This window comes from Pongo abelii, chromosome 9 (assembly GCF_028885655.2).
Source record: "Pongo abelii isolate AG06213 chromosome 9, NHGRI_mPonAbe1-v2.0_pri, whole genome shotgun sequence".
Lineage (NCBI taxonomy): Eukaryota > Metazoa > Chordata > Mammalia > Primates > Hominidae > Pongo > Pongo abelii.
The window spans coordinates 6,299,278-6,587,635 of NC_071994.2; the positions used below are offsets into that span (position 1 = coordinate 6,299,278).

The 288,358-nt window shown below is 47.7% G+C and overlaps 2 protein-coding genes across 53 annotated transcripts in view; both read right to left on the bottom strand.

Annotated features, from left to right (window-relative positions):
* Nucleotides 1–1,863: 1,863 nt before the first annotated feature.
* Nucleotides 1,864–155,323, bottom strand: PPP6R3 (protein phosphatase 6 regulatory subunit 3). 50 transcript variants are annotated; one of them, XM_054523871.1, is made up of 29 exons: nt 155,213–155,306; nt 154,324–154,397; nt 111,979–112,105; nt 103,200–103,298; nt 102,241–102,379; nt 97,752–97,902; nt 79,463–79,695; nt 72,253–72,439; nt 69,054–69,191; nt 66,080–66,145; nt 63,013–63,125; nt 58,638–58,751; nt 53,103–53,232; nt 50,405–50,557; nt 47,684–47,833; nt 46,483–46,547; nt 43,364–43,479; nt 41,536–41,621; nt 34,777–34,863; nt 29,890–29,987; nt 27,247–27,301; nt 26,257–26,387; nt 20,897–21,018; nt 16,617–16,770; nt 15,142–15,248; nt 13,619–13,769; nt 7,498–7,515; nt 7,103–7,222; nt 1,864–4,130 (listed from the first exon to the last, which is right to left on the bottom strand). In XM_054523871.1, the coding sequence occupies exons 7-29, from the start codon at nt 79,687–79,689 to the stop codon at nt 4,049–4,051; spliced, it is 2,670 nt and encodes an 889-aa protein (XP_054379846.1). In that variant the 5' UTR covers nt 79,690–79,695; nt 97,752–97,902; nt 102,241–102,379; nt 103,200–103,298; nt 111,979–112,105; nt 154,324–154,397; nt 155,213–155,306; the 3' UTR covers nt 1,864–4,048.
* A 13,627-nt stretch (nt 155,324–168,950) lies between these two features.
* The window catches only part of LRP5 (LDL receptor related protein 5), a 142,954-nt gene continuing 23,546 nt past the window's right edge, over nt 168,951–288,358 (bottom strand). Inside the window, exons 2-23 of one of the 3 annotated variants that reach the window (XM_024255552.3) lie at nt 276,318–276,714; nt 267,038–267,235; nt 260,486–260,682; nt 258,807–258,938; nt 234,127–234,523; nt 230,975–231,146; nt 216,340–216,556; nt 213,410–213,699; nt 210,219–210,445; nt 208,742–208,926; nt 206,308–206,631; nt 203,704–203,903; nt 195,421–195,629; nt 193,818–194,008; nt 192,920–193,129; nt 188,969–189,094; nt 184,848–185,084; nt 181,705–181,815; nt 180,023–180,259; nt 178,791–178,930; nt 171,685–171,782; nt 168,951–169,417 (exon numbers count right to left, since the gene is read on the bottom strand). In XM_024255552.3, coding sequence (XP_024111320.1) covers nt 169,156–169,417; nt 171,685–171,782; nt 178,791–178,930; nt 180,023–180,259; nt 181,705–181,815; nt 184,848–185,084; nt 188,969–189,094; nt 192,920–193,129; nt 193,818–194,008; nt 195,421–195,629; nt 203,704–203,903; nt 206,308–206,631; nt 208,742–208,926; nt 210,219–210,445; nt 213,410–213,699; nt 216,340–216,556; nt 230,975–231,146; nt 234,127–234,523; nt 258,807–258,938; nt 260,486–260,682; nt 267,038–267,235; nt 276,318–276,714 — 4,757 coding nt within the window. In that variant the 3' untranslated portion in view covers nt 168,951–169,155. Of the gene's footprint in view, nt 169,418–171,684; nt 171,783–178,790; nt 178,931–180,022; nt 180,260–181,704; nt 181,816–184,847; nt 185,085–188,968; nt 189,095–192,919; nt 193,130–193,817; nt 194,009–195,420; nt 195,630–203,703; nt 204,102–206,307; nt 206,632–208,741; nt 208,927–210,218; nt 210,446–213,409; nt 213,700–216,339; nt 216,557–230,974; nt 231,147–234,126; nt 234,524–258,806; nt 258,939–260,485; nt 260,683–267,037; nt 267,236–276,317; nt 276,715–288,358 lie in introns of all 3 variants that reach the window. The other 2 variants (XM_063728052.1, XM_063728053.1) reach the window with 2 other exon arrangements.

A 288,358-nucleotide genomic window follows, 5' to 3' on the forward strand; every position in this document is an offset into this window, starting at 1 on the left:
GTATCTAGGAGAGTCTGCAGGAGTATGTTTAATTTTTTAAAACCTCCAAACCAAAAAATGAATTTGCCCACTAGTTTCCTAAACTGGAAGTATTATTTTAGACAGTAATAGGTGAGTTCTAGCAGCTTCACATTCTCATTACTATTTGGTGATGTCTTTTTCATTTGAACACTAATAGATGGAAAATGGGACCTTTTTGTGACTCTAACTTGCCCTCCTTAGGGAGTAATGATGTTGAACAACTTTTCATGTTCTTATTGGCCACTCATGTATACACAGGTCCCTGACTTAAGACGGTTTGATTTCAGGTTTTTGGACTTTACGATGGTGTGGAAGCATTAAGCTCTCAGCAGAAGCCACACTCTGAATTCCGATCTTTCCCTGGGCTGGTGGTGGATGCGCAGCACAGTGCCCTCCTGCAGTACTGAGCGGCGGCAGGGAGCAGCAGTCCCAGCCAGCTGTGCCATCGCGAGGGGAGGCGGCCGGCATGGATCGTAAGTCAGGGAACATCTGTCCCTTCTTCGTGAATATCTGTGTTCAAGTCTCTTGCTCATTTGTTAAATTGGGCTTTTCATCTTAATTTTCATTTGCAGTTTTCTCCCCTATATCTGAGGTCTGAGTCCTTTGTGAGAACACACAGTGTGGTTTCTTGCCTGGCATCCCATTCCTTGCTTGTCCATTTTCAAGAGCAGAACATTTTCACTTTGATGGAAGCCCAATGTTTCTTCTATGGTATGTGCTCTGCATCCAAAGCAGCCTTCGCCCATCCCACATTTTAGATAATTTTTTCTTCTAAAAACTTCATTGTTTAAGCGCTCATGTTTGGATCTGCAATCTATTTTGGATGAATTCTTGTGTATAACGTGCAGTAGGAATAAAGGCTCATGTCTTTCCATACGGATAGCAGTTTTATTCACAGACACAGGTGGTGGCCAGACCTGGCACACGGATGCAGCTGACCCTGGAAGCTGAAGGACAATGAAACCCATCTGATTAAGATGCTCAACTTTTCTGAAGGTAAAGGTTTTAAATAATAGGTGGGATTGAAGTGGAAATTTAGAAAGGCTAGCAGGAGACATTATGGGGTTAAGTGAGTAAAAGTTAGCTAATGTTTATTAAACATTTACCGTAAGTAAAAAGCTATTCAAGTCTTTGAACTTGTTCCTATTGTTTCCCCACCTGACAGAAAAAGCTGACACCAAGACCTGCCTAAGGTCACACCATCATGAGTGGCTGAGTTGGGCTGTGATGAGCCACCTGGCTGGAGAGCTCGTGCCCTGGTTACACGACTGCCAGTGAGATGCCTATGGACTCATGCATGTAGAGGTGTGTACCCAGACAGCTCAGAGTGAGATGCCTGCAGGCCCAGCATGCAGAGGTGTGTACTCAGTGCTGTGTGAGATGCCTGTGGGCCCAGGCACGGAGGGGTGCATGCATGCCTAGAAAGCAAAAGGCTGTGCAGAGGACCTGCTAGGAGGTAATGACTAGAGAACATGTTTTTAAGCAAACAGGTGAAGGGAAAATGCAAAATAAGGAGCTACATAAGCATCACATCTTAAGAATCATTATGGAGCACCTTGTTGGGCTGGGAGCCAAACAACATAGGTGGGGCACGCTGCACATGAAAGTGACAAGCTGGAGGTCCAGAGGAACCCTTGGAGCCGTCCCAAGACTGAGCGCCGGTGTCAGGCACCGCCTCTTCTGGGCACCTGGGCTATGGCAGTGGGGAGGACGAGCCCCTGATCCCAGAGGCCACTCTCTCACACAGTGCAGTGCAGTCTTTCTCACACAGGACCTAGTGTAACACGGGACCTAATGGCAGGACACATCAACCCATTAAAAGCCCAAGCAAGGTACAAGAGATTTCTAGAAACAAAGAATCAGGCTTTATTTTTGTTATTTTGAATACAGGTATTGTATTGTAGACATCTGTTAGTCTCATAATTCAGTATGGCCGACACACAGAAATTAAAAGTAGAAACAAAATGAGGGCACACTTGCTCCTGTCCTTGGCTTGGCCCCTCCAACCTCCAAAAGAACTGTCCTCCCCATTGTCATATCCTTTCCCTGCTACAAAAGACAAAACAAAATGCTGCCCCAAAGAAAAGTCCCAGAGGCTCTCTCCCTAGCAGTCAGTGGGATGAAGCAAGACACTGGTACCTTGGGTGGGATGGAGAAGCCACCGGGTCCATACCATGGAGGCCACGTGTGCCGCCAGTGGAGCCAAACCCTGGCCATGGCTGGCAAAACTGGCCACCAGGCGAGACCAGAGCATATTATCTACCAGTAATCCCCGAGGTCCAACGCCATTCAAGTCAGGCAGCCCTGAGGCAAGCAGGAGGAGCCCTGTCCTCTGGGGGTGCTGCTTCCAGAGGAAGTCCAAGGACAGTCTCTTCAGAGAGGAGCTCACCCAGGAAAGAGGGTTCCTGAGGAGGCGTGCAAAGGTCAAGGGAGCCACCCTTGCCACCTGTCCCAGGGCTTACTGCTGACTCCACTGTCCTGGGAGTGCTGGAGTCTCTACACCACTTAAAATGAAAAGGAAATCAGAAATAAGGCATTAGACGTTTGATTCTTTTATTTCCATATGCAATGTAATGTTTAGGCACGCTGCTTGGGATGCTATTTCTAAAAAAATTGTTGGCCATTTTTCAGAATATCCTTTTGGTTTTAAATACTGGTCAGGAAAAACAAATGATGTAAAAATACGTGAATAATTTTCTATTACAGAAATGAAAAACTGATTTGCATCTAAAAGTGCAAGAGGTGAAGTAATTTAACCCTTTCACCAGACAATATGGCAATATACAATATATTGCTTCAGCTGTTTGAGAAGGCTGTGATGTATTTTTGTATTGACATAGAAAATTATAAATTACATTGAATTAGTATCCATAATCACTATATATATACACAAACCAGTTCTAAAAAAAATACACTGGTTTAAATTTATGAGTGAAAACCTCACAAGGTACAGTAAACAATTAGCATGCTTCGGTGCCAGATTTTGATTTCTACTTTTAAAATACTAGCCTGTAAAATGAACGCACTCTAATTCCATTAGCAGCACGAGCATTTTCAACTGACTTGCCTAATAGGATTTAGGTCTGTTAAATATGCAGATTGCTCTGAAATGTTCATTGGTGATGCTTGTTAACAAGGTAAATTTTGGTGAATGGGTTAAAAGGCAGATGAACTACCAAACGAAACAAAAAACAAAAACAAAAGCCAAAAAAAAAAAAAAAAACAAACAAAACAAAACAAAACAAAAAAACCCAAAACACAAGCCATATACACTCCAAATAGTCTAGTGTTTCACTTGTAGGAATAATCATTTCAAGCAAACAAGACTTGAACAGAACATATGGCTTTACAATAACATCAATTTATCAACTATGATGTAGCAATAAATACTTAATCTCTACCAATAGACTTACATTTTTGATCCGTTTTAAACAATACAGAAAACGATTACCAATCAAAAACTGGTTATAAAAAGAACACCAAATATTTCTTATTCAAAATCACTTTTGTAAGTTAGAACAACCAAAATAACACTTAGAGGGCATTTTCATTCTACAACTCCTTGTCAGCCTGGAAGAAAAATGAATTCGTAATTTTGTACAAGGTGAAAAATGTATGAAAACTGCCTAATACTTTGGTCACACTAATAATTGTCAAATAGTTATGTTTCAAATACAATAGATCTGTGTATTCACTTTTATAAAACTATTCTTACAGCCATTTTAACTATAGTATTACTACTATTATTACATGGGTGGCAAGATCTTATTTCACAGGCTACCCATTATTTAGAACAATACAATATAAACATACGCAAAAATTCTTGGTATTTGTCAATGTGCAATATTTTTACACTTCTGAATTTCTCTGTACAATGTCTTAGAATCTAGAATATAAAGGTTGCTGGTCCTGATCCCTTGCAGAGTGAGTGCAGCAGTGACAGCTTGGTGGGCTCCAGCTGACCCCTCCAGAGCCCCTGAGTGGTGGCGGTCTGCAGTCCTCAGTCAGCAGCAGCAGACGTCACCCGTCATACAGGGCCATTCACTGAAGTGTCACCTGGTGTGCTTGGCTGGCCAGTCCTAAGGAGCAACAGACAGGCATCGGAGGCACTTGCAGCAGAAATATGAAAAACAAAACCTACTTAGCTGAGCTCCCCAAGGGCAGGGACCACTTATTTTAACATTGTTTTGAACTTAGTAAGTTTTTAATAAAATGATATGTAAATGAATGGAGCAAAAGCTCTAGAAAAATCTGAGTGGCATCTAAGCTTCATCACCGGGTGAGCAGGCATTCAGCAAGGGCAGCAGCAGAGCAAATGCTCTGGGAGAACCGCCCCACCACGGCCTCCAAGAAGCACAGGGAGCGACTAGGTCAGTGGGGTATAAACTGTGGCTTCCAGAGCCTTCAGGAGCTATGTGTTCACTGCTCCTTCAAGAAAGCTTTTATGTGACCCACAGATTGGAACCCACATACTATTTCACTTGGAAACAGGATTCTGCTACTAGGAAAGGGGGGAAAAAAGGAAATGAAAGAAAAGGTTTGCAAATAAACTACTGGGAAAAAAAAAAAAAAGGTGTCCACTGGAAGAACATGTTCCCACAAAGCAAATGTTAGGCTCAAAACTGGGAGGGAATAACAGGCGGGACAGTATATAACAAAGTTCCAGGTTTTGCCTTCCTACCAAAATTACAACCTGAATATATAACCTATTCTGGAAGGCTTGACCAAAATTGTATCAAGCAGACTTGGGAAAGGGTGCTTAGGGCCGTAACTAGGATGCCCACAAGCACTTTTCCACTAGCATTCACAATTTACAGCTAGAATGCTATCCATGCCTTATACCTGCTGGTTATACAGTGAGCCAATAAGTCAGCTCTGCACACACAATCCACTCTGCTCACTTACATCTGATGGCGGCTCCACGTATGAGAGACATAGGAACCGAGACTTCCGGAACTAGACATAACTGGTATATAACTTGCCTTCACTTAACAAGCCGAGTGATCTTATAAGTACATTTCTTAGCCCCTCTCAGTTGTTTTCTCCTCTGTAAAATGGGAAAATAACCCTCCCCGCACCCCACAGGGCTTCACTAGTATACATATGAAATAAGTACATAATGTGTGCAACATGCTCAGCACACCAGAAGCACAAAGGACATGCTTGATAAAACAGCTGTGAAAAGTGAGAAAGTGTGACAGGAAACAGCGTGCCTGCCAATCCAAGGAACTGTGGTATCTGGCTGGGATGGGAACCACACAGGGAAGACGGGTGAGCTTCAATATCCCATGCTGTCATATGTCGCTTTAGAACACGTGCAATCTAGGATGCACTCTAGGTCTGCCCTAATGCCCACTCCAACGTCACCTCAGAGATCCTTGCCCCCGCACCCCAGCTCACATGGACCCCTGTCCCTTCTTCGTGGCTTCTTGATGAATGTGCCTCTAGTATGCCGCGAGATCACTGGGTGTCCGTGTGCTGCAGCTTTATGACCCGGCCTAGACCAGTGGCCACCACACACAAATGTGTGTCAGAGGGAAGAAGGACAGATGGACAAAGACATGGACCCAAGTGATGCCCTCTTCTTCCACTGGCTCACCCCATCTTCTCCTCCGCCCCTTGGCCCGGCAGGTTAGGGCAGGGCTCTTCAGAGCAGGCACTCCCAGCCACAGAGGAGAGCAAGTGGCTTCCCCTTATGCAAACAATTCTTCTGTGCTCAGAAAGCCAAGGAAATGACTCCAGAGCCTTGTGCATCCTTATGACAGAGAAACCAAGAATATTGCCCTGAAGCAACTGCCCCAAACTGGGATGGACCTGGATGATCCTGCCTAGGCAGCCCTCAATATAAAGGAAATGTATAGGTAGAAATCAGAGAGCTGAAATACTTGATTGGGAATCAGACCTATAAAGGACCATTAAAAAATACATTGAAACCCCCAAGAAAGAGAGTGACTTGCCCAATCCGTAGAAGCAGAGTTGAGGCAGCTTCCCAGTGCCAGAGGGCCACCCTGCCTCTTCCCCGAAAAGCCTTCACTAGAGCCAACATGCTCAAATAGTTCTTAATTTGTTTTATATGCAAAAAAATATTTTTAATCACAAAAACAAAGGCTTTATTTTGGCTACGACTTCCACATGAGGAACACAAACAGCTTGCTACACTGTGAATACAGGATTTTGGACCAACAAAGAGTGCTCCCTGCTGGTTCCCACTGGTTATGCTCTCACACAATGCTGGCAAGATTTGGGGGAGGATGGGGTGGGGGTGGGGGGTTAAAACTTCTCTGAAATAGCTTTAAAGGTCATTTTATTCCTTATGGAAGGAATATACAATCTTAGCTACATTTGCTCACAGAAGTTAATTGTGGGAAGTGCTGAACAAAGCTTCCTGTGGCCCAGGGGTGCAGCCTCATCTTTGCGCCATGCTCAGTCTTGCTAAGGGCCTGGCATGGGCTCCGGGTGGCTGAGGCTTAGACTGGCCCATCCCTTCAGACCACTGGCTCAGGCTAAGCAAAAAGTGACTAGAAACAAAACATCACATTCTAAGTCACACAGCTCTGGGAGTGGGCATTTCATACTTAAGATTACAGGGAGTCACCTAAGCACTAAGAATTATTTAGCTACATGTATGAAAGGGCTCCAGTAAGTTCTCCTTGTGTCACACAGGCAGGACTGTGGGCAAATAGGCACCACGATCTGCTCGTGCCTGGCAGCTGGATGACTTTAGTGGGGCCAATGAGAACTCAAGTCCTTGAGGGGGCTCAATGTCACCCTCAGCTCAGTACCTCAACAACAAGGGTAAGGAGACCCCTCTGTTCAGAGCCACTTCTAAAAGAGTGAGTGATGTTAAGTCTCTAAAAACTGGTTTTCGGCTTCTGCGCTAAGGAGAGGAACTGCTGTTTCTAAGTTCTCAGCTCAGTCGGACTCAGCTCATTAAGGACTGAGAAAACCCTGTCCTGCCAGGTCAGTGGCCAAAGACTTGAGCACAGCTGTAAACGATCCCTCTAGTCCCCGCCCAACTCCCAGGAAGCAACAGGCAAGGTCAGGGCAGGGCCAGGGTGGGTTTGAGGAGGCGGGTGGTTACCTCTGCTCGGGACTGCTGCTGGGAGGCCGGGGCGCGGCGCACTTCGCCTCTGCAGTCTCGGGACTCTCCTCCGCGTCTTTACAAGCAGCATCTTGAGAGGTAGACAGTTTCCCTTCCTCACTGCAGTAAAGAGGATGACAGGCACATCAAACACCCTAGGGACCAGCACCTAGGCACCAGAGGATGAGGTCACATGCAGATGGCTCTGGAGTCATGACTGCCGCGGAGGCAAAGCGTCCTGGGACTGAGCATGCGCAGGGTGCACAATCACACGACCACAGACAGTGACTGGGGAATCACAAAAGGAAAGGGTCGCGCACAGGTGGGAACCAAAACAGGGACAATGTAATGTGGCTGGCGTCTGATAAAGAACGGTCCCATAACACTGTACATACCGATAGGATTTCAACACTCTGAAGCCCAGTGTGCAAAACAGAAAAAGAAATGTACAAGAGTTTCAGAATACTCCTAGAAATGAGGAATTTGGGGGAATAATATGTCCACGACTGCACGTAAGCAAAACTGCAGACTCGGTGAAGGTGTCAAAGAACCTGTTTGAAGGAATGAGTCTTTAGTTAAAGCACTTTGCTTTTGGGGCCAAGCCCACCATTAAAGCAGCAAGACAGACCCCATCAGCTTGCTGGCTGGAAGCCTCAGTCACATGAGGTCACCGTGTTGACTGCCTCGGATTTCACGGCTCCTCGAGTTGCCCTCGAACGATGCGTAAGAAGCACAAACGCCAGAGGGAGAAGAGGGGGCCAAGAGCTGATCGTAAGGGCACAGAGGATTTAGGGAAAATGAGACCCAGAAGGATTGTTTTTCCCCCTTAGATGGTTCTTGGTGGAGAAAGACACAAGAGACACTCTCCTCAGCTCTGTGGGCTAGAAATTTAGACTCTGCCTATTCAGTCTGGGATTCCCCTTTTTACATAATCACAATGGCACTAATAAGAGTGAAAGGTCCATCACTCAGAGCTGATTCTGTCCTGGATTTTGCTTATGAAAAACCTCGTGTTAGGATGCATTCTTGGGTCGTTTCCAGATAGTTCCAAGCAATTTATAAGTAGGAAAATGAGTTAAAATCCTATGATTTAGTGATCATCTGAGTTAAGTTACTCTTCTTCATCCCCATTCCCCACTCCTTTCCCTTCAAAGCAACTAATGTGTTTCTAATTCTAATTCTTTAAAAAATAGTCATAACATAATGTGTATTCTGAGTCGCTAACTGGGATGCATTCAACTCTACATCTCATTGTATTTACCTCTTAACTCAGCAAGTCGGGGAGACCCACTGTCCCCACTGACTGTGGCACAGCACCCGTGGCGTGCACCTACCACTCTACGTGGCTTCTCCCAACCAAAGCTGCCCTCCACCTCACACTTCCATGCAGGGTGCTGTGACGACCATCACTGTCCACGGCCCCTGGCAGACCTGTCTGGGCATTTCTCAGTACTTGACACCCAGGAGTGAAGAGTTGTAGGCCATTTTTCTACCTACAAAGAACCCCACACTACCCAGAATGACTGCCCTGGTCTGTATTCCTCACCAGCAGGCCACCAGGGCCCCGCAGGCTACAGCCAACTGCCACTCAACATCATCCACCTTTAACTGCTGCTCGTGTAAGAAGAGTATCAAGTCCTATATTGTTATCATTTATAATTCTCTGAGCAGTTTTGAGCTTTTTTTTTTTTTTTTTTTTTTTTTTTAGCTTTTAAGGCTTGCCTATAAACTTATCTTTTGCCAATTTTCTGATTTGGATTTTCTTCTTCTTACTAGTTTATAGGAAGTCCTTGAATATATAATGTCAGTCTCTTGTTGATTTAGCTACTACAGATGTTTTTTTCAGTTTGCCATCAGCCTCTTAATTTTGTCTGCAGCATTTTATCAACCAGAAATTCTTAACTTTAATATAATCTAACTCAACTCTTTGCATTATAGTTTCTGTTTTTGAAGGCTTTTTTTTTTAAAGAAGTCCTGCCGACGAAGGAGGCTCACTTGAAGCCAGGAGTTTGAGACCAGCCTGGGCCACAAAAATAAAACAGTAAACAAACAAAAAATTAAGCCAGGAGTGGTGGCACACAACTGTAGTTCCAGCTACTTGGGATACTGAGGTGGGAGGACTGCTGGAGCTCAGGAGTTGGAAGTTACAGTGAGCTATGATTGCGTCACTGCATTCCAGCCTGGGCAACAGAGCGAGACCTCGTGTTTTAAAAAAAAAAAAAATCTAGATTAGATATAGACTGACAGATGATAGATTAGATAGGCAGACAGACAGACAGATAGATAGATGACAGACAGATGAGATAGATACAGAAGTCCCTTTCTGCCCACATGTTAAAAAGACATTCTCTATTTCTTTTATTAACCATCATGAGACTCTGGCCTCCGGCCTCATCACTTAACTCTAGTGCCTCAGTTTCCTCACCTGAAAAGCAGGGCTAATAATCCCAGTACCTATCTTATAGGGTTCCTAAGAATAATCCATGAGTTACCACACATGGAGAGTGTAGAGAGCAGGGCCTGGTACACAGAAAGCACTGTATATGTTTTTCTTATTGTCTTTTAATCCAGCTGGAGTTGTTTTAGGATGTAGATTAGGGAGGATCTCGCCTGACTTTTCCTTTTGGTGAACCAGCCCTTCCTCTCCCCTCCCCATTAATCCCTCTATTTCATCACACTGACACCTGTACCTATTTGGACACTAATATCAAAACTGTTCCAATCACTGTGACTTTGCAGCGTGACTATCTGGCAGGGCAAGTCTCTTTTTCAATCTTCCCTTTTGGTTACCTCTAAGCAATTTGGGAACCTTCATTTTTCCATATAAATTTTAGAGTATTAAGTTCCTTCTAAAAATCCAACTGAAATTTGGATTGAGACTGCGTTGAACACTAACTTCAGGATGGCAGATGTCTTTGCAGCACTAAGCTATGCCATGGTCTCCACTTGTCCAAATTTCTTCAAGTTTTCTCTATAGAGACTTGGGTTAAGATCATTCCTGAATAATTTATATTTTGATGTATTTTGGAATAATACCTTGCTTTTTATTTTATGTTCTGGTTGCTTACTACTGATGAAGAAAAAGACTACTGATTTTTTAAACTGATTTCTTACTCAATAGCTTTACTGAATTCTTATTAGTTACAAGTTTGCTACTGACTTGGTTGTAGGTAATCATTACCACCTGCAAAGAACAACAGTTTTATCACTTCCTCCTCATCTTTACCTATAACTCTATTTCCTTTCCCTTCCAGGACTGCCTAACACTGGCAATGAAATGGACATCCTTTAAGGCTTCGTCTTAAAGTGAATGCATCTAAACTTTCCTCATTAGGTATAAGTTTTGCTGTAGCATTTTGGTATTGGTATTTAACTTATACCAAGTTAATGAAATTCATGGCCGGGCGCGGTGGCTCACATCTGTAATCCCAGCACTTTGGGAGGTGGAGGCAGGTGGATTGCTTGAGCTCAGGAGTTTGAGACCAGCCTGGGCAACATGGTGAAACCCCATCACTACAAAAAAAAAAAAAAAAACTACAAAAATTTGCTGAGCATGGTGGCGTGTGCCTGTAGTCCTAGTCCCAGCTACTTGGGAGGTTGAGGTGGGAGGACGGCTTGAGCCCAGGAGACAGAGAGTGCAGTGAGCAGAGATCACATCACTGCACTCATCTTGAAGAAGAAAGAAGAAAGAAGGAGGGAGGAGGAGGAGGAGGAAAGAAGAAAAATAAATTCACTTCTGTTACTGGTTTTCTCAGAGTTTTAATCATATATAGCTATGGAACCTTATCAAAAAAAAAATCAAATGACTGACTTTCTGTCTAACACCATATATGGAGATTAAACTGACAGATTTCTCTGACTTTGAGCCATCCCTGCCTTCCAGGATAAACCCTAACTAATCATTATAAATTATTTTTAATACACTGTTGGATCCAGTCAGCAAATACCTTACACAGGATTTTTGCATTCAGTAGCCTGTAAGTGGCATGAACTGATCATTTTCTGTAATTATCTTTATCTGGTTTTGAAATTCAAATTTCACTGCCCTCATAAAATGAGCCGGGCAGGTTTTGTACTTTTTCTATTCTCTCTAACAACTTAAGATAGGAATTAGTAGACTGGTGAGCATGAAATAGCATTTACTTACTACTGTAACTGACAGGTCCCATTTACTCTGGATTTGGTTTGCTCCTTGTTTTCCTTCACAGACAGTTGCTTGTTTGCATTCTTTGTCCATTTAAAAAAATGAGACTATCTCTTATCGATACAAGGTTCTTTCTAATATCCTGGCTACTGGTTCTTTACTGGTTGTGGCTTGTCTTTTCATTTTATGTCTTCTGGGATATTAGAAATTAAAGTCAAACTTACCAATATTTTCCTTTATGGTTTGGCTTTTTATGGTTAAAAAATGCCTTACACCCAAACTGTGAAGATATTCTCTTTTGCTGTCTTCTAAAAGCTGTACAGTTCATGCTTTTCATATTTATGTTGAGACAAAATATCTAATTTTATTTTTCTACTATGTGGATAATCACTATTTACTAGTCCACTCTTTCCTCACTGAATTATAATGGCATTCTAACACGTAACAAGTTCATATAGTGGAGGGGGTCTCTTTGTATAATTCTTTGCCAAAGCCACACCATCTCAGTAGCTTTACTAAGTTTTGTTTTCGTTTTTGTTTGAGACAGGGTCTCATTTTGTCCCCCAGGCTGGAGTGCAGCGGGGGACACAGCTCACTGCAGCCTCGACTTCAGCACTCCCAAGTAGCTGGGACCACAGGCACACGCCACCACACTCAGCTAATTTTTGTATTTTTTGTAGAGACAGGATTTTGCCACGTTGCCTAGGCTGGTCTCGAACTCCTGGGCTCAAGCAATCCGCCTGCCTAATCCTCCCAAAGTGCTGGGATTACAGGTGCAAGCCACCACACTCGGCCAGCTTTACTAAGTCTTGATATCTAATATGGTGAAGCTCCTCACTTTTTTCTTTAAAATGTTTTTGGCTATTCCTGGCTCTCTTTGGTCTTATGACTATTACAATCAGTTTCTCAATTTCCATGAAAATCTCTATTGGGATTTTGATGGAAATTTCATTAATTTCATAGACTAACTTGTTCAGAAATGCTAAAAATACCTTCACATTGATAAATATGGCAAATCTTGGTATTTATATTCAGGTCTTCAATATATTCAATGAGATTTTAAACTGTTTTCCCATAAAGGTCATATTCCTAGTTATAGATAAAGTTTTACATTTTTATTAAAAACAGGCACATATGGAATATCTTATATTGATTTATAAGATGCAAGTGATTTTTGTATGTCTCCAGTAAACCTGCTAAACTTTTCTATTAATCCTTATCTACAGATTCAATTGGAATTTTTATGTATAAATCATAGTCTATAAACAGCGACTATTTATTTATTTGGTATGCTGCACTTGCTAAGGCCACCAGCACAGTGCTGAAGACAAATAGCAACTGTAGGTCCCACTTTCTGGTTCTTGTCTTTAAAGGGAATACTTCTAATGCCTCACTGTGAAGAATCAAGTCTACTCTAGATTTTCTAGAGATACTTACCAGTTTCACCTATTTACTTTCTATTCCTAGGCTGCAAAGAAAATCATGAACAGCTTTAATTTGTAATCAAATGCTTTTCTCCTTTTGTCTGTGAATTACTCTGAATAATTTTTACCATGTACACATTGGTGTTTACATTGTGTCACTGGAGTACATATCCTTGGTCATGACTTTAAAATACATTGCTACATTTGGTTTGCTAGCTTTTAACTTAAGTTTTGAGAATAAATGCTCATGTATGAAATCAGTCTACAGTCAGTTTTCTTCTTTCACTCCTTGTTTTGTAGTGACCTCGCAATAAGCCGGGAGGCATTCCTTCTTGTAATGGCTGGAACGGTCTCTAAGACTAAAGCTCTAAGCACAGGCTTAGCTGCAGTCCTTAAGTTTTGACAGACATTTTTCCCATTATTCTCTCAGTTTTAGGTTTTTAATATCCATTACAATTCCTTTTTTGAGTTTAGAAGTGAGGTTAATTTCTAAGGGTCACGTTCTTTTAAAGTTATCATTTTGCTACTGAATTTTCATGACTGCATTATGTCCAGAGATAATCACCTGTATGTTACTGAAAATAACTAAAGGTTTTTGTAAAACCAGTCAACCTGAAACCGGTTTTCATGGGCCATGCTCTGTATGTAGCCTGCTACACAAGCCAATTTTTATTGTGATTAAAGATTTATCAATTCTCATAGTTCTATCAAACTGCTAGATGTAAAATACAGTCTTCTGAACACATTTATGGGGGAAAAGGCACTTAGGAGCCTAAACTCTCCATCTCTTCATTAAGATTTATTGTGTTTAATGGAGACAATAGAAAGACATCAAGCTAGTATCTGAACATTCATTTGAATCAAATTAAAAATTTTAATGTTTGAGGTTTCTGCCCCACCATCCTCCCAATAACCTGAAGCTGCCAGCAGGATCTCACCCCTGGTTACCTTTTGAAGACCGCAGTCTCTGTCTTGGCATCTACAGTGAGGCTGAGCGTTTCCTTCATGCCGCCATTCATCACTGTCTCAGTTACCTTGTCTGTACTTTCTGCATCCTCCTCTCCGTCAGAGCTGGCTTCCATGGCCACACTGCCTGGCGCTGAAAAGAACACAGCTGACGGTCACACACAGCAAGCCCGAAAAGGAACTGGCACCCCACCACTGTACAAACCCATCTACCCAATGTGACATCTACTGCTTGAAGAAAAAAAGACTGAGATGGCTTCTGCCTGCTGTTGCCTGGGCCACATTCTTGATGGACAGAGACTTCTTAAAGATGCCCACTAAAGAGGGGTTTCATGGGTTTTCTTTACCAGAGATTAGCAAGTCCCCTACATCCCTCCCAGCTCAGCGTCCACCTCCATACCCGGCTTCTCCCAGCAGACACTTGTGCTCCTAACTGTTCCAGTGTGGGGCAGAGCAGGCAGTTACACATTCCACCCTCTACTCACTTGTTTTCCTCAGTTGGGCTCTATTTGCTTTTCTTTGTTTTAAAAATTACTTTCTTGTGATGTTGCTGGTGGATCATTTCTTTGTTCTCTAATAGGAAGCCACATAAGTATGAGCCTGGCTGAGGTGAGGCTTCCTGGATTCAAACACTGACATCACCACTTCCTAGCTGTAGACTACTTGGACAAGGAACCTCATCTGTAACCTGCGTTTCCTTATCCAGAAAAGGGGATCAGTGCACCCACTTACAGAACCACTGAGGAGTCAAATGCGGGAATCTGTATCAAATGTTCAGGAGGATGATGAAACCGGCATTAGTTATTGGTTTTATTCCTTTCCCTTGCCCCTGGGAAGGAGGGTTCTCACACCCTCTACCTGCACCTCATTTCATTTTCTAAGAACTCACTCCTTAAGTCCACCTCATGATTCGTGCCCTCCACATCCTTTCGGTTCCCATCACACTCCCTTTGCTAGCATCCCCCTCCTCCCAAAGCCCTGTCCATCAAGGTGAAAACAGTTCAGGGCCAGTGCAAGGAACACATGTGACTGGGTAGAGTAATAGGAAAACCCACTGGAACTTTAGAGATTCCCAGGACTATTCAATCTGCTTACAATGGTGAAGTGAAAATAACCAGCCCCATAGCTCTAAACAAACCCAGACACACCCACATGCTTGAGCAAAGCAAACTCCAAGGGACAACTACACACAGGCTTGGCTGCATACGTCTAATTCCAGTTTTATTCACCCTGGGTACTCTGGGCTCAGGCCTTCTTCCCTCTAGACCTCACAGTTTCCTAATCTGCACACTGCATGCCTGGTAACTTAGAGCCCTTACTCTTTCCAGAGTCAGCATGCTGTAGTTCTAGAAGGACAGGCACAATTTCTTTCATCAGCTGCCCTGTGGACATCAGACCCACCATCTCACTCCCCGGCTCCACTAGCCCCTGAGCCTGAGAGTCAGGTCTGGTTTGACAAAGCAGCCACGTGACCCTGGTGTGTACCCAGGCCTCTCTGCACGCACCTTCTGGCTGCACTGCCAGGGCAGCCGCACTGGGAGTCAGAGGGTCCATGGGTTCGGTGCTGGTTTCCATTTCCACTGGAGAATTACTCCTTAAAGAATCTTTTGTGCTTTCAAAAAAGAGAAAATTCAGATATTAGCAGCAGGGAATGGTCCTCAGTTACCCCATGATTCACAATAAGCCTTTACAAGTAAGCTTTTGTTAGGAGACATTAGCATCTGTGTAAGAGTCACTGGGTTACAAACTCCAATGACACACGGATCTAAGTGCCAGTAGCTGTTTGAAGAAGCAGATGAGTGCGGGCAGGCAAATGTTCTGTTAAGCCAGCAAGGCAGTAAGACAGCGACTGTAAAGCATTCTAGACAGGCTCATCATGTCCCAACTTCTCATCCCACCATAGTCACTAGAAGGCTCCCAGAGCTTGAACAGCAAAGACATACATTGTACAATGGCAACGGTATTTATCAGGTTGACTGGTTTTACAAAAACCCTTACTTATTTTCAGCCACGCTGCCTGGGAGAGACTGGCCCTCTTAATGATATTTGTTGCTGGAATTGTGGCAACATAGTAAAAAACACCAAATGCCTGAGCAGTAAGGGGTGGGGGCGAGGGAGATCGTTACACTTCCTCTTTTATCCCTCACTCCCACACACTCAGAGATGTGCACACAGAGGGTAAAGAGAAGCAAGCTGCTTCAATCACACCCTCAAGTAACCAAAGGCTCTTATCCTCGGGTTATAAACAGACCAAAAAAGGAGTAGGTGGAAATGTATGTCCTGTACTGAAAAGCGGGGTAGATGAAATAACTCATTATTTTGGAGACATTTTTCACAAATCTCACTTGTACCTCTGAGTAGTAACTTAATGCTATTACTATGGTTACTACAAAGCAACATGGGTTTCAGCCTATTCTTTGGTTTGTCTAAGACACTAACTGTCAGCCCTAAACAGTTTGTCTTCCTATATCTTCTGAGTTACCAATGATTGGGAACCCTTAATTGACAGCACTGGACTAGCTGCAAGTGAACTATAAGTTCATATTATCTACTGAATTCAAGATCCATTTTGTTTGCCTGCCACCCCCCACACAGAGGTGCGCTGTGCCTGTCAGGATTTCTTGGCTTCACCTCATTCCTATTCTCCTCAATTCTGTCCTGACAGCTCTGTGAAGCCAGAAAAGCCCATGGAGATGCATCTTCTGCTGCATCCTGCTAACTCCCTGGGACCGCATCCTCACAAGCTACTTTGTTCAAGAACTACTCCCATTTCCAATTAATCCAGGAGGAAAGGAAAGGAAGATGGTGATTGTTTTTCTTACAACACAGAGCTGTGTCAGTATGCTGATGTTTAATCTTTTTCAGGGCAGTATATTCAACTTGGAAGTCAGTCAAGGTGAAGAACACACGTTAACAGCAAACACCTGACCATTCCCAGGTCCCCCGTGGAAGGGTGTAGAGACAGCACATGTTCACTCACCTCAGGGAAGACGTGAACTCCGAAAAAGAAGCCCAGCCCGTCTCTTTAGTTGGCATCGGCTCCTCTGTGCTCCAGACGTCAGATCCCACAGAGTCCAAAGGAGCACCATGGGTTGTTTCCATTGGGACATCAAAGTTAGCTGACCAGTTGGGTGCTAAAAAGAGGGGAGAAATTCTATTTGGAAAACACTTCAGTCATTTCATGTACCACAAGGTATTTATCAAAAACACATTAGCAAAAGAGACTGGAGCTGTGGGAGAAAGACACTCTCACCAATGAGGGCAGGAGCGGGCAGGGCACAGCCACCTGGAGGGCACTCTAACAATGCCCCCACATTCTCCAACCTCCCATTTCTTTTTATTATTATTATTTTTTTTTGAGATGGAGTCTCGCTCTGTCGCCCAGGCTGGAGTGCAGTGGCGCAATCTCCGCTCACTGCAAGCTCCGCCTCCCGGGTTCACGCCATTCTCCTGCCTCAGCCTCCTGAGCAGCTGGGATTACTGGCACCCGCCACCATGCCTGGCTAATTTTTTGTATTTTTAGTACAGACGAATTTCACTGTGTTAGCCAGGATGGTCTCAATATCCTGACCTCGTGAACCGCCCACCTAGGCCTCCCAAAGTGCTGGGATTACAGGCGTGAGCCACCGTGCCCAGGCCTCAAACCTCCCATTTCTAACAACTGTTCCAAAAGAAATACTACACAGAGATTCAAAGCTACATGCACAAAGAGGGATTAATGTTAATTTCTTAGTTTTGACAAATGTACCACGGCTATATTCATACTCGGGGAAGCTAAGTGAAGGATATATGGGGACTTACTATCTTGGCAATGTTTCTATAAATCTAAATTATTCAAAAGTAAAAAGGTTATTTTTCTAAAAAAAGAACATGTTGGTTATTCAACTCCAATAAACTAGAAATAACCTTAATGCTTCCCAGTCCAGGTCTGGCTGCACTTTGCCCATTCTGCGGGCTCCCTGCAGTGCACTGCAGTTAGGCTTCCAAGTCCTGCAGAAGCAGGTCTGGCCTCAGAGGCTAAAGCAGCAGGACTCGCTTGGGCACACTTACGGTCTGTGGGGCTCTTCTTACTATGCTGCCTGCTGGCCAAGTTTGGGTCTAATCTGCAGGTCTCTCTTTAAATGTCACCTCCTCAGACATGTGTCCCTTCTGATGAAGTCAGGTCGCTGTGGATCTGCTCTAACTGCACACCATGCTTTTCCTTCACAGAGTGCTGAATCCTCAATCCTTTGCTGGGGACAAGCCGGATGTGGGAACCACTGCATTCCATCAGGGATATTATCGTAATTAGGAATCTCTAGGTTGCAAGAAGGAATGCTAGGGAACCTGGTATAAGTTATTTAAGGGCTTATCCCAGACACAAGTGACTAAGAAGTACCTGTGTAGAATAGAAATGTTCTGATTTTAAAGACAGACTTGACTGTGACTTTGAGCAAGGTATCTGACTTCATCTGTTTGATTTCATAATGACTATTCACTTAGCAAAGATCAAAGGAGAGCCTGCATAGAGCAGGTATCCAATTAGGGTGCGCTCCATGCTTCTTGCCTACCTACCTGTGTGAGTGTCACAGGGCTCCACTGACACCAAGAAGGAATAAATGCTTGAATGTTTGAAAATCTCACCTGAAACCTCCAAAAAGTCAACTTGACAGTTATGTTTGCCTGCTCACTCTATGCAAAGCTCTGGAATCATTCCATCTGAGTTCTACTGTACAACTAAATTATATTACACACAAATGACTTTTCTGTTGTTATCTCTTTGAGATAGTCTTTCCCAGATGAGCTCCTCAGAGTCCGTGTAACATTTTAAATGATTCTGAATGTCCACAGAACCTCCAAAAGAAGCCACAGAGACTGGTGGAATGGCAGAGGCTCTCTGGGGCAGCCCTGTAGCCCTGAGACCCTGAGAGAGAATCTTCCCAACCCTACCCACTTGTGCCTCCAGAGATCTGAAGATGCAAAAGCAGTCTTTCCCAAGGAACAGAGAAGCAGGAGGCCTGGTTCCCTGCCACACTTAACCCCGGGAGGTAGGTAAATGCACACCTCATCCAGGGTGCTCTCCTCCTCGCTTCTTATCCCTACACCCAGGCCCACAGTCACAGCAGCAGCGGCACACAGTCCAGCCAAGTGTTTGTTTCCCTCCCTGTCACTTAACCATACCCAGCCTGCTAAAAGAACCAAAGATTCCAGAATGTCATTCAGCCTTCGAACAGAAGGAAATCCTGTATACACCACAGCAGGGATGAACTCTGAAGACACTATGCTAAGGGAAACAAGCCAGTCACAAAGACAAATACTGTATGATTCCATTTATATGAGATCCCTAGACTAGTCAACCCCAGAGAAACAGAGAGTAGAATGGAGGCTGCTAGGGACTGGGGAAGTGGAAATGAGGAATTGTTTAATGGGTACAGAGTTTTAGTTTAGGACGAAAAAGTTTTAAAGATCTGTTACACAACAGTGTGAATATACTACTGAACTGTACTTTTTTTTTCCCCCAGACGGAGTCTCACTCTATCGCCCAGGCTGGAGTGCACAGCATGATCTTGGCTCACTGCAAGCTCCATCTCCCAGGTTCAAGCAATTCTCCTGCTTCAGCCTCCCGAGTAGCTGGGACTATGGGTGTATGCCACCATGCCCAGCTTTTTTTTTTTTTTTTTTCAGTAGAGACAGGGTTTCACCCTGTTGGCCAGGGTGGTCTCGAACTCCTGGCCTCAAGTGATCCGCCTGACTCGGCCTCCAGAAAGTGCTGGGATTACAGGCCTGAGCCACTGCACCCAACCTTGAACTGTACATTAAAAAAACCAACAACAACAACAAACCCTACAGATTCCAGAGCCAACAGATCAGGGCATCTGCCCTGTCTCCTCCTCACACCTCCCTGCTGCCTGGAGCCCACCTTGCAGTTCTCGTTATCTCTTATGTGTAACAGTTCAGTGTCTTCATGTTTCTCCTGCCTCTACCATGCGTTTTCTCATCCATTTTTCACTGTTGCTATGAATGTCTTGAAACAGAACCAATAATGATCTTCTTAGTCAAATCCTCAAGGGCTCCCTACAACCTTCAGAATACAACTCTTGATCTGGCCTCTGGCCTTAGCTCCCGCCACCTCATCCCCGAGCCATGCAAAACAGCACGTTCTGGGCATTTGGATTAGCTGTTTTCTCTCTCACACGGGCAAATCCCTACAGGTCCTTCAGCCTCACACCCACCTGCCTCTACGAAGAGGCCTAGTGGAAGGCTCCCCTCTTCTAGCACCCTGTCCCCATTTCCCTGCACTGCCCATCTGCTTCACCAGCCGACCCCAAGCCCCTGGAGGCAGAGTCTGTGGCCCGTTCACAGTTACAGGCCTAACACCTGGCATACAGTAGGAACTTGACAAAGGCATGTTGATTGAAACTGAATTATGGAGAGAAAAGTCCACTTCCTCCTCCTGAGGGTGGGCTGGAAAAGGGGCAGCAGAAAGAAGATCTCTCTTCTTCTTCCATCTCCCGTTTCCTTATCTGCAACATGTGGCCGTTTGCTAGATGACTGATCTGGTCCCATTTAGCTCTGAAGTCACCACAAGGTCCACACTAGCTGGGCTTCAGCCTCTGGGACTGAACACAAAAAAGGCCTTGCAGGGCAATCAGAGACTGGCCAGGTTTGGGGCAAGCCTCGCTATCAGCCCATACGGCTCCCTCACATGAACGTTTGTTTCCCAAACCTTTAGAAGTTTTTAAAGTATTTTTAAAAGGCCAGCTAACTCAAGTCTTCCTAGCAAAGAGCAGGGCACAAGCATGCACTCAGCTGGACAAGTTTCAAGGCTGTGAGCTTCTGAAATCAACTACGAAGAACGTACTGAAATGCTTGTTAAGCTAAGGCTGCGTCCCCTGGCTGATTCCACTCACAAAGCCACACAACACAACCATGTCCTCCTCTTCCCACCAACACAGGGCCTTTTCCTTCTGCAAGAGCACACAGGGTACACAGCCAGAAGACTGACCTAGCAGCGGGCTCTGTCCTCCAGCCAGACCCACACAGCTGATGTTCATTTCCTACCAGGAAGAGGAGGTACCTTATCCACAAATGCATTCTGTGCTCCTTTCCTGAAGCTGTCTCTGAAACTTAAACCTCCAAGAGGAATTCACTTGACAACACGCTTCAACCCAACCTTTCCTTCAGAAATCATCTCAGACGCTGTGAACTGCTCCTTTGCCAATTGTTCACAATACCTAATTCCAACACAGGGCAGCTGATCTGAAGAATGAATCCACTTACGTTCACTCAGGTCCACCTCCATTTTATCCTCCGTGTTGGTACTGCTGGGTTCAAACAAGTCTTGCTTTGCTCCATCTTCTTCTTCAGAGTCTGTACTTTCCTCACTGTCTGTACTCCCCGAGCTAAGGAAAAACAAGACCCAAGTATTTAACGCTGCTTATCAGCCACCAGCTAAATCCAGAAAATTCTAACAGTCATCCAGCAACAAAAGATCCTGTGGTGCTTCAGCAGGATCACATCTGTCTGAGCACCACGTGGTCAGGATGCCCGGGAAGATTCAGCTTTGCGTGCGTGCTGCCCAACCTCACACTAAGCCTCCATCACAGGAGCACATGGGCTCTGCTTAAAGTGGAGGCCACAATCTAAGAACCACCTTCTCGAAGCGGTGGAGGTGTTCATTTCACTGTGGTGTTCATTTGTACTTTCCTAATGACCAAGGAGGTTGAGCATCTTTTTAAATGCTTATTTGCCATCCTGTATCTTCTTAACTGTCTTTTCACACTTTTGTGCTTTTTAAAAACTGAATTGTCTTTTTCTTGAGTAAAGAGATTTCTTAACTCTATACACAAGTCTTTTATCTAATGTGTCATTTGCAAATGTTTTCTCCCAGTGCATGGTTTGTCGTTTCATTCTATTAAAAGTGTCATTTGAAGAGTGAAAATTTTAAATTTTGATGACGTTCGGCTTACTAAAATCATTCTTTTATGGATGGGCGTGGTGGCTCACGCCTGTAATCCCAGCACTTTGGGAGGCTGAGGCGGGCAGACCACCTGAGGTCAGGAGTTTGAGACCAGCCTGGCCAACGTGGCAAAACCCCATCTCTACTAAAAATACAAAAATTAGCTGGGTGTGGTGGCGGGCACCAGCTACTCCAGAGGCTGAGGCAGTAATTCCAGCTACTCCAGAGGCTGAGGCAGGAGAATCACCTGAACCTGGGAGGCAGAGGCTGCAGTGAGCTGAGATCACACCACTGCACTCCAGCCTAGACAAGAAGAGCAAAACTCCATCTCCAAAAAAATATATATATTTTTTTAAGTATTGTGTTTTTGGTGATACATCTAAGAAATCTTTGTCTAACTCAAGGTCACAATGGTTTTCTTGTAGAAGTTTTATAGTTTAATGTTTCACATTTGGGTCTAAGATCCATTTTGAGTTAATAGTAAGAGGTATGGATCAGTTCACTTTTTTGAATATGGATGCCTGACTGTTTCAGCACCATTTGTTGAAAAGACTATCCTTTCTCCACTGAATTGCCTTTCGCCTCTATCAAAAGTCAGTTGTCCATACATGCGTAGGCCTGTATTTATGGGCTCTCTATTCTGTTCCACTGATCTGTGCCCTACCTTCTTGCCCATACCATACTGTTTTAACTATTAATTTTAAAATAAGGTAGTGTTTGTCCTCCAACTTTGTTGTTCTCTATAAGAGTTGTTTTGGCTATTCTAGATCCTTTTCATTTCCATATGAATTTAAGAAGCAGCTTGTTAATAGCTACAAAAAAGGCTGGAAGGATTGTTTGTGTTGAATCTATAGATTCAACCTGGGGAGGAGAGCTGGCAGCTTAGTATTATAATATTGAGTCTTCCTACTTATAAACATTTACCAAGTTGTCTTTATCTCAGCTATGCTTTAGGCTTTTCAGCATACAGGTCTTGGACATGTTTTGTGAGATTTGTCCCTACATATTTAAATTTTTTCTCTTTTTAAAAAAATAGAGATGGGGTCTCCCTATGTTCCTCGAGCTGGTCTCGAACTCCTGGGCTCAAGAGATCCTCCTGCCTTAGCCTCCCAAAGTGCTGGGATTGTAGGCATGAGCCACCATGCCCAGTCATATTTAATACAGTCAATAGTGTTGGTGCTACTATGAATAGTATTATTTAGTACTTTCTGTCTCTCTCTCCCTTTTTTAAGAGATGGGGGTCTATATTGCTTAGGCTAGAATGCAGTGACTATTTACAGGTGCAATCACAGCGTGCTGCAGCCTCAAACTCCTGGGTTCAAGGGCTCCTCCTGCCTCAGCCTCCCGAGCAGCTGGGACTACTGGCATGCACCACTATGCTCGGCTTGTTTAGCAATTTCAACCATTTGTTGCAGTATAAAGAGGTACAGTTATATTGATCTTGTATCATGCAGCTTTGCTAAAGTCATTTTAATTGTTCTAGTAGTTTTTTTTGTAGATTCCAGCAAATTTTATTTTTTTTTTTTTGAGACAAAAGAGTCTCGCTCTGTCGCTCAGGCGAATCACCTGAGGTCAGGAGTTTGAGACCAGTCTGGCCAACATGGTAAAACCCTGTCTCTACTAAAAATACAAAAATTAGCCAGGTCTGGTGGCAGGCGCCTGTAATCCCAGCTACTTGGGAGGCTGAGGCAGGAGAATCACTTGAACCCGGGAGGTGGAGGTTGCAGCATGCCAAGAACGCACCACTGCACTCCAGCCTAGGTGACAGAGCGAGACCCCGTCTCAAAAAAAAAAAAACAAACAAACAAAAGCTGGGGGATTTACCAAAAGTCTTTATGTTACTGATTACTAATTTCATTCCATTTTGGTCAGAAAATGACTTGAACCCTTTGAAATCTGAGACTTGCTTTATGGTCTATCTTGGTAAGTATTTCACACACTGGAATGTACACTCTGTGGTAGTTGGGTAGGATTCTTTATAAACGTGCAAGGAGGGCAAGTTAGTTGATGGTGTTGTTCAAGTGCTCCACAGCCTTCCTGATTTGTACCTCCCATTTCATCAGTTCTGAGAGAGGGGTGTTAAAATACCTGGCTATCATTGGGGACTGCTCTACTTCTCTCTACAGCTCTACCAGTTTTTCCTCTGTGTATCCTGAAGCTCTGCTATTAGGTTGTGTAAACATTTAAAGTTGCTATGTCCTCTTAATGAATTGACCCCTTTATCATTATATCACTTTCTTTATCCCTTTCCTTTGAAATCTACTTTGAGATTAATACAGACCTTCTGGCTTTTCTTTTTCTTAGGTTGACATATCTTGTTCTTTTTTGTGTTTTTATATATACTTGTTTCTTTGTATTTAAATCATTTCCCATAGGCAGCATTAATTAGGCCTCATTTTTTATCTAATCTGACCATCTTCGCTTTTTGTTTTTTTATCTTGGCTCTCTGTAGCCTCGACTTCCCAGCAATCCTCCTGCTTCGCCTCACAGCAGGCACACGCCACCATGCCCAGCTAATTTTTGTATTTTTTGTAGAGACAGGGTTTTGCCATGTTGCCTAGTCTGGTCTCAAACTCCTGGGCTCAAGCAACCCATCTGCCTTGGCCACCCAAAGTACTGGGATTCTAGGTGTGAACCACTGTGCCCAGCCAATCTCTGTCTTTTAAATGAGGGTGTCTGCATCGTTTGTTTCACATGGTTATTTAGGACTAACTCTATCATTCTGCTGCTCAGTAGTTTTGTTTGTCCAGGCTGCCCTTTGTTCTTTTTCTGCTTTCTTTTGTATTTTATGATTTGATTTTATTTCCTTTGATGGCTTATTAACAATAACTCTTCGTTTTGTTATTTTAGTGACTATTTTAGGGTTTACAGTAATGCACCTTTAACATCACAATCTATCTTCAAGTGACATTATAGGCCTCAAACCAGAAACAACCAAAACATCCATGAACAGGAAAATGAATAAACACATTGTAGTGTATCCTCTTAATGGAATACTACCCAGCCCCCGCCCCCCCAAAAAATAGAAATGGACTACTAATACATTAGACAACATGGACAGCTCTCACATTAATTATGCTGAGTGAAAGAAGCTAGACAAAAAAAGTATAATGTATTGATTTCATTTATCTAAAACTCTAGAAAACGCAAACTAATAGAACAAAAAACAGATGGTTGTGGGGGACGGGACAGGAAAGAGGAAGGTATTACGAAAGACCATGAGAAGACTCTTTAGGGTGATGGCTAAGTTCATGATGCTGATTGGGAGGATGGTCTCGTGGATGTATGTACATGTTGAAATTTCCACACTGTACAACTGAAATAAATGCAGTTTACGTCAAGTATGCCTCAATAGAGTTGTTAAATAATAAAAGCTGCCTTCTGTCATCAGTGTTCCCTCTGGGTATCAGGTGCCATTTCCCCCAGGACAGAGTCTTCCCTGACACACTAAACTCTCTGTGGCTTCCACACATGGTGCTCTGTGAGGATATACTGTATTACTGTCCTCACACATATTAGTCATGCTGTGGGCAAGGATCATTTAGTGAATCCATTCAACCTAAGAACCAAAATCTCAGTAAATGATGGCAAACAAGTCTGAGTGGGACTTTATCCAAACAAACAAACAAACAAAAATGCCACGAAGGTATTTTTCTTTTGCTGTCTGGCTCTGGAGCTATAGCAGCTATCTTGTGATCATAGGAGATAATCAACACGCAGAAGACGAGAGCAGGAATAAATAAAAAATGCCTGGTCTAACAGCCTTATTCAACTCCCTTATCAACTCTGGACCGTAGAGACAAACACAGCTTTATTTGCTCAAGCCACCGCTGAGTCTGCTATAACCTGTGGCAACAAGCATTCCTACAAGAGGCAGCATAACTGGCAGTGAGAGGTGACGCTGAGGGACTCCCCGGCAAGAGGACTGGATGGCTGGGAGAAGGGATGAGACAGTTTTACTTTTCATTGCATACTCTTTGATTCCCTTTGAATTCTAGGCCATGTGACAACATTACTTATTATAAGTAAATGAATAAAATGAGTAACAATAAATGAAATAAAAATGAAAGTTCAGCTGCTGTTCAAATATTCCTCTCTTAAGCTGCTGATCAAATATTCCTCTCTCTTAAATATGAAGATTCTGATAATGAATGCTCATATAAACAAGATCTGTCTGTGTACAGAAGCATCATTTATTTAGGTTCCTGTGATAAGGATGATTAAAAAAAAAAAAAAGGACTAGACTGACCCAGATATATCAATTGACATGGCCCTATCTTCCCCAAATAGATTAACTTTTAAAAACAACTTCCCCTTCCTTTGGGAAGTTTTCCATCTTTTAGAAGAAACAACACATAACTGCTGTTGTAATTACTGGTGAGGGAACATTTATTCAGTAAAAGGCACTATGTGACTATGCTCGTCTGCAACATTTCCCCTTTGGAAGATGCTGGGTCACAGCATTTCATGCACTGTGTCTAAACACCTGAAGCATTTTCAAGCAGATCACTGTCACACTGGAAGCACCAACTCCCGCCAACAAGGGCATTTCCGGCCATGACAAAAAAACACTGGTTTCTGGGTTAACATGTATGTTTGGTGATGACACAATGTGTGTCTCATGGTAATCATTTTCTCTACAGGTTGGCTATAATTACAACTATAACCAACTATCTCTCACCTGGACCGTCTTTGGGACTCTGGTGTGAACGCGGCGTGCTTTTCCTCCCATATGTCCTCCTCATCAGAGCCACCATCATCAAACTGTTGTATTCTTTCCTTACAACATGCTTCGAACAAGGCGATATTTCCCTAAATAAAAATGACAGGAAAAACACAACAAAATAAATTTAAAGTCAACTTATCTTCTCTTAAGCATTACCAATGTAAATTGCATTTTTTTCACTGCTTTACAATATGGTGCCTATCACATACACCAAAGTAAAATATAAACACCTAACATTAGTTTCTGTGTCCATAACAAGAATTCCCCTAAAAAAGACTGGGTTTCCCTAAAAAGACTAGCAAAAAGAAACATAGACCATATCCTCTTTCATCTCATCAAAGCATCATTGTAATCCCAGGAGCCTCCCCTGTCCTGCAGATGCGGTCCCAGGTCTGTCCTAGCAAGGAAAAGCAACCGTACTTATTTGCTTTTACTAGTCCAGCTGAGCAGTGATAACCTTCAATGGCTCAAATCAGCAGTTCCTACCTTACTCCATCAGCAAATAAGCCAGTGGTCTCTCATGCTAGTCAACATAAAATCAACAAACTGTCTCCATTCAGGTGACATGACTGTCTCCATGTTTCCGCAGAAATGCCTAGTAATGAGGGGCTTGCCCTGACCCAGTCCACATTTCTCTCCTGGCAATACAAAGGAGTCAAAGGCAGTGGGCTGGTGTCAAACTGCAGCCTTCTCTTTGAAGTCAAGTGTCTACGCTGCAATCACAAGTGACCCTGGTCTTATTAGCTCCACCAAGTCATAAACCAGGGCTGCAAAAATCACACGCCCACGGGTGCCAGGCAGGTCGTGGGACAGAGTGAAGTATGCAACACCAATTTAGGATTAGGGCTCTAGAGCACAGGGGTCCCAGCATGTGGCATCCACACATGGACTCACCCAATTTTTAACCTCTCATGTGCCACATCGCTCACAACAGTTTATACTTACACTTTCATTTGTATTGAGAGTAAAGTTGATGTCTGATACTCGATCAAAAGAAACACTGTAAAAAAAAAAAAATAGAAGTGTAGGAAGCATTAATTACTATCGGCTCACAGAAACTATTTATGAAAGTTTCCAAATTTAAGATATTTACACTATCATCAAAATCTCTATAAATAAAAAACAAACAGAAACAACCTTCTTATATTAAATGATGCCAGCTCCCTTGGTATTAATGAATTTATGTAGGATAGGAGGGCTGCAATAGAAGCCTTCTGAGACATAAAGCCTTTGGGACACCCTTGAATCCTTCCTATAAAAGATTTTTAACATCTATGGTAACAACCATGGTTCTGTGGGCCATACTAATATAACCAAGAAAAAGGTTATTTGCAAAGAATCAAGTCAAAACATGAAGTATACAAAGGCTGTCAGACACTGAGTTTTCTCCAGGGATAGTCAAACTCATACACGAAATACATAGACACCCATGAAATCTTATGCTGTAACAAGATATCATCTAGAAAAGCAAGCAGGGAGTAAAAGAATTCATTGCTTACTAAACATAAGTTTGAGGAGGAGGGGCTATCTTATGATTCTTAAAAGATTTGTTCTACTCAATCACTAGTCCAAGCATGCAATACAGACTGTAAAGAGATTACAGATCCCAACTAGGAAGATGAAGCAAGAGTCCAGGCACTTGAATGTCGAGACACCAAACAGGGACCTGCAGGGTCTGGTGTGAGGTGGTGGATCCTAGCCTGAGTAGAATGCTCCTGGGGTATGGACAGAATATCTTGTGTTCTTGCTCTTTTTTGGGTTAAAATGAGCCAATTCTCAAGGCAGGTAACAGCCTTCAACTCCTGCTGTTTACAGGGGCACCTCCATTCCACTGTGCCCATACGGCATGTTTATAGCACAATTAAGAGAGTGCTGTAAAAATATTTTAGCTTCTCACATACTGCAAACTGCAATTTGCGACAAACAACAGGCTCCACTGGCTGTGGTTCAACAAATTATTGAGGATTTACTGCTTCCAAAGACCACAGCAGATACTGGGTGTCTATGGCATAATCGCGTCTCCTGTGAGAGTCATCATCCAATATTCAAATACCAGCTGCCTTCATTTTTTTTCTTAAACTCTGTGTCAATAAGCTATAATATCTATCTCAAAATATTTTGTTTATAAATCTCTTCTATCCCAATGTCAGATGCTAGACCACCTGTTTTCATTTCTGTTAACTACCTACACATTTTCTACTTGTTAATTCTGTACAGTATCAATAATTCTCATTTCTCTGTTTCTTACCCTGACTGCAAAATGAGTGGTTAGTGTGTCTGGCTCTTGCAAAAAACCCAAATCTACCTTCTGATGAGTTGCCTAGAGATGAGAATACATGTAGGGCAGAGCTTTTCCTGCCAACCTGGTCATCTGCTGGAACGTGATGCCCCAGTCAACAACACAGGGATTAATAATTTTATTATAATTATTGTTATTATTGAGACAGGGTCTCCTTGTGTTGCCCAGAGTGGAGTGCAGTGGTGCGATCCTGGCTCACTGCAATCTCTGCCTCCCAAGTTCAAGTGATTCTCCCACCTCAGCCTCCTCAGAAGCTCGGACTACAGGCACACACCACCCAGCCTGGCTATTGTTTTTGTATTTTTAGTAGAGACGGGGTTTTGGTACGTTGGCCGGGCTGGTCTCGAACTCCTAACCTCAAGTGATCTGCCCGCCTCGGCCTCCCAAAGTGCTGGGATTACAGGTGTGAGCCACTGCGCCAGGCCAGGATTAAGGACTTTACATAATACTATTTAACGTTAAGAGCTAGAATTAAGAACGGTGACTTGAATTCCTAAAAGCGTAATCTAATAAAAATAGGCTTCTGTGAAAGAGGTCAAACCCTATAGGTGAATGCTTCTTTCCTTGCAGTGATTTTTTTTTTTTTTTTTTTTTTTAAAAGACTGCGTCTTGGCCAGGCGCAGTGGCTCACGCCTGTAATCCCAGTACTATGGGAAGTCGAGGCGGGCGGATCACGAGGTCAGGAGATCGAGACCATGGTGAAATCCTGTCTCTACTAAAAATACAACAAATTAGCCAGGTGCGGTGGTGGGTACCTGTAGTCCCAGCTACTCAGGAGGCTGAGGCAGGAGAATGGCATGAACCCAGGAGGTGGAGCTTGCAGTGAGCCGAGATCGCGCCACTGCACTCCAGCTGGGCATGCTCTGTCACCCAGGCAGGAGTGCAATGGCATATCTCAGCTCACTACAACCTCCACCTCCCGAGTAGCTGGGATTACAGTTGCCCGCCACCACAACTGGCTAATTTTTTATATTTTTGGTAGAGACGGGGTTTCACCATGTTGGCCAGGCTGGTCTCGAACTCCTGACCTCAAGTGATCCGCCTGCCTCAGCCCCCCAAAGTGCTGGGATTACAGGCATAAGCCACCGCACCCGGCCACTGCAGTGTTATTTTAAGTCCTAATTATCCAGTCCCAGGGCCAATCTGCTGGAACTAGAGGAACACCATGGAAAGAGCAGGTTCCTCCCACTCACGAATGCTCAAGACTAAGAATCCCGCAGAATCACACATACATCTACCAAGAGCAAGGGTGTGCAAGAGCAAGAGCAGAAACAGAAAAATATACTCACTTGCCAATGTCATCTTGATCTGCAAACTTCTCATCGTTGAAGCCGAACTGGTCAATAAAATTGGACGTCATTTGTTGCATCTGATAATCAGAAAAGGCCTGGCAACCCCAGGACCAGTGACAGTGATATAATGATTCTAATGATATTCTACATACTATTTGCCCATTTGTGTTCCAGAAATCATCTTATTTACACAGCCATAGGGCTATAAAAGTTGGTGTGTTTTTCTAAAAGAAAAATCAAATAATTTCAGACACAATTTGCCAAAAAAGGAAACGTTTGAAATTTGGTCTACAAATCATTCTAATGCACATGTCACTGTAAGAAACATTATGTGACCACTCTGTCCTCTATTGTGAATTATCTTTAGAGAGAGGTTTGGATTAAGCCTAGTTGGAAGTGATCACATGACATGGAACAGTCTGAAATTATAAGGTGTATCAGTCACCTCTGGACACAACCAACTTTATCCTAAGATCCAACGAGTGGTGACCACCCCCTCCCTCCTTGCCACCTCCTCCACCCCCAATCTACTACAGCAAAATCACACCAGAGGAAAACCGACTGATGAACACAAGCATAATCCTAGAAACAAAATGTTCAGGGACATTTCATTTCTTTTTTAAAAAAATTTAAGTCTTAGAGGCTGGGAAGAATATAAAATGAAAATAATTTCTACCCTACCTACCTTGCGAAGAGGGTAAACGTTTGACTATTTATCCAAAATCACTCTGAAAAGTCTCTAACACTAGAAGACCCACAGAGGAGCCAGTTCTGTTTCCTTAACACCAAATCTAGAGAGTACCAGACTTGTTCGGGTTTTTAGTTGAAAATGGGAGGGCGGGGGGGGCTGTGTTATAATGGACCCCAGGAAAATGTTGATATTCTAATTTAAAACAAGCAGGCCCAAAGAAGCAAGTGAAATCAGCAAGTATGTTCTTATGTATTAATCAGGAGTAAAGAACATATGAAGACAAACTAGTGCCACCTCCTCACTCTAACCCAAACGATAAATACAGTGACCAGAGCTGCATACAGATGAGACTGCCGTTTTCTGTGGGTGAGCCCATGAGGGGCAGGGAGGCGGCTGTTGGCTCAACTGAAGGCATCACTCCCACTGGCACTTGCTGGGAAGGAGGCAGCTATAACTGTATTAAACCACGTTCTCCTTGGTTCCACCTATGGGCAGAGCCTACAGATTCCACCTTGCAGATGTACACTGCAGAAATGCCTCTACCATTAATTCCTGATTACTCATTCTGGTGGCAGGGAGTTATGGCATGGATAATTATTGCAGATAATTTAAAAATAAATCTTATATTAGGCTTTGGAAGGTATCTATACTGCTTAGGTCTGAAAAAAAGCTCTATAAGTCTAGTTTGACTAGACAGAGAGAACCCAAAAACCTCCCTTGTCGCTCATGCAAGACAACAGCACACCCAGTGCCCCTCTGCTCACTCCCACTTTTGTGCTGCCCCCTTTCTTGCCCCCAGAGGTGATATTAGATGAGCACATGGGGGCAGGGAGCAGGGGGCAGCAAGCAACTGGCTGTGGAATGGCCACTTGGTAAGGCATGGAGTGCAAACCAAGGCTGAGCATGGGGGTCTGGCTGAAAGCAGAAGGGTAGGGACAAGTCCTGTGTTGCTGGGCTGAGTTCTGGACCTATGAATGGACAATATGACAGCCAGCATTAATATTAATTACATCAAAAAGAAATCAGTTCCTCTGAATTGCAGCTTTATCTTTTATGAGGCAAAACAGATTCTCAGTACCTCAAAGATCTGGTAAAGAACCATGAAGTGATTCTGTTGAGTAAGCAGCATGAACCACGCTCTGAGTTTATCTACAGATCAGAAATTTAGTCACGTGAGGGAAAAGTTCCCTCCCAATTGTTTTATTTTTCCCCTTGGAAAAAAAAAAAATTTTTAAGAGACAGGGTCTTGCTATGTTGCCCAGGCTGGACTCAAACTCCTAGACTCCTACCTCCTAGCAATCCTCCTACCTCAGCCTCCAGAGCAGCCAGACTACAGGTGCATGCCATCGCAGCCAGCTCTCTCAAAATTGTTATACCTCTAGTGATCCTAATGTGATTCTCCTGGGTGTAAAGGGGAAGCAATATTCCCCAAAATGTTGTTATATTTTAAAGGCTTCAGAAATAGAATGCAAATACTAAATACGAATGTATACATACATACATGTACATACAGAATACATATACAGATATATATTTATCTGTTCATCCATCTGGAGAGATACATAGCAACTGACACAGACACTAGTAACTTCCATGCAATAATACACAGAAAAAAGAAAAATGATCAAATATAATCCTCATTAGTTCTAAGTCAATTACAGCTTCTAGCAAAGAACTTCACATTTCAAATCTCATTTTTACTAATAAAGCTACCAAAACTTACAAATATATGTAAGTGAAGACTGTTATTGTATTCTATTTAAAGGTATATAAAAAGTGCTTTGAACTCTGAGAAACCTATATCTGGAAAGCACAATATAGCTGTATAATTATTTTTAAAAAGCACACTTTCCTAGTACTGTCATCCTGGCCAAAGTCAGAAACTGTTCAAGTCACTGAGAAGTGAGCCAACCACTTTAAGCAAATCTCTTAACAGTAATGCCACCCAGGCAACAGAAACTACTAGTCAACTAAATGTGGCCTGATTGCCTACGAGCAGGCCCGTATGTGATGGGAGGTAGTGGGAAATGATGAGTCAGTGTTTCAGAGCCCATATGCGGCAGTCAGTCTGAATTCCCCAGACCTCCATGGGGGCCTCACCCTCCAAACTCTACAAGGCAGAATCAGGGAGGTGGAGAGCCAAACACCAGACTTTAGGAGACCAGACAAGGCTAAAGGGAGAAGCAAATGGGCAGGGCGCAAACACCTGGAGGCACTCCCCACTGGTGATGTGGCTGGGTTACCTAGTTAAATTATCTGCCCTGAGCTCTCTACATTCGGGGACTTTATCAACATGATGCCCAACCTCAAACGTGAATGAGAACTTGAAGTTCAAGTCTACAAACTAATATTCTGATCTTAATGGAGACTATGATGAAACTCTAATAAATTAACCAAGATTTTTTGTATTCTCAAAATTTTAAGAAGTGCTTTGGAGCGTATTTATTTTCAAAATGATCCATGATTGGTTTAAACATGCAAAGAAAAATGTACTGGAAGCTTGTCAATCAGAAAAGAGTAATTATTCTTCCACTTTGAAAGGTTCATATGAAGTGGGTAAATTTCGCAAGCTAAGGGCTTGGCAGGGGCTATTGTAAGTTAGTTTTGTGAATGAAATAGCTTCATACGCACGTGAGCTGTCGGTCAAACAAACAAAATAATGTAAGAAAACTCTCCCCAGAACAGGTATGACCCTGGAACCAGATATCGTGAGAAATAAAGGAATCCACTTTCCAAATGCCTAAATTTAACCAAATCTAGACTAAATCGACAGCCGAAGTTCCCAGTTTATTATTATTACTAGTAAGCTGTTCTTTTTCTTAAAGCTGTATTTCAACAGGTACAAAATTACCTTGATAATTTACGTTTGATATCATCAAGCTTCATTCTAGCGGTGGACCAATGTACAGCACTCAGGTTCATGGCCAACTGGGTGGACTATTTTAGTACTCTACAGGTGCCTCAGTGGAGGGAGAGCCCATGTCAAGGTGCCTCCTGGGACAATACCAGAGCGCTCTGGGAAAAGGGCTGCTGGCAGGCACCAGGGCTCACAATGAGCCATGGTGGGCCACTGCCATGGCCCGTGCAGCCTAATAGCAAGCCAAGGCAGGAAGCTGTGAGAGCTGCTCAACAGTGCCCCCTATGGACTGGCTACTTCCTGACCCTAACCTCCGGAAATTTCCGGAAGTGTCAAGAATCAACAGAGAAGCCAGCCAAATGCTGAAATGCTACTTCAGACCTATTTGGGAAAGGTAAACGCTAAACTGTCTGAGTATTAAAATCAAACAATTGCTTAGCTCAACCAATACTGGAATATGACAGGTGTAAGACTTAGAAGCCAAAAGACAGGGCCAGCGTAAGCATGTGAAGCTTCATCTAAGACGAAGCTTAGAGATTAAAAAAAAGAAGCCAAGCAACAACATTCCATGCTGGGTGGCAGGGTGTCCCCGTTAATTCTATTGCTGTAGCAAAGCAACATGTAAGCCAAGGCATTCTGGTCCTGGCTAAGGACAACTTCTCCATATGAAAAGCTGATAGCCTGCAAAAGGGCTTCTGTTTTTCACTCCCATACCTAGTAGAGAAGTGAAATCATTTGTCACTTCTCCAAGAACAATGGATGATAAATCAGTACATTTATTATTCATATCGAGGCTTTCCCCCACAAAGATTATAAGTAGGTGGTAAAGGGAGATGATAAATTCAGGGGCAGGCAGAGAGGGGTTGCAATGAATTACTTCAACTAAAACTTTACTTTAGATGTAACTATAATAGAACTTACATCAGAGGTATTCATGAGAGTTTACTTTTACTTACATTTTAAACGTCTTATTTCTATTATTTTTACCAGCAGATCTCTACTACACAAATCTTTAAGCAACAACTCAACTATTATAAAGGTCTGTGTAATAAGCATGTGTGAGATGCCTTCTTAACTATTCAGTTCATTCAAATCTTCTGAAAATGTACTTGACTCATCACTGTTATCAGGTATGGAACAATCCCTTGAAACATAATCAATACATATCTATCTTTCATTTACCCTGCACTTCCTATTTTAAATGCTTTGGTCTAACTAATAAGTAACCCCAAATCACATTCTAATACATAATCTGACTCTGAAGCTGATTCATAAAAGGCAACTAAACTAAGCATTTAAAATAAAAACAAAAAGCAAAGCTTTAGGCGTGACTCACTTGCTGCAAAGAAGAATCCTGTGAGAAACCCGTTTCTTTAAAGTCAATTTCATCATCACTGGATGAATGAATATGGCAGGTTGTAACCTATATGCATAAAAATGTAAAAGACTATTTAACATAGAAAAGTTTTGGACATTTGTATCAGCATTTTTATGGAAAAATCACATTTAGTTTTTTTCTCAACGTGTAACAGAAAAAAACGAAAGTCAGTCACAGTTAAGCTGCCAAACCCGCCCAATGTGTCAAGGGCACCCTTCCTTCCCTCGGGCCAGGCTGCTGCCCTGCCACTCCCTTCTAGTTATTCCACTCCTCACTACTGACATCGCCAGAAAACAGACAAGAAGAAAGGTGAGTTACTACATTTAAGTGATTTTGATAATCATCTCCAATTAAATGTTTACAAAAGGAAAGACAGAAGTAATGGCACAGATAAAACATAGAAACCCTTTCTATGTACAGGGCCTGCAGGGCCCAACTGCAATCCCCAGGGATTACCAGTGTGCCACTCAAAAGGTCAGGTTTAAATATAACCATTTCAAATTCTTGGACTTCCTGCCCACACTAAGAAAACCACTGTCCCATAGTACTAAATGTGACGAGTCGATAGCTTCCCACTCACAAAAGACCCCAAATCATCTACCCCTGAAAATGTGCACCCTGCCCCCAGAACTTACAACCAACTTTCAGTAATTAAGCAAAAACACAAACATGAACTGCTCATCAATTCATCGTTAAGTGATTTTTATTAATTACAAATGTCACACAATACTGGGGGGAAGCATTAACAATTGGAAATCAGATAAACAAATAATTAAGTACAGCACTAATAATAGTGATTGCTATATGGCAAGGGATAAACATGGACAGTTTGTAAACTTCTAGAAAGTAGTACTATATTTCTGCGGGTAACTTACACTGTATTCTCTGAGTTGGTTTTTCTGTACCTTTCACAGAAGTGTTCTGGGCAGGGAATGTCATCTTAGGGAAGACACGGGCTGCTGCTATCTGCCAACTCATGAAGCTGTACCTAACTGGCCTGGTCTGTTTTGCGAAGTTGTTCCAACATTGGTTCAATAAACCCACAGTAGAATTCAAATAGGTCTGTATAGGGTATGTCTTGTAAAATTCTGAGCAAATCACTGCCTGAATAAGATGAATCTCCCTTCCTTTCCCCAACCATCTTTGGTAAAGACACCAAGCCTGGATGAAATTAAGCTGTGATAACCCAGTGTTTCCAGTTATTTCACTATCCATCCTCTCAAAGGTATAGATAAAGCACTCCCATTCTGTTTGTGAATCTGGCCTGATGAAATCAAAGGTAGATTCTGTGATCAAGGAACGGTACCTGCTTGAGTCAAGAGTGGCTTTAGTGAGTTACTGGGTAAAGATGTGGGCATGGAGACGTTCCAGGAAAGCCTTGCCACAGTGTAGAGGAGGAGTGGGAATACTGCTTGGTCATGGCAGCTGGCACCTCACAGGACTATGTTAAAGAGCAGGTCAAGTGGTTGTACTGCAGTGCACTCAAGAGGAGCTTTGGGCCACTTGGCTGGCAAGCCAGCACACACATCATGCTGGGCCAGTCTGTTTTAGGGGTGTAACCCCATGGTGGGGCACAGAAATAGAAGGCCATGCAAAGAACTGAACAAAATAGGACAAAACAGAGTTGGCGACTCTTAGCCAAGTCTTGCTGTCTAAGTTAAAATAGGATTCAATGTATCCTCATTCACACTTTCACTTTTTCCTACAAAATAAGATTTTAACACTTTAATTAAAGATGAGAAAGAAACTAACTTTTATTGAACTACTATGTGCCAGACATTGTGACCCCCCCTTCGCATGTTCTACTTAAACTGGATCCTCAAAGCAATACTAGAAGATATTTAAAAATGCTTTTTCTCCAAAATGAAACTAGTTTTAGCAACTTATTAATCACACAATGCACACACATCTTCACAGCTACATTAATGGAAGATGTGAGTCTGATTCTACCTACACCATCTGAATCTGAAATCATTAACAAAACGAGCTAAAAAGATTATTTACCCATGGGGGAAACCTGCTAATCAGAATCCCATCGGTTCATTACTCTGATGTGTACAAAACTGGATTCCTGATCTACGCTTCCAAACACGCTCCTCTGAGGCATCTCCAGCTCAGTAACTGCCACCTTCACTCTTCTTCAACTAGAAACCTTGGTCATCTTGTTTCCTCCAGCCCACCCACCATGTCCACTCTACCTTCAAAATGGAGCCAAAATCCCTCTCCAGAACCATCGCCCTTCACCAAGTCTGTTATCAGCTCTCCAGTGCAAGCCAGCACTCCCCTCGCCTGGACTAATGTCTCGGCTGGCAGTTCCCCAGTCTCCCTCCTCCTAGCTCTTGCCCCACTGAGCAGTCTGTTCTCAACCCAATAGCCATAGCCATCTTTTAAAAATATACATCAAGGTATGGGACTTTTTAGTTCAAAACCTAACAAATTCTCATTAGATCAAAAAACAAGCTGCTTACCACAGACTAAAAAGCTGTAGAAAATCTGGCCGTTTGGCACCTCTCTGGCCTCAAGTCTTTCTGTTCTCTCCTTTGCTTACTGTTACATCCACACAGGACAACATGCAAGTCCCTGCACACGCTAGGAACAACCCAAATTCGAGTCCTCTGCATTTCGCCCTTCCCTCTCCACTCCACAAATGCACCTTCCCAGTGAGATTTTCCTTGACACCAGATTTTAAATTGTACACCTGCCCCAAAGACTCCCTAACTCCCTCCCATGCGTTGGCTCCTTAGCACTTATCATCTGAAACATGCACAGTCATGCATTGTTTCACGACAAGGATACACTGTGACAAAGACAATTCTGTCATCATGCGAACATCATAGAGTTCACATGGTAAAGCCTACTGCAGACCTGGGCTATCTGCTACAACCAATTGCTCCTAGGCTACACACCTGCACAGCACAGTACTGCACTGAATACTGAGGCAACTGGAGCATGGTGATAAGTATTTGTGTATCTACAAATAAAAAACGTGCAGTAAAATCGAGTATTCTAATCTTATGGGACTACTGTCATATATGCAGTCTATTGCTGACCAAAACATTATGCAGTGCATGACTGTACATTACACATATTGTGTGTCCACACATGTCTCTCACTCATTTGTTTATCCATCTGCACTGAAGCAGAAATTTTTGCCTATCTTGTCTAGTACTATATCTTCAGTGTCTGGCACATTGTAGGCACTCAAATATTGACTGAACTAATGAATACTAATCATCACTGAATATGAACAAATACAGCAAAAAGCAACAAGTATATAACACTCTTGCCAAGCTAGATATACTGTAAGTAAAGCGCACTCTTGTTGTAGTGCACACAGTTTCGGAGATATTATCTTCTTTCATAATAAAATTTTCGTTTTGTTAACTGTTGTTACAGGAAAAAGCAAATTGGTGTTTTCTTTACTTTGGCTGATTAGGTTCCCAAGGGAAATCAGAAGTGTGAAATGACTGTTAAACTCTGAGGCCCATATTAGTGACAAGTGAAAGCTAGAAACTTATTCCTTGATCCTCAAAGTATGGTCCCACTGAGGACCCCCAGCATCAACATAACCTAGGGTTAGTTAGAAACATCCACTCTCAGGTTTCACCCTGACCTGGGGAAACTCCTGGTGATTAATACAGGCACACATTCAGATCATTCTGCATCTCTTCTTCTATACACTGTCTTGTCAATGATGGAAAAGAAGCATCAACACTTTTAAATACATTTTCCCCCTTGGAGAAGAGGGCAAAAAATGAAACAAACTCAAATTTTTCAAAGTCAGTACAAAAACATGTCCTATGTTCTCTAAATTCACTCTACCTAAATCCTTGCCAATTTTTAGTTTGGGGACTTGGTCAAAACACAGAGGTCTTTGGATATAATTAAAACACCAACTTTTGTTCATCATAAACTCCACACATAAAAACATAGGGAGTATATGAATCTGCTGTGCACATATTTGGGTATGATGGAGCCAAAAGATTAAAGCACTTTGAGTATCTCAGAGAGAATTTAACTAAAATGTTACAGAAGTGATAGGAGCCTGGGGCTGGGCACAGCTTATCCAAAAGAAGTGAGCAAGTCCTCAGGTACACAGCCAACAGGACAGGAAAGTGTTCAGTGTATAAATGAATGTATCCTTGCTGTAAACAGAAAAATAACAACATGTCAGGTTAACAATGTGCTAACTTAAGCATGTGGTGCTGAAGTGGGCTGACTCCACTTCTATGAATATACCTGAAATGACTTCCAGAGAGGTAGCCAAGCTATTCTAAAATCAAGGAAGTCAAAGCAGTGTATCTAATCTTATCTATTTGGGAAAGGGAACAAGGCATAAGAAAGCTATTACTTAACTACCAATTGCAGTGACGAGCATGTTAAGAAGGCAAGTGTAACTACCACATTTCAAACATGGGCACTCTTTTTCTATGTCACTTTTGCAAGGGTAAGGCCCACTGCATTTACCAAGTTGTGTTTATAATAATATTTACAATTGCATATTTTTCCTAAAACATGGTACCCAACCCCACTGAGATACAGCTTGAACACATTCTGGACAGGAAAATGAATGGCCTGGAGGATACGATTAAAATCTCCTTGGTGCCTAGACCTACTATATAGGCATATTAAACACTTGGAATAGCTGTAGCCCTCACAATACTACAAAGCAAAACTCCCTATCAGAAGGACTTAAGACTAAACGGAAGTGGTATTTAAGAAAGGGCTTGGGAACAAAGAATTGAAGAAGTCTTTAGATCCACCTGAAAGTCTCAACAGACAGCAAAATTCTGGAGTGGGGCTAACTCAACAGGGGATATAGGTAATGTTAAAGGGCCCTATCAATCTAACCACTTTTGCTATATAAGCCAATTTATCATTTTGTTTGACTTTAGATTATGTAGTCCAAGTATGATGGCAGAAAAGCAGAGCAAGCGAAGAAGAACCAAGACGCAATCTGAGTGACAGATGGAGCCCAAAATAATTTTTTCTAACACAGTCTACCAGGGGCTAAACGTTTTATTTTTTGCTGGATGACCACACCCTTCTATGGGGATATATGTAATAACATTTACACACAATCCCAGAGCAGATCTGCTGACAGCATACTATATGGTAAGTGAGCATTATCTGAATTGTAATGAAGTCCTTCTTTATTACAGAACTGCTCACAAAAGAAATATGCTTGAGTTACCTAAGATAAAAACAATTGTTTAAAAGTCTGGTAACAAGCTTAATTGGACATTTTTGACTTCTAACTTTTAAGCCAATCAAAGGATAATTTTAAAAGAAGTTTCCTAAACAAAATCAGATTACTAAATATTCCTTTATAAGTAAGAAACAAGACAATAGTTCCCTTAAAAGAGACTATATTGCCTGCAAAGGAATCAACATGGGAACCTCTAAAATTAAGCGGTATGATTTAACAGTATGGGAGAGGACAATTTCATTCTACAAAAAAACCCTGATTATCCAGAACACTCAAGTTAAACGATATTCCGAGTATCTATCGACAATGGGTAAAATATTCATTAAAAATGACTTAACCGTTCCTTGATGACCCAGGGCTGTCGATACTAATGTCATTTTCTCTGCTGGGCTGTACTGCACAGAGACACTCGGGCTATTAGGCCTTAGGTCTATTTTAATTAAATGGCCCCACATAGCTTCCTTTTAATAGTTATCTCAACTTCATAATTCTTCCAACTCTTAATACTTCCTAATTCTATCATTATTCCCAGCTTAAAAAGTGTGACTCTGTCAGGAGTCTGGAAAAAGATGACCATATTTTTAGGCAATCTACAAAGTAGGAGGCACAGCCCTCCAGGGAGTGACACAGGAGGACCAAGTGGCTGCTCTCTGGCTTTCAGAGCCCGCTTCCCTGTTGTTTCAGGCTGCCAGATCATTGAATTCCTAACAGTCAAGGTGTTACTGCATATTAGAAATTCAAGACGGCCACTGCTAAATTTGAAATATAGAATTAAACGCCAAACATAAACACTTCAATGTCAAGACATGTGCTGCTTCTAAGCGAAGGCCACCCCTCGACTATCAGCTGGCATGTACTTGTAAAAGGAAATGCTTTCCCCATCTTTAAAAGCAGAAACAAAGTAATACTTACCTTAAAACTTAATGCGTTTAAAAACCAAAAAATACATTCCAAAGTCCAATATAATTTTTTAAAAAATTATCAATGCCATTATTCCCTGGCTCAAAGTCCCAATTCTGGTAAAAAAAAATGTTAAAGCTGGGGTTTCAAAGTCATCCACAAAATACTCCCCCATTGAGAACGATGTAAAATGAGGGTATACTCAACTCAATAATATCAGAAAAATATCTAACTGAATCTTTCGCTTTCCTAAGCACTCAGGGTTATCAGCGGCATGTGGCCACAAACTCAGCAGAATGAAAGGAAGGCAAGAGGCTGTTGAGGTGCTTGGCAGCAGGGCATGGAGGAAATGGACACTAAGTAGGATGTGGAACAGAAATCAGTGGCTTCTCAATATCCTTCTGTCATCCCAGGCAGGTAATTAGGAGTGGACTAGACAAATGGGCAAGAATATTGTGAATACTGACCTCTCTTCCTGGTAAAGAGATAAGAACTTATCTTCGGCTCACAGTTACTGAGGTAAATGGAAGATCTTTTACATCTTTCTGAATAAATGGGCAAAGGCTAAGAGCACTGAAAGAATAAAAATGTAACCTTGTAAAACCTACTAGATCTACCGTGTTCCTCTTGTTAGTTTCTCCTAAGGAGCTTGTGCAGAACGTCTCCCATCGTTCCCTGACTTCGTCGGGAAGATCTTCAGAGTGAGAAAAGCAAAAAAGCATTATCACCACAATGACCTCCACATAGACAAATAAAGTAAACAGGTAATATAAAAGTGGGCCTACTCACCTGGTTCATCAATGGTGAGCAGGCCCTATCAGCTGAGAAACTGGGTGACAGCCAGCCCAGTGCTCTTAGAGAAATGGAATTATTAAACCTTCCATAGGCCCAAATCCCATGGACTTTCAGGAACCAGAATCCCCCTACCCAATGGTATAGGCTTGATTAGGCCAAAAGCCCTAAGGTAGCTTGTGAACTTAACAAGTTTCTGAAAATGCTCTGGTAGAAGCTTAACCTGGAAAGTGTGTTTCCAACAAGCTTTTCTGAGAAAGGTGGTAGGTGTTTAACGTGTCGGGGGCAGGGGGGATCTTTTTCCATGGTCCAGTTAAGTCTAGAAAATGCTGCAAATGACAGCTCCTGCACACTTTCTTGAAATGCTCTCATTGGCACCTGGCCAATGAATGTTCCACAGAACCTAGTATGGCTTCTCAAATTGCTCTAAGATCATGTTTCCTAAATATTTGTGTCATGGGCCAACATGGATACACAGGTAACAGTGAAATTTTACCTTCTAGAGAAATGTTAAAGAAAAGGATAAACAACTGCTTTTCTGAGAAAATCAAACCATGATGTAATTTTAGAGGCCTAACTAAAGTAGTCATCTGATAATTCTGGTTTAAAACAGCCATGCATGTGTGCACACTCACACAAGTGTACACATGTACCACCTGGCAAGCAGCTTCCATAAAGGAAAGTCTGATCTAAAAACTCAGTCATATCACATGGCCATTTCTTCTTAGTTAGGACATAAAGATAAACTGTGTGGTGAAATGGCCCAAGGAAGAGGCTTATACCTCTTATACCTCTCTCAAGAAGCAAAATTACAAGTGGGCACACACCACTTTTTCCATCCCTGGTGACAACTGTGCTTTTAGTGCACATTCAACAGGGAATAGCCTCTTGAACAAACAAACATTCTTAAGAAAAAATGGAAGATCCACTGGGAAATGATTTTAACTGAACAAATTCTGTACCATGGATGTTAAAGACTGTTCACATTCAGAATAGGTCTCAGGATTAGATATCCTGTTGGTACAAAAATCCAGGGTACACAGAGCTCCTCATGCTCTCATTTTAGAAGAAGGCTCATGGCTTGGGGCCAGTGTAAAAAAGCATCCATATAGTTTCTTCCAAATAAGCTTGGGCTGATTAAACTGAAATGCTATACAGAAAGAGTCCTTTAGAAGCCAATACCCCTCATTTTAGTGATAGCGACATCAAAGAAATGCTGATAAATGCCCTAATATTCCAGTTAAAGAAACTTAATTCAGAGGCTACATAGAGGCCTTCAGAAAATAAAAGGCAAAATTATAGCTGAAGTGGCTCAACTGCTAGCATATGAGTACTTCACACTCACAATACTCAAAAGCATGATTCACCAAGCAATGCTCTTTAAGAATGACAATAGGTGACTCTTATATGCTGAATCCAGCCAAGCCTGCCAATGCTTATGGAATGGTCTGCATGAACATCAATACAGCCAAAAAACAACACTGTTCAAACACATTCTCAAAAACTTCATTCAAATACATAATTTGCCAAATATAAAGAAGTCCCACAAATCACTATTAAAAATGCTACATGCATTTCTACTTGACCCTTAAATCCTTTCTGCAACCCAACAAAAATGTAATTCAAATTTCACAAATAACTTACCTTTGATAAGCTGCTGCACTAATGCACTGTTGGGGCCCTTGTCAGTGCTGTGCACGATACAGTTAGCTATCCTCGTTAGGTGTCCCATGTAACCATGCCGTCTTCCTCCCTCAGCCCTGACAAGAGGTAAAGGACAAATACTCAGATTCCTGATAGGATGAAGCGATGAAACACTCGGTAAGTACTGCGAACTTTTAAACAATCATTTTCAACACTGAGGGCACTGAAGAAAATGACAATGGACAGAAAAGAAAAGAAAAACAAAGGAATGGAAGGTGCCAGAATATGACCATGCAGCATGGTTGGGGAGGGGTGTGAAATTGTAAAAGATTATATGGCAGCCTCAGTCAACAGGCCACAGTTTATTCAAATCTCAAAAATCATCATTCACTGTCAATAACACATTACTTTTTAAAAGATCAAATAAACCTTCTCTGATGCCTAATGTTACTGTGATTTTATTTTACATCTTTTTAATGAAACTTTTTCAAACCTTAATCAGGTTATAAGGAACTGAGGTGAGAATTCTGCTGGTTCATTTTCTTAAAAGATAGCAAATTTTTATTATATCAATGAATAGAAATAATTATCTACCAATGACATGTCTCAAGTTAAGATATTAGCTGATTTGAGACTTGGCCAAGATAGGAGACAGTCAACTAGTACTTGACCATACACCATATTTTGAACACATGCAAACGAACTTAGTCTTTGTCCTTTTCCCATTTAGGGTCTCATCTTCCCAACCATGATCAATCTTTACACTTAAATAAATTCGTATCAGGCCAGGCACAGTGGCTCACGCCTGTAATCCTAACACTTTGGCCAAGAGGCCAAGGCAGGTGGATCACTTGAGATCAGGAGTTCGAGACCATCCTGGGCAACATGGCGAAACCCCATCTCTACTAAAAATACAAAAATTAGCCAGGCATGGTGGTGCACACCTGAAATCCTAGCTACTCAGGAGGCTGAGGCAGGAGAATTTCTTGAACCCAGTAGGCAGAGACTGCAGTGAGCCAGGATTGTGCTACTGCACTCCAACCTGGGTGACAAAGCAAGACTCCGTCTCAAAAAAAAAAAAAAAATATATATATATATATATATATAAAATAAGAAAATTCATATCAATCTGATTTCTCTACCTATTTACAAAGTGCCAAGACTTTAAACTCTAACAAACAAACAAACGAAAGATTTTTGACTGCAGATAGCAGGGAACAAACACTGCAGAGATTTTTGCTTAGAGAGAGAAAAGCCTTTCAGGAGCAAGAAGAAAAAAAAAACATCCTATGCTTGAAGGCTTGCTTGGAAAACAAAGTATCTGCTAGAGAATCTTAGAGGGCTTGGGGGTGCCTAAGGGTAAGAAAGTACAGGGTTGATTATTTATGTAGAGAAAAGGTCTTGCTTGTCATCCAGGCTGGAGTGCAGTGGTGCGATCACAGCTCATTGCAGCTTCAAACTCCTGGGCTCAAGCAATTCTCTCACTTCAGCCTCTTGAGTAGCTGGGACTATAGGCAAGCACCACCGGCTAACTTTTTGTAGAGCCAGGATCTCCCTATGTTGTCCAGACTGGTCTCGAACTCCTGGCCTCAACCAGTCCTCCCATCTCAGCCTCACAAAGCAGTGAGATTACAGGCATCTAATCTACCACCGTGCCTGGCCAGGGTCAATCTTCACTGAGTTGCTCAGAGTCTCTTTTAGTTCTTCAGTAAGATTCAGAGAGCCAGGTGTTACCTACAGGCAACTGAGTCACTCTCCTGCACTCCCTCAAGTATACAAGTGAAAGAAAACAAAGGCCCATCTCTAAGGTGGCCCACAGCTTCAAATTGCTTCAGGCTGTTGTGCAAGGAAACAAGGAAAGTTCTTTCGGGATCCCTCTAGAGGGAATGGTATTCACCAGGCCTCCAGAAAACGAGACTCACCAGGAGAGCAGGGCACAAAGGATATCTGAGCCCTGGCCAGATGAGGAGGCAGCAAGAAGACTGGAGGTTGGGAAGGGCACAGAGAAGCCAAGACGGAGTCAGACATATAACCAGAGATGTCAACTGGGCCACAAACAGCACCTCCAAAGAGCTCTATTTGGAAGAATGTATCTGAGATCTACCAATACTAGCCCCTTGCCACAAACAAAATGCCAATTTCCCACATGAAGCCAAATCAAAACCCCAGCAGTGCTTATTAAACGATTAAAAAAAAAATCAAGCCTCACAAAGTAAGGCTGACTCCTAAGAGTCATCTAGCTTTCCTGGAGACACAGAGACACATAACAAGAATGCTGGGAAATGATCAACTACAAAGGACCATGAGAGAAATTTTGGGGGTGACAGAAATGTCTTGATTGTGGTGGTGGTGGTGGTGACTTCAGGCATCAGTCAGAATTCCTAGGAATGTACACCTAAAATGAGCTTTACCATATGAGAATTATATCTCAATAAACCTGTCTTAAAAACAAACACAGAAGCATGCCTTGAGAGTGTTTCCCAAACACGCCCTTATGCCGCCATGCTTCAGAATCTACGGGGTGACATAAAGGCTCCCAGAGCACTAGAGAGGAATGCTGTTACAGACAACACCTATAAGAAAAAGTTTTGTGTAACAAAGCTACTTACATGTATCAACTAATACTTCACATAACCTTGCGAATCAGCTAACAAACATTTTCTAAAAAGAAAACACTGAGCAATTTTTTTCCTCTAGGTCCCTGTACAAAGCAACTCTTCTCTACAATGAAAATATGTACATGATACCTTCTGTTCTGAGCATAAGGTGACCAGGACAAATACACTAAGTTAAATCATCAAGGACTTAACTTTAACTTTAACCTTATAACTCTTAGAACAGTAGCCATTCAAAAAGGACCAGGAAGTTTCAAAGGCAGCACAGAGGTGGGGAACACTCCGAACTCACTGGTTTTGCCCCAAAAACAAGAGGACCTAACAAGAAATTATTAATATTATAAAAACAACTGTTACAATGAAATAATCTGGGGAAAAGTTTAAATTGTAAAATGGCCAGTATCATGTAATTATTTCCATTTTTTTCTGACTAGGGCAAGGAGGTATTATTTTCCTCATATTACCAACCAAACTGAATTCCTTTCAAAAAAACAATTTACTTACTGTTTCTTCTCATTCATTTCCCAGGCTTCAAGTATTCGTTCTATTAATTGACATTTTTGGAAAAGCTGAAAAAAAAAAGAATATTCCAGTTACTTCAAAGCATCAAAACTTTAAAGTGAAACAGAACTCTAGGTTAAAGAGAACAGTAGTATGCATAATCTAGCAAGCTAAATGTTACTAAGCCAAATGCAATGTGATAATCAATCTACTGCAGACACCCAGAACACTACAGAGATTCAAATCAGGATCCACACCCTTCACAGAGGGTTTCTCTACAGGAAACTCAGTATTATAGGTAGTGCAGTTAACTACCTATAGTTAACTATAAAGCAAAGCCAGGTTTTATTAGCTGTGAAAATTCAGACCAGAAATATAAAACCTGAGCTAAATTAAAATGGAATAAAGAAAACTATGCCTTGGCAAAAATTTAACTTAGAATCCAAAGTAATGCTTGTACTTTTAAAATGTGAGCAAGTCTTACTTCCAGATGAACTAACATTACTGCATTAATATTAAAAACAGGTGGGTTTTGCCCAAAGTCTGCAAGTCAGTGACAACTGCTGCAGGCTGCAATACTGGAATGTGCAGGGCTAGTTCTTCTCAGGTGTCGTCTGTCTTTCCCATCAACTTGGCTGTTCCAAGCTAGCCTTTTCTACATTTTAGGTTTGCGAGTAAACCAAGTGTGGGCTAGAAATTTTAAAAGTACCATAGAACTACCAAGCAAGAAAAAATCTGAAGACTGACTTAGTAAAATTATCTCATAGTTGACAGAAGAGAAAAAGAGACCCCAGGAAGAGACTCTCAACATCACAAAGAACTCAATTCTCCTGACTTTCAGTCACGTATTCAGCAAAGAAACTACACTCTGGTCTGCCAAATAATAGCGCAAATGTTTTCCATAGTATTTAAATTTCTATGATTCTGCAAATCATCAAAGTATTTATACATCTTCAAACCTATTAATTTTACCAAATAAGAGGGCCACTTGGCTTTTTTCTTACAAGACAGTTCATTTAATAGTTATTTGTCCAGTACTTGATTTATATAACGATTGGTTAAAAGTGAAACGAACATGATAGTCAAATATTTAGACTCTGAAATCTAACCTCAAGCCCTTTAAACCTCAATTCATATTACAGTCAAGTGGAAAACTGCTATAATCAGGAGAGAGTGGGAGAAAAACGAGATCAAATAAGCTTACATGTTTTAATAACAAATTATCACCAGTGGAGTCTTGATCAGTAATTGTGGCATTTTCTGTGTTTTCAAAAGGACTTGCAAGAATCAGTGCAATACAGATTTCCACTTGTGTATGCAAAAAGTTATTCCATGTATACTTGAAGAACATGTTCTACAAAAAAGAAAAACCATGTTTTATTCAGTTACCTCAATGTTTAAGCCAATACTTAAATACATTAACAGTGATTTAATAAAGTAAAAATGACGTGCTCTCAGTCCAAAAGGACCAATTAAAAGGAACCTGAGTTCACATTAGTATTTGCATAACCACAGTTTCATTTTCTGTGGTTTCAGTTACCCACAGTCAACCATGATCTGAAAATAAGTGAGTATAATACAGTAAGACATGCTAATGCAAGAGATGACATTCACATAACATTCATTACAGTATAGATTTATAATTGTTCTACTTTATTATTAGTTATTATTAATCTCTTCCTGTGCTTAATTTATAAATTAAACTTTGTCACAGGTATGTATAGGAAAAACACATAGTATATACAGGGTTCGATAGCTGTGGTTTCAGGCATCCAAAGGAGTCTTGGAAGGTATCCCTCATAAATAACGGGGACTAAATGTGGATGTGAAGTATTGCTTTAGAGCCTAAATGGCATGCCATCTGCTTATCTGACATGCCAGAACTGGTATGGAATCCAGTAAAAAACCAACAACAAACATACAAAGACAAGAGTACACTTCTCCAAGAGAAAGGGAGTATCTTTTTTCTTTTCAAAGCAACTAACACAAATAGTTAGTGTGGTAAATTTTCTATAATTTTCAAAAAAATTTATAAGAGGCCAGGCACGGTGGCTCATGCCTGTAATCTCTGCACTCTGGGAGGCCAAGGCGGGTGGATCACGAGGTCAGGAGATCAAGACCATCCTAACACGGTGAAACCCCGTCTCTACTAAAAATATAAAAAAATCGCTGGGTGTGGTGGTGGGCGCCTGTGGCCCCAGCTACTTGGGAGGCTGAGGCAGGAGAATGGTGTGAACCCAGGAGGCAGAGCCTGCAGTGAGCTGAGATGGCGCCACTGCACTCCAGCCTGGGCGACAGAGCCAGACTCCATCTCAAAAAAAAAAAATATAAGAATTTCATTTTGATACAACAAATATTTACTGATGGCTTTTGTGCAGGGTATTGTATTAGATGCAACATGGCAGACAGAGATACACAAAAATACGGTCCACAGTCTTGAGGTGCTCATGACTCAACTCCAGCATACAAAAACTAGAACTATCAGCAAAAACAAATGGTACAAGAGGCAGTAACGTGAATCTTCTGGAAGTACAAGGGTTTTCAAATTACTTGAAAAGGTAATAGCATTACAAAAAGGAAAGAATTTCTAAAAGTACAAAATGCCATATTTTGGAAGTCAATTTAGTATGTCATATTTAGGAAATGGTTGGGTCTGGTTATCTAATCTCAAAATGAAGAAATAATGAGTAACTCCTCCAGTAGTCTCATCAAATTTAGTCTCATCAAAAGTAGTCCTAAAAATTAAAAGAATAAATTAACAATAACTGTATATTTTTATTAGTAAAATTAAAGACCAGTGATCAATGACTTAGGAAAGTTATATTCCCGGAGTTTTATACAGTAGAAGGTAGGACAAAAACTACGTCCCAGGAGACAATGACCATGCTAGCTATCAAAGAAACTAATTCTTTAAATCTTCATCTCTTTTTCCAAATTGCTCCTGTTTTCCATGCTCTATACTGATTTAACCCAAAGCTGAAACCCAACAAAAATATCTCGGTGACGCTAGGAAGCACAATGACGTGGTTGATAAAGCACGTATAGGTTTGAAATTGGGTGAATTCAAATCTTGGCTTCACCACTCACTAGCCATGGAATGTATCCTCTCTCTGGGCATGATCTGAAAAACACATCCTCTCTCTCACTGTAATGTTCACCTGGGTGTCCTGGAGATCACCCAGGATCACATGAATAGTGTACGTAAGATGAACATTACAATGCCTGTCATACAGTGAACAAACACCTCCTTTGAAACACCCCCAGATTTCCCCCAAATATATGATGTGACCAGATGTCTTGTGAAACCTGCTGAAGTGTTAACCCTCGCGCTTTCTGTGCTGTGGGTGGCAGCACAGAGAGAAGAAGCATGGGCTCCAGAGCTAGGCCTGTGGATTCTAAGCACAAACTCTGAAACTGGGGAATTCAGGGGTCAGGGAGACCTAAATCATCCCTGGGCTTTTCCTTCTCCTTCCATCAATAAGCAGGCTAATAACTGTGTCTCAAGGAAGGGTCAATCCAGACTCAAATCAATTAAGACCATATGGCATCAGGTATGTTACACAGATACCTCCCAGTGGCAAGAAGATAAAGGTTTGTCCCCTGGCTAAATATGAACAGAAAACAATGCTGCACCCAGCAGTCATTGTCCATGAGACGGAGCACGAGGGAAAAGCCGATGTCTTTTAATCATCTTCAAAATCCTATGTTACAATTCTTTATATAAAGCAACAGTAGATGCCTGGTGAACAATTATAAGCATTCAAAATTTATGATAAACTCAAGGCAAAAACTACATAAAACACCATTTATGCTCAGACCAAGAAAAGTCACTGACATAATGTAAATTTGTAAGGTTGTAACTTGGTTAAATATCCATGAAATATCAATGGCAAATTAAAATGTCTGTGAGCAGGGAAAATCTCACCAATATGACTCCAATGCTATTCAGCTCCATAAGGTCCCCATTTATACTGCTGGTATTGGTTTGAAGCAGGCTGGATATCAACCTAATGACATTCAACCGGGTATTCCCCACAGGAGGATCCAGCACACCCCATGTGGTCTTCATCACACTTTTCTGAAGAAGAAAAAGCTTTCCAATTAAATTCAGTTAAATGAACAAAGCAAATGGTGTATTTGCTAAGACATGACACTAGTTTAAACCCTGCAAACAACATGGCCTGAATTTTACACCTGAAATAACATCTAAAGCTGCTCTTGATATCTTTAAGATACAATGAAATAACCAAGCAGAAAAAAGGAAAAAAAAGCAAGGAATTTCCCTGGACCATAAATTTTATAAGAAATCAAGTGCCTACCTGCCTCAACATTCCAAGCTGTCATGAGAAGAAAGCAGAAGCCTACAGAATACCCTAGGAAAAAGTACAATATTTCAAAATCTCACCAGAAATCTAAACTAAAAGAAGTTATGGCTGGGCACAGTAGCTTATGCCTATAATCCCAGCATTTTGGGAGGCCGAGGCGGGTGGATCACTTGAACCCAGGAGTTTGAGACCAGCCTGGGCAACATGGTGAGACCCTGTCTGTACAAAAAATACAAAAATTAGCCAGGCATGGTGATGCACACCTGTAGTACCAGTTACTCAGGAAGATGAGGTGGGAGAATCACCTGGGCCTGCGGAAGTTGAGGCTGCAGTGAGCTGTGATTGTGCCATTGCACTCCAGCCTGAGCAAGAGTGAGACACCGTCTCAAAAAAACAAAAAAAGGAAGAAGGAAGAAAAAGGAGGAGGAAGAGGAGGAAGGAGAGAGGAGGAGGAAGGAGGAGGAGGAAGAAAGAGGAAGAAGAAGCAGCAGCAGCAGCCATGGTGGTGGTGGCGGTAGTGGCTACAAGTGGTTTTGGAATACAATCCTCAGTCTGAGCCAAATCTGTGATAAAAATGCAAATTCAGATGTTGCCTCTGGATCACAAACCTGACATGTGATCAATCTAAACCTGTTCTTGTCCATCAACAGGAGTTTCTAGAGTCTGAAATCACAAAAGATAGAAGCAGAACATTTCCTAACTTTAGAAGTCTGAGAGGCAAGGGTAGCACATAACAGCCTAGGTCAGGCTGCTCTTTCTGCCCCTCCCCATCCACATCAGCAGCCTCATTCCCTCTGGCTCCTATCCTCCCGAGGACTGACAGAGCTGTAAGCCCCACAGTTCTGCTCTCCATGGAAAACTGCTCTAATTGGCAGGCTTTGTAAAAAACTTCATGGATCTACTTACAGACACATCATACAGTAAAACCAGGTGCAAATGGCACTCCGAGACAGACATATCATACAGTAAAACCAGGTGCAAACGGAACTCACTCAGTTCTCGGAGTAACAGAGAAGTCCAAACAAGACAGTGCCTTACTTTTGAATTGGGGCCCAGAACCAGATGCCACCTGTTTGTCCACCCAGAAAGAAGATGGGTGGGCCACCTAAAACACAGGTCGGGCCCTTCCTCACACACCTTCTTCCCTGTCAGATCCTTCTCCCACCTCCGTCTTCCACTTGTGATGTTCTCTCCTCTTCTAAATCTTTTCTTTTTCTTTCCTTACTCTGTTTTTCTTCCCAGGACTGGTATGAAGGATGCCACTGACCATCACTGTCAAACACCAACAGAGGCACTTTCCCTAAGGGCAAGCACCAACACTATGGTCCACATCCAACACAGGCTGAATGCAGATAAGATGTGGCTGGAATGGAACCAGCAGAATAACACAAACTGTGAGCACAGTGATGGAACCATGACCTGCTCACCAATGGCGTCAGGTATCTGAAAAGATGATCTGGAGCTGAACTAGACTCCCTTGGTTATATAAGTTATCCTGTGCTCCCCCAACTCCAAATAGTTAAATAAACAGAAAACATCTAATTTACAAGTGAGAAACTAGTATTCTAAATTCCCAATAACTCACACAGTAGATAACCACAGAGATACACCAGATTCAACGATATAGGGCAGAAAAAAAAACGAAACTTAAGAACTGTTGCTGGGAACAGAACTCGCACGGAACTGAATCTTCCACCCTAGACTCCAAAAGCAAGTGATTCTTACCCTAATCTAAATCTGTACCAATCCAAGGGGCGAAAGAACACCATTTATAGACTGCTGACAAAACTCTTGTGGGTCTTCACTGAGGAAACAGTCATTTAAAATTAGCACATGGGAGGCTCTGTACTGAAAAACCCCCAAATCATATTCTCTCAAAATTGTATACTAACTTCAACCTACTCTTTCTTAAATAAGGTCGACTATACATCAGACATACACTGCTCCAACTCTGAGTAAGAAAACACAATTTCAAAGATCCGTTTCTGAAAGATTAGCTTTTCCTGAAACATTCAAAAATAATATGCTACAAGAAAATTCTTTTTTCTTTATTGGCATGTAAGTACCCAAGAATTTACAGAAGAATGAAAAGGTAAACTTCCTAAACAGATGAATATTTTGTTTAATTCTCCATTCTCCACTCAAAAGCAGTAAAAATCACTGGCAGTGTTATCTTTTCACTCATTTTCTACATGCGGACCACAGCCAGTTCTGCCACTCCTAAGGCCCGTAAACATTCAAATGACTGTTTCAACCAAATTACTGGCTGGGCAGCCATGCTTAACATAGCTCCCCTACCTTGGGTGGCTCCAGCAGGAGTTCATGAAAAGATCCAAGTCTTCCTCTGATGGCTTCTAGAACACTCTTGTTTACTGAACAAGCTGAATGGCTCATGCCTGGTGGGCAGATCTCTATATGGCCTTCAAATCTTGAAACAAAGCAAGGTAATTTTAGTTATTATAATTTCAGAACAAATCATTCAAGGTTATCAACCATGTATGTCTTTACTTAATGATTATATAATAATGATTATATCAACATTTCTGGCTGCGGGAAAAAAGGCTAGGAAGAAAGCATAATGAGGCAGAAGAGGGTTAATAAACCTCCATGAGGCTCAGCCTCTATAACCTGCAACCCAAACAGCTACGGTATCAGGTAAGAAATTACATGTGATTTCTTCCCATTCTAAACCTTCTAAGTCTTCATAACTATTATACAATAACAAGTCTCTAAGTGACCAGGAAATTTGGAAAACGAAAGGGATCCAACCTCTGGATTATAAGGCACCCCAAATTGCCTGCCAGTTTGGGGTGTTATGAGTGAACAGGCCTATACTTGTTCCACACAATTTTTCTTAGATAATCAACATTTATTTAAAAGACTTAAAATTATTCTACATAAAGCTGAATCTATACTCATTATAACCTACTTCTTACAGGAAAACAATTACAGGTAGAATGAGAATTGGGTAAATACTCAAGGATAAGAATGCTGGGTGACATTATAAATGTTTAACTTTCTAAGAACTGACAAACTTTTCTATGAAGTGGCTGTATCACTTTCCATTCCCAACAGTAATGTGTGCGACTTCCAGTTGCCCTGCATACTGCACTGAGTACTGTCTATTCTGTTTGTCTGGTTTAGCTAAGTAGTGGGCTAAATGATGCTCTCCTACCCAAAACATACATCCACATCCTAATACGTAGGGCCTGCAAATGTCACCTTGTTTGGAAAAAAGATCTTTGAAGATGAAATTAATTAAAGATCTTGAGATGAAAGATTATCCTAGATTATCCAGGTGGGCCTTAAATGCCATCATAACTATGCTTGGAAGAGAGAAGAGGCAAGACAGACACACAGAGGAGAAGGCAATGTAAAGAGGATGCAGAGGGGTCACAAGCCAAGGAAGGCCAAGAACTACTAGAAGCTGGAAGAGGAATGCCTTACTACCTCTGAAAGGAATCCAGCACCACCAACACCTTGATCTTAGACTTCTAGGACTCAGAACTGTGAGAGGATAAATTACTGTTTTGTTGTTGTTTCCTGGGCTCAAGTGATCCTCCTTCCTCAGCCTCCTGCATAGCTGGAACTACAGGCACATGTCACCATGCCTGGCTTTTTTTTTTTTTTTGGTAGAGATGGGGCCTTCTCAAGTGATTCTCCCGCCTCAGTCTCCCAAAGTGCTAGGCATGAGCCACCACATCCAGCCTAGATATTCTTCATATACCTGGATGTAAGTCTTTTCTCACACGTTATCAGTATTTTCTGGCAGTCTGTGGCCTATCTTTTAATTTTCTTAACAGAGTCTCAGAGCAGAATTTTAAAATTTTAGTGTAGTCTGAGTTATCTTCTGTTTTATGAATTGGGTTTTGGCAATGTATCTAAACAATCTGTACATGACTCTGAGACAAAGATTTTCTCCTGTTTGCTTCTAGAACTACTAGTTTTATGTCTAGTTCTATCATCCATTTTGAGTTAATTTTTGCATAATCTGCAAAATATATATCAAAGTCCAACTTTTTGCATAGAATACCTAACCATTCAGGACGATTTATTGAAAACGCTGTCCTTTCTCCGCTGAACTGCCCTCATGCCTCTGTCAAAAACCGCCTGATCATGGGGATGGGTCTACTTCTGGACTCTGCTCTGTCCCAGTGATCTGTATGTCTATTCTTTCACCACACTGTCCTGATTGCTGTCGCTTTGTATTAAGTCTCAAAATCAGAGTGTGGTCCTTTTCTCTTGCAAAATTGTTTTGGCTACTGTACTTTGATTCTCGTGCAAGTTTTAGAATTCACTTGTTGACTTCTAAAAAATCCTGCTTAGATTTTGTTTGGAATTGCATTGAATCTGCAGGTCCATTTGGGGAGAAGTGGCATCTTAACAATACTGAGTCTTCTAATCTATGAACAGAGTATTTCTCTCCATTTATGTAGGTCATCTTTGATTTCATCAATATTCTATAGTTTTGGGGCATTAAACCTTGCACACATTTTGTTAGGTTTGTATCTTAGTACTTCCTTTTCTCTATGCTATAAACAATAATACTTTGAAAAAATTTCAAATTCCAATTGCTCATTCCTAGTACATAGAAATGCAATTAATTGTTGAGTGCTGACTTCGTACTTGCAATCTTGCTAAATGTATTTGTTAGTTCTAGGAGTATGGGGTGTTTTTTTTTTTCTTTAATGTTCTTTAGGATATTCTACAAAGACGATCCTGACATCTGTGAACAGATGCAGTCTCACATCGCCCCTTCCCCTCTGAATGTCTTTTCTTTCTTTCCTGCCTTACTATCTGCCTGGACCTCCAGCACGGCTTGAATAGGAGTGGTGATGGTGAATACGCTTGTTATGTTCCCCAGTTTTAAAGAAAATCACTTCAGTCTTTAACTATTAATAACTATGTTAGTTATGGGATTTTTAAAAGAGGGCTTGGCCAGGCACTGTGACTCAAGCCTGTAATTCTAACACTTTAGGAGGCCAAGATGGTAGAATCACCTAGGGCCAGGAGAGTTCAAGACTAGCCTGGGCAACCCACACTCCATCGCTACAAAACATAAAAAAATTTGGCTGGACATGACGGCTTGTGCCTGTAGTCCTAGCTACTTCAGGAGGCTAAAGTGGGAGGATCACTTGGGCCCAGGAGATCAAGTCAACAGTAAGCTATGATTGTGCCACTGCACTCCAGTCTGAATGGCAGACCTTATCTCAAAAAAAATAAATAAAATGAAAGAGGGCTTTATCAGTTTTCATCCAAGTTCTCTTCTATTACTAATCTGCTGAGATGTTTTATCATAAAGGAATTTAACAAAATGATGATATGGTTTTTCTTCATTGATCTGATGTGATCAGATCTGCTGTCTGTTGATGCGAAGATTTTGAAGGATGAATGAGCCTTGCATTCCCAAGACAAACCATACTTTGTTATGATATATATTATCCTTACAATATACTGTTAGACTTGATTCACTCATATTTTCTTGAGGAATTTTACATTTCAGCTCTTGTGGCATTTTGTTACTTGCAGTCGGCCCTCTGTATCCACAGGTTCTATGTCCACTGACTCAATTAACTGGAAATCAAAAATATTCAGAGAAAGCTGAGCGAAGTGGTTCACCTAGTCCCAATGACTTAAGAGGCTGAGGCGGACAGATCATTAGAGCCCAGGTGTTCAAGGCCAGCCTGGGCAACATAGTGAGACTGCATCTCTAAAGAAAGGTGGAAAAAAATGCCAAACAAAAAATAATACTATTTAAAATAATGAAACAGCTTAACATATATCATTTACATTGTATTAGGTATAAGTAATCCAGAGATGATTGAAAGTACACGGGAGGATATGTGTAGGTTACATGCAAGTACTATGCCATTTATATGAGACTTGAGCAACCGCAGATTTTGGTATGCATGGGAGTCCTAGAGCCAATCCTCAGCAGATACAGAGGAACAAATATAGTTTTTGTTCCCATGATTTTGTGTAGTTCAGTCTAGTTTCAAAGTGATGCTGGCTACATAAAATGAGTTGGAAAGAGTTCCTTCTTCTGTATTCTGACAGAGTTCTTCCATCTTTGGTAGACTTCACCAATGGAGCCTATCTAGGCCAGTTGTTTTCTTTGTTGAAGGTTTTCAATATAAGTTCAATTTCTTCAACTGATATGGGGCTGCTCATGCTACCTATTTCTTCTTGAGTGATCTTTGGCAATTATTTCCTCTAAGGAAGTTGTTCATCACATATAAACTGCTGAATCTGTTTAATGCATTGTTTGCAGTATTCTCTTATTATTCATCTGAAGTCCACAGGAAACAGTGTTAAAGTCCATAGGACACAGTCATTCCTATTATTTGTAATTTGTCTCTTTTCTACTTTTTTCCTAATTGGGATGGAAGTTTATCAATTTTATTGATTTTTTCAAAGAACAAGCTTTCGGTTTCACTGATTTTCTGTATTATTTTTCTCATCTCAAGTCCACTGACTTCTGCTCTGAATTTTATTATTTCTTTCCTTCTGTTTGCCTTGGGTTTAATTTGTCCTGTCTTTACCTTTAATTTGTAAGGTAGGAGCTTAGATCATTGACACACATTCTTTCTTCTTTTCTAATATAACCACTTAATGTTATAAATTTCCTTCTACTGCTTTAACTGCATTCCACAATGCAATGATGTGATGGCCTTGTAGCATGAGTAGCGAGAGAGTACTATACCTCTGGAGTAAGAAGAGGGCACCGTACCGCTGGGGTGGGAAGAGGGCACTGTACCCCTGGGGTAGGAAGATGGTACTGATTTTCCTAGAAGACACAGGTAGGCAAACAACCCCCAAACTGCAACATACTTGAAGCAGTACCATCACACTGCCCTTCCATTAGTATTGACCAAAGATTAGGCAAAGCAGCAACAGAGATCAGGAACTGGGGAAGCAGGGGTTGCTTGGTAAGCTTATCTTCACTATTTTGCTAGAAACCAAAATTACACCGCTAAAAGTAAATACAGAAACCCTGAATGGCTAAAGTTTCATATGCTAAGGATGGATTCTGTCCCTTGCTTAATGAAAGAATTTTGGGGTAAAAAATACAAAATTCCAACCTCTACATCACACAATCCCAGAAAACTTATACATACCTCTTCAGATTCTCATGCTCTAAGAGCAGTTAGAAAACTCTGATGATGAGTAAATCTGCACTGGACATAAATTATAAAGAATAACATGACACACATGAAATGGCTGGTCCAGGGGCGAAGGCCACACATGGGAAAAGCAAGACTTTATTTCTGATTATAAAACATGCAGAAGAAATTTGTCCTTAAGGCTCAAGCCACCTGCCCATGCATTTTAAGACAGCCTCAGCTGAAGTGCCCTCAAATGCGAAATCCAGGAAAACATCACCTGAAGGCCTAAGTATCTGCAGAAAGGAATGAAAGGATCACAAGACAGACATTCTGAATGGCCAGGACAGCTACCCGCTGACCAGGAACACGTATTTTCAATTATCATGAGCAAGAAATAAGCTTCTCTGTTTTTCAGCCATTATACATGTTTTTGATTATAGCATTTATTATAGTAGCATTTTCCTAACTACCACTACAAAAAAAAAAAAAAATATGACTAGAGTCTAAATACTGCCAATAAATAGTGTCACCAAAACATAATTTTCAACTGCATCCCTGTATGTGGTATTCATATAAAACTAGGCTATGGTTTATACAGTAGAAGAAGAATCAGCAACTGCAATTCAAAGGTACGCTATTACAGCTTATCCACCAAGAATTTAACTCTTAACTTAAATCTGAAAGCAAAATAACATGGTTCATTTTGTAAGATATAAGAAAAGCTTACGTTGGTCGTCGTGTCTCAAGTAAAGTCAGCAATATCTGGATTGCACTGACTATGGCTGATTCATTTTTCTCCTTGTGGAAAATATTTGATAGAAGCTGCTCTATAATTTCTTGCCTAGGGAAACAAATCAATAATCACTAACTGCAGTATCACTTATCACCAACAACTTCAGAAAAAAAGATGACGGTACAAGACAAGCGTCACTGAAGAGTTCAATCATACTTGGGCATATTTGTTTTACTATTTTATTTCTATATACTTATTAAAGTAGGCAATTGATCCTATTTATAAATTACACACATGCACGCACACACAAACACACTCACTCACCCTTCTATCTCTTTCCCTCAGCAAAATAACCTGGGCCATGCTTGTCTTTGCCAATTTTGTTGAGAGCCAACAGAATCTCAAGACAAAGTCACCTCCTACTCAAACCAAGACTCTGATGGTGATGATGACTGGGGCTGGGGGTGGCAAGAAGACATAGAACCTTTCACCCTCACTAAAGAAGGGAAAACGTTCAGAAAGGCTAATTAGAACCCATGAATGTTTTCCCACAAAAGCATAAATGTGTAATTAGCAAAGATCTAAAACAGAAAAAAGAAAACATCAGTTGTTGCATTTTACTCTACAAATAAAATTTGAAAAAGCAAAATAAAATGGCAGCAACGAAATAAATGTGACTAAATTAAATGTCCAAAAAGCATTATCTGCAGGCTCTTTCCATTACACTTCTCTCATATACACAGTAAGATAACAATTAACATAAACCAGTTCGTTGAATTTATATGAACATTCTCAAGGAAAACTTTAGTTTCTTAGCCTCTCAGTAATTTTCGAAATCCATGTGAATTAAGAAATGGAGGCCAGGTGCAGTGGCTCACGCCTGTAATCCCAGCACTTTGGGAGGCCGAGGTGGGCAGATCACAAGGTCAGGAGTTCGAGACCAGCCTGACCAACATGGTGAAACCCCATTTCTACTAAAAAACACAAAAATTAGCCGGGCCTGGTGGTGCGCGCCTGTCATCCCAGCTACTCAGAAGGCTGAGGCAGGAGAATCGCTTGAACCCAGCAGGCAGAGGTTGCGGTAAGCTGAGATTGTGCCACTGCACTCCAGCCTGGGTGACAGAATGAGACTCCACCTCAAAAAAAAAGAAAAAAAAAGAAAAAGAAATGGAATCTCCCTTACAGTGTGACATGCAGCTGGGTTGTCCTTGGTTGCTCACCTGACACCTCATCCCAAGGTATAGCTGTGTTCAGTGTACTGTACACCAGTTCCTCGATCACCTCTTGCCAACATAGGGCAGCAAATAGGAGAGAATCTCTATTTTGGGGAAACAAAACTAGTTTCTAACCTAACTTGAGAGGGTCCCCTTGCAAGAAAAGGTTTTTCAAGTACTCTCAGACCAGCAATAATTGCTTGTGAGATCTCTCACCAAAAGAGTACTATAAAAGTCACTTAACACACAGCAGTCTATACACTAACTATTAGGTCTGGAACCAAGCTCTGGAAAACAAACTATCTTTTACAATAAATATGTTTTTCTTTCAACAGCAGCCTCACCCCAGGTGGAGGGGTACTGACAGCATGTGACTGTGGAGGTCCACACTCTCTTCATTGAATCATAGCGCTCTTACTCATCAGAGGGCACTGTCACTTTCGTCAATACAGATGCCTGAAGATGGCTAACAGAGGCCCTAGCCATTTCACCGCTGCATCAAATTGGAAGTCTACTGTATCCATGAAAGAATTCTACTAATGGACAAGAAAAACATAATAACCAGCGAAAACTTGACAGTCAAAATACAATACCACAATAGCTACACCATCTTCTGAGTTTTACCTAAACACGCAAATATCACCAAACCCAGAAGAAATAATAAACCAAAGGACTGAAGCTTATCAAACAAAATAAAAGGAATGCCTTCACATTCTTTCAATAAAAAGATATTTAATTACATGCAAGAAAGTATATTCACTTTCACATTTTAAAAAATAGCAGTTTCTGGATAGACATCACTAAAACTCATGATATGAGCTGTTTCCTGCATGAAGCCTTCCAGGTTCTTTATCCCTGCCTTTGGGACAATGGCTCACTTTTTTTTTTTTTTTTAAATGAGAAATTCACTTACAAAAAACCAACTGGCTCAAGTGAATGGGATCAAACCCAACTTGTTATAAGGTCATTAGTATCAAGAATTCAGATACAGAGTCTATTCTAACATAACTGTTTTTAAAAAATTTTTGAACTTCAAAAATTTCCAGAGTCACTAAACAAAATGCATTCATTTTAAGGCCCTGATTGCTTCCCAAGCCAAACATTCTTTATTTAACACTTCAGTCCGCTTTCTGAGATTTCTTGGTACCACTACTGCTCTTTAGCATCTTCTTTAACCTTAGCTCATTTCAAATTTTTCCATATGTGCTATCTGTGCTTAACATTTACGCATGTGATGCTCATATATACAGTGGAGTCCACACTGTGGGTTACCTGGCATCATAATATAGAGCTCGGCAAGCTATGTGTACATTATGTATTGCCAGTACAGTGATTTAATAATGTAATATCATCATTATTAAATAACTATGATTTATCAAATAGATATTACATATTATCACATAATATATCAAATATACACAGATGCTATTATGATTAATAAGTTTACTAAAATAGAAATCTTTTCTCACTGTGTATTGTCTGAATCAACAGACACTAAAAGATGTGCAGTGTGTTAAATATTAGAAGCGGTTGGTTCTTATTCTCAAACAGACTTTCCACTGTTAAATGCAATGGAGGTTTTACTTGGCAACAGGGCCACTGATTCATCAGGTCCATGTATTTGAACACATTTACTCCAACTAATTTAATGATGTAAATTCTAGGCATTTACCTATCTTCATCCAGAAATTAGCTACCTGATCTAGGACTAAAACACAGCTTGAAATATAAAAGCTAGTGCACACATGGGCTCTGGTGGCTAGGTTACACATTGGGTCCAAATAAAACTGTGTGGACGGAGGGCTTGGAGTGGCACTGAAGAACTCAGCAATCACTACTAAGCAGTCTGATATTCAGGCAGAACCCGCACTGTCTACTATGGGAGCCATTCACTACATGTGGCTATCAAGCACCCAAAATTTAACTCATCTGACCGGCATGTTCTAAGTGTAAAATACACACTGGATTTCCAAGACTTTGGGCAAAAACATTTTAAATTACATGTGGCTTTGATTCTATTTCTACTGGGCAGCACTGTAGTAAGCCATATGAAACTGCCGATATTCAACATTTCTAACCTACTGAAATGGCAATTTTACAAGGTTCAACCTAATTAATATCACAATTAGTATTTGAATGTGGGGTGTCTTATATGTTTTAAAGGACTATATATGCCATAGTGCAAGAATTACTAAAATGGGACAGGTAAGATGCCATTTTACTCGGAAGACGGCAATCTTTTGTAGTTTTGCTACTTCAGAGAACTCAACCCCTTCGTATCCTACATGCTAGGAAAACACAACTCCACTTCGCAAAGACAGGGTTGAAGACACATTAACTTGTCTGTAATGTATTCCCTGCCTGTCTTACATATGTCCAGGAAATAATACATTTTATTTTAATAAAACGGCATTATAGGTAGTTAAGCCAAAGATGCAAAAGAGCCTCAATATATAGCAGGAATAAAAAGGACTGACAAAAGCATTAAAAACAACAATAGAAGTAAACCGAAGCAAGATTGCCATTAGTACTTAACAATGCTAGCTGTATGCATACTTCCCAATTATTCTTCCATAGTGAGGAGTGGCCTGATTATTCTCTATTAAAATAACATTCAGCTGTTTGAATGCAGGTCAAATATACATGCTCATGTTGACAGTAAACATGCTTTCTGAAAACATGTGAATCTAGAAAAACAGCACCCCATCCCCAAGCTGTCTTCTACCTAAACATGAGATAACTGTCCCTAATCGGCTGCAAAGATACAATAAATCCTTAAACATCATCTGATCAAAGCTGCTGAATAAAATGCACAACATTCGTACTTGCACAAGACTATTCTTCATCAAAAGACCCTTGGAAGCTGTGACTACAGTTATTTCTAAATGACTACCACATCTTAGGATGGCTCTACAGAATTCCATTTTACAAATAATTGGAAAACTCGAAGTCTAGATATAAATGTCATTTATCTTCTTACCCTGCCAAACTTCTACTGAGATAAAAGAAGCAGGTTTCCCTACCTTCTCACCCACCCAAGGTTATTTTCAAGGGACATGATTCCCACATAAGGAACACTTACCAATCACTCACAATGGTAACACATGGAACAGCATCAATATGAAAGAAGAACAAGAACAGAGTTTTACACATACTTTTCTAGAGTGGCAAGCAGGGGGTCGGGCTCTGTACTGTTCTGAATTTGTAACATCTGGTCTCTGCTCAGGCGAACAATTTCACAAAGTGATTGTGATGCATTTGAATGTCGCTAAAGGAAAAAAGTACAATTTTAACCATAAAACATGTTAGAAGTTAAATTTATAATTTAAAAATGAAAGGGAAAGTTATTTAATAACACAAATTAACACTGGCCATAAGCTTCAGTGAGCAAAAGGTCAAGGCCAAGAGAGATCACATCACGAGCATTGTATTTTGTCAGGCGAATGAGCTTTATAACAGTGCACAGTACCTTACTACTATGTGCAGGGAGATGTCGTCAAGGTTCTGATGAGGAAAAATTTCTAAAATAGTTGGGAAAAAATACAGATTGAGCATCCCAAATCCAAAATGCTCCAAAATTTAAAACATGACACTCAAAGGAAATACTCATTGGAACATTTCAGATTTCTAGGTCCAGGATGCCCAACCAGTATAATGCAAATACAGGTATTCCAAAATCTGAAAAAAACTGAAATCCAAAATACCTCTGATTCCAAGCATTTCAGATAAGGGATACTCAACGTGTATCACCAAAATACACTCTTATCAGCATAGAAGGATGCACATACTTTTTTTGGATTAAAAAAAAGTAAAAGTACAGCTGGGTGCAGTGGCTCACACCTGTAATCCCAGCACTTTGGGAAACTGAGACAGGCAGATCACCTGAGGTCAGGAGTTCCAGACCAGTGTGACCAACATGGAGAAACCTCACCTCTACTAAAAATACAAAATTAGTCAGGCGTGGTGGCGCATGCCTGTAATCCCAGCTACTCGGGAGGCTGAGGCAGGAGAATCGCTTGAACCTGGGAGGCAGAGGTGGCGGTGAGCCGAGACGGCGCCATTGCACTCCAGCCTGGGCAACAAAAGCGAAACTCTGTCTCAAAAAAAAAAAGTAAAAGCAAATACAGTTTTCTGGAAAATGCCAATGGATAAGAAATATTAAGCCTTCTCTCAGTGTATTGACCTTACAGAAAAGCTCTAAAATCTCAGGAAAGCTCTAAAATCTGGAATAAGAAACTGAGCATAACTCAAAGACTGAGCAATGTGCTCCCAATACAGGCAGAACATTCGTATTCTAGAAGAGAGGAGAGCACAGATTAGGATATCCAAACCCACTGACTGGAATCAGGAGCCTAGCATTTCCTTGGTAACTATCAACTGGCCAGTATAATTTTAACATGGAATTCATCACTTAATACAAAACAGAAGTATCGACAGGACTGTCCAAAAACCAAAATTAACTTTCTTGTAAGTCATGCAGAGAAGGTACTGATGTCCACAATGCGGTGTCCTTCTCAAAAAACTTGTTGCAGAATTGGACTTCTCCATTATCAATTTCTCCTGGGCCCTTCAGACAGTCCCTACTGAGCAATCCTCTTCCTAGCCCATTGAGCATCAAGTTCCTCTGCTCAAGAACATGAACCTAGTAAGGAGTAAGCCTCATTCATGGAAACTCCTCCCTGTCAACGGGGCAGGCCACACTCCTGTCATGGCTCTCCACGGCCTGCACAGGCCACACTGTCATCACAGGGAAACCTGCTCCTAGAACCACACTCCCCTGCCCACAGGAGGAGGGCTTATCACCCCAGCTAGGTTGAGAGCACCTTCTAAGCAGGGGCTCCCACATTCCCAATCCATGCCTGCACTGGATGTGTCCACAATGTCAACTCTGCTAACAGTAACAACTACTGCAAAGGAGCATACCTTGCATTCTCCTAAAGAGGGATAATGGGGAAGTGACAGTCCCTTTAATAAAGTCGAGGGATGAAAAGTTTCTGAATGGATCAGAGTGAAAGGGTTTCTATCTACTATCACAGAAAATGTGTCTCTGTGAGAGAGAGGAGCCTCCACTGCATGCCTCTTCCTGCACAGCTCCTCTGAGGTGCTCGCTCTCCCATCTAACCTGCAACCTAGAGGCACACAAGGAGATTCTCCCAGCTTCAGGACAAACCTTGAATTGCCCTTAAACCAACTCCTTTGTAGATATTAGGTTGAACCATAGAGAACTGTCATGTCTGTAGGTAAAAATGGATAACTACTGCCAATTTTATACGGCTTGGCCGAGATACTTAAGGTGGTAACCTTATAGATCTCTTCTAGAGACACACGCACCCACTGGTCCCAACAGGCATTCCCTAACAGGCATTCCCTCAGCACAGAGTTCAATCTGCAAACTCCAAATCTAGCTTCAATCCTACAGCCAAGTCAACCTTTAGCACCTAGGACTAAGGCCAAACCAGAGCTTAACAGCCAGGGCCAGGAAGTATAACAACAAAGTTACTGTAGGGGCTCAATGGTGACCAACATCCCACTTCACTGCCTGCAAAGCTGTAACCAGACTGGATAAAACAAATGCAAATGTGGCCACGTCGGCTGCTACAGATGGGTATAAAAATAAAAAGGAGGCCGGGCACAGTGGCTCACGGCTGTAATCCCAGCACTTTGGGAGGCCGAGGCTGGCAGATCACAAGGTCAGGAGTTCAAGACCAGCCTGGCCAAGATGGTGAAACCCCAGTCTCTACTAAAAATACAAAAATTAGCCAGGCATGGTGGCAGGCACCTGTAATCCCAGCTACTCGGGAAGCTGAGGCAGAGAACTGCTTGAAACTGGGAGGTGGAGGTTGCAGTGAGCTAAGATCGCGCCACTGCATTCCAGCCTAGGCGACAGAGTGAGACTCTGTCTCAAAGGGGAAAAAAAAAGTAAAAAGGAGCATGAACAAAAGAGGTTTGTACAAAAACCAGCTGGTTCAGCATGAAATACTGGCTCTAGAAAGGAGATGGTGCTATAACAAGGGCCTGCTGTTGTACGTTTCTGGAAATTTTCTGAGTATTGGCAAAATGTAATATTGTTTAGAAAAGTATCAACTTTAAGAACACTAGATTGCTGCTATTCTCCCTGTATGCTCTGATCATGTTCACATTTAATATAAGTATGCTCTGTGCCCAATAAACAGTTTGTTTTTTTTTTTCTAATCACGTTTACAGTCACACAAGTGAACTTACATCTTCTTCTTGCGATGGATGAACTATTTCCACAAGCCTCTGGATAATTTTCTCCTCATTTAACCACTGTAAAACACATTGTAGAAGTAATCATAGCAATGAGTGGCTCTTGTTCAAGCCCCAATGTAGATTAACATACTTGGAAATATCCATCACATTTTAAGTAGAATGTTACAGGTTTCTCTGGACTTTGAACACTACAGAAAATTAAAAGTCCCCCAAGGAAAATGCCAGTGAATACATTGTTTTAACAATGGCCAACAGTACCAACAACTCCCCAAATTACAATACCCACACACTAAAATTCTATATATCAGCTTCTTAGCCATGAGGTCGCCCCCAGACATTTAGGACTAAAAGGGTTTGTAGGTTAGTTCTTAAGAAGAGAGGGCGGGGAGATTAAGAAGGATGGAATTTATACATTTTCTATAAGAGCACGTTCATTCCAAGCTTCAGAAAGACTGAGAAGAGCAATATTTAGCACCAAGTCTCTAGGTTAAGAAAAACATAGGATGAACAAACGGGACTTGTAGATTACAAAACCAAACCCACTGCAGGAAACGTGGGGGCTGGAGGAAGCACAGAGGCAGAGTTTATCCGCCCTGTCATGTGCTGGCAAAGAGCTATGGCCATCTCCTTTTAATCCATGTATGAAATGCTACAGTGAATGAAAACATAAAAGGAATCCAAATTCAGAAAAAATAAATGAAAAATCATCTGGCTTAACATTAATGCCATAAGAAGCCAAAACACCATCATCAACAAGGCAGCTCACTACCTAGAAAGGACACCACCCCTCCTCTGCTCATAAAAAGCCCGAAAAGCTAAAGGAGACCAGGGCAGGCAGCGGGGGCAGAAATCAAACACAATTTGCTTAAGGAACAGACAAGAAACCCTGACACTCTCTGGCTGCTCAACGAAAACAGCAATTAAAGGAAAATGTGAAGCTATTAGGTAGGCACCACAGAAGTAGAGGCCCAACTTCATATTTTAAGATCTGTTTTAAAATGTGCACACAAATTCTCTGAGAATCTTGTTCAAATGTATATTCTGATTCAGTAGGCCAAGGAAGAGACCTGAGATTACAGATCTCTAACAAGCTCACAAGTGATGTCTAGGACCACTCCTTGAGTAATAATGTCCTGAAAGAGAGGAGAGTAAACATCTGTATGAGGGGCGGGGCATTCCTGACCACTACAGGAGAAACCAGGAAACTTTCCAGGCGGCGAACTAATCAATCCCAGACCCCTACTGTCTCCACAGCTATTCACAGGCACCTACATTCCAAGCCCACTTCTGTAGTCATCCCCGACTGTGGATCCACAAAATCAAAATAAGACATTTAGGGGTTTCTAACTAACCTTTCCCCAACCTACACCTTTATCAACCTCCTATCGCTCTCTCTCTCCAGAAACACACTGATTCCTTTGGAAACCAGACAGGTCCTAAACTTGAACCCAGAAGCAACCAAAGGAATAAACTGGCTCCAGCAAACCATCCTGAATAAATCTCTCCCTATGATAATTCCAATATAAAGGTGATAACCCCCTCCCTGTCCTCAGTCTTCCCCAGAATCCTCAACCTCTTTTGAGAAAAGATACATCTACAAAGACACACCCAAAAGCAAAACAGGCGTCCCAATTTAAGGTCCCTGCCAACAGACAAGTCCCAGGACACCCACTAGATACACCCAGCTGTTTACTCACAGTGATCACAGTGCCTGGGTCACCAACAAATCCAGCCCTGACACCATCACATAAATGCACACCTGGCACACCTCCCTACCTCACTGGAACATGCCCTGCCCTGGGCACCACCTGAAAGACCTTCCTCCTCATAGGCCCTCCTAGTCCTTGAGGTCTTAAATAATAATTAGCATTCTCAACAAAACTCATTTCCAAAGAAGTAAGTTCTAAGGTGGCAGGTTAGTATTAAGACGGATAGACTGAAGCATGGTTCTGCAAAGCTTAGAAAGGGAAGAAAGGGAGGGGGACCAGGAGTGGTGGGTCACGCCTGTAATCCCAGCACTTTGGGAAGCCGAGGCGGGTGGATCACCTGAGGTTAGGAGTTCGAGACCAGCCTGACCAACATGATGAAACCCTGTCTCTACTAAGAATACAAAAATTAGCCAGGTGTGGTGGTGGACACCTGTAATCCCAGCTACTCAGGAGACTGAGACAAGAAAGTTGCTTGAACCTGGGAGGCAGAGGTTGCAGTGAGCCGAGATCACACCACTGCACTCCAGCCTGGGCGACAGAGTGAGACTCCCAACTCAAAAAAGAAAGGAAGAGGGAAAGATACAAAAGACAAGAAGAGAAGGCAGAGATGGGAGCCTGGGAGAAACCTTATTTTCAAGTTACTCACACCCTCCCCTCTTCCCACCCAAATTCTACCTGAGACATCTATTCAAGAGGCACACATCCTAAACATCACCATCTATCTACATTTTAAAATATGTCCTTCTCAAAGTAAACTCTGTTCTCCTTATCCTTTGCTCCTCTGTACCCATGAGAAGAGAATTACTTCTGAAGCCTGAATCCCTGGATACATCAACTCCTCTCCGTTTTGACCTTCAGAGGTGGCCCTGAAGAGTGTGGCCTCATAACATACTCAAATGGGACTTAGAGCTCCCAACCCTCTCATTTCTGCTTTTACCATCAGAACCAGCTTTAAGACAAATGCTCAACCCATAAAGTCTGCCACCCCCATAAAAAGCAAACCAGCAAAAAGGAAAAAACACTCACAACAAAACATCCTACATACCTAGGGATGTGCCCATCTGAAATTCTAGTTCTGCAAAATCTGGATCTCTTCCTATCTTGGAACCTTTCTTCCCCACCCTGTTACCTGCTCCCCAGACAACCCTCTGCTACCAACCCTAATCCCATGCATTTCTTCCCAGCACACAGTAGCCTGGTGGACTCACATGCCAGCACCCTAACCCCAGTCAACAGCAGGTCAGAATTCTACTCACATTCAGCACATCTTGCCTGGGCTGTGGAGGTTCAATACACGTCAGGAGCCTGAGCAACAAATCCATGATAGCAGAAGTTCCTATGTGCTTTATAATAAGGTCTACAAAATCATGCTTCTTCTTTAAGAAATCCACAATCTAGAGAAGAATAGATCAGAAACTGAAAGACATGTAACTTGGAAACTATAAAGTTTACCTTTTAAGTCCCAACCCCGACTCCTCCAAGTTCTACCACTACTTCAGGTTGAGAAATGGCAAATGCTGAATTAGCAACAAGGTATCAAATTGGAAAGCCTGGCTGATAGTTACAATACTCAAAAACCCCTTGGAAAAAAACCCCTAAATTAGCACATGTCCATTAATACAAATACAACTTAACAGAATCTTTTATTTCTATTCACTTTCATTATTCATTCTCAAAGAATGGGGATCAAAAATTTAATATGCCTATAAAGAGCAAGAGAACATAGCATTTTACAGTTTATGAACATAAAGCATGTCTATTAGATTTTGCGCTAAAATAAGTAATATTCAAAATCCTAATTGGACTCTAACAAGTATGAGAAAAAAATTTCAAAACAAAGATTTCTACTCCAGTCAAAGTAACTAACTCACCTGGCTACACAAACATCGCCTTTGATTTTGACTTCACCAATTCACTCCAATAGCTTAGCACAAGAAGGGCAGCTGGTGGAGAGGCAGAGAGCTAGCTACCCTGAAGGAAACGTGAGAATGGCCACGGAAATCAGGCCCCTGTTGCTGGTCTCTTCTGCTCTGGGAGACCAGGGAGATGACTCTGTCCCATGCATCCCCGTGTCCCATGCAGCCTTGTTGCCTCTGCCTCTGTCCATGTGCACGTGTCATCTATTCCCAAACCCCCTGCGAGTCCCAGGGGGAGTGTCGCAGCTGCTATATAACAGGATCTCACTGAAATTTCTCAAAAGCCCTGGGGCGTGGGGGGTTGGATAACTCAACCCCACCCCCACACCCCATTAGAGATGAGGAAACCAAGGCTCAGAAAGTATCTTCCAGAGCTAAAAGGTGGCTGCCTGGGATTTAAAATTGGATTTGGATGCCACAAAAGCCACAATCTTTCCATTATGCCACATGAAGTCTAATAGCCAGAGATGACAACTAAAACTGCTTCATACAATTAGGTATAAATACAGGATTAACCAATACACATTGCTTCTCTAGACAATGAGGTCAAGCATTATGATATAAAACTTCAAGAAATGACATGACACATAAATAATTCACTCACAATTGGGTCCCACAAGTTTTTAAAAGGACAGTAGAGGAGAAAGGATGAAAAAAGTTACATGTGACCAAAGTATTCCATAATTCAGTGCCAGAAACACCAAACCTGGAGCCCAAAGGAATAAATCCCAGCTAGTGCAGTGGACAGTACAGCACTGTCAATAGGGACCTGTGGCACAGATGATGCCGCTGGGGTGCTAACTCATGCAGCACTGAAGATGCCCCACCACCTGACTTCCTGTTCCATGAGCTAACAAATGCCTTTATTGGTTAAGCCAGTTGAGTCTAAATTTTTGTCCTTACTTACAGTTGCATACATCCCTACTAATACTATCACATAACAGAAAACCTTTATTTACACTCCTAATTTGCAAAGGATAAAGAAATGCCAGGTTTGATCTTAACTCACAGCCACTGAATCCTCTTGCTATCATTAATACAGTCCTGACAGGGAAGTGTAACAAGCAAAAGGCCGAGGGGCTCTTGTCTCAGAACATAACTGGCAAGGTTTTAAGTGTATTCTCTCTCTTTATGTGTATACTGAAAATTGGGGCTCGCAAACTTGGATTCCAACAGCACAGAAGTGAGGAGAAAAAGCACAGTCAAGCATAATGTCTGGATAATGGCTACAACAACCATCCCTGAGAACTGCCTGGTAATATCAGGGTGATAGGATGGCTTCCACTCTCCTAAAACAGCCAGCAGTTCTTGTATTTCTAACTAGAAGGCAGAAAAAAAGAGATAATCTACATTAGAGTAATCATGATTTGGGGATTATTACCAAAGTGAAAAGAATCTCATTTCCAATCAACTTAGAAAGCTTATCCTACTCCATTAAGTGAAAGAAAGAATGATATCACTTTCTAAAATAAAGCCATGTATCCACTTTGCCTTGGCACAGGACAGGACACACTGGGCCCAAAATAGCTCCAGTCCTTCCACAAGTGCTGATAGCAACAATGGGTCACCCAGAGCCATTTTCTATCATGAAGGATGGCAGGACCAACTGGTTTGACCACTTTTACCCCATATCATCACACCCATACTTGCAATTCTGGCAAATCTGCTATAGTTTATACTTGAATATCTGAGGCTCTAGTTGTTCCCTGGGTGCCTATTTCCATAAAATGACTAAAATCTCCAGATAAGCAGATCCTTTTTCACAACAATATCCACTAAAGCGGTGGTTCTCAAATGTTAGCATGCATCAGAGTTAGCTGGAAGGCACATTGCTAAAACCCAGACTGCTGGGCCCACCCCTCAGAGTTTCTGATTCAGCAGGTCTGGAATAGGACTCAAGAACTTACATTTCTAACAAATTCTCAGGTGATACTGAGGGGCTGCTGGTTCAGGGACCACACTTAGAGAACCAAGTGAAGTTTCTGTCAAACCACACTGGATAGGAACAGCACAGCTACAAATGTACACAGCAGTCTATACACTCAGATGTCTCAAGCCTGACACTGGAGAAGTTTTGAGTAGAATCAAAACAGAATCACCATTAGTACAAACCAATCACCAATTACATTTGTGGCAAAGGTTTTTGGTTTAAGCTTCATCTGTGATCATCAATGGGGGAAAAACAAAACAAAGCAATTGTTTGGTGACATATTCAACTGCTTAGTTATTATACTTGCCATCTTAGTTAAGTCCTGTCTTCACAAATCGGTACCCAATATTCTCATCTTCTACCCACTTCTCAAAAGAGGAAACCAAAGTATGCTAACAAATTAAGTGAAATTTGAGATTATGCCATATTAGAAATATTCATTAACATACAAATAGTATGTGAGTGCTTAGAATGTTTAAGGTTTAAAACACATTCTCTTATAGAACCTGAACTTAAGGCAAAGTTAGAACTCTAAAGCAACAAGTACTGGGGGATCACCTCAAGGGGATGATCAGCCCTAATACTTACCTTTTGGAAAATCATATTTACCTGTTCTGGTTTTCTGCTGATAAGAATACTTAGCACCTTGCTGAAGAAACTGGCAAGTAGTGGATTCAAAGGGGAATCGTTTAGGAGGAAGCTATATAATTTCATTAGCAAGGATTCATCTTCTCCCAGTCTATCATTCATCTGGGAGACATCGGAAGTGAGCAACTCACAAGATATATTTGGATACCTAGAAGAATAGGATATTTACATCATCATCTTTATTAACAGTTCAATTACATAAAGATAAACACAAATCAGAAAGCCTTCCCAAGATTTTGTGAAAAAAATAAAATCATTTACTGGAAATCAGGAAATCATTTCAATCCATTCTGTTCAACCAACCTCCAGACTAAAATAAATTTTCTACTATCTAAAAAATTGTTTTTAAACCAAGCTTTAATAAGAATACATTTTCCCTGAAGAAACTAGAGCGCACCTAGTACTCAGGAGCCCAGGGAGGTCATGCTGCAGGACCCGGGCCTTCTCCACGATCAGCGAGGAAAGCGGCTGGACGTACGAGCCGTCAGGCTACAGCCTCCTCTGGCATGGGAAGCAGCACAGCTTGCGGACAACTGTGGAGGACACTGGTTTCCAGGAAACTGCACTGCACACAGCACCTTGTAATGACTTAAGGCACTCTGTAGGGACCTGGACCAGCCTTTATCCTTAGATGGGTTGCAAATGGTACTAAGTCTATATTACATCTTAAGAGAGTAAGCATCCTACTATAATGAAGGGGGGAACAGGACATCAGCCTGGGCTACCAAGGCAGGAAGCAGTATACAAAACAAATGTTGTCCTAGCTGTTTAGGAGGCTGAGATTAGAGGACCACTTGAGCCCACAAGTTTGAGGCTACAAAGAGCTATGACTGTTGCACTCCAGCCTGGGCAAGAGTGAGACCTTGTGTCAAAACCAAAACAAAACAAAACAAAACTAGTGCTCTCCACATCAGCCTTCCAGTATCTGGATATCAGCACAGACACAAAGTCAGCCCACCATGAGTCTTCACCATGCTGTCTCTCCTGTAGGAGGCCCACAGCTAAGAACATGACACTTGCTCTAGATGGACCCACACAGGCTCTTCTACAGACCCCACAGCTTTAGAAATGCCTGCACCCCCTAAAGCATGCTTGCCTCTGACAACCAGACCACTGACCCTCTGCAAACAGGCAGCAGGTCCATTTTCTCCACTTACTCCTTCTACGACAATCTCGTGTCTGTTTTCACTAGTAACAACAGAGACATTGAGCCTATCTAGAAGATACTCTAACTGACCCAGGATTACTCTGCTCTTACACTCCTCCCTGCTGGACAGCCAGGACTCAGCGCCCCAACCGGTCATCAGGAGTGGCAAGCTCAAAGGCTGAGCAAGACAGGGAGATGGCAAAATGGCAAAATAGCCAAACGTGGCTGCTTGACAAAAGAAACCAGGGAAGACTGGGGCGGGAGGGACACATATACGACACACCTGGGGCATCCAAGGCAAGCCAAGTGCTGCCTGCAGCAAGACCCTGGCACAAAAAGACCACTGGTGACAAACCAGAAAGCCGCGGCACTTGACAGGCTCTGGTGTGAGGCCTAAAGACAGAAGAGTATGAGAAGGTCCCAAAATGAGCCTTTGTATAAAGAACACAGAAAAGGAAAAAAAACAGACCTGGCAGATGTATGGGTCTTTGGGAAGCAAAGTCTCCTCCCTCAATTTACGTAGCATGGGCTTCAAGATGCCAGAATATAAACCCCTGTAAAGTACCCATTATCCCAGAAGTGGGCTGATGCAGCGGTTACAGGTGCAGCTACTAGAGTCACACTAGCTAAGTTCAAAACCGGCCTCTACCACTTACATGCTGTATAACCTTGGGCAAGTTACTTAACCTCTCTGGGACTCAGTTTCCAAGTTAGTAAGATTAAGACAATAGTCCTTATCTTATGGAGGAGGGAAGTAAAAAAGGCTGGGAAGAGGGCCTGGCATAAAGTAAATAAGCATTTAATAAATGACAGCTGTTTTCATTCCTCTTTATTTTCACTATAAAATGGCAGAATGCTGCTAGGGTGGGTTGGGGAGATGCACTCACTCAACTGTCTTAATGTGGAAACTGCTGACAAACAGAGGATCAGTAAAATGCAGAGGACTCCTGGCTGTCAATCAAATGCAAGAGTGTTTTCTCCAAACTCTGACAGAGAAAGTCCAGATGAGCAACTTTAAAATTTGTTCACTTCTTCTAGGTGACTGGGTGGTTATGACCTAACTCAAGAAGCATGCATAATGTTAGCCATTACACAAAAAGCTCAGAGTTCTGGTTCCAGACAGGCTGGGGCTACTCTCCTTCCCTCCCTCCTTAATATTCAAGAAGCTTCTCAAGGCCAAGCGTGGTGGCTCACACCAACAGTCCCAGCACTTTGGGAGGCCAAGATGAATGGATCACCTGAGGTCAGGAGTTCATGACCAGCCTGGCCAGCGTGGCAAAACCCCATCTCTACTAAAAACACACAAATTAGCCAGGTGTGGTGGCATACGCCTGTAGTCTCAGCTATTCAGGAGGCTGAGGTACAGGAATCACTTGAACCTGGGAGGCGGAGGTTGCAGCCAGCTGTGACTGCACCACTGCACTCCAGCCTGGACGACAGAGCAAGACTCTGTCTTAAAAAAACAAAAACAAAAACAAAAAAAACACAGCAGCTTCTCAAGCACCCAAAGATGCCTCCACTCCACCCTCGGCAAGACCCCTCTTCCTCCATAGGCTCTGACCTCGCTTCCTTTGCCTGAGAACACAGAGGAGGCAATCAGAAGGGAACCCAGCCCTACCACATCCCGACCTACAGCTGGGCACTTCCTCCTCGCTCCAGGGGAGTGGCCCTTGCTCCTGAGGTCATCTCCTGCATGTGCGCTCTGGACCACAGGCCCCACCCCCGCCCACTCCAGCACAACGCATCACTCGGCGGTCTGCTCCCTCACACTGGCTGTGTTTCCTCTGTGCTGCAACATTCTCACAGGTCATCACTTCCATTTAGGAAAAAACAAAACCCCACACCGCCCCTGATTCCAAATCTGCCTCGACCTACCACTTCCTCGCTGCTCCTGTTACAGGAAATCACTTGAAAGAGTTGTCTCTGCTTGCCTCCAGGCTTTCACCTGGGCCCCTCCAAAGAACCTGTACTGATGGGGCCCATCATCTCCATGTTACAAACCGAGTGGTTTCTTATGAGCAGTACCGCTAACCCACTGTCCCCCCTCCTTCCTGAAGCGAGACTTCCCTTGGTTTCCAGGGTAGCAGCCCCCAGGTTCTCCTCTTGAATCCAGTCACTCCTCCATCCCTCAGTGGAACCCAGGCCAGCCCACACTACCCATCTCCAGTTTCAGAAGCTTTCTTCCAGCTCCATCAGCTCTGCGGGCGATCTCATTCAGCCTTGTAGCTTTACATGTCCTCCGTCCACCTGCCACTAGGCCTCATCTCCACCTCATGTCTAACAGGCATTTCAAATGTGACAGGGCCAGACCCAAACTCCTGCCCTTTCCCTCTGCAATCTTTCTTCACTGCCATAAAGCCACTCCATCCTATCAACTGCCCAGGCCAAAATCCTCATAGTCACTCTTGACACTTTATCTCCCATTCCATACCTAGAGGAAACCCCTTAAGTTCTAACTTCATCTAGTGCCTCTGGAAATCTGACCACTTCTCACCAATCAGGTCCACTAAGATCTTGTTTTTCTCTGCTGATCACTGCAGCCAACTGTACTTCCACTTCTGTCCTCCTACAGTCCCTAACCACAGAGCAGGCAGAGCACTCCTAAGGAACAAAGTCAGACTATGGCACAGGTTGCAGGAAGTCAGGGACCCCAAACAGAGGGACCAGCTGAAGCCATGGCAGAAGAACGTAGATTGTGAAGATTTCATGGACATTTATTAGTTCCCCAAATTAATACTTTTGTGATTTTTTAGGCCTGTCTTTACTGCAATCTCTAAACATAAATTGTAAAGATTTCATGGACACTTATCACTTCCCCAATCAATACCCTTGTGCTTTCCTATGCCTGTCTTTACTTTAATCTCTTAATCCTGTCAGTTGAGGAGGATGTATGTCGCTTCAGGACCATGTGATAATTGGGTTAACTGCACAAATTGTACAGCATGTGTGTTTAAGCAATATGAAATCTGAGCATCTTAAAAAAAGAACAGGGTAACAGCAATTGTTCAGGGAATAAGAGAGATAACCTTAAACTCTGACCACCGGTGAGCCGGGTGGAACAGAGCCATATTTCTCTTCTTTCACAAGCAAATGGGAGAAATATCGCTGAATTCTTTTTCTCAGCATGGAACGTCCCTGAGAAAGAGAATGCGCACCTGCGGGTAGGTCTCTAAACTGGCCCCCCTGGGTGTGGTCGTCTCTTATGGTCGAGACTGCAGAGGTGAGATAGACTCCAGTCTCCCATAGCGCTCCCAGGCTTATTAGGAAGAGGAAATTCCCACCTAATAAATTTTGGTCAGACTGGTTGATCTCAAAACCCTGTCTCCTGATAAGATGTTATCAATGACAGTGGTGCCCAAAACTTCATTAGCAATTTTAATTTCGCCTCCGTCCTGTGGTCCTGCGTTCTCGCCCTGCCTCCACTTGCCTTGTGATATTCTATTACCCTGTTAAGTACTTCATGTCTGTCACCCACACCTATTCGCACACTCCCTCCCCTTTTGAAAACTTCTAATAAAAACTTGCTGGGTTTTGTGGCTTGTGGGGCATCACGGAACCTACTGACATGTGATGTCTCCCCCGGACGCTCAGCTTTAAAATTTCTCTCTTTTGAATTCTGTCCCTTTATTTCTCAAGCCGGTCGACGCTTAGGGAAAATAGAAAAGAACCTACGTGAATATCAGGGCAGGTTCCCCGACAGGCACATACTTGCTCAAAACCCTCTGGTGGCTTCCCATCTCGTCCCAAGTATAGCAAGCATCCTGGCTGAGCCTACCAGGCCCTGCATGGCCTGTCTCCAGAGGTGCTCCACCTTCACCCCAATCCTCCCTCCTTCCATTTTCCCTCATTCACAATGCTGCCCCTTCTCTGGCTGCCCAGATGTTCTTGGGGTACACCAAGCACACGAGCACATTAGGGCTTCCACACTTGCTGCTCCCCCTGCCTGGATGTTCCTGGTTGTAAGTGCCCACTTGGCAACCCCCTTAATTCCTGCATGGCTCTGACCAGATGGCACCATCTTAATTGGGCCTTCCCTGAGCTCCTCTGCCCACCCCACCACCTTCAGCAGTCCCTGTCTCGTCATGCTTCATTTTTCTCCAGAGGTCTTATCTGAAAAACTACTGGGGGACTTTTTAGTCTGGTTTACCCCAATACAGCAATTACTCCATCATCCCAAAACTACACAATCCCAGTCTAAACTTTCTTAAATGACTGTAGTCAACCATAACCCTAAAACACTTTCAGATCCCAGCTGAAAAACCCCTCTATGCTAATCTAGCTGTGGCATCATCCAAGATATGTTACACACAGGTGGTGACTCTGCTCAGGTCAGAAGCATGGCAGAGTACTGCCCTATCCAACTCAAGTGGAGCTCCTTCAAAACGGTACGGTGCAGAAGGCTGTGTCCAGGGGAGGTGCATTTGCTCTTGCAACCTCAAAGGCAAAAACACTGACAAAGCAATATAATACAAGTGCCACACTGTTATAATGGCGGGGGGGCGCACACTACTTCTTTTGTTGAAAGTAATCCCTTCATAGAAGGCATGCCTACTCTTCAATGATTAAAACATTACTAGCCTCACTCAGCATATGGGGAAACAGACCCAAGAAGGGTAAGCTCCCTGCCCAAGCTCTCAGAGATTGCAAGAGAAGAGGGTCATACTCTTCTGAGGAGGCTGATCCAAAACCTGTGCTCTCTGATGCATACACCACACTCCTCCAACAGGGATAAGCCCCAATTCAAGTAGCACCACCCACATGCTAGTTCACTGTGAAGGGAATTCCAAGTAGCAAAGTGTCTATCATTTGGGGGATGACAGGACACTAGTAGTTCTGCCACAGCCTCCCGGGCTCAAGTGATTCTCCTGCCTCAGCCTCCCGTGTAGCTGGGATTACAGGCGCCTGCCACCAGGCCCAGCTAATTTTTGTATTTTTAGTAGACTCGGGGTTTTACCATGTTGGCCAGGTTGGTCTCGAACTACTAACCTCAGGTGATCCACCCACCTCAGCTTCCCACAGTGCTGGGATTACAGGCATGAGCTACCGCGCCCAGCCTTTCCTCCTCTTTTATTAAGACACTAATCTCTGAGTGAAGGCTTTCACTAAATGCAAGGTGTCAATGTTAATGGTTGGCAGAGAACATGACATCTTTGAAGACCTAAGCCACTAGCAACTTGAAAGCATTAACAAGTATTATTTCCCTAACAGCACATTTCTCCCCAAGAAGAAAGGAAAAGATGTCTGAAAAGAAAGGTAAACTGAGGGACAAATGGCAAGAGAGACACTACTAAAAGCCTAATTCTTCCTGTTCCATTAAGTTTATGTAATGCATCAATTTTTGTTTCTGAAGTTGCTCTATTTTCTGGGGGGAAAAGAGCCAAATATTTCAATAGAGTTGGATATGGAGAAATAATTAACTGAAACCCCAATACTTTACATACCTATGGAGAGTTTCCAGGGGTTTGCAGAAAAAGTGTTATAGTGATGGTAATGAAGGATTCTTACTGTACTGTCGTTCTCTTTGTAAGCAGATTAAACTAGCAGACAAAATCCACTGTAGTTACCCATGGTGTGACCAGCTACGCTGATGTTCACTAATACCCATTCCTTTCAGCTAATAAAAGGTCAGAATTTATTGTATAAGCAATGCTCTTCATAACCCCAAGCTCTGACTTAGATCTGCTGTGCGATTTTGCATAGTCACATAATGTCCATCTTCCTATTTGTAAAGTAAATATTTTAATCATCTTACTATTTTGAGAAATTTGTCACCATTGTTTACAAAGCACGCTGCCTTTCCAGAAAACCTTTGAATGAAATTCAGAACGCTCATTTTTAAACTCTTGTGATTCCCTGGACTTACTGCCAGAATAGATTTTGCGCTCCACCGAGCCTGTCATTCTTGACTATCTTACCCTTCTGTAAATGGCAACAGTCACACTGGAGAATCCTTGAACAAGAGCTGTATATTCTACCCCCAGTTCACTTTAGTCCCACTCTAGAGAGAAGATTGAATTGTCTTACTTGTATCTGATCTTTTCATCCATGTCTTGAGGTGGTTCTTCTATAATGAATGAGACTAAATCTTCGAGACATTCTGCTTTTAACAGAAACTCTATAAGTTTGCGGTTCTGAGCTTTACATTCCTGTAAAACATCTTCCTCATCCATTAACTCCTTCAGTGTTACATCTTCTCTTTCTAGAAGTGTGTCTATGTGGGATGATGAGTGAAGATCAAATTTCCAAAACATGCTGGTCTAAACAAAATGCAGAAAGTATTTCATAAAATTTCAACTTTACAAATTAATTTTCCATAATTCATATTTCAGTTCAGTTTTACAATCTAAAATGCCAACTTGGCTCACATAAGTTAAATAAGCTTCACACTGAACCTATAAAATACTTTTTAATGCGTTACTGGCAGGATTTTTTCCTTCTCAGAAAAGAAAATATTTTAATAGATAAAAAATTTTGACTTGAAAATGCTCAAAGCTAAAACTTGGGATGATTTTAACCTGCAAAAGTAATTCATCCATACTTTGTTAAGAAGTGATGCTGGGAAAGGAGAAAAGTCACCCTTTTCTTAAGGGTAAAGAACAGAGTATCTTCAGCAACAAGTGATAAGCAGTGAGGCCTAAATATCTAGAAGGCTTCAGAAGACTAAAGAACTAAATGATCACTGCAAACCGGTACTTTCATAGTCAAAAGCCTGAAGCAATAAACTGGTAAAATCTGTGCCATTCTTAATATACTACTAAAAACTGAAAACTAATTCTTGAGGAGTTAGAGAAACTGACTCTCCTCTGTTCACTAGGAAAACATGACAATGAAACCTAATCACTACGCCACATACATATTCATTCCTCAGCTTCACGCCCATCCTTCCTCAACAGGAAGAGTTTGTTACTTCAAATTATACAGCTAAAAAAAGTACTTATTTGTTACAAATGGAAACATAAAACAGAGGGCTCACGACATCATCTAAAGGCTGCCATTCATGATGGGATGATCTCAAATGCCACTTCTGAGATACATGACAGGATGATAGCATCACAGGAAAAGACCTCAGCAGAGACCATTCAAAGACCTTTCCTATCTGTCTATATGCTCACTGCAGAATTCCTAAACCAGAGTTTGTTAATACATACTGACTCTCTGCAACCCCCAAACGAAAACCTACGTATAAGTTGGAGCTTCACTACCCACTTAGTCAGGTGTCCCATTATCATTATCTCCAAAAAAGCATGAATATCCACATGCTATTTAAAAGAGCCTAGGTAAAAGGAAGGAGGCTGCAAAGGATGGTAATCCATGTATAGCACACATTTTTAGAAGTATGCATTTGGGCCAGGCACACAGTGGCTCACACCTGTAATCCCGGCACTTTGGCAGGCACAAGGCGGGAGGATCACTTGAGGTCAGGAGTTCAAGAACGGCCTACCCAACATAGTGAGACCTCATCTTTACAAGAAAAAAAAAAAATTTCAAAAAATTAGCCAGGCATTGTGGCACACTCCTGTAGTACCAGCTACTCAGGAGGCTGAGGCTGTTGTAAGCCATGATTGTGCTACTATACTCCAGCAGGGCAAGAGGGTGAGGACCCTGTTTCCACAAAAAAACAAAAAACAAAGAAAAAAACAAAACAAAAAAAACCCACCCACTTTAGGAGATCAGACAGGAATATATCCTGATTTTATGCTTTTATGAACATCTGCCTCAAAAAAAATTTTTTTTAAATAGAGATCATAGAGGGCAAAATCATTTACACTGCTAGTATAAACACTGATCAATCCCGGAATAAAAGAAGGAAAACAAGCTCTGTACCATGGTTACTCAAGGCTCTGTAAAAAGTAGATCCACTTCACAGGATAGGCAGTGAGATCACTCAACATTTACTCTTTAGTATATGAGCATATAATTTAAAATATAGGCAGAGTTTTTTGTTTGTTTTTTGCGAGACAGAGTCTTGCTCTGTCACTCAGGCTGGAGTGCAGTGGCATGATCTCAGCTCACTGCAACCTCTGCCTCCCAGGTTCAAGTAATCCCTACCTCAGCCTCCCAAGAAGCTAGGATTACAGCATGCCATCACACCCGGCTGAATTTTTTTTTTGTATTTTTAGTAGAGACGGGGTTTCACAATGTTGGCCAAGCTGGTCTAAACTCCTAACCTCAAGTGATCCACCTGCCTCAGCCTCCCCAAATGCTGGGATTACAGGCATGAGTTACCGTGCCCGGCCAAGCAGAGTTTTAAAGAAGCTTCCAAAAGCTCCTTAAGGAACAAGTTTTAAATAGGAATATTATAAAATGTGAAGGGTGTTATAAAAGTCTTCCTTGTTTCTAAAAAAAACTTTAAATGCTTTAAAGGACACATGGCGACAAGCTCACATCAATTAGCAGCAACAGGACCAAGACATATTTAAGGATGGCAGCCACTGTGATGATCCACCTGGACACAACATCTTACAGGAGGAGTTGATGTGGAGGACTGATGTTCAGCACAAAGCTCTGTGGGACGACACAAAGCGGTGGCCCACAGTCGGAGGCAGAGCTGTCTTGTTCCTCTATTGGATTAGTCTAATAATTATGTCCAGATGACATCACAGACCATGCTAGAGAAGCACAACTCCTCGCACTGACAGCAGCCACTATGCTCCTAGGCTAACAGGACTTCTCTGCTCCAGACGAGGGGTGGGTAGGGGCATCCGCAGAAGCCACCCAGTGGGCAATGTAACACATTTGCCAGTGAAGGAAACAAGAGCAAGCTACTTCTAATACAAATATTAAAGAAATAAGGGCAAAGATGACATACAAGTAACAGGAAAATAACTTTGGGGAAAAGGTCAGTGGAAATAAACCTTAGAAATAAATGCTTTTTGTGATTTTCAGATGAGTGGGAAATGGTAAACAGAGTAACTTTATTATGCCATTTGATACTAATACAACTAACAAGTAGGAAAAAAGACAAAAGTATACCAAAAGATAACTTCAATGGAAGAGGGAAAAAGTTGGGTTTCCATTCATTCCCACAAAGGAAGAGAAGTGGGTCGCTGTCTGAGGGCACGGAATAACAACGCCAGTGCCACCCACCATGCTTCCGGTGAAGTAATACAGCTCATGCACCTCTATGTTCTTAAAAATCATAAAACCTTTTTTTAAAAATATATTTTTACTACTCTTCCCCACACTTAGTATTAAAGGCAAAGTATGAAAAATACTAAGAAATAAATCAGAAAAAAAGTGAATCTGGCATCAAGCACTTATTTTTAGCTAATAATAAACAGGGTATACATTCACCAATCAGGGGAGAAGCTATGCCTAAAACCTAGATAAAATGACACTTCTGAATTATGAATCAAGATACAACTTTTTTGCCTCAAGTAAAAACTGACTTCCCAAATCTCAACCTTATTATAAAGGAAACTCATTAAACACTGGATTTCTAAAGAAGAGTGGTAATTAGTTGTGATGAAATAAGAAGGTGTTGGCAAACCAAATCCAGCTCACAGCCTGCCAGCTATGAATGATTTTGACATTTTTTAAGGGTTGTTTTAAGAAAAAAAAGGAATATATGACAGAGGCCATCTGCGGCCCACAAAGCCTAAAATATCTACTACCTGGTCTTTTGCAGAAAAGTGTAGTGTCCTTTGTTCCACAGGAAATAAAAGTCCCATTAACACCCACTTTGCTTTCTGCAGTCTCCTGAATCCACCCAACGTCTACCCCACAGCCCTTGCGCCCTGCCCAGTGAGGTGCTGACAGTCACCTGTCTCTATTCTCCCCTTCCTGGGGCACTCACCGTGTAGGTGTGGCCACATGACAGAGTTTCCTCCATTGTGCCAGGAACCATCAAACCTCCCATGGTCCTTCACCTGTATCTGGCTGAATGCTGAAGACCAAAAGAACCTGAGGGATGGTAGAACCAAAACATGGAACGTGCCTTGGTCCCCAAATCACTACATGGAAGAAAGCCACCTACTGCTGTAAGTTCCTGCCCACGCTGTTCCAGTGAGCCAGAAGCAACCTTCCTGTAGCAGAGCCCGTGTGCTCCAGCAGCGTGGCCTAACTGATGAATCAGGTCCTCCAATTCCCCAGCCATGACTTTGTGGATTTACTACACTGATTTTAAACTTGATATTTAAACACAAGAAAAGGAGTTCTTTAGCAATTATCTGTTGTAAAGTGATTAATTCCTCTTTTTTTTTTTTGAGACAAGGTCTTGCTCTGTCACCCAGGCTGGAGTGCAGTGGCATGATCCTGGCTCACTACAACCTCTGCCTCCCGGACTCAGGTGATCCTCTCACCTCAGCCTCCAGAGTAGCTGAGACTACAGACCCGTGCCACCACACCTGGCTAATTTTTTTGTACTTCTGTAGAGACAGGTTCTCACTATGTTGCTCAGGATGGTTTCAAACTCAAGCAATCGACCACCTCCGCCTCTCAAAGTGCTGGGATTACAGGTTTGAGCCACAACACTCAGCCAGCTAATTCCTTCTGCTCCCCACTATTTGGAGTTAGAATAGCATTTTTCAAATAAGAACACCTTGAAATACATTTTAATGGTGAATTTTCTTTGTATTGGACATACTACAAACTCAAAACCAAAATACATCCACAGCTAATTCCTTATGCAAAAATTATGTATTTTACCTTTTAGCCAAACAGCAAGCTGACTGGAAACAAATGGCACTGGTAAATTAGTCACCCCTGCTAGGCCTTCGCTTCTATGTGTACTCTTTCAAATAGAAAGAAGCCAGGTATGAAATAACAGTTACAAAGTTCAACTGGCCAGAGCCCTGAGGTAAAATGGAGTCCTTTTAAAAATATAACTACTCTAAACTACACAGAAAAACCAAAAAGTCAGAACTTCAACAACTTGTTTTTAGTAAACATAAATATCCTTTAAAATTCACAACCTAGACTACACAGTCACACAACGAATAACGACAGGGATACAGACTGAGAAATCCTTCGTCAGGTGACTTCGTCGTTGTGCAAACATCATAGAGTGACTTACACAAACCTATACAGTCTAGCCTACTACACACCTGGGCTATCTGGTATAGCCTATTGCTGCTAGGCTATAAACCTGCACAGCATGTTACTGTGTACTGAAATACAGAGGCAGTTGTCACAATGCTAAGTATTTGTGTATCTGAACAGACACTACCATGTTAAGATGTTGTTTAGCTGAAGTAGCAAAATCACCTTAAAGAATCCCCCCAAACTAATCATTCGTATCAGTCATTAGGTAACAGGAATTTTCATTCATATCAGTCATTCGTATCAGTCATTAGGTGACAGGAATTTTCATTCATATCAGTCATTCGTATCAGTCATTAGGTGACAGGAATTTTTCAGCCCCATTATAACCTTATGGGAGCACTGTCATATACGCAGTATATGACTGTGCTTAAAATTAGGGATAATTTCTTTCAACAAACCAGTCAGTGGGGCAAAGAGTTTAGTAAAGCCAAACTACCCTCTAATCTTTCTTCAAAATCCTAGAGTTTTTTGTACGTTGGATTAAGTAGTTTAAAAATGGAGTTTTCTCCAAAAGGGCTAAGATTAAGAAAGCAGGTCACTGGGGAGTCATTTGTTACTTGATGCCACAGAGGACAATGTCTGCTATTCCCCACCTTCCTGTAACGTAAGACAAGTGAAAACTGCCATCTTATATACACAAAATAGGATCAAAGGATCCATTTGTTGAGTAAATCTATTCATCGAAGATCAACTGCTTTACTTAATGACCCTCTAAAATTATTTAAAAACCTTCATGATATCAAAGCCTTTCAAAATCTGAGGCCAAGTACCTTGAATTCAAGGCATTCAAGCAGTGACACTCTCTGAAAAAGGTGCCACCCTGTCTCTGACACAGGAACTAGGAACTGGTAAAGTGGCTAAATTATTTATAAGAGGCAGAACAAGAACATCAGTCTATCTGTAAAATTTGCCAAAGCACTGCTAGTAGAATGCTAGTATATTCATTAGGGGTCCAATTATAATTTATGTGAACCACCTACAACCCTTTGTTTTCATCAAATATACAAATCCTCTCAACCTCTTCTAGGACTACTAAGAATCTTAACAGATCTGGATTCTAACACCAGCTCCACTATTGGCTAGACCTGAGGCCTCAGGAAAGCTACTTCATCTCTAAGCCTCAGGATCCTTAGCAAAACAGGTTGTAGAGAATCAATAAGAAAGACCCACAATAGCAGCTAGAACATACAGGCACCAACATATGCACACTCAGGCAAATAGAAGCTACTAGGGCAATGAATATATCCAACAATGAAATCAGTGAGCTTTAAAGCTTTCCAAACTTTCATAGGCACAGGAATGAATAGCCTAGGGCCTTGTCAAAATGCAGTCTTGGCTGGGCATGGTGGCTCACGTCTGTAATCCCAGCATTTTGGAAGGCCAAAACGGGCAGATCGCTTGAGCCCAGGAGTTTGAGACCAGCCTGGGCAACAGGTGGCACACACCTGTAGTCCCAGCTACTCGGGAGACTGAGGTGGGAGAATCACCTGAGCCTGGGAGGTTGAGGCTATGATCATACCACTATGATCATACCACTGCAAACCGGCCTGAACAAGAGTGAGACCCTGTCCTAAAATTTAAATAAATAAATAAATAAATAAATAAATAAATAAAACACAGTCTCAGATTCTGACTCAATAAAACAGGGCTCAGGCCTGAGATTCTGCATCTCTAGTTCCCAGATGCTGCTGATGCCCGATTTTAAACCACTGCTGACAGCTTGTTATTCATAAATGGAGGATTGTTTTAATCTACATCTTCACAAATTTAAATACATATATTCAAAATAACTATACAGCCATGAAAAACACAGGAAAAGCATACTAGTGCAAACGGTACTGTGTTATTTCAGAAACTACCTCTGAAAAAGTTGGTATCAATGGGTTTTCATTCAACAAGACAGAGGCAGAACATAACATACCATAAATATGACAAAAGATAAACTATTAGAACCCTGAAGAGAGAAACTACTGGTGATCCTACCCACAAATGAGCAGTCAACTGTGGCGATGACAAGATCGTCAATGAATTTCGAATTCAAAATCTCCTATTCATATGAACTCACTCTGCTTAAATTTGGCAACTTTGTAGCTAAGTACAATCAACTGTACACCATCAACTGTGAAATAACTGTACCCAGGACTAGCTGGGCCCAGAACAAAATGTTCAGAGATTCCAAAAAAGATTCAAAGATTATGATGCCTTTCAAGACAGAACCCAAACAGGAGAGCATTAATCCAAGTGTTTCTGAGCACTGTGAGACTGCACAGGTCACACACCCATGAAACCAGCTCTGTCTATACCTTTTAATAACTGGACCCATTGGAATCCTCAAGATAGCAACACCGAAGTGAATATCTGATATCATATGCCAGACTGGCAATAAACACACATAAGATATTTCTAGTAGAAGCTGCCGCTACCTAAACATATGGAGCACAAACAGAACAAAAATAGGAGAAGCAGCTGCTTCCGCCCAAGAAAACACACAAGAAAGACTTAAGACAACAAAATGTGTTATTGACTTTTAATACTATATATTTAACACAACACTACGAAGAAAATATTTGACACATGAATTTCACACAATCTTATACAAAGACATGCAAGCACACACTGCCCAAGTTCTAATTCCTATACACCCCAAGTCTCCCTTCAGCACTCCCTTCTCTCACCACTATTAAAACTACTAGAACTACACAAGCTCTATCTGTCATCCAAGTCAGACTCGTCTAACAGAAATAAGAAATAAACTTATGAGCCACACATTAAATGTTCTAGTAGCCACATCAAAAAAGTAAAAAACAACTAATTACATTAAATTTAAAAGTATCTTTAACAGAATATATCCAACAGGGCTATATTATTTCTTTTGGTACTAAGTCTTCCAAATCTGATGTTTATTTTATGCTCACAGTACCTCTCAATTTCAACCAGTCACATTTCAGATGCTCAAGAGTCACACATGGCCAGTGGCTGCTGTACTAGACAGCCCCACTCTAATGACATTATGATTCAGTCTCTCTCAGCACTGAAATGGCCCCCATCTCCTTCCACAGCTACAATCACTAACGATGTTTTCCACACAAGGGCCAATGTGGGGTAGGTAAGAAGAGGTTATAGGCCATGTTTTTCCTCTCTTTTGAAATAGAAATACACAGGAGAAATCATGTATATTCTTGAAATGTAACAACTTGGGCAGATATTCTTCAACTCAAAAAAGTAGATGACAAGAAAACGAGAACTGTTTTGTAGCCTCTAATACCTAGAAACATTTATACCAATAACAAGAAAGTTTTCAAATCCTTCATCTTGAAATAATGCAAAGAGCTAGATCTTGCATAGAGAGGCACAGGTGGGTCATCACTGGTTTAGACTTAAGGAGCCAAATTTAAAAACAGATGCATGCTGGCTGGGCACGGTGGCTCACGCCCCAGCACTTTGGGCAGCTGAGGTGGGTGGATCATGAGGTCAGGAGTTCAAGACCAGTCTGGCCAAGATGGTGAAACTCCGTCTCTACAAAAATACAAAAATTAGCCGGGCACAGTGGCAGGCGCCTGTATCCCAGCTACTCGGGAGGCTGAGGCAGGAGAATCGCTTGAACCCGGTCGGCAGAGGTTGCAGTGAGCCGAGATCGTGCCACTGCACTCCAGCCTGGGCGACAGAGTGAGACTCCATCTGGAAACACACACACACACACACACACACACACAAACAGGTACGTATCTCTGAGAACTGATTTCATTTTATAAGCTAATTCAAAATATATTTTCAGAAGAAGGAACAATGCCTAGGCCACTCGAAAATGTTGGGAAACAAAGATACTTGATTAGTGTGGACAAAAGACTAGAATTCTCACTCAACCTCAAGAAAACAGACCTCACAGCGTCCCTTGATTATTGCATAAGCAGCAGACGCGTTTACACCGAACCTCTGGCCGAGTTTATAAGCGGGCTGGGGAACAGGATGTACTGAACAACCAAGCTGAGGCAAGGCTGTTCATACTGGTTCATCTACTGATGCAGTGTCCAGACACCTGGAGGCTGAGGACTTCCTTCTAGGCTTGGATTCACGCACGCAGGAAGCTTAGTTGAACAGTGCCTGACAAGATCCAAATGTGAAACTGTGGGCTCCAGGAGGGTTTGGTGACTGCTTCCAGGCATGCTGAAAGCTGCATGCCACTAAGGGGCCAGGGAGGAAAGTGTCTATTAACAGGAAAAAGCAGAGTCACTCCCACAGAAGTTATCTCTTAGTGTTGTAAGTTAATGAGAAACTCTTCCCCCTGACAGCAAAGCTCAATGCCCAGGGAAATTTTCACAAGAAGGGGCAGAAACATGGAACACAAAGGAGTAAAAGCAGCTGGTCTTTGAAAGCAGCTCTCACTAACTTCTAAGGAAAAAGACCACAAAACACAGAAAGTTCACGCAGTAGCTGTTTCTCCATTCTTAGTAAAGGTGTCAATTTCATAAAGGTGCAGCCCCCTCAACACACACAAATTAAATCAAATATCAGGTGCCTACTAGAGTCAATATATTTCTTTAGAGAAGAGGGCAATACAAACTCAAACCCAGTTTTATTGTATCTCCGCAACTGCTTCTTCCAAAGAAGGTGTCAAAAGCAATCAGCTTTCTACCACCCAGGTATTCCAGAATCTTTTCCAGTTTCAACTTGAAACTGCTTTGATATTTCAAGCATTTCTTTGAGAATAAAGGAATCAAATCCATTTAATATGCTATATTAATCAACAGGTATTAAAGTATTAATATGAATTATGCTAAGGAATACAGGAGTAATATGACAGATGGTCCCTAAAGCCTTGAAAAATACAATAAAATTGAGAACAGAGAAAACAGAGAAAGGCAGGCATACATTTCAACCCTGTTCCACAGAAAGGTAGCTCAAGGGAGGACAACCTGGCCAAAAATGCCTCATTATATGTCAAGCCTAAGTTGAGCCTCAAAATACAGGGAGCATTTAGGAGGTGATGAATGGAGCTGCATAACATATTCCAGGCCAGGCGACGCCTCCCTGAAAGCAGTGGACAGGAAGACGCAGTAGCTTCAGGAGTCACGGCAGGGAGAAGGCCCTGAGGACAACAGGAAGGAGCCTTTGGGTAGGTGGTAGATCAGGTTGGCAACACAAGGCCAGATCACAAAGGGCTGTGTGTGAATGCACGGCACTGTACAGGCTTGCTGCAGAAGCAGACAGATCCAGTGAGTTTTAACTGAGGGAAGTATGCATTAAAATATCTACAGCAGAAATTAAACAAAGTATTTAATAACATACAGAAACAATTCTGAACAGAAGCAGACATTGGAAGTGACATGGAGATGACACTGATGCTGTGGTTAGTACACTCTCAACAGAGTTCGTATTTCCTACAAAGGTGAAGACAGAGGGAAGAGGACAAACCTCTTTTGGGTCTGGCCAAGTGTGAATATGACTTAAATATGGGACAGGAAAGAAGGGGATGAAGGTAAGACGCCTGAGGTGCGGCACTGTAGAGACTGCCCACCGTGCTAAGACAGACACTGGAGTCTGCAAGAGCAGATCTAGAGTGTGAATGCGTTCACTGTAAACAATGTGAAAGACAGATTGGAGAGGGGTGAGCCTAATGAAGAGGGGCCCACCAGAGCAGAAGATGATGCCTTGCAATGGCCTCTACGTTCAAAGCCAAGGTATCCGCTACAAGATTTCACACCAAATGACCATTACTTCTCCAATGTCACCAGCATTCTGCCTCCTCCAAGTCTAATTTCCACTTTTTCTTCATTCTGGAGCTGTACTTTGGTATCAAATGATACAAATTTATACTTGCCTTTAGAATTCTAAGCTGTCTGGGAAATACACAACCCTCAGAAGGCAAATGTCTATATATACACCCCATACTAACTCCAAATACACTGCTAAGATGCTAACAGAAAGACAAGATGTACAACCTTATCATTCACTTCACTTTTTTATTTAAAAAGTCAACCACCAACCAAAAAATCCAGCCTTACTTTTCTCAACTAGTTCAAATTAAAGCAACGACAGTAACGTGTTCCTCTACAAATTCTCATTATGAAACTTTGAAAGTACAGGAATTTCTGTGCCTATTTTCCACAATTTCAAAAACTTCAGTCCAAGTATATGCAAAGCATGGGTTATTTCTACTAAGAACAAGTTTCGTTGAAGTGAGACTGAGGGGTTGTGTGGGGAAAGGCAAGTAATGAGGATGGCACAATGGTAGTCGAGTTTTTGCCATCTTCTTCTTAAGAGACGAAGGAAACTGAGGAGAGGCAAGGAACACCCAGCTGGTTCTAGATGCACGTGTGCATGCTGGAGGTGAGGGTGTGTGAATACAGGTAAGATGGTATGATAAAAGTCAACGTTAGCCAGGCCCAGTGGCTCACATCTGTAATCTCAGCACTTTGGAGGGGACAGTGGTAGGTGGATCCCTTTAGTCCAGGAGTTCAAGACCAGCCTAGGCAACAAAGGGAGATCTTGTCTCCACCACAAAAGTACAAAAAATCAGTCGGGCATGGTGGTACACACCTGTAGTCCTAGCTACTCAGGAGGCTGAGGTGGGAGGATCACGAGCCTGGGAAGCAGAGATCACGCCACTGCACTCCAGCCTGGTTGACAGAGTAAGACCCTGTCTCAAAATTAAAAAAAAAAAATTTAAGTCAAAGTAAAATCAGTAAATTCTCATGGGCCCTAGAAAGGTTTCCCATCTGAAGCATCCAAGATTCTTGGAATCTCTGAAACTGGGCAGGATTCCAAGAGCGAACAAATGAGTCAAACATCAGAAAGGAAGCAACAGGTAACTGGAGGAGAGTAGGAAACATGGTTATGATCGGCATGGCTATTTGCAACAACACAAAAAGTTTCTAAGTCTCCAAAACTGAAGAGATACAAGGTGGTCCTCAGCAAATGAAAAATGGTGAAACTGCTTGGCTAGAAAGGGAATTCTATACTAACATGTGGTGAAGGCAAAGCTTGGAAAATCCAAGTCAGTGAGGTTTGTATTAAGTGAAATCCAGTTATGTGCCATTTATAACCACCCAACTTGAGGTAAGTGACAATGGTCATTTATTATTCAAATATCTTACAGACAAGGTACCCAAAGAAAATGGCCTTTCCTAATCAAGTAGAAATTCAGGAGCACACTGAGATGCTTTTGGCAAATGGTCAAAAAGAAGCATTCTTCAGATTAAGAGCTATCAAATTCTATAATGAAAGACAGAATTGGCAACTTGGTCACAAAAAAATCTTTCAAAAGCCCGTTTGTTTAAAAGTTTTAGCTATTATCGTCAATCTTCCTTCCCTAGCAAACTTTGATCAGACTGTATATAACCCTTAAGTATTCAGGGCTATCTCAACAGCTTCAGGCTAGCAGCAATAAACTGATAACCTTCAGGAAGTTCTTTCTTTTGTAAATGTTTTACAGTATGCAACCTACTGTGCAAGAAAAGTTAAAATAGATTCATAGACTACTGAGACTGCTCAGGAATAAAAGCTCAATAGAGAATGGTCTTTATAGCTCCTTATGAAAAACGATCTTCAATCTCTCCTAGCTATTCCACAATCACATTAACTATCTGGACACTGCAACTTTATATAAAGGTGGAAACATAATTATTAACAGCAGCTACCAATTATTAGGTGCCTACCATACTGCCAGACTCTGGGCTTCATGCTTTTAGATACAAGATACTGCATACCTTCAAGGTTTTGTTCTCATTTTGCAGATGGAAAAAACTAAAATTCTGAGAGGTCAAATGACTTACTACTGAAGACCAGAGCTAGTAAACATGCTAGCAGAAATGGGACACAAACCCAGGTCTGACTAGCTCCAAAGTGTGCACTTTTCCTAGTCAAAGAAGCAGTCATCAAGAGCATGACCCCAGCCCAGCCAGCTGTGTGTGGCCTCAGCTTGCAGAAGGCAGCAACGGCAGGTCAGCCTTGCAATCCAATGGCTCTCAGGACAAGTTCACGAAGAGGAACCATGTGTCTCTGTGCACAGGGTAGAGAATCACTTCCCAGACATGACAACTGGGCATTCAGCCTGAAGAGCTCTGGACGAGCTCAGCTCTTGTGGCCAGGGGCTCTGATGGCATGGATTCACAGGATGCCACAGGCTTGTCAAAATGCACAGAAAACACAAAGCTAAGAGGAAGAGCTAATACTGGGTAAGTCAGCAGTCACACTGTTTGACACAACGAATCAAGAAAAATTTATTTAACATGAATGAATATAAAGTCCTTTTCAGACAAAAACTGAAAAACAAGTTAGGAAGAAGGCCAGGGAGAAGAAAACTGCCGAAGTGAAGAAAAGAAACAAAAAAGTCCAAAGATTTCAGTTGATTATAAGTCCAACAGAAAGTTCTAATATTATGATGTAACTAATAAGCAAAGAAATCTCAGAATATAGTAACAGATAAATAATGTCTAGGACCAGAGGAGAAACTAATCCCACTGTGGCCTGCCCTGAGCACATCACATCACACCAGGAAATAGCATATCCTGTTCTGAAGGAAAACAAAGAGTCTGGCAACCACATGGCATCCAAAGAGATGGCCAGGGCAGCAGAAAGGCTCACTACCTGGAGGGATAAAGTAACTACCTTTGAATATATTTAAAAGCTTAGAAGAGAAGACCTGTCTTGTACTGTACCCAAGGATGAAATAAGAACCAGTAAGTAAAAAGTGCAAATTATCTACAAGCAGTAGACGCAAAACTTGCTAAAGATGAGGGCTGTGGCTGCATGCGAGGCCCCTCAATTGGAGGTGCCCTGGCAAAGCCTGAATGATTTTCTATAAGAACAGAAGGAGTTCCTGTTCTGGACAGAAAGGTTGTACTAAATGATTATTAACATGCTGTTTTATAAATCTCAAAATCCATTGGACATAAAACGTACAATACATGGCTACATTTGGGCTGACATGGAGCTCCAGTAAGAAAATAGAAAAGATTATGTAACCTTCCAGATGCTTAGTGGGTTGAACCCCACGCATTCTCCACTGCTTTGGAAACTCTAGTAACACAACAAAATAAAGGACAAAGGAGAAAAAAAGGAAACTACAGCCAAGAACGCCAACAAATTCATGAAAAGACAAAAAACTTAAACAATTTAGGAAGTCCAATATTCAAATAAAAGAAGTTTTAGAATAACATATTATAATGTATCACCCACCTCTTGGCCAAGGAAAAAAAAAAAGTCGGGGGAGGGGGGCAGGGGTGCATGGGTAGGAAATAGAAGAAAGCAATTTTCCCAGAGCTTAACAAATGTGGCTCTCCTCAGGGCCTGCACAGGCCATCACAATGAGTGGTGCAACAGATCCTCCCCAAGGTACTGAGTGTAGCTCCATGGTAGCAGAGATGAAGTATCTAAACCTTCTAGTGGTGGGTGGGGAGGAGGGGGACTCACAAAAACAACACAAAAAAAGGACCATAACTTAGGATCAATTCTTGAAACCAACATTTTCAGACATGGAAGGTCTGACGGATCTATTCACACTTTCTCAGGTAGCTACTGCAGAATGTTCTTCACCAAAACACGACAATACATAAAACCAGAAATACGAGACATCAAGAGATAGACGACTCCCAGAAGAAAGGTGAGGAGAAACACCAGCAGTTACGGGAAGGTCAAGCGCAACCAGTACAGAGGAAGGCATGAGGCAAAGGGTTTGGAAAAAGTGAGTCCAAGAAAGAGACACAGCTGACTGCCGGATGTATCTGACCACACTGAAGCGAATTTTGCAAATTTTGTTAGGGATTCCGGGAATAATTAACCAAAATACACATACCTTTAATACTGACTTTATCCAAAAGGTGAAGGAGGGAAGGAGCTATCCATGTAAGAACTAAAACCTCCTCTTCATAATTAGAAGTCAAGTAGATTAGAAACAGCTACATATAGGCAAATTATTTAGAAATGTGGAAATAAGGGAAAACAGCTAAGTGATGAAGGTAGCAGTCCCAAGTGAGTAATTCAGAGATGAAAAAGATGGAACAATTGTTATTTTTTGCTATAAACCTTGTGATACACCTCTGACTTTTTAGCCTCCATGAACAGTCTTCATGAAAGAACTACAGGCAGAATATTTTCAAAGAAGTTGAGAAAAGACAACCTACAGTACAATCTGATAAGACATGCTACAACTGATTCTGGTTGCGTATAGAACAGAAAAGGGCTTAGTTCAACAAACTTAGAAAACCTGTAAAAATGTAAGGTGTTTAAAGCTTACAGTTATTCTTCGATTATTCGCCAGCAGGCATCTGGAGACTTTTGAAATCCATCACCTGTTACTGAACCAGTAGCACCAACAGTAAACTTCATTCACTCATGGACTTAATCATCCTGGCTTGCCCTATCACACAGCAGCTTGATGTGGTGAAGTTTTATTGTGATTTTTTTGAGCACAGGGCAAAGACTGAAATTTTTCTGAACAAGAAGAACAGTTGTGAACGACAATTACTGAACACTGGATAGCTGTAGAAATCTACCTTTGCTGAAGTCTCAATGGCTGACATGTGAATCATCTACTACATTAACGTCATTTAAACAACTTTCTCTGGTTGATAAGGAAGGTCAAGCTGCTTCTTCATACACTTCCTGTAGGAGATGAGCTCTCCATTCTCATACAGATTGGCAGTGGACATGTTTTCTGAGCTGAAACTACAGTTACATAGCATTTTGCAGACCTTGACGCAAAGGCAAAGGACATCTCTATATTTCAAAATCCATTCAGTTGTGCAAGTAAGGAGCTATCGCCTAAACTATAATTAGAAATGATTAATTTACTATGTAATGACATGCTAAAAAGTAAGTATCAAGAGAAGAATCCAAGAGAATTCTACATATGCCTTCCAAATAATGAATATACTAACTGAAGTAATATGCTTGGGGACTGACAGAGAATGTGGGAGTACCTACCTGTGTAAAAAGACATTTCCAAAGATGAAAAATGTAAAACCTTGCTGCAGATCAATATTAATAGATTAGATGTACCTTTGCAATAGATTTTGATGAGAGCAACTCTGACTTTAAAGACCAATTAGGTGAAATATTATCCCCCTAGAATAAAGAATTCCAGTCTTCTCACTAGTAAGAGAGAGCTGTATTACAGAAAATTGAACTAAATTATTACATTATGAATCTCATCAATAACAAAGCCTGTAAAAATTTGTTGTGTCTCTTGGTATATAAATACCTTCATAAAATCCTCTTTTTTGCCTCTTGGCCCATAAAACCTAAAATATTTATTAACTGGACTTTGCAATAAATGTTTTGTTTGCCAGCCCCTGGTCTAAAGTGCCCTATACCTACAGTGCTGTTCCTCTCCAGGAACCCTCATAACCACCTGGCATTGATTCTAGGACTCCTGGAGACTTTGAAGGGTTCACTCTAGTGTGGGACAGCATGCTGACGAGCAGAGATGTGTAAAAGGAGGAGGAGGAGGAATAACTAAAGGTAAGAAATTGTTCCACGAGCTGCCAAAGCTAAGAATCTCTATCAGCAAAGAAAAAATAAACAAGGAGAGGGAAAGTCTCAAAAATATTATCCTGAGAAATGCCTCTGACATTTTAGCTCCTACCACCAAACAATTAATGATACCTATATTTTGTGAAAAGTACTAAAGATACAAAGAAGTTACAGCTGTTTGCTCACAAAATACTTAAAATGTAGTTAAAGAGAAAAAAATAATTCTAAAATAACTTAATGAGATGCTCTGAGAGTTCACAAAGGAGTGATCACAAGGGAACTAGAACAATCCAAGGTGGTTTGACAAAAAAGGCAGGAAGAAAGCTGAGCCCCAGAAGACGTGAATTCAAATACAAAGAACAATAATAAAACTCTATGAGGCCGGGCACGGTGGCTCACGCCTGTAATACCAGCACTTTGGGAGGCCTAGGCAGGTGGATCACTTGAGGCCAGAAGTTCAAGACCAGCCTGCCCGACATAGTGAGACACCATCTCTACTAAAAATACAAAAATTAGCCAGGCGTGGTGGTGCACGCCTGTAATCCCAGCTAGTCAGGAGGCCAAGACAGGAGAATCGCTTGAACCCGGGAGGTGGAGGTTGCAGTGAGCCGAGATCGCACCACTGCACTCTGGCCTGGGCAACAGAGCGAGACCCTATCTCAGAAAACAAACAAACAAACAAAAAAACTATGAGACAAGGGGCCACAAGGGGAATGAATACTTGCAGAGAATTCTCCACATGGGATTCATCCGGAAGAACATTGAGGTAAAGCTGAGGAAATCCTAAGTCGTGTACGAGAATCTGAGTATCGGGGGCAAGAATTGGATGTCACTGTTTAAGTGTAAGGGGAACCTGCAAGGGTTGAGTAGGACTGTTCTTCAGGGGCTGGGGCTGAGGAAACATCATATGCAAACTAGTATTTCAGATGCCTAGGAAACATCCACCTGACAGTTAGAAGCAGAAACCCCTCACAGCAACACCACCATAGTATCTCTCCAGGCAACAAAGTCTGACCTAGCTTTGCAGCCATGGAAACAAAAAGAAAAAGACAGTTGCAAGAGTCAACAGTAGAACCAATAGGCCCTGGTAAATCACTGCTCATCAGGATAAAAAGAAAGCGAAGTAAAAAGTGACTAAAATTTCAAGTCTTAGAGCTAGCACCAGTTCAGGAAGGTAGATGATTAAATGATTTTTGTCTACCTTCTAGAGATACAATGGGGACAAGTGAAATTTGATTAACTATGTTTGCATGTCCCCCAAAAGGAGCTACTGCACCACTTCTGCCACTTCCTAGTAAATGCCAACTGAGCCAAAAGTCCAATATGCAAATTCAATCTCTAATCTTCAATAAAAAGTTCTAAAGTGATGGAGATTAGGACTCAGAAAGACAAAAGTGGCTGACCAGAAGTCAAACGTCCTTTCGCTGGTATAAAACAAAAAGAAACACACAGAGAGAGCCCTGGTGCCCTGGAAGCAGTGGCCTGGGCGGCGAGTCTTCCTCTGCCTGCTACTACCTTCAGCTTACCAGGCCTGGCTGGTCTTTGGCGCCCCTCTCAATAACCCCCTATAAACTTAAAATCCCTTGAGTTCTGTAGATTTAAGATATACCAAAGCAGACTGAAGAGGCTGTCATTTAACTTCCTAAAAATACCACAGTACCACAGAACCATATTGTACCTAGCTCTGAGAGACTGGTCTCCACCTGGTTTGCTAAGACTCCAGGGTCTCACAATAGAACCATAGCTTTCCTTGATGTCATTAATGGAAGGAAACTCCTGCTAATCGTTATGGTCTTACCTTTCAAACCAAGTTTAAAAATTAAAAGAAATGTTTTCTTCTTTGTGGCTCCTTGCCCATCACAGGTTATCCTGGTAACAGTTTTCCTCCAATTTACTGCATTGGCAGATTAGCAGGAATAAAGTGGGATATGGATATGAAACAAGCTCTCCTGTAAAAGAAAAAAAAAAAGCAGATAATCACATATGTTCTCTTTTGGTGTGATGATAGCTGCCATTAAAGCATACTGGGTCAGGGTCTTGGGCCACACAGAACTATACCACAGGGAATTAAAAAGTTCTAGTTAATCATTAAAATTTTTCTATATGAACATAAGAAAAAAAGCACTGTCATCTCTCTACCTTAGCTTTTATCCTACCCTAAACAGTAGCTCAGAAGTAAATACAGATGTCATAATAGCACTATCAATGAGTGAAGAAGAAAAATACATATTCTTACCTTTGTCTTCTGAAAACATCAATTCTATTCTTATCCAACATAGGGTCCACTATAAAGGCACCACACTTTCAAATACTAAAATTTTACAATTTCCTTCCTTTAAATGCCCCCTGGCAGTCCACTTAATACGTTTTATCAGGAGGCGTGAGTAGAACATTAAGATCACTGAAGTTCTAGCTATACTCAAATTCAGTCTCTAATGTCAATTAACCAAACACTGCACAAGAAAAGAACAGAAATTATCTTCCAAGGTATGCACTTCATATATAGCTAAATACTGTGGAAAAAGACTTAAACTGTGGACATTGAACTAATTAGAATTCCTCTAAGTAGTGAAGCCTGACAGGGCCAAAAAAAAAAAAAAGAAACCCTCTAAGAATGCAATCTACAAGGCATCTCCAAACAATGCTGTTCATCTAATGCCTTTCCCCCATAAAACTCATACTACATTGTGATAGCAACATTTTCCCTCAAATAAGATAATAAATAATGTTAAACATTTGTTAAAATCAATCAACAAAAATAACAGTAACAAGCCTAGGTGCAAATTAAAACGAGTATATTTCATTTTAAAAATAAAATATTTTACCAGTTAGGTGGTTTTTGACTATACACCGCAAAAAGTATAATCATCCAAATTTTTGCTTAAAATGAGAACAGACCATGTGGCTGTGCTGCTGGAGTCCTTAGACAAAACAGAAAGGTCCTGTATGGCAAATCCCTCTTCCCTCCAATTTAGGATCATGTATCACATCTAAAGTCCTATTTCCTTAATTTCCTCTCATCTGAAACAGTTCAACATTTTTTTCCATTCATTTCACTGACATCTTTGAAGAATATGGGTTATGTGTTTCTGGCAGTAGTACTACATAAATGAAGCTTTGTTTCTCCTGGAGCATCACAGAAAGAGACAAGATGATGTCAATTTGCCCCATTATTGGTGATAATTTCAACCACTTGGTTAAAATTATATTTGCCAGATTTCTTCACTGTAAACTGAGGATTTTCCTTTGTAATTAATTCATAATCTGTAGAACAATACTTAGAGACTATGTTCTTACAACGTTCATCCAGTAGTTTTAGTGCCAACTGGCAATTCTTGTCTGAATCAATTGATACTCAGTTATGAAAATGATGAGGTTTTTGAGGCTCTACTGTTCCTCCCGGCATTCAAACTTCAATGAGGGATGCTCCCTTCTCCCCACTTATTCTTTCTTTATGTCATCAGTATGGACTCACAGATTCGTATTTTATTAACTTTTTTTTTTTTTTTGGAAGACAGGGTCTTGCTCTCTCGCCCAGGCTGGAGTGCAGTGGTGCAATCTCAGCTCACTGCAACCTCCACCTCCTGGGCTCAAGTGATCCTCCTGCCTCAGCCTCCTGAGTAGCTGGGATTAGAAGCCACCACCAACATGCCTGCTTAATTTTTATATTTTTTGTAGAGACGGGATTTCACCATGTTGGCCAGGCTGGTCTCAAACTCCTGACCTCAAGTGATCCGTCCGCCTTGGCCTCCCAAAGTTCTGGGATTACAGGTGTGAGCCACTGTGCCTGGCCAATTAACCTCATTATTCATTCTGATGTTCAAATTGTCCCACATCTGGCCAGTGGGAGCCCCTTCGTGCATGCTCTTGTGTGCTTTTCATAGTTCTCAAGCACTTCCTTATTTCCTCATGTAACACATTCTGGATTTGTCTTATGCATTCTCTATTCGGCTTTGAAATCTGCCATTTCTCCAAGGAGTCTTGGTTCCTTTTAGTGGGGGATGTAATTTAGAAATGAAGGTCTGAGAGCAAAGTACGTTCATAGATACTGAGGCTGTCACTTCCTCTGTCCTTTTATAGCGAACAAAGCTAAGAAGGAATGTCAATTTCATATGCTCCAACTCTGTTGTGTATCCCTGACTTTTAAATATGAATGAAAACCAAGGATTACCAGACACCTCCAGAAAGACTCTACCATAAAAAGTAGCAAAACAAACAGAAAAATGCAAGTTGGAGGAAAAGACAATCAGAAAACAGGAAAGAAAATTGAAAGCCTAAAATGGAACATTTTAGCAACATTTTCCAACATCCAACCAACAGGGGTTCTAAAAAAAAAAAAAAAGAAAGAAAAAAACAGAAGGGAGGAAATCAGATAAATAATTCCCAAAAACGTTCCTGAAAACAGACCCACACCAAGAAACATCACTGTTAAACAGCATGACCCTGGCACAAAGAAGAGCCTAGGTCTTCCACGACCAAAAATCTGAATAGTTTCAGATTTCTCAAGAACAGAAAACAAAAAAGTGAAGTAACACATCACATCCATTAGGATGGCTACTATAGGAAAAGAAGAAAAAAAAAAAAAAAACAGGAAATAAGTGTCAATAAGGATGTGGAGAAACTGGAACTCTTGCGCACTATTGGTGGGAATGCAAAATGGTACAGCAGCTGTGGAAAAATCATATGTTCATTCCTCAAAAAATTAAAAATAGAATTACTATATGACCCAGCAAGTCCACTTCTGGTTCTACACTCAAAAGAACTGAAGGCAGGGTCTTGAAAAGATATTTGTGTACCCGTGTTCATGGCAGCATTACTCACAACAGCTAAAACATGGAAGCAACCCAAGTGTCCATCAACAGATGAATGGACAAGTGAAGTATGGTAGAGACGGAGTATCCCCTGTCCAAAATGCTTGAGACCAGAAGTATTTCAGATTTCAAATCTTTTGCATTTTTAAATATTTGCATATACATAATGAGATATCTTGGGATAGGGCCCAAATCTAAACATATAATTCAGTTGTGTTTAAAGCATACTTTATATATATCCTAAAGGTAATTTTACACAATATTTTAAATTAACTGTGTATTGTGTGTCTATATTTTGACTGCAACTAGTCACATGAGGTTACATGTGTTATATGAGGTCAGGTGTGGAATCTTCCACTTGTGGCATCGTGTCAGCACTCAAAAAGTTTCAGATTTTGAAGTATTTCGAATTTTCCAATTAGGGATGCTTAACCTGTGTATACATACGATGGAATATTATTCAGTCTTGAACAGGAAATTTTGATATACGTTACGATGTGGATGAACCATAAAGACGTGCCAAGTGAAATAAGCCAGTCATAAAAATGACAAAAATGTATTTTGAATAAAGGCAGAAGACTACGTAATTCCAACTTATTAGAGGTACTCAGAATAGTCAAAATCAGAGCCAGAAAGCAGAACAGGAGATGGAGGATGGTGCTGATTGCACAGTGTTATGAAGGTATACTATTAAACTGTACACTTAAAATGGCTAAAATGGTAAATTTTTTATATGTATTTTATTACAATAAAAAAATGATAATGAGGCAATGTCTAAAGAATTCTGAAGAGATGCGTTCTGGCTGAATGTCTGTCCCTCCTCTCTCCCATTCACATGTTGAAGTCCTAACTCCCAGCATGGTTATATTTGGAGAAAGGAAGTAATTACAGTTAAATGGAGTCATTAGGATGGGGCCCTGATTTGACAGGATTAGTGTTCTTACGAGACACCACGTGCACATGAACCCAAGGAAAGGCCATGTTGAGAAAGTCTGGGTCATAATCTCGAAAGACACAATCTTGAATGCCACAATCCCAAATGATGAATGCTCATCTGCAGTGGATTCTAATTATTGACTGGATAACTTTGTGAACATTAGAATTCTGGGCGTGTTTTGGAACATCGGTTTGCAAGCTCTTCCGAGCTGGTATGACTTTTCTTTCTCTTCTCTACGTTCTCATTGTTTCAGGATTGCTGCCCCCGCCCCACCGCCTCACCCCTCCAGCTCCTGGTTCTTTGTCCCAGCCATCTCCTGTGGTACTGTGCTGTGTCTGCCTTGTGGAGACCCTGAGGATGTTCTGGATGGAGTTACCAAGCCCCCGACAGGCTGGTCCAGTTCCTGGCCTCCATAAAGTATGTGTCCTTTTGCCTCAGGAGACCAGCTGCTCCGTAAAAGCTGCAGCCCCCCGCAGAGTTTGGCCTGTTTTTCTGCCTGTTTCACAAGAGAGTGAGCCCCCCTGGCTCCAGCTGCCCACCTGCACGAAGCTCTGTTAATGGCTGGGACCCCAGTAGCACCTGGGCCCCCAGCCTGGTGCTGGGCCTGGGCTTCAGCTTCTCTCCAACTCCCATCTACTCCACATCTGGTCCTGGGAGATGTTTTCTTTCCTTTTGAGCCTGAAAGATCAAAAGCCCTAAAGTCTAAAATCCTGAAAATTACAATCCCAAAAGATCAAAATCCCAAAAATATAATTCTGGAAAAAAATAATTTAAAAAAACTTTTGGAAGACATGTATTTATATTTTTAAAGGGGGATTTCAGGCCAGGCATGGTGGCTCGCGCCTGTAATACCAGCACTTTGGGAGGCCAAGGCAAGTGGATCGCCTGAGGTCAGGAGTTCAAGACCAGCCTGGCCAACATGGCGAAACCCTGTCTCTACTAAAAATGCAAAAATTAGCCGGGCGTGGTGGTGCACACCTGTAATCCCAGCTACTTGGGAGCCTGAGGCAGGAGAATCACTTGAACCTGGGAGACAGAAGTTGCAGTGAGCCGAGATCACACCACTGTACTCCAGCCTGGGCGACGGAGCAAGACTCCGTCTCAAAAAATAAAAAATAAAGGGGGATTTGAGAAACATAAAAAAAGTGAGAGAATACGTCATAGGTCACTTTACACAATAAAACAGGCAATAATCACATGCATATTTTTGCAAGGATACAAGGTATAATTCAAGTCTAATAATGACAGTCACATGGGTAGACTAACAGTCATGAGCAGACAAACTACATTCATAAAGAAATAGGTTTAAAAAAAAGCAAAATGCATAAATGCATATAACAGCCAGCATGGTGGCTCAGGCTTGAGATCCCAGAGCTTTGGGAGGCTCTGAAGGGTGGAATGCTTAAGGCCAGTTCAAGACCAGCCTGGGCAACACAGTGAGATCCCATCCCTACAAAAAAAAAGTTTTTTTTAATTAGCTGGACTTTGGAGTACGCACCTGCAGTCCTAGCTACTCAGGAGGCTAAGGCAGGAGGGTCGCTTAAGGCCCAGGAGTTTGAGGTTACAGAGAGCTATGATCACGCCACTGCACTCCAGCCTGGGTGACAAAGCAAGACCTTGTTTCACTCATTCATTCGTACATACATTAAAATGCATATAACTATGGGTGGTAATTGTATGCACTCAGCTTTACAACTGCAGTCATCTACAACCTATGTCTTTTGATAAGATCTACCAAAAACCACGATGGATCAACATCACATATGCAGTTGCTCAGAGAGCTGAGATCTTTAATTTTATCTTTCACAAATGCAGATATAGAAAAAGGACATCTCTTCATTTACTGAGGAAGTTTCAACTGTTTCACACATATGTACAATGCTTACACACAAAGTCAACACTGTAAAAATGTACTTTTGTGGAGTCAAATATGCAAAAAACGCATAAAACAAAAAGAATATATACAACTTACACCCCCAGTATTGAATATGATGTGAAGACTAAATACATAGCATAGCAAACTGGCGCTATGTGTGAATGGGCAGAAGTCTTATAGGACTGAATAATTTGGCAGAAGAGATTTCTTGTAGTTTTTGTCTATCTTCACTACATCTATGATCTTCGAAACACTTGTTGCACTTGTATTTGAAGAGTGGTTGTGGTCTTCAAACTCTGTAAGTACGTGCTGTCTGTTTCAAAGTCTGTTATGTCCAGCTATTGCTGGACACTTATCACAGCCTTTTTGCAAGGGAACAATTTCAAAGATCTGTTCCATTGTGTTTTAAGAAACACAGTAAGAAGGAATATTTGACTTCCCCAATACCAGATTTGTATTAAGCTTCTCCAGCAAGACAGAACCGGTAAGATACATATACAGACACATGAGAGGGGATTTATGCGGGAAATGAGCTCACGCGATTATGGTGCCGGGAAGTCCCATGACAGGCAAGCTGAAGACCCCCGGGATGCCGGTGACAAGGTTCAATCCAAGTCCAAAGGGCCTGAGAACCAGGGATGCCAGTGGTCTCTAACTCAGTCCACAAAAGCCTCAGGACCCAAGGGGGCTGCTGGTGTACATCCTGGAGTCCAAAGGCTGGCAACCCTGGATTTCTCACATCCAAGGCAGCAGAAGAGTCTGGGCCCTGGTTGATTGGATGGTACCTGCCAACACTGAGGGCAGATCCTCCCCGCAGCCCACTCAGACTCACACATTAGTGAGTGAGGTATTATCAATTATAACATAGGGATAATAACTAATAACAGGAATGGAAAAGCACTTGTACAATGCCAGCACAAAAGGTTTGTAAGGGCAGACATTCATACCTGACGTTTTGTGATTAAGCAAGTGCATTTAGATGCTGTTTGAGAATTTTTCCATCTCCTCTGAAAACACTCTCACAGACACACCCAAAACCTAATGTTTCACCAGGTTTCTAGGTATTCCTTAGTTAAGGTGTCATCTAAAACTGAGTCCACAAGTCCACCTATTGTCAACCTGGCACCCACACGCATCTCCTTAAACCATACTTAATTTACGAATAAAGACAATAACAAGGTAATAGTTCCGTCTCACGTGATGCAACTATCCTACGCACAACCAAAAACATACTATCCCTTCCCCAGTAATTGGCTTTCAGGGCTTCAACACTCAGGATTTTAATCTTTTGTGATTTTCAGGATTTTAGAGATTATGATCTTTAAGGATTTTGATCTACAGGGATTCTGATCTTTAGGTATTCCAACATTTGGGATTATGGTGCTCCAGATTGTGTCATCTGGTATGATGATTGGCACCACATGTGAGAAGAGATGGTGTCTATAAACGAGAAAGAGGCCACTCTCTAGAAACCAAATTGTCAAGAAGCTTGATCTTGAACTTCTAGCTTACAGAATGTGAAAAAATAAATTTCTGTTGTTTAAGCCACCCAGCCTATGATATTTTGTTATGGCAACCCTGAGCAGACTAATATAGAAGGAAAACTATTTCCAATCCAAAAGCATATACCCAGTCAAACTATATCAATCACGAGTACACAGAAAGACACACAGTCTCAAAAGATCTAGCTCCTATACACCTTTCTCACTGAAAACTACTGGCAACTATGCTCCACTAAAACTAAGGAGAGCAACAAGGTAACACAGAACACAGGAATAGGAGATCCAATGGGGAGAAAGAGGTAAAAAGAACCCCCAAGGTCGCAGAATGGGAGAGCCAGCAGTCCAAACTAGAAAGATGCCTTCAAAAGGATAAAGATGAGGGAAGATCTGAATATGTCACTGGCTAAAAGTCTGAGGCTAAATTAGTGATAAGTACATTTAAAACACACACACACACACACATGGCTGGGCGCAGTGGCTCATGCCTGTAATCCCAGCACTTTGGGAGGCCGAGGCGGGCGGGATTACCTCAAGTCAGGAGTTTAAGACCAGCCAGGCAAACATGGCGAAACCCCGTCTCTGCTAAAAATACAAAAATTAGCCAGGTGTGGTGGCACACGCCTGTAATCCCAGCTACTCAGGAAGCTGAGGCAGGGGAATCGCTTGAACCCAGGAGGCAGAGGCTGCCATGAGCTGAGATCGCGACACTGCACCCCAGCCTGGGCAACAGGGTGAGACTCCAACTCAAAACACATACACACACACACACACACACACACACACACAGTAACACAGTAACACATTTCCAGAGGAAACCAAAAGTTGTTTAGGGAAGGAAAGTATTTGTAATTTATACCACTTAACAGCTATAAATAGTATACATGGGCCGGGCGTGGTGGCTCATGCCTGTAATCTCAGCACTTTGGGAGGCCAAGGCGGGCGGATCACAAGGTCAGGAGTTTGAGACCAGCCTTACCAACATGGTGAAACCCCGTCTCTACTAAAAATACAAAAATTAGCCGGACGTGGTGGCGCGTGCCTTAATCCCAGCTACTCAGGAGGCTGAGGCAGGAGATTCGCTTGAACCCAGGAGGCAGAGGTTGCAGTGAGCTGAGATCGCACCACTGCACTCCAGCCTGGGCGACAGAGCGAGACTCTGCCTCAAAAAAAAAAAAAAAAAAAAGTATGCATGGTCGTAATGTAGTATACATGGTTGGAATGAAAAAACTAAATAGTGATTTAACCAAAATGTTAACAAACCTCTATTGGGTGAATAGGGAAGACAGAAAACAGGGATGAAGGTTTAGTAAAGGAGAGAAGAGAGAGCCAATCCTTATCTTCCATGTCAGAAAATCAATAGATACTGGTTAGAACTAAAAAAATCAGAAAGTATACACACAAGTATGAACTCTTCAAATACAATCTTCAGACATATGGAAGTAAATATGTATTTTTAACTGGTTAAAACAGTCCAAAGTATTACACTATCTTCAGGAAAGGGAAAAAAAGAGAGTGGGATACTTAAGGACTCCTGTTTGTCTTACCCAATCTAGAATAGTTGACTCCAAAATATGGACATACAAAACTTTAGCTTAAAGAAAAACTTAGAAGTTTTTAAGAAAAAAATGCTGGGGCTCATGCCTATAATCACAGCACTTTGAGAGACCAAGGCGGGAGGATCACCTCAGCCCAGGAGCTCGAGACCAGCCTGGGTAACATGGCAAGATCCCAGTCTCTACAAAAATTTTAAAAATCAGCCAACCATGGTAGTGCACACCTGTGGTCCCAACTACTCGAGACGCTGAGACAGGAAGATCACTTGAGTCCAGGAGGTTGAGGCTATGGTAAACTGTGTCGCACCACAGCACTCCAGCCTGGGCTACCTAACAAAACCCTGTTTCAAAAAAAAACAAAGAAGAATGTTGGACTGGGAAGAGGTATTAAATGTTGAGAGACCAGAGAGCTGTAATATCAGGTCACACAGGTAATGAGAAGCTAAGACAAATCACTTAACCTGAGTATCCATTTCTTCATCTATAAAATAAAATAGGCCAGGTGTAGTAGGGGGTCATGCCTATAATCCCAGCACTTTGGGAGGCCAAGGTGGGCCAATCACTTGAGCTCAGGAGTTAAAGGACACCCTGAGCAACATGGTAAGACCCCCACCTCTACAAAACTTACCAAAAAAAAAAAAAAAAGGCCAAGCACAGTAGCTCACACCTATAATCCCAGCACTTTGGGAGGTGCCAAGTCAGGCTGATCACCTCAGGTCAATAGTTTGAGACCAGCCTGGCCAAGAAGGTGAAACCCTGTCTCTACTAAAAAAAAAAAAAAAAAAAAAAAAAAAAAAAAAATTCGCCAAGTGTGGTGGCAGGCACCTGTAATCCCAGCTACTCGGGAGGCAGAGGCAGGAGAATCACTTGAACCCAGGTGGCAGGGGTTGCAGTGGGCTGAGATTGTGCCATTGCACTCCAAATTGGGCAACGAGAGCGAAGCTCCGTCTCAAAAAAAAAAAAAAAAAAAAAAAGATTAGCCAGATGCAGTGGCTTATGTCTAGTCCCAGCTACTCAAGGGGCAGAGGTTTTCAATGAGCCAAGATTGTGCCATAGCACTCCAACCTGGGTGACAGGAGTGACACCCTGTCTCAAAAATAAAAATAAGAGAGGTGGGGTAAATTAACTCTAAATTTTCTTGTTGCTTCAACAATTTATGAATCTAATATAAAAATAATCAAAGCTTTAAACATGGTACCAATGGCTACAGAAAAAATTAAGCAGGACTTGGTAAAAAAAAAAGAAGTAAAATAAAAAAATAAAATCTGCTTTAAGCCCAGAGGGACTGAGAATGTACTGATGGTGAAGGAGAAGTTAGACAAGCACGGTTGAAGAAATCAAGATCCAAGGTTTCCTATCCTCACAGGGAAAGAATTTAACTGACAGTATCCAGACATACTACGACACACCACCACTAAAAAAAGCTAAGCCACAAAGAGATACTTTGAAAGTTAAACACAAACAGATGAGGGTGGAATCCATAAGGATGATGAAAGGTTCTCCCTAAAGAACACTAAAGCTGAAAACGGGGGAATTCTCCAAGTATTTAATTTCTATTTACATCATAATCAAAGGACAGTGTGAGAAAGGGACATGGTTAGAGTAAGACTATTCTGAAACACTGGGAGCTGCTGCACAGCATCATGGAAGCTAACGAGGAAGACTATGGCTTTAATCATCAATAATATCAGATGTGGTTCAGTAGTTGATAGCATTAGACTATTCTCTTAGAGGAAATGAATCCAAAGCCTCCTCTCCAAAAAAGAAATCAAGACAGGAAAAGAAAATAGTATACTTTTATTTTCAGCCAATCATTCCTTCAACAGACTGCATTTTTCTCAACAGTCATACAACCTAACCCTGTCACACAACCTAACCCTGTCACAAGATTTCTCTTCTTTTCAGTACTGCTGACTCTGATAACACCAATAAAGAGAATGCAAGTGCAACATAATGATAAAAATAACATTGAAGAATGAGGACTGCTTTGGACTAAAACACCAAAACCACAAATTCTCAACTAAACATCATCTAAGTGAACTTGCTTAATCACAAAATTTGGGAGCAGCAGGAATGAAAACTATCCTTACAAACCTTTTGTGTTGGGACTGTGCAAGTGCTTTTCCATCCTATTATTATCATCCCTGTTTCATAGTCTAGGAAAATAAAGAATTTACCCCAAATCACTCTTATATGGACACTGAATTTATTTAAAAACAAAAAGCCGGCCACGCATGGTGGCTCACACCTGTAATCCCAGCACTGTGAGAGGCCGAGGTGGGCAGATCACGAGGTCAGGAGTTCCAGATCAGCCTGGCCAACGTGGTGAAACCCCATCTCTACTAAAAATATAAAAAAAAATAAGCCGGGTTTGGTGGCTGGTGCCTGTAATCCCAGCTTCTCAGGAGGCTGAGGCAGGAGAATTGCTTGAACACAGGAGGCAGAGGCTGCAGTGAGCCAAGACTGCACCACTGCACTCCAGCCTGGGTGATGGATCAAGACTCCATCTCAAAAAAAAAAAAAAAAAAAAAAAAAAAAAAAAAGCCAAAAAACTCACTTTAGGCCAGGGAAAAAAGCAGTAGTAATCTGCTCCCTATCCTCTCATATAAATATTTTTTTACACACGAGGTCTTGCTATGTTGCCCAGGCTGGTCTCAAACACTTAAGCTCAAGCGATCCTCCCACCTCAGCCTCCCAAAGTGCTAGGATTACAGGTGTTAGCCACCTCACCCAGCCTCATATAAATTTCTAATATAAATACCATGATATTCTAATGTAAACTCATAAGAGGAAATCATAGCTATTGCATAACATGCAAGAAAGCATTTTCTCCTGAGAGCACGTATCATACACAACTAAAGATGCACTCTCCATTAGACAGACAGGTGGTATCGCAAAGCTTGGACACACAAAAGCAAGAAACACTAGTTTTTAACTGGCATCAGGAAGTTCCAGGACAGGCCACCTCAGAATGCCCTCCTAATGCAAATCTCAAAAATCCCATTGCTGCAAGTACCCTCACACGTTTTCTAAAACACCCAAGTTTGAAGAGATGAAGGTAATGAGATGGGAAGATAATTCATCTCTATGAGGACTTGTTCACCATTTTTACCTTCAATGCCTAGTAAATTTAAAAATCATCCACAAAATTTTGAATACAAAAATCATCAAAAATAACTGCACAAATGCCCATAATCAGGCAACAACCAACTTCCATGACTGTTGATAAATAACCTAATTCCCATGTCTTCAGAGGCATCTTCCAACAAAAATAATTATAGACAGGCAACTCGATCAGCCAATTTCAGAAACACCAACCATTTTAGTACAGGCCGAGGTAGGAACACCAAGACTTCTAAGCCATTAATCAATAATCACCATACCAAAAAAAAAAAAAAAATGCAAAAAGACTACTGTGTAAAGTACAAAACACCCAAGGTAAATCCATACTATCACCTCCTAAAAGCAAAATCATGTATGTAAAGTACTTGAAGTAAAGACTTTGGCACCTAATTGGACTACATCATTGTCTGGCTATGCACCCTAATGGACACTCAAATCACTGCAGGCATACATGAAGCCAACACAATCTAAGTTGCTATTAAAATAGAGCCAAGTCATAAATTAGTACATCAACATCTAAAGTAAGGCCCAAAGAACTACCTCTGCCTGTTGTAACAACAGTGGGAAGGGACGCACAGTAAAGGTACAAATGACTACATGATCCCAATCACCAAGCTACATTTAGTGGGCTCAGCCAAGGTACACAATCAAGCTTAATTTGATGTAAAAGCTGAAACTTCCATAATCCATAGTACAAAGGTAAAAAAGACCAAAACTTCTTACATGGAATCTTGGCAATCAAATGGTTATTATCTGAGATAAGTGTATAAAGATTGCTGAAAGGTGAGAGGAATGGGGAAGATGATGGTCAGGGGAGACAAAGCCTTAAGAGGAAAAAGGGGTTTTTTCTTTGAGATATAGTGCATAGTATGGTGACTGTAGTAAATACTCATCCCACTGTGCATTTCAAAATCACAAAGAGAATTTCCAATTTTCTCCCCACAAAAAAGCATTTGTGGTGATGAATGTTAATTAACTTGATTTAATTATCCTACATTGTATACATGAATCATAACATCACTTTGTACCCTATAAATAACAGCCATAATTTATCAATTTACAGTTAGGATTTTTTTTTTTTTTTTTTCAAGTATAAAGGGCTGGGTGCAGTGGTTCATGCCCATAATCCCAACACCTTGGAGACTGAAGCAGGAAGATCACTTGAGGCCAAGACTTAGAGATCAGCCTGTGCAAAATAGCAAGACCCCATCTCTACTAAAAATATAAAAATTAGCCAGGCGTGGTGGTGCATGCCTATAGTCCCAGCTATTCAGGAAGCCGAGGTAAGAAAATTGCTTGAGCACTCAAGCTTAAGGGTGGGATTTTTATTAGGTTGGTGCAAAAGTAATTGTGGTTTTTGCAATTAAAAGTAATGGCAAAAACCAAAATTACTTTTGCACCAACCTAATAAACTGGCAAAACAAGATACCTACAAAGCGGGGGAAAAAAGGAAACAATCTCATACAGGTTCTTATCAGTGTCCAAAAATAAAGAAAAAAAGGATAAAACATGAATGAAGAAAAGGCTCAGGCCAGGACTATTTGCAGCACTATCCCAAGCTCCCAGAGTTAAGTCTTTACTCCCAGTTTTGAACCTAAACCTTCTAATGTGTAGCTGGCAATTCTAGTCATACTCGTATGCCTTAGTCTCCACCATTAGCATTTCTAAAAAAAGATTAACAAGAAAGGGAAACACTCTACGGCTGAGCTGCCCAGTCCCACAGCCACACACAGTTACTGAGCACCTGAAACGTGGCTAGGAAGGCAAAGGAGCTGGTTTTTTGTTGTTGTTCCATCCCACTCCCCCGGGAGCTGAATTTTAAATTAATTTTAACTACTTATTTTAGGTTGGTGAAAAGTAATCATGGTTTTTGCCATTACTTTTTATTGCAAAAACTGGAATTACTTTTGTACCAACCTAATACAAAGTTCTACTAGACAGCACTGCTCTGACTCACGTTAAAACTAAGCACACTCATACCAAGACCCTATCTCTCTAAATAAATAAATAAAAATAATTCAATTTTTAAAAATCTAAGCACAGAATAAATGTTTATGGCCTGTAATCTTGGATGAATAAATTCTCATCTTCTAGGTCTTAACTTTCTCAACCAAAAAATGTAAGAGTTCAACTCGACTGTGTCCACGATTCTAAATGAACTAGTGCAGCATATAAATTAATATTCTTCATTCAAACAGTAGTAATGTAATTAAAGCCACATACCCCTTAAAATTATGGGAGGTACCTCAAACTGATGACACAAGGGTATTATATGACCCCTCCATATGGCCGAGGAAGTTCTGTCACTATTTGAGCAAGTCACCACATCTCTCTGAGCTTGTTTTCTTATCTGTAAATGAGAGGTTTAGACTAAATAATTACTTAAGACACTTCAAATCCTAAAATTCTTCATTCCTTTAGATCTAAGAAGACATAGAAAAGAACAAATAAAATAAGTGAAACCAAGATACTCAAAGAAATAAAGAAAAATAAATTATAAATACCAGTTTAAACTCTTAAGAAATGAAGTAAATTGAAACCAGACCCCAATGACAGAGGCTGTAAAGTTGTACAATGTCAATGTGCTCTGCTAGGAGGTTGATTTGGTCTACTGGCATGTGCCTAGTTTTTCATTTTTGCTTTAGTCCACACGTAAAAACACACTGCTATCTCCAAAGAAGGCCAAACTGCAAAAAGTTCTATACAGCCAGGTGCGTGTAGCTGGGATGAGAACACACAGCTCACAAAGGTTTGGACTGTTCTTTCCCCCAACAAAAACTTGACCAAGAAAATCTTCCTACACTAGACAGCTACAGTAGAATCCCCACCGCTGCTTTCAGGGCTCTCAAATTGCACCAGGAGCTTGCTTACTTTGTCAATGAGCCAAACCAAGTAAAACGGGATGCTCTCTTGACAGGGGGTACACTTACTTTCAGCTGCAATAAGGTAAACTGAAGTGTGCATTCATCCATAAAGATATTGTAAGATATCCTTTCCTATGGTGTATAACCCAGTACATAGATGAAATAGGAAAGAATCCACTCAAAAGAATCCTAACAGGTATCTGGAGAAGGGAATATAGCCTACTGACTTAAGTGAAACGTGAAGAAGTAGAGGGTCAGGGCAGAAGGACAAGCTCTACACAGCTCTTTTCAAAGGCACCTTTCTATATATATTGTGTGGCCTATACCAGACCCACCTGTATATTTCTCAATCTTGAAAAATTTTAATGAAAAAAAAAAAGTAACTCTCAACCTGACTTACAGCATAGTAAGAAAAAAAACAAACAACTTCTACTTTCTTCAAGAATATAATGCTTTACCTGGTATAGACATTCCTTTGTTTTACTGCTGATTTAAACCAGGCCACCACTGATGACCATTTAGTTTTCACTTTTTGCTATTACAAAATATGCCAGTATTTCCAGAAGTGGATCTGCTGGATCAAAGAATATGTGCTTCTAATTAGGCACATGGCCAAGTGGCTCTCCAATGAGGTACATGGCCAAGTGGCTCTCCACGCAGGTCAGCCCTACCCATATTCCCCAAGTGATGTGTGAAAGCCTGTTTCCACACACCTGGTCAACAATGCATTTGCTTTTCTCTTCAGTGAGGTTAGGCACTGTTCATATATTGAAGAACCATTTATACTTCACTTTTCTGCCAACTGTCTGTTTATATCCTTTGTCTACTTTTCTACTGGGTTGGTCTTCTCAATGATTTGTAGGGGTTATTTAAAAAAAAGAAGAAGAGTTCTTTGTCTGATAGCATTCCCTCTTCACCTCATTCCAATCTGCAATCTCTCTACCACTCAGCTCAAACTGCTCTTTCAGGTCACTGACAACCTCCAGATGGGGCTAAATCCAAATGAAACTCTTCTGTCCTCACGTACACCTCACTTTCAGCAGCATGCAAGGCAGTCCCCCAGAAGACCCTCCTCACTAGAAGATTCTCCTCTCCTGGTTTCTGTGATGTCACACACTCGTTGTTCTCTCACTGGCCATTTCTCAGTCTCCCTAGTTGGAGGGCTGCTCCTCTCCTTCCTTCCTTCCTTCTTCTGTCCCACTGATAACACAGAGGCTCCCACAGAGGTCAGGCTGTGGACCTAGCACACTTCCCTGAGTGCACCACATTTGCTCGAAATAAATTCACATTTGTTTTATTTGTGCTGTTTCCCCAGCAACTAAAACAAAGCGCTGGGAGATTCAAGACAAGTTCTGTTGAATAAACGAAGCCATTTCCGTGGGTTTTTAAAATATTCCTCTCCAGGGAAGGGCGTAGTGGCTCACGCCTGTAATCCCAGCACTTTGGGAGGCTGAGGCAGGCGGATCACGAGGTCAGGAGATTGAGACCAGCCTGTACAATATGGTGAAACCTGTCTCTACTAAAAAATACAAAAATTAGCCAGGCGTGGTGGTGTGCGCCTGTAGTCCCAGGTACTCGGGAGGCTGAGGCAGGAGAATCGCTTCAACCTGGGAGGCGGAGGTTGTAGTGAGCCAATATCACATCACTGCACTCCAGCCTGGGCAACAGAGTAAGGCTCCGTCTCAAAAACAAAAACAAACAAACAAAAATTCCTCTCCATAAACACAACTAAGGTCCAAATTTATAAAACCAAAACAACCATCATGGCATTTCAAACACAGGTAACCCAATGACTAGCAGACATTTCCCTTTGGATATCTCACAAGCACATTATCGGTATTTAATCTCCAAAATGGAGCTTTTGCTCTCCATTACACGCTGCCCATCCAACCAAACCTCCTCCTTCACCATGCCCTCCACAGCTCAGTAAAAGGCATACCCTAATTGTGAAAGGCAGCCTGGAAAACAGCCCTGGCTCCTCTTTTCCCTTCCAATCCAATTCAACAAAACATTGTCAGTTCCGCCTTACACTTTCCCTTCTCTGCATCTTTTGCCACAACCTGGAATAAGGTAAACTGGAGTATGCATTCATCCATAAATATCTTTTAAGATACCCTTTGGACACAGCTTCCTAATTCATCTCCCAGTCTCCTCTGGCCCCTCCAACCCACTGTTTACTTGGGTTCTTGGTCAGCGCCCCCTGCAACTCCCATGTGAGCATGAACAATAATGATAATAATTCTGATATATGCTCTGTACTATGGTGGCCACATATGGCTTTTGAGCACTTGAAATATGACTAGTTTCATCTGAGAGTTACTAAGAGTATAAAATATGCAATGGATTTCAAAGATTTAGTACAAAAAATATGAAAACATCTCGATTTTCCTACTGATTATATGTTGAAATAATATTTTGGACATAATGGGTTGTATAAAACATATTAAAATTAATTTTATGCGTTTTTTACTTTCTTCATGTGGCTACTAGAAAATTTAAGATTACATACATAGCCTGCATTGTCTTTCGTAGAAACACTGTCCTGAGCATTTCACGAGGGTACCAGCACCATGTCCATCATCTTTAACCATGTACACAGTTAAGTCCTCACTTAATAGTGTCAACATGTTTTTTCAAACTGCGACTTTAAGCAAAACAACATACAGCAGGTTCTTGAATAACGCCATTCCATTATAACACTGATGAGGCAGACAAAACTGGTTCAGTTCTATGTCATTTTGCTTAAGTTTGCAGTTTCCAAGAACCTGTTAATGGTGTTAAGTGAGGACTTACTGTATGACCAAAGCACAGGAAGCACTAGGACTGGCACAGGGTAGGCACCCAAGGTATCTGCTGAATGAATTAGTGGCCAAAAATTGGTATCATTTACATACATTCACTTATAAACAAAACATGAAAAATTTAATTATTACTTGAAGTTGAATGATACTTTAAAAATACAGTTGGAATTAAGAAAACAACTCTTTCAGTTTAAACTCTGGATACACACGCATTTTAAGAAATAATTTGAAGGCTGGGCACAGTGGCTCACACCTGTAATCCCAGCACTTTGGGAGGCCAAGGCAGGCAGATCACTTGAGGCCAGGAGTTCGAGACCAGCCTGGCCAACATGGTGAAACCCCATCTCTACTAAAACTACAAAAATCAGCCAGGTGTGGTGGTGCACACTTGTAATCCCAGCTACTCAGGGGGCTGAGGCACGAGAATCGTTTGAACCTGGGAAGCAGAGGTTGCACTGGCCGAGATCACGCCACTGCACTCCAGCTTACATGACAGAGTGAGACCCTGTCTCAAAATAATAATAATAATTTGTCTACTTCTTCAACGTGCAAGGTTAATCACATTGTAATTTATTCTTCTAATTTTTCATCATGAAAGTTTCTGTTGGAAAAGAAAGAGACTGGAGAACACTACAAATTCAATGTTAACCCACAAAGAACTTAAGAATTTTGAGTTATCAACCCTTAACATATTGTTCATCACAACTCCAAAACTGGCAACAAGAGAAGGAAAGCCAGCCGACAAGCACAAGGAGAAAACAAGTAGACAATAAACATGAAAAAACTAACAACAGCGAAATCCATGCTGACAATGCCCTGCAACATTGTGAACTGCCAGTGAGGGCGTGATGCACTCAAGATTACCAGACTGCCACTGGCCTCCCATACACACAGAAAAGGAAGGCGGTGGAAGTACCTTCCAAAATGAACACCCTTACCCTTTAAGTATTGAACAGCTCTAGTCTAAATGAATTTCAATGTGATTTAGGTTAGAAGCCCTTAAAAATTTCAATTTAGCTCCACATTCAACCTCCAGAGACAGATCACAACCAAAGAAGCAGCACCATTTTCAGATAAAAGTTTTAGGCTGAGCACAGTGGCTCACGCCTGTAATCCCAGCACTTTGGGTGGCCAAGGCAGGCAGATCACGAGGTCAGGAGTTCAAGACCAGCCTGGCCAACATGGTAAAACCCCGTGTCTACTAAAAATATAAAAATTAGCCAGGCATGGTGGCACGTACCTGTATGTAGGGTGAGGTAGGAGAATCGCTTGAACCCAGGTGGTGGAGGTTGCAGTGAGCTGAGATCACACCACTGCACTCTGGCTTGGGCAACAGAGTGAGATTTCGTCTCAAAAAAAAAAAAAAAAAAAAAAAAGTTTTAAAGTGAGAGTCCAACAAAGTTTATTCTCCAAGAGAAACTTCCTCAAGATCCAACTACCAGTGCACATAAAACGGAGGCTACACAACACTGTGGGGAATACCACAAAACAAAGAGCCCAGTCCTCCCATAAATGGACGGCATGGTGGGAGAAGAGCAAAAAACGAGGAACCCATAGACAAAAAAAAAAAAGGTAGCTCTTATCTGGATCCTGATTTGCCACTGCCAAAATTAGAAAATCACACAAAAAAGTTATCACATGAAACAACCAGAACTTTCAAGTCTAAGTATTGAATAATATCAAGCAAATGTGTGTTCATCTTATTTTTAAGATGTGAGGCTTTGTGGTTGTTATGGTTAAGAGTCCTTATTCTCTGAGAACATATACCAACATATTTATAGAAGAAGCAATAATTATTTGAATATCTTCAAAATATAATGGACAAAACTAACAATAAAGGAAAAAAAATTTAATAGAACTCCTTCACCTCAAAAGACACAACGAGGACCCACAGAATAGGTAAAGATATTCACGATATATACATCTGACAAGAGATGCCTGTCCAAAATTAAAAAAAAATCCTACTGTTGTTTTAAAATACATCTCAGCTGGGCACAGTGCTCTTGCCTATAATCCCAAGGTGGGAGGACTGCTCAAACCCAGGAGTTTGAGACCAGCCTGGGAAACATGGCAAAACTCCAACTACAAAAAATACAAAACTGAGCCAGGTGTGGTGGTGCACGCAACTGTGGGCCCAGCTACTCAGGAGGCTGAAGTGGGGGGATCCCTTGAGCCGGGAAGGTCAAGGCTGCAGTGAGCTGTGATGGCGCCACTGCACTCCAGCCTGGGTGACGGAATAAGACCCTGTCACTTTTTTAAAAGTCCACAATGTGCCTCTCTTCTAACAAACAGAACATGGCAAAGCTAGATGCTACGTGACTTCCAAGACTAGGTCACAAAAATGATAGCTTCCACTGAGGGCTCTTTCTCTTGAATCACTCTCTCAGTGGGAAGTTATCACCATGTCCTGAGAACAGGAAACTCAGACATCCCTGGCAAAAGCTGATGTGAAAACGACCTGAGGTCTCCCACCAACAGCCAGAACCAGAACCTACTTGCCAGGCATGTAAATGAGCCACCTTAGAACAGATCCTCCGGCGGATCTATGAAGGCTTCAGAGGACTAATCACACCCAAGCCAGAAGCAGACAACCATGCCACTCCCAAGTTTCTGACTCCCAGAAACTGCAAGATAATGTTTATTGCTGTTTTAATCCACTACGTTTGGGGATAATTTATTATGCAGCAAAAAATACAAAGGTAATACAAACAGAAAAAAGATAATAGAAAAAAATAAAAGGCTTAAATATACGTTTCATAAAAAAGGATATCCAAATGACCAATAAACGTATGACCTCACTACTGTAAATTAAAATTGCCCTAAGACATCTCTACACAGCTACCAGCATGGCTAAAATGAAAAGGATGAAATACTGGAGAGGATCCAGAGTGAGTGGAACTTTCACACACTGCTGATGGAAGGCTAATTTGGTACAATAGCTTTAGTAGATGCCACCACTATACATATACCTCTATGCCCTAGCAATTTCACCCTTAGGTATACTGAACAACAGAAATGCATACATATATTGTTGACCAAAAGACACAAACTGAATGTTCAGAGCAGCAATATCTGTAACAGCCCAAAACTACCATCTATCCAATGTCCATCAACAATAGAACAATTTCATATGACAAAATTTTGTGAAGCAACAGTAACAAATAATCAACCGTATGCAATGACTTCAGTAATTTTACAAACAACGGCAAGAGAAAGACACAAGAGTACCTACTGTAAGACTCTATTTAATAGAAACAAAACTGGGCAAAACTAATCAGTGCTGTTAGCTGTTAGAATACCGGCTGCCCCTAGAGAGGGTGTGACTGGAAGTGGACACAAGGAGACATGTGATGGCTGCTTGCCCACGTGGATTTCAGGTTATGAAAATCTGCTTATTAGATGTACTTTTCCATATTTCTATTGTGATTCAATAGAGTTTTTAAATAGTAATAATATAGAAGAGAAGTGGGAAATGGGGAAGTTAAGTGGGACAAGACTGGCCTTGAGTGTATGGTTGTTGGAGCTGGGTAACTGATAGTTTCATTATACTGTTCAATTTCTGCATGTCCAAATTTACCCCTAATAAAACAAGTTTTAAAATGTATTAACATAGAACTGACTGGAACTGCTGGTAAAATAGCAACTGGGGTAATTTTTCTGGCCACTGATAACAAAAAGGTGTTAAAATCTATATACCCCTTGGTCCAATTATTCTTTTATTCTAAGGTGTTTATACTGAGCACAAAGTCACATATAATAATGTCCAAAGAGCTTATAATAGAAAAAGAAATGTCTAAATATAGAGGAAGATGACACTGTGGGGAAAACCACAGAACAAACAATCCAAGTCATCCACAAATACATGGTTCCTAAATATCCAACAATAAACAACAATGATCTCATCTGAACCAAGGTTCTTTTATCTAACCAATGAAATATAGTCGTTAAAAATGAGGCAATCAAAACTCAGAAAAAAACACAGGAGTTAATCTTTGTGGCCACGGATTAGGCAAAACTTTCTTAGATATGACACCAAAAACACGAGATAAAACAAAAATAAGATAAATTGCACTGCAAATTAAAAGTTTGCATCCTTCAGTAATAACACCATCAAGAAGTGAAAAGAAAACCCAAAGAATGGAATACTGACAAATCATATATCTGATAAAAGATTTATATACAAGGTTGGGTGCAGTGGCTCATGCCTGTAGTCCCAGCATTTTGGGAGGCCGAGGCAGGTGGACCATTTGAGCCCAGGAGTTTGAGACCAGCATGGGCAACGTGGTAAAACCCCGTTTCTACAAAAAATACAAAAAAATCAGTCAGGCGTGGTAGCATACGCCTGTAGTCCCAGCAGCTCAGGAGGCTGAGGTGGGAAGATCACCTGAGCCCAGGAAGTCGAGGCTGCAATGAGCAGTGATCGCAGCACTGCACTCCAGCCAGGTGACAGAGTGAAACCCTGTCTCAAAAGACAGGAATACAGAGGCCGGGCGCGGTGGCTCACGCCTGTAATCCCAGCACTTTGGGAGGCCAAGGCAGGTGGATCACGAGGCCAGGAGATTGAGACCATCCTGGCTAACACGGTGAAACCCTGTCTCCACTAAAAATACAAAAAAAAAAAAAATTAGCCGGGAGCGGTGGTGGGCGCTTGTAGTCCCAGCTACTCGGGGGACTGAGGCAGGAGAATGGCGTGAACCCGGGAGACGGAGCTTGCAGTGAGCCGAGATCGCGCCACTGCACTCCGGCCTGGGTGAAAGAGCGAGACTCCATCTCAAAAAAAAAAGAAAAAAAAATTAGCCGGGCGTAGAGGCAGGCGCCTGTAGTCCCAGCTACTCGCGAGGTTGAGGCAAGAGAACGGCGTGAACCTGGGAGGCGGAGTTTGCAGTGAGCTGAGATTGCACCACTGCACTCCAGCCTGGGCAACAGAGCAAGACTCTGTCTCAAAAAAAAAAAAAAAAAAGACAAGAATACAGAATAGATAAGAAACTCCTACAACTTAGTAATAAAGACAAACAACACAATTTTAAAATGGGCAAGTGAGGCCAGGCACAGTAGACTGCTGTAATCACAGCACTTTAGGAAGCTGAGGTGGGTGAAGTGCTTGAGGCCAAGTTCGAGACCAGCCTGGCCAACATGGCAAAACCCCGACTCTACTAAAAATACAAAAATTAGCCAGATGCGGTGGCACACACCTGTAATCCCAGCTACTCAGGAGGCTGAGGCACAAGAATTTCTTGAACCCAGGTGGCGGAGGTTGCAGCGAGCTGAGATTGCACTACTGCACTCCAGCGTGGGTGACAAAGACTGTCTCCAAAAAAAAAACCAAATGAGGCAAGCGCAGTGGCACACGTCTACAGTCCCAGCCACTAGAGAGGCTAAGGCAGGAGGATTGCTTAAATCCATGAGTCCCCATCCAGACTGGACAATACAGAGAGACCCCATCTCAAAAAGGAAGGAGGGATGGGAAGGGATGGGAAAGCCTGGGCATGGTGGCTCACACCTGTAATCCCAACAACTTTGGGAAGCCAAGGCGAGAGGAGAGGATCACTTGAGCCCAGGAGTTCAAGACCAGCCTGGACAACGTAGTGAAACCTTGCCTTAACAACAACAACAAAAAAAAGAAAAGAAAAGAAAAACTCAAAAAAATTAGCCAGACATGGTGGCATATGCCTGTGGTCCCAGCTACTTGGGAGGCTGAGGTGGGAGGATCACTTCAGCCCAGGAGGTCAAGGCTATCATGCAGTGAGCTGTGACTGCACCACTGCACTCCAGCCTGGGCAACAGAGTGAGACACTATCTCAAAAAACAAAAGTGCTGGCATGGATGTGACAAAATCAGAATCCTTACACATTGCTGGTGGGAACGTAAAATGGTGTAGACACTTTGGAGAATAGTCTCGCAGTTTCTCAAAAGAATAAACACAGAGCTCCATATGACCCAATAATTCTACTCCTAGGTATGTACCCAAGAGAATTAAAACATACTTTCACAGAAAAATTTGTATATAAATGTCTACAGCAGCATTATTCATAAAAGCCAAAACTCAGAAACATCCAAGTATCTATCAACTGATGAATGAATAAAAGGTAATATTCCCCACATAATGAGTATTATTTGACAAAAGAAAGAAATGAAGTACTCATATATGTTACACAGATAAATCTTGAAAACATGGCTAAGAGGGAAAAAGCTAGTCCCAAAAAAAGACCACGTTTGTATGATTCCATTTATATAAAATGCCCAGAATAGGCACATCTATAGGAAAAGAAAGTACAGTAGTGGTTGCCTAGGTATAGTGGGATGAGAGAAAAATGAAAAGTGATTACTAACAGGTATAGGGTTTCCTGTGGAATAATGAAAATATTCTAAGTGATTGTGATGACAGTTGCACAACTCCATGAATATACTAAAAAACATTAACTTGTATGCGTTAAGTGGGTGTTATGTCTCAATAAAGCTGTTACAAAAGAATAATGCAATCTATATTTGCAAAGGAAGGTGCTAAGAAAAGATTGTTTTTTAAGGGTTTTAGCATTTGTACTTTGCTTTACCAAATGTATTCACACATTTGCATTTGACCCTCACAATCTTGTACTGTAAGTTATATCATGTTTTACAAATAATCTGAGCTGGAGAGACAGTAACTCACCCAGGTAACACAGTAGGGAAGTGGCTAGGGAAGGACACAAAAATGCCACCCTATTTCCATCATGCTACTGCCTCCCAAATTATGAAAAGTAAACTTTATGGTACATCACAATGGCTACTACTTTTACAGAGGATCTCATATGTGCCAGGCAGTTCTTAAACATTTTTGAGCCTGGCACTTCACAGGCACTGAAATATTTATTGAATAATTTTCATTTATTTCTCATAACTCCATTTATAGCTGATGACACTAAGAAATTAACTGTATATTGTAAAAACAAACATAAAATTTGTTTTTAAGGGGCTTGCTGTAAATACAGTTCTCAATAATGGGGCTGGGGGGCGGTTAAGATCCAGACAATAGAGGAGCAATGACATAAAGTACAGAGATTAAAACAAAAGAGAAAGTCCTTTCAAAAAGGGGAGTAAACTCAAAATACCAGAGGATAATTTTTAAGCTTATACAATACCTAGTGGGAACCAAAGAAATAGAAACCCAGTGATCAGGCAATCAGTCAAGAAGAAACCAAAATGCAAGCCAGTATTTAGTATTAAGCTTTTTATTAATTTTTCATTAATTTTCTTAATGAAAATCCATAAGGTATTCCTTTATATCCAGTGAACCAGCAAACAAATCACAAATAATTAAAACTAACACTGGGAGGGGAATATAGGGAACAGGTCCTTTCATCTATTGCTGATACACTTGCGTATAGGTACCAGCTTTTTTTTTTTTTTTTTGAGATGGAGTCTGGCTCTGTCGCCCAGGCTGGAGTGCGGTGGCGCAATCTCAGCTCACGGCAAGCTCTGCCTCTTGGGTTCACGCCATTCTCCTGCCTCAGCCTCCCGAGTAGCTGGGATTACAGGCGTGTGCCACCACACCCAGCTAATTTTTGTATTTTTAGTAGAGACGGGGGCTTTCACCACGTGGGACAAGATGGTCTTGATCTCCCAACCTCGTGATCCGCCTGCCTCGGCCTCCCAAAGTGCTGGGATTACAGGCGTGAGCCACCGTACCCGGCCATGATGTTTTGATACAGGCATGTAATGTATAATAATCACATCAGGGTAAATGATGTAACCATCACATCAAGCATTCATCCTTTCTTTGTGTTACAAAAAAATCTAATTATACTTTTTTATTTATTCTTTTTTTTTTTTTTTTGAGACGGAGTCTCGCTCAGTCGCCCAGGCTGGAGTACAGTGGCGCAATCTCGGCTCACTGCAAGCTCCGCCTCCTGGGTTCATGCCATTCCCCTGCCTCAGCCTCCAGAGTAGCTGGGACTACAGGCCCCCGCCACCACACCTGGCTAACTTTTTTGTATTTTTAGTAGAGACGGGGTTACACCGTGTTAGCCAAGTTGGTCTTGATCTCCTTACCTTGTGATCCGCCCGCCTCAGCCTCCCAAAGTGCTGAGATTACAGGCGTGAGCCACAGCGCCCAGCGGGGTACCAGCTTTTTAAAAGAGTACTATCATGACATACAAGATTAATAAAAATAACAGTACCCTGGCCAGGTGCAGTGGCTCACGCCTGTAATCCAGTACTTTGGGAGGTCTGGAGTTTGAGACCACCCTGGGCATCTCTACTGTGTGTGTGTGTGTGTGTGTGTACATATACATATATATACATACATATACATACATATATACATACATATACATATATACACATACATACATATATACACATACATATACATATATACACATATATACATATATACACATATATACATATATACACATATACACATATATACATACATATATACACATACATATATACATATATGTATTAGATATATACGTATATATACATATATACATACCTAAATACATACATATACACATACATACCTAAATACATACATACACATATATATATATATATATATATATTTTTTTTTTTTTTTTTTTTTAAACCCCAAGCATGATGGCTCACACCTATTGTCCTAGCTACTGAGAGGCTGTAGCAGGAGGATCACTTTGAACCGAGGACTGAAAGTTGCAACAAGCTATGATCGTACTATTGCACACCAGCCTGGGTGACAAAGCAAGACTCTGTCTCTAAAAAATTAAAAATTAAAAATGGCAGCACCTTTTGATTACATAATTTCATGACAATTTTTAAAAATTTATGAAATAGAGGGAGAAATTATTTATACAAAGAATAATAGTGATAATGGCTAGACATGTTAACTACCACCAATGTATACTGTAATATAAATATTACATGAACTATCATTTAATCCTTAAAATAACTGTTATCCTTCCCATATGTAAGCGAGGAAACTGAAGCTCAGAGAGCAAATAACTAGTCTTTGGAAGTATCAGGATTCAGGCTCACCAGCACTTAGACCCTACATTTCCAGGGTCATAACTGCTTTGAGGGCAGAATGAGCACAAGTGGAAATGCCCAGTAAGCACTGGAACTCAACAGAAAATCAGGTTTAGAAGTAGATATGAACATCATTAGCACATATCTGGTAAGTTCAGCCATGAAAGTGGAGACCACCCAAGGAACAGTGTGGAAAATAAGAAAGGCTGGAGAACAAAATGTGAAAGTGGCCCGGAAGAAAATTAAGAGAGGCCAAGAATGGTAGGAAGAAAACCAGGAAAATATAGTAACACAGACCTTGTAAATTCTACAAAGAAACCCTCCCTGGATTTTGCTGCCAGAAAGATTTAAGCAACCAACAATGCTTTGAAAACCACTGTACAGCTCATGTCTATAAGCACTCAAAAAGAGGTGCTAGCTAATGTGGGCAAAGTGGAACCCTCATGTGCCACTGGGGGAATGTAAAATGGTGCAGTCATAGAAAACAGTATGGTAGCTCCTCAAAAAAGTAGAATGAGAACTGCCATATGATCTAGCCATTCCACTTCTTGGTATATACCCTAAAGAACTGAGAGCAGAGACTTCAACAGATATTTATACACCCATGTTCTTGGCAGCATCACTCTCAATGGCCAAAAGGCAGAGGCAATATAGTGTCCATTGATGGATAAATGGATAACCAATGTTGTATATACATATAATGAAATACAAGTCAGCCTTAAAGGAAATTCTAGTTAAGCGCAGCGGCTTACGCCTGAAATCCCAGCACTTTGGTAGGCCAAGGTGGGAGGATCACTTGAAGCCAGGCAAGACCAGCCTGGGCAACATAGCAAGACCTCAAAAAATAAAAATAAAACATAGCCAGGCATGGTGGTGCACACCTACGGTTCCAGCTACTAGGGAGGTTGAGGTGGGAAGATCCCTTGAGCCCAGGGGTATGAGGTTGCAGTGAGCTATGATCATGCCACTGTAGTCCAGCAACAGAGCAAGACTCTGTCTCCAAAAAATTTAAAAATAAAAAAAGAAAGGAAATTCGGACACATCCTACAACATGAGTAAACCTTGAAGACACCGTGCTTGAAGCCAGTGGTAAAAGGACAGATACCGTGATGCAATTTACATAAGGTACTCAGAGTAGTCGAATTCGTGGAGACAGTAGAATGGCAGTTGCCAGGGTCTGGGCAGGAGCAGGAGTTAGTGTTTACTGCAAGCTGGTCCAACCTGTGGCCCAGGACAGCTGTGAATGAGGCCCAACACAAATTCATAAACTTTATTAAAACGTTGTTTTTTGTGTGATTTTTTTTTTTAAGCTCATCAGCTATCGTTAGTGTTACTGTAATTTATGTTTGGCCCAAGGCAACTCTTCTTCCAATGTGGCCCAGGGAAGCCAAAAGATGATTTAATGGATACTGTGTTTCAGTATGGGAAGATGAAAACCATTCAGGAGACGGATGGTGGTGATGGTTGATCAACAATGTGGATGTATTTAATGCCACTGAACGGTACACTCCGAACAGTTAAAATGGGCTGGGACTGGTGGCTCACACCTATAATCCCGACACTTTAGGAGGCTGAAGTAGGAGGACTGCTTGAGCCCAGAAGTTCAGGACCAGCCTGGGCAACACAGCAACACCCATCTCCACAAAAAATAAATTTAAAAAAAAAATAGCTGGGCACAGTGGTGTCTGACTGTAGTCCTAGCTACTCAGGAGGGTGAGGTGGGAGGATCCTTGCACCTAGAAGATGATTGCACCACTGCACTCCAGCCTGGGCAACAGAGAAAGACTGTCTCAAACACAAACACACACACACACACACACACACACACAAGCACACACAGCAAAAGACACTTAACAACCTTCTGGTTTAAACACTGAGACTCTGAAAAAAAAATTTTTTTAATAAACACACTGAACAAGCATCAGAACCAGAGTCAAACATGGCTGCAATGGCAGAATTACCAAACCAAAACCAGCAATTATTTGTTTTGGAGACAGGATCTCACTTTGTCACCCAGGCTGGAGTGCAGTGACACAAACAAGGCTCGCTGCAGCCTCGACTTCCTAGGCTCAAGTGATCCTCCTGCCTCAGCCCCAAAAAGTAGCTGGGACTACAGGTGTGTGCCACCACACCCAACTAATTTTTGTACTTTTTGTAGAGATGGGGTTTCATCAAGTTGACCAGGTTGGTCTCAAATTCCTGAGTCAAGCAACCTGCCTGCCTCAGCCTCCCAAAGTGCTAAGATTATAGGCCATGCCCGGCCACTAGCAATTTTTTAAAAAACATGATTAATATGCTAAAGGCTTTAGTGAAAAAGGCAGACAACAAGCAAGAACAGAAAGATAACATAAGCAGAGAGATGGAAATTCTAAGAAATAATCCATTAGAAATGCTAGAGAAAAAGACACTGTAACAGAAATGAAGAATCCCTCTGTGGATCTATCAGTAGACTAAACACGGCTGAAGAAAGAATCTGAACATTAGGATATGACAATAGAAACTTCTGTAACTGAAAAGGAAAGAGAAAAAATACAAAAAAAAAAAAAACAGAAAATATCCAAGAACTATGGGACAACTACAAAAGGTATAACATATGTGATGGGAATATCTGGAAAAAAGAGGAAAGAAGCAATATTTGAAGTAATAACGAAGGAGATTTTTCCAAATTGTTGTCAGGCACCAAACCATAGATCCAGAAAGCTCAGGAAACAATGCCAGTAAAAAGCCAAGCAATGACCTCCCCACTTACCCCCCACCAAAATAAAACACCACTAAGCAATATCATAGTCAAATGTCAGAAAATCAAAAAAAAAATCTTAAAAGAAATCAAGGTGGGAGGAACCTTACCTGCAAGGTAGCAAGGGCAAGAATCACATCTAACTTCTCCTTAGAAACCATGCAAGCAGGAAAGAGTAGAACAAAATATTTATAGTACCGAGAGGGGGAAAATAACACCAACCTAGAATTCTGCACCCTGCAAAAGTATCCTTCAAAGTGAAAGACACAAACAAAATTTGAGGGGATTTGTTTCCAGTAAACCTATGTTGCCAAAATTACTTCAGAGAGAAGGAAAATGATCCAGGTAGGAAACATAGATTAGAGTACTGGAGAGGGAATTAAGTGAAGGTTCAAAAAAAATTGATTTTTCTTATTCTTAATTAACAGTAGTTTGTTCAAAATAGTAACAATAACAATGTACTCGATTAAGTATGCTTCCTTATGTATTTATGCGTGCTTATGAATAAGTAAAATGAATGACAACAATGAGACAGGAAGGCAGAATCAGAAATATTTGTTATTACTGGTAAAGGCATACCTCGGAGATATTACAGGTTCAGTTCCAGACTATCACAAAAAAGCAAATGTCACAATAAAGTGAGTCACACGAATATATTGGTTTCCCATATGCAAACATTATATTTACACTAAGTGTGCAATACCATTATGTCTTAAAAAAAAAAAAAAGCACAGACTTTAATTATAAGTATTTTACCAATAAAAAATGCTAATGAAGTGAGCACATGCAACTGGAAAAATGGCGCTGATACCCTGGCAAATACGGGTTTGCCATAAACGTTCAATTCGTTCATTAAAACACCCACACACAGTATCTGCAAAGTGAAATAAAGTGAGCCACAATAAAACGAGGTGTAATACCTGTATGTGCGCTACCTCTGTAGTGTTATTTGAAAGTGGACATGGATTAACTGCAAATATATGTTGCAAACTCCAGTGTAACCCTTTAAAAGTCAAAAAAATAGTTTAACAAATATGCTAAGAAAGAAGATAAAAATGGAAATCATACAAAATGATCAATTAAAACCAAAAAAGGCAGAAAAAGTGTATGTGACAAAAGCAGGAACAAAAAAATATTTGGGAGGCCGAGGCGGGCGGATCATGAGGTCACGAGATCGAGACCATCCTGGCTAACACGGTGAAACCCCGTCTCTACCAAAAATACAAAAAAATTAGCCGGGCGTGGTGGCGGACACCTGTAGTCCCAGCTGCTCTGGAGTCTGAAGCAGGAGAATGGCATGAACCCAGGAGGCAGAGCTTGTAGTGAGCTGAGATCACGCCATTGCACTCCAGCCCGTGCAACAGAGGGAGACTCCGCCTCAAAAAAAAAAAAAAAAAAAAAGGCAAAACCTGGAAAACAGCAATAAATATCACAGATATTAATCCAACTATTATCAATAATCACATTAAAGGTCAATGGTCTAAATACACCAATTAAAAGAGCAATTTTCAGAATGTATCAAAAAATAAGACCCAACTATATGTTGTCTACAAGGAACCTAGCTGTTGTCACCTTCAAGATCAAGATGGCAGCAAGACTTTTTGCATTCCTCAAGAATGCCTGAGCCAATGTGTCCTCAACCATCACCAGCTTCTGTGATTCTGCCCCTACTCAGCTCCTACACCAAGTAGGCCATCATGATCAATCAGGACACACCCTACAACTACCCAGTGCCCCTTCTACATGATGAGAACATGCTTGATGTGTCCAGCCACCATCAGGACCCCCCAGGTGCTCTAGGGCCCAAGCTTGGAGTGGCTGAGAAAATTGTGAGCACCTCCATTGACAGGGAAGAAGCCGTTCCCCTGTGGCTCCCAATAAAAATATAAAAACCAAAAATAAGAAAACAAAGCCACTTTAAATATAAAGACACACGTAGATCAAAAGTAAAGGAATGGGGGGCTGGCCTCACACCTATAATCCCAACTCTTTGGGAGGCCGAGATAGGAGGACTGCTTGAGCCCAGGAGCTCAAGACCAGGCTGGGAAACACAGCGAGACACCATCTCTACAAAAAAGAAATTTTTTTAAATTAGCTGGGTGTGGTGGCACACACTTGGAGGTTACACTGAGCTATGACTGTGCCACTGCACTACAGCCTGGGCTATAGAGCGAGTCCCTGTTTAAAAAAAAAAAAGAAAGGGATGGAAAAAGATATATCATGTTAACTCTAATCAAAAGTTAACAAGAGTAGCTGTATTAATTGCAGATAGAGCAGACTTCATAACAAGAAAAGTTATCAAGGCTAAAGAGAGGTATTACATAATGATAAACGAAGAAATATTCCAAGAAGACATAACAATCCTTAATGTGTATTTGCCTAATAACAGTGTCAAAATACATGAGACAAAAACTGATAGAACTGCAAGGGAGAACAGATGAATCTACTATTATAGTTGGAAACTTCAACACCCCTCCATCAGAAATGGTCAAATCCAGCAGGTAGAAAATCAGTAAGGACATGATGGAACTCAATAGCACCATCAATCAACTGGGTATAATTGACATCTATACATTATTTCAACAACAGCAGATTACAGATTCTTCTCAAGTTCATATAGAACATTCACCAAGAAAGCCCACACTCTGAGCCTTAAAACACATAACAGAAATCATACAATGTACTCTCAGACCACGATGAAATTAAACTAGAAATCAATAACAGAAAGATAATTGAAAAATCCCCAAATACCAGAAGATTAAATAACATACTTCTAAATAACATGGGAGTCAAAAAAGAAATCTCAAGAGAAAGTTGAAAGTATTTTTAACTAAATAAAAAAAATACAACTTTTTTTTTTTTTTTTTTTTTTTTTTTTGAGACAGTCTTGCTGTGTTGCCCAGGCTGGAGTGCAGTGGTGCAATCTACATTCACTGCAACCTCTGCCTCCCAGGTTCAGGCAATTCTCATGCCTCAGCCTCCCGAATAGCTGGGATTACAGGCATGTGCCACCATGCCCCGCTAATTTTTGTATTTTTAGTGGAGACAGGGTTTTGCCATGTTGGCCAGGCTGATCTCAAACTCCTGACCTCAAGTGATCTGCCCGCCTCAGCTTCCCAAAGTGCTGGGATTACAGGTATGAGCCATCGCACCTGGCCTTGAAAAATACAACTTATCAAAACTTGTGGGATACAGCAAAAACAGTGTCTAGAAGGAAATTTATAGCATTGAGTAATACACTAAAAAAGAAGATCCAGAACCAACAATCTAATCTTCTATCTTAGGAAACCAGAAAAAGTAGAGCAAATTAATTCCAAAGTAAGCATAAGAAAAGAAGAATTAGAGCAGAAATCATTGAAACTGAAAACAGGAAATCAAGAGAGAAAAAGACAAAAGGTGGTTTTCAGGAAACAACAATAAAATCAACGCAACTCTAGTCAGGCTGAGGAGAAAGAGAAATCAGAGAAGACACAAATTTCCAATACCAAAAATGAAAAATGACATTACTACAGATACCATGGGCATTAGAAGAATAAGGAAATATTATCAACTATTCTATGCTCGAAATTTTAATAACCTAAATGAAATGGAACAATTCCTTGAAAGAAACAGTCTGCCAAAATGTACACAAAAAGAGATAATCTTAAGGGCCTATAAATTTAAAATTTGAATAATAACCTTCTAAAATAGAAAGCACTAGGCCCACATGGGTTCACTGGTGAATTCTACTGAATATTTAAGGAAAAAATTATACCAATTCTCTAAAATTGCTTCCAGAAAATACAAAGCAGCAGACAGAATGCTTTTTTTTTTTTTTTTTTAAGACAGAGTCTTGCTCTGTTGCCCAGGCTGGAGTGCAGGGCGCGATCTCGGCTCACTGCAAGCTCCGCCTCCTGGGTTCACGCCATTCTCCTGCCTCAGCCTCCCAAGTAGCTGGGACTACAGGTGCCCGCCACCACGCCCGGCTAATTTTTCGTATTTTTAATAGAGACAGGGTTTCACCATGTTAGCCAGGATGGTCTCGATCTCCTGACCTTGTGATCCACCCGCCTCGGCCTCCCAAAGTGCTGGGATTACAAGTGCGAGCCACTGCGCCCGGCGGTCGCAGACAGAATACTTTCTAATTCATTATATGAGGTCAGCATAACCATAATACCAAAATCAGACAAGGACACTACAAGGCAAGTACAAATCAATATCTCTCATGAACAACGATATAAAAATCCTCAACAAAATATGGGAAAACTGAATCAATATATAAAAATAATTATACATAAAAAGCATTATATGTAAAAATTATATACCACAACCAAATATTTATTGTATTTAAGGCTGCTTTAATTTTTTTCTTTTTGAGACTCTTTTTGAGTCTCAAAAAATTAGGCGTAGCTTTTTTTTTTTCTTGTATTTTTAGTTAAGAAGTGGTTTCGCTGTGTTACTCAGGCTGGTCTCAAACTCCTGGCCTCAAGTGATCCGTCTGCCTCGGCCTCCCAAAGTGTTGAGATTACAGGTGTGAGCCACTGTGCCCATCCAAGGCTGCTTTAATAATCAAAAATCTTTTGCCGGGCATGATGGCGCACGCCTGTAGTCCCTGCTACTTGGGAGGCTAAGACAGGAGGATTGCTCAAGCCCAGGAGGCCAAGGCTGCAGTGAGCCAAGATCATCCCACTGCACTCCAGCCTAGGTGACAAAGTGAGACTCTTGTCTCAAAATAAATAATTTTTAAAATCAATTAATATGACCCATCACATCAGTAGGTTCAAGAAGACTCACCTGATCACATCAACAGATGCAGAAAAGGCATTTAACAAAATCCAACACCTGTTCATGATTTCAAAAAGCACTCAGAAAACTAGGAATAGTAAGAAGCTTCCTCAACTTGATAAACAACATCTATCAAAAACCTACAACTATCATCATAACTGATGGTGAGAAATTAAAGCTTTGCCACTAAGATCAGGAAGCGGGCAAAGATGTTCCCTCTCTTCATCCTTTTCCATCATATACTGGAAGTCCTAGCTAATTCAATAAGAAAAGGAAATAAAAAGTATACAGATTGGAAAGGATAAAATAAAACTGTCTTTGTTGACAGACAACATGATGGAGAAAATCTGAAGGAATTGGAAAAAAAAAAAAAAAAAAAGTCCCGGAACTTATAAGCCATTATACCAAGGTTACAGGCTACAAGGTTAATATACAAACATCAACTGCTTTCCTATATACCTGCAAGGAACAAGTGGAATTTGAAAATGAAAAAAAAAATTATTTATATTAACATATCCAAAAAATGAAATACTTAGGTATAAAACAAAATATGTACAAGATCTATATAAGGAAAACTATAAAACTCTGATGACAGACCCCAAAGAAGAACTAAACAAATGAAGAGATATTCCATGTTCATGGATAAGAAGGTTCAATATTGTCATGATATCAGTTCTGCCTAACTTGATCTACAGATTCAATGCAATCCTGATCAAAATCTGACAACACATTTGATAATCAACTATTATCCAAAAATATATAAAGAAGGCTGGGTGCTGTGGCTAATGCCTGTAATCTCAGCACATTGGGAGGCCGAGGTGGGTGGACCACCTGAGGTCAGGAGTTTGGGACCAGCCTGACCAACATGGTGAAACCCCATCTCTACTAAAACACAAAAATTAGCTGGGCATGGTGGCGGGCACCTGTAATCTCAGCTACTCCGGAGGCTGAGGCAGGAAAATCACTTGAACTCAGGAGGCAGAGGTTGCAGTGAGCTGAGACTGTGCCATTACACTCCATCCTGGGCAACAAGAGCGAAACTCCGTCTCAAAATGTATATATTATATTATATATATAAAAATATATTTTATATATAGACACTTAAAACTCAAAAAAATGAACAGCCTGATTAAAAAATGGACAAAAGACCTGAGCAAACATTACAGACAGCAAGTAAGCATTTGAAAACATGTTCAACATCATACATCAATAGGGAACTGCAAATTAAAGCAACAATGAGATAGCACAACACATCTATTAAAATGGCCAAACCCAAGACACATCGTCAAACACTGGCAAGAATGTGGGGCAAGAGGAACTCTCATTCATTGCTGGTGTGAATATAAAATGGTACAGCCACTGTGGAACACAATTTGGCAGTTTCTTCCAAACAGTAAACATACTCTTTCTGTACAATACAGCAATCATACTCCTTGGTATCTGCTCAAGTAAAGTAAAAAACTTACGTCCACACAAAAACCTGCACACGGATATTTACAGCATCTTTATCCACAATTGCCAAAATTGGGAAGCAACCAAGATATCTTTCAGTAGGTGAATGAATAAATTTTGGTACATCCAGACAATGGAATATTATTCAGCACTAAAAAGGAATGCGCTATCAAGCCATGAAAAGACCTGAAGAAAACTTAATGCATATTATTACGTGAAAGAAGCCAATATGAAAAGGCTACATAAACAATGTATGACATTCTGGAAAAGACAAAGCTATGCAGACAGTAAAAGGATTAGTGGTCGCCAGAGGTTGCAGGGAGGTAAGGATGAATAGATGAGGCACAGAGGATCTGTAGGGCAGTGAAACTATTCTGTATGATACTACAGTGGCGGCTACATGTCCTTACACATTTTTCAAAACTTATAGAATATGACTGGGCACAGTGGCTCACGCCTGTAATCCCAGCACTTTGGGAGACCAAGGAAGGAGAATTACCTGAAGTCAGGAGTTTGAGACCAGCCTGGCCAACATGGTGAAACCCCGTCTCTACTAAAAATACAAAAGTTAGCCAGTCTGGTGGCAAATGCCTGTAATTCCAGCTACTCAGGAGGCTGAGGCAGCGGAATCACTTGAACCCGAGAGGCGGAGGTTACAGTGAGCCGAGATCACACCACTGCACTCCAGCCTAAAAAACTTACAGAATGTGTAACACCAAGAGTAAACCCTAATGTAAAGTATGGACTTTGGATGATAATGTGTTGGTGTAGGTTCATCAACTCTAACAAATGCACCATTCTCCTGAGGGATGTTATTGCAGAAGTGTGGGGACAGGAGTATATGGGAACTCTCCTCCACATTTTTTGCTCCATTTTGCTGGGAACTTTTTTAAAAATGGTGAAAACGCAAACTTTATATTATGTATTTTCCTACAATTTTAAAAGATTTGCTAAATAATTGGTCATTTATAGAATTTAAAAGCAATGTCGTATCTCATTTTGAAAGGAGGTAAACAAAATACATTTCTAAGAAAAGTTTTCTTCCCTTTGCTTAAACATTTGTACTTTACTTGCAAAGACAAAAAAGCAAAATAACTCAGTTTGTAACTTAAGTGTTTTATTTCTGCACTAAACAATGTAATTCTAAAGGCTTCTAAGAACAAAGAACTTTATTACATTGAACTAAAAGCCAGCTGAATTGTTTGTGATAATAACAACAAAATCTAAAGACCCTTGATATGGGAAATGGCTATAAAGTATGCCCTTAGTATGCAGCTATTAAAAAGAAAGAGGTAGATCTTTCTTAGTACTACATGGGACTAGTAGTACTACATGGGACTCAGTGAAAAGAAATGAATGAAAAAAGAACGGCACAATAGTATGGTGCTATTATATTTATATAAAACACACATACCCAGCAAATATACGCAAACATACAGAAAAAAAATCAAGAAAGGAGACACAAAACCAGTAACAACAGAAGATGGAAAAGGATTTGGAAAAGGTGATCATAATGGATTTTAGCCTTCTCTACAATTTTTTTCAAAATAAATATCACATATTAATTTTTTAAAAAACTAAGACTTTCTATCCCAAACCAAAAAAAACAAAGTCAGTTGAATAAAACAGTTTACAATATCCTACTTCTACAGTCAAGACTTCAAAACCAAGCCAGAGTTCATAAAATAGGCTACTATTCATTAACATTTAACCACTTATTCTGCGTAAGTTTAGGACTTCTACACTAGAAAACTTGCAAAAACAAAACACTCCACAATTTCAAATTACCCAAAGTCATTTTCTATGGGAAAGAGAGGAAATTTTTTTTTTTTTTTTTTTTTTTTTGGCAGTCTCACTTTGTTGCCCAGGCTGGAATGCGCTGGCATGATCTTGGCTCACTGCAACCTCTGCCTCCCAGGTTCAAGCGATTTTCCTGCCTCAGCCTCCTGAGTAGCTGGGATTACAGGCGCCCGCCACCACATTCAGCTAATTTTTGTTTTTTGGTTTTTTCGGGTTTTTTTTGGGAGAGATGGGGTTTCACCATGTTGGCAAGGCTGGTCTTGAACTCCTGACCTCAGGTGATCTGCTTGCCTCGGCCTCCCAAAGTGATAAGTGCTGGGACTACAGGCACGAGCCACCGCACCCGGCCGGGATAATTTCAGTATGATTCTCATTTTACGTGTGAAGAAACTGGAGCTTAGAAAGGTGAGATAATTTGCCCAAGGTCAGACAGCTAGTCAGTGGTCAAACCAAGGTTCTATCCCACTTCTGACCACTTTAATGCCCCTCTTCCTAACCACTATGGCCAGACTGCCTCCCTGCTTCCCAGCTGCTTCATCTGAAGACGACTACCTCACACTCATCTAGAAGGAACAGAGTTCAAAGTAACACATATAAAGAATCAAGCGCAAGTGACAATTTAATAGCAGGGACTCAGCAAGCAAAATGAAGACACACCTACCTCCTGCAAGTGGAGGTAAGTAAGCACGGCAGGATGCTGAAGATTTACACTAACCACGAGGCACTTTACTAGTAACTGATACCAAAAAGTGAAAAATGTTAGGCTTGACAATATGGTAAACAGAGAATGGACTCTAGTTTCTTCTAGAGATAGATACAAACATGCCCAGTAATATTTATCTTTAATCCTCACAACAATTCTGCTAAACCATCTCGCTCTCTCTAACCCATGTCCTCTACAATCCTTTCTCATTCTTTTCTCATAACCCTGAAAGATTATCAAGCTTGGCTCTTTGAAGTTTGATGAAGTTACATTGCCTATGCATTTCAAACTCCTTGGGTCCACTGAAAATCACTAAGATCGTATTCAAGGCAGTTAGTTCTTAACCCTATGCTTCTGGGATCAGCAGTGTGCTCCTGCTGCCACCAAAGCCCCTAACCCTCCTCAATGAAGGCCATGGCAGAGGCAGAGACGGGACCAGAACTGACAGGATCTGCCACCAGAGTGTCACAAAATGAACTCCAGTACTAGCCCCAGCCTATGTGTCATTATGTCCCTCCATGGCTCTTGTTTCTGATGGCCTCTTTTTAATTTATTGGTCAAAGTAAGGCTTTTAATATTTTTTTATGTATAAAATAGTCCCTCCCCTCTCTTGGGATAGGCCATGTATTATAAATGCTAAACTCTACTCTCTTTCTTCCTCAAGATAGATTTGGCTCATAATCTATTTTGATCCACATCCCTTTTTCCAGATTGTTTTTAATGTTCTGTACTTGGCTGGAGTCAATGTTAACATTTTCTGGCAAGCAAATGATCCCATTTCAAAATGGTAATTATCCTTGAAATCATTCCCATTTCTGGATATAAAAAATGAGCTAACTAATGTAAAAGAGTTGAAAATCTCTAAGAAATTCCTGAAATTGACACAAGAACACTCCATATTGAAGGAGGGGGAAAAATCATATATTTGCTAACTCTTAGCAAAATGAAAATCCCCTATTGTAATTTTTAAAATATTTTGAATACCAGCTGACGCTTATTCAAAACACATATCTGGTACTTGGTTATTTGGACGTTATCGAGACACCAAAAGAATAATCCAAAATAGCAGATAATACCAGCAACCTAAAAATAAAACAAAACAAACATTTGCTGGACTGGCCAACATGAAGAGCACTTTAAGCCCAGAATACGTAAAAATCCTGGACACGATATTAAAGCACCTCTTTAAATGCAAAGCTAGGCTGATAAAAACAAGAAAATTCTCACAGCTACCTCCATTCCTACCCTAGAAGTTTGTTTCACTAGATGCTAAGTTCTACCAAGGTGCAGAATATTATCTATTCTGTTCTTTGGTAAATACCAAGTGCCCAGACAGTGTCTGGTACAGAAGAGCTCAATAAATATTTGTTGAACATTGACTACAAATGTACTGAGGGCATTTGGCCATTCTCGTCAAATTAGAGCATGGCAGACAAAGACTGGTTGCCACAAAATCAAAAACGGCAAACACAAGAGGAAATAAGTTTTCAGAAAGAAACACCAAAAGATCAGAGCAGAAAAGCATGCAACCACTGGTATTACATACAGAATATATGGTCTGTATAGCTGAAACAACACATTATAGAAAATATACTAAATATAAGATCTAAACAGAGTACTAGAAAGAGATAACTGAAAAAGCAGGTGAGAAATATCAAAGCAAAAATGGCTGAGAATTTTTTTTTTAATTGAAGAAATATACCAGGCCAGGCGCGATAATTCACACCTGTAATCCCAGCACTTTGGGAGGCCAAGGCAGGATAATCACTTGAGCCCAGGAGAACAGCCTGGTCAACACAGTAAAACCCTGTTCATAAAAAAATACAAAAATTAGCCAGGTGTGGTGGCTTGCATCTGTAGTTCTAGCTACTCGGGAGGCTGAAGTGGGAGGATTACTTGAGTCCAGGTGTCCGAGGCTACAGTGAGCCAGGATAGCACCACTGCACTCCAGCCTGGGCAACAGAGCAAGGACCTGTCTCAAAAAAATAGAAAGAAACCAACCCTCAGGCAGAGAAAGGATAAGAAATAAGAACTCTACATAAATAATTCTTAGTGAAATTGAAGAATAAGGAGAAAAAAAGACTTTAAAAAATTAAAGAAAGAGGTTAGAAGCTAGAGATGACCTGCAGAGAAACGACTGACATCTAACTTCTTATCACTCTCAATACCAGCAATGGAAAAAGAAGATGAAAGTGCTGTCAAAGTTCTAAGGGAAAACAATCATCGAGCCAGAACTGGATATTAGGCAAAACAACCTTTTAAGAATGACAATATAAAAGTACAGGTTGAGCGTCCCTCATCAAACAATCCAAAATCAGAAATGCTCCAAAATCCAAACATTTTTAATACCACAAGTAAAAAATTCCACCTTGACCTCACGTGACAGACCACAGTCAAAATGCAGGCACACAACACAGTTTATTCCACGTCTCCAAGGGGAAAAAGACCCTCCCAGCCCCCTGCATTTGCTGCTGTTTCATAGCGGTTACAGGTATTCCGGTGATACAACTATACTGCTTAGTTACCCTCCACGCATTATTTCTTAACTGTATTAATGGTATGCCATATCCCTTACTGTTAAGTACTTACATGTGAATAATCGTAAGAAAATGATTGCTTATTGATAGCCTATAAATTCATGTCAGGAACAATAGTGATGTCTAGCAACCACAGATTGTCAACATGGATGGCTGAGATAGTGACATCTTTGCTTTCTGATGGTTCAATGTATACAAACTTCTTTCATATATGAAAATATTGTATAAAATTACGTTCAGACTGGCCGGGCATGGTGGCTCACGCCTGTAATCCCAGCACTTTGGGAGGCTGAGGCAGGTGGATCACGATGTCAGGAGATCAAGACCATCCTGGCCAACATGGTGAAACCCCGTCTCTACTGAAGACATAAAACTTAACCGGGCATGGTGGCACATGCCTGTAATCCCAGCTACTCAGGAGGCTGACGCAGGAGAAGCACTTGAACCCGGGAGGCGGAGGTTGCAGTAAGCTGAGATGACACCACTGCACTCCAGCCTGGGCGACAGAGCGAGACTCCGTCTCAAAAAAATAAATAAATAAAATAAAAAATTACCAAGTGCACTAACTCATCAGTTAAGAGTCAAATTATAAACCATAATTTAGCTATGTGTGGCTTTCAAAAGGCGCGCCTAAAACGTTAAGGCCACAAAAGAGCTTGAAAGTAAAAGGGCAGAAAAAGATATATAAGGCAAACAGTAACCAAAAGTCACTTGTCATAGTTACATAACACCTTGACAAAAGATACTTAAGTTTTCGGCCTATATATATACTTTAGTGGGAAAATATTCATAGAAACAAAGATTTACAGAATGACAAATTGTGCAAGTCACAGGCAAGTTTAAAATTCTTAACTTGGTTGGGCAAGGGGGCTCACACCTCTAAATCTCAACACTTTGGGAGGCCAAAGTGGGAGGATTGCTTGAGCCCAGGAGTTAAAAGACCAGCCTGGGTTGGGCGCGGCAGCTCACGCCTGTAATCCCAGAACTTTGGAAGGCTGAGGCAGGTATACCACAAGGTCAGGAGTTCGAGACCAGCCTGGCCAACATGGTAAAACCCCATCTCCACTAAAAGTACAAAAATTAGCCAGGCATGGTGGCGGGTGCCTGTAATCCCAGCTACTTGGGAGGCTGAGGCAGGACAATCGCTTGAAACCAGAAGGCGGAGGTTGCAGTGAGCCAAGATCATGCCACTGCACTCCAGCCTGGGTGAAAGAGCAAAGTTCTGTCTCAAGAAAAAAAAAAAAGACCAGCCTGGGCAACACAGTGAGCCTGTCTCTACACACACAAAAAAATCTAAACTTTACAGGTGCAAAGCAAAAACTGAGTGCTACAGAATCTGACAAATCCCATCATAGAAGGTACAGAACCTCCTCAACTTACCATGGGGTTGGTTATGTCCCTATAAATCGATTGTAAGTTGGAAATTTTATATATATATATATTTTTTTTTTAAGAGACAATGTCTCTCTCTGTCTCTCAGGCTGGAGTGCAGTGGCGCAATCACAGCTTACTGCAGCCTCGACCTCTTGGGCTCAAGCAGATCTTCCCACCTCAGTCTCCTGAGTAGCTGGGACTCCAGACACACGCTGCCATACCAACCTAATTTTTTAAATTTTGTGTAGAGATGGGGTCTCCCTATGTTGCACAGGCTGGTCTCAAACTCCTGGACTCAAGCAATTGATCCTCCCACCTCAGACTCCCAAAGTGTCGGGATAACAGGTACAAGTCACTGCACCTGGATGAAAATGAGCTGAAAAAGCATAAACTGAGCCATCACGAAGTCCAGCTGCACCTCAACTTACAATGGGGTTATGTCTCAGTAAGTCTACCATAAAGTGGAAAAATCCTAAGTCAAACTATGGCAAGTCAGGGACATCCAGTGTTGTATTCTAACACCCACCCCCATCCCCCACCAACTAACAGAACAAGCAGAAAAAAATTAAGGATACTAGTTTGAACAGAGATGGAAAAGCCTCACCTTATAATTTGGAAATACACATTCTTTTAAACACACATAGAATAGTGATGAAAATCTGCACAAACTAAAACTAGCCTCAACAAATTTCAAAGAATCAAAATCACATTAGACCACATTTTATTAACACTTTTTTTTTTTTTTTTTTTTTTTTTAAGAAACAGGGTCTCACTCTGTCACCCAGGCTGGAGTACAGTGGTGCAATCATAGCTCACTACTGCAGCCTCAAACTCCTGGGCTCAATCGATCCTCCCACCTCAGCCTCCTGAGTAGCTGTGACTACAGGCACAAACCACCACGCCCAGCTAATTAAAAATACATATATATGTAGAGCTGGGGTCTCACTATGTTGTCCAGGCTGGTCTCAAACTCCTGGGCTCAAGCATCCTCCTGCCTAGGCTTTCCAAAGTGCTGGGAATACAGGTGTGAGCCATCATACCAGCCCTATTAACACAATTTAAGTTTGTCATCAATAACAAAGATTTTAAAAAGATATATATGCCAAGATTTGAAATCATAATGAAAATCTGAATATATTCAGAATTAAAGATAAAAATTATACACAGCAAAACTTATAGCATATAGCTAAAGTGGTGCTTAAAAGGAAATTACTACTTTATTTAGATATGTATGTACATATAAGTATATAAAAAGGTTGAAAATTAATGACCTAAACATACTGTTTAAGAAGTTAAATATTAGTGATTAATTACAAACATGATAGAGATGCAAAAGATAGTAAGTCAGAATTTTATGCCGATATATTTGAAAATACAGACAAGAATAAACAAACTTTTTAACATAAACTACCAAATGTGACTCAGGAAAAAACAAAGATTTTAATAATCCTATAAATATTAAAACATCCAAATAAGTAATTTAAAAATCTGAGACAGAAAACACCAGGCCCCAATGGTCTTACCGGCAAGGCTTACCAAACCTTCAAGGAACAGATAATTCCTTTTTACATAAACTCTCAAGAGAAAAATGAGGAAATACTACGATTTGTTTTATTAGACTAGAATAATCTTGATAATAAAACTCATCAAGGTTGACATAAAAAAAGGAAAATTGCAGGCCAATCTCACCATGAACATGGACACATAAATCATAAGGCATTAGGTAAGTTAAGAACATGAAAAATACAGCATTTCTTTTTTGAAAAAAGAGCAAGGACAAAAGATTTAAGTGAGCTTTCCTCTAAATAAGATATACAAATAGCCAATAAGATATTTAAAAGATAATCAGGCTGGACGCAGTGGCACATGCCTGTAATTCCAACACTTTGAGAGGCCAAGGTGGGTGGACTGCTTGAAGCCAGAAGTTCGAGAACAGCCTAGGCAACAAAGCAAGACCCCTGTCTCTACAAAAATTGTAAAAATTAGCCAGGCATGGTGGTGTGTGCTTGTAGTCCCAGCTACTCGGGAGGCTGAAGCGAGAGGATTCCTTGAGCCTAGGAGTTCGAAGCTGTAGTAAGCTATGATCACGCCACAGTGCACTACAGCCTAGGTGACAGAGCAAGACCTTGTCTCAAAAAAAAAAAAAAGGTAATTGCTTTTTAACATGCAAATAGCCAACAAGCTATATAAAAAGACACTCATCAGAATTAGTCATAAGGAAAAGGCAAATCTTCAAAATGTTAAAGTTACCACATTATCCAACAATTCCACTCCTACGTATACACCAAGAGAAATAAAACCATGTCTACCCAAAGACTTGTATGCAAATATTCACAGAAGTATTACTTACAATAGCCAAAAAGTAGAAATCCAGTAATAAAGAGACAAAAATAAACAAGGCAGAGTGTTTTTCCTATTCTTTCACTTAACAATCAACACAGGATACTTATGTGACCACACATCAAGCAATCAGTTCTGCAGCAGACACCAGGTGGGTGTCCTCCAATTCAATTCCAACACCATCTACCTGGAGATAGAGTCAGATCCCACAGGGTGAGGACTCAGTCCCACAAGACTGCCCTCGACTTCTGACGTCAATCACAAGCTCCAGATTGTTTTACCTGTGCTTCCCCCCCAATAGCTATAAACTGGGGTTCCCATAACCCACTCCTTGGGTTTGATTAATTTGCTAGAGTGGCTTACAGAACTTAGGGAAACAAGTTTACCAGTTTATTATAAACGATATTACAAAGGACACAGATGGAGAGATGCGCATGGCAAGGTAAGAGGGGAGGAGCTCAGAGCTTCCATGCCCTCTATGGGCACACCACCCTCCAGGAACCTCCATGTGTTCTAGAAGTTTCTAGAACCCAGTCTTTCCAGGTTTTTATGGCAGTGACATTACTTGGGCACAACTGATTATATCATTGGCAGTTGATCAATTCAATGTTCAGCAAATCTCCTCTCACTGAAGGCTGGGGGTGGAGCTGAAAGTCCCAACCCTCTAATCATGGCTAGGTCTTTCCAGTGACCAGCCCCCAACCTGAAGCTACCTAGGTCAGCTAGCCATCAGTCAACTCATTCGCATACAAAAAGACACTTATCATTTTGGAAAGTCCAAAGATTTTAGGAGCTATATGCCCGGAAACTATGCCAACGATGAAAATCAAATATATTTCACAGGAAACAAATGTCCATCAACTGATGAATGGATAAATAAAATGTGGTATATCCATACAATTGAACACTATTCAGCAACTAAAAAGAATGAAGGACTGATACTGATACATGCTAAAACATGGATGAAACTTGAAAACGTGCTAAGTTGAAAGAAGCTGGTCACAAAAGACCACATATTGTATGATTCTATTAATAAGAAATGTCCAGAATAGTCCAATGGGTGCAAGGTGGTTTTGCTGTTGTTGAGGGGGTCACAAAAATGTTACAAAGTTAGATTGTGGTGATGACTGCACAGTTCTGTGAATATATTAAAATCCACTCAGTTGTACACTTTAAATTGATCAACTGAATAGTATGTGAATTACCTCTCAATAACGTTGTCATTAAAAAAAAAAAAACCCTGAGATGTAAGTTTACATCCACCAAACCTGCGAATACTAAAGTCTGACAATACCAAGGGCTGGCAAGGATGTAGGACGGTGCTGGTAGTGAGGTAAAGAGGTACAACCATTTTGGAAAACCATTTGCACCATCTAGTAAAGTTGAAGATGTACATGTCCCCACTACCCTGATTCTCTACATGGCTGGTACCTTGGAGAAATACATCTGCACTTGTTTAAGGCAGCATTCCTTCTTACTAGAAACAATTCTATTCTCCAATGGCAGGACAAAGAAGAAAATGAGACATATTCAGTGCGCAATGTAACAGAGAAGTGAAGAGGGATAAACCACAACCACACGCACCAATGTGGGCAAACCTCTCCGTCTGCACGCCTTCCCTCCCCGGCTTTACCACCACGTCCCACCAATGTCATCACTCCCTGGCCTCTGTCTGATTAGGAAAACCACAACCCCAGTTACATGAGGCAATGCCTACTCTCCTTCCAGGAAAAATAACAAATCGTGCTGTCTTCACTGAAACTCAGGACTGCTACCCTCAGGTAGGCCATTCCATTCACACACATTCTTACTTTCCCACACAATATGTCATACTTCCTCCTCTCTCCTCACACCCCGCCAGCCCTGACTCCCCCTCATTCTCACTGACTGCTGAGAACTCTTCCACTTCACCAAGAAAAAAAAAAAGAAGACAACGTCCACATGCTCCCACTATCCCATCTCCCCTAGTCTGCTCTCCCTCCTCCTACCAGGGAGGAGCCCATGGATGCCAACTCTCCACATGGGCACCCACCCATTTCCTGCTGCCTTCCCAAGAATGTGGCTCCAGCAAGGGTCACCTCTTCTAATTCATCACGTCATTCATCCTCTAGAGAATTACTTCACCAACACTGCAAAAATGCTATGGTTTCTCCCACCTCAACACCTCAGGATCCCAAATCTCCCTTCATCACTGTGGCAAATCCCATGACGGAGCTCTCTCTACTTGCCTTTCTCTTCTCTCAATCCTTGTGAATGCTCCCTTCCAGGCTTTTCCTGCACCACCATGTGGGAACAGCGCTCATCAAGATCATCGATGAATTCCACGCTGCCAGAGCCATGAGACGAGTCTTGGTCCTCATCTCAGGTGACCTCACAGCAGCAGCACTGGCAGAGGTCCCCACTCCATCCTCCGTGACAACACTTTCCTAAGGCCTCAAAGCTGCTCCTTCCACCTTCTAGGCTGCCGTACAGCCTCATTCCTTCAGTGCTCTCACTCAACCTCGGGACTGTTAAATGCCACCTAAACACTGAAGACTCCTATTCCTTTCCCTTTTTTTTTTTTTGAGACGGAATCTCACTCTGTCACCCAGGCTGGAGTGCAGGGCGCGATCTCAGCTCACTGCAAACTCCACCTCCCGGGTTCATGCCATTCCCCTGCCTCAGCCTCCCGAGTAGCTGGGACTACAGGCACCCACCACTAAGCCGGCTAATTTTTTTGTATTTTTTTAGTAGAGACGGGGTTTCACTATGTTAGCCAGGATGGTCTCGATCTCCTGACCTTGTGATCTACCCGTCTCAGCCTCCCAAAGTGCTGGGATTACAGGCGTGAGCCACTGCGCCCGGCCCGAAGACTCCTATTTCTATCTGCAGCCTAGCTCTCTCCCATGAGCAGCAAACACCCCAATCCAGCATATCTCCAATCTGCTCTCCAAAAGCTTCAGAAACTGAACATGCACAAAACCCAACTCCTGATCTTACTTCCATAGCCTGTTCTTCCCACAGTCTTCCCTTTCCTTATACATGGCAACGCCCACCAGCTGCAAAAATCCCTGGTATCATCCTTTACTCCTCTCTCACACCCACTCCAATCTGCCAGCAAATCCTGTCTGCTCTTCCTTTTCAAGAAGGATCCAGCAGCCAACCTCTTCTCACTCCCACCCCTGCTCCCCTTCAGTCCCAGCTGCCATTACTGCTCTCCTGGATCACTGCCAGAGCGTCCAACCTCCCTCCAGCAGCACAAGACAGTTATTCTTAACACAGCTTCAGGGGACCCTTAGAAACCACATCATGTGACACCTCTGCTCAAAACACCAAATGACTTACCCATCTCACTCACAGAAAAAGACAAAATCTTAACAATAGCCAGTGTGACCTATGCCCCTCCCCTCACCTCCCCCATCCATCTGGCCCACTCTCTCTCAGGCTCCTCACTCCAGCCACACTGGCCTCCGCTGCCCCTCCAACATAGCAGACACACCTCCTTCTTAGCACCTTGTCCTGCTGACCCTCCGCCTACAATGCTGCCCCTACCCCACTCCCACCCACAGCCTTGTGGCTGGGTCCCTCCACTCCTTCTGTTGACTGCTGTACTTCAATCTGCAGACAACAAGCACTCCCCCACACCCCACCTCTCCTGGTTTACTTTTCTCCCTGTTTGTATTACCATATGGCTACTGTATCTTTCATTTATCTGTTAACTGTCTTTCCCCTACCAAAATGTAAGCTCCATGAAAACAAGGACTTTTCATCTGCTTTGCTTACTGTTAACATGCCCAGCAGTAGAACAGTGTTTAAGACATGGTAAGTACTCAAACATCTGAATAAACGGATCACAGAAACAATGTTGAGTGGGGGCAAAAAAAGAACAAAGTGACTCCATTTACATTGTCTAAAGGAATGCAAAAATGAAGTTACATTATATAAGGATACATTCATAGTTTGCAACACCATAAAGTAAAGCAGAAAAATGATACATGCAAGGTATTTGCCTTGGGGAGGTCAGAAAGAGGGAAGTGGTGAGACGATGACACAGGGAGCCAAAGGTATGGCAACCTTCTATTTCCTAAGCTGGTTAGTGGGTACATAAGTGTCAGTTCTAATGTTTAATATCTGGGCACATGCTGATATATACTCTTTGAATTCACAGTCCAATTACAAGTTAAAATAAAAAAACAGATTACAGGCCAGGCATGGTAGTTCACACCTGTAATCTCAGCACTTTGGGAAAACAAGGTGGGAGGACTGCTTGAGCCCAGGAGTTCAAGACCAGCCTGGGCAACATAGGAAGATCTTGTCTCTACAAGGAAAAAAAAAAAAAAAAAAAACTTACCTGGGTGTGGTAGCATGTGCCTATAGTCCCAGCTACTCGGGAGGCTGAGGTGAGACAATCATTTCAGCCAGGGAGGTCGGCCAAGGCTGCAGTGAGCTATACTGCACTCCAGCCTGGGATTCTATCTCAAAAAAATAAACAAAAACCACTGCACTCTAGCCTGGGATTACACCACTGCACTCCAGATTACACCACTGCACTCTAGCCTGGGATTCTATCTCAAAAAGATAAACAAAGACAAAACAGATTAGAGCAGGTATTGACAAACTACAACCCACAGGCCAAATCCAACCCTCTGTCTGCTTTTATAAGTAAAGTTCTATTGGAAGACAGCCACCTTCATTTGTTTACAGATTGGCTATGGCTGCTTTCACACTACAAAAGCAGAGCTGAGTCCTTGCAGAGACCATTTAGCCTCCAATGCCTAAAATATTTACTAACTGGCCCTTTACAGAAAAAATCTGCAAACCCTCAATAGAGCTGTCTGGTTATAATGCAGAATTTGTAAAGAAACTAAGTGCAAAATCAAAAAGATCCAATCATCTGTTAACATATATTGATCCTTCAAGGCATATGTGATTATCCACACTATGTGGAAAAAGTGATTCTATATAAAATGTGAGCCTCCACAGCAAAGTTACCCTACAACGTCCTGAGTGCCAGAAAAGAAGAAACTTAAAAGATGTTTTAGAAAGCAAACTGCAAACCTCAAATTTATGATCTCTACTCCACCAGCAGAAATTATGTTATATATGTTCTAATGTTATATTCATATTCACAGTTATATACATTAAAACATATATAACATACTCCAAATTTGGAGGAAGAAAATTTGCATATGAACACTAACTCTGTAACCTCCCCACCACTGAAACCACCAACACCCTGACTTCTGCAGAGCAGCTGGTTAGACCTCGAGGCCTCTCTATGATCCTATAATACTCCATTTCTCTCTTGAGATCATCCACTGCACCTTGGAGTTGTTTCTCTACTTTTGTTACAAAATACTATACCTATGATGGGAGGATCTCATAGCTGCTTAGTCCATCTAAGGGGGTAATAACAAGAAGTCCACGGTGAAAAGGAGCAGTCATTCAGAGTGTTGTTTAATCAGAAGGGGCAGGGTCTCATTTGCAGACAAAAGAGACAGATGAGACCTGTCCATTGTCCAAAGGCAATAGAAACCCTGTGTATCTCTATGTCAACAAAAAAGAACTCCTCAACTACTATACAGTGACAAAAAACTGACACATACTACCACCAAAAATAAAATTCCAGACGTTAACCATTTATTCTGAATTCTAAGTAAAATCCAGCTGTGATGTCACTCTTGAAACAAATAGCACTTAAAACTGTGGTCTGGACCATCACAACCCTATGGAATCACCGGGGCTGAGATTTCTCTGCTCCTTCTGGTTCCATTCTTCTGCATGGCCTCCATTTTTCTGTAAGAATCAATGGGCTGGGCATGGTGGCTCATGCCTGTAATTTCAACACTTTGGGAGGCCAAGACGGGCGGATCACTAGAGGTCAGGAGTTTGAGATCAGCCTGGCCAACATGGTGAAACTCCATCTCTACTAAAAATAAAAAATTAGCTGGGTGTGATGGCACGCGCCTGTAGTCCCAGCTACTCAGGAGGCTGAGGCAGGAGAATCGCTTGAACCTGTAAGGCAGAGGTTGCAGTGAGCCGAGATCACGCCACTACACTCCAGCCTGGGCAACAGAGTGAGACTCCATCTCAAAAAAAAAAAAAAAAAAAAAAATCAATGACCTCTAAGTTTTGTTCCAGCCCAAAACCATGATTCTCATGAATGGAAGCCTCAGTCAATTGTCAAGACTAGGCAGTGTTCCTCCCGCTACGCCCATCTGAGGACCAGAGCCCAACCAATCTGACCAGCCAACCATGGAGCAGGCAGTGTGAACTGCCCTGATTAGGGTTTCAGTGTGACATGTGTTCTCAGGCAAGCTCTTTTTTCTCAAAGTGTATCTCTGCCACCAGAATTTTTGTTCAGATTTACATGTAGGTATAGGAAACCCAAGGCTCCAACTAACAGTCCCCCACAGCTTTCTCCAAGTCTGTCTGACTCAACATCAGTCTGCAGCCGTTTTAGTCCTGCTCTCTAATGTTCCTAAAAACAATCCTTCATTCATCTTTTCTTGGGCCATCAGATTTCACGGTAGTCAATCTCTGGGGAATTCAAATCACTTCAAGTCACTATATATTTCCACTGTAAGAAATTCTGGAACTAATAATCCCGTGGTTTTCCCCAGAGTTACTGTGAAGTACAAAATCAGAGCCTCCTTATATCTGTAAAAAGATGTTCAGAACCTATCGAACTTTAATTGCATAAGTTCAGTCAACTGTATAGTCTTCACTAATGCATCTAAAACAGGTCAACTCTAGCCAGCCGTAAGTGACAATGAGTAAATGGCCTCTACTCAGGGTAAAGCCAGCTCTTTGCCCAGTCTGTGACATGAAAATGTCCTAGCTAGGGCTGGGTGCGGTGGCTCACGCCTGTAATCCCAGCACTTTGGGAGGCCAAGGCGGGAGGGTCAAAAGGTTAAGAGATGGAGACCATCCTGGCTAACACAGTGAAACCCCATCTCTACTAAAAATACAAAAAATGGCCAGGCGTGGTGGCTCACGCCTGTAATCCCAGCACTTTGGGAGGCCGAGGCAGGCGGATCACAAGGTCAGGAGATCAAGACCATCCTGGCTAACACGATGAAACCCCATCTCTACTAAAAATACAAAAAAAATTAGCCGGGTGTGGTGGCAGGCGCCTGTAGTCCCAGCTACTCGGGAGGCTGAGGCAGGAGAATGGTGTGAACCTGGGAGGCGGAGCTTGCAGTGAGCCGAGATCGCGCCACTGCACTCCAGCCCGGGCAACAGTGCGAGACTCCGTCTCAAAATAAATAAATAAATACAAAAAATTAGCCGGGCATGGTGGCCGGCACCTGTAGCCCCAGCTACTGGGGAGGCCGAGGCAGGAGAATGGCATGAACCCGGGAGGCAGAGCTGGCAGTGAGCCGAGACCGCACCACTGCACTCCAGCCTGGGTGACAGAGCGAGACTCTGTCTCAACAAAAAAAAAAAAAAAAAAAAGAAAATGTCCCAGCTAGGCATAGAGATAAGAAACCTTTCCACATACTGTCAGATGCCCTTTTAATTGCTTCTTTACCACGTAGCCAATCTGCCTGGTATCCAAATGTCAGTCTGTAATCTTTCAATACCTGAAATAAACTGAGCATTGATCTGACTAGCAACTGTCTCCCTCCTCATAAAACTAAAGGGAGTGAGAAGTAGGAAAGGGAGCTTCCATGACAAATAAATCTAAGCCAAAGTCACAAGGCCAAAACAAAATCTCCAGTCAACCTAGATCCATAATGCAGCAGGAAAAACACCCACTCCCACTTGAAGTAGCATCCATTTCAAGAATGCCGGAAACATTTTGCAAAAACCTACAGCAAGCTTCGGACGAGTCTGGAACCAGGGAGTCAGTGTCTGAGGTTTGGTCAACGGATAACTGTTGTGTAGAGAGCTATAAACACCTATCTGTCATTACAAAACAGCTTCAGTATGGGAAGAATGGCACTGCTTTTTAAGACTCCTCAAACTAAGGAGGCAAGTCGAAGTAATCATTTCTTATAAATGAGTAACAAAGTGTAACTATCTTATTCTTTTGCAAAACTTCTGGCAGTCTCAACGACCCAAAGTTTAAACAAATCAACCAACTGACCAGCAAACAGAAGCTCTTTCCTCCCAGGCCCCATTGACACCATGTACAATTCTTAAGAGCTTTGCCGTCTCTTGTTTGCCTCTTCCTCTAGACTGCAGGTCCTTAAGGGCCTGTTCATCAGTGAATCCCTAATACAGTTCCTAGCAGAGTAAGGACTCAATTAATGTATTTGCTGATCAAACAAATGGATATTAGAAGTAGATGGGGGTCACTGGTAGTTCTCAACATAGGCACAGGCCGAATTTCCGGATGACGAATAAGAAAATGCCTCCATGACCTTTTGTAACTTCAGATATTAACATTCAGTCGCTAAAAATTTATAGTTTTCCTAATATTCTTCCATTCCATAAGCTAGATAACCTAAATTTTAATATAAGCAAAAAAGATCTACCGTTCTCTCTACCACTGCACCTCATCTCCCCAGGAGAAAAGAACACTTCTCTGCTGGGGTCAGAGTCTAGGGCACAGAAGAGTCCAACTTACCAGTGGGCAGGATCACTGTGTTAAAGGCTGAGCATACTGTATGCCTATCTGTGCCTTCAATGGGCAGAACTGGTAAAGTGATCCAGGGCTAATTCTCTGCGAATAGGTCTTTATTAAAACAAAAACAAAAACAAAAACCAGGCATGGTGGCTCACGCCTGTAATCCCAGCACTTTGGGAGGCCGAGGCGGGTGGATCACTTGAGGTCAGGAGATCGGGACCAGCCTGGCCAACATGGTGAAACCCCATCTCTACTAAAAATACAAAAATGAGCCAGGTATGGTGGCACGCACCTGTAATCCTAGCTACTCAGGAGGCTAAGGCAGGAGAATCACTTGAACCCAGGAGGCAGAGGTTGCAGTGAGCCAAGATCATGCCACTGCACTCCAGCCTGGGTGACACAGTGAGACTGTCTCCAAAAAAAAAAAAAAAAAAAAAAAGTTGAAGCTGGCATCTAAAAACAGACCTGACCGCTGACTGACAAAAGGAGGGCAAAAGATACTAACTCAAAAATTACAGTAGTGTAAGATTATTCAGCACAGAAGCAAACTCTAAATATCTAAGAATTTTGCTTAGTTTCAGCACAGTATGGTAATGTATTTTCATGAGGTTAAGAAAAAAAAGTCCTAAGATATTTTATAAAATCAATTCATTTAACAAATGCTTCTAAAGTTCAGTCTTCAGGCATCTGAAAAATGGTTAAGTATACCATCTAAATAATCCCCACTACTAAATAATCTCCAAGGCAGGATCTAGGTACTGCAAAGACCAAGTTCACAGATCACCCAAAGGAACCCTTAACTCACAAACAGTCCCTAAACCTGTGGTGTAAAACAGTGGTTCCAAAATTCAGCTGCATTTCAGTATTGCCTGAGAAGCTTCTAAAAAATCGATTCTCGTGGCCGGGCATGGCGGCTCACGCCTGTAATCCCAGCACTTTGGGAGGCCGAGGCGGGTAGATCACAAGGTCAGGAGTTCAAGACCGGCCTGGCCAAGATGTGAAACTCCATCTCTACTAAAAATACAAAAAACAGCCAGGCATGGTGGCGGGTGCCTGTAATCCCCACCACTCGGGAGGCTGAGGCAGAGAATTGCTTGAACCCAGGAGGCAGAGAATGCAGTGAGCCGAGATGGCACCTCCGCACTCCAGCCTGGGCGACAGAGCGAGACTCGTCTCAAAAAAAATAAATAAGATTCTCAATCCCACCACAAATTTCCAGAGGTGGAGTCCAACATCCATGGTCTTAAAAAATTTCTAATTATTCTAATGCAAGCTTATTCTAATGCAGGCCAGTCTCGCATCTATCTAAGTGCAGGATTTCTTAACCTCAGCAGTGTTGCTATTTGGGACTGGATACTTTTGCTGGCCGGCAGGGAGGAGGCTATGCTGGACACTGTAGGATGTTTAGCAGTATCCTTGGCCTCTACCCTCCAGAAGCACACTGCCCACTCCCAGAGGTGTAACAAGCAAAAATGTGTCCAGACACTGCCAAATGTTTCTTGGGGGGTGCGAGGGGAACCACCCCCAACTGAGAACTCTTAAACTAGAGTAAATCAAAAAACAATCATTTGAAGTTAAGAAAGGAAAGAAATATGAAAGCTGTTTAAAGCCAAGAGGCCAGGTCTTTTTTTCAGTACAACCTTAGAAAAAGTAGCAGCCAATACTGGGGTGCAGACCATAACTTCTAAGGACCAAGTCAATGCTGAGTTTTAGTTGAACAGATAGAAAAGCTTTATTTTCACTATCATTTACTCTTATTTAGTAAAATACTGTAAAATTTTAGACCAAAACACACACACACACACACACACAAACACACACAGAGGCTGCCTCTCAAATACTGAAAAATATAGAACTAGACGATAGAAGTTGTCATAGAAATAAAATACCGATCGTGACACTTGTTTTAAAGAGATGTTTATTTGTAACAAGCACATAATCTCTGTACCAAATAGGTGCAAAGCCCTATCTTTTTTTTTTTTTTTTTTTTTTTCCTGAGACTGAGTCTCGCTCTGTCTCCCAGACTGGACTTGGCTCACTGCAACCTCCGCCTCCTGGGTTTAAGCGATTCTGGTGCCTCAGCCTCCCAAATAGCTGGGATTACAGTCACGCGCCACCATGACCGGCTAATTTTTGTATTTTTAGTAGAGACAAGGTTTCACATGTTGGCCTGGTCTCGAACTCCTGACCTTAAGTGATCCACCAGCCTCGGCCTCCCAAAGTGCTGGGATTACAGGCATGAGCCACCGCGCCCGGCCAAAGCCTTATCTTAAAAAGCTAGGCAACCTCATCCTGTCAATGTTACTTCTATTCATTTTCTGCTCAGCTATGGTCTGATTCTCAAATTCTCAATTAGTTCATTGAAACTAACAACTTTTTGCTTGTTGACTTTGCTTTGCTATACTTTACACAAAGGCTAGACTTCTAAACCGAAAACAATCTTCTTCCTGTCCTTAAGTTCCACCAGCAAGATACTCATCTCTACTTAAGACTGAGTCCATCAAAACACACTTATCTCCAATACAGCAAACCAAGTCCCAAGTAAACACAACAATACCAGGGGAAGGTGCACGAAAGGTTTCGAGTACCATGGAGGAGAGTATCCGGCAAGCGGTAAAGGACTGTGAGTTTATTTCTGACTGAGTGCAGGCATTTTGTTCAATGTTCTAGACTCCTTGACCAGACATGCTGAAGTGGAGAATACCTTCCAAAGTATCCCTCCAGGACAAAAGCTATTTCCCAAACTATCTTTGCTGAAGAATACTGCAATCCACGGTACCCTTACAGTCTTCAGTAACAAGGAGGACTACACTAAGAAACCCTGAAGTTACTGATTCGGGGGGCAGTCACCCAGAAACTAGTATCCAAAAGCACACGAGGAATAAAGCCCGACTTAAGCTTGTGATGGGCTTTTCTGTATTTAACCATCTCTTTAAACATTCTGAGGTGCTACTACTCATTAATTACTCCGGTAAATGTTCCTAATTTAAGGAATGTTCAAAACCCCTGTCCTGAAAAAATTAAAATAACTTCTAGTTTTACTTTTTCAGCCCAATTGACTCTTAAACAGAGCTTTCTAAAAACAGTCACCAAGAGTCAGGGCTCAAATGCTCATCTGACTTCCCAATAGTACCTAAACATTTAAAAATCAAATTTAAATTAAACAATAATAGCCATTAACTAGCCTAACCACTAATCAGCCACTGAGGTGATTCTATGTGCCAGGCACGGTTCTAGCTGTTTTACATGTATTAGGGCAATTATCCTGACAAACTTATGGTTGGGACACTTATTATTATTCCCATACTACAGAGAAAAAAAAAAGAGAGAGAGGCTGGGGAACTTGCTCAAGGTCACAGAGCTAAAAAGTGGTCTCTGACTCCGCTCCACAGTGAGGAAAACCCAACCGCCACAACTGGGTCTCATACACTTGCTACTTGAGGCACAGTTCGATGGTTGGAAACCTGGAGCTCCTGTCCCCCTTGAAGCCTATCTGCAACATGACCTTGAGGACAACATCAAAGTAAACTTCCCACGAATAAAGGACACCACCCCGTCAACAAGTGCTGCGAGGATGAAAGGGAACGCCTGTCAAGCACCCCCTCCCATAAAAGCAAAACAGACCCAAAGCCCCACAGAGAAAACGTGAAGTACCAGGAAAATGACATTAAGTCACGCGGTTGAAACGTCAGGGCACGGAGGTACATCCAAAGACCCATCCCGTTCACCTATAATTAAAAAGTCCAAATTGTGATCACAGCCAGCAGGACCTCAACAGGAAACACCTCCAAGTAAACAGTGAATGGGCTTCTTTAAGAGGGAGGGACTTCAAGCCACAAGAAGGACCACCCACCCCCCCCACCCCCGACTCAAATACACCAGGGAGGCATTCGAGACAGTCTACATCCGAGCCACCTCACAGGAGTTAAAAAGCCACTGAGAAGGGTACTGGGAGCCTCGGAACTGGCTGGTGTGGATCCCGATGACTCTGCGGCGAATTAACAGAAACCCACAAAACTTGTTTCCCGGAGAGCAGAGTCCAACAATGGTCTTCGCGACTCTTGACGGCGAGTTGCTGCCTCAACTTGATGCGCTCCCCGAGGCCCCCGGGAAGAAATGGCCGGGAGGCCCAGCGGGAGCGGAGACCGGGCGCGGGCCGGGCAGTGGGCGAGACTGCGGGCCGCGGCCGGCAGGCGGGAAGGCTGGAGCCAGAGCCGGGTCAGGGGCGCGCCTCGCCCGCCCGCCGCGCCAGGCCGCGAACGTCAACATGGCACAAAGTTCGCCGCCCCGGCCGCGTCCCGCTCCCGGCGCCCGTCCTGGCGGGGCCCCCGGCTGACAGCAGCGGACGGGGAGCGGCCGGGAAGGACTCGGCGCCGCGTCTCCCGGGCCCGCGGAGCGACGAATTCCGGGGGGGGAGGGGAGAGGGGCCGGGACGTTCCCTCCCTGAGCCGCCGAGGCCCAGGTGGAGGGGCCCCGCGCCTGCCCGCGCGCCTCGCACACCCCGCGCCGCGGCCTGCTCCGGCGCCTCCCCCACCCCCATTACCTGGAGGTGCCCACGACCCGCCGCTAGTTGCACTCAGGCGGGAAACGCGCTCACCGACACCATCAGCGAAGCGCCCAAAATGGCGGACGTATCAAGCAGGCCTTGAGTTCCCCCCGCCCTCCCTCTGGCCGCCTCTCAGCCAATCGCGGTCCTGCCTCCGCCCCCAGCTCCAGGCTCATTGGCCCCTCTCTCCCGCCCCCTACCACCTATTGGATCGCCTAGCGGCTCCTTTGACTCCATTTCGATTGGCCCGCAAGCCTCGTCAGTCAAGCGCGAGGGGCGCATTCTTTTCCCATGGACTTGACGGATCCGGAACCTCTAGGACCCCGGAGCCTGAGAAACAAATCAGAAACGGGGAGAAACCTGGCTGGGTCCCCCCCTACGCCGTAGCAACAGCAGGTCCTCCGCTTGACGGACGCTTCGGACCACCAATCCGAGTGGCCAATGCTTTTAAAAACTAAATTGAGCCAAGCCAATCATGGCCGTGGAGCCGGAGCCGCGAGGGAGCCAATGGGGTGGCGAACTGGCCGGGCGGGGCGGGGCGGGGGCGGTGGGGGGGACACCGGTGATGACGTGAGCCACAATACGCGCCGGTTGCAGAGGTTAGGCCGAGCTGGAGAATCAGCTTAAGTGGTGGGGCGCTGGTTTGGTATGTGGGAGGTAACAGGATCGATGCCCGCATTCTCCACGGTGGAATTTTATCACAGTGATCTCCCATTGCGGCTTCTTTACCTGAAAGAGGTGGCTGTCCTCGTAGCGGGGTCAAGGTGGGGGATCGCGGAATTATCCCTACCTGTGACCCACCGCCAAGAGATAAATGCCCTTGGCCTGGGGGAAGGATTTAGACGAGAACTTTTGGGGTTTGGCTTTGTTTGAGACGGAGTTTCCTCAGCTCACTGCAACCTCCTCCTCCCGGGTTCAAGCAATTCTGTCTCAGCCTCCCGTGTAGCTGGGATTACAAGCGCACGCCACCATGCCCGGCTAATTTTTGTATTTTTAGTAGAGACGGGTGTTTCACCATGTTGGCCAGGCTGGTCTCGAACTCCTGACCTCAGGTGATCCGCCCACCTCAGTCTCCCAAAGTGCAGGGATTATAGGGGTGAGCCGCTGCGCCTGGCCTGGGGTCTTTTTTGAGACAAGGTCTTGCTCTGTTGTTCAGGCTGGAGTGCAGTGGGGTGATCATGACTCACCGCAGCCTCCACCTCCTGGGCTCAAGCAGTCCCCCCACCTCAGCCTCCCGAGTAGCTGGGACCACAGGCACGCACCACTGGGCCCCGCTAATTTAATTTTTTGTAGAGACAGGGTTTCCCTGTGCACACGAGCTTCTAAATGCTCCCCCGGGCTCCCCGTTCCCCGCCATCTCTGTGCCTCCCAGGTAGGACCGAGGTCCCGAACATCAGGACCCCCGCCCCAAGAGCCAGCCCGGGACACCGAGACAGCTCACGGTTAGACCCCATGCTAATAACCTGCCTTATTCCAAAATGGATCTGAGGCGCCTCTCAGAGTCCCATGAAAATCCACACGAAGTCCCGGCGCGGTCACGCCTGTAATCCCAGCACTTTGGGAGGCCGAGGCGGGTGGATCACGAGGTCAGGAGATCGAGACCATCCTGGCTAACACGGTGAAACCCCGTCTCTACTAAAAATACAAAAAGAAAAAAAAAAATAGCCGGGCGCAGTGGTGGGCGCCTGTAGTCCCAGCTACTCAGGAGGCTGAGGCAGGAGAATGGCGTGAACCCGGGAGGCGGAGCTTGCAGTGAGCTGAGATTGTGCCACTGCCCTCTAGCCTGGGCGACAGAGCGAAACTCTTTCTCAAAAAAATAAAAATAAAAATAAAAACAAAAAAGACAGTGGTCTCATAAGATTATGATATTGTAGTTGTACTGGACTTTTTTTTTTTTTTTTTTTTTTTGAGATGGAGTCTTGCTCTGTTGCCCAGGCTGGAGTACAATGGGGCGATCTCAGCTCACTGCAACCTCCGCCTCCTGGGTTCAAGCAATTCTCCCTGCCTCAGCCTCCCGAGTAGCTGTAATTACAGGTGCATGCCACCATGTCCCACTAATTTTTATATATTTAGTAGAGATGGGGTTTCACCATGTTGGCCAGGCTGGTCTCGAACTCCTGACCTCAGGTGATCCACCCACCTTAGCCTTCCAAAGTGCTGGGATTACAGGCGTAAGCCACTGCGCCCAGCTGTACTGGACCTTTTCTATGTTTAGATACACAAATATTTACCATTGTGTTACAGCTGCTTTCAGTATTCAGCACAGTAACATGCTGTGTGAATGTGTAGCCTAGGAGCGATAGGCTATCCCATATAGCCCAGGTGTGTAGTAGGCTAGACCATCTGGGTTTGTGCTAAGTATACCTGTGATGTTTGCAAAGGACAAAATTGCCTAACGATGCATTTCTCAGAACACGTCTCCGTTGTTAACTGTACTAAGCCATTTTATATAAGGGACTTGAGAATCCTTGGGGGTCCCAGAAGCAATCTCCCACGGATACAGGGGGACAACTGTATCTACCAGCCCGTGTCCGTGCCACAAAAAGTACTGTGCTTCTGGGGAGGCTGCAGACGGGGCAGGCGTTTCTCACATTGATCCTGCTACTCAGAGAGGCGTGGAGGAACATAGTCAAGCCGGAAGCCAGCCTGGGAGGTGTGCTCTGTGCGGGGGTTAGGGAGGGGATACACAGGCTGATCACCTGGGCAGGGCGGGAGCGGACATGCCAGGCAGAGAGGCGGAGGCAGCAAGGTGGAAGGAGCACACCCCGTGGAAGGCAGGGTGGGGCTGATCTCAGGTCTGGGGCAACAGCACGAGAAGCAGGTGCAGAAGGGATCATGGAGGCTTTGGAAGCCAGGCAGAGGAACCTGGGTTTATGCTCAGACCGTGGGAGCCAAGGAAAGCTTCCGGGCAGAAGGGCTGGCCATACTCTAGAGAGGATGGCTGGAAGCGAGAGCAGGGAGCACCAGGTGTAGCACAGGGCCAGAGGGGCAGCTTGGAGCTGGACTAAGGAGCCCGGGAAAGGCTGCAGAGAGCCCTGGGACTGGCTGGTGCCCGAGAGGGAGGCTGGGCCATGGGCAAGAGGGGGCAGCCAGGGCTGGGCTCCCATCCATCCTTCCCTGCTGGGGAGCCTGGGGAGCACCCAACACCCCCACCGACCCTTGCATCCCTATACTCACTTATCATCAAAGGATTTGCCAGTATCTGCACCAGGCTCCTCCATCCCTGACTCTGAGGTGGGTCACAGGGCCATATACATTATAATGAAATCATACAATACCTTGCCCAACGTAAGTGGGCTCCTAAGGTCTCCAATTATGGTTTGCTTCTAACCTAACCAGAAGGTTGAAGTCAGGGAGGACTTCCTGGAGGAGGAGGTATCTGAGCTCAGCCTGGGTCCTGAGAGCCATGAGGAGCTACTGACAGGCTTTAAGCAGAGGAATGACTTAGAAGCTTTGCATTCTACACAGATTGACGTCTCCACCCTAAAACTTCTAGATTTCATGGATCACCACCTTCTGTCTTTCCTCCTAATCCTTTTGTAGTTTAATGTTTCATATTAATATTTAACTTTTCAATCCATCTAGACTTTAAAAAAAAAACAACCCCATAAATATATGTACCTTCTATGTACCCACAAAAATTAATAATAAATTATTTTAAAAAACACACATGTAACTGAATAGTTTCAAACATATTCAAAAGCAGAGAGAAGAGCAGGCTGCATGCTCATGCACCCATCACCTGGCTATCATGACTTAAATTTTGGGAACAGACTCAGAGCTGCCAAATTTTAATTTTTTTTTTTTTTTTTTTTTTTTTTTTTGAGATGGAGTCTTGCTTTGTTGCCCAGGCTGGAGTGCATTGGCACAATCTTGGCTCACTGCAACCTCTGCCTCCTAGGTTCCAGCGACTCTCCTTCCTCTGCCTTCCGAGTAACTGGGATTACAGGCACACACCACCATGCCCAGCTAATTTTGTGTTTTTAGTAGAGACAGGGTTTCACCATGTTGGCCAGGCTGGTCTTGAACTCCTGACCTCTGGTGATCTGCTTGCCTTGGCCTCCCAAAGTGCTAGGATTACAGGAATGAGCCACCGCACCTGGCCCCCAATTTTAATTCTGTAAAGTAATGATTTTTTTTAAAGTATTTACTATTATCATAATTTCATAAAAGAAAGGACATGCTAATGCACACATACACTAACACAGGAAAAACTAGCTCTGAATAAAGAAGACCTTAAATTGAAGAAGTTCAGGCTGGGTGCGTGGCTCACACCTGTAATTCCTGCACTTTGGGAGGCCAAGGTGGGCGGATCACCTGAGGTCAGGAGTTTGAGGCCAACCTGGAGAAACCCCATCTCTACTAAAAATACAAAAATTAGCTGGGCGTGGTGGCGGGCACCTGTAATCCCAGCTACTCGGGAGGCTGAGGCAGGACAATCACTTGAACCTGGGGGCGGAGGTTGCAGTGAGCCGAGATTTCGCCACTGTACTCCAGACTGGGTGGAAGAGCGGAACTCTGTCTAAAAAAAAAAAAAAAAAAACAAGAAGTTCAACTTGAAGGGAAAAATGCCGTATTGTCTTTCCCTTTGTTATGTCACCAGGGCACAGTCCATCCCAGGCTGGCCCTGATCCACGGGCTGGAGCGGGGCTGTCCCAGAAGAGGACATGCCAGGAAGGGCTTGGCTGGTGTTCAGGAGCCCAGGCCAGGTCAAGAGGTGTTGAGGCTGGACGGGAGAGGCCAGCTAGGGGCTCATGTAGGATATGAGGGGTCGGCCCATTTCAACATGGAAACTGAGCTGTTCTGCTTCTCTTCCTCTTCTTCAGTGCATTCAGATTCAATCCCGCTTGGGAAGCGGGTATTTCCCTTCCTATAAAGGATGGTTGGGAGCCTGAGTGTTGGGAGAAAGTGAAGCCGCTGAGTTGCTAACAACTAGGGCTGCCGTCGAGCCTATGGGGAAAGAGAGAAGAGGACATTTGGTGGGAGAGAGATGAAGGTGTGGCACTCTGGGAGAGGACCACAGAAAAGGGGACAGCAAGGGGGTTCCCCAGTGGCATCTGAAGGTGTGGCCCAACCAGGAGGTCCAGAGGCTGCCAGCCGAGTGGCCCAGGAGAGGGAACCTCACAGGGGCTGAGTGGGATCCAAGCCCTAGCCACCGTCCTAACCACCCACATTTCTCAGGAACAAGACCTCCCACAGTGGCCTCCCCGGCAGTGGAAACAGCCAAACTGGCAACATGGACTTTCTTCAACTGCCCGGGCGATGCTGCCTCAGTGCCTCAGGGCAGGCAGGAAGCTCCCACACCCGTTCTGAAATGAGGGGTTGGAGGAAGGCTGAGCTGAGCAAAGGACCCCTCTCTGCTCTGGTTGGTGGGGAGGGAGCCCATTATACAAGAGACCCCTCAGGGCTCAGTGAGGGGTGACAGAGACTTGGGGAGTAGTGGCTGTCACTGCAGAGGTGAGAGGGTTTGGAGAGAAGGTACGTGCCTTTTTGGCCGCATTGAGGAGCACCTGGTAGCCGGTTAGTAACGCTTATTGGATAAAGAAATGATTAAACGGATGCAAAAAAAAAATGTTGGCTTTGCTTCTTTTTACCCAAACCTCAGTTCCCTCAACTACATTCTGGGGACACCACCTACCTGGCTGGACTGTTGTGCAGTTTAAATAAGCCAGGTTCACTTCACCTCCTCCTTTAAGACACAGCTCAGACACTGCCTCCTCCAAGAAGCCCCCTCTGCCTTCCCGTGTGAATATGACGCCCCTGTGGGCTCTAGGGTATCTTAGAACAATGCTTCCTCATGGCTTTGGAACCCCACTGTCTCCTGGATTTGGAGCAAATACAGGGGAAGAGCCACACCTGACTAATCTCTGGGTCTCCCAGCACATAAGTGGCATAAGGGCAAGGCTGTGCCCACTGCAGGCACTTACTGAAGGATGTACTTGGCAGAGAGTAGGCAGCCGGGGGGTGAGTCCCTCACTCTCCCCAGCTGACTGCGTGGGCAGGAAAGGCGGGCTCAGGAGACCCAGCCTCCCTGGGCTGTTACCACCTCTGTACATCAGGCCCTATTGATCAAGGGTTCAATTTTTGGGGTCCTGTCGGGAGGCCAGGAGACTCACTCCAGGCACTTCTTCCAGGTCTTTGTGTTGGGGTGTGTGTGTGTGTGTGTGTGTGTGTGTGTGTGTGTTTTGTTTGTTTGTTTTATTTTATTTTATTTATTTTGAGACGGAGTCTCGCTCTGTTACCCAGGCTGGAGGGCGGTGGCGCGATCACGGCTCACTGCAAGCTCCGCCTCCCGGGTTCACGCCATTCTCCTGCCTCAGCCTTCCTGAGTAGCTGGATTACAAGCGCCCGCCACCATGCCTGGCTAATTATTTTGTTTTTTTTAGTAGAGACAGGGTTTCGGCCACGTTGCCCAGCTGGTCTTGAATTCCTGGCCTCAAGTGATCCGCCCGCCTCAGCCTCCCAAAGTGCTGGGATTACAGGCGTGAGCCACCGCGCCCGCCCAGCCTAGGTGTATATGAGACTTGTTTCACTCTGTCCTCAAGCTGGAGTGCAGTGGCGCGATTTCGGTGCACTGCAATCTCCACCTCCCTGTTCAAGCTATTCTCCTGCCTCAGCCTCCCGAGTAGCTGGGATTGCAGGCACGTGCCACCACACCCAGCTAATTTTTGTATTTTTAGTAGAGACGGGCTTTCACCACGTGGGACAGGATGGTCTCGATCTCCTGACCTCGTGATCCGCCCGCCTCGGCCTCCGAAAGTGCTGGGATTACAGGCGTGAGCCACCGCGCCCAGCCATGATGTTTTGATACAGGCATATAATGTATAATAATCACATCAGGGTAAATGATGTAACCATCACATCAAGCATTCATCCTTTCTTTGTGTTACAAAAAAAAAAAAATCTAATTATACTTTCTTATTTATTCTATTTTTTTTTCTTTTTTTTCTTTTTGAGACGGAGTCTCCCTCAGTCGCCCAGGCTGGAGCGCAGTGGTGCGATCTCAGTTCACTGCAAGCTCCGCCTCCTGGGTTCACACCGTTCTCCTGCCTCAGCCTCCCGAGTAGCTGGGATTACAGGCGCACGCCACCGCGACCGGCTAATTTTTTTTTTTGGATTTTTAGTAGAGACGGTGTTTCACCGTGTTAGCCAGGATGGTCTCGATTTCCTGACCTCGTGATCCGCCCATCTCGGCCTCCCAAAGTGCCGGGATTACAGGCATGAGCCACCGCGCCCGGCCTGTTTATTCTTAAATGTACAATAAATTATTGCTGACTCCAGTCACCCTGCTGTGCTACCAAATATGGATCTTCTTCATTCTATCTAACTGTATTTCTGTACCCGTTAACCATCCCTGCTCCACCTCACCCCCCAAACCCACTACCCTTCTCAGCCTCTGGTAACCATCCTTCTACTCTCTATCTCCGTGAGTTCAATTGTTTTAATTTTTAGTTCCCCGGCCGGACACGGTGGCTCACGCCTGTAATCCCAGCACTTCGGGAGGCCGAGGCGGGTGGATCACGAGGTCAGGAGTTTGAGACCAGCCTGGCCAACATGGTGAAACCCCATCTCTACTAAAAACACAAAAATTAGCTGGGCGTGGTGGTGGGCACTTGTAGTCCCAGCTACTTGGGAGGCTGAGGCAGGAGAATGGCTTGAAACTGGGAGGCAGAGGTTGCAATGAGCCAAGATTGCGCCACTGCACTCCAGTCTGGGTGACAGAGTAAGATTCCATCTCGAAAAAAAAAAAGTTTAGCTCCCACAAATAAGTGAGAACATGTGAAGTTTCTCCTTCTGTGCCTGGCTTGTTTCACTTAACATAATGACCTCCAGTTCCATCCATGTTGTTGCTTTGTTATAAATGACAGGATCTTGGTCAGGCACAGTGGCTCATGCCTGTAATCCCAGCACTTTGGGAGGCTGAGGTGGACTGATCATGAGGTCAAGAGATCAAGACCATCCTGGCCAACATGGTGAAACCCCGTCTCTACAAAAAATACAAAAATTAGCTGGGCATGGTGACACACACCTGTAATCCCAGCTACTCGGGAGGCTAAGGCAGGAGAATCGCTTGAACCCGGGAAGCGGAAGTTGTGGTGAGCCGAGATCGTGCTCCAGCCTGGCAACAGAGCAAGACTCCGTCAAACAACAAACAAACAAACAAAAAACAAATGACAGGATCTCCTTTTTTTTTCTTTTTTGAGATGGAGTCTCGCTCTGTGGCCCAGGCTAGAGTGCAATGCGCCATCTCGGCTCAGTGTAATTCCACCTCCCAGGTTCAAGCGATTCTTTTGCCTTAGCCTCTTGAGTAGCTGGGATTACAGGTGTGTGTCACCAAGCCCAGCTAATTTTTGTATTTTAGTAGCGACGGGGTTTCACCATGTTGGCCAAGCTGGTCTCGAACTCCTGACCTCAGGTGATCCACCTGCCCCGGCCTCCCAAAGTGCTGTGATTGCAGGCGTGAGCCACCACGCCCAGCCCTTCCTTTACAATTTGGACGCCCTCTAATTCTTTCTCTTGTCTGATTGCTCTAGCTAGGACTTCCAGTACTATGTTGAACAACACTGGTGAAAAGTGGGCATCCTTGTCATGTTCCAGATCTCAGAGGAAAGGCTTTTGGTTTTTCCCCATTCAGTATGATATTAGCTGTAGGTCTGCCATATATGGCTTTTATTGTGTTGAGGTATGTTCCTTCTATACCCAGTTTTGGAGGGCTTTTATCATGAAGGGATGCTGAATTTTATCAAATGATTTTTCAGCACCAGTTGAAGTTATTATATGGTTTTTGTCCTTCATGCTATTGATATGATGGATCATATTGATTGATTCGTGTATGTTGAACCATCCTTGTATCCTTGGGATAAATCCCACTTGATCATGATGAAGACTCTTTTTAATGTGTTGTTTAATTCAGTTTGCTAGTATTCTGTTGAGAATTTTTGCATCAGTGTTCATAAGAGATATTAGTCTGTAATTGTTTTAATATGTCTTTGTCTGGTTTGGGTATCAGGATAGTACTGGCCTCGTAGAATGTGTTTGGAAGTATTCCCTCCTCCTCTATTTTTCAGAATAGTTTGAATAGGATTGGTATTAGTTCTTCTTTAAATGTTTGGTAAAATTCAGCAGTGAAGCCATTGGTTCTTGGGCTTTCTTTGTTGGGAAACATTTTATTTCAGCTTTCATCGCATTGCTTGTTATTGGTCTGTTCAGGTTTTTGTTATTTTAATTTTTTTGAGATGGAGTCTGGCTCTGTCACCCAGGCTGGAGTGCAGTGGCGCGACCTCAGCTCGCTGCAACCTCTGCCTCCCAGGTTCAAGTGATTCTCCTGCCTCAGCCTCCCGAGTAGCTGGCATTAGAGGCACCTGCCACCATGCCCGGCTAATTTTTATATATTTTTTAGTAGAGACTGGGTTTCACCATGTTGGCCAGGCTGGTCTCGAACTCCTGATCTCAGTCCTTCCAAAGTGCAGGGATTACAGGCATGAGCCACTGTGCCTAGCCTGTTCAGGTTTTTGGACTTCTTCATGGCTCAATCTTGATAGGTTGTATGTGTCTAGAAATTTACCCAGTTCTTCTAGGTTTTCCAGTTCATTAGCATATAGTTGCACATAGTTGCCTCTAATGATCCTTTGATTTTCTATGGTATCAGTGGCAATGCCTCCTTTTTAATCTCGGATTTTATTTATTTGGGTCTTCTCTCTTTCTTTCTTAGTCTGGCTAAAGGTTTGTTGATTTTGTTTATCCTTCAAAAAACAACTTTTTGTGTCATTGATTTTTGTATTGTTTCCTTCATTTCCATTTCATTTATTTCTGCTCTGGTCTTCGGTTTTTTGAGACAGAATCTCACTCCAGTTACCCAGCTAGAATGCAGAGTGCATTCATGACTCACTGCAGCCTCCACTTCCTGGGCTCAGCTGATTCTCCCACCTCAGCCTCCCAAGTAGCTGGGGCTACAGGCACACATCACCACATCCAGCCTATTTTTTTTTTTTTTCATATTTTTAGGAGAGATGGGGTTTTGCCATGTTGGCCAGACTGGTCTCAAACTCCTGAACAGCTAAGAGTTGAGCCACTGTGCCCGTGAGCCTGGCCTGCTCTGATCTTTATTATTTCTTTTCTTCTACTAATTTTGTGTTTGTTTTTCTCGTTTTTCTTTTCTTTTCTTTCTTTTTTTTTTTTTTATGACAGGGTCTCGCTCTGTCACCCAGGCTGGAGTGCAGTGGTGCCATCTTGGCTCACTGCAACCTCCACTTCCCGGATTCAAGCAATTCTCCTGCCTCAGCCTCCCAAGTAGCTGGGGATACAGGCACACATCACTACATCCAGCGTTTTTCTTTTTTTTTTGTATTTTTAGGAGAGATGGGGTTTTGCCATGTTGGTCAAGCTGGTCTGAAACTCCTGGCCTCAGGTGATCTGCCAGTCAGGCCTCCCAAAGGGCTGGGATTACAGGCGTGAGCCACCGTGCCCGGCCTGCTCTTGATTTTCTAGTTCTTTAACATGAATCATAGCCAGACATGGTGGCTCACACCTGTAATCCCAGCCCTTTGGGAGGCCAAGGTGGGATGCTCGAGCCTAGGAGTTTGAGACCAGCCTAAGCAACATAGCGGGACCCTGTCTCTACAAAAAGTACAAGAATTAGCTGGATGTGGTGATGTGCACCTATAGTCCCGTTTACTTGGGTGGCTGAGGCAGGAGGACCACTTGAGCCTGGGAGGTCAAGGCTGCAAAGAACTATGATTGTGCCACTGCACTCCAGCCTGGCCAACAGAGCAAGACCTTGTCTCAAAAAAAAAAAAAAAAAAAAAAAAAAGCGTCAGGTTGTTTGTTTGAAGTTTTTCTACTTTTTTGATGTAGGCGCTTATAGCTATAAACTTTCCTAGTAATACTGCTTTCACTGTATCCCATAGGTTTTGATATGTTGTTTCCATTCTCATGTTTCAAAAGATTTTAAAATTTCCTTCCCATTTTGTCGACTTGTTTTGTGGCCCAACACGTGATGTATGTTTGAGAATGGTTCATGTGCTGAGGAAAAGAATGTGTATTCTGCAGCTGCTGGATGAAATGTTCTGTAAATATCTATTAGGTCCATTTGGTCTGTAGTGTAGATTACGTCCTATGTTTCTCTGATTTTCTGTCTGGATGATCTGTCCAATGCTGAAAACGGGGTGTTGAAATCGCCAGCTATTATTGTATTGGGATCTCTCTCTTTAGCTCTAGTAATATTTGCTTTATATATCTGGGAGCTCCAGCATTGGGTGCATATGTATTTACAACTGTTATATTCCCTTGCTGAGTTGACCCCTTTATCATTATATAATAACCTGCTTTGTCTCTTTTTATAGTTTGTCTTGAAATCGATTCATTTTCTCTGATATAAGTTTAGCTACTCCTGCTTTTTGAGTTGTTTGCATGGAATATCTTTGTCAATTCCTTTATTTTTAGTCTATGTGGTTTTTTTGTTTTTTGTTTTTTCTTTGAGATGGAGTCTCACTCTGTCACCCAGGCTGGAGTGCAGTGGCACCATCTCAGCTCACTGCAAGCTCCGCCTTCTGGGTTCATGCCTTTCTCCTGCCTCAGCCTCCTGAGCAGCTGGGACTACAGGCGCCCGCCACCACGCCCGGCTAATTTTTTGTATTTTCAGTAGAGACGGGGTTTCACCATGTTAGCCAGGATGGTCTCAATCTCCTGACCTCGTGATCCACCTGCCTCAGCCTCCCAAAGTGCTGGGATTACAGGCGTGACCCACCGCACCTGGCCTAGTCTATGTGCGTTTTTATAGGTGAAGTGTGTTTCTTGTATGCAAGAGATGGTTGGGTCTTGTTTTTTGATCCATTCATCCACTCTTTTTTTTCTTGCGACAGGATCTCACTCTGTCGCCCAGGTGAGAGTGCAGTGGCGCAATCTCGGCTCACAGCAACCTCCGCTTCCCAGCCTCCAGTGATTCTCCTGCCTCAGCCTCCCGAGTAGCTGGGATTACAGGTGCGTGCCACTACCGCCTGGCTAATTTTTGTATTTTTAGTACAGATGGGGTTTCACCATGTTGGCCAGGCTGGTCTTAAAACTCGTGACCTCAAATGATCCATTCGCCTCGGCCTCCCAAAGTGTTGGAATTACAGGCGTGAGCCACCGCTCCCAGCCCACTCTGACTTTTGATTGCAGAGCTTAGCCTATTTACAGTCAATGTTATTATTGATAAGTAGGGACTTACTCCTGCCATTTTGTTTTCTGTTTGTTTTGTGGTCTTCCATTCCTTCTTTTAGTGAAAGTGATATTTGTATTTTTTATATATATATATTTTTTTGAGACAGAGTCTTGCTCTGTTGCCCAGGCTGGAGTGCAGTGGCACAATCTCGGCTCACTGCAGCCTCCACCTCCCAGGTTCAAGCGATTCTCCTGCCTCAGCCTCCCAAGTAGCTGGGATTACAGGCGCACACCACCACACCCGGCTAGTTTTTGTATTTTAGTAGTTGAGGTTTTGCCATGTTGGCCAGGCCGGTCTCAAACTCCTGGCCTCAAGTGATCCACCTGCCTCAGCCTCCCAAAGTGCTGGGATTACAGGCATGAGCCACTGCACCCAGCCTATATTTTGATTATTAAATGCACTGTCACCCAGCAACAAGCTTGACTGTTTTCTGACCTCCCTCCACCATGCTGAGGGGAGTGAGGCCCTTCTCCACTGATGCGATGTGCATTTTCTCCCTTCCCTCTGAAGATGGCTGTTCCTGCCTGGCCTTCAGGACACGAGGAGGACAGCTCAGCTTCCCCACCGAGAATGCCTAATTACTGTCTCCTTCCACGGATTGGGGACCCTGCAGAGGCAGTGACCAGGCCTTATCTGTCTTCTCCAGCACCGCAGGGATGGGCCCACAGCAGGCGTCAGGTGTGGCTTGCTGACTGTTCCTGTGAGGACCCAGGGATTCCCTCCCTGCCAGGGGCAAGTGCAGTGTGGCAGAGTGGACTCAGCAGCCCCATCCAGCGAGTCAACACACAGTCATGGGGCCCCTTGCCCTCAGGAAGAGCAGCAGCCTTGGGCCGGCACAGAGAGGTCAGATGGAAGCCAACACAGGTTCAGGAAGAGCCCAGAGCCCAGGCATATATTCTGCAGGGCCCAGTGAAAAATGAAGGCACAGTCCCCTTCTTAAAAATGACTAAGAGTCAGCTGGGTGCGGTGGCTCATGCCTATAATCCCAGCACTTGGGGAGGCCGAGGCGGGCAGATCATGAGGTCAAGAGATCGAGACCATCCTGGCCAACATGGTGAAACCCCATCTCTACTAAAAATACAAAAATTAGCTGGGCAGGTGTGGTGGCACACGCCTGTAATCCCAGCTACTTGGGAGGCTGAGGCAGGAGACTCACTTGAACCTGGGAATCGGAGCTTGCAGTGAGCTGAGATTGCGCCACTGCACTCCAGCCGGGTGACAGAGCGAGACTCTGCCTCAAAAAAAAAAAAAAAAAGACTAAGAATCTGAGGAAGACGAACAGCAACAGCGTGATCAAGCCCAGGGCCCTTTCTGACAGCACAGGCCACGCGCATATAAAGCCGGCCCGGCCTGCAGCTCAGAGATGCATCCCAGGGGACACATCCACCTCTGCCCAAGGCCCCAGCCCTTCCCTGCGGGAGCCGGATAGAGGGACGCCCGGGTGCAGGAGGAATCTCATGGTGGTCCGGGGGTCGGCATTCGCTCCACGGGGACACACAACTCAAATGCACACAGGGCACGAAAGAATGGCAGTTCGGTTTTACAAAATTAAGTTTATAAATATTTCTCCACTGTACAAAGTTCTCCCAACCCTGCCCACCCCATCACAGTTCACATTTCTCATGTTTTTAAAATCCCAATTATATTTATTTTTTAAATCATAAAATATATTTTTTTCTTTGTTCATATTTAAAACTATTTACAGGGGCACAGAGAAGCCGGAGTGGCCCAGCCTAGGTCAGGATGAGTCCGTGCAGGGGGACGGAGGGGGCGGGAAGAGATGGAAGTAGCTTCTCTCGGTGGCGGGCGAGGGCGGGCAGCTGTCCTCTGCCGACAGGTACTGGCTGTGGGGCGTGGGTGGGGGCGGGTAGGGGTCTGAGTCCGAGTTCAAATCCAGGTAGTATTTGCTGGCCTTCCAGCGGCTGGCGCTGTAGTCGCTGTCACACACGTCGGTGCTGCAGGGCGTCGTCGGGGGCGCCATTCCTCGAATGATGTAGGGCCTGAAAGGGACACACACAGAGGAGTGGGATTTGGTAGGCACATCCGCCCTGGTGGGCACAGCAGCCCTGGGGCTCTGAACGGGAAAGGCCTGTCCACTGGCCAGCTCCAGAAGAGGCAGGCCTGACTCTGGACCCACCCTGCTGTGTGGCCAGGGCTCATCACTTACCCTCTCTGAGCCTCAACAGTCCCACCTCTACCATGGGCATGCCCGCACCTGCCCTGCAGCCTGCCAAGCCTGGGCCCTGGCAAAGCTGCCTCTGAGGAGAACGAGGCCTCCAGAGCCTGCTAGCTGACCTTGGCCAGGAACTTCCTTGACTTCTTTGAGCTTTAGTTTCTCATCGATAAAAGTGGGGATGAAATAGTGCCCATTTCAAAAGTGAAGGATACATGAGATTCTGCCTGGAAAGTGCTAGAAACAGTGCCCGACAAAACAGGAGACTGGACAACTGTTCATCTAACACTGTTACTGTAAATGTTGGCAACTGATATGGTCTGGCTGTGTCCCCACCCAAATCTCATCTTGAATTGTACTCCCATAATTCCCACGTGCTGTGGGAGGGACCCAGTGGGAGATGATTGAATCATGGGGGTGGTTTCCCCCATATTGTTCTCGTGGTAGTGAATAAATCTCACTAGACTTGATGGTTTTACAAGGGGAAACCCCTTTTGCTTGGTTCTCATTGTCTCTTCCCTGAAGCCATGTAAGATGTGCCTTTGCTCCTCCTTGCCTTCGACCATGACTGTGAGGCCACCCCAGCCATGTGGAACTGTGAGTCCATTAAACCTCTTTCCTTTAGAATTACCCAGTCTCGGGTATGTCTTTATTAGCAGCGTGAGAACAGGCTAATACAGCAACCAATGGGCCCGGAACGCTTCCATCCTGAGTTCAAGCAACCTGACTCGCAAGATGGCTCCTGACCTCCCATCCTCCCAGAGGCTGCCTGCACCCAACTGTGGCCCAGAAACGCTGCATCCCACTGTGTGAGTCCAGACTCGGAAACGTGGTGTGTTTAGGAGCCCCCGTCCTGTCACAGAGGAGCTTGCAATGGGTGGGAAGCTACAGCCAACACCGGGTGTTGAGAAAAGTGCAGCAGGACAGGACTCTTCTTGGGGCCCAGATGCTGCGAGGTCAGACGGCAGGGAGAGAAGATGTGTCCGCGGTGGGGCCCAGAGCAGGACAGCATGAGCAAAGGCAGGAGGTGGGACGGGGGACTAGCGAGACTGGCCTGCCCGGTGTGGATGTGACCATTCTGGAGACAGTGGTCTGTAAGGCTGTGGGACAGATTGTGACAGTCTGATATAATACTGAGGCATCAGGGAGGTGGCCCTACCCGGAGCGGGGTGGAAATGGAGGCTGCAGTCTCGGCTCCCCAGCCGGGCCTGGGAGTTTGTGGAAATGGCCACTAGGTGGCAGGCGGCACCACACTCGGGAGGCCCTGCGGCTCCAGGGACCCAAGCAATGAGGAATGCGTGGTCCAGAGGTGTCCTGGCCCAGACCCAACCTATCCCACCCCTTCACCTCTGGGGGTGGGGCCCGGTGCAGCTGGTGGGTGGGCCATGTTGGCTGACACCACTGGGTTAAAGGTCAGGAGCACTCTGCCCATCCCAGGCTCTGATCCAGCCCCTGCGGAGACCAGCACACCTGGGTCCCCACTTCTCCACACTCTCAGTTGCCCCTCCCCAACCAGGGAGGTGGGGCCTGTGACCCCAACATGGGCAGCTCGGGGGCTGGTGTCCAGCAGAGCAGCCCCGTTGGCTTCCCGGGCTCAAACAGGCCACTGTGGCAAGTGAGCAGCCCGGACCATCCTGGTGACGTCACAGGATTAGAGGTCCACAGTGGGTGCTGCAGCAGCCTTCACAGACTTGTCCCATCCTAAGAGGACCGAGCCACCAAGAGGGGGCATCTCAATGGCTAGGGTTCCACAGCCAGACTCAAACACACAGTCAGACCCTGGAGCCCAAGCCCCCGGCCCCTCGACTCCACAGCCATTTCCCAGCTTAAAAGTAACCCCCACAGGAGCAACTTGAAGAGGAGCTCAGAACATGGAGTTCTGCTAGTTTCTGAACCCAACACGAAGTCCCCGCTGGGCTCGCCTGGGGAGACAGCCTAGTGTGGTTGGCAGAGAAGAGGGAGGCAGGGCTGGGCCCGGCACCTGCCCACTAGCACCCAGAACACCTCACCTCATCAGTGGCATGGGGATTAGGCCCCTCCACCACGGGCTGGCGGGAACCCAGTGGCCATGGAAGGCTGCAGGGAATGTCCTACCTGTATGGTCTCGCAGTGGCCGGAATGTTTGAAGAGTAGAACATGTCCATGTTGTACAGGGAGGGGTCCGTGGCTGGGGAGGGCGGCGGGTTCAGGATCTGAGGAGAGCCAAGCCAGGGTGACCTACAGCCTCGCCGGCCTGGGCATTCCTTCCTTCCTCCCACACCCCTCGGGCTTTCCTTGCAGGGAGGGCTTCTGGCCCCCCTGCTTCCCAGGACCCGTTCCTCTGGCCAGTTGGCAAAACCTGGGGACAGGAGGGGAGGCAGCAGCCACTGCCCTGAAGGTCGTCTCGGTGAAAGGCAAAAGGGAACCCAGGCACTTTTGGCCCAGATGCCCGCGCCCTTCCGAGTACCTGCCTTGTGACCAGATGCTGGGCTGTGAAGGCAGGGACGGGACTTCGGCCAGTCCCCTTTGTGGCCGGCCCCCAGCAGTGGGAGATGTCCCCACAGGCCCTGAGTGTCCTCCACACCAGTGAGCACCTCACCAGGCTCCTCAGGAACCTTCCCAGGAACTCTCCTTCTGACCTTTCCTCTTGCCCCCTCCTCCCTCCATCACACACAGTCTAACTCCTGCAGTGATGCCCTTGCTCCCAACACTCAGGGGCTCTGCGTCCCTGCTGAAGCCCTCACCCACACACAGAAGTCGCCACGCTGAGGGAGGGGCCGTGGCCCCACTCCAGACAAAGGCACCCCCTTCACAAGGGCCTGTGCTGGCACCAGCCCCAAAGCTGGGATAGTAAACAAACAAATTCACCACGTGAACGTGCCCTCCAGGTCCGGGCAGCATACAACCAGCCCTACAAAGGGAGGAAGGGACCAGGGGCTCTGGGCCCACACACCCACACAGGTCTGCACCTTCCACAAGTGCCACTGACAGCACCCCAACCCAACATGCAGCTTCCCAAAGGGTGCAGGGCTTATGTGGGTCTCCAAGGTCATCCTGGAAAGGATACAGCCAGATCCGAGCCCCTGCGGAGTAATGGGAACAGAACTGTCAGTTATGCCCGAGGGACTCAGTTCTCTCAGGCCCCCTAGGGTGGTAGGAGAACACCGCCTTTCACGCCAGACAGACCCGGGTGAAGTCCTGTTTTACCACCTTCCAGCTGCAGCAGGATCCCTGGGGAGGGAATTTACCTGTCTCAGCCTCAGTTTCTTCAACTTTAAAATGGGCTTGACCTAGCACTTTGGGAGGCCAAGGCAGGCAGATCACTTGAGGTCAGGAGTTCGAGACCAGCCTGGCCAACATGGTGAAACCTCGTCTCTACTAAAAGTACAAAAATTAGCCGGGTGTGGTGGCGGGCACCTGTAATCCCAGCTACTTGGGAGGCTGAGGTGGGAGAATCCCTTGAACCCTGGAAGCAGAGACTGCAGTGGGTCGAGATCACGCCACTGCACTCCAACCTGGGCAAGAGTGAGACTCTGTCTCAAAAAATAAATTTAAAATTAAATAAAATAATAAAGTAATAAAATGGGCTCGAGAAGGCCTGCTTCCTGGGGCTATCCTGATGGCTGGTGAGTAGCCTCTGGGGAGTGCCCGGGCCCTTCCCCTGCCCTTTAGGAAGCCGCACTGGGCCCTGCTCTTTCTGGGGAGGGTCCTCTTTGGCCCAGAGAGCCAGCCTGGGTATTCCTCAGGATTTGACCCCAACGTCAGGAGGGCACGAGACTGGGGGCGCTGGGAAAGGTGCTTCAAAGCAAAGAGCAAGCAGGGAGGCAGCAGAGAGGGCTTCCTGCAGCTGCCCAAGCCCCAGCCTATGGGGTCTGTTTCCACCTCTTCCCGTGAACTTGACCAGACCTGGTTTCTCTCCTACATCCCAAGGCAGAGTTTGAGATTCTGCCCAAATCTGCACTGGGCAGATTTCTGGCAAGATCAACCAGTGCAGCGCCTCGGCAACGTCTCAGATGTCCAGTGAACCATGGCCAGGCCCTCTTAAAAGAGGACTGGATCTCAGCCCAGGGTGGGGGGTGGGGAGGCCCTACCTCGGCTCATCTGCTATTCCTGTGTTGTTGTTGTTGTTTTGACTGAGTCTCGCTCTTGTTGCCCAGGCTGGAGTACAATGGCACGATCATGGCTCACTACAACCTCTGCCTCCCAGGTTCAAGCGATTCTCCTGCCTCAGCCTCTCGAGTAGCTGGGATTACAGGCATGCGCCACCACACCCAGCTAATTTTTTTGTATTTTTAGTAGAGATGGGGTTTCACTATGTTGGCCAGGCTGTTCTCGAACTCCTGACCTCAGGTGATCCACCCGCCTTGGCCTCCCAAAGTGCTGGGATGACAGGTGTGAGCCACTATGCCTAGCCTATTCCTGCATTCTTAAGAGTTCTCTGCACATCTCACTGTTCAATTCCTGCTATTCCAGTCCCTGGTAATAAGCCTGTAGACGGAACTTTCTCTGTTCAAATTCTCATAGAGTTTCTGCCTCCTGATAGACCCCGACTACTTCACGCCACCCAGAAGCCATCAGCAAAGAAACAAGCTGGATGCCCGCCTTGCTCATCAAATCTAATTACATCCCAGAAGAATTAAAGATGTGAACGTAAAACGAAAGGAGGAGGACGTTAAGAAAGAGAGTGTGGGCTGGGCACGGTGGCTCATGTCTGTAATCCCAGCACTTTGGGAGGCCGAGGTGGGTGGATCACCTGAGGTCGCAAGTTTGAGACCAGCCTGACCAACATGGAGAAACCCCGTCTCTACTAAAGATACAAAATTAGCCGGGTGTGGTGGCACATGCCTGTAATCCCAGCTACTCGGGAGGCTAAGGCCGGAGAATCGCTTGAACCCAGGAGGCGAAGGTTGCAGTGAGCCAAGATCGCGCCATTGCACTCCAGCCTGGGCAACAAGAGCGAAACTCCGTCTCGAAGAAAAAAAAAAAAAAAAAAAAGAGTGTGTGAAAATAAGTTGTTTTTTATGATCAGAGCAGGGAAGGCCTTTCTGAGCATAACCAAAAAAAAAATATATATATATATATATAATAAAAGAGGAGATTGATATTTCTTTTTTTTTTTTTTCTTTTCTGAGATGGAGTCTCACTCTGTCACCCAGGCTGGAGTGCAGTGGTGCGATCTCGGCTCACTGCAACCTCCACCTCCTGGGTTCAAGCAATTCTCCTGCCTCACCCTCCCAAGTAGCTGGGATTACAGGCATGTGCCACCACACCTTGCTAATTCTGTATTTTTAGTGGAGACAGGGGTTCACCACGTTGGTCAGACTGGTCTCGAACTCCTGACCTCAGGTGATCCGCCCACCTTGGCCTCCCAAAGTGCTGGGATTACAGGTGTGAGCCACCAGCGCCAGCCGAGATTGATACTTGCATCGTATAAACGGTAAAACGTACCATAACCCAAATCAAAAGACAAAAGACTGGGAAACAAATATTTTCAATACACATCACAGGCTCTGGGCCAATTTCCATAGTCTATCTGTATCTAAAGAGACCTTACAAATGAATAAGAGTATCAACAACCCAACAGAAGAAGGACTTTGAACAGACACTTCTGAGAAAAATAAAATGACAAAATTTCTTGTTTTTGAGACAGAGTCTCGCTCTCTCACCCAGGCTGGAGTGCAATGGTGTGATCTCGGCTCACTGCAACCTCCACCTCCCATGTTCAAGCAATTCTCATGCTTCAGACTCCCGAGTAGCTGGAATCACCACGCCCAGCTAATTTTTAAATTTTTACTAGAGACAGGGTTTCTCCATTTTGGCCAGGCTGGTCTCAAACTCATGGCCTCAAGTGATCCGCTCATCTCAGCCTCCTAAAGTGCTGAGATTACAGCTGCGAGCCATCACGCCAGGCCCAAAGGTTCTTAAACACACAAAATGATGCTTACATCATTCATAATAAAATAAATATAAGTGAAGATCTTAACATGATACCATTTTTACTCTATATTAGACAGGTGGAGAGAAAGGGTGCCAGGGACAGTTTTGCCAGTGTGGCCCTCTGCTGAGAAAAGATGGACTGTCCCTTTCAGAGGGCCACTTGGCAGGAGTGGTTGAAACAGCCAAAGTTCAACCGCAGCAGGAGAGGGGACCCTGATGCCCTCCAGTGGGGGTCCAGCCACGCCTGACAAGGAGCGTTGTTCAGCCACAAAGAATGTGACGGCTCTGCCCTCGAAACAGAACAAACTTCAGGGTGCAGGGGAAGCAGAGTAGAAGGTGGTTGTGAGTTGGACGGCCTGGCCCCACTGCCTACCAACCGAACGACCTGGGCCAGTGGTTCATGCTCAATTCTTCAGCCTCCTTTTTGCAAACAATAGCACCTCCTCCCGGAGATGGGTTACGGTAGAGTTCTAGGCAGGGTGCACACGGCAGCTGGGAGCCTCCGAAATGCTCACAACACCAGCTTTTATACATCGTTAGTAGCAAAAGGCAAGGCTCAATGTTGACTCTTCAGATGCTATCTTTCGGGCTTACGAAAACACATATGTCAGCCCAGGCGCAGTGGCTCACGCCTGTAATCCTAACACTTCGGGAGGCTGAGGCAGAAGGATCACTTTAGCTCAGGAATTCAAGACTAGCCTAGGCAATATAGTGAGGCCTCACCTCCACAAAAAATTTAAAAATTAGCCCGGCATGATGGTGCACACCTGCCGTCTGAACTACTTGAGGGGACTGAGGCAGGAGAATGGCTTGAGCCCAGGAGTTGGAGGCTGCAGTGAGCTGTGATTGTGCCACTGCACTCCCACTCGGTGACAGAGTGAGTTTGTCTCAAAAACAAACAAAGAACACCTATGTCAATCTGAATAAGGTGAAAGGATCGTTATCAGTGTCTTACTTATGATAGGCACGGAAGTCATGCAAGATGGCAGCACTGGGGGAAACCAGGCAGAGGATAAGTGGGTCTGTGCTATTTCTCTGCACGTAAATCTACAATTATCTTTTGGCTGGGAAAACAAAGGCCACGCTCTTGTATGCTTGCATACGTACAGATGACCCCTGGGGGGACAGAGAAGAAACACACTGCAGGAGACCATGCCTCCCGGGGAGTCCGGCTTGGTGTCATGGGTGGGGTCTCTTTGGACTGCAGGCTCTTCTGTAGCTTTTGAATTTTGTACCATAAACATATATTTAATAGATGCAAAATAACTTTGCTAATTTAAAAACAGCTGGCTTCATGCAGAGTTTCTTTTAAGGGCAGTAAAATGTTCTAAAATTAACTGTGGCAAGGGTTGCACACATCTGTGAATACACTAAAACCCACTGAACTGTACCCTTTTTTAAGTGGGTAAGTTGTATGGTTAAACAATAAAGTGATTTAAAAAATTAGCTGGCTGGTCAGTGCCATCTCTTATTGCCTGATTAAGATCCTCCCAGCTCCCAAGGGAGAACAGGAAAAGAGAATTCATGAGCCACCTGCTGTGTGCTCGGGGGCCCTGCTCGGGTTCCTAGCACTCCTGGCTGGTTAAGTTGGGTTGCAGCAGCAGGAGCAGGGAAGAAGGGCAGTGGGTGTTTAAACTCTCGGCTTCTGGTTCCCAGTTCCCTTTGTCCCTAAACATAGCCAGGCCCTGGGGCCTCCGGAACACTCAGTTCTTGTCCAGGAAACCAAGGAGAACCCTCTTCTGCTACTTCCTTCCCAGGGCCCACCACAGTCAGGTGCCATAAGAAGACAATACCCCAGGCCAGGCACGGTGGCTCACACCTCAGGAGGTGTGTAATCCCAGCACCTCAGGAGGCCGAGGTGGGAGGATCGCTCGAGTCCAGGAGTTTGAGACCAGCTTGGGCAATATAGTGAAACTTCGTCTCTACAAAAAATGTAAATATTAGCTGGGCATGGGGATGCATGCGTGTAGTCCTAGCTACTTAGGGGCTGAGATAGGAGGACTGCTTGAGCCTAGAAGGTAGAGGCTGCAGTGAGAGCCATGACGCCACTGCATTCCAGCCTGGGTGACAGAGCGAGACCCTGTCTCAAAAAAAAAGAAAGAAAAGAAAAAGGCCAGGTGCAGTGGCTCATGCCTGTAATCCCAGCACTTTGGGAGGCCAAGGCGGGTGGATCACCTGAGGTCGGGAGTTCAAGATCAGCCTGACCAACATGGAGAAACCCCGTCTCTACTAAAAATACAAAATTAGCTGGGCGTGGTGGCGCATGCCTGTAATCCCAGCTACTAGGGAGGCTGAGGCAGGAGAACTGCTTGAACCTGGGAGGCGGAGGTTGCAGCAGTGAGCCGAGATCACACCACTGCACTCCAGCCTGGGCAACGAAAGTGAAACTCCGTCTCAAAAAAAAAAAAAAAGGAAAAGAAAAGAAGAAGACAAGACCCCAGATGTGAGGGATACCCAGAAGGGCAGGAGGAACCAGCCCCAGCAAAGTGGGGCTCACTGGCGAGGCCCCAGAGGAAGCAGAAGGGGGCTGGACTCACCTTAGGGGCATACAGCTGCAGGAACAAATGAAAAGCATACAAAGCATGTCAAGTCAGCCCCTGCTGTTTACACTCAGGGGTTTACATCCAGGCACCAAGCTCACCTTGGCATCCTGGGGCTGTGCTCCCAGAAACGGGGGTCCTCCCCAGCCAGCCCTAAGGATCCTGCAGGGCGGCGGCAGTTTATTCTCCTCACACTCATTTCACTCAGGGCGTGGCTCAGCTGGAGCCAGCCCCTCACCCTGCCAAAAGCTCCAGGGAGTATTTTAGCCACGAAAATCACCCTGTGTTTGTCTGTCATGCACAAAACCATCCAGCTGTTTTCCAGGAAGCAGCCAGCCCTGGGTGGGAGAACAGGGTGTTTGTGGAGGGAACCCCGTGGGGAAGCTCACAGAGGGCAGACAGGCCTGGTGCAGGCGGCCGTCGATGGGCTGGGCCGTGCGGAACAGAGACGGCCGCCTGGATGCTGACGTGGCCCAACAGCCACTCTAGGAGGTGGATTTGGGTGAGATTTCGGCTCTTTATATTTTTGTGTAGTTTTCAGATTATCCACAATCAACAATGTCATTAAAGAAGGAAGCAGAAGGGTTTGGAAAGGGAAGAAAGCAAGCATGCCTCAGAGGCGGTGGCACAGCCCCCAGGAACCCGGGAAGCCTCCGGTGGCCAGCACTGATGGTGGGCGGGGCCCACAGCCCCATCCCGCCCCGCCCCTCACCGGCCCCGCCCCTCACCGGCCCCGCCCCTCACCGGCGGGTACAGCGTGGCCTTCGTGCTGGACGAGCTGCTGGACGAGGCCCCTGTGACGTGGTTCCGGTCGTAGAGGGGCACCCCGCCCCGGCCCCCCATCAGGCTCACGGAGCTCATCATGGACTTTCCGCATGCGATGCCTGCCAGGGAAGGGACGGGGGTGGTCAGGTGGCTTCGAGGCTCAGCCAAGCCGCCTCACAGACACAGGGCGCTCTCCTCTGCTCCCGCTACCCACGAGACTCAGACCAGGGCGGTGTGTCCTGCTGGAGATGTGCCCCGCTCCCTGAGCCGCAGGCCTCTCTGGCCACTACTAGAGTGAGCTCCCCGGGGCTCATCTGTGAAACGGGAGACACATGGTACCTCCCGCAAGGGGCCTGCGACTGGGGCTGGGAACCCAGGCGGGGTAGCACAGAGCATGCTAGAAACAGACAGGGCCCCGTTCTCTGGGGGCTGCTGCGACTGTGATGGTGCCACCACTGTGGGCTCCTAGGAGCTCTTGAGAAGCCAGATAACCCCGCTCCCCAGAGAGAATCAGGTTACATCTATACCCTGCCATCCAACAGGCTCCCAATGAGGCCGGCTTGGGGTGACAGTGGGACAGGACAGGGGAGAAGGAACTCCGGGCTGGGCAGGCAGAGGCAATCCTCAAGGTGGCCTGGAGCTGTGGGGGCACCTGCAGACCTCACAGGGACTCCACCTTCTTAGACATACCATGGTCACCCATGTGATACAAACCAGCATGGTGCAGCTCTGCGGTGCGGCTGCCCAGCCATCTACAAACACAGCCTGCGTTCCTGGTGCCTGGGCCACATAGGAATTGTAAGTGCTCAGCCACAAATCCCAACTGCACTCAAGACAAAGCTGCTGTATGGTACAGAGTGATTCCTTCAGCTCTGGAGAGAGCCCAGCTGCCCCCACATTCATTTCTAGGGGACATGAGGATTTGTGGACAACACAGCACATGTCCTACTAGAATATGAAGGTCAAGTCCAAGGAGCTTTCTCCACACCTACAGTGCCAAAGGGTGGGTTGCTACAGCCATGCAGGCCTGTGTTGAAGGATTCCGATGCCAAGCACAGGCTCAGTGGGAAAGGCTGAATGCTGTGATCGATTAGCAATGTCTGCCACATGTGCAAGAGGGCCCGGTGTAGCACATCCCTGCTCCACTCCCCAAAGCTGCCCAGACTACTCTCCTGCCTCCTCCAGGTCGTTCCATATCTCAGGCTCCTTACCTGTGAAGGGGCCATGCTGGGAACCGCCTGGGGCTATGAAATTGAGGGGCACGTGCGGGGTCCCGCTGACATACTCGTGCGGGAAGGGCCCGTTGGCCCCCGCGTAGCGCTGGCACACCACGCGCTGGCACACAAAATAGACACCACCCATGACGAAGAGGGAGAGGATGATGCCAATGACGGGCCCGATGGCACTGCTGTGGGCCGGGCTGTCGTCTGAGGGCGGCTTGGTGATTTCTGCCAGAGACAGACAGAAAGAGGTGGCCGACATTAACCCCGAAGGAATGAGCCCTCCTTGGGGGCAGACACCGTGCGCCCTGAAGGGTCTGGCTCTGCCACGGGTGGAGGGTGGGGAGAAAGTGGGGGAGCTGGGAGGCTAGGCCTGGGGAGCCTGGCCAACCTCAGGGTAACGCGGCCCTTCAGCCCGCACGGTGCACCCTCCTCCTCCTCCGACCCCGGCCCCTGTCCGACTCCCCACAGCCCTCAACACATCCCTGCCAAGGCAGCCTGGTATTCACTGCTTCGCCCAGGGCCCTCAGTGGTGGCGGAAGTGAGCGCGCCCTGGCCAGCCCGGGTGATGTGGGTGAAAGAGCAAAGCCAGGCAGCCCCTGGTGCCACCCACCAGCCACGGGAGGGGCAGGTTCAGCTGGGTGGGCTCCTTGGGCCACGCCACTATCAAGGCTGCCCGTGGGGAAGTCTCCAGGCTCCAGACTCAACTTTGGCAAAAGCCGCATTCACTCTCCCACAGGGCCGGCCCAGTGAGGGCGTCGATGATGTCAGAGGAATTGGAGGAAGCGTGCGGGCTCTGGCGGCGAGGCCTGGCTGCGCATCAGCAGCGCCCCCACAGCTGGGGCCCACGGCACAGGCCTGTCAGACTGGGAACTTGCCCGGCAGAGGAGGCAACCCTTGGTGGCCCCCACCACTGCCTTCAGACCTCAAGCCTGACCTGTCATGAAGGTGCCAAAGGGCACAGGGAGTCCCTTGAGGAAGCCCCCTTCTCCCCCCACAGACTTCTCTCCCCACTACAGCCAGAAGAGAAGAGCTCTCAGCCCAGGTCCCTCTGCAGCGAAGGAGTGGCCATGTCCCCAGACACGATGACGCATTGCTACTTCCTATCTGAACTCAGCTCCTTTCCTGCCTGAATCAGACAGCCTTTCAGGAGCCACTGCCTCTAGGAAGCCTTCCCTGACTGTCTTGGCCTCCTATCCCCTAGGCCCTATATCCATGACTGTACAGGTCATGCTATCTGAGGAGCATGTGGGATGTTGTCATGTACATGTGTGTGCACATGACATGTGTGCATATGTGAACATCACTCCTCCTCAGCCAGACAGTAAGCTGCCAGGGAACAGGACCACTGCAGCCCTCAGGGGTAATCTTGCTGCCTGACAGACGCTGCTCAGTAAGGTCCTGTGGGTGGGTGCGTGCTGCAGGCACCTGGGCACCGTCAGCCCCGCCCACTGAGGCAGACTCTGTAGCTGCCGAGCCCACAGCTCACAGTCTGTCCTCCCGGCCGCTGCCCTGGGAAAGGCTTCCCTGCCTCCCGCAAGGAGCCTCCCAGCCGCCTGAGTCTCCCACACAGCCCCCAGCCCTGCTGGAAAGGCACGTCTCCTCCCCTAGACCCCACGCTCCTGGGGGAACCCAGCCCGGACGCTCCCTCCCCATGCCAGAAGCTGGCTCACCACACATGAGCTCGTCGGAGCCATCGATACAGTCGGGGAAGGAGTCGCACTGCTGCTTGATAAGGACACACTGGCCGCTGGCACACCGGAACTGGTTGGGCAGGCAGATGGCTGCAAGGAGAGGCCACACACTCAGAGAGCCTGGAGGGTGTCCCCCAGCCCACCACGCAGGGCACAGCAACCAAGGTCTGGACTCCGAACAGAGACCAGACAGATGGAACCCTTTCCAGGACCAGCAGGGAGTGGTCTAGTGCAGTCTCCACCCACCCTCGATGACCCTGTGGCGAGGCCTATGCCACGTAGAGGAGGGACTGCCAGGGCTGAGACATCAACGCACCTCCTGCCTGCCCCCCAGGAGGTATTTGTCAGGTGCCTACTGTGGGGAGGTCTATGCCATGCAAGGAGTAATAGACCCCACCCAAGGCTCTACCAGGTTGTGGGGGGGGGGTGCCAAGGACAGGAATGGCCACGAGGAGCCTCGCCTCCCGAGAGTGGGGGCTGTGGAAGGCAGTGGTGCCCAGCAGAGCTTGGAGGGAGGGGAGGAAGCACAACCCACTGGAGGTGCAGGCAGCCCACACGGGAGCAGCGCAAGGCCACAGACTCTGGCCAGGGAGGAAGAGCAAGCCAGGGCGCTGACGGCTGCCTCCTCCCCTCCCCAGATGCCCACCCGGAGGGAGCCATAGCCACACCTGCCCCGGAGAACTTGCTCAGTTCCCCACCTGCCCTGCCCTCGGTGTCCTGCCCTGGGAATGGGAGATAAGGGGACCCTGTCCTTGTAATGGATGGGATGATTTTCTGGTAACCAAGCAGGGAAGAAAGCTTCTGGAACAAAGCGTGGAGCCCGAGCTGGCATGAGGGCCTGCCACCAGCACCGCGGGGCACACAGGAGGAGAAGCTAGAGCGGGACGAGGGGGCTCAGATGGTTCCAATGTCTGTCCCTCCAAATCTCAACAGAAATGGGACCCTCACTGGGCGCAGTGACTCACATCTGTAATCCTGGCACTTTGGGAGGCCGAGGTAGGTGGATCACTTGAGGCCAGGAGTTTGAGACCAGCCTGGCCAACATGGTGAAACCCCATCTCTACTGAAAATACAAAAATTAGACAGGCGTGGTGGTGGGTGCCTGTAATCCCAGCTACTCGGGAAGCTGAGGCAGGAGAATCGCTTGAACCTGGGAAGTGGAGGTTGCAGTGAGCCGAGATCGTGCCACTGCATTCCAGCCTGGGCAACAGAGCGAGATTCTGTCTCAAACAATAAATAAAATAAAATAAAATAAAACAAAACAAAATAAAATAAAATAGAATAAAATAAAATAAAATATGACCCCAAGGTTGGAGGTAGGGCCTGGTAGACAGTGTTTGGGTCATGGGAACAGATGCCTCACAAATGGCCTGGTGCCCTCTCTGCAGTAGCAAGTGGGCTGTCACTGTGAGTTCACGTGGGAGCTGGTTACTTAAAGGAGCCTGGCATCTCCTCTCAAGGTGAGGGCAAGAGGGAGAGGCTCTCTCTGTCTCTCTCTCTCTCTCCGTTGCTCCCTCTCTCACCACGTGATGCACCTGCTCCCGCTTCGACTTCCACCATGAGTCAAAGCTTCCTGAGACCTCATTAGAAGCCAAGCAGATGCGGGTGCTATACTGGTACCTACAGAAGCATGAGCCAGACAGGCCTCTTTCCTTCATAATCTACCCGGCCTCAGGTGCTCCTTCCTAGCAACGCAAAATGGACCAACACAGGGCCAATTCCTAACCACGGCTCCTGCAAGCTGAAATCACACACACAGCACATGCTGGGCCAGGGTGCGCAGGAGGGCTGGGGAAGCTCTGTCTGAGCCAGACGTGAGGTCTGGGGCTTTGAAGGCCGTAGGTCTCCAGCATAACCACTCAGTTCTCCTGCTTCTGGCATGAAAGCAGCCACAGATATTATGTAAATGAATGAATGGGCATCGCTGTTCACCAAGAAAACTTTATTTACAAAAATAGGTGGCAGGCTGGATTTGGCCCCTGGGCCCTTAGTTTACCAGCCCCTAGTCTACAGCCTCCATAAAATTCTCCAGTGGTCAATGAGCTGAAAGGACTGAACCACTGTGCCTTTATAGAAAAACATGCAGGGAGGTTACTCCCAGGCCCTCATCTTCTATGAAATGTCTGCTCTTTGTGAATGAGGATGTAGGACAGTGGCCAGACCGCATGTGAATTATCTAACAGAGCCGGTGGCTCTGGGAGAGGGAGGGCATCAACAGCTCCTTAGCAGTCCCAGGCCCGTGGTGCTGACAACATGTGGCAGGCAACCAACCAAGCAGGTCATTCATAAAAGGAAAACTCAGGCCGGGCGCGGTGGCTCACGCCTGTAATCCCAGCACTTTGGGAGGCTGAGGCGGGCGGATCACCTGAGGTCAGGAGTTCGAGACCAGCCTGGCCAACATGGTGAAACCCCGTCTCTACTAAAAATACAAAAATCAGCCGGGCATGGTGGTGTACACCTGTCATCCCAGCTACTCGGGAGGCGGAGGCAGGAGAATCGCTTGAACCCTGGAGGCAGAGGTTGCAGTGTGCCGAGGTTATACCAGGGCACTCCAGCCTGGGTGACAGAGCAAGACTGTCTCAAATTAATGAGTGAATGAATGAATGAATGAATGAATGAATGAAAACTCAGAGGGGGCACAGAAGAGATGTGTTTCACTGTCAAGATCTAAAGGAAGATCCTGCTGGTCAGAGAGGGCCCAGGATGCCTGAGCAAATCTCTTTATACCTCCTGATTCTACATGTTGACAGAAACCACTCAGGCTTAAGCACTATCCCAGACTGGTCAGTGGAGACAGCACTGTCTTTTAGGGGGGATTTTCCAGGGTGTAAGCCATGGACCTCTGCAGCCCACCCCTGAATGTGCCTCAGGTTTCTGTGAAACTCCTGACGTGATGCAGGAAGGTGAGACAGACCCTCACAGTCTACCTTCAAGCCACACTACCTGGTGGGACAGGGACTGCAGAGTTTTCCTTGTTGGGCCTAAAAGACAGACTTGGCGATGTCCCTGCAAGCAAAGGTTTTCAGAGCCCCCACTCCTGTGAGGCCGGAGGCAGCCCCAAGCTCTGTATTCTGGAGGGCAGGGCCAGGGTCTTTGCAGAGCCTTGACAGGGAGGGCCTCACCGTCACAGTCCGCCTCATCTGAGCGGTCCTGACAGTCGGCCTCACCATCGCAGCGCAGGCGCAGGTCCACACACTGGCCCCGCGCGCAGGGGAACTGGGCAGCGGAGCACACGGGGCAGCCCTCCTCGTCGCTCTGGTCGTCACACTCGGGAAAGCCGTCACAGCGCCAGGCCCCAGGGATACAGTCGATCTCCCCCGTTGCACATGCGAACTGGTCCGGGGAGCAGGTGGGCGGCTCTGGGGGAGGGACAGAGGAGAACATCACACGCAGCCCCGCCCAGCAAAACCCAGGTAATGGCGTGACCGGGCTTCAAAGCAGAAGTTGAGAGGGACTCAGCGCGGGTTCGGCATCCCTGCTGCACGGGGTGCTGCACCCGCACATACTCCATTGCTGCGGCTCCTGTGCGCCGCTCCACCTCCAGCCCCAACCCAGAAGAGAGGCTGGGAGAATACACATTCACTGCAAGAAGACATGCATCCGTATGTTTTTCAATGCAGAAGGGAAAGGGGGCTGACTGGGAATCAGAGCTTTAAGCAGCAGGCGCTACACCAAATACAGCAGAAATGCTCCGGGTGGGAAATTCAGCCCTGACTGGAGCAGTCCTTCCTCCTCCCGGCAACACACATCTGCTCAACCACGCCTGAGTGCCCACTGCGCTCTCCTCGGGACCAGAGGGGCAGAAAGCAGGTGGCCAGCAGCCACACCTGTTGCGGGTGTGGGACGGCTACAGAAGAAGGGCCAGGCCTCTGTGGTGACCAGTGTGCGCACAGCAAGGCGGGAGCCGGCAGAGGACCGGTCAGCACATCCCAGGCGCCTGCAGAAGATGGGACAAAGCACAGGCAGGAGGGCCGAGGACACCCCGGGGGAGGGCGCTGAAGGGAGGAGGGAGAGGATCATTGGAGGGTGGAGGCCACTTCCTACGCGTGACCATGGAGGCCGTCCTGCCCCTCGGGGCTCCACGTCCTCAGTGCGGGCTGGGCATGCGGCAGCACTCAGGGAACAGCAGAGTCCCAGGGGCTGGGGACACAGACACAAAGCGTGGGGGCACTGGCACAGAGAAGCCAGAGGAGCCCTCGGCTTCGAGGTGGCCCCCCATTTCCTAGGACTCCTCCCTCCCACTTTGTACAGAAAATCACAGAAAACAGAGGCTGGCCTCAGGAAGGGATGCTGGGAAACCGGCCCAGGCCTCACTGAAAGCTGAGCAAAGCCCCCGCCAAGCTGAAATCTGATCAAGGAAAAAAACATCAGTTTCAAGCTGTCATGCTGCACGCAAGCCTTTGGATGTTTGGAACCCGCAGGCCTTCCCCATGACTACTGGGCTCACCTGAGTGACAGGGACTGTGTGGCATAGGGGAGGGGGCCTGATCAAAGACGAGAGCTCTCGGGTAATAAAAGGAAGCGGCTGTCCCCGCTGGGCTTGGCCACAGGAGGACATGCCAGGGTCAGCCCACGATGGCTGAGAGGAGCCAATGACAGATGTCTGCAAGCCGTGCCTGGCCATGGGGGACATGGAGGACCGGTGGCTGGAGGCTGAGGGCGACATGGGGCAGACCTGAGATGGAGCCCAAGCCTCCCTCAGCAGTTGTGAAATCAAGCAGCCTCTCAGCCTCCCAAAGCCTCCGACCTGACTCTCAATCAGAAGCAGCCGCTGGGCACCACAAGCTCCTGTGAGCTGTAACTGGGACACTGGGGCCAGAGCCAGGGGCGCGCCCGGCTCAGGGAAGGGCTGAATGGCGGTGGTGATGGCACTGCTAGGTGACTCTGGCCGCCTCTTGCCCAGCCTGGCTCCTGCCACTATCAAAGGGTCCATGTCCGAGACCTCAGTGAGCCCCTGTCCTTCTGTGATCTCCCTGAAGAGGCCACCAGAGAATGACAAGCACCTGTACAGTAAATACACGTCTCTCGAGCTGTGAGGAAGGGGCCTGGAGTCCCCGAGCCAGGAGGGCCAGGGCCCAGGCCAGAGTGTGGTAGATGGAAGGGCATGGCCTCTGGCATGGAGGCCCAAGGCTGCGGTTGGTGCAGCGTTCTGACGGCCCCGTCTCTTGGCCAGGGCAGTTCGGGCATCAGTGGGAGGTGCACAGACACCCTTGGGTTGCAAATCCACCTGAGCTTTTGGGCTGTAACTTGAAGAAAAGCTGCCAGGAAGCTCAGGAGGGGGACAGTCACAAAATGTCCCCTCTGCTTACGGCCAAACTCGAGGTGTGAGGCAGCACCCCGCGGTCCTACTCCCCGGGCTCCTGGGCAGAAGCCAGTCTCTCCAGGAACAAGACAAACTGCTAAAAAGAACTGACACTCCGGGTGTGGTGGCTCATGCCTGTAATCCCAGCACTTTGGGAGGCTGAGGTGGGCGGATCACCTGAGGTCAGGAGTTCAAGACCATCCTGGCCAGCATGGTGAAACCCCATCTCTACTGAAAATACAAAAATTAGCCAGGCATGGTGGCAGGCGCCTGTAATCCCAGCTACTCAGGAGGGTGAGGCAGGAGAATCACTTGAACCCGGGAAGTGGAGGTTGTAGGGAGCCAAGATCACACCATTGCACTCCAGCCTGTGTGAAAAAAGCGAGACTCCATCTCAAAAAAAAAAAAAAAAAAAAGGTGCAGAGCCAGCGTGTGCTGCTGTCTGTAGGATGAAGCTGAGCCCCCAGGAACTCCCACAGGAGAAAGGGAGCTGAGCAGAGCACAGAACCAACAGGATCCAAGGCCACCTGGAGGCATGGGGGCATAGGACAGAAAGCCCTGGACAGGCTTCACTGTGGTGAGGATACAGATGTTTACTTTATTACTGCTGCCACGCCCACGGCATAGCAGCTGGCATTCCTGTGCATCACGTGTCAGGGTCCAGGTGGAGTGCCCTGTTACTTCATGCCCATGACAGCTTACCAGGTAAGTGCTCTCAATTTCACAGAGGAGGAAGTGGAGGCTCAGAGAGGGTCAGGCACCAGCCAGGGTCACTCAACTGGGAAGTGACAGAGCCAGGATTTGAACCCTGGCCTCTTTGGCCCTAAAGCCCATGTTCTTCACTACCCCACTCTCCCATCACCAACACCAGGAACCCCTAGGGGGAGAAGAGGATCAAGGGTAGAAGGAGAGAAAAAGATACAACTACTAAGAGAAATAAACAAATCCACCATTAGAGTTGGAGACTGCACACCCCTGTCAATACCTGACAGCTCAAGCAGGCAGTCAGGAAGGAAGGATATAGACAACCTGATGAGCACTATCAACCAACTGGATCTAACTGATGTTTCTAGAGCTCTACCCAACAACAGCAGAATCCACATTCTTTTCAATAGTACACGGAACATTCACCAAGAATAAACCACATGATGCTGGGTGATAAAACACACCTAATGGCCTGGCACGGTGGCTCATGCCTGTAATCCCAGCACTTTGGGAGGCCGAGGCAGGTGGATCACGAGGTCAGGAGTTCAAGACCAGCCTGACCAACATGGTGCAACACCGTCTCTACTAAAAATACAAAAATTAGCTGGGTATGGTGGCGTGCACCTGTAATCCCAGCTACTCAGGAGGCTGAGGCAAGAGGATCACTTGAACCCGGGAGGCGGAGGTTGCGGTGAGCTGAGATCGCGCCATTGCACTCCAGCCTGAGCGACAGAGCGAGACACTGTCTCAAAAACAAAACAAAGCAAAACAAAACAAAAAAACACAAAAACAACAACAACAAAAACACCAAACCCAACACATTTAAAATAACACAAATCATATAAAATAAGCTCTCAGACTACAGTGGAATTAAATTAGAAATGAGTTGCAGAGAGACAGCTGGAAAAGCCCCAACTCTTTAGAAACTAAGCAACACTTCTAAATAACACATGAGCCAAAGATGTCATCTCAGGAGAAGTGTAAAAATATTCAAACTACCTAAAAATGAAAATGTAACAAAATTTATGAGATGCAGGAAACGCAGTACTTAGAGGAAAATTCATAGCACCGAATGCACATAGTAGAAAAGAAAGGAGGGCAAAGGAAGACACAATCAGCTTTGGAAACTGGATGCCACAGGGACTGTGATTTTAAAAGGATGCCAGGCAGCAGCCTAGCAGGCAGAGAATCAGGTACCTGTCCGTCACCCCAAAGGAGCACCTAGGTCACGCCTACCTCCACAGGTCAGCAGGTTCTGCAGGAGCACGAGGTGGACTGGGCATGAGCACCGTGGTGTCCCATCACCCTTGGCAATACAGATGTGGGAGCAGCCACCATTGTCACGGGCACATGGGTGGGCTGCTGCAAAGACAAAACAAGACAAACAGAGGTCAGGCTCTGCCTCCCACCTCAGAACCACAGCCTGGAGGGCAGGGGCCAAATGAGAACTCATGAGAACCGGCCCTCCTGCAGGCCCGGCCTCTCTGGGAGGATCCTCCCACTTATTACTCTTGACAGCCTACAGAGTCTTCCTACTGACATGGAAATTGACACACAAATAGATGCTGGAAACAGTTACAGAAGTTGCTTGACATCACAGGCCAGCCTGTCTGCACCTGCCCACTTGTCTCTCCTATTTACTTACTTTGAGACAGGGTCACACCCTGTCACCCAGGCTGGAGGGCAGTGGTGCGACCATGGCTCACTGTAGCCTTGATCTCCGTGGGTCAAACAACCCTCCTGCCTCAGCCTCTTGAGCAGCTGGGACTACAGGCATGCACCACCATGCCTGGCTTTTTTTTTTGAGACAGAGTCTCGCTCTATCACCCAGGCTGGAGTGCAGTGGCACGATCTTGGCTCACTGCAAACTCTGCCTCCCAGGTTCATGCCATTCTCCTGCCTCAGCCTCCCGAGTAGCTGGGACTACAGGCACCTGCCACTGTGCCCGGCTAATTTTTTTTTTTTTTTTTTTGAGACGGAGTCTCACTCTGTCGCCCAGGCTGGAACGCAGTGGCGTGGAGCGATCTTGACTCACCGCAAGCTCCGCCTCCCGGGTTCACGCCATTCTCCTGCCTCAGCCTCCCGAGCAGCTGGGACTACAGGTGCCTGCTACTATGCCTGGCTAATTTTTGTATTTTTAGTAGAGACGGGGTTTCACCGTGTTAGCCAGGATGGTCTTGATCTCTTGACCTTGTGATCTTGATGGGGTTTCACCATGTTAGCCAAGATGGTCTCAAATCTCTTGACCTTCTGATCCACCCGCCTTGGCCTCCCAAAGTGCTGGGATTACAGGCGTGAGCCACCGCGCCCAGCCATAATTTTTTGTATTTTTAGTAGAGACGGGGTTTCACCGTGTTAGCCAGGATGGTCTTAATCGCCTGACCTCATGATCCGCCTGCCTCAGCCTCCCAAAGTGCTGGGATTACAGGTGTGAGCCACCGCGCCTGGCTTTTTTTTTTTTTTTTTTTTTTTTTTTTTTTACTTTTTGTAGAAACGGGGTCTCATCATGTTGCCTAGGCTGCTTTTAAACTCCTGGGCTCAAGTGATCCTCCCGCTTCAGCCTCCTAAAGTGCTGAGATTACAGGCGTGAACTACCACACCTGGCCCTCTTCCCGTCTTTCATTGTATAAAGGGTTGGACAGTGCCCCCCAGAAAGATACACCCATGTCTTAAGGCCTAGAATCTGTAAGCATAACCTTTTTTTGGAAAAAGGGTCTTTGTAGGTTAAGGATTTCAAGACGAGGTCATCTCGGATGATTTGAGTGGGCCCTAAACCCAATGACAAACGTCCTTGTAAGAGGCAACACAGACATGAAGAAGAGGTAAAGACGCAGACACAAAGGACATGGACACATGAAGATGGGCAGAGGTTGAGGTGGCGCATCCACAAAAACGCCAGCACCCATAGCACTGGAAGGGCCAACAAACAGATCCTCCCTGGAGCCCCCAGAGGAAGCACAGCCCTCCAGCACATTGGGGGAATCCATTTCTGTCGCTTTAAGCCGTCCAGTTTGTGGTCATTTGTTACAGCAGCCGTGGGACACTAATACACATGGGAATTAAAATAACAAATGGTGCCAGGCATGGTGGCTCATGCCTGTAATCCCAGCACTTTGGGAGGCCGAGGCGGGTGGATCACGCGAGGCTAGGAGTTGAAGACCAACCTGGGCAAAATGGCGAAAACCCGTCTCTACTAAAAATACAAAAAAATTAGCCTGATATGGTGGTGGGTGCCTGTAATCCCAGTTACTTGGGAGGCTGAGGTAGGAGAATCGCTTGAACCTGGGAGGCAAAGGTTGCAGTGAGCCAAGATCGCGCCACTGCACTCCAGCCTGGGCGACAAAAACGAAACTCCGTCTCAATAAATAAATAAATAAAATAAAATAAAATAAAATAGCAAATGGACCAAGTCCCTGGGAACTCGCGTTATTCTATCCAGTTAACCAAATGTGTCCAACATCCCGACAATGAGAAGAAGAGGAGGCAGCTTGGAGGGAGAGCTGACCACTCCCAGGTGGAAGAAATGACAGAAGACACTCTGCTCCCCGCCCCACCCAGAAAAACTTCACAGTGTCCTTCCTCAGTCTCAAGGATTCAGTGTTCGGTTTTTCTGGGATAGGGTCTCTTTGTCACCACCACCCCTGGCCCTTTTTTTTTTTTTGAGACGGAGTCTCACTCTATTGCCTAGGCTGGAGTGCAGTGGCATAATCTCGGCTCACTGCAACTTCCGCCTCCCAGGTTCAAGTAATTCTCCCACCTCAGCCTCCCCAGTAGCTGGGAATACAGGCGCCTGCCACCACATCCAGCTAATTTTTGTATTTTTAGTAGAGACAGGATTTCACTATGTTGGGCAGGCTGGTCTCGAACTCTCAACCTCAAGTGATCAGCCCACCTTGGTCTCCCAAAGTGCTGGGATTATAGGCATGAGCCACCGAGCCCAGCCCGGTCCCTTTTTGTTTGTATTTTTTGTAGGGATGGGTTCTCACCATGTTGCCCAGGCTGGTCTCAAGTAATCCTCAGATGGTTACCATGGAGGGGAGGAAGGACTGTGGTCTCAGCTGTGGAGGCCCCTCCCCCAAGCCCTGGGACACAGCAAGGCAGTGGCAAGCAGAATCCTAAATGCCCCCGTAATTTCCCACCCCAGTCCCCAGCACGGCGTCATGACCTTATGTGGCAGAAGGGATTCTGCAGATGTGATTAAGGTTATTAATCAGCTGACTTGGAGTCTATCGAAGGGGAGGCTAATCTAATCTAAAGGTGGCTGAGCCGAATCACAGGGCCCTTTAGAAGCAGAACAAGGCTCCCCATCTGGTGGGAGGGGAGCAAGTCAGAGAGACTCAAGGTACAGGAGGGACTGATGCAGGGAGCCCCCACTGCTGAGGCAGAGGGGCCACAGGGCGAGGACCTGGGGTGGCCTCTAGGAGCTGAGAGTGGTCCCCAACCAATAACCAGAAAGAAAACAGAACCTCGATCCCACAACTGCCACCTGCTGAGTGAGCAAGGAAACCAATTTCTCCACGGAGACTCCGCTGAGGGCCCAGCATTGCTGACACCTTGATTCTGGCCCCGTGAGACCCTGAGCAGAGAACCCAGGTGAGCCACGCTGTGCCTGGACTTTGCTTTACAGAACTGAGAGACAATCCGTGGATGTTGTCAGGCCAGTGGCTCACACCTATAATCCTAGCACTTTGGGAGGCCACAGCAGGCAGACTGCTTGAGCCCAGGAGTTGCAGACCAGCCTGGGCAACATGGGGAAACCCCGTCTCTACAAAAAAAAAATTAGCCAGGTGTGGTGGTGCCCACCTGTAGTCCCAGCTACCTGGGAGTCTGAGGCAAGGCATTCACTTAATTAAGCCCAGAGGTTGAGGCTGCAGTGAACTGTGTTTGTACCACGGCACTCCAGCCTGGGCAACAGAGCGAGATCCTGACTCAAAAAGAAAAAAAAAAGAGTTGGTATTGTCTTAAAATGCTGTTCGTGGTGATTTGTTCTGCAGCAAAAGAAAACAACCTCAGAGGCCTCGGGACATTTGGACATCTCGCTGAACACCAGCAGGCAACAGTTGGCATCTGGCGGAGCCCACCACCTGGCTGAGGCCACATGGGCTCTTGCACTGGCCTCCAGCCTCCTCCAGGGGTCCGTCTGGGTTAGAGGCCACCCTGCCCACTCCGCTGCCAGCCCCCACATACAGAACTCCTCCAGGCTGACTTCCTCCACCGCGTGGATGCCAGTGAGGTGGGCGACGCGGCCCTGGACGCGAGTCCGCTTGTCCCCAGTGGTCTTCTCCACACGCTCGATCATCTGCTGCTGGCGGTCGATCCAGTAGAGGTGCTTGCCAAGGACGGTCAGGCCCAGAGGCTGCACGATGTTGGCGTCCTCCAGGGTCAGGCGGTTGGCCCCTGCAAGCAGCCCGAGGGCCCCCCTGAGTGGTGCTGACCTCCAGAGCTTGCCCCACACTCAGCTTGGGAGGACAGAGGTTGACGGGGCTGCCAGGGAGCCTGGGGGATTCCGTGCTCCGGACAGGGGTGGGAGCTGCAGCAGAGTCCCTGGAAGCAGGCTGACCCAAGACAAGCCCTCGGAAAGCCCTGCTTCCACCTGGGCTGGGCTCGGGATGAAGACCATCAGTTCCAACGGTGGACCTCGGTCACTGGCCCCTGCAAGCATGGCCCCTCCCCACCCCCACCCACCCCATCGTAAAAGGAAAAGCCAAGGGGACCTGCGCCCCCTCTCTAAGCACCAACTCTCATTTCTCTCCAGCCCTCGCAGCCTAACACGGCCCAGTGCAGAGCAGCTGCTTGTGCAGGTGCTGGAGGCAGAGGCTGGGTTGGAGTCCTGCTCCATCCCCGGCTGTGGGGCCCCAAGCAGCTCGCTCACCCTCTCTGAGCCTCATCTTCTGCCTCTGCCCAGTGGGGCTCACTCAGAACCCCAACCTGGAGCTGTCAGCAAGAGGACGAAACATGCTACACACAAAGCCCCCGGCGCGGCGCTGGGCTCACGGCAGGTCCCGGACAATGTGGCAGCTGCTGCCGTTACTGACGACAAGGAAGGCCGGGTGTCTGCGGGCAGGGCAGGCCCCAGGACGCGTACCTGACAGGTCGCAGCTCTCAATGCGCTTCAGGTCCGCGTCCACCCAGAAGAGCTTGCCCAGTGTGTTGTCCACCACCAGGGCCACAGGGCGGATGAGGCCAGTGGTGAAGAGGACCTCGCGCTCGGTGCCGTCCAGGGCCGCGCGTTCGATCTTGGCTGCCCGCTCCTGCATGTTGGTGAAGTACAGGTACCTGCGGGAGGGTGGCAGGTGAAGGACGGGTGTGGGGACGGCGTCTCCTCGGCCAGCGCAGAGCCCAGGGCACCCAGCTGGGTTGTGGAAAGCCCCTGCCTCTCAGGGCTGCCCGAGGCTGACAGATCACATTCTGTACTAGTTGAACAGTGCTCCCCAAATTCCCGCTCACCCCAGAACCTCGGAATATGAGCTTATTTGGAAGCAGCGTCTTTACAAATGTCACGAAGGATCAAGATACGACCACAATGGGTGAGGGTAGGCCCTAAATCCAACGGAAGTGTCCTTCAACGATACAGAAGAGGCCATGCCATGTGCAGCCAGAGGGAGAGACTGGAGTGACATGACCACAAGTCAAGGGGTGCCTGGAGCCACCAGAAGCCCAAAGGTTCCCTCAGAGCCTTCAGAGGGCGCAGGGCCCTGCCCACACCTTGATCTCGGGCTTCTGGCCTCAGGAACTGTGAGAGAACAAGTGTCCATTACTCTCAGCCACCTGGCTTCTGGTAATTTCTGACAGCAGCCATGGGAAACAGATGCAGGCCCCCCACAGCTGCTAAGGACCCCGGAGCCCTGGCCGTTGGGAGACCAGCTCAGCTGGCTCCTGCACAGCCGCCTTATAGACCCGGGGCTTCCGCCCACCGAGCCCCCCGTGTGCTGCAGAGGCTGCACCGCTGCGGCCGTCACTCCTACCAATGAGGAAACTGAGTCTCCAAGAGGTTATGCCACCCACCCAAGGTCACATGGGCAGTAAGTGGCAGAGTCAGGGCTCAAACTCCAGGCTCCCGGCCCAGGACCTGTGCTGGCTGTAGCTCCCGTCTTCATGCCAGCCCCCCCAGCTATCTGAGGAAGGCCGTCGCGCTCCTGTCCCCAAACGTTCCCGTGCTCAGTTTGGAGCCTGAGTTTCACGTCACGTGGGTTTCAGTCTCCCTCTTTCCCTGGCTTTTCCCTCTGGAGACCTCCAGGTCCTGGGTGCCTTCCCACCAACCAGAAGCTCTGATGACCAACAGGTGGGAGCGTCGGGGGCCTCCGGAAGGAAGAAGCCCAGGAGCTCCCTGTGGTGGAACAGGAGCGAGTCAACAGGCAGCCCCCATGCCGTGGAAGGGATTTCTGCACAGGGTTCAAGTTTAACAGGGATGGTACAAAACCTATCAACCGCAACTCCCATCGGCCAGCGCTGCCTTGTAACCTCTCAGCAGAGCTCCCCCTTCCCTTCCAGCCCTCGGGGCTTCCTGCTTCCCTGGAGGGGCTGTGAAAGAGTCTGTGTTTGCTTTTGGGATCCTGGAAAGCCACCCATTGGATCCCCGGGGTGGAAAGTCTCCCCAGCCTGTGAGAGGCTGGCATTCGGCGGAAGACACGGCGGGCATGCCTGGGGGCAGGCAGCACCCCCCCCCCACCCACCCGTTGGCCTCCTACCCTCGCTCTGCGTTGACGATGATGGCCCTGGGCTTGTCGCGGTCCCCACGCAGCACCACCCCCATGGCTTCCCCGCTCAGCCTGTGGACGTTGATGGTATTGGTGGCCTCGCACGTCCAGAACAGCGTCCGGCTGTAGATGTCGATGCTGAGGTCGTGGGGCTGCCTGTCTGGGTTTTGGCCTTGGCTCAGAGAGGTCAAAACAAAGGGCTGTAAGACAAAGAAACCAAGACTCCTGAGCACTGGTGGAGACCCCTGGGCACTGGCGGAGACCCCGGGCCCTGGCGGAGACCCCCGGGCACTGGTGGAGATCCCTGGCCACTGGCGGAGACCCCAGGCACTGGCGGAGACCGCCGGGCCCTGGCGGAGACCCCCGGGCCCTGGCGGAGACCCCCGGGCACTGGCGGAGACCCCCAGGCCCTGGCAGAGACCCCGGGCACTGGCGGAGACCCCCGGGCCCTGGCGGAGACCCCCGGGCACTGGCGGAGACCCCCGGGCCCTGGCGGAGACCCCCGGGCACTGGCGGAGACCCCCGGGCACTGGCGGAGACCCCGGGCACTGGCGGAGACTCCTGGGCACTGGCGGAGACCCCTGGGCCCTGGTGGAGACCCCTGGGCACCGGTGGAGACCCCCAGGCACTGGCGGAGACCCACGGGCACTGGCGGAGACCCCCGGGCCCTGTTGGAGAACTCTGGCAGGACAGCAGAGGCCGCAGTTCTCGACTTCAGCCTGAAAGTCAAATCTCAGTACTGGTGTGGGGGTCTCTCCTCTCCAATCAGCTCCTAACTACGTGCCCGCCCGAGTATGCCAGAGCGATTAGGACATCAGCCTCTGGAAGAGCTCTTGCCGCCTGGGACTTTAGGCCTCCTCAGCCACCCACCGGGCACCCAGCTGTGCATCACTAGACTGGCGCTCCCATGAAGGCCCCACTGACAGTCGAGAAGGCACGCAGGACCACGGGGCCCTTCCCAACACATCCCTGTCTCCTCCACCTTCCAGGACTCAAGCTTTTGGACTGCGGCCCTCACGTCCTGTTTTCGCTGCAGGGCACAAGGACAGCCAGTTTGGGGGCCACCCCTTACAACCCCTTCCCCAAGGGAAGGAGGCCAGGTGAGGGGAGGGCAGGTGAGGGTGGGGGTTAGGTGAAGGTGGGGGACAGGTGAGGGTGCAGGGTCAGGTGAGTGGGGGAGGTGAGGGTGGGTACGGAAGGGGAGGGTAAAGGGGTCGGTACAGATGTGGGGGTAGGTGAGGCTGGCGGCCAGATGAGGGTGGGTGGGGACAGGTGAGTGTGGGGAATGACTCAGAGCCCCTCTTGGGAACACAGGGCAGCCACGTCACTCAGTGACTCTCAAGGACTCTCCGTCTCCACACTCTCTGGGGTCACCGCCCAGGAGATGCTGGAGCGCTGCCTGAGCCCAGCCCACCCTCTGCATCTCAGGGATGAGCCTGGGCTTTTGGGGCCTCCGACACAGCATCCCTTCGAAGGGATCTTACTGAGCTGATGTAGGAGGAGAGGACAGCCCAGAAGCCTACTGCCCGGGGGGATCTGGCGCCTTTGGGTTACCCTGAAAGACAGCCGCATCCAAGTTCCCGAGTGACTTGGCCTGGGGCAAATGGGGCCTGGAGCACCTGGGCTACCGCCACCCAGGCCTGAAGGAAAAGCTCCCCTCCCTCTCCGTTGAGTCAGAGGGAGTCATCTTAGGATGGTGCTCTGATAGTAAGTCTTTTCAGACTTTCTTTAATTAGGTCTTTCAGCAGTTAATAAAACAGGGAGGCAGCAGTGGCTCACGCCTGTGATCCCAGAATGTCGGGAAACCGAGGTGGGAGAATCACTTGAGCTCAGGAGTTTGAGACTAGTCTGGGCAACATAGCAAGACTCCATCTGTATCAAAAAAAATTAAACCAACCAAACAAAAAAAACACTAGCTCAGTATGGTGACGCACGCCTACAGTCCCAGCTATTCAGAAGGCTGAGGTGGGAGGATCGCTTAAGCCTGGGAGGCCGAGGCTGCAGTGAGCTATGCTCATACCACCACACCCCAGCCTGGGTGACAGAGTGAGACCCTGTCTCAAAAAAATACAAATAAAACAAAGTCTCTAAGTAGATAAAAAGAAGCTTCTTCCCTAGGCCCAGCCTCTTGGACCCAGATGGAAAGGGTGCCTCCCTCCCCCATACATACACACACACACCACACACATATACACCACACACACACACACACACTCACACACACATACCACACACACACCCCCAGATGGAAAAGGTGCCTCCCTCCCCCATACACACACACATCTCACACACACACACACACACACACACACACACACCACACACACACATACCCCCTGATGGAAAAGGTGCCTCCCTCCCCCATACACACACATACCACACACACACCCTATGCTCATACCACCACACCCCAGCCTGGGTGACAGAGTTAAGACCCTGTCTCAAAAAAATACAAATAAAACAAAGTCTCTAAGTAGATAAAAAGAAGCTTCTTCCCCAGGCCCAGCCTCTTGGACCCAGATGGAAGGGGTGCCTCCCTCCCCCATACACACACACACACACCACACATACCACACACACCACACACACACACACACCCCCAGATGGAAAGGGTGCCTCCCTCCCCCATACACACACACAACCCCCACACACACACACCACACACACACACACCCAGATGGAAAGGGTGCCTCCCTCCCCCATACACACACACACCACACACCCCCAGATGGAAAGGGTGCCTCCCTCCCCCATACACACACACACACAACCCACACACACATACACACCCAGATGGAAAGGGTGCCTCCCTCCCCCATACACACACACACCACACACCCCCAGATGGAAAGGGTGCCTCCCTCCCCCATACACACACACACACAACCCACACACACATACACACCCAGATGGAAAGGGTGCCTCCCTCCCCCATACACATACACACACACACAACCCACACGGAAAGGGTGCCTCCCTCCCCCATACACACACACACACACACACACACGCACAACCCACACGGAAAGGGTGCCTCCCTCCCCCATACACACACACACACACACACACCCACCCACCCAGATGGTAAGGGTGCCTCCCTTCCCCCCACCCCACACACACAGCCTTGCTGGGCAGCTGCAAAGACATCATCACTTTCATCTGGACACGAAGGATCATGTGTCTTTGTAGATAACAACATCCACATCACCACAGAGCTGTGGACCCTAGGGGGCCGTGTGTCAACGCCAACTGAACAAATTCCTTCCTAAAAGCCACTAGCTGCGGACCCTGGCCTGGTACAGCTGCCGGGCTGAAAGACAAGCAAGATTCCAGCTACCCTGGCCAAAATCAGGCTCACCGTGGAGGGTGGGTCTGTGGGAACCAGATGCAAAACCAGACTTTGGGACAGCAGTCTGGAGAACAACCATCTGAGAAACGTGTACTGTGTGATGTGACACCCTGGCCACACTCCTCCCGGGCACAAAAACAACACAGCAAACTTTACACGGCTGGCCAGTTTCATAAACCCTGAACTCTTTTTTTTTTTTTTGAGACGGAGTCTTGCATGAGACAGTGTCTTGCGTGAGACGGAGACTTGCTCTGTCGCCCAGGCTGGAGTGAAGTAGAGCGATCTCGGCTCACCGCAAGCTCCGCCTCCCGGGTTCATGCCATTCTCCTGCCTCAGCCTCCCAAGTAGCTGGGACTACAGGTGCCCGCCACCACACCCAGCTAATTTTTTGGTATTTTTAGTAGAGACGGGGTTTCACCATGTTGGCCAGGATGGTCTCGATCTCCTGACCTCATGATCCGCCCGCCTTGGCCTCCCAAAGTGCTGGGATTACAGGTGTAAGCCACCGCGCCCGGCCCCTGAGCTTTCATTTTAATGTAAGTACAAATACTTATGGTTAGTGCAAACTTTCTTACCAGAATCCTACGCAACACCACAGGCAACACGCCTTTTCCTCACTAGTACAAAACCTTCACCACAGAAGCGAATGTTCATAGTGGCCTTATTCACGACAACCAAAGGTGGAAGCAACCTAGCACCCGTGGATGGATAAATAACAGGAAGTGGTCCGTCCATCCATACGATGATTTTTTTTTTTTTTTTGAGAGAGGAAGTCTCACTCTGCTACCCAGGCTGGAGTGCAGAGGCACAATCTTGGTTCACTGCAACCTCTGCCTCCCGGGTACAAGCGATTCTCCTGCCTCAGCCTCCTGAGTAACTGGGATTACAGGTGCGCGCCACCACACCCGGCTAATTTTGTACTTTTAGTAGAGCCAGGGTTTCACCATGTTGGCCGGGCTGGTCTCAAACTCCTGACCTCAAGCGATCTGCCCACCTCGGACTCCCAAAGTGCTGGGATTAGAGGGTGTGAGCCACCGCGCCCAGCCTTTACAGTGGGTTATTATTCAGGCTTTAAGGAGGGAAATTCTGACACAGGCTATAACATAGATGAAGCTTGAGGACACCATGCCACACGAGAGAAGCCAGTTACACAAGGGCAAATATTGGTATAATTCCACTTACGTGAGGTACCTAGAGAAGGCAGAGAGAGATAGAAAGTGGAACGGTGGCTGTCAGAGGCAGATGAGGAGTGTGTTCAGTGAGGACAGTTTCGGACACCTGCCGAGAAGGTGAAGTAGTCTGGAGATGAATGGCGGTGATGGTTACCTCGTGAGCTGACTGAATGCCACTCAACTGTCAACTGCAGAATAGGTAAAATGGGCCGGGCGCAGTGGCTCACGCCTGTAATCTCAGCACTTTGGGAGGCTGAGGTGGGCAGACTGCTTGAGTCCAGTTCAAGCCCAGCCTGGGCAACATGGTGAAATCTGTCTCTACATAAAATACAGTTAGCCAGGTGTGGAGGTGCACAACTTGAGCCTGGGAGGCGGAGGCTGCAGTGAGCCAAGAGCCCATCATTGCACTCCAGCTTGGGCGCCAGGGCGAGACCCTGTCTCAAAAAAAAAAAAAGGCTGGGCACGGTGGCTCACACCTGTAATCAAAGCACTGTGGGAGGCCGAGACGGGCGGATCACCAGGTTAGGAGTTCAAGACCAGTCTGGTCAACATGGTGAAACCCCGTCTCTACAAAAAATACAAAAACCAGCCAGGCATGGTGATGGGCACCTGTAATCCCAGCTACTTGGGAGGCTGAGGCAGGAGAGTCGCTTGAACCCGGGAGGTGGACGTTGCAGTGAGTTGATACCGTGCCATTGCACTCCAGCCTGGGTGACAGAGCGAGACTCCATCTCAAAAAAAAAAAAAGATAAAATGGCTGGGTGTTGTGACTCATGCCTGTAATCCCAGCACTTTGGGAGGGTGAGGTGGGTGGATGGCTTGAGTCCAGGAGTTGAGACCAGCCTGGGCAACATAGCGGGTCTCTACAATTAAAAAAAAAAAAAAAATCAGCCAGATGTGGTAGTGTATGCCTGTAGTCCCGGCTACTAGAGAGGCTGAGGTGAGAGGATCACTGGAGCCCTGGAGGCTGAGGCTGCAGTGAGCCATGATCGCACCACTGCACTCCAGCCCGGGCATTGGGGTGAGACCCTGTCTCAAAAACAACATGAACAAAATAATTAAAATGGCAAATTTTATGTTATGTATATTTACCACAATAAAAAATAAAAACAATTAATAGAAAACAAAACCTCGGCCAATTGGATGATAATTTAGACGCCATATTTTGGAGGAGCAGGGGGACCCCTAATAAAGAATCAAAGCCAGAGTCCACAGAGCGGGGAGGCTGCAGGAGGCTGGACCTTAGCAAAAGACACAGGAGGGGAAAAGCACATTTTCCAAATTAAGTGGAAAACCTTCTGGGTTTTCTTGCAAGTCTTCATCACTTCTGCCTAGCAGACACCATAAAAGAACACAGCTCCAATGAGACTCTAAGGCAATGTACGCCCAGCAGCTTTCTCAGCATGGGAGCCACATCCATCAATTAACACGTCCCTTTCTCCAAAGGACTCCACGTGACAGTCACCTGTAGCAAGCAAGATGAAAGCATCCATTTCCACCATCTGCACCGCAGCAGAGGCAATGATCACAGCTGCCCAGGAGAGAAGCTCCAGGGAGCCAGGCATGGCTCTGAATTTCAATTCGGCTGACTTTTGCCATCAACCAAGGACACAGACCTCACAGTACAACGTAACTAGAAACTGCTGCGGGAGGAAGGATCTGCTGGAAAGGGGCATCCAGCCTGTCTGGACAGCACCAGCCTTCAGATGGGGAGCACGACAGCGAAACCAATGGCGGACATGGCGACCCATCTGAAAGTCTCTCCAGACGCTCAGCCTCTCTCTGCCTCAAGAAAGTACCGAGATTTCACCACGATAACACAGGCTCCCACACCAATGCTCGGTGGAGAAAGAGGCCGTGTGGCTCTGTAGTTTTTTTTTTTGAGATGGAGTCTCGCTCTGTTGCCCAGGCTGGAGTGCAATGACGTGGTCTCAGATCACTGCAACCTCCACCTCCCAGGTTCAAGCAATTCTGCCTCAGCCTCCCAAGTAGCTGGGACTACAGGCGCGTGCCACCACACCCAGCTAATTTTTGTATATTTAGTAGAGATGGGGTTTCACCATGTTGGCCAGGCTGGTTTTGAGCTCCTGACCTCGTGATCCACCCGCCTCAGCCTCCCAAAGTGCTAGGATACAGGCAGGCTCTGCAGTTTTTGTAAAAGGAGGCTGCTTAGGAGCCAGGCCTGTCCTGGAATTCTACACTAATGAACCGGTTGTGCCTCAAGCTGCAGACTCCAGGTGGGCCTAAGGCCGCCATGAGCATATCCTTCCTGAACAGGCCACACAAGCCTGGCACCGCAAAGTGGTTGCTTCTGCTACAGCACTTGTTTTTTTATTCTTTTATTTTTTATTTTTTGAGACGGAGTTTTGCTTTTGTTGCCCAGGCTGGAGTGCAATGGTGCGATCTCGGCTTACTGCAACCTCTGCCTCCTGGGTTCAAGCAATTCTCCTGCCTCAGCCTCCTGAGTAGCTGGGATTACAGGCACCCGCCACCACGCCCAGCTAATTTTTGTATTTTCAGTAGAGACGGGGTTTCACCATGTTGGCCAGGCTGGTCTCGAACTCCTGACCTCAGGTGATCCACCTGCCTCGGTCTCCCACAGTGCTGGGATTACAGGCGTGAGCCACCGCGCCCAGCCTAGCACTTGTTTCAAAAATGCAAATCTGGCCGGGTGCGGTGGCTCACGCCTCTAATCCCAGTTACTTGGGAGGCTGAGGCAGGAAAATCACTTGAACATAGGAGGCAAAGGTTGCAGTGAGCCAAGATCATGCCACTGCACTCCAGGCTGGTGACAGAGTGAGACTCCATCTCAAAAAACAAAAACAAAAAAAAGCAAATCTGTTCCAATGCAATGATGTATTAGGACAATTTGAGCACAGCATGGTTTCCCATTCGCTCATGCACAATTTCCTCCGTGAGAAACATTAAGCAAATGCAAAAAACCACAGCCAGCAGGGAACTGCACAGGGTCACACCCACACACACACCTCTGTCTCTGACCTCCCTGGGCTCACTGCGAGGGCCATGACCCACTCCTCTCCACACCTGGGGTAAGAACTTTCCATCTGATTTCCACAATCCTCCTTCCAGCGTTTCACAAAAACTCACGCGCTACACCCTTCCACACTCATGAGCCAATTCCAGATCCTCCCAAGGTGAAGTGCCATATTTATTGCAGTGTTAACGTTTACAAATGCACAGTATTGTGGGATATATCTAACCATTTAATATGCAAAAGGGGCTCTGCTATTTCCCAGGTTCCTCTCTTTTCTTACATGTCATTGATGGAGATTTTGAGGGCTGTGCCCTGGCCCCGCTTTCCCTATGAGTCGTGTCATTTTTACTGTGCGATTTTGCATAGGTGACTTTTAGAAGTGCATATACTGCATTGTAGCAGAAATGACTGTACAGTTCCCACAAAATAAAGGATAAACCTGGATCAACCAGTACCAACTACCCCTGCATGACACACGACCATTTTCTTTCTTGGAAAGACAAAAGTCCTGTGGGGTTTGACCCCACCATGACTACTTAAACAACGGGGAAACCCAGTTTCTACATAGAATCATAGTCTCGGGGTTCCACGCATCTCAGGGTGATACCCTGTGACTATGTAATCGAAGCCCAAGTCATCATTCACCCAGAACCATGCTCTGTTTCCTCCCTCTGCTAAGGACAGGGGCAGCAGCCTGGAAACCAGCAAGCGGAGCGCCTTGGGAAGCACACCCCGCACCCTTCCCACGGGGCACCTGCCTGGGTCCCATCGTCCTTGGCTCGCTTGATGTTCTGGCGCCCGTCCACCCAGTAGATGAACTTGTCCAGTGGGTCATAGTCGATGGCTTTGACGTTCCTCAGCCCATGCAGGGGCAGGATGAGATCCGGGCTGTGCTGGTCGTCCGGGATCATCCGACTGATGGCAGATTTCTGGCTGAACAGCAAGAAGGTGGTGGGCGCTACAGGAGGCAACAACAGGGCTGCAGGTGGGTGTCTGGAAGCCGTGGAGGAGCTGGAGGACAGGACAGCACGCCACTCGACTACAACAGGCGGCTCAGCATCCGCCCCGCTGGAGGTCCATGGGAAAGACGGGGGGACCAGGGCTGTCTCTTGGGGGTGCGCTATGGGGAATTTCACTCTCCGTGTCATATGTGTCTCTGCTGTTTCAAAGTACATGTGTTATTTCTGAAATAGATCATAAATTTATTTTTCTTTTCTTTTATTTATTTTTTTGAGATGGAGTCTCGCACTGTTGCCCAGGCTGGAGTGCAGTGGCGCAATCCTGGCTCACTGCAACCTCTGCCTCTCGGGTTCATGCCATTCTCCTGCCTCAGCCTCCCAAGTAGCTGGGACTACAGGCACCCGCCACCACGCCTGGCTAATTTTTTGTATTTTTAGTAGAGACAGGGTTTCACCATGTTAGCCAGGATGGTCTTGATCTCCTGACCTCATGATCCACCCACCTTGGCCTCCAGAAGTGCTGGGATTACAGGTGTGAGCCACTGCGCCCTGCCATGTATGTATGTATGTATTTATTTATTTATTTGAGATGGAGTTTCGCTCTTGTTGCCCAGGCAACAAGAGTTGTGCAGTGGCACAAACTCAGCTTAATTGAAACTTCCACCTCCCAAGTTCAAGCGATTCTCCTGTCTCAGCCTCCCAAGTAGCTGAGATTACAGGTGTGCCCCACACCTGTAATTTTGTATTTTTAGTAGAGATAGGCTAATTTTGTATTTTTACAAATGCCTGGCTAATTTTGTATTTTTAGTAGAGATAGGGTTTTACCATATTGCCCAGGCTGGTCTTGAACTCCTGACCTCAGGTGATCTGCCCGCCTCAGCCTCCCAAAGTGCTGGGATTACAGACATGAGCCACTGTGTCCAGCCCAACAAATTTATTTTTAAATGATGAAGACTTAAGACGGAAGGCAGGTAATGGTAGTGAACATTGGTGGTGGAATGTAGTGAAACTCATACCCACGACTGTGTGTGCAGTTTGCTACGTGCCCATGTGTGCACCAGTGAACTGCAGAAAGCCGGGCAAAGTCAACGAGCCCGGGAGGAGACACTCCTCGAGGGTGTCAGTGAGCAGCACATGCCACCACAAGGCCGCCCCGGAATCAAGCTGGGCCTCCTCTCAGTGCACTGGCACCAGGATCCGAAGAACCAGCTCTCTAGCAGGACCAGAACATCCGGTGGCCTCTGCCTCTCAGCAGCTAACAGAGTCTCCTGGCCTGAGTCCTACCTGGGTTCAGAAGCTGTGGCACTTCAAGTGCACCATCAGCGGGCTACAGTGGCTGGTCTGAAATCCAAGTCGTTGCACCAGGTCTGCCGGCCACAGGACGGGGACTCTGAGTCTTGGCAACCCCTCCTTGCCATGGGTTACCTGCACCTCCATTTTACTCTCCAAGGTCATGGCTTCAGGGAGGGATGGTGAGCAACAGGACCAAAGACAGCCAAGGCATGGGAAGGACCAAAGACAGCCCAGGCATGGGAAGTCCCAGACTCTGGCCCAGGCTCTTCTCCTGCCAGCCTGGGCCTCAAACAGCCCCTTAACCTTTGCAAGCCTCAAGTTCCCCATCCATGCAGCTGGGACAGGCAAGACCAGCCCTGCCTGTGCCCAGGTCTGCATGAGACTCCAACGGGGCCTGGATGACAAAGAGCTTTATAAACTATCAAGTTCTGCGTAGGGAATCATAACCAGCTCGCTGCTGATGTCACGGGGGAAGAGCCTGCCAACAGGAAGCACCTGTACGCCAGAGGGGCCATAGGAAAGTCACTCTTCTCATCACTGACATGAGAACAAAGAGGCCCACCTGCTTCCGAGGGTCAGGACAAAAATTCCCCGAGCTGATGCCAGGCTGCTTGGCAAGGGTTCAGGAGCAGGGACTCTTGAGCCAGCCTGCCACAGTCAACCTCGGCTCAACCCGCCCCAGTCGTATGGCCTTGGGTGGGTTGCCACACCTCTCTGTGCATCGGGTTCCTTGTACGTGAAATGGGACCATGTTACTCCCCACCCTCCAGGCTTCAGGATTAAATGAGCGCTGTGGAAAGCACTCAGCACCGTGCTGGCAGTATGAGCAAGCACCCTTCCCCCGCGACTAGTTTTCACATCCAAAGATCCTGCCTGGGACCTTCCAGCTGAGGGGTTTTGGCCATTTATCTGTGTCCTGATGAAGCAACAAGTCCACCCAGCCTGGACCTGGACCTCCAGGTAGCATCATGCAGCTTGTGCAGTGCACAACCTACCCAACCATCTATGTACACCCAGGAACCCCAGATGAGAAGCTCCTTTCAGCGTCAGCTCCCAGAACCAGCCTGATCTAATGAGGGAGTGAGGTGCGGGGCACTGCAAGGCACTTACGGCTGCAGTTGCGGCTGCTGGGGTCCAGGGTGTAGTGTGAGGCGCAGCCGCAGCGGTGGCCGCCAGGGATGGCAAGGCACAGCTGCCCACACTGCCCGTTGTTGTGCATACAGTCATTGAGGCCATCCTGGCGGGAGGAGTGGAACACCAGGATGTCCATCACGAAGTCCAGGTGGCCCTGGATGAGGGTGCGGTTCCGGCCACTGGTCTTGTCGGCCCGCTCAATGCTGTGCAGATTCCAGTCCGTCCAGTAGATATAATCACTGTACTGCGTCAGACCGAATGGGTGCGGGAGATCGTCGGCAATCACGACCCGCTCCTGACCTGCAGGAACACACACGGGCACGGTGTCAGCAATGGCACAGCCAGGCCACAGAGCACAGGGCGCTCTGCGGGGCGAGCCAGGGTTCAACCCTGCAGCCTAGCAACCACGTGAACGCCTTAAAGTGTTTGGCCACCTTTGGAAAACCAGCAAGATCCACTGAAGCGCAGGCAGGATCTACCAAGATTAAGTGACCTGGCTACAGTCACACAGTTGCTAAGTGGCAGAGCCAGGATTACCACTCAGGCAGCAAGGATCCAGATTCGTGTTCTCACCATGTCAGGCCTGGCTGTGCATCCTTCACTCCCGCAGCAACGAGCCCAGGCCTTCCATGTTATTCGTCAAGCACTCAGTAAACATCCGGAGCGTTTCGTTTAAGTCCAAAACACGTACAGCAGAGTGACGGCCAGGCTGCAATGCCCATGGCTGCCCCCGCTGGTAGGGTCACATGAGTTTCCAGGGCTTTTGCTGGTTTTCATCTGAGTCTGTCCTCACTCCGGGGTGATTAATGAGCTTAATGATTTCAGGCAACCACAGCTGTGCTGTGACTGGTTTCTCGCCTGGCAACAGGTTTGCATGCGGCCTGGATGAGCTGGGTCATGGATGCGCTGCAGAGCTGGGTGACGGTCACGAAGTCACGTGCAAACCTTGCTACTGGCCTCACAAGTCAGGGTGCAGCCCACCCCCAGCAGCAACCAGGACACGGGGTTCAAGTGCCAGCTCTGCCTACGCAGTACCCGGGACAAGGCATTCAGTTGGTCGATGCCCCAGCCTCCTTATCTGTAAAATGGGCACAACCACGCCCAGTGCAGATGGCGAGTAGCAGTGGCGGAGGTCAGAAGCCAAATTCTTGCTGCCCTTCCTGAGCGGTTCGACGTGGCTGATGTGCTCAGAGGCTCTCCTAGGGCCAAGGTCACTGAAGGTCCCTCTGCCAGGGGACAAAAGTCAGAGCTGCCCAGGTGACCCTCTCCTCCCTTGTCTGCCCTCAAGCCAAGGGCTGCCTGGGGGCTTGGAGCCTCAGAGCTTCTTTTTCTTTTCTTCTTCTTCTTTTTTTTCTTTTTTTTTTTTGGAGACAGGGTCTCACTCTATTGCCCAGGCTGGAGTGCAGTGGCACGATCACAGCTCACCACAGCCTCAACCTCCTGGGCTCAAGCAATCCTCCCACCTGAGTCTCCCAAGTAGCTAGGACTACAGGCATGAACCACCATGCCCAGTTAATTTTTAAAAAATGTTTTTGTAGAGATGGGGTCTCACTACGTTACCCAGGCTGATCTTGAACTCCTGGGCTCAAACCATCTGCCCGCCTTGGCCTCACAAAGTGCTGTGATTAGAGGTGTGAGCCACTGCACCTGGCCCTTCAGAGCTTCTGCCCCTGACCTTCCAGTCTTCCAACTTGGCAGGGGGGATGGGGGTTCCTTTGTTAAGCACAGTGGCCCCTGTCACCTGCCATATCACCGAGGACAGCTAACTACTCTAGCAGAACAGAGTGTGCGGTCCCCTGTTCTGGGTTCAAATCCTGCTCCTGTTGCTGTGTGACTTGGGATAGGTTTTTTTCAAACTTCCCTGAGCCTCATTCTCATGATCTGGAAAAAGGAGATGAGAGCACCAGCCCCGGGGTCCCGGGCGTGTGGACACTCCCAGCATAATCCCAGCATAATCCCTGCACACGGTGGGGCTCAGGGCTGGGTGGGGATCGAGTGCTGGCCCTGGTGTCTCTGGGAGATCCTGAACTCACCAGCTCTGTGACCTAAGGCAAGTCATGTGACTTCCTCAGGCCTCAGCTTCCCCAGCAATGAAAACCTCCACCATGTGTGGTAGGGTCAAATTAGAGTCCTGGCACAGGGATTAGCTGGGACCCGGTGCCCAGCAGGTACACAGGAAACAGCTGTCACCAGAGCCTCTCCCGACACAACTGCAGCAACAGCACCCAGGGGTGGATGGCGACAACCCCCACAGCAGAGGGTGAGGCTGCTGGGCAGTCGTGGGTGTGGCCACAGCTCCTGCCGGGTCGGGGAACTTGCAGGCCACAGGGTACATGCGGCGAGGCTGAGAGGTGGCCAACGCCCGGCTGCCCCACCCTCCATGACCAGCAGGCCCCGGCCCAGCCCTCACCCAGCATGTTGGACGACTCGATCATGTTGGTGTCCAGGTCGGTCCAGTAGAGGCGTTGGTCTGTATAGTCAATGGTGAGGTCGTTGGCCCGGCCCACCTTGTCCACCAGCGTCATGCAGCTGGTCCCGTCCATGAAGGCCCGCACGATCCTCGGCTTGCCGCCCCACTCGGTCCAGTAGATGTAGCTGGAAGGCACAAGGGAGAAGGGCAGGCTCGGTGAGTCTGCTCTCACCGCAGGACAGTGGGTGGCGGGGTGACACAACTGTCCCCACCTCTTCAGCTCAGCCCTCCCCGTCCTGGAGAAAGCCACGCACAGGAAGCAGGGAAGGGCGAGACCCTTGCCCCCTGCCACACACATATCCCTCCAGGGGTGGTCACTGTGCCACCTCCCTGAATTCCCACAGTGGCTCACTCGTAAGGCGAGTAAATACCCATTTACAGACACAAAAACAGGCGTACAGACAGGGCGAGTGCGTGCTGGAACATCCACCTAAGCTTGGCCGGATGTTGGGGACACGGCAGAAACCAGGACGGACACAAGCACATCACAAAACAAGACCTCAGGGCAGGGGAGGCCTTGCGGGATCCGGATGTCAACTCGGCTCTGGGCTCCTCCCCCAGCAGCCCCTCCTTCCCTCTTCTTTTAGTAGATCCAGAAGAGGAAATGCACATCCTCATTCCAGAATTTTCTAAGTTTGACCTGCCCTTGCTCTAAAACCTGGACCTCTTTCTGTTGTCCTGCCATCCTGAAGTCTTCTTCCTTTCCTAGCAGAACAGGCGACAGGCAGGGATTGGGCTGCTGCACACATCGCAGATGCTTTACAGGGTGAGCACCGTGTCCACTGCACAGAAAAGAAAACTCAAGTCCAGAAAGACGCCCCACACATCTGGGGCCTGACCCCCGTGCCCAAGGCAGGGACCCCAGGATGCCTGGCAACTGAAAGCACATTTGCCTCTCGAGGTGGGTCCTAAGCTGTGGCTCAGCAGCCTCCAAGAGGCCATTTCGGAGGAGCCTGAGGTCCGGGGACCTCAAAGTCAGTTCTGGATCATGGTTTTGGCAAAAGAGTGCAAAGCAAGAAGGCCTGGTTGGGACCCTGAGACAGCACTTCCTGGCCCAGCTCTGCTCTAACTGGGTATGTGACCTTAGGGAAGTCACTCGGTTTCTCTGAGCCTGTTTCTGCATCTGTAAAACTGACACAGATACCCGCGCTATGCAGGCTCCACGGACGCTTCGGTGAGACGGCCCAGGTGAAAGCAGCCAGCGCTGCACCTGATGCAGCCTCAGCACCCGCTCCACGAAGGAACTCCATGACCTCTGAGGGTCCTACCAGTCCTGGCCACCATCGAGGCTAATGACGTCAGTACAGCTCTAATCACTGAGGGCCACACGGGCAGCCTGCCACCTTGCCCAGTTGGCACCCCCGCACTGTCTCATACGAGGTGGACACGAGGACGCACGGGACAGGCAAACCCTTACCCCTTGGTGGGATCCAGGGCCAGTGACCTCGGGTTGTCCAAGTCCCTCCACACGAGGACTTGCCGGAACTGCCCGTCCAGCCGCGCCACTTCGATCCTGTTGGTCCCGGTGTCGGCCCAGTAGAGGTTCTTGCCCATCCAGTCAACGGCCATGCCCTCAGGGTAGTCAAGGCCAAACTCCACCACGTGCTCCACCGAGCTCCCGTTCATGAAGGCGCGGCTGATGGTCTGGCAGCAGGTGAGGAGGGAAAGGGCCACGTTTTAGGAACCAGCATCTTTTTTTTTTTTTTTTTTTTTTGAGATGGAGTTTCGCTCTTCTTGCCCAGCCTGGAGTGCAATGGTGCGATCTCGGCTCACTGCAACCTCCGCCCCCTGGGTTCAAGCGATTCTCCAGTCTTAGCCTCCCAAGTAGGTGGGATTACAGGCACATGCCACCACACCTGGCTAATTTTTTTGTATTCTTAGTAGAGATGGAGTTTCACCAAGTTGGCAAGGCTGGTCTCGAAATCCAGACCTCAGGTGATCCACCTGCCTCGGCCTCCCAAAGTGCTGGGATTACAGGCGTGAGCCACCATGCCAGGCCAGAACCAGCGTGTTTTGTAGACATCTCCCGAGACGCTTGGCCACTGGGAGCAGCTACTGAACACATTCTGGACCAGATCGCCAACATTCACGTTTTTAAATGAATGTTTGAAATGCAGCAAGACACCTTTTTGGAAAAAGCAACTTGGAGATTTTATATACATTTTATATAAAATAATATAAATGTGTATTTATAAATGTATATTATATCTCATATATCTTAAATATACATTATATGTATTTTAAATATATACTTATAAATACGTATTATATATTATATTATAATTTATAAATATATATTTTTATATTATATATTATATATTATATATTTATAAATATATATTTTTTATTTTATATATATATATACTTTTTTCCCCCAGACAAGTCTTGCTCTGTCGCTCAGGTTGGAGTATAGTGGAGTAATCTCAGGTCACTGCAGCATCAACCTCCTGGGGCTCAAGCGATCCTCCCAACTCAGCCTCCTGAGTAGCTGGGACTACAGCTGTGCACCACTACGCCCAACTTATTAAAAAAGTTGTTTGTAGAGATGGGGTCTCGCTATGTTGCCCAGGCTGGTCTCAAACTTCTGGGCTCAAGTGATCCTCCTGCCTCAGCCTCTCAAAGTGTTGTGATTACAGGCGTGAGCCACTGTGCCCGGCTGTAACCAGCACATGCAATAATAAAAGAACAGTTAAGCCTAAAAGCGAACATCTGTGCAGTGGAGTATTTCACACGTTTAAAAGGTTGTGCCAAAGAGTTTGTCACAGCGCCATCACATACCTGTTGTAATGTCAAGTGAGAAAATCAGGATACAGAATTCTGTGTAGCGTATGACTGTGATGATGAGAAATGCTATTTTAGAGAAAAAAGACTTGAAGACAATATGCTGAGGTGTCAGCAATGGTCGTCTCTGGCTGGAGAGGTTATGGACAATTTTCTTTCTTTTTATACTTTTCTACATATTTTATTTTTTCTACAAAGAACCCTTTTGACTTAAAATTGTAAAAAATCTTTTAAAGCTATGTAATACAAATACTAGAATAGGCTGGGCATGGTGGCTCACGCCTGTAATCCCAGCACTGTGGGAGGCCGAGGTGGGCGCTTGAGTCTAGGAGTTTGAAACCAGCCTGGGCAACATGGGGAAACTCCGTCTCCACAAAAAAAAAAAAAAAAAAAAAAAAAAATCAGCCAGGTGTGGTGGTGTGTGCCTGTAGTCCCAGATACTAGGGAGGCTGCGTGGAAGGGTCACTAGAGCCCAGGAGGTCGAGGCTGCAGTGAGCTGAGATTACACCACTGCACTCCAGCCTGGGTGACAGAGGGAGACCCTATCTCAACAACAACAAAAAGCAGAAAACAAATGGTAGAATAATAAATGAGCAAACATTGTAGTTGTCCAATACTTTAGAACAGAGGTCGGCACACTTTTTCTGTAAAGGGGCGGATGGTACATATTTTAAGCTTTAGAGCCCATACAGATCTGTCACAACTCAACTTAGCAGAACAAAACCCACCACAGACAATCCATAAACAAATGCGCTTTGGTGTACACCAATCGAACTTTCTTTTTTTTTGAGACAGAGTTTCACTTTTGTTGCCCAGGCTGGAGTGCAATGGTGCCATCTCGGTTCACCACAACCTCCGCCTCCCAGGTTCAAGCCATTCTCCTGCTTCAGCCTCCCGAGTAGCTGCAATTACAGGCATGCGCCACCATGCCCGGCTAATTTTTTTTGTATTTTTAGTAGAGACGGGGTTTCTCCACGTTGGTGAGGCTGGTGTGGAACTCCTGACCTCAGGTGATCCACCCGCCTCGGCCTCCCAAGGTGCTGGGATTACAGGCGTGAGCCACCACACCCAGCCACCAATCAAACTTTCTTTACAGAATCAGAAGGCCAGCCCATGGACCAGTTTGCTAAACTCTTCTTTAGAAGGCAAAAAGTTTTCCTAGGCCAGGCACAGCGGCTCACACCTGTTATCTCAGCACTTTGGGAGGCCGAGGTGGGCAGATCACCTGAGGTCAGGAGTTCAAGACCAGCCTGGCCAACATGGTGAAACCCTGTCTCTACTGAAAATATAAAAGAAAATTAGCTGGGTGTGGTGGTGTGTGCCTACAGTCCCAGCTACTCAGGAGGCTGAGGCAGGAGAATCACTTGAACCTGGGAGGCGGAGGTTGCAGTGAGCTGAGATCATGCTACGGTACGCCAGCCTGGGCAACAGAGCAAGACTCCATCTCAAAAAAAAAAAAAAAAAAAAAGTCTTCCTGTATTTGTCCTGGCTGTTTATATTTGCACTATAAATGAAGACAGAGTCTGCTAAGCAAACGGGCACCGACAAGGGAGTGGGTGGGGTGTCTGAAGTCAAGCTCAATGGACAACAAACATTTCACATTCACACAAGCATTTCACAAAAGCCCTTGTGTGTGTCTACTGGATTTGCTCATTATAATCATCTTTTTTTTTTTTTTAAATAGGCTTGCTCATATTTGATTAGCTTGAACTGCGTTACAATAAATATGACAGTGCTTTAAGAAAAATGTCTGGAGCCTTTGAGGCAGGAACAGAGGCAAGGTTTTCCCATAAAGGCTGCCTGTGTGCACGTTCTGGCCCACGCTACCTTCAGGCTGACGTCTGTCCAGTAGATGTGGTTGTTGGACACATCAAAGTCCAGGGCTGAGGCCTCCTTGACGCCCGTGAGCGGGATGGCCACGTCGTTGTTGTTGGTCTCGAGGGAGATCCTGTGGATGGCGGCTCTGCTGGTGAAGACCAAGAAGGCCTCAGGCACGATGCAGGTCTTCATGTCACTCAGCAGCTCCAGGCCGATGGGGCAGCCACACCGGGTTGCGTGGGGTGTGAAGAAGCACAGGTGGCTGCACCCCCCATTCCTGTCCGCACACGGGTTGGTTCCTGGAAGCGAACACAGAGGCTCCAGTCTAAACACCAACAGCCCAGCAGGGAAAGGGGTGCGGCCAAGCCACACAATGAATGTCGCCGTGAGCCTCACAGCTCAGGGGTGCCAAGCTCAGGACTCACCCCCGGGTTGGGTCCGACCTCATGGCTGGGTTGGCCAGGCTCAACCCTCAAACACACATGCACCTTTCACCTGAAAGCCAGGATGTGCCAAAAGCTCCAACGTGCACAGCTTTATTCCTGCCACACGTCAAACAGGGACAGTAGTGGGGGTGGTGGGAGAACACCTGGCAATGGCAACCAAGTTGTCCCCTGGTATGGCCAAGGGTCAGTATCAGTAACAGCAGTGCAGGCTCTGACCTGACCTTGTCAGGCGCCAGGCACTGGTCCCAGGGAGTCACCTGTCTGAACTCACTCCATCCACCTTGGAGGTAGGAGCTATTCTCATCCCCATTTTTCATTCAGGGAAACTGAAGCGCAGCGAGGCTGCTGAAGGGAGTCAGGAAGTCAGGGAGCAGCTCGGCAAGAGTGCCAGCCCAGTGGTCCAGCCTCCTGGCCTGCGCTCCGGCTCAGGAAGAAAGCAGTTAACGCCTCGGGGCAGGGACCAGGCAAGTTGCCCCTCAGGGCCTTGGCTCCTGAGAGTCCCAGCTAGGCCCTTCCTCCAATTCACAGACATTCCCAGCAACCCTGAAAACTCACGTTCACCCAGGACGGCCAAAGCTGCCTCTTTTTCACATAGTACAGACAGCGTTCGTTTATTTTTGGTCAGTCTGTTAATTTCACTCATCAACCAAAGTGCTGTTAAAATTGGCTTTAATTTAGTGTGAAATACTTCAGCCAAAAAAAGAAGCCTTTTCTCCATCTCCTTTAGTAAACCATGGGGTAAGAGGGGAGGGGGAAAAAGCCCAATTTCTCAGTTTTAAATCACACCCCCATGGAGGCACCCTTTTGTCTTATCTCTGGGGTTTATTTTTTGTCCTTTGAACAATCACTCACAGGTCTGTCTCACCTTCCATGGTGGATAGTAAATGCTTTTTGTTTTTTGTTTTTTTTTGAGACAGGGTCTCACTCTGTCACCCAGGCTGGAGTGCAATGGCATGATCTCAGCTCACTTCAACCTCTGCCTCCAGACTCAGGTGATCCTGCCACGTCAGCTCCCTAAGTAGCTGGGATCACAGGGACATGCCACCATGCCCAGCTAATTTTTTGTAATTTTTTTTTTTTTCTGGTAGAGATGAGATCTCTCTATGTTGCCCAGGGAAGACACTCTCAAATTCCTGGGCTCAAGTGATCCTCCTGCCTCAGCCTTCCAAAGTTCTGGGATTTCAGGCATGAGCCACTGCACCTGGCATAAATTTTCTTTTTTTTTTTTTCTTTTTGAGACAGAGTCTCGCTCTATTGCCCAGGTGGAGGGCAGTGGTACAATACCAGCTCCCTACAACCTCTACCTCCTGGCTTCAAGCGATTCTCCTGCCTCAGCCTCCCGAGTAGCTGGGATTACAGGCGTGTGACACTACACCTGGACTAATTTTTTTTGTTTTTTTTGTACTTTTAGTAGAGACGGGGTTTCACCATGTTGGCCAGGCTGGTCTCAATCTCCTGACCTCAAGTGATCTGCCTGCCTCAGCCTCCCAAAGTGGTGGGATTTCAGATGTGAGGCACTGCACTGCCCCGGCCCTGGCATGAATGCTTTTTTAAAGGAGGCTGGGAAAACTAAATTCGTGGATTGCATCCCCTGCATGAGGACTGTAGGGTGCGATGAAGGCCGTGAAGGAAGCACTCACTGCTCCAGGGGTCGCCCACAATGCCTCAGCTCCAGGCTTCCGCGGGGCTGTCCTTTCTGCCCCAGCCTGCTCCCTCAATTCCCAGCTCCCTTGTATTTTAAAGCCGGGGATCTAACGTCACATCCACCCGACGGGGAACAGAGTCAACCCGGGCATCTCACCCAGGACTGCAGGCAATGCAGCAGCAAGCATCACGTCCTCTGTCCTCTCATCCTTCATCAGCAAAGATTTACTGAGTGCCTCTGACAAGCAGGTGCAGCGCGGGACCCCAGCAGGACACACAGCCCCTGCCCGCGAGCCCCAGGCCTGTCCCTGCCGCACCTGGATGCTGCTCTCTCCAGTGTAACTCTATCACCTTTTCAGGAAGAGACAAATCATTGTGCCAGACAATGACCTCCTCGGGGAGCGTCCTGAAGATCCTGGCTTTGGCATGCGTTGGCCACGGGGCAACAAGCACAGCCCAGCCCAGGCAGACCCAGGAGTGAGTCCTGAGCTCGGCACCTGTGAGTTGCACGGCTCTGCCTCCCGTTCCCCAGTGCGAGTAAAGCAAGGAACTACATTAGCAGACGGGGTCACTCGGGGCACGAAGGCTCCCGGCCAGGGCCGGGCACATAGCAGGTGCTCAACAAATGTTAGTCAATTTCTAACCATTCCTAGTCCATAACCACTTCCTAATCAGCACCCTTGGTCCCTTCCCATCTGTCCTTGGCCAGATACTGTCACCTTTCCAGTCCTGCCCTTCCCCAGGGCGGGGCACCTCAGCTCAACACTTATGCCCAGGCATGGACCCGTCACTTCCTCCTCATGCAAGTCTGCGTGGCTGAGCCACGGCTTGGGGCCCCCCTGGACTCACCGACGACCTTGGCCACGTTCACAGCTTTGAGCCCCATCAGGTCGGGCAGCTGGTCAATGATGACGTCCCGGCTGGCCTTGACCTTGTGCACCCGCTCGATGCTGCGGCGCTGCCAGTCAGTCCAGTAGATGAAGTCCCCCAGCAGCGTGAACCCGAAAATGTGCGGGAGCTTGTCCTCCAGGAGGGTCCGCCTCTTCGTCCCATCAACGTTGATCACCTGCAGGACGGCAGAGATACAGGTCTAGATGGGCCAGGGCCACGCCAACAAGAGCCAACCCTGACCCTGCCTGGGGCCTGAGCTGCCCCAAACAAGACGGGTTCAATGCCCAAGAGCCTCAACTTCACCTGCATCTTGCCAGGTACCATAAAACACCAGGTATCATGGTTCCCCAGGGGTGCTGGATAAATGACGCTTTCTTTCTTTTTTTTTTTTTTTTGAGATTTTGAGACTGAGTCTCCCTCTGTTGCCCAGGCTGGAGTGCAGTGGCAAGATCTCGGCTCACTGCAAGCTCCGCCTCCCAGGTTCAAGCGATTCTCCTGCCTCAGCCTCCCGAGTAGCTCGGATTACAGGTGCCTGCCACCACGCCTGGCGAATTTTTGTATTTTTAGTAGAGATGGGGTTTCACCATGTTGGCCAGGCTGGTCTCGAACTCCTGACCTCAAGTGATCCACCTTCCTCAGCCTCCCAAAGTGCTGGGATTCCAGGTGTGAGCCACCGCGCCCGGCCATGATGTTTTCACTAGGATGCCACGTCCCCAGCTGATAGAGCAGTGACAGGGCCAGCTGAAGATCCCTTTCCCTTAGCATCCCCCACCTGTGCTGGGATGAGAAGCAAGATTTGGAACAGACCAGGCAAGCAGGTGTCCTCTCCCGAACCACTGCAGGCTGACAGGCAGCGGCTGCCTGGAGAACCAGGGAGTGCTCCGCAGGAAGGAGTCCTGGGATCAATTAGCAATGCCTGCCCCAGGTGCAGCAATGAGGGGAGGGCTCCAGATCACACCCACCACACAGAGCAACTGCAGGACCTGGGGCAGGACCTGGAGCAAATGTAAGGACCTGGGGCAGTTATGAGCAACGGCAGGGCCTGGGGCAAAGTTCTCCCGCTTCTCTGTGAACTCATTTCCCACTGGGTCACGGCCCGATGAACTCTGAGGGCACTTCTGGTTCTAAGTCTAAGCCTGCAGGTCTCAGATGCTTTCCACCCTGTCTCCTCTGAGATGTAGCAGCTAAATATTTTTCTTGAAGAGTCAATGCTGATTAAAAGCAACCACCGCAAAAGCCACAGAGGAGAAAATACTGTCAAGGTAAAAACACCTGAACCAACGGAAGCATACAGCCGCGTGAGATAGGACGTGGTTCTGATGATCCACGAGCCTGCGGAAATGTATGTTAACAGGAAGGTTGGGTTAGGCGCAACATCCAAGTTCTCCGGCTCTCAGGACAGGATGAAAGAGACATGAGGCCATTAAAGGTAAGCTTCCACGGGCCTCCTGCTACCAGATTACATTTCCAGTTTACCAGAAAAGTGACAAGTCCTCTGTTTTGCAGGTGGCAAAACTGTAAGGTAGATGGAATGCACGTTAAGAAGCAAAGACTTCAGTCATCTGTTGTTGGATGGCACAGGATAAAGCTGCTAGGGCCAGGCGCAGTGTAATCCCAGCCTGTAATCCTAGCACTTTGGGAGGCCGAGGCAGGCAGATCATTTGAGGTCAGGAGTTCGAGATCGGCCTGGCCAACATGGTGAAACCCCATCTCTACAAAAAATATAAAAAAAACGAGCTGGGCATGGCGGCACACACCTGTAATCCCAGCTGCTCGGGAGGCTGAGGCAGGAGAATCGTTTGAACGCAGGTAGTGAAGACTGTAGTGAGCCAAGATCATGCCATTGCACTCCAGCCTGAGTGACAGGGTGAGACCTTGTCTCAAAAAAAAAAGCTGCCAGGAGAGCGGGAAGGGGACTGGCAGCTCTGGGACCCAAAGCCAGGTCCCGCCTCAGCTCTGCCCCCAAGGGGCTCTGCGTCCTCGGCAAGTCCTTGCACCCCCATGGGTCTCGGTTTCTCCACCTGTAACTGAGGGGCTCAGACTAGCCCAGTGGCTAACATCACAGAGGAAACAACAAAACAGAAAACAACGGCCTGACCCCAACCTGGAGCAATTAAGTCAGAATCGGATGGCCCAGGGCCCAGATATGGGATCATGGTAACAGCCCCCAACAGGCAGTTCTAGGGCCCAGGTACAGGATCATGATAACAGCTCCCAACAGGCGGTTCTGACGAGCAGGTGGGCGGGAACACGGTTAGACCAGCCCCTGCGACCGTGCCTGGAAGTCCGAGTTCTCCACCCACGCCTGGATGCTCCGGTGTGCAATGAACAGCTGGTGACAGAGACCTGGTTCCAAAATCCTCTAGGGTTCTTCACGTTTTGCCTCCACAACAGGAAGACACGCAAAGGCCATGAATGCACACACCTGTGTGTGACGCTCAGAAAACACCTGAGGGGCTGGCTCCATCCCAGCAGCACAGAACCACGCCAGGGAGGGATCCGGCCGTGGCGTACAATGAGGAAGCGCAGGCTTCTCCAAGGACACCCAGCGTGAGAGGAGGGGCTCACAGTAGTGGGGGGAACCCTTGCACCTTCTTCCACTCACAATAACGGGGCTGGGGGACGGACATCAGCACAGAACACAAACACCACAAAGGAAAGAATCAGCATTTAGAAAAAGAAAGCAATCCAGGTTTCAATCTACCAAAAGGTCACTATTATCTGTTAAATTTTATTTTATTTTTGTAGAGATGGGGTTTCACCATGTTGGCCAGGCTGGTCTCAAACTCCTGTGCTAAAGCAATCTGCCCATCTCGGCCTTCCTTCCAAAGTGCTGGGATTACGGGTATGAGCTGCCGCACCTGGCCAGAGGTCACTATTTTTATTTTTTATTTGTTTTTTTTTTTGAGACGGAGTTTCACTCTTGTTGCCCAGACTAGAGTGCAATGGCGTGATCCTGGCTCACTGCAACCTCTGCCTCCCAGGTTCAAGCGATTCTCCTGCCTTAGCTGGGATTATAGGCAAGCGCCACCATGCCTGGCTAATTTTGTATTTATCTATTTATTTATTTATTTATTTATTTATTTATTTATTTATTTTTAGTAGAGACGGGGTTTCTCCATGTTGGTCAGGCCAGTCACAAACTCCCAACCTCAGGTGATCTGCCCGCCTCAACCTCCCAAAGTACTGGGATTACAGGCGTGAGCCACCACGCCCAGCCCAGAGGTCACTATTATCTCTTGGAGAGATTTTTCTCTTCTTGCTCTATTTCCACACTTTCTTAATTTTAATAACCAAATTTCCAGACATGTTGAACTGAAGTGAGGCGAGGAAGTCCATTTCCCTGGCTTCACTGAAGAGCAATAAAAAGGAGCCCACAGAGGGCCCAAGGCAAACAAGGGTGCTGGGCAGCGGCCGGCAGCCACTTCCTCCCTCTCTACCCTTGCTCCACACTCCCAGATGGCCCCAAAACAAAGTGAGAGGAGGCCACGGGCTGTTCCACCCGGCTGGGGCTGGCTGTAGCCTCGGCGAGTGCAAGACGCTGGCTCTGGGCCGGCAGGGCCTGCGGAATCTCCTGGATGGGCAGAGCCTCCCACAGAGACCCCTATGGTGGCTCAGAAGCCACTCCCTGAACCTCACCACTTTCCACCTGGATTCCAGAACCCGGGACACTCCCCTAAGCTCCCTACTTTCCACTCAGATTCCAGAATCCCAGGGCACCCTGTGGACCCACCAACTGGGAAAACATCAGGCTCGCAATGAGCAGTTCTCAGTTGCTCTAATACTGGAGGAAGGAATCCCAAAGTGGCCTTCTGAGGACAACTTTCAGCACACCATGACCGGCCCAACCCATCGGCAAAAGCCACTCTGCTGGGTCAGGCCTCCCCCAGACCTGGGGCAGGTTCCCTCTGGGCCGACTCAGGAGGCCTCCGCCTTTCCTGGAGCCAGATCTTTCCAAGAATGCCTGAGCCAAGCCAAGCCTCTGGGCGTCAGGGGACAAGACACAGAGAACGTGCCCGTCCTGGCTCCCGGGAGGGAACAGGGCCAAAACAGAGTTCAGAAATAACAGGGGCCAAATTTAGGACACCCAGGAACGCCAGCGCCGGAAGAGAACTTGGGAGATGAATTTTCCAGGACAGAGGTCAGCAAACTTTTTTGTAAAGGATAGAAAATATTTTCAGTTTTCAGGCCATAAGGGTCTCTGGAGCAGAAAGCAGCATGGAGAGCACGTGACTGAACGGGCATGGCTGTGTTCCAATACATGTTTTTTTGTTGTTGTTTTTTTTTTAAAGAGGCAGGGTCTGGGCTCTGTCACCCAGGCTGGAGTGTAGTGATGCGATCTTGGCTCACTGCAACCTCAAACTCCTGGGCTCAAGCGATCCTCCCACCTCAGCTGCCTAAGTAGCTGGGACCACAGGCGTGAGCCACCACACCCAATGCTTTTTCAATATTTTTTTTTAGAGATAAGGTCCTGCTCTGTCACCCAGGCTGGAATGCAATGACATGATCATAGTTCACCTCCGGATCACTTGAGCCCAGCCTCAAACTTCTGGGCTTAAGTAACCCTCCCACTCAGCCTCCCAAATAGCTATAGGCACACACTACCACACCCACCAAAACTTTATCAGTGAAAAAACAAAAACAGGCTGGGCTCCGTGCCTCGAGCCTATAATCCCAGCACTTTGGGAGGCCAAGATGGAGTTCAAAAACAGCCTGGGCAACATAGAAAGACCTTGTCTTTACTAAAAATAAAAAAAAATTAGCCGGGCTTGGTGGCACGCACCTGTAGTCCCAGCTACTCAGAAGGCTGAGGCAGGAGGATCGCTTGAGTCTGGGAGGTCAAGGGTAGGTACAGCGAGCCCTAGCACTGCACTCCAGCCTGGGTGACAGAGCGAGACCCTGTCTCAAGAAATTATTTATGGACACTGAATTTTGAATTCCATATAATTTTCATGGGTCATGAAACCTCCTTTTGATTTTTTTTTCAAGTAATTAAAAAATGTAAAAACTACTCAGCTTGAGCATGGTGTAAAAACAGGTGGCAGGGCTGGATCTGGCCCGGGGGCCGTAGCTCTCGACTCCTGCTCTAGGAGTTCTGCGCACTTGTTTTTCAGGAAATGAAACTAGACCCGAGAGGCTGTGTCTGATGACAATGAGATGGTCCAGCCAGAGGCCACCAAAGTGTCCAGCCCTGTCCTCTCCGAGCTGCCAGCTTCTGTCCCATTCCCAGGGTGAGCAGAACAGGCGCGCGCCCCTCTGACCAGAACACCAAGGAATGTGCCAGCCGCCAGCTGCCAGCTGGGAGGGAAGGACGGGAGATCCCAAAGCAGCCCACCCTAGCTGTGCTCTGAGGGGCAGGGCTGCCACCGTTCTGCAGGCTGACTCTGCACAGTCGCCTGCTGTGCAGTGTTTTTACGAAGAACCCTGTGTTTCCTCTGACTCGGTTGTGCAAACAGACATGAGCCCAAGACCCACCCTCTGACAGCATGCGTTCAAAGGGGAGAGTTCTGTTGTCTGAGGGAAGAAGTATCCCACTCTGTCAAATGCAAAACCCAAAAGGAAACGGCAACAGTTATCTTGCTTCACGTAATAAAAAAAGATCTTATACATATGTGCGCGTGTGCAAACACACACACACACACACACACACACACACGGCTCTGCAGTGCCAAAGCCCAGGGGTATAGCCTCTCCCCAGATCCCTGGGAGCACAGTGCAGCCAACAGACCCTGTCCCATCACTCCTGCTGTGAGTGATGTCACCTCCACCCACTTAGCAGAAGTCAGCGGTGCCTGTCAAAGGGCATGAGGTTTGGGGGTCACTCCTGACCCAGACCTGGTATGTCCCCCGAGTCCCCATCAGGGGTCAGCATGGAGACCCCAACTCAGGCTGGACCTCAGAGGGTCTCTGCTCTGGGAGACCAGGCCGGCTCACAGGCAAGCGAAATGACAATGATGATGGTGATGATGACGACGGTGATGGGAACTTGGGCCAACCAAACGCACAGACCCTGGAGGGGCATGGAAGGGCCACAGCTTCCAGCCTCCAGGCAGGGACCAGGTGTCGCCATTTGGAAAGAAGACCTTCCCTGGGATGCCAAGGAGGCAGGATGTCCCCACCATGGCATACGGCTGGAGTGACCCAGGCTTCCAGGGGAGAGGGCCGGGGGCAGCTGGGCACATGGGGCTGGGGTTCGGGAGAGGGCTGGGCTGTCCCTCCAGCATGAGGGCACGGCCAGCGGGTGGGAAGAGCAGCACTGGAGCGTGGGCCTCGGAGACCCGCAGAGGTGCCAGACCCTGCCACTTTCACACACAGCCATGTCTTGTGGCACAGGATATAAAAGCCATGGCAGAGCAGAGGGGAGAAGGGGAGGGTAGAGGGGAGAAGGACAGGGCAGAAGGGAGGGGCAGGGCAGAGGGGAGAAGGGCAGGGCAGAGGGAGAGGGGCAGAGCAGGGGGGAGAAGGGCAGGGCAGAGGGGAGAAGGGCAGGGCAGAGGGGAGAAGGGGAGGGTAGAGGGGAGAAGGACAGGGCAGAGGGGAGGGGGCAGGGCAGACGGGAGAGGGGCAGGGCAGAGGGGAGAAGGGGAGGGCAGAGGGGAGAAGGGGAGGGCAGAGGGGAGAAGGGCAGGGCAGAGGGGAGAGGTGGAGGGCAGAGGGGAGAGGGGAGGGCAGAGGGGAGAGGGGGAGGGCAGAGGGGAGAAGGGCAGGGCAGAGGGGAGAGGGGCAGGGCAGAGGGGAGAGGGGGAGGGCAGAGGGGAGAGGGGGAGGGCAGAGGGGAGAGGGGGAGGGCAGAGGGGAGAGGGGGAGGGCAGAGGGGAGGGGGGAGGGCCGAGGGGAGAGGGGGAGGGCCGAGGGGAGAGGGGGAGGGCCGAGGGGAGAGGGGGAGGGCCGAGGGGAGAGGGGCAGGGCCGAGGGGAGAGGGGCAGGGCCGAGGGGAGAGGGGCAGGGCCGAGGGGAGAGGGGCAGGGCCGAGGGGAGAGGGGCAGGGCCGAGGGGAGAAGGGCAGGGCCGAGGGGAGAGGGGCAGGGCCGAGGGGAGAGGGGCAGGGCAGGGGGGAGAGGGGCAGGGCAGGGGGGAGAGGGGGAGGGCAGGGGGGAGAAGGGCAGGGCAGGGGGGAGAAGGGCAGGGCAGGGGGGAGAGGGGCAGGGCAGGGGGGAGAAGGGGAGGGCAGGGGGGAGAGGGGGAGGGCAGGGGGGAGAAGGGCAGGGCAGAGGGGAGAGGGGCAGGGCAGAGGGGAGAGGGGCAGGGCAGAGGGGAGAGGGGCAGGGCAGGGGGGAGAAGGGGCAGGGCAGAGGGGAGAGGGGCAGGGCAGGGGGGAGAAGGGGAGGGCAGAGGGGAGAAGGGCAGGGCAGGGGGGAGAAGGGCAGGGCAGAGGGGAGAGGGGCAGGGCAGAGGGGAGAGGGGCAGGGCAGAGGGGAGGGGCAGGGCAGAGGGAGAGGGGCAGGGCAGAGGGGAGAAGGGCAGGGCAGAGGGGAGAAGGGCAGGGCAGAGGGGAGAAGGGCAGGGTAGAGGGGAGAGGGGCAGGGCAGGGGGGAGATGCTCCCAGCCAGGCCTTCCCCTGGCTGAGCCCAGGTAGGCGGGGAGGCAAGAACGTGAGGGCTTGGTCCTGAGGGGACATGCTGGAGGCTCACAGGAGAAGCTGAGTGTGGCTGCAGGTGTCCCAGGTTCCAGAACTTCCAACCCCCGGGGATCTAGACTCGGGAAGGGGGCTAAGGAGGTGTCCCGGGGCAAAGCCAGCACAACACTGGAATTCCTAGACCAGGAGGCTGGAAAAACGGTGAGAAGAGGCACCTATGCGAAGCAGAAGGGAGGTGGGGCCGCATCCAGGGGACCTCAGCCCACGACCACTCGGGCCTCACACGCGGTGGGGCAGGACTTGAATGTGGTTCCAAGCAACCCGCAAGTGTCAGGACTGCCCTGGGTGGGCCCCAGCAGGTGGGGAGGGCACTCAGGGCTGGAGCCACCGCCACTCCCAGCTGTCACTGATGATGGCAACAGCTGGTCACAGGATGGGGCTAAAACCCCTGTGTGTGTCAGTCAGGCTGCTGGGGCGGCCTGGAAGCTGATTCCCAGGACAGCTGTCATAGACAAGGCCAGCAGGAGGGGCCTCCCAGACCCATCCGCCGTCTCCGCTCCACTCTGTAAATCTGTTGTGGGCGTCTCTAATGCCATCTACATGAAACCTCATTTCACAGACCTTTGTTCTTCTCCCAGTTCATCAAGGGATCAGCCACAGCTGCCCGTGAAGTCCTCTCATGCACTGGGAGCTGAAAACCTGGAGCCCGATTTTGTGTTCAAAGGCAGGGCCCGGCTAGCCCCCAGCAAGCACCTTCCTCCCAGCGTCCAGCTCCAGAGCCCAGCTGCGCATGCCACCGCGTGGAATGGAATCCTCTTCTCCCACCACTCCCCAGCAAAGGTGAGCGGCAAAACACGACCAGGGCTGGTGTGGGCTCCTCATTACCTGGGTTGGCCGCTTCGTTGCCTCCTGACATAGCATCTTAGAAATGTTCCCATTGTTCCAAATGTGTCTTCTCCCTGACCCCATTTATACCTCCCCCAACCATCCCTTCCACCTGGAGTCCAACTGCACCCTCAAAGAGCCATGGCTCCTTGCACCTCAGCTGTCCCCAGTCCCCAGAAGCCTCCACAACCCCAGCAGCAGCCACTGTCCCCGCCATTGCCTGGGACGCAGCTGGCACACACTGCACGCTCAGTGGGTGTTTGCTGAATGCGCCTGCAGGCCCAAGACCCTCATGTGAGATGGGGGTCCACAGCAGGAACACTGGCGCATCCACCCCTGAACAAAGTGCCAGGAGGATTGGCTCCTGGCGCTGGGCAAGGACCTGAGAAGCGGCCATGACTCGCAGAAGCCTGAGAACATACCCAGGAGCGGAGCCCACTTGCAGGAGGAAAAGACGCACCAAACTCCAGCAGAAAACACAGAGCCAGCACCTCCATGGGCACATCCGAGGTGTCCCGGGGCAGGAGGTGCCGGCAGGAATCTCGAGGCTAAGTCAGCTCTGGACGTGCAGGTGGATGGCAGGGCGGGTCTCGGCATCCACTTGCACATTCCCAGAGAGTGTGCCACCAGGGCCACAGCGGGGAAAGGGACCCTTGATGAGGTAGTCTGAAAACGCCTATGCGATGTATCCCTCTCTTAGAAACAGCTTGTGTAAGCATATGAAGGGCCCTGAGAAGGCCTGCAGTGAGGCACCCCAGCAGTGCCCAAGTTCCAGCCACCAAAGACACCCGTGCCTCGTGCCATCACTCTTCATCCTTCAGTATCTCTCCTTAGGCCTCCAGCGATGAGCTCCAAATCGTCAGGTAATGAGCTTCCAGTGCGTGACCGCAGGGTGGCCTGCTCCATGACCCCCCTTCTGCTACTGTGACACCCCCACTTCAATTCCTCGGTTGGTCCTTTTTTTTTTTTTTTTTTTTTTGAGATGGAGTCTCACTCTGTCGCCCAGGCTGGAGTGCAGTAGCGGGATCTCGGCTCACTGCAACCTCCGCCTCCCAGGTTCAAGCGATTCTCCTGCCTCAGCCTCCCAAGCAGCTGGGATTACAGGTGTGCACCATCATGCCTGGCTAATTTTTGTATTTTTAGTAGAGACGGGGTTTCACCATGTTGGCCAGGCTGGTCTTGAACTCCTGGCCTCAAGCAATCCACCCACCTCAGCTTTCCAAAGTGTTGGGATTACAGGAGTGAGCCACCACACCCAGCCACCTCGGTTGCTCTCAATGTGTTCCAATCTTGCTTTCCTGTCCTGCCATGCTCACAGGGTGTCTTTCCCTGGCCTATTTTGAAAGCCAAGGACGTGACCCCCGCCTGTTCCCTCTCTCTGCCCTTCTACCTCCTGACCTCCATCCCTTCTGTGTGTCCAGCACCACGGCCTGTAAGCCTCATATTCCCTATAGCAACCCAGCACTGCGTATAGGGCTTTGAGGATGTATAGACAGATTCTTAAAGTGGGAAATCGGGCCGGGCACGGTGGCTCACACCTGTAATCCCAGCACTTTGGGAGGCCGAGACGGGTGGATCATGAGATCAGGAGATCGAGACCATCCTGGCTAACATAGTGAAATCCTGTCTCTACTAAAAACACAAAAAAATAGCCAGGCGTGATGGCGGGCGCCTGTAGTCCCAGCGATGTGGGAGGCTGAGGCAGGAGAATGGCGTGAACCCGGGAGGTGGAGCTTGGCCAGTGAGCCGAGATCACGCCACTGCACTCTAGCCTGGGCGACAGAGAGAGATTCCGCCTCAAAAAAAAAAAAAAAAAAAAAAGTGGGTAATCAACACGCAGTGCTCACGTCGTTGTGACACGAAGGCCCCAGCAAGCGCAGTTCCTGGGGGTGAGCTCCTGCGACCCCCCTGTTCCTGGACAGCTCCGCTTCCTCCTGACTTCATTTCTCTTCTTGCTTTGTCTGACTTTGCCAGACCCTCTAAGTCTTCTAACTTCCCAAGGACAGTATGGAGAATGTGGAATTCCTTCCTTTCACCTGAGATGCCTTCCCCATTCCCCAGAACCCCCCCCATCCTACTCCAGTCTGGACCACTGAGATAATAAAGTGACTTCAGGATCAAACCACAGACATCGTGTATCCAATGTGGACAAAACGCTCCTGTTTTGAGCTTTGGTGTTCTCATCTGAAAAATGTGGGAGCACCCTGGGCTACATCCACAACACTAGGAAGTGGTAAGGATTGGAGCTTGGTCGGCTGTGGGGTCAGACGGCCCAGAGACCCCCTGCTCGCTGTGTGACATGACAAAAGCTGCTGTTCCCTAAACCTCATTTCTCGTTCGCAAATGGGGACTGTGAGACGTATCTCAAAGTGCTGAGGTGTGGCAAGCCTGGGACAAGACGCTCAGCATCCTAGTTATCAGGGAAATGCAAGGCAAAGCCACATGGGACACCCACTAGGCTGGCTGTGATGAATGTTTTTATACATTTTTATTTATTTTTATTTTTGTTTTATTTTAGATGGAGTTTCACTCTTGTTGCCCAGGCCGGAGTGTAGTGGCGCGATCTTGGCTCACTGCAACCTCCGCCTCCCGGGTTCAAGTGATTCTCCTGCCTCAGCCTCCCAAGCAGCTGGGATTACAGGCACCTGCCGCCACGCCCGGCTAATTTTTATATTTTTGGTAGAGATGGGGTTACACCATGTTGGCCAGGCTCGTCTCAAACTCCTGACCTCAGGTGATCTGCCCGCCTCAGCCTCCCAAAGTGCTGGGATTACAGGCATGAGCCAGCGCACCCGGCTGAATATTCTTTTTAATGGAAAAGAAGCGTTTGTGAGGAGGTAAAGTCAGAACCCTCACACACTGCCGGTGGGGATGCAGAACGGCGCAGCCACTGTTGAAAACAGTTTAATGGCTCCTCAGTAAGTCAAACCTAACATTACCATAGGACTCAGCAATCCTACCTCTACCCATATATCCAAATAATTCACACAGGTGTTCAAACAAAAACTTGAATTCAAATGTTCACAGCAGCATTATTCATAGGAGACAAAAGGTGGAAACCACTGCCCACCAGAGACAAACAAAATGTGCTCTGGCCATACAATGGGATGTCATCCAGCCACAAAAAGGAAGGAACTTTATTTGCTGTTTTTTCTTTAGACAGGGTCTTCCTCTGTTGCCCAGGCTGGAGTGCAGTGGTGCGATCATAGCTCATTGCAGCCTTGACCTCCTGGGCTTAAGCGATCCTCCCACCTCAGCCTCCCAGGTAGCTGGAACCACAAGTACACACCACCATGTTTGGTTAACTTTTAAAATCTTTGGTAGCTGGGGTCTTGCTAGGCTGGCCAGGCTGGTCTCAAACTCCTGCCTCAAGTGATCGTCCCGCCTTGGCCTCCCAGAGTGTTAGGATTACAGGCCTAACCCACTGCACCCAGTCAGGAATGAGGTTCTGATAACGTGTGACAATGTGGGGATGAATCTGGAAAACACAACGCTATGGAAAGAAGCAACATGCAGGGGCCACATATTGCAGGATTCTAGTCACACAAAACGTCCAGAAAAAGTGAACCCCCAGAGACAGAAAGTAGTTTAGTGGTTGACAGAGGCTGGGAAAGAAGCGAGAATGGGCGTGAGTGCCGGCGGGCATGGGGTTTCCTTCAGGGCAGAAGAAAGTGTTCTACAAGTAGATAGTAGCAGAGATACCTGCACTACATTGTCCTCATACTAAATGCCCTGAATTGTTCACTTTTTAACAATTTTTTATTTATTTATTTTTCAAGACAGAGTCTTGCTCTGTCGCCCAGGCTGGAGTGCAGTGGCGTGATCTCAGATCACTGCAACCTCCACCTCCCGGGCTCAAGCGATTCTCCTGCCTCAGCCTCCCGAGTAGCTGGGACTACAGGCACCTGCCACCATGCCCAGCTAATTTTTGGATTTTTAGTAGAGACTGAGTTTCATCATGTTGGCCAGGCTGGTCTCGAACTCCTGACCTCAGGTGATCCGCCCACTTCAGCCTCCCAAAGTACTGGGATTACAAGTGTGAGCCACCATGCCCAGCCTGAACTGTTCACTTCAAAATGGTTAAAATCGTCAATTTTGTGCTATGTTTATTTTACCACAATAAAGAAAATCATTGAGCTGGGTGTGGCGGCTCATGCCTGTCATCCCGGCACTTTGGGAGGCCGAGGCAGGTGGATCGCTTGTGCCTCAGGAGTTTCAGCTTGGGCACCACGGTGAAACCCCATCTCTACAAAAAAAAAAAATACACAAAAACTAGCTGGGTGTGGTGGTATGTGTCTGTAGTCCCAGCTACTCAGAGGCTGAGGCGTCAAGATCACCTGAGCCCAGGGAGATTGAGGCTACAGTGAGCCGTGATTGCGCCACTGCACTCCAGCCTGGGTGAGCGAGCAAGACCATGTCTCAAGAAAACCACTGCTGAGACAGTACACAGAACAACGCCTGTCACAGGCCTGGTGTGCCACAGACAGTACACGGAACAACGCCTGTCACAGGCCTGGTGTGCCACAGACCCGTGAGTCCCTGACCTGCTCCCACGGGTAGCGGGGATGCGTGAAGGCAAATCATCCTCAGCGGCCCGCAAACATGGGCCTTGCCAAAAACAAAACATTTACAAGGAGCTCCAGCAGGAAATGGCCACACCTGCAGCTTCTAGGGTTTTCGTGGGAAAGACATCCACTCAGCTTCCCCTATCCCTGGGTTCCCCACCCTGAAGGTGCTGAGACTCCTCCCGCTCAGAAGCAGGGTCTGAAATCCTGCAACACAGACACACACTCGTGTTCTCCATCCTGCCCTGCCCTGCAAGCTGCCTGATTCGGGCCTCCCCTGGGAGCCTGAGGAGAGCAAAGGTGACCCCGATGGTGATGTCAACAAGGACTGATGCGGCTCAGGAAAATCCTTCAGAAGCTGCTGGAAAGAGAGGGAGGTGTCCACCCTGAGAAGAGACACCGAGGAGAGGCACCCCGAGGAGAGGCACCAATGTCACCTCAATGGGTGACGATGGTGCGATGGGGACACATGTAACATATCACTGGCACCAAGAGCACCTCAAAATATGCTCAATAGAGGCTGGCGCAGTGGCTCATGCCTGTAATCCCAACACTTTGGGAGGCCGAGGCAGGTGGATCATGTGAGACCAGGAGTTCCAGACCAGCCTGGCCAACATGGTGAAACCCTGTCTCTACTAAAAATACAAAAATAGCCGGGCGTAGTGGCGGGCGCCTGTAATCCCAGCTATGCGGAGGCTGAGGCAGGAGAATGGCATGAACCCGGGAGGCGGAGGTTGCAGTGAGCTGATATCGCGCCACTGCACTCCAGCCTGGGCAACAACAACGACAACAAAAACAAACAATCAATCAAACAAAATCAAACAAAAACAAACAAAAGACAAACAAAAAAGCTCAAGAGAGGCTCCACAGGTGAGCAAAAAGCAAGCTGCCAAAGCACGCCCACGGGACGACGCCACTGAAACCCGACCACAGCGGCAGGGCGAGGCTGCGTCCACGGGACGACGCTACTGAAACCCAACGACAGCGGCAGGGCGAGGCTGCACCCAGCATAGGGAGAACAGACATCTATGGAAAAACAAAACTGCCTTCAACTGCTTGGGAACCAATCACCAAACTCAGGCCAGCAGCTGCCTCTGGCTTCAACAACACCCATGTTTTCTGTCTTAAGCAGGGCAGTGGATATGTGATTAATTTTTTGTCTTAATTTTGTATTGTGAAATAATTTAAGTCTCACGGTAAGTGGCAAAAGCAGTGCAAAACCTGTGTCCCCTTTGCCCGGGCTGGCCTCAAACTCTTGGACTCCAGCAATCCTCCCACTTCAGTCTCCAAGTAGCTGTGACTACAGGCGCCCGGCCGAATGGTAACATCTTACACAACCACAGGACGTTGTGTAGCGCTACCCTCTCAAGGCATTTTTGTCAGAAAGTATTGTAACTATTTTCTCAAGCATTCCATGTGGCCAAATAGCAGAGCACAGGCACCCATCGGTGCCTCGCCGATATGTATGTCTGGCTGCAGGGGGTGGCCGGGCCTGGCCTCTCGGGAGCCCAGGGACAGCCGGGCAGGGCCAGGCCTCCTGGATCAAACACGTCCATGGGAGCCTCACCTCAATCTTGTCTGTCTTGGCGTCTCCCCAGTAGAGCTTCCCTTCCTGCAGGTCCAGGGCCAGGCCGTTGGGCCACCCAAGGGAGGCATTGACCAGTACACGCCGCTCCTGCCCATCCAGGTTGGCACACTCGATTTTAGGGTTCTCTCCCCAGTCTGTCCAGTACATGAGGCTGGAGAAGAAGCAGAAGTCCAAGACCCCATGAGTCTGTCTGGTCTCTGCACTGGTCCCCAGTGCCAAGAACAAGGCCTGCCCCCAAGCCGGCCCCCATCACATGGGTAAATATTGATGTCAGTAAATATTGGTGTCGGTAAATGTCAGTGCTGGTAAATGTCAGTGTTAGTAAACGTCGGTGTCGGTAGATGCTGGCGTTGGTAAATGTCAGTGTCGGTAGATGCCAGTATCGGTAGATGTCAGTGTCAGTGAATGTCAGTGTCGGTAAATGTCGGTGTCGGTAAAAGTCGGTGTCGGTAGATGCTGGCGTTGGTAAACGTTGGCGTTGGTAAACATCGGTGTTGGTAAATGCCGGTGTTGGTAAATGTCAGTGTTGGTAAATGTTGGTGTTGGTAGATGCTGGTGTTGGTAAATGTCAGTGTCAGTAGATGCCAGTGTCAGTAGATATCAGTGTCAGTAGATATCAGTGTCAGTAAATGTCAGTGTTGGTCAATGTCGGTGTTGGTAGATGCTGGCGTCGGTGTCAGTGGTAGATGCCAGTGTCAGTAGATGTCAGTGTTGGTAAATATCAGTGCTGGTAAATGTTGGTGTTGGTAAATGTCAGTGTTGGTAGATGCCAGTGTAAGTAGATGTCAGTGTTGGTAAATGTCGGTGTCAGTAAATTTCAGTGTTGGTAAATGTTGGTGTCAGTAGATGCTGGCATTGGTAAATGTCGGTGTTGGTAGATGCCATGTCAGTAGATGTCAGTGTTGGTAAATGTCAGTGTCAGTGTCGGTAAATGTCGGTGTCGGTAAATGTCAGTGTCGGTCAATGTTGGTGTCAGTAAGTGCTGGAGGACTGAGCATGCCAGCGGCAAGCCCAGTGACCAGAGTCCCTGGGCTTCCACCCTGTGCAGGCCTTACCGCACCAGCCCTTGGACTCTCAGGGGTCAGGAGCTCATCTCCCATCCCAAAGGTCAGTGGACAGAAATGACCCTGCCCAGGTCTGGGGCAGCCTCACGTCTGACTGGCGGGCTGGAGGAGCTGAGCACCTAGAGGAAGAGGCAGAGCAGAACCTTCTGCACATAGCTGAAGGGCTCCCCTATGCAAAGGACAGGTGACTTGTTCCCTGGGGCCCCTCAAGGAGGGAACCCAGATCCTGGGGTGGCAGCTCAGGGGTGGAGGTTCTGAGGCCCCAGGTCACAGCCTCTGCTTTAGCTGTGTCTGACCCAGCCAGCCAGCCCCTCTTGCCTCCCGCTTCCAGCTCGGTGCCCCTCCCTGGACCCCACGACCTCACAGGTCAGACTGCCAAGCCCATTTCCCTGGGATCCTCAGACTCATGAAACCAGGGCTAGGAGGGACCTTGGAGTCAGCTTCCCCATCCCTTCCTCTTTCACAGAGGAGGACACCGAGGCCCACGTAGACAGTGACTTAACCAAGCTCCTGACCTCAGGGCCATGTTCCCTTCACTGTAGCTGGCAACCAGTTCCTGTGCCTCTTGCTAAAGCCCCTGGGGACCCCACTTCTCACCCTCATCCGCCCTTCTCGGGGCACAACCCAGCCCTTCAGCCACTGCCATGGAGCAGCCCTTTCCCACATGCCTCCGTGCCCCAGGGTCCACGGAGGGCTGCTCGAGCCCTGCCCTCTGCCTGCTGTGCTCCCGCTGCCTGCTGCCTGACATGCTGGCTCCTAGACACCAGTCCACTTGCAGGAAAAGCTCCCCAGCCAGCACACTCACAACCCCCAGGGCCGGGCCACGAGCACAGGCTCCACAGCCCGCAAATCCTCTGCCCGCCGCTGCCCGACGGGCGCCCTGGGCAAGTTACTTCACCTTCTGAGCTTCAGGTCCCAGGGCCATGAACCTGGAAACACACCTGGTGCCCAATAAGTGCTCCACAGAGGGCAGAACCGCTACTGACCTCCCAGCTCCTCTGGGATTTCCCATCGGCACCCACAGCTCCACTGCGCCTCCTCCATCAGGGTTTTCCCATTCAGGGTTCTGGGTTATGAGCCCCCAAGAAGGCCCCTGGCTACTACCCTCTGAGCCACTGGGGCGGGTCTCAGAAAGGCTCCCCTACTGACCAACAGACTCTCTGCTTTCACAGACTTCTATGCTAGAAAGCTGGAGCCACACTGCCAGGCCCAGCCCCACACTTGCCACATCCTGCTGTGTGACCCTGGGCAAGTCCCTGAGCCTCTCTGGGCTTCAGTGTCCTCAACTGTACAACTGTACCTATCCCCCTGGATGAAAAGACCCATGGTGTGCAAAGTGTTAAAAGAGGCCTGGCCTGACCGGGCGTGGTGGGTCATGCTTGTAATCCCAGCACTTTGGGAGGCTGAGGCAGGTGGATCACCTGAGGTCAGGAGTTTGAGACCAGCCTGGCCAAGATGGTGAAACCCCATCTCTACCAAAAATACAAACATTAGCCGAGCACGGTGGCAGGTGCCTGTAATCCCAGCTACTCGGGAGGCTGAGGCAGAAGAATCACTTGAGCCCAGGAGGCAGAGGTTGTAGTGAGCTGAGATCGCACCACTGCACTCCAGCCTGGGCGACACAGTGAGACTCCATCTCAAAAAAAAAAAAAAAAAAAAAGAGGCCTGGCCTGTACTGCTGTACTGTGGTCAGTGTCACAGAGGCTGCCCTTACTGTCAGTACCGTCATCCTGGAAATCAACCCGGTGGACCGTTCCATTCCACAGATGAGGAAACTGAAGCCAGGGGAACAAAGGGCTCACTCCAGGTCTCCAGGGCTTTCTATGCATGGACCCAGCAGCAGCACCAGACCACCAGGGTGCTTGTTAGAAACCCAAGTCTTCAGCCCCGCCCTGGAGCTCCTGAATCACCGCTCTGGGGGTGGGGCCGAGCTGCCGGTGTTTTAACAAGCCCTCCTCCGGGTTCTGATGCAAGACAGTGTTCCAGAATGACAAGTCCAGGTCAATCTCCCTCTCGCCTGTGCTTGGCCTGGCCCTGGCTCCAGGCCCCGGCCCCCGCCCGTCTTACCCCATCACGGGGTGCAGTGCGATGGCTCGGGGCTCATCCAGGTCCTCCGACACCAGGATCTTGCGGGAGGTGCCATTGAGGCGCGTCACCTCGATGCGGTCCGTGCCCGTGTCGGTCCAGTAGAGGTTTCGGGCCACCCAGTCGACTGCGATGCCATCAGGGTCGTTGATCTCGGTGTTGACCAGCGTCTGCGCCCCAGACCCATCCAGGTACGCCCTGCGGATGGCCCGCACCTCATCATCCGTCCAGTAGACGTAGCCCTCTAGTGGGTCGTAGTCGATGGCAATGGCGTGCCGGATGTCGTCCACCTGCAGCACGATGTCGGTGAAGTCCGGCGTGTCCAGCGAGATCCTCCGTAGGTCCGTCCGCCGGGCCAGCAGCAGCACCTCCTCGGCTCCTGTGGAGACAGGTGCAGTGGGATCAGGGGTCAAGGGCCTGCAGCAGGCACAAGACTAGGCCTGGGGTGGGCCGGGCGAGGGAAAGACTCAGCCAGGCCCCCAGGGCTCTCCTTGCAAAGGCTGGTGATGTTAAGGTGACACACAATCAGCCCATGCTACATGGTCACTCGTTCATCCTCATGACACCTCTGGGAGGCTGGCACTGTTTGTTTCCTCATTTTACAGGTGAGAGAACTGAGGCACAGAGAGGTTATGCATGCAGCTGAGAGCCACACAGCCAGGCCATCGGGCTTCAACTGCTGGGTGGCAGCTGCCTCACAGTCCCCCTGGTTTCCTGCCAGCCCCTCTCCTGGCCACAAACCAGCCCCAACCACAAGTCCCTCCGGGTACCAGGCTGCAGACCCAGCTGCTGGCCATGCTGCTGAGCGTCCCCAGCACGCCCACCTTGCAGGGGCTCATCCTTCCTGCCCAGGTCGACACCACTTCATCTGTCCCTCCCCTCCACCACCGAGGGCAGCTTCAGGCCCCAGCACCGTGCCCGGGGGGCTCCTAGGCAGGGCCAGACGCACCCGTCAAGTGAATCGCCCTCTTTGCTCAACTGCCCAGATGCTCCCGGGCCACCGAGATGAAGGGAAACCCTGGTTCTGAGGCCTAAGACCCGGGGGCACTTTCAGGAACACCAAGAGCTAACACAGAGTTTCATGACCACGTGATACACCAGGCAACACAGGTGCGAGACCAGAAACACCTCCGGGGCATGCGTTCTGGTCACGGCTAGACCCAGGGCCCCGGCTCCTTGGATGGGGCTCCACCGCGGCCTCCACACAGCTGGGCCATCAGAACATAGCGATGACCCCCAGTAACTCAGACCTCGTTTCTAAATAGGGTCCCACAGAGAACAGGCAACGCACTGTCCACACACTTCCAACTAAGTTTCAGAACCACGCCACGAAGCACCCACCCCACAGCCACCTGGGTCTCTGCTGCACCCCAGGGCCAAGCCTGCTGCTGGCTGAGCAGCTTGAGGCCACACCCCCCCACGGCATGGGTGGACAGGGTTCAGAGCGGCACTTAGGCAGGTGGATGAGGGGAAAGCCTGGTCCTCTCAGGATGTCCTTGCAGACAGGCTGGACACAGCTGGGGACAGGTGGATGCTCAGGTGATTCTGGTCTCAAATAAAAGCCCCCTCTCTAGCTGAGGGCAGGATTTGCCAGCCCTCAAGACTTGCATGTGTTAAATCCCCAAGGAGAGTTCTCTCTGCTCCAGGCATCTGTGCCCTGCCTAACTCACCACCGTGACCTGACGGCGTACAACCGGCACAAGAGAAGCTCAACTCAGGCTCCCTCGGTGGCCACAGCAACACTCTGAGAGCATCTGAGCAGCAGGGCCCAGGGATCAGCTGTGGACAGGGTCCTGCCGCTCAGGCCCAGCGGCGTGCAAACCCAAGGACTCCTCACCACCCACGCCACAGGACGCACGGAGACCCCCCGACCTTTCAGCCATGGCCCTCCAGTGGGCTTCTCAGTTTAGGGGGTGGGGGATTACAGGATTCTCTTCTGAACCCCCGTGGCCCACCCTCCACATGCTCCTGACCCCAGGGCCCGAGGCTCCACACACAGCGGCATCAGCATTTCTGACTGTGTCCTAGGACCCCCAGTTGGGATTCATCAGAGCTTCCTGCAGAAATTGCAAGTGGAAACCCACGCAGACTTGGGGCCCCCAGGGTGCCCCATAATCCTGACAGATCCTTCCCGAGGTTGCTGGGGTCAGGATGTGGCTCCCTCCCCAGGTTAGGGCATCGTCTACTCATTTGTTCCAGACCTTTCTGGTCTCAAGGATGTACAGAGCCAAGAAGGTCAGAGTCAGAGATCCCTCCCAGCGTCCTGTGGCCATGCCCCTGCACAGGGCCCAGGTCACAATCTGCAAAGGGGCCCGGGGCTGAACCAGCCCAGAGCATCCCTGATACCCTGGCCCCTAGACCTGGCCCTGCAGCCAACTGCCAGGTCTCCTGAGTGCCCTGCAAGGCTGCAGCCTTCAAACAACAGACAGTCCCCTGTGCCCAGGCTCTGGCTCTTGCCAGGAGGAATGCAGAGACTGTTCCAGGATCCCGGCATCCAACGTTTCAATGAAGGACAGGAGCCCCTCCTGACTCCTGCTCCAAGCCCCGGGGTGCATAATCTGATTCCTCCACTAGAGGGCGCCCAGGTGATGGCGACAGCGACACGGGCCCAGGGCTGGGGAAACTGAGGCAGGCAGGCTGGGGAGAGCAGAGGCAGCACTTGGAAGGTTCCCCAAGTGCTCGGCTACAATGGAAATCTCTGACAGCCAAATTCAGATCTGGTCAAAGGCGTCTGATTTGGTGTGTATTTGTAGGGGGAGGGGAATCTCTGAATTTCAACAAATTTTCTCCCTCTAGGCTCCACTCCCAAAATGTTCTGTTGACAATGGACCTGTCCTTCAAGGCCCAGGTCACACAGCACCGCCACCTCTTCCTCAGGGAAGCTGTTCCTCCCGCCACCTCCTCCTCAGGGAAGCTGTTCCTCCCCGCACCCCAGTGGATGGCCACCCCGTACCAACAGTCTGCCCCACAGCGAGCGCGCCACCCTCACTGGCTCACTGGGGTCCTGGTACAAGCCCCCTGCTCTCCACAGCCCCCAGCACAGCCCCACGCCCGCAGCAGCACTACATCCAGGGATGAGCAGGGAGAATCCAAGACCGAAACCTCTGGGGCCTGCTGGGTGACCTCAGGCAGGTTCCTGCCCCTCTCTGGGCCTGTCTCCTCATCCAGTGAATAATCAGCCAGGCCTGGCAGTGCCTGAGTCCCTGTCTAGCTATGACTTGGAGGGGACCAGAGACTCCACTTCACGAAGGGTCCCTGCTTAATCAGCCATGGTGGGGAGATCACAGTCCTGGAAGTCCCCAAGGGCTTGGCCGGGAAGAGCCCCGTCCACATGGTGTCTACAGAACTTTCCAATGAGACTGCCAGGCACAGTGCAAGACAAATCACGCTTGACCTCAGCAGTGTGTCCATCGTGGCCCCACAGAGAACACCAGTGCCAGACAGAAACCGGCACTTGATCCCAAAACACATTCCAAGCCTGCCTTGCCAGCCCGTTCCCTCTGTCCTCCTAAGAAATCACTGAAGTAGGCCGGGCGTGGTGGCTTATGCTTGTAATCCCAGCACTTTGGGAGGCCGAGGCAGGCGGATCACCTGAGGTCAGGAGTTCAAGACCAGCCTGGCCAACATGGCAAAATCCCACCTCTACTAAAAATAGAAAAATATGCCGGGCCTGGTGGTGCACTCCTGTAACCCCAGCTACTTGGGAGGCTGAGGCAGGAGAATCACTTGAACCCAGAAGGCAGGGGTTGCAATGAGCTGAGATCGCGCCACTGTACTCCAGCCTGCGCGTTGGGGTGAGACTTCGTCTCAAAAAAAAAAAATCTTTAAAGTAACACAATAGCGCAATTTTCACACACCACTCCTCGAGCTATGAGGATGCCCCATCCTACGACAAGGACCCCGACGCTCAGAGAGGGTAGGCTCCCGGCCCAAGGACACACAGCCACAAGAGGAAAGCTCACTTCGCTTCGCTTCCTCAAACACTTCAATCCCAGGAGCCAGCACAAGCAGGAAGTGCGTTTTTCACTTGCCGCCTGGCTGCCTTCATCATCCCACCAGTATCTCTGTGGGAAGCTAGTTCAGGCCAGGCCCTGGACCCGCTGCTAGGGAAGGAGGGGTGGACGAAACAGACTTGGGATCTGCCCTCAGGACTCCCTTGGGGTCACAGGGCAGAGACCTTAGGTGAACGACACCATCCGTGAACACACAGCCACGAACTGTACTGTGAAGGCAGGCTAAGGTTATGGGGTCTGTGCGGGGGACCTGCTGGGATTGAGAGGTCTGCTCTCCAGCTCAAGAGCCTCTGCGGTTTAGGTAGCTGTCACCACGTGGCAGGTTGTGGCAGGTTGTGGCAGGTTCTGGCGGGGTGTCCCAAATGGGCATAGAACCTTGAGGGGCTGAGCACACCCAGCCCTAGCCCTCTGTTAACCAGGTCAGCAGAGGGCCCCCAGACTCACCACCAGGAACCCATTCTCGGCATCCCTTCCAATTACTTAGGAATAAATCAAACTTCTGTGGCGAAGCAGTCCTTTCACTGCTGGGGTCAATCTGTAGGAGTCTCTGACACCCCTCAGGCAGCAAGGCCTCTGAGGTTTTTGAGTTTTGCAGAGACTGAGACACCTGGGAGAGAGGCAGGACCCAACCCATTTGCCTGAAGGTCTGAGTGAGCTGTGACCAGCACAGAGGTGACCCCAGTGGTGACGGGGACTCTGTCCAGCCAGGCCGGCAGGGAGCAGCCGCAGAGAGAGTGCCAGCAGCCTGGGCTCCGCCAGAGGCCTGCCGAGGCTGGTGCCCACAGCTGGCCTCCAGGAGGTTCTGTGTGTAGAGTGGTCCGGGCGGCACAGCCATGGCCACGGGGAAGCAGGCCTGGGGTTGGGAGGGGCAGGTGCAGGGGACTCACTGTGCCAGGCTATAAAGAAGAGAGGCCAACTCCTTCCCTGGGACCAGCTACAGAGCCTTGGTAGGAGTTTATTTAAACACCAAGGAAGTAAATTGTTTGGAAACTAACAGTTTGGCCAAATGGTTTTCTTTGGGGTTGTATAAACCAATAGCCAGCCCCACAACGTTGCCTGAAAGTGAAACCTTCCCCTCGCCCGAGCCTCCTCCAGGCAGGCTGCTGACCTTTCCCCTTCCTCCCTGCATGCACGCAGGAGAGAAGGGCGACATCCCTTCCGCGAGGCCAAGCACAGGGCAGGGGCTTGGGGCAGGGGCCAGGCAGGGCACAGCTTCCTGGCAGGCAGCCTTATCCTCAAAACAAAAAAGCAGTCCCAAGGGACAGCCGATGTCATGGACACGTCCCGCTCGACACCGTCCGTCCCTGCCCACCTCTGTCCCCGGACACATGGACACGCAGAACCTGCGGAGGGCTCCCGTGACACATCGCCACCAACCAGGTGGCTTCTAACATTGGAAATGCACCCCCCCACACCCCAAGACGTGCATCCCTGCAGTCAAACGTCAAGACGTCTGCGGGGACAGACTCCCTCCGAGGGCTCCAGGGGAGGATCCTTCCTGGCCTCTTCCAGCTTCTGGTGTTGCAGGAAATACTTGGAGTTCCTTGGCTTGTGGCCGCCATCACACCAAGCCCTGCTCTGACTCCATGCAGCCTTCACCCCTGAGCGTCAGTGTCTGCTCTCCTGCTCTCATGAGGACACTAGCACCGTGGATACAGGCCCCCTACTCCAGGGTGACCTCGTCCTCGCTTGATTACATCTGCCAAGACCCTGTTTCCAAATGAGATCACATACACAGGTTCCTGGGGTTAGACTTTCAGCATATCTCCTTGAGGGACACAATTCAACGTACCCAGCCGGGAACAGAGGGTAAGGGGAGCGCTTCAGTGGAAGGACAGAGGCAAGCGTGCCAGGCAGAGGGGACGGCCTGGGCCACTGCACGGAGGCCGGAGAGAGGGTGGCCCACACCTGTCACGGGGCTGATCTGAGCATGGAGTCCTGGCACCCACCAGCATTGGCATTGCCCCGCCCACCACAGCTCTCTTCTGAGGCCCCACTGCGTGCAGCTCCAAGCCCAGCCCTGTCCTCCAGGAAGCCTCATGCAAACAGCCCACCGTGCGTGCAGCAGATCCCAACCACAAAAGCAAACAGACTGCCACTCTCACACAAAAGCCGGGAAGGAAATGCGCTCAAATGTCAACAGTGCCTATCGTCGGACGGGTCCTATCCTTCCTTCTAGCTGTCGGACAGAGGTCGGCAAGCACTCTGGGAAGGGCCAGAGAGCAAATATTTTCGGTGCTGCGGCCTGCACGGTCTCCTTCCCGCCTCCTCAGCTCTGCCGCAGCTGTGGGAAGGCAGCCTGCCTCAGTCAACACAGCTGGGAGCAAACAAAACTTCATTTATGGACACTAAAATGCGAATTCCGTGTCATTTTCCCATGTCCCAAAACATTATTCTCCCGATTTTCTTCTCAACCATGTAAATATGTAAAAAGCATTCCAAGCTCATGGCCTGTCCCAACTAGATGGTGAGCCATCTGGCCCCTCAGCCAAATGACCCTCGTAAAAGAAGCATGTGTGACTTTGTTTCTGAGATGGAGTTTCACTCTTATTGCCCAGGCTGGAGTGCAGTGGCGCGATCTTGACTCACTGTAACCTCTGCCTCCCGGGTTCATGCCATTCTCCTGCCTCAGCCTCCCAAGTAGCTGGGATTATAGGTGCCCGCCACCACGCCTGGCTAATTTTTTGTGTTTTTAGTAGAGACGGGGTTTCACCATGTTGGCCAGGCTGGTCTCGAACTCCTGACGTCAGGTGATCTGCCTGCCTCTGCCTCCCAACATGCTGGGATTACAGGCGTGAGCCACCGTGCCCAGCCACGCGTGACTTTTATAATATCAGAAAGAAAACTACAATGGAGGAAGGTGGGGAGGCGGGAGTAGGAGAGGAGGGGAGCAGGTGGAAGGAACTCTCTGTACTTGTCCCTTGATTTTTCTGTAAACTTAAAACTGTTCTAAAAAAATGCAGTCTATTAATGTTGTTTAAAAAATTAAAAGGCATACAAGTCAATAGGGACAACACCAAAACCCTAGCAATCAATGAGCAAAGACTATAAATACAAATTAACAGGAGAAAGAGCAGTCAGTAAACGTGGAAAATGGGTAACTTCTCAGTCATTTGCAAACAGAAGGGAGCCGCCTGGAGCTGCCAGTGAGGTGGAAAGGCCTGTCTGACACTTAAGTGGGGGCATCTCCCACTTCCGGAGAGGCTGTAAAGCATCGCAGGCTTCCTGGTCAGCAGCCCGGGCACCGCGGACCCCAGCATTTCCTCTTTAAGAACACAGGCAGAAGCAGCAGCTGGAACGCACGGAGGTTCCTGCAACCAGACACCACCATGGCTCCATGAGAACAGCAAAACTCAAGACCAAGAACCTGGAGACAACCCAAATGTCCTCAGATATTTCTGAATAAAATGTACTTATTTTACCTTCAAGGGCATTCAAGGTGACGGGTGATGACACAGGCAGGAAAACAGCACGCTCTGGAGAAGAGTTAATGATGTCGGAATTTGCACGAACGATAAATGAAAAAAACTCAGACACAACATTACACACATTGTTTGAACCAATCTCCTAAAAGTCAATTTATTTATTTATTTATTTATTTATTTTTTGAGACAGAGTCTCGTTCTGTTGCCAGGCTGGAGTGCAGTGGCGTGATCTTGGCTCACTGCAACCTCCGCCTCCTGGGTTCAAGCGATTCTCCTGCCTCAGCCTCCTGAGTAGCTGGGATTACAGGCACCTACCACCACGCCTGGCTAATCTTTTATTTTTAGTAGAGATGGAGTTTCACCATGTTGGCCAGGCTGGTCTCGAACTCCTGACCTTGAGTGATCCACCCCATCCCCCCAACTCCAGCCTCCCGAAGTGTTGGGATTACAGGCGTTAGCCACCACGCCTGACCCTAAAAGTCGATTTTGATACATAAACAGAAAAAAGGTGCACAAGATACATAGACACAACTAACTCTAGGTGGCAAAATTATGGCTAATTTCTATTTTCTTCACTATTTTTTATAGTGTTTTCCTTGCTACAGGGAACGTATAAATGTTATCTTATAAGAGGAAAGAAAAAAGCCTCTGAAACACGGGTGAATGGGTTTATCCTTAGAGGCTCCCAGTCTCTAACGGAGGTGGGTCAGGATGCTGGGGACAGGGTCCTCTTCCTGGGGCAACATGGGGGAACGAGCCACCTACCCCTCCACTGAATTGCCCTGGGGTGTGGGTACCAACGGCTCATTCGGTGTCCAGGGTCTGAGATGTGTTGACAGGAAGAATGAGAGGGGATGGGAGGGATGGGTGAAAGAAGCCACCTGCAGCCCCAGGAACTATCTGGCCAGCACACGGTCGCCCAGAGGCCTGAGCCACCCCTGCCAGAGCCATGAGGAGACCCTGCCAACAGGTCACCAGTGTTCAGGAACTCAGAAGTTCATCACAGTTAATACCCTCCACACCCCAATGTGGGAAAACAGGTTTTTTCACAACAAACAAGATAATTTTTGTTATTTTGGCAAAAGGAGGCAGGGCAGCCGCGGACACCTCCATTCCACCTCATCACCCAGCCGCAGGGCCCCAGCCATCCCTGCAGACAGAGTGGATGTCACAACCTTCCTGCACCGAACCAAGTGCAGCTCCCAGGCCACAGGCCACCCAGGAAAGGTCCAGTGCCCCCCGGAGGCTCCCACCGCAGGCCTCCCACCACAGCCGGCACCAACCCAGGACGGCTGTGTTTTCCTGGCTTCTTTTCACACAGGTAGCAGAAAGCTGAGATCCGGCGAAAGCTGAGATCCAGGGAAAGCTGAGATCCGGGGAAAGCTGAGAATTGGCCTCTGCTGCCCAGACGCCCACCCCCAGCTCTGCTCCCAGCTCCAGGGCCTCCTTCTCAGGTGCCCTTACAGGAGGCAGAGGGCTTTGGCCACCTCCCAGGCCTGGGGCGCGCAGGGTGAACGGGGTCACAGTGCAGGCCGCTGTCCACTGTGCAGATCCCAAGGCCATAAACAGCCTGGCCGCAGTGGCTTCCCAGCTGGCAGGTGGCCAGATTTTTCTTGTTGTTTAGCAACTGATTAAGTTTCTCCGATGCCCCCAGGGGTAAGTGGTGGGGCAAATGCTGCCACTGCAGCCCAGCACCTTGACCCGGGATCCTGCACCAAGTGACCATAAGGTCACAAAGCACAAGGGAAGTGGCTGGGCCTGATGCTGGCTCTGCTGGAACCTGAGGCCGGCTGCTGTCACCTGCACGGTGCCTGGGACCTTCCAGCAAGCGTAGAGAGGCTGTGGCCCTCCAGGAGCAGCCAGCAGGCACCTTGGCCTGCGGTCAGGGGCTCCGTCTGCTCAGCTCTAAAACAGGGAAGTCGCTGCTCTGCCTGGGGTCAGGGCAGCCAGAGAGTGACCAAGTCAGTGCTGGCCTCAGGAAAGGACCTGCAGGGGGGTCCCTTCCTCTCCCATCCTCCGGTGCCAGCCAGCCCCTCCTGTGGCCCCCCACTGCCTGCCTCTGCCCCCATGCCCCACCACAACCTCAGGCCCATGGCTGTATGGCCACTCCCCAGGCAGGCAGTGCCATGCGACGGGCTGTGCACCCCGCTCCCTCGGCAGACAGACCTGACTCCAGCTCCCAGCCCCCAGCCCCATCTTGTCACTGAATGACCTTGAGTGAGCAACTTGACCTGCTCCCCACATGTCAGACTCAAGGGGAAATGGCCCCCCAGCAAGGTGAGATGCCTGTGACCAGGCCACAAGACAAAGACCCTCCTTGTGGGTTTTGCTGCTGTTGTTGTTATTGTGTTTTGTTTTGTTTTTGTTTTCGAGACGGAGTCTCGCTCTGTCACCCCGGCTGGAGTGCAGTGGCGCCATCTCGGCTCACTGCAAGCTCCGCCTCCCAGGTTCACGCCATTCTCCTTCCTCAGCCTCCCAAGTAGCTGGGACTACAGGTGCCCGCCACCACACCAATTTTTTTTTTTTTTTTTTTGAGACGGAGTCTCGCTGCCACCCAGGCTGGAGTGCAGTGGCGCGATCTCGGCTCACTGCGGGCTCCGCCCCCCAGGGTTCACGCCATTCTCCTGCCTCAGCCTCCCAAGTAGCTGGGACTACAGGCGCCCGCCACCTCGCCCAGCTAATTTTTTGTATTTTTAGTAGAGATGGGGTTTCACCATGTTAGCCAGGATGGTCTCGATCTCCTGACCTCGTGATCCACCTGCCTAGGCCTCCCAAAGTGCTGGGATTACAGGCGTGAGCCACCGCGCCCGGCCGTTATTGTTGTTTTTAAGAGAGAGTCTTGCTCTGTTGCCCAAGCTAGAGTACAGTGGCATGATCTTGGCTCACTGCAACCTCTGCCTCTCAGATTCAAGGGATTCTCTTGCCTCAGCCTCCCGAGTAGTTGGGACTACAGGCACCTGCTACCACACCCGGCTAATTTTTGTATTTTTAGTAGGGACAGGATTTCACCATGTTGGCCAGGCTGGTCTCGAACTCCTGACCTTAGGTGATCAACCTACCTCAGCCTCCCAAAGTGCTGGGATTACAGGTGTGAGCCACCGCGCCAGCCCTCCCTGTGGTACTAAACACTCACACCCCCTTGCTGGGGACCCTGGTGAGGGAACGCAGCCTCACAAGTGAAGTGTGGTTTTGTTGGGCAAATGAAGCCTGGGCAGCCCTCTCTTCTTTGCCTAAAACTGAAGAATTTAGGGGCGTGGATGTATAAAACAGTTGGTGACTTAAATGAAAAAGAAGGCCACATTCCCCTCTTTAGGCAGGCGGCTCAATTCTTTAAAAGCCAGCACAGGGTGCCTTTCTGAACCCAGGCACACAGTAGGTGTTCAATGGACAGCAGGGGTTACTTGTACTGCTGATGACACCCTGTCTGTGGCCCCTGCAGCTGGCTCTGGCCTGACGCACGGCTGCGCCCCTCCGCAAGGCCAACCCACTGTACATGGAAACTCTGTGGAGGCGGCCTTGGGGGCCAGCCAGGACGCCCAGGCCCAGATCCCATCTGCGCCCTTCCTCCATAGACCTCAGCGAGCTCTCAGCACCGCATGCCTCAGGCCCATTTAAGAAGTAGGGCCGGCCAGGCGTGGTGGCTCATGCCTGTAATCCCAGCACTTTGGGAGGCCGAGGTGGGTGGATCACGAGATGGTGAGGAGATCGAGACAATCCTGGCTAACACGGTGAAACCCCGTCTCTACTAAAAATACAAAAAATTAGCCGGGTGTGGTGGCGGGCGCCTGTAGTCCCAGCTACTCGGGAGGCTGAGGCAGGAGAATCGCTACTCAGGAGGCTGAGGCAGGATAATCGCTTGAGCTCAGCAGGCAGAGGTTGCAGTGAGCGGAGATCGCGCCATTGCACTCCAGCCTAGGTGACAGAGAGCGACTCTGTCTCAATTAAAAAAAAAAAGAAGAAGAAGAAGCAGGGCCAGCCACGGACGACCCCTCACACAGCTCCCAGGATGCGTGCCTGGGTATAGGACTCAGAACCGTGACCGCTGCAGTGGCCCCCAAGAAACGTGATTTCCGTCACCCACCCCGCCTCAGTGACAGTGGCCAAAATAACAGATTAGAATGGAACCATGTGACAATGCCACTGCCCCGAGTGACGGAAGATGGCTATCAGCAGTTCACGCAGCCCCACCTAACACAAGTGCAGGGCACTCCACAACTTACAAATCCTTTCCCAGACACCGTCCTTTCGACCCTCCCAGGTCAGCAAGGCACACAAGGCCTGCATTTCACAGCCACACAGCAGAGGGCTGAGGCTGGAACTCAGATGTTCTGATTTCCGTTCAATCACGTCCCTAGAGGTGGCACGGAGACGGGGAGCTTCTCTTGACAAAGTCGAGAAAGTCACTGCCAGCTCCACTGAAGACCAAAGAACCTCAGCTCTCAAACACTCTTGAAGGTGTTACCGAACTCTCCCAGCCTGTTTCCTGGGTCTTGATGTTGGTCCCGTGGGACACAGGAAGAGGAAGAAGCCAGCTTTGCTCTAGGGAGCAGAGCCTGGCACACCTGCCACACTCTCAGAGGGCTGAGCGCGGGCGGAGGAGCCGTGTGCAGGAGCGGGGTCTGGATGGAGGGGCGCTGTGGCAGGGGGCGGGGGCAGGGGAAGGGTGCTCCAGGTGGTGGGCACGGCACGAGCAGGGACAGGGAGGTCCACACTCAGATGTGCGCAGGGAGAAACGAATCGTGCATTTCCATTGGAATAGGCGGTAAAAGGTAGAAAGACAGGGTGGGGGCCAGGAAGGGAGTCGGAGCCTTCTAGTGTCTCTGCAGGTGAGCGGCAGCCCGAGATGTCAGCTCAGCACACTTGGGGCCCAGGGGCCCCAGGGCACACAGAACTGGGAGAACAGAGGCACAGGGCACGGTCAGTGAAACCAAACAAGGAGTCACCACCAAATGCAGAAAGGGCAAAGAGTGCCCGCAGCCACACAGGGGCTCTGTCTGGGCAACGTGGGGGTCCCACCAGGCCCTGCACCCTGTAAGCACAAAACTCGCCTCTGAAGATAAAGAGAAGCTGTCGGAGCTGTGGAGCTGGTCTGGGGTCAGCATAGAGCTGGGCTTATGCTGCAGTTACAAGGGGGACACGGAAGAGGCTGCAGGGGGCAAAACCAGTGGCCAGAGTGACCACAGTCTAACTCTGAGCCTGTGAAAAGGGTGCCCACAGTGTTCACCCACCCCAGAGGTGCCATTCCGCCTGTGCCCCCGCTCCACGGTGACAGCGTTCTCCAGGAATATGATGCGCCCCTCTCCTCTTGCATCAGCCCTGACAGTGAGTATTCAGGCCAAAAAGCAGAAGAGCGCAGCTGCATGGTTCCATTTCCATGTAGTTCTGGAACAGGCAACGCTAATCCACGGTGATAGAAGTCAGGAGAGTGGTGGAGGGGGCGGGGGTTGAGGACGGCAAAGGGGCACCAGGAACTTTCCCAGGGGTGGAAATGTTCTCTGTCTGGACCGGGTGGTAGTTATGCAGACATACGCAGCTGTCAAAGTTAATCCAAATGTACACGTTAAAATGTGTGCGTTTTATTGCCTGCAAGTTATACCTCAATTAAAAAAATAAAGTTAGCACTCAGGCTTCTTCCACAACTTCCTGAACTGTGCGAGCTGATTTTCTTGCTATTAAAAATTCACGGTCCATGGCTGAGAACAGCAGCTGCCTTCTGTTTGCAAAGTCAACGCCAATCACCGCCCAGCCGTGGCAGACTCGGCCCCACAGGACCTCCTTTCTTTTTTCCCTTTGACCTACTTCCCTGATAAGTGACAAGACAGCCAGACTCTGGGAACAAACGCCCGTTATTCGGCCCTGAGCTGAGCAGGCCCTGCTCCCTGGGCTAATCCGCCCGGACAGACGGATGGACGTGAGGGGCTTTGCCGTCGGCTCCAGCTGTCAGTCTGCCTGTCAGACTCGACAGTGACCCCCTCTGTTCCTCCCGCCGTCCCCACTCCATCCCCGACTTCTTTTTGTTTCCTGTCCCTGACAGACGAACATCTGTTAAAACTCTGTCTGGGTGAGCTGTGGCCGGCGGCCCACAAATCCCCAAGCCGCACCCCAGCCTCATCTGGGCGCTGCCGGGAGCACTGCCTGGCCACCCTCTGGACACAGCCCGGGCACATGTGGCCCGAGTGGCATGGCGCACACCGCTAAGCCCACTGCCCAAAGGCCCCCAAGCAGGAGGGATGTGCAGGCGACAAAAGTCAAAGGAACAGGGGCACGTTCCACAGAGGATGGGGCTGGAGGGGTGGCAGTGAGGGACAGCAGCTTCCAAGGACGGCGGTGGCAACACCCAAATAAGGCCTCACTCTTGCTGTTTTTAGCTCATTCCACATAATTGGAAAAACATGGCAGAAACCGAAGCCAGCTGCTGCCTTGGTCCTGGGGCTGTGTGGAGCGGGTGGGGAGGCCGGGAGGCCCAGGCTCTGCACTCGACTGTTGGAGATGAGAGTGACTTTGAGCTGCAGAGAGCAGCATCGTAGCCGCCGTGGTCCCACCGAGTCCCGGCCACGATGGGCGGCAGAGGGCTGCTCGCGGGATATACCTGCCCTGTCTCATGGGGGTCACTTCAGGAGGGGCGGAGGAGCCAGGACACAGAGAGCCCAGGGCCAGCGGTCACCCTGCAGCTCAGGGGCCACGTAAATAGTGCCGCCTTGAAGGCACACGGCAGTGCGGGGACCCCCACCTCCACACACATCCCCACCTCTAAGAGGCCACCTGTGTGCCCCTGAGAACACTGCTCCCCATCCCTTGGGGTCCCGGCGTGACCACCCTCTCAGCCCCTTCCTTGGGGAAGGCACCTGACTCCCTACACCCGGCTGGCTTTCATTTGCTCAAAATCAGGAAAAAGCAGAATTCAAGACATCACAGAAATGTCTTCGCCTGTAACTCCATGAAAGATAAACGGTCAGACACCCAGGAGGGAGTCCCAGGGACCCTCGAGTCTCACCTGAGGCTCTGGCTTCAAACCTCGAGATGTTTCCCGCCGTGCTAGCGCCGCCCCCCACAACCTGCCGCACACAGCCCTCCCTTGGGAACTCGCAGATTTGGCCCCCACCTGCCCACCCCATTTCTTCTCGTGGACTAGGTGGGTTGGGGTGGGGCCGGGGACTCTGGATGTGTCATAAGAGTCTGAGTGATTCTGACACAGCCAGGCCCTGCCCCCCTGCTGGCCTTTGCCCCACAGGAAAGGGAGCCACACGCCTGGAGTGCCCAGCACACCCCCCTCCGTCCTCCCCAGGTCACCCGCCAGCCATGTGAGCCGTGCTCCCCATTGCCCTTTCACCCCCCCAGCTCCTCCTGGCAGCACCCAGCCTTGGAAGCTACTTCTGATTACAACCGCCAAAGGAAGACTCGCTCCCTCGGTACTGACCGAGACGGCCTGCGCCATCGCGCTGCTCAGCACCACCCACACGGCCTTCCTCCAAACCCCATGAAGTGGGGAGTATAATCACCCCCTTTCTACCAACGGAGAAACTGAAGCACAGAGAGGTTAAGTCACTTTCCTAAGGTCCCAACACGATGACAAAAAATAGAAGGCCAGCCCACAAGTGGAACTAGGTGCTCCAAGTCCTGGGTCTGCCTGACACTGCATTTCCTCACCACCACGGTCCCGGGTCTGCCTGTCACTGCATTTCCTCACCACCACGGTCCCGGGTCTGCCTGACACTGCATTTCCTCACCACCACGGTCCCGGGTCTGCCTGACACTGCATTTCCTCACCACCACGGTCCCGGGTCTGCCTGACACTGCAGTTCCTCACCACCACGGTCCCGGGTCTGCCTGACACTGCAGTTCCTCACCACCACGGTCCCGGGTCTGCCTGACACTGCAGTTCCTCACCGCCACGGTCCCGGGTCTGCCTGACACTGCACCTCCTCGCCACCACGGTCCCGGGTCTGCCTGACACTGCATTTCCTCATCACCATGGTCCCGGGTCTGCCTGACACTGCACCTCCTCATCACCACAGTCCTGAGTCTGCCTGACACTGCATTTCCTCATCACCACGGTCCCGGGTCTGCCTGACACTGTACCTCCTCACCACCACAGTCCTGGGTCTGCCTGACACTGCACCTCCTCACCACAGTCCCGGGTCTGCCTGACACTGCATTTCCTCATCACCACCACAGTCCCAGGTCTGCCTGACACTGCACCTCCTTGCTGCCACAGTCCCGGGTCTGCCTGACACTGCATTTCCTCATCACCACCACAGTCCCAGGTCTGCCTGACACTGCACCTCCTTGCCGCCACGGTCCCGGGTCTGCCTGACACTGCATTTCCTCACCACCACGGTCCTGGGTCTGCCTGACACTGCATTTCCTCACCACCACGGTCCCGGGTCTGCCTGACACTGCAGTTCCTCACCACCACGGTCCCGGGTCTGCCTGACACTGCAGTTCCTCACCACCACGGTCCCGGGTCTGCCTGACACTGCATTTCCTCATCACCACCACAGTCCCAGGTCTGCCTGACACTGCACCTCCTTGCTGCCACGGTCCCGGGTCTGCCTGACACTGCATTTCCTCATCACCACCACAGTCCCAGGTCTGCCTGACACTGCACCTCCTTGCCGCCACGGTCCCGGGTCTGCCTGACACTGCATTTCCTCACCACCACGGTCCCGGGTCTGCCTGACACTGCATTTCCTCACCACCACGGTCCCGGGTCTGCCTGACACTGCAGTTCCTCACCACCACGGTCCCGGGTCTGCCTGACACTGCAGTTCCTCACCACCACGGTCCCGGGTCTGCCTGACACTGCAGTTCCTCACCACCACGGTCCCGGGTCTGCCTGACACTGCACCTCCTCGCCACCACGGTCCCGGGTCTGCCTGACACTGCATTTCCTCATCACCATGGTCCCGGGTCTGCCTGACACTGCACCTCCTCATCACCACAGTCCTGAGTCTGCCTGACACTGCATTTCCTCATCACCACGGTCCCGGGTCTGCCTGACACTGTACCTCCTCACCACCACAGTCCTGGGTCTGCCTGACACTGCACCTCCTCACCACAGTCCCGGGTCTGCCTGACACTGCATTTCCTCATCACCACCACAGTCCCAGGTCTGCCTGACACTGCACCTCCTTGCTGCCACGGTCCCGGGTCTGCCTGACACTGCATTTCCTCATCACCACCACAGTCCCAGGTCTGCCTGACACTGCACCTCCTTGCCGCCACGGTCCCGGGTCTGCCTGACACTGCATTTCCTCACCACCACGGTCCCGGGTCTGCCTGACACTGCATTTCCTCACCACCACGGTCCCGGGTCTGCCTGACACTGCAGTTCCTCACCACCACAGTCCCGGGTCTGCCTGACACTGCAGTTCCTCACCACCACAGTCCCGGGTCTGCCTGACACTGCATTTCCTCATCACCACCACAGTCCCAGGTCTGCCTGACACTGCACCTCCTTGCCGCCACGGTCCCGGGTCTGCCTGACACTGCATTTCCTCATCACCACCACAGTCCCAGGTCTGCCTGACACTGCACCTCCTTGCCGCCACGGTCCCGGGTCTGCCTGACACTGCATTTCCTCACCACCACGGTCCCGGGTCTGCCTGACACTGCATTTCCTCACCACCACGGTCCCGGGTCTGCCTGACACTGCAGTTCCTCACCACCACGGTCCCGGGTCTGCCTGACACTGCAGTTCCTCACCACCACGGTCCCGGGTCTGCCTGACACTGCAGTTCCTCACCACCACGGTCCCGGGTCTGCCTGACACTGCAGTTCCTCACCACCACGGTCCCGGGTCTGCCTGACACTGCACCTCCTCGCCACCACGGTCCCGGGTCTGCCTGACACTGCATTTCCTCATCACCATGGTCCTGGGTCTGCCTGACACTGCACCTCCTCATCACCACAGTCCTGAGTCTGCCTGACACTGCATTTCCTCATCACCACGGTCCCGGGTCTGCCTGACACTGTACCTCCTCACCACCACAGTCCTGGGTCTGCCTGACACTGCACCTCCTCACCACAGTCCCGGGTCTGCCTGACACTGCATTTCCTCATCACCACCACAGTCCCAGGTCTGCCTGACACTGCACCTCCTTGCTGCCACGGTCCCGGGTCTGCCTGACACTGCATTTCCTCATCACCACCACAGTCCCAGGTCTGCCTGACACTGCACCTCCTTGCCGCCACGGTCCCGGGTCTGCCTGACACTGCACATCCTCGCCACCATGGTCCCAGGTCGGCCTGACAAGCACCTCCTCGCCACCACGGTCCAGGGTCTGCCTGACACTGCACCTCATCACCACAGTCCCGGGTCTGCCTGACACTGCATTTCCTCATCACCACCACAGTCCCGGGTCTGCCTGACACTGCATTTCCTCCTCACCACCACAGTCCCAGGTCTGCCTGACACAGCACCTCTTTGCCGCCACGGTCCCGGGTCTGCCTGACACTGCACCTCCTCACCACAGTCCCGGGTCTGCCTGACACTGCATTTCCTCACCATAGTCCCAGGTCTGCCTGACACTGCATTTCCTCACCACCACGGTCCCGGGTCTGCCTGACACTGCATTTCCTCATCATCACAGTCCTGGGTCTGCCTGACACTGCACCTCCTCACTGCCATGGTCCCGGGTCTGCCTGACACTGCACCTCCTCGCCGCCACGGTCCTGGGTCTGCCTGACACCGCACTTTCTCAACACCAGTCCTTGGCCGGCTCCCAACTACAAACCAAGCCATGTCTTCCATCCTGAATCCTCTTGGCCTAAACATCACTCCCAACACCTCCCTCTGGAACAGGCACAAGTCCCACCAGCACAGCCTCCTCCGTTACCTGCGTTTCCGCTAGCCCAGGGCCAGCTCCGGAGCCCTCACCATGGGGCCTCTATCCTTTATCCCCGGACACTGGACCTCACCAACCCATAGCCAGGAGGAGATCCCCGTGTGACTCCAGGACCTCCTCTGCCCGACTCTGAATTTCATTGCCCAATATGACACCTCGGAAGGCTCTCTGGGCACTGGCAGCCCTCCACGGGCACTGCTCCTTCTGGCCAGCTCTGACATCCCAGCTGGCGAGGTGCCCTGCACAAGGCCTCTGCCCACCTCCTCAGAGCCGTGCTGTCAGTTGCAACAAGCAACAGAATTTCACGTTTTCTTCACGTTGCCCCTGGGTGAGCAGCTTCTATCTTCAGGTGGTTTTCAGTCGAGGCGAGGCATCCCGTCGGCAGCCACGCTGCACAGCTAATTCATGCCCGCCGGGCGCACGGCCGCAACACCAATGGGCGCCTGCAGCCTGGAAAGCCACAGAGGAACCGAGAACAGCGACGGTGCTCAGGTGACAGGACTGTGGTCTTTTAACAAAACATTTTCCTTTAATGTGATATTTTATGGGAAGGAATAAAACCTGGAGGGCAGGACATTTGGATACTAAAGCCCCAGGCTGCCGCGTGGTCTGCTTTGTGAAGTCTGAAGCCCACGCCCCATTCTGGCCCCGCTCACAGGTCCGTCTCTGACTCACCAACTTCAATACCAGGCTGCGCCTGTCCTCCAACCAGAACATGACTTCCTCAAGGACAAAGCCATTTCTCACCCATCCCCATCTCCCTCTGGATTAAAAAATATGGAAAGATCTTCTAGAACCACCTCAAATTTGCAGAGAGCCACCCTGGTGACAAATCCTTGAAATGCTTCTAAGAAGAGTTTAGGTGTCTTCTCAACTCTAAAACCTCTAGAAAACTTTGTTTCCACAGCAGCTGCCCCTGGAACACTTCAGCTTCAAAAGGGTCCAGGGCAGGGAGACGGAGGAGCCAGCATCCACACCCAGCACCAGCCGGTTAATTAACGGGAAGCGGGTGGGGCCCATCTCCAGGCAGCCCTGAGGTCAGGCTGGGGAACCATGCTTACAAAAAAAAATGAACTGAAACGCTCATGTCCTCATGCAAAACCAGACTCCCGGTTGCATCTTTCTGTCTCATCGAGGAGCTTTTTTCTCCCTTTGACAGAACACCCTACACACAGCATCTGGAAGCAAAGCAGAAAGATTCAGGCTCAGAGTAAAACAGTCCCCACACTGGCTGCATGTGGACATTCCCAGCCCAGAGTCCCACCCAAGCAGGGCCTCTAAATGACACAAAATGTTTTTCTCCTGCGTGCCAGTCATGCTCCAACTGAGTTATGTGTAAAAGTGCCTCTCACGGCTGAGGGCAAAAACAGTTCCCACAAGACTAGAGAAAGGTGACCCCTGACGGCTGAGTCTCCAGGGAGCACGGAGCTGCGTGCTCAGCCCTACGGCCCTGACGGCTCTGGAATGGAAAAGCTTCCAACAGGAAGGGCAGGGCTTGCTGCTAATCCAGCGGTCCAACCCCACAGGTGTCTGTGGTGTCAGCTCCATGCCACAGAGCCCACGGCTGGGGCCAGAGCCACCAGGCCCCCTGCCAGCCTGCAGGGGCCTCCTCCTCTGTGTAGCCCAACCACCCGCTGTGAGCGCAGGCAGCCTCCTCTAATCACCACAGGGCCCGTCCCAACCCACCCCCACCCCCCCCCCCATTGCAGGAAAATGAGCCCTGAGGACTCCCCACGGCTGCTCTAGGCCTGGACATGGAGACTGGGAGTGACATTTGCAGAAGGAGCGCAATGCCCTTGAAGGGCTCAGCCACAAGCAGCCAGTCCCCAGGGCTCAGAAGGCCCAGCTGTCAGCACCCTGGGAGCCAGCAAAGAGCCAGGGGCTCCACCTAAGTCTATGGCCCCTGCCTCTTCTGGTTGGGAAAGAAATCACGCCCCTTTACTGGCTCCCACTGACAGCCCACTCCCCCGGGTGTGGGAGGATTCTGGGACGATGCAGGCAAACCTGGACCCTGAGCGAACCTGCCCCAGCTCTCACGGGCCTGGCACCAGCCACGGCACCTAAGGCGCCGGTCATGGTGACAACATGATGGTGATAAGGGCACGGACAGCGGACATGGCAGCTGGACACTGGGGACCCACTGCATGCCAGGCACCCGGCACGGCACCATCACCCCTGGATGAGCAGTGGCCCTTGGCAAGCCAGGGTAGCCTGGGCAAGTTATTTGGGGGTCTCCAAGCTTGTCCAGCTGTGCAACTTCACTGAGCCATGAGTCTGGGATTTTATCAGAGCCCACATCCATTCCTGGGACTCTGATGCATGAGGGAGCCACACAGGGACCCTTAAAAAAAGCTCCCTGGGCAACATGTTCTCTTGCCTCAGTCTCCCAAATAGCTGGGATTACAGGTGCACCACTACCACCCGGCTATTTTTGTATTTTTAGTAGAGACACGGTTTCACCATGTTGGCTACTATGTTGGCCAGGCTGGTCTTGAATCCCTGACCTAAAATGATCCTTCCACTGTTGGGGCATGGCACCTGACAGGCACGACTGCACGATCTGCTTGTTGGGGGCTGTGTCCATTCCTCACTCCTTCGACAAATGTCCACACCCAGCCTTGCTTTGACACCCCAAGAACAGATGGTGACACCTGCTTCCTACATACCCATTGCTCTCCCAAGGCAGACATCCCCAGGAGATGCAACACAGCGTTTAGGCAGACATCAACAATCGACAGTGGCAACAGACACCAGGCCCTGCTCCCTCTAACTCCAGTGGCCAGGCCCCAAGCCAGCGCTCACCTGCCCACCCGCAACCCACAGCAGCGAGACTCAGAAACGGCAAAAACACAAAGAGAACAGAAACGCCCCATAGCGGGAGGACGGCTAAAAGACATGTCTTGATAAGATACCGTTCAGGCATAGGCCAGGCACAGCGGCTCATGCCTGTGATCCTAGAACTCTGGGAGGCTGAGGTAGGCGGATCACCTGAGGTTAGGAGTTCAAGACCAGCCTAGCCAACATGGTGAAACCCCATCTCTACTAAACATACAAAAATTAGCCAGACGTGGTGGCAGGCGCCTATAATCCCAGATGCTTGGGAGGCTGAGGCAGGAGAATCGCTTGAACCTGGGAGGTGGAAGCTGCTGTGAGCCACTGCACTCCAACCTGGACAACAGAGCAAGACTCTGTCTCAAAAAAAAAAAAAAAAAAAAGATATCCTTCACTAAAACTCATGTCTCTGATACATATTTACCTTCTGCAATCGCAAACGCTTCTGCAGTGCGTAAAGTGAAATAAATAGCAGGAAGCCTTATGGTTCGATCACCCACACAGACACACAGTCACATACAGAAAAAATACAGGGAGGGCTGGGGAACAAAAAAACAAGATAAAATGTGGAGACAGACACACCAAGAGAGTAAGAGACCACCACCTCCAGACCTCCCTTCAGCTTCTCAAACACACAGAGCTGTGCCCATTACAGAATTTGTGGGGATCGCTGCAAAATGGAAGGGCAGACAGCCCCTTACTCAAAAGGCAGGAATTTCAGGTCAACAACAGAGCTCACCTCATATGACTACACAGGTCACACAGCCCGTGAAGTCCGTCCCAACACCAACATGCTCCTGCCTCAGAGCCGCTGCATGTGCTGTTCCTTCTCACCTTTCTCTCTTTTAGTCCTTCAGATCTCAGGCCTCCTGAGAGAGACCTCTGACCTGCCGGCTCAGGCGGCCACACCCCCAGTACAGGAGTCTCTAGCTCAGCCCCTGCTGTGTTCCGTACCCGATCCAGGTCTGTTCTGACTATGTCCATCTGTGTGCCGGTTTGCTTCCTGACATGGCCTCCACCACACGTGTGCCTCGGGGCAGGGGAACAGGCCCGTCTCATTAACTGCTTTCTTCTCAGATATTTTCTGGAATATTTGTGGATATTGGGGAACATATATGCTCCACCTTTTTCAGACTAGCCAGGATGAGCTGGCTTTTTTTTTTTTTTTTTTTTGAGACAGGGTCTCACTCTGTTGCCTAGGCTGGAGTGTAGTGGCACGATCTTGGCTCACTGCAACCTCCGCCTCCTAGGCTCAAGCAATTCTCCAGCCTCAGTCTCCCAAGTAGCTGGGATTACAGGCCCGTGCCACTACCACCCAGCTAATTTTTGTATTTTTAGTAGAGATGGGGTTTCACCATGTTGGCCAGGCTGGTCTTGAATTCCTGACCTCAAATGATCCACCTGCCTCGGACTCCCAAATTGTTGGGATTACAGGCATGAGCCACTGCGCCCGGCCTGAGCTGCCTGTTTTACACCTGTGCCATGTTCCGGTGATTCTCTCTCCCCTCCATCACCCAGCCCTGACTGTGGTGGCCGCTCCCTGCCGTCATGAGCCCGTATGTCCTCACTCTTTCCCTTTCCGCCAGGACTTCAACCAACACTGCAGAACGCAGGGTCCAGCTCCAGCACTGAGTTCAGCCTCTTCTCACCAACAGACAGGAAGGAAAGAAAACAAACTCTGAGAAGGCCAAGGTTCCCGGGCAGCCAGCAGGCCAAGCATCCTTCTCCGCTGAGGCTTGTGCAGCCGAGGCACCCCCTCCTCCAGGGAGCGGGCAGGGTCCTGGGGCAGTCTGCGAGGGAGACCAGGGCCTTGCTCCACCAGGGCCCAGGTATGGGGCAGCAGCAAATTCATGGCAGGGGAGCCAGACCCCACCTGCTAGAACCTACTATGCCACCTGCTGTGGGCAACCCCAGGCTGGTGACTTGCCCTAGCCTCCTCTGTAAACAAAGGGCTCATCCAACCTGGTCAAACCACTCCTCCCCGTCAAGGGTCTATAATCCTCCCTTAACCTGCTTGGTCCAAACCCCTGGTGTCACCAGGTCACTCACGAGGCAGCTCACCTGGACTCCTTCTCTGGGTCCAGTTTCTCTCTCAACACTGCCTTTGAGGCCGAGGTGAACGGTCAACAGCGAAGGGCCCCAGAGGTGATGGAGGAGCGGGTGTCCAAGACACTCACCCTTTCTAATGCACTGACTCCCTTGTGGACTCACTTGTGCCGTCTCCCCCACCCACCCAGCCCCAGAGCCCAGAGTGCGAGCGCCAGAGGCCCGGGATTCTGTCTGCACCGCGGGGTCCCCAGTGCCTCGGAGCAATGCCAGCACGTGGCAAGTGCTCAACAAATGCCTGCTGAACGAGCAAATGGATGGATGAACGAATGAATGAGCAAGCAGATGAATGAATGGGGTGCTGTCCAGAGCTGTGAGGACTAGGCCGCCCAAGTCCCCATTTCTCAAATTCTCCTTCTCCCCACTTGGGAAACAAGATGCTTGGTCGGGGAGACTCTCCAACCATCCCCTGCAGTAGGCGGCACAGCAGACAGACCCTTTGATGAAACGACCATGTCTTCATTAAAGATCCTCTGCTCTCAGGAAGAGAAAGACAAATACAAACCTGGAAAGTCCTCACCAAATGCAGGACCCCTGCCAGGGAGCAGAGAAAAGACCCATACGCCACGGGCACCGCGACCACACACATACCCCGGCCACTGCAAATACAGACCCTAGCCGGCGAGAGCAGGGGGACCAGGAAACTGTTCCTAGAGTCAGGACCCCCATGTGCTCAGACAGCAGTGACAGCAAGGAGACTTCTCCATCCACTGGATGCCAGGAGAGTCCTTCTAGGGGGCCCCACACCGAGACTCTGCCCCTTAGGACTGTTCCTGAGTGTGGAAGCCAGCCCACTTGGAAGCCCCCTGCCCTCCCAAGTGGGACACTGGCACAGGAAGCAGGCCCTGTCCCCCACCACCTTCTGCAAGCTGGGCCCCATCACGCTAGAAACGAGGAGGACTGGTCCCAGGGATGGCGCTTTCCTGACACCTCTCGTTACCTCCTCGCTTGCCAGGCCCCAGGGTCAGCCCCAGAGGCCAGACCGGCTACCCCAGGACCAGGAGCATCCCCGAAACTGAGCTGCATCCTGAACGTCTGTGATTTCCCAAAGGGCCCACCCCGAACCGACACCTGGAAAGATCCTCAGCCGGTGCCCCAGAGAAGAAGAGCCATGCCTCATTGCAACACAGTCCCAGGAAGCACCAAGTGCCTGAGGACCAAGGTGGAGAGTAAAAAAGTGGGAAAATATCTGGGGCAAAAAAAAAAAAAAAAAAAAAACAAAAGCAAAACAGGATTGACCTCCTGGGCTCAAGCAATCCTCCCAACTCAGCTTCCCGAGTAGCTGGGACCACAGACTTGAATCACCACATCTGCCAAGTGGATCATTTCAAACGGGTTTGCCGAGGTTCCTTCTGGGGCACCCCCGCTGGCCGCAGCCCATTCCCACCAGGCCCCGCCCCGCCCGTCCCATCCCATCCCGTCCCGTCCCACCGCCTCACCTGCCTTACACGTCCTGCCGTTGTCCTGCAGCTGCACACCCGTGGGGCAGGCGCACGTGTAGAAAGGCTCCCTTGGGGATAGCAGGCACAGGTGGGAGCAGCCGCCATTGTCCTCCTCACAGCGAGTGGGGACTGGGAAAACCAGGACAGAGTGAGAGAAGGTTCCAGAAGAGGACCGTCACTTGTTTCTGAATGAGTCACATCCTGCCTCCTCGTCCCCTGTGACAGCCCCCAGTGTGTCCCTCTGCCCAAACGTCAGCCTCAAGTGGCATCAGGGACCTCCCCGCGGGCACCATTCCACCTGCCTCATTGCTGGCCCCCTCCACATCGGGCCCTCAGCCTGGCCAGATGACCTGCAATTTCCGCAAAACCAGCCGTGACCTTCTTGGCCACCCTCACACCCAGACGTGACCTGCCTTGGAGTGGCATCCTCCCCACTTGCTCCTTCCCACCAAGCTCCTATGACTAGAAAACCCTCCCCAGCTCCTCGGGGTCCCCAAAGGGCACCCCTCTGCAAAGACTGCCCCCCACGCTCCAATGGCCGGGGTCAGGACCTGCCTGCGTGGTAGTGATGGGAACCCCAGAGACAATGGGCTCCTGAGCAAAAGGCTTGTCTTGTCTTTGTGCTATGTGTGGACCCAGCAGCTTCCACAGGAACATTGTCCCTCTTGCTGGGATGGCCAAGCTTGTCACTCTCCCAAGCCCTTCTATGACCAACAGCAATTGAACGGAACTCAATAAATGCTTCCAGCACCTCATTTGAACCAGGAGAAAGCTGGGGCGTAGCAGCCCCAAAATACAGATATAACTGGAACAACAACCTCACCAAAATGAACCTCTCCCTCCCTCATGCTGCCCCAAGTGTAGATGGGTTTTGTGATCATGACTTTCTCACCAGGAAACAGCTCCGGAGAGCCCCAACCTCCTGTGTCCTGCTCTGGGAACAGCTGCCACCTCTAGGACCCACCTTTCAATTCAAAGTCCAAACCTTCCATAATGGCTTGGCCAGAAATCTCCATCCCTGGTCCCTGTGGGGGTGGGCCACTGTCCCCAGAGCCACAGCCCCGCTGTCACAGAAGCTGGTGCATTTCCCCATCAGGGACCTCTGTCACAACCCTGCGTGGCCCCCAGGCTGAGAACTGCTGATTCTGAGCAGGTTATTCATTGATAAATATGCAACTTGCAGGGCCAAGCATGGTGGCTCATACCTGTGACCCCAGCACTTTGTCAGGTCAAGGTGTGAGGATCACTGGAGCCCAGGAGTTTGAGACAAGCCTGGGCAACGTGGCAAAATCTCTCGTCTCTATTAAAAATACACACACACACACACACATATATATATGTATATATAAACAACCATATATATATATATATACACACACACACACACACACACAAACAACTTCTTCTGGGCCTTGAAAATGAGGTAACCTTCCTTGGGAATCCCCTTGCCACTGCTGAGCCTGAAACAGCCCCCACGAGCTCTGCAGAGGGGCCCTCTGCAGGCTGGTGCCCCCCAGCCAGCCACACACTCTGCACACACCTCCCTCCATTGCAGCAGGCACCCCTTTAGAGAGGGGGCCCCCCAGAGCATGGGCTTCTGCAGGGAGGGGTCACCTGCCCCCCACCCCACCCACGCCCGCGCACCCCCACGCCCCCGCGCCCCAGTCGGCACTCACAGAAAGGCTGCCGCTCCTGGCTCAGCACCTGGATGTCCATGGGTGAGTAGAGGGCGCTCAGGATCTCCTTCCTCTTCCCCCCAGTGCGCTTGTTGCAGGCATGGATGGAGCGGGTCTGCCAGTCTGTCCAGTACAGAGTGTCCCCGGACAGCGTCAGGGCAAAGGGGTGCGTCAGGCTGCCCTCCACCACCTTCTGCCTGCGGTCAGGGAAGCGGGGTGGGGAAGCCATCAGGAGGGTCCCCCGACAGTCATTGCTGCTGACCCAATTACTTTCCTTTTTTTTTTTTGAGACGGAGTCTCGGTCTGTCGCCCAGGCTGGAGTGCAGTGATGCAATCTCAGTCCACTGCAACCTCCACCTCCCAGGTTCAAGCAATCCTCCTGCCTCAGCTCCCGAGTAGCTGGGATTACTGATGCCCACCACCACGCCCAGCTGATTTGTGTATTTTTAGTAGAGACAGGGTTTCACCATGTTGGCAAGGCTGGTCTCCAACTCCTGACCTCAGGTGATCCACCCACCTCAGCGTCTCAAAGCGCTGGGATTACAGGCGTGTGCCACCACGCCAGGCCTCCCATTTACTTTCAACCAGACAAATGAGGCCAAGTCAAGAGCCCCAGGAGCTGACGCCCTCGTACGTTTCTCCCGGTGTGCACAGGGCACCTCCCAAACCCAGTCTGTGATGGTGACACAGGGGGTTCCCCAGGTCAAGTGGCAAAGTCTCCCCCAGGGAACAAAGGAGGAAGCCACGCCTGGTGAAAAGGACACCTCTCCTGCTCAATGCTTTAACCTCTGAATACAAATCAGGCCACGTGCACTCGCTCCTTCTTACAATCCTCATAATTTATACTTTCAGAGTAAATGAAACTTGGCATCAACCCGAGAAACAGCTATTCTTTTCTAGGTGCTTACAGTGCCCAGCAAATGAGGACTCGGGTGTAATGAGATTATGGACACTGGGAACAGGATCGTAATGTGACGCGGTCAGTAATGTGCGGTTTTATTTGCTTAGTGACTCTCACCCCATGACAGGCTCCCTGAGGGTGAGCCTGGGGGCAGAGGGTCCCCGCCACGTCCCCAGCCCTCAGCACGGCTGCCAGGAGAGGGTGACACTCATGAAGTGGCACAGGGAAGATGGGAGCTGTGGGCTCTGCAGATCCACCGCCTCTTCTGTTCATTTTTGTTGATGCTGTTTTTAACAAAATTATTGAAGTAAAATTCACAGGACATATATTTACTTTTTTTTTTTTTGAGATAGGGTCTCACTCTGTCATCTAGGTTGGAGTGCAGTGGTGTGATCTCAGCTCACTGCAACCTCTGCCTCCCAGGTTCAAGCGATTCTCCCACCTCAGCCTCCAGAGTAGCTGGGACCACAGGCATGCACCACCACGCCCAGCTAATTTTTGGGGGGTATTTTTTTGGTAAAGACAGGGTTTCGCCATGTTGCCCAAGGCTGGTCTTGAACTCCTGAGCTCAGGCGATCCACCCACCTTGGCCTCTCAAAGTGCTGGGGTTACAGGCATGAGCCACCACACCCAGCCTAAATTTACCACTTTAAAGTGAATAATTAGTGTTACTTAACGCATTCGCAAGGCGGTGCAGCCTCCACTTCTGTCTAGTTCCAAAGCACTTCCATTGCCCCACAGGCAAACCCCACACCTGTCAGCAGTCACTCCCCAGTCCCCGCTCCCAGCCCCGGCAAACACTTTTGATGGACTTAACTACACACATTCTAAACATCTCATATAAACGGAATCACAATATGCAGCCTTTGATGTCTGTCTTCTTCGACTCAGCACTATGTTTTTGAGGTTCATCCAGGCTGTAGCATGTCAGAGCTTCATCCCGTTTTAGGGGTGAACCACATTCCAGTGTACAGACAGAACCCAATCGGTGCATCCATTCACCCGCTGAGGGACCTTTGTGTCATTTCCACCTTCGGCTGTTGTGCACAGTGCTGCTACGGACATTCCTGTCTGTTCACATTTTGCGTGAAGACCTGTTTTCGATTCTTAGACTATACAGCTAGGAGCGGAATTGCTGGGTCATACGTAAATCAATGTTTACGTTCTAAGGAATCACCAAACTGTTTTCCACAATGTCGCCTTTTTTGTTTGTTTTCTGAGACAGGGTCTTGCTCTGTCGCCCAGACTGGAGTGCAGTGGCATGATCATGGCTCACTGCAGCCTCGATCTCCTAAGCTCAATCGATCCTCCTGCCTCAGCCTCCTGAGTAGCTGGGAATAGCCAGGTATGTACCAGAATAGCCAGCTAATTTTTTAATTTTTCTTTTTTCTTTTTTTTTTTTTGAGACAGTCTCACTCTGTCAACCAGGCTGGAGTGCAGTGGTGTGACCTTGGCTCACTGTAAGCTCCGCCTCCCGGGTTCACGCCATTCTCCTGCCTCAGCCTCCCGAGTGGCTGGGACTATAGGCGCCAGCCACCATGCCCAGCTAATTGTTTTGTATTTTTAGTAGAGACAGGGTTTCACCATGTTACCCAGGATGGTCTCGATCTCCTAACTTCGTGATCCGCCTGCCTTGGCCTCCCAAAGTGCTGGGATTACAGGCGTGAGCCACCGCGCCCGGCCTTAATTTTAATTTTTAATTTTAATTTTTTTTTTTTGAGACGGAGTTTTGCTCTTCTCACCCAGGCTAGAGTGCAATGGCAAGACCTCAGCTCACTGCAACCTTTGTCTCCTGGGTTCAAGCAGTTCTCCTGCCTCAGCCTCCCAAGTAGCTGGGATTACAGGTGCCTGCCACCATGCCCAGCTAATTTTTGTATTTTTAGTAGAGATGGGGTTTCACCATGTTGGCCAGGCTTGTCTCAAACTCCTGACCTCAGGTGATCCACCCGCCTCGGCCTCTCACAGCGTTGGAATTACAGGCGTGAGCCACCGCACCCAGCCCAATTTTTATTTTTAGTAGACAGGGTCTTGCTTTGTTGCCAGGTTGGTCTCCAACTCCTGGGCTCAAATGATCCTCTCACCTCAGCCTTCCAAAGCACTGGGATTATAGGTGTGAGCCATTATGCCTGGCCATGTCACCATTTTTCTTTTTCTTTTTTTTTTTTTTTGAGATGGAGTCTCACTCTGTCACCCAGGCTGGAGTGCAGTGGTGCGATCTTGGCTCGCTGCAAGCTCCACCCCTTGGGTTCACGCCATTCTCCTGCCTCAGCCTCCTGAGTAGACGGGACTACAGGCGCCCGCCACCACGCCCAGCTAATTTTTCTATTTTTTTTTTTTAGTAGAGACGGGGTGTCACCGTTGTTAGCCAGGATGGTCTCAATCTCCTGACCTCATGATCCACCCGCCTCGGCCTCCCAAAGTGCTGGGATTACAGGCGTGAGCCACCGCGCCCGGCCTTTTTTTTTTTTTTTTTTTTTGAGACAGAGTCTCACTCTGTCGCCCAGGCTGGAGTGCAGTGGTGGGATCTCGGCTCACTGCAAACTCCGCCTCCCGGGTTCACACCATTCTCCTGCCTCAGCCTCCCGAGTAGCTGGGACTACAGGCGCCCACAACCACACCTGGCTAATTTTTTGTATTTTTAGTAGAGACGAGGTTTCACCATGTTAGCCAGGATGGTCTTGATCTCCTGACCTCGTGATCCGCCCGCCTCGGCCTCCCAAAGTGCTGGGATTACAGGCGCGAGCCACCGTGCCCAGCCCATGTGGCCATTTTTCAGTGAGAGAAGCCAGAGGCCCATCACTCCCGGTTGCTCCCTGGGCCATGCTCTGCCTCAGCCAGAAGCACTGAGGGAAGGTCAGCCTCGGCCCTTGCCCCAGCCACAGTCACAGATAAAGGGGCCTGCACAGGTCTGTGTGGCTCCAGAGCTCATCCCCCCACACACGATGCTTCCATGTGAATAGCCCCAGGTGCCTCATGAAGAGCGATGGCCGCTGCAGAGGCAGAAGAATCCCGCGGGGAGGCAGGTGGGAGAGAGGCTGAGAACAGACAAGACCCTGGGGCTACAGACCCTACCTTTCAACCCTGGCTGGGACCAGCTGTGTGGCTTTGGGCAAATTCACATGCCTCTCTGTGCACAGGGGATCATAATAGCAAACGCAGGCTAGGCACAGTGGTTCACACCTGTAATCCCAGTGCTTTGAGAGGCCGAGGTGGACACATGGCTTAAGCTCAGGAATTTGAGACCAGCCTGGGCAACATGGTGAAACCCCGTCTCTACAAAAAAATACCAAAAAAATTAGCCAGGCGTGGTGGTACGTGCCTGTGGTCTCAGCTACTTGGGAGGCTGAGGTGGGAGGAACACTTGAGCCCAAGAAGTCAAGGCTGTGGCCAGGTGCGGTGGCTCACGCCTGTAATCCCAGCACTTTTGAGAGGCTCAGGCGGGCAGATCACTTGTGATCAGGAGTTCGAGACCAGCCTGGCCAACATGGTGAAACCCCGTCCCTACTAAAAAAAAAATAATTTGCCAGGCATGGTGGCGGGCACCTGTAATCCCAGCTACTTGGGAGGCTGAGCCAGGAGAATCGCTGGAACCTGGGAGGTGGAGGTTGCAGTGAGCCGAGATGGTGCCACTGCACTCCAGCCTAGGGGACAGAGCAAGACTCCATCACAAAAAAAAAAAAACCCAACAACAACAACAAAAACAAACAAACAAAAAAAGAGGTCAAGGCTGCAGTGAACCATGATCATCCCAACGTACTCCAGCCTGGATGACAAAGCAAGACCCTGCCTCAAAACAATAAAAATATAAATAAAAATAAAACATAATAGCAAACGTTTCATAGAGTTGGTGTGAGCATTAAATGAACTGATAAAGGTCCCTGGAAAACAGTAAGAGCTATGGAAGGGTTCGCTGCCGCCACCGCCACCACCATTAGCATGTTTCAACCTCCATCACCCTCACTGTCCCCTGTCACCATCCTTTGACCAGGGCACTCCCAGCTGCAGCCTTTCTATCCTCTCATCCACCCTTCATAACTGTAAGATCACTCAGCTCCCAAGAACCACAGTCTACAGGGTAACCACATTTCCAAATCTCAAACCAGACCCGCTGGTCTGCACTTGCAGGGACAACAGGATATTTTCAAACCAGCCCAAAAGAGATGTGTGGCTCAGCATAAGAGGAACAGGAGAAACTGAGGCCTCTTGCCCTGAGAATGAGCTTGGAAGTGGATGTCCCGGCCTCACTCAAACCTTCAGATGACTGAGGCCCCAGCCAGGAGCTCGAGTGTACCCTCAGGTCACACCCTGCGCCAGAACCACCCAGCTAATCCACTCCTCATTGCTGACCCCCTCCCTGTAAAAAACCTGTTTGCTGTTTCAGGCTGTTAAGTTGTGGGCTGTTTTGTTACACAGCAATGGATAACTAACACACGAGGCCTGGCAAGTGTGGAGCAAAGCTGCCCATGCCCTCAAGTCTGTTCATGTGGGTGTTGGCCTGTGTTTGCAGAAATCCAGCCACTGAGTCCTCCCATGCAGTCACTACTGCCCTCTGCACAGACACCTGCCACATCCCTGCCTGGGCCAGGAGCTCCACTAGTGCAGGAATGGGGTCTGCCGTCCCAGGAGGATCCCTGACACCTGGCACAGGGCTAGCAGCAGGCAGTACTTGGTTAGTGAATAAACTGCCCTTCACCTGTACACAGAGGGGATGTTTCTCTAAGGGGTAATTAAGTATAGAGCTGTGAAGCTACACTGACCAGAAGGCTCTAAAAGCAATTACCCAACAAGGGGAAAACCCTTCCTACTCATTCTTGGCCCATGTGATTAAGCACCGACCGACCGTGTGGAAGGCCCCCTGGTGAGACTGGGGAATGCAGCAATAACTGAGACAGCTTCCGGCTGCTGCCCTCAGGATGCCTGAGCTGGGGTAGGGCCAGGGTGGGGGTGGTGCGTGTGACAGGGTTACTGTTCACAACCCTGCTGGGCCACAAGCCCTCCCCAACAATTCCAAAATCCAAGACACTCTGAAGATGGACAGTTTTTGTTGCTCATCTGGTGATAAAACCTCATTTGGTACGTGGGCCAGGCGCAGTGGCTCACGCCTGTAATCCCAGCACTCTGGGAGCTGAGGGGGAGGGTCCCTTGAGCTTAGGAGTTTGAGACCAGCCTGAGCAACATGTGAGACCCCATCTCTACCAAAAATACAAAAATTAGCCAGGTGTGGTGGCGCACTCCCATAGTCCCAGCTACTCGGGAGGCTGAGGCGGGAGGATCGCTTGAGCCTGAGAGGTGGAGGCTGCAGTGAGCTGAGACTATGCCATTGCACTCCAGCCTGGGTGAAAGAGTGAGTGAGACTGTCTCAAAAAAAACAAAGTTAAAAAAAAACAAAAAACTGTGCATGGGTGTGGGCTACAGATAGTTTTTTCTGCCCTACTTAGAATGAACATGCCACATTTGCTATAGAAATATTCAAGGGCTGGTGACAAATGCCACCCAGACCCTGACGCTGTTCCAAACTCTGAGAAGTCCTGCATTCCTCAGGGCCCCAGAGTTTCAGAGAAGAGTCTGTAGGCCTGAGTTAAGAAGGAATGCCTTCAAAAGCCCTGGGGACAAAGGGGAAGGGGGTGCCCCAGGACTGCATGGGTACCTACCGGAACGAGCCGTCCAGGTTGGCACGGTGGATGAAGCTGAGCTTGGCGTCGGCCCAGTAGAGCTTCTGCTCCTCCAGGTCGATGGTCAGTCCATTGGGCCAGTAAATGTCCGAGTCCACAATGATCTTCCGGGTGCTGCCGTCCATCCCTGCCCGCTCAATCCGGGGCGTCTCACCCCAGTCTGTCCAGTACATGTACCTGTGACAGGGGCAGGGCAAGAGAAGAAGCAGCTAACATAGATCTGTTTTTTGTTTTTGTCTACACAGATGCAGACACGAAACAATAGACAGTGAATTTGCTCTAAAATCGCACCCATCAGAAATAACCAACAGGTATGGTTTCAGGTATTCCTGCCTTAAGCTGGGCAATCAAAATATACTATTTCCAACTTGTTCTCAGTTAACAGTAAATTCTGGGCACCTTCCCTTCTCGCGAATAGAAAGATTCCTTGTTCTTTTGATGACTGCCTAGTGTACTGTGCTGTAAGTTTTTTAAAGAATTTCAGGTTATTTCTGATTTTTTTGCTACCATGAAAATGCTATAAATGAACCTCTAAAAGGCAATTCAAAACACTCAGGATGGAATATTATTTAGCGCTAAAAAGAAATGAGCTATCAGCCGGGCCCAGTGGCTCACACCTGTAATCCCAGCACTTTGGGAGGCCAAGGCGGGTGGATCACGAGGTCGGGAGATCAAGACCATCCTGGCTAACACAGTGAAACCCCATCTCTACTAAAAATACAAAACATTAGCCAGGCGTGGTAGTGAGCACCCGTAGTCCCAGCTACTTAAGGAGGCTGAGGCAGGAGAATCATTTGAACCCGGGAGGTTGCAGTGAGCAGAAATCTCACCATTGCACTCCATCCTGGGCAACAGAGCGAGACTCTATCTCAAAAAGAAAAGAAAAGAAATGATCTATCAAGCCATGAAAAGACGTGGAGGAAACGTAAATGCATATTAGTAGGTGAAAGAGCCAATCTGTATGAGTCCAACTCTATGACACTCTGGAAAAAGCAAACACACAGAGACGGTAAAGCATCGGTGGTTGCCAGGAGTTGGAGAGGAGAGGGATGAATGAGTGGAGCACAGAAAATCAGGGCAGTGGAACTATCCTGTATGACATGGAATGGTGGGTGCATGTCCTTATTCATCTGTCTAAACCAAGAATGTACAAATCAAGGGCGAACCCTCGTGTAAACGTGGATTTTGGGTGATGGTGCGTCAGCCGGCTTTCATCAGTTGTAACAAATGTACCACCCTGCATAGGATGCTGACAGTTGGGGTGGCTGTGTGGGTGTGAGGACAGGGATGTATAGGAACTCAGTACCTGTTGCTCATCAATTTTGCTGTGAACCTACAACTGTTTGAAAAAATTAAGTCTATTTAAAAACAACAAAACATGGCCAGGCACGGTGGCTCACACCTGTAATTCCAGTACTTTGGGAGGCTGAGGTGGGTGGGTCACTTGAGCCACCCTGGGCAACATGGCAAAATCCCATCTCTACAAAAAATAAAAATTAAAAAAAAGTTAGCTGGGCATGGTGACACACTCTTGTCGTCCCAGCTGCTCGGGAGGCTGACGTGGGAGGATCCCTTCAGCCCTGGGAGGTCGAGGCTGCAGTGAGCTGTGACTGCACCACTGCACTCCAGCCTGGATGACAGAGACCCTGCCTAAAAAAAAAAAAAAAAAAAGGAAAGAAAAGGCCGGGCGCAGTGGCTCATGCCTGTAATCCCAGCACCTTGGGAGGCTGAGATGGGCGGATCACGAGGTCAGGAGATGGAGACCATCCTGGCTAACACGGTGAAACTCCGTCTCTACTAAAAGTACAAAAAAAAAATTAGCCGGGCATGGTGGCAGGCACCTGTAGTCACAGCTACTCGGGAGGCTGAGGCAGGAGAATGGCGTGAACCCGGGAGGCGGAGCTTGCAGTGAGCCGAGATCACGCCACTGTACTCTCAGCCTGGGAGACAGCGAGACTCTGTCTCAAAAAAAGAATAAAACCCATGGCTGGGATAGACCCTGAACCTGCAGCTGCACTGTTCCTGGGTAGGTCTGTGGGCGACATGGCTTTGTTTCTCCATGTTCCCAAGAGACAAGCATCACCCATCCATGAGAAACAAGCACATCCTCAGGGCGCCCTTACTTGATCTCTGGCCAATGAACCAAGACAAAGTGAGCAGACACCAGGTCTGGGATGGCAGGTCCCACCCCCGCCAGTGCCCAGTGTGCCCTGTTTGGAGGTGACCACAGGGTGTGTGCCCAGAGGCTGGGCGTGGCTCTCAGCAGAGACCAGAGGGGAACCACACCAGCTTGGAGGACTCAGTTCCCATCCCAGCCAGCTGGGATGAGCCACAGGACACATGGGCTGGCAGACCTATTGTGTTTTGTCCACCCTTCACAGCAGAGAAAGGGGACAGTGCCCAGAATGTCCTCTGAGGAGCCTCCTCCCACGCTTGGTCCATGTAAAATGGTGCTGACTCCCTCGCTCCCTTCTTCCTGGGGTGGGCGGCAAACCCCATTCCCCTTGGCTTTAGCAAGTGATTTAGAAACAGGCAGCTTGCCCAAGCAGGGCACGAGAGTGATCCCAGGACACAGGGAGAACAAGCCCCGCTTTGCCCTCTGGGGGGGGTCTCCATTCAGCAGAAGAGGCAAATGACAGATGCACAGCCGCCTCCTCCCCCACCATGGTGCTCTGCAGCCTCAGGAGCCTCAGGTGCACCAAGGGCCACCCCATCCAGGGGGCCATGCTTCCCTGAGCAGTGTCATTCCCGAGCGAGTACCATCTCCACCTTCCAGAGGGGCTGTGACAAGATCAACAGGAATGAGGGCATAGGAGCCTTGAACCAAACGTGCCCTCTTCCCTGCAAAGGCTGACCGCGCCCAGCTGCTATCACCAAGCCCCTGCTCCTCCGGCCCCGTAGGGACAGGATAAGAAGGGCGTCACATGGAACAGCTCTCCAAACAGTCCCTCTCAAGCTGCTGTCTCCTGTGCATCTAGTGAGAACCCAACCAACACAGGGAAGGTGGGAATTGCTATTCCCACTAGATGAGAAAACTAGATGAGAAAACTGAGGCCCTGAAAGGCTGGCCTGTCCCAGGTTACAGGCGCTGAGCGGCAGCTCTGGGAACACACTTGGTGTCTGCTGAGGGCCCGAGCCCGGCCATCATATGACTCACCCTTCGCCAGCAAAGCCCGGGTGTGGGTGAACTTTTCCTGGCAGCCTGGGACTCCAAGGTGCTGGCAGCCAGCCCAGGGAAGGCTCCCGTGTGCCTGCAGCAGACGCCTTGCTTTACCTGCACGTCCCCACCCCTAAGAGCCTGGACAGAGCCCAGACCCCCCGCCACCTCCTAAGAAGGTATCAGGGGCATCAGTCTGGAGTTGGGGGGGATCCACACAGGCCTTCCCCAAATGTTCCACCGTGGCCCATGGAAAAGGCTGGAAAACGTGCAGGAGCAGGAGACTCCGCATGGAGCATAATTCACATTCCTTCCCCGAGTTTCATAACAGAGGCCTGCTGGTTTCCTTAAATGGGGAATTTGCGAGCCAGTCGGTGATCAGAGACTGGTTGGCGTGGATGTGCTCTTGCAGAGTCTCAAACGCTACCACAAGCCCAGCCAAATTCCACGGAGGAAAATCGACTTCCGAAGAAAAGAGCTGCAGCATGGCCTTCGTGCAGAGCCAGCTGCGGTTGTGGTTGTGTGTTATTTTAGGGAAGGGCCATTTTGCATTTTAAAGAGGGGGTTGGGTTTCACCCTGGCTTTAATTTGAGACCCGGGGGCCACTGCAGCCCCTTGTCAGGCTGGTACAGGCCGGGGCCTCCTCCCATGCTAAGCCAGTGTCTTTCTGGCCCCAGATCCTCAGGGGCCAGAGGGTCATCCCCAGAGCCCGCTCTGCCACCCACATGGGTACCCTGGCCTGGGAGGGATGTGCCTTCCCTCAACCCTGCCTGGACGTCTGCAACAGGACCACCTGCATTGCTGAAACTGCAACCAAGTCGAGTCTCAGGAGGGGCCCCCCTGGCTGCAGGGCTCTTGATCTTTTTGGCCATGTGCACACTGAGGTGGACACTCAGACCCAGAGACCCCCTTCCTGATGATGGCCAGGGCAGGAGCCCCCTCCTCTGAGGAAGGACCCTGGTGGGGGACAGCACTGAAGGAGGGCACAGGAGATGACGGGGGCTCTAGCAGGGCCGGGAGGAAGGCCAAGATGCTCCTCGCAACCTTGTGCCTGTGGCCAGGACAGAGGACAAAACCCACCCCTCCACTGTCCCCACTCTCAGGACAGCAGTCCTGCCCCAGGACTCAGCGCCCAGACTTATGCCTGAGGACCACTATTCAAGTCAGTATTTGGCGAGCAGGGGTTGCTGCCCGCGGGCGCTGTGACAGGCTGGAATCCTCTCCCTCTCCCTCTCCAGAGACATGGAGCCTAAAGGGACAGAGTCAGCACCTCAGGGTAGGACCATGGCTGGCGTCATCAGCATCACTGGATCTGATGAGTGGGAGCTGGCATCTCACTGTTTTCACTCTCTCATTCAAATGACTGGAGCAAAGGGAAGGTGTGGGGAGAGGCCCAGGAATCAACACTAAGGTCAACTTTGCCTCAGGGGCAGGGGTGGGAGTGAACAGCCACAGGTGTGATCCTGGGGAGGGCTTCTGGGAGAGAATTCAGAGGCAAGCAGGTAAAGGAACCATTTCAAATAGTTAAGAAAAGCCAGAGCCAAACACGGACGGTTGGCTCCCAAAGATGATGCAGGCAAAGCCAGCTCAGATCTAAGCATGGGAAAGACTGCTCCCAACCAAGGGCCTCTCCCAGCCAAGCACCAAGTACCTCCCAACCAAATGCCAAGCACCTCCCAATCAAATACCTCCCAACCAAGCACCTAGCACCACGCAACTGGACACCAACTACTCCCAACCAAGCACCAAGCACCTCCCAACCAAGTGCCAAGCACCTCCCAACCCAGTACCAATTACCTCCCAACCAAGCGCCTAGCACCTCCCAACTGAGCATCATGCACCACCCAACAGATCATCTAGCACCTGCCAACTGATCACCTCTCAATCTAGCACCGAGCACCTCCCAACCAAGTGCCAAGCACTTCCCAATCAAATACCTCCCAATCAAGCACCTAGCACCTCTCAACTGGACACCAACAACTCCCAACCAAGCGCCAACCACCTCCTAACGAAGTACCAATCACCTTCCAACTGAGCATCTAGGACCTCCCCACTGAGCATCATGCACCTCCCAACAAAGCACCTAGCACCTCCCGACTGATCACCTCCCAACCTAGCACCGAGCACTTCCCAACCAACATAGCAAAAGCCATAAGGAAGTAAAAAGACAAAACCACGCAGGCATGGAGACTGGACTTCTGGTGGCAAGGAAAGGGTATTTTAATTGTAAAGACAGCTAACATTTGTCGGACTCACAAACTGTTCTTGGTGTTTTCCTCACGACATGCAGCATGGCCATGCCTCTGTACAGACAGGGATACTGAGGCACAGAGTGGCACCGTGCCAACCTTGTCTCATCTTTCTATCGAACCTACATGCAGAGTGCCAGCAAATCCAGCTGTCTTTCTCTTCAGAACAGATCCCGAATCTCGCCACTCCTTACCCCCAGAAGTGAGGTGTCCCCGCTGCTGCTTTCAGTCGCCAGGATCCCGGTAATAACTGTGGACAGGGCTCCTGCCCCCACGCCACCCACCCCACAGCTCACTCTCGCTCCAGCCACCAGGGGATGCCCTCCAGCACGAGTCAGACCTGGCACCTCCTCTGCTCGAGACCTGATGTGTCCTCTCCTCACACCTTGGGCCCTGTTCCCTTACATTCTGCTACAATCCCTCAAACAGGCCCCGCCCCAAACCAGCCCAGGGCCTTTGCACTGGCTGATCCTTCTGCCTGGACCACGCTGCCCCCAGACAGCCACACGGTTCTCAGCCTCATCTGCTTCCAGTCTCGGCTCAAAAGTCACCAAGAGGCCTTCCTAGCACCTGAGCTCCGACGGAAGCCCCTCGCCACAGCACCCAAGCACTGCTTTATCCCCCCCACGCACACGTCCCTTTCCAATACTATTCATTTACCATCTCCTCCCACTCACTGAAAGGGCCAGAGACTGGGCTATACCCGCTGCGTGGGGAGCAGGACCAGTGCGCAAGGGCTCACGAATGCGGGTGGATGCCTGTTTGGGAGGTGAGGGAGCTGCAGTGACCCACGCTGGGAGGGAACGCAAGGACAGGAGGAGCGCAGGTCCCGGTGAGACGATGGCTGCGGCAGCTGCTGGTGAGCAACTGCAGGCCGGCCCCGAGAGAGGGCTCCCAGCAGGCTGCTATCTTCGGCCTCTCCGACTGCTGCAGATGCCCCCCTAGCCAGAGAGACTGCTACACCAGCCGACCCTTCCAAAAAGAAGGTCAGTAACCCCACGGCCCTTGGAGTCACAGTGCAGGGGGAGAGGGCTGAGAAGGCAACAGTTCACCAGGCAGAACAGAGGCCGCCCCGGAGGTCAGCTGGCTCCCCGGCAGCTGCGGGCGGCCAGCCCACTTGGAGGGCAGCGAGGGCATACGAGGGTCTCCAGGGATGAGTGGTTGCCCAGCACAGCACCCCTGGGAAGCCGGGGGCACTTCTCAGGTAGTGGGGGCACGAGGCTGCTCTGGCCTGACCTCAGGGACTCAAAATACTTTGGCCATAAATTCCACTGCATCCCACCCCTGCTGGTACCCCATAGTTACACACAGACTGGTTCAGATGCAGACACTCTCGCGCACATACTCGCTCACATGGGCACATACACGTGCACACACAGTCACGCGCACACACTCACATGCACACGCATACAAATACCCACTCACACGCATGCATGCACACTCAGGGACACACACAGGCTCACACGTATGCACGCATGTACACGCTCACGCACATAGGCTCACATCCTCCCACTCCCACACTCGGTTGCTCAGACACACATGCCTGGCTCTCACACTAACCTGTTGGGCTCTGAAAGGCTCCAGCTCTTTCCGTGCTCATCAGAAGCCAGTCAATGGCTTCCTAAGTCACCGCACAGAGCAAAGAGGTGAACTTGGCCACATGGCACTCTGCTTCCCGAGCTCCCAAACACCAGCCTTGGTGAGGACAGACCCTCACCCTGCACCCACATTCCCACTACCCCGGGCAGGCCCAGAGGAGGGGCATCTGCAGGGTCTGGCAACCAGCCCCTCCCGCCTGGCTCCTGCAGCCGGCACCGTGGGAGTCAGCGGGAGGTCACTGCGAAGGGCAACAGCAAGTTGGTGGCCCCAGGACTAGAGCCTAGGGGTCTTCAGTCCTACTCCAGAGCTTGGACACTGTCCCACAGGGCACGGCCAAGGGAAGGGCTCCCAAAGCCCCGACTTCAGGGAGGAGGGCGGGCGGGGTCCTGCGGCAGGCCTGGACGCACGGCCACCCACTCCTGGGACTTTCTAACCTAGAAGATCTAGGTCAGGCTGGGTGCAGTGGCTCACGCCTGCAATCCCAACACTTTGGGAGGCCGAGGCGGGTGGATCACTTGAGGTTAGGAGTTTGAGACCAGCCTGGCCAACATGGCGAAACCCTGTGTCTACTAAAAATACAAAAACTAGCCAAGTGTGGTAGTGCACGCCTGTAATCACAGCTACTCAGGAGGCTGAGGCAGGAAGAATCCCTTGAACCCGGGAGGTGGCGGTTGCAGTGAGCTGAGATGGCACCATTGCGCAAAGAAGATTTAAGCCGGCCCCTCAGCCGGTGAGGTCCAGGCTGGGACTGCTGAGAGACTGTGTTGACACTGAATGAACTAACGGGCAAAGGGCTTCCAATTGAGCCCGGGGGTGGTGGGAAATGGCTCTTGTGTTCTAGTCAAGACCTCTGCCAGCCAGTTCTGACACTGACCCAGCACAGAACCTGACAGGTCAGCAAGGGCCAGGGCTCAGCACAGCCCAGGTAAGGGTGTGTGTACGGCCCCCAGAGTCACTTCCAGGCTGCAAGAGGAGGGACAAAGGAGGGACAAGGGGCGTCCAAGCAAACTGTTCCCTCTGCTCAGGAGTCTGGGGTGACCTGGCCTAGCTGGCCAGTGGAGCTGGGCCACCTCCCCTTAAACTCTCCACCCCGGACTTCGACTCCAAGGAGGTTCTTAGCTTCCCTGCCACCCACCCTCTCCCCACCTGGGATCACGGCCAGGCCCTGAGCCTTCAAGGGCCCAGGTGAACTCAGCCAGACTAGGAGCAGAGGAGGACACAGGACAGCTTCCAGAACGGACCCGAGAACCACTGCCAGCAGGTTCTGCTTCCAGACAAGGAGCTGCACTTTTTCAGCCAATGCAGTTAGAAAGCCAGGAGAAGGTGCAAATTCCCCTGCCTGAGAGTCCGCACTTCCCAGGCCGCCCACCATACACACAGCAAAGATGTGTTTAACCATTCAAACCCACGGCCAGGCACATCGGTTGCCTCAGACAGGCAAGTTTTAAAAAGGAACATAACTATGGGCCAGGCGCGGTGGCTCACGCCTGTAATCCCAGCACTTTGGGAGGCCAAGGCGGGTGGATCACCTTAGGTCAGGAGTTCAAGACCAGCCTAGCCACCATGGTGAAACCCCATCTGTACCAAAAATACAAAAATTAGCTGGGCGTGGTGGGGTGCCTGTAATCCCAGCAACTTGGGAGGCTGAGGCAGGAGAATCACTTGAACCCGGGAGGTGGAGGTTGCAGTGAGCCGAGATCGTGCCACCGCACTCCAGCCTGGGTAACAAGAGGGAGACTCCATCTCAATTAAAAAAAAAAAAGAAAGAAACGTAACTATGGAATCTCAAGGGGAAGTAATTCTCTCAACAATAACAAATCCTGAAAGCTGAGCTCTTTTTTTTTGAGACAGGGTCTCCTCACTTTGTCGCCCATGCTGGAGTGCAGTGGTGGGATCACAGTTTACTGCAGCCTCGATCTCCCAGGCTCAAATGATCCTCCTACCTCAGCCTCCCAAGGAGTTGGGATTACAGGTGCACACCACCATGCCTGATTAATTTTTGTATTTTTTTTTTGTAGAAATGGGGTCTCACCATGTTGCCCAGTCTGGTCTTGAATTCCTGGACTCAAGTGATCTGCCCGCCTTGGCCTCCCAGAGTGCTGGGATTACATGCATGAGCCAACACACCCCCCACGAATTCATTTTAAGAGTCACACCTTTTTTCTGAAAAAAAACTTGGGCTCACGTAAATTCGAGAGAGAAATGGTGACACTCCCCGCCCCCTGGACCCAGGTGGAGTCGCAGCAGGGTTTACCCGTGAGCAGGGTCCAAGGCGATGGCCCTCGGCTGGTCAAGATCCTGCCAGAAGAGCACCTTCCGGGATGTGCCATTGAGGTTGGCCACCTCGATGCGGTTGGTCTCTGAGTCCGTCCAGTACAGCTTCTTGCCGACCCAGTCGCAGGCGAGGCCATCGGGAGAGACCAGGCCGGAGATGACCACGTTCTGCACAGCGGCCCCCGTCTGGTTCAGGTAGGTCTGCTTGATGGCCTCCTCGCTCACGTCTGTCCAGTACACGGCTCCCTTGGAGAACTGGAAGTCCACTGCGGCCGCATCTTCCAGGCCACTGACCACGATGGTGGACTCCAGCTTGACTCCGCCGGCGTCCACCAGCCGTACGTCCCGGCGGTTGGCAAATAGCAGGAGCGGCGAGGCTGTGGGGCAGAAGCAAACCATGAGGGCCACTGGCTAAGCCAGCAGGACACACAGCCCTGGGATGGAGCACTATGCCCAGAGCACTCCTGACACTGCCCCGCCCATGCCCAAGACCTCCAGTTCCTTCCTTCCATCCGCAATGTGCTGTCAGGAGGTTGCCTGGGCAGCCCCGGCCCGCATCATTCAGAAGCTCCCGCAGTGCAGCAAACAGCCTTCTTCCCACATTCGGTGACAGCACCTGTTTGTTTACCAACTGCTACATCTGTTCCCCCAGGTATGGGCGACCCTTCCTGCCATGCCCAAAACCTCCCACATCATCCTCCAGAGGCTGCAGAGAAGCCACATCCCCTTTGTTGGCCTGATACAGGGGACGGGGACATGAAGGCACAGCCCTGGCCATGCTGCACGCTACAGACCCAGCCACAGGGCCACATTTTTTGAGGGGTTCAGAGCCCAGGCCAGACAGAGCCTCAAGATTCCCTTACAAGTCTTTCACCACTGTCCAAGCTCAGGCCCGTTTCCTTGGCCCATGGCCTCAGCTTCCCATCCACCCCTGTATTCCATATCTCTCCCACCCGGCTTCTAGACGTTCCTACATTTAAAGGGTCACTCTGGAATGCCACCCCTTGGCTCAGACACCTTTCACAGCTCCCTGTGCCAGTGCCGTGCAGAACAAGGTCAGACTCCCCAGCCTGGCCTCCAAGGCCTTGGCCTCTGGCCTCACCTACACTTCTCTCCACCACCCACCCCAAGCATTCCTGATCTGCCTGCGGCCAGGCTGGCTCCCTCACCTCCCTCTGCACCCCAGCCCTCAGCCCCTTCTGCCTGTGCAAGAGGCCTCATCTCGCAGACAACGGTCTCATTCCCACAACGGGCTGAACGAGAATCAGGAGAGGCCTTGAGACCATCACCCTACCGGACACCTCAGACGTCAGCCCAGGAGGGTCCAGCAACCCCCAACACAGACTCAGAAGGACTAAGAAGCCACATGAGGAGTGAACACAAGATGTGGACACGAGGAGGTTAAGGGCCTCCAGGGAGCTCCATCAGTCCATGTCTGCTGTCAGCAGGGCTAGGCTGGGCTGGCCACAAACACCCCCAAAAAATATCTGAAGCCTTGGCTCAAAACAGCTGACATTCCTCATGAAAACTGCAGACCCCTGGGTCCTCCTGCACAGACGGGGGAGCCCAGCCAACCCCACACTCCCACCTTCACCAAGAAAGAGAAAGCCAAAACAAACTCAACTCAGGCAATGACAATCACAGAACTGAATCCTGTAGTTAGTTCTGTTGGTTTCATTTCAGCAGGGGAAAGATTTGCAGCCTCTACGAGGGTACCTGGGAGCACAAAGGGCCAGAGCATGGCCCAGGAGACCCCAGGGCAGTGGGGTAGATGGTTCTGAGCACAGGCCCCCCTGCCAAGACAAGCACTGGCTCAAATCCTGGCCCCTCCCATTCCCAGGAGACATGCTCCACAGGATGGGAGGACACACAGAGGACCTGAGGCCAGGAAAATGACAGCGGAGCCTCCGCCGCCCCACCCGTGCTGTCATCATCTTAGGTCTACAGTTCTTCGTGGCAACGAGGGACACTGTGAAAGTCAAACAACAGGAAGGCATAGGCAACAAATAAAGACAAACGGGACTTCATGGGAAGCTAAAGATTTTGTGCATCAAAAGACACTATCGAGATAGTAAAAAGGCAACCCACAGAATGAGAGAAAATATTTCCAAATCATAGATCTACTAAGAGATTAATATCCATGAAATACAGAGAACTCCTAAAACTCAACAATGAGAAAACAACCAAGCCAACTCAAAAATGGGCAAACAACTTGAATAGACATTTCTCCAAAGATGACATATAAATGGCCAATAAACACATCAAAACAGGCTTAATATATCCCTAATCATCAGGGAAATGCAAATCAAAACTACAATAAGATACCACCTTGCACCAATTAGGACAGCTACTATCAAAAAAACAAAATGGCAAGCGTTGGTGACGATCTGGAGCAACTGGAACCCTCGTGCACTATTGGCAAAAATGTAAAATGGTGCAGCTACTATGGAAAACAGTACGGCAGTTCCCCAAAAACTTAAACATAGAATTACCATATGACCCAGCAATTTCGCTTGGGGTTATATACCCAAAAGAATTGAAAACAGGGACACGATCAGATATGCATACACCTAGGATCACGGCAGCATCCTTCCCAACAGCCAAAACAAGGAGGCAGCTGGGCGTGGTGGCTCATGCCTGTAATCCCAGCACTTTGGGAGACTGAGGCGTGTGGATCACCTGAGGTCAGGAGTTCGAGACCAGCCTGGCCAACATGGTGAAACCCCGTCTCTACTAAAAATACAAAAAGTAGCTGGGCGTAGTGACGGGCACCTGTAATCCCAGCTACTCACAAGTCTGAGGCAGGAGAATCACTTGAACCCTGGAGGCGGAGGTTGCAGTGAGCCAAGATCGAGCCACTGCATTCCAGCCTGGGCGACACAGCGAGACTCTGTCTCAAAAAAAACAAACAACAACAACAGCAGAACAAAAACAAAAAAACAAACATGGAAGCAACCCAAGCGTCCCTCTACTGAGGGATGATATAGCGGGGCAACGTCTGCTCCATCCACACAATGGAGTACTATTCAGTCTCAAAAAGGAAAAAGATTCTGGCCAGGCACGGTGGCTCACGCCTGTAATCGCAGCACGTGGGGAAGCTGAGGCGGGTGGATCAGTGAGGTCAGGAATTCAAGACCAGCCTGGTCAAGATGGTGAACCCTCATCTCTACAAAAAATACAAAAATTCGCAAGGCATGGTGGCACGCGCCTGTACTCCCAGCTACTAAGGAGGTTTAGGCAGGAGAATTGCTTGGACCCAGGAGGCAGATTTTGCAGTGAACCGAGATCGTGCCACTGAACTCCAGTCTAGGTGACAGAATGAGACTGTCTGGAAAAAAAATAAAGGAGATTCTGACACATGCTACAACATGGATGAAACTTAAGAATGTCATGCTAAGTGAAATAAGCCAGATACAAAAGGACAAATACTTCATGATTCAATTTATATGAGGTACTTATGGTAGGCAAATTCATTGAGACAGAAAGCAGAATGGTGGGACCAGGGACTGGGGGAGGGGGACTGGGGACCTGCTTAAGGGAGAAAGTTTCAGGTGGGAATTAAAGAGTTCTGGGCCAGGCGCGGTGGCTCACACCTGTCATCTCAGCACTTTGGGAGGCCAAGGTGGGCAGATCACTTAAGGCCAGGAGTTTGAGACCAGCCTGGCCAACATGGCGAAACCTTGCCTCTACTAAAAATACAAAAATTAGCTGGGCGTGGTGGCTCACGCCTGTAACCCCGGCTACTCGGGAGGCTGAGGCAGGAGAATCACTTGAACCCGAGAGGTGGAGGTTGCAGTGAGCTGAGGTCGCCCCATTGCACTCCAGCCTGGGTGACAGAGCGAGACTCCATCTCGAAAAAAAAAAGGAAAAAATTAAAAAAAATCAAAATATGGGATGTATAACTGCAGCGGAACTGGACATTCTGACCTCTCACAAAAGGAGATGGCCACAGCTAAGGCATTTATCTCCAAATCTCATCCCCTGCCTGCCCCAAACAGGTCCAAACAGATAACGAAGAAAACTCAGGGTCAAAGGCGACAACTATGCAGCTCACAGGCAGGGCCACCCAGGCCCCACCCCTACCCAGCCTGCGGGCGACGCGCCAGGCCCCACCCCTGATTGGGCTGCGGGTGAAGTCCCTCAGGCAGGGGAAGGCAGCTGCTCTGGAACACCAGCTGAGGGGTCTGCATTTCACCTGCGCCACCTAGCCTGCAGGCACCCCAACTCCAAGACACTGAGTTCCCTCCACTCGGTGAGGCTGCGAGCGAGGGAGGAGCCCAGGTCCCCACCCCCAGGCCCTGGCACATTCAGGGGAGCGCAGCACCCGCTACCAGGAGGTCTGGCCGACAGGTGCACCAAAAGATGAGATGGCAGCCGCAAGGGGGTCCGCAGGCACACAGGAATCACGCCCAGGATGCAGGAGCGCCTGGGGCCTTCCGAGACAGAAGCAGCACTGAGGCCTGGGGGCAGGAGGGGCCTTCGCCGGGAACAGAATTGTGTGTGAGACCCAGAGGGCGTTGGTGGCACAAGCAGGTGGACCCATCACCAACAAGGACACCCGCGGCACACCCAGGCCAGGCGGCCCCCACACGGTGTGTTCCCACTCATCGTCCTGGCCGCTGGAGCAGGGATCACTGATCCTCCCACTTTGTGAATGAGGCCAACTGTGCCCCATGCCCTGGCTGCTCCTGTGGCGAGGCCCCCAGCTTGTCCCCACTCACCAGTGAAGGTGTGATCCACCCTTCACACTGAAATTCCTTGGTTCTTGGGGTCACAGGCCTTTTGAGAAACTGGTCCACCTCCTCAGACACACACACCCAGACACACACACACACCAACACACACACACACACACAAATACACAGTGCTGTCGCCCAGGCCCCATGAAGTCCCCCTACCAGGGTGGACCCAGCTCCGGCCCGAGAGTCCCCTGCTAACACAGGCACAGAGTGGGACTGGACACGGAACTTTCTACTCTAAATTAGCTTCCTTGGACAACAATGACAGATTGTCTCGGGAGGCAGGGAGCCCCCACCACCGTGGGTGTTCAAGCAGGTGGGGGACCAGGCCTGCCAGGCCTGCACCTCACCAGGCAGACGCTGGCCCCAGTGTCTCTGAGGCTGGAGGATCCCACAGACAACAGGCCTCCCATGGGCTGTATCTTCCAGGCAGGAGGGGAACCCGGGTAAAGGCAGGCATACCTGCCCTTAGGGGCAGTCCACAGTGCCCAGCAACCCAGTAAACCCTTCCCTACTACAGCTGGAGGTCCCAGTGGGGGGCCCTGGCCAGCCCAGCGGAGGGAGGCAGGAGCTCTTGGAAACCCTGGGTACAAAAGCCCTAGCTCTGCCCTGCTTCTCCCCAAACTGGAAAGACCACATTTCACCACGGTTTACACTCTCGGCTGTTCAGGTGCGTTCTTCAAAGGCCGGAGATGGAGGTGTTTTTTAATTTGCTGTGCTTTTCCCAACCCACACTGGGGGAGGCCGGGGGAGGCCAGGAGAGCCGGGCAGCAGAGGCAGGCCCCAGGGACATCTGTGGGCACAGCCAGGGTAAGGCCCACCGTGGCAGGCAAGCTCTTTCCAGGAGTCACTCCGGCTTCTAAGACACTTAGAAACAACCACACACTCAATTCCTAAGTTTAACAGGAACCCACATCACTCTCCCACCACCTGGGGAGCTGGCTTTCCTTTGGAAGGAACTGGCAGTGGCCCCAGGGTCCACAGCAAATGGGAGAGCTCTGTGTGGGTGGCCCCTGCCCTTCCCCAGCAGGCAGAGACGGCATCTCTTCTTCTGCTCCCCCTCCTCCCCACCAGGGTCTATGGAGCTCTGGGTGATGGGGGCATCCGGTCATTGAGGGGCCCCGCGCCAAGGCCCTACAGCCCCCTCCTCTCCAAAGGGGAAAGGAGCCCAGACAAAGAAAACCCAGCCTTTGGTGGGGAGAGGGGGGAACATGGCAGGAGCAGAACCCGACAGGAGGGAAAGAGAAGAGCAGAGTAGAAGGGCTGGCTCGGTAGCTCACATCTATAATCCCAGCACTTTCCGAGAAGAGAGGATCATCTCAGGCCAGGAGTTCAAGACCAGCCTGGGCAACACAGCAAGACCGCATCTCTACAAAAACTTCTTTTAAAGCTTAAAAAAAAAAAAATACAGCAAAGAGGACAGTTCAGGAGAGAAGCCTGCAGAGGCAGCACACTAAGGAGACACAGTCCAGGCACCAGGAGGGGCTGGCCATGGGCACTCACTCCTCTAGCAGGCGAGCGCCCAGCACCAGCTGGCCCACCCAGGCACCCAGGACATGGGCCTGATTGGCTCCATATTCCTGTGGTTGGTAATAAACAAGCAATAAACACAGCCAATAAGGACACCTTAGTAATGTTACATCATAAACGCTGCAGATCAGGGAAACGGCACAGGGTGAAGTGGGTCGGGGGGCTGCATGCTACATGAGACAGAGCAGGCCTTGCTGGGAGAGAAGGAGCCGGCAGGCCTGGGCAAAGGTCCTGGGGTGGGAGCACACTGGAGCAGAGTGTGGGGAGAGCATAGTAGGTGCTGGTCCTCTGGGCTCCTTCCCACCACGTGATGTGCCCATGTGCCCAAGGTCTCTCGTTTCACGCCCCCTGCAGCTCAGGGGTCACAGCTACACAGCCCCCAGATACCATCAGAAAGGTACCTTGGCCTGCCCCAGGTCATTCCATCCAGTGATGGACCTGCTGACCTCTAGCCTGAGCTCTGGGCAGTGTAATTCGAGAAGGAGGAGAAGGGAGGGGAACAGACCTGGGGCGATGAGGGATGCACAGGCTGCGGCAGACACCTGAGGCTGCACCTTGGAGCCTCAGTTCTGGGTGTGGGTGGGGGATGGACAGGCTGAGGGCTGAAGCAGCCGGCCCGGCCACCATCACACCCCAGGACCCACCAGATCACCATGAAAAACAGAATGTCAACTGGCAGCCCAGACTGCAGAACAAACGTTTCAGAAAACACGGTGGTGACTGTTGCATCATGAACATAAAATAATTACGCCCTCTCCCCAGGGATCACCCCTGCAAGAGTCTGTCCCAAGAAACACCAGAAAGAAGGAAAAAGTCTTAGTCACAATATTTGCTGAGGCCTTATTTGTAATAGCAAAAAAAAAAAAAAAAAAAAAAGGAACAACCTCCAGCAGCAGGGGTAACTAGACTATTGTCTCCGTGGAAAGGTAGCACCAATTAAATAGTAACAAAATGACTGTGGTAACAACAAAAACGTTCGACATGTCAAAACCAAAAACCACACACACAGCATAACTGTGAACCATGATTTCTACTAGAATGAATGGCAGTTATGAGAAAGTGCCAGCAGAGACGAAGATTGAAAAAGTAAAGGTGGCCTCATTAGCGAGACGAGTCTCTGGGTAACATATTGGTAATACTGGTAAATATATAGTTTTTAATATTTTTTTTAATTCCAAACTCCATGTATGTTCCTATGAAGCTATTTGTGCAAATATTTTTTTCAGGACCGTACATCACAAAGGCAAAAGGGCCAGGTCAGCTCTCCAGCGCAGAGTGACCACTTCAGAGCAGACGGCAGACTCCAGGGTTAGCAAGCCTGGCCGAGACCTGGCCCACGAGAATCCCTCAACCCCTCTGACCTCAACGTCCTGTCTGTGAAATGGGGATAATTACTGCACCTCCACATCAGAGAGTGCGAGGCTTAACCAGGATGCTTCACAGAAAAGTGCTCAAGAGGTAACAGCCAGGAAGGGTAGTGGTTTTCATTAATTAAATGTTGCCTTCATCCAGCCCTGGGCCAGCTCCAACACAAAGCACACACCATCCACTCAGACTCAGGTGCCTGGATTCAAAGCCCGGCCTGGCCTCCAGCTGTGAGATTCCGGGCAGGATTTCCCATCTCCCAGAGCCTCAGTTTCCTCATTCATGAAGCAGGAAGTGATCATTCCTTTTATTTTTATTTTGAGAAAGAGTTTCACTCTAGTTGCCCAGGCTGGAGTGTGATGGCACAATCTCAGCTCACTGCAACCTCTGTTTCCCAGTTTCAAGTGATTCTCCTGCCTCAGTCTCCTGAGTAGCTGGGATTACAGGCATGCACCACCACACCCAGCTAATTTTGTATTTTTAGTAGAGACGGAGTTTTGCCATGTTGGCCAGGCTGGTCTCGAACTCCTGACTTCAGGTGATCTGCCCGCCTTGGCATCCCAAAGTGCTGGGATTACAGGTGTGAGCCACCAAGCCCGGCTGACAACTGCTTTTAAAGACACCTCTGGCTGCTGTGGAAAACAGCCTGGTAGTGCCTCAAAAAGTTACACACAGAATGATCCTATGACCAGTAATTCCACTCCTACGTATATACCCAAAAGAACTGAACCCCTCTACTCATGTATGTACGCATACAGGTACACGCATGTTAACAGCAGTGTTCACACAGCCAAAACATGGAAACAGCTCAAATGTCCATAACCGATGAAAGGATAAATGAAACGTAGTCTATTCACCACCTGAAGGAGGTGAGAGGGGCCATAAAAAGGAATGATGCATAAAAAGGAATATTATGGCCAGGTGCGGTGGCTCACGCCTGTAATCCCAGCACTTTGGGAGACTGAGGCAGGCGGATCACGAGGTTAGGAGTTCGAGACCAGCCTGGCCAACACGGTGAAACCCCATCTCTACTAAAAATACAAAAATTAGATGGGCATGGTGGAGGGCGCCTGTAATCCCAGCTACTCTGGAGGCTGAGGCAAGAGAATCCCTTGAACCTGGGAAACAGAGGTTGCAGTGAGCTGAGATTGCACCACTGCACTCCAGCCTGGGCAACAGACCAAAACTCCGTTTCAAAAAAAAAAAAATTAGCCAGGTGCGGTGGCGGGTGGGTCCCTGTAATCCCAGCTCTACTTGGGATACTGAGGCAGGAGAACCACTTGAACCCGGGAGGTGGAGGTTGCGGTGAGCTGAGATTGCGCCACTGCATTCCAGCCTGGGAGACAGGACACTCTGTCTCAAAAAAACAAAAACAAAAAAGGCCCGGTGCAGTGTCTTACACCTGTAATGCCAACACTTTGGGAGGCCAAGGCAGGTGGATCATCTGAGATCAGGAGGTTGAGAGCAACCTGGGCAACACGGTGAAACCCCCATCTCTACTAAAAATACAAAAATTAGCCAGGTGTGGTGGCACATGCCTGTAATCCCAGCTACTCGGGAGGCTGAGGCAGGAGAATCACTTGAACCCGGGAGGCGGAGGTTGAAGTGAGCCAACATCGCACCATTATACTCCAGCCTGGGTGACAGAGTGAGATTCTGCCTCAAAAAAAACAAAAAAAAACAAAAAACAAAAAGCAAAAACAAAAAAACCAATGAGTAATGTTGTTAAGTGAACTTGATCCCAATGGAAATGCAGATAATCTGTTTAAAAGGCACCATGCACGCTGGGCAGGCTGGCTTCCCCTGGGAACGTCTTCTTTTGCCTGGATTCCCAGTTGGTTTAATCGGGTGTAGAACACTTTCTTCAATCCCAGATTCAGGCAGCCCTGCTCAGCACAAACTCAGTACACCCCGCACTCTGCTGTGGGTTCTTGGCACTATTAGGAGAATGTGAGGGGGTGATTCAGATCTATCTCTAGTGGGTGTATGTCTGCCACTCCCAGGAACACCCACTTCTGGCAAGTCAGTGTCAGAGAAAGGCCAGCTCGTGGCCCCTCCTGCCTTGAGTACCAGGACCCGTGATCAGTCCCCACGAGAGCAGAATCAGGAGTTTGAAAACCCAAGTGCCAACAATCTCATTTTAACCCATGTAAGCATATCCAATATTTATATATAGAATTCATAACAGATGTCTGGGCTTCCATTCCAATAGCCTATATTTTACACTGTTTATTTACATGGTTACACCAAACAAGACTCAATTCAAGGTAACCCAATCCTTTGCTACTATACCAAAATAAGCAACATTTTCAGTCCATGCCTTATTTATATTCACCAAGCATTACATTGGGCCTCCAACTGCTCATCGGAGCAAGCTGCAGCCTGGACACAAGCTACAGATTAATCAGTCAGGAATGATCCTGCGTCCAGTGCCAGCACGATGGAAGAGACAGAGAAACAGAAGACATCAGGGCTCCAGAGTCAAGGAGCCCGCAGGTTAGTTGGGCAGGATACACACACACACACACACACACATGCACACTCGCACACACAAAACCACCCAAGAAGAAAAGGTGGGATGAATGCACGGACAGGTAATGCCTGGAGCCTGGGGATGGATAAGCTGACTGCGGGTGGCCCAAGCAGGCTTCCTGGAGGAAGAAGACCTGGCTGTAGGTGGAGTAGGCAGGCTTCCTAGACAGGGAAGATCTGGCTGTGGGTGGAGTGGGCAGGCTTCCGAGAGGAGGAAGAGCTGACTATGGGTACACCTGGCTGTTGGTGGACCAGGGAGGGTTCTTGGAGGAGGAAGATCTGGCTGTGGGTGGATCGGGCAGGCTTCTTGGAGGAGGCAGACCTGGCTGTGGGTGGACCAGGCAGGCTTCCTAGAGGAAGAAAACACGGCTGTGGGTGAACCAGGCAGGCTTCTAAGAAGAGGAAGGGCTGACTGTGGGTAGACCTGGCTGTGGGTAGACTGGGCAGGCTTCCTGGAGGAGGAAGAGCTGGAGCACTGAAAAACAAACATGACTTGGTGAATGTTGAGCATGCCCAGGCCTGATCCCCAGAGGCAATTATGCACTCAAGTTACTTAATCCTACGCACAATGCCTCACAAACAACTTTTCTGACACCTAACACAGCTCTGGGCACCTTCTAGCCTCAGCTCCTCAAAGCAGTTATTCACACTACTAGCCCGCACACCTCCTCACACCCCAACCCCAGGGACAGGAGTTCTGCCAGATGCCAAAGCTCCAGATGCCAAAGCCTGGGTCTGCTTCCAGGCTCCTCTTGGTCTAACTGTCCACCCCGCATCGGCATGATGTGCGAAAACAAGGGTTTGCAATCTGCCCTGATGCCTGGGGTAGCGAGTCCCTCCCGATTCGTCTCCTTCAGAAACACCTGGGCTGCCCTGGTCCTGTTATACCCCCGACACATTCTACAGTCAGCTCCCCAAGTTCCACAAAGATCAACGTTGGCGTTTTTATGGCATTTTATTTACAGTTTTTACAATATAAAAAAGGAAGGATGCCACAGCTCAGCCAGCAGGACAGAGATCTATGATGCTGCTGCTGCACCATTGTTTGTGGTCAAGAAAGTCTGTTTTCAATCATTTATTAAACTGTGGTGGGAGATGGATGGTGGCAGTGGTTACCAGCAACGTGAATGTTCTTAATGCCACTGAACTTCACACTTACAAATGGTTACGAGGGTAAGTGTTACATGTATTTTACCACAATTAAAAACAGGTAAATGCAGGCCGGACACGGTGGCTCAAGACTGTAATCCCAGCACTTTGGGAGGCCAAGGCAGGCAGATCACCTGAGGTCAGGGGTTCGAGACCAGCCTCGCCAACATGGTGAAACCCTGTCTCTACTAAAAGTACGAAAATTAGCCAGATGTGGTGGTGCATGCCTGTAATCCCAGCTTACTGGGAGGCTGAGGCAGGAAAATAGCTTGAAACCGGGAGGCAGAGGTTGCAGTGAGCTGAGATCGTACCATTGCACTCCAGCCTGGGTGACAAAAGCAAAACTCCATCTCAAAAAAATAAAATAAAATAAAAATAGGTAAATGCAAACATATGGTATAGTAATATTATGGGCTATTATGAGCTACAAAAAAGAATGACTTGGAACTACAGTTACAGCCCTCATTCAGGAATTTGTTTTAAATGTGGGTTGGCCGCTAAGGCATGTACACAACATTTTGACGTTCAAATATTCCTAGATTTGGACAGTGAGTACCCCTCTGAGCTGGCTCTTGTGTTCCAGAGGTCCCCACCAGTCCTCCAGAACTTCTTTGCTTTCTTACACAATAAGATGCCCCACGCTTGGCTTGCACCTTTCCTTGCCCCAGCCCTAGAACCAGCTTCTTCGTGGACAAGCTCTGGCTCC

What these genes read in the sequence shown, in the direction of transcription:
- PPP6R3 (XM_054523864.2), bottom strand. Translation starts at nt 79,689, where the DNA reads ATGTTTTGGAAATTTGATCTTCACTCATCATCCCACATAGACACACTT. An exon ending in TCCTGCTGGAGCCACCCAAG is followed by an intron (nt 50,558 to 53,102) that starts GTAGGGGAGCTA and finishes TTTCTTCTTCAG; the next exon opens with AAAAGTGTGATGAAGACCAC. An exon ending in AGGATTCTTCTTTGCAGCAA is followed by an intron (nt 29,988 to 34,776) that starts GTGAGTCACGCC and finishes TGGGGTTGCCAG; the next exon opens with GCCTTTTCTGATTATCAGAT.